Source organism: Elgaria multicarinata, chromosome 3 (genome assembly GCF_023053635.1).
Source record: "Elgaria multicarinata webbii isolate HBS135686 ecotype San Diego chromosome 3, rElgMul1.1.pri, whole genome shotgun sequence".
In the NCBI taxonomy this organism is placed as follows: domain Eukaryota; kingdom Metazoa; phylum Chordata; class Lepidosauria; order Squamata; family Anguidae; genus Elgaria; species Elgaria multicarinata.
The window spans coordinates 40,971,483-41,197,931 of NC_086173.1; the positions used below are offsets into that span (position 1 = coordinate 40,971,483).

The 226,449-nt window shown below is 41.7% G+C and overlaps 2 protein-coding genes across 3 annotated transcripts; one reads left to right on the forward strand and one right to left on the reverse strand.

Annotated features, from left to right (window-relative positions):
- The first annotated feature begins 8,088 nt into the window (after positions 1–8,088).
- On the forward strand, positions 8,089–118,621 carry LOC134394519 (ABC-type organic anion transporter ABCA8-like). 2 transcript variants are annotated; one of them, XM_063120050.1, is made up of 39 exons: positions 8,089–8,220; positions 12,029–12,141; positions 14,209–14,419; positions 17,053–17,211; positions 19,335–19,435; positions 21,399–21,625; positions 22,299–22,437; positions 24,942–25,127; positions 25,770–25,902; positions 27,022–27,193; positions 28,046–28,104; positions 30,149–30,259; positions 30,435–30,610; positions 34,745–34,864; positions 35,739–35,877; positions 36,639–36,729; positions 37,693–37,832; positions 38,386–38,505; positions 39,155–39,335; positions 40,338–40,501; positions 40,635–40,762; positions 43,159–43,296; positions 44,673–44,789; positions 46,345–46,521; positions 50,911–51,024; positions 51,671–51,796; positions 55,379–55,453; positions 57,027–57,118; positions 58,522–58,645; positions 59,810–59,942; positions 64,251–64,342; positions 66,157–66,329; positions 66,663–66,738; positions 67,625–67,719; positions 69,084–69,203; positions 71,496–71,636; positions 72,257–72,336; positions 72,748–72,803; positions 73,376–74,618. In XM_063120050.1, the coding sequence occupies exons 2-39, from the start codon at positions 12,037–12,039 to the stop codon at positions 73,445–73,447; spliced, it is 4,863 nt and encodes a 1,620-aa protein (XP_062976120.1). In that variant the 5' UTR covers positions 8,089–8,220; positions 12,029–12,036; the 3' UTR covers positions 73,448–74,618. The 2 variants fall into 2 exon arrangements, with proteins under 2 accessions (XP_062976120.1, XP_062976119.1); XM_063120049.1 differs by lacking the exons at positions 8,089–8,220; positions 73,376–74,618 and adding exons at positions 8,895–8,947; positions 118,510–118,621.
- Positions 118,622–120,994: 2,373 nt separating this feature from the next.
- LOC134394525 (cholesterol transporter ABCA5-like) lies at positions 120,995–179,902 on the reverse strand. The gene is made up of 39 exons (XM_063120057.1): positions 179,758–179,902; positions 175,476–175,593; positions 173,922–174,126; positions 172,397–172,561; positions 170,741–170,838; positions 169,196–169,425; positions 167,560–167,701; positions 163,035–163,223; positions 161,196–161,343; positions 158,147–158,315; positions 156,771–156,829; positions 156,003–156,113; positions 155,393–155,568; positions 154,683–154,802; positions 152,290–152,428; positions 152,103–152,193; positions 151,466–151,605; positions 150,826–150,942; positions 150,023–150,224; positions 148,098–148,270; positions 145,214–145,341; positions 144,302–144,439; positions 143,587–143,700; positions 138,862–139,032; positions 136,637–136,750; positions 136,024–136,158; positions 134,711–134,776; positions 133,996–134,087; positions 131,465–131,588; positions 130,596–130,713; positions 130,400–130,491; positions 129,590–129,765; positions 127,213–127,288; positions 127,027–127,121; positions 125,709–125,828; positions 125,440–125,589; positions 122,855–122,934; positions 121,808–121,863; positions 120,995–121,456 (listed from the first exon to the last, which is right to left on the reverse strand). Exons 2-39 carry the CDS (start codon positions 175,578–175,580, stop codon positions 121,349–121,351), a joined length of 4,932 nt encoding a protein of 1,643 aa, XP_062976127.1. The 5' UTR covers positions 175,581–175,593; positions 179,758–179,902; the 3' UTR covers positions 120,995–121,348.
- Positions 179,903–226,449: the final 46,547 nt, after the last annotated feature.

Sequence of the window (226,449 nt, forward strand, 5' to 3'; positions counted from 1 at the left end):
TCTCATAACCTCTCGTTTGGTTTAATGCAATGTGTTATACATGAGGCTGCCTTTGAAAATGGTCTTGTACTTCAACGGGTACAAAACATGGCAGCACGTTTACTAACCGGGACTGGCCAGCAAGACTACACCACGCCAGTCCTCTTTCAGCTTCGTTGGCTGCCAGTCCAGGCCCGGGCCAGATTCAAAGTGCTGGTATTAACATTTAAAGCCCTAAATGGCTTGGGGCCAGGCTATCTGAAGGAACGCCACCTCCCATATGTACCTGCCCGAATCCTAAGGTCTTCCTCAAGGGTCCTTCTCCATGGGCCCCTGCCAAAGGAAGTGAGGCAGGTGGCTACCAGGAGGCGGGCCTTCTCTGTTGTGGCACCCCGGCTGTGGAATGAGCTCCTTAGGAGTTTCTCCTGGCACCTACACTATATTCTTTCAGACGTCAGGTGAAGACCTTTTTATTCTCTCAGCATTTTAACAGTCTATAAATTAATTTTAATGTTGCTGTTTTAAATTTGTATTTGAAATTTGTATTTCTGCACTGCTGCTGATTTTATCCTGGTTGTGCTTTTATATTGTATTTTATATCATGTTTTTATACTGTTGTTTTATACTTTGAATGGTTTTAATTTTTGTGAACCACCCAGACAGCTTCGACTATTGGGCAATATAAAAATGCAATAAATAAATAAATTTTTATTGAAGAGTGAATCTATGCTTACATAATGACCTCTTTGAAGACTTAATTCTGAGTTAAGCAGGAACAGTGCTACCAGTTATAACATATGATGCAGTGTTTAAAAACGACAGGGGAAAAGGCCTTTCTGCTCATGTTGCTAAAATGGTGCTGACTAGTATGGGACTTTAAAAAAAAATAGGATTAATTGTCTTAAAGTGGGACACTGTTTTAAGTAGCATTTTGCTAAAAATAAATAAATTAAAAGCTAGAACTGCATTTCAGCACTAATTAACATATATTTATTAATAGGTTGATAAAATGGCTACCCAAATAAAATCATAGAAGCAGCCATGCGTAAGGCTAATAATTGTAACTGTGAAAGCCTTCTATGTTCCAAAAAAAGAATAACAATAACATTTCATTTATTTTGCATTTCAATCCAGTCACCAAAAAATTGCAAACATACATACATTCCAATTGGCATTGGGTTCAAGATTTACCAGGTCTGACAATGAGTCCCATGGTGACTTACAAAGGAACTAAAAATCTAAAATAATACAAGGCACAGGAAAACCACATCTCAGCCCACTGTGTTGAATTTATCTAGGCCCCAAGGACACCATCCATGTGGCCATTGTGCATATTAAGAATTTAGGGGAAAGATACATTCATTTGTCCACCCTAGCAATGGTAAATCCATATGGATTGCTGAATTTCTCACTTGAAACACTGCAGGGGTCATCTATGCCATTACCTGTCCCTGCAATAAGATCTTTGTAGGAAAAGCATCTAGACCATTATAAATAAGGATAGGTGAACATCTTTATAATCTGAGACATCAGAAAGTTGGGGCTCATTTGGTAAAACTTTTTTTTTTTTTTTGGGATAAGGAACATGGACTAGAGTGGATAGTGTTTTAGACTATTGAAAAGGTAGGTATGAGACAATGCTTAGCAAGAGAGAACTTTTCTAGATTTTGTCCTTAAAATGCGTGGCACCTGGAGGACTGAATGGTTCTTTGGATTTCTCCATCCACAAACAACAAAACATGGTCCATGAGATATAACATCACCATTCAATGCAGTGGGGTAGTAGTATGCTTTAAAACTATGAGCATCTAAGCAGGATCTTCTCAAGCTAGTAAACCCACAGCTGTAGATTGTCCTTAAATTAACTCTAGGTGCTCATTAACTTGAATGAAGCAAGAGTAGGAATGATTTTGAAAGTGCAATTCTTGACGGAATGCCCCAAAGAAAAAGTTAAGGACTTAGGTATTATAACACCTTTCAATAAACTTGTTTTCCCCCCCTTCAGGTTAGTTTATATAGTTGTCTGTTTGAGGGTTGGTGTTATTATTATTGAATAATAATATTCAAAGACATATTTCATTTTGCATGCTGCAATAGGGAAAGAGAACATTGTACTTTAGAGCCAGGATTGCATAAGAAGTTTTTTTCTTCTTCTAAAGATGTGCTATTACAGAGTTGCTGATATGGGAGTCTGTTTTTAGATATTGTACATTTGTTATGTAATTAAATACATAGAGATTCTTTCAGAAATATACATGTTACTTTCAGGTTGTAATGACATGGGTAAGTATGTTGTCTCTTAATCAGTATTCATGTTGTATGTTTAGCTCCTGAAGAAGGATTTTTATCTGAAATGCATTGAGCTTACCTAAGAAGAAATTATTAAAGTTTTTATTTTTATAGGCATCAGAGTTTGTCTCTCTTTTTGTGCCTTGATAAAAATGGCTACTCAAAGCATGACTAATTCTGGGTCCAATCCATTATTCCTTTTATCTGGTGGCTTAAAAGCAGGTAATCAATTAATGAATTAACAGTTCTAAAAAGGAATAGATAAAACGCACACACTCATACAAAGAAATGAACCAAACCACTTTTGTTATGTAGCAATAGCATCAACGGTCTGTCTCTAGTTGGATAGCAGTTGGTCCCTATCATAAATAGTTCCTTTCAGTCTTTTAGTTCTGTTGCCCATGTTCAATACTTCTCTATCTTCTTTATCATCTCTCTTTAGTTTTTCCTTACCCTTCAATTACATCCTTGTGAGTTTTCTTCATTCACTCCTTCCCAACATTCTATGCTCTTCCATTCGCTGCATTCTGTAATTTAGTTAGCTGATTAGAGTGTTTATATACTATTACCAAATGTCATTCTTTAGACACGTGTGTGAACTTATGTACGTTCTCAAGTCCTGCAATCATTTTTAAAGGAGCTGTTAATATTGGCAATACTGTGTCTGGCAAAAGGGGATCCAGTAACGCACACACCAGTTCCTTTAAACAATGGGAAATTTATAAATACAAGCAAGAATTTAAAATGTGCACTCCTTACTTTGGGGAGAAAAAGGGGAAAAGGTTGGATATAAATGTAATAATAAACATTAGAGTGATTGATATTCAAATAGAACCATACAAATCAAATAGATTCTCCGGAGAGAACAGGAATATGGGAAAATTAACTTATTTATTTATTTCTATGCTGCCCAATAGCCGAAACTCTCTGGGCAATTCACAAAAATTAGAAGCACAAGCTACAGCATAAAATACAAAATATGGAAGCTTAAAACCACAATATAAAAGTACAGCCAGAATAAAATTAGGCTTAATTCTTTCAGAAGCTGGATCTGAGGGTTCTGGAGCTTAAATCAGGCCATGGACATATGCTAATTGTTTAGGGTGCAATCCTATGCATATTTAAACAGGAAAAAGTCCTACAACTCCCAGTGCAAACATGCCCTTAGTCTGTTATATCTTGTCAGTATGAGCTGTTAAGGAGGTGGGGATTAAATAATTTGGAGTCCCTAATGCTCTTGGTAAAGGAAAAGAAAGTGGGAAAAGTAAATTCCCACTTCTAATTGTTCCCATGGTTTTACTCCTAGTTAATTTTAGACAGTAGTGAAAACAATACCTTTTTATATTCACATATCACTTCAGACTATTAAGTTGACGAATCTCTCCTGACAGACTATTCCATGGTCTGGGGGCGGCAGAAAAGAAGGTCCTCTGGGCTACTAGGTTGTCAGCCTAGTGTTGGCTGACTGGAGTAAATTCTTCCCAGAGAACCTGAGTGTGCGGGGCGGATTGTATGGGGGAAGGTGATCCTGCAGTTAACCTGGACCCAAACCATGTAGGGCTTTAAAGGTAATAACCAACACTTTATATTTCACCTGGAAACTGATTGGCAGCCAGTGAAGTGATTTTAAAATTGGTGTAAAATGGTCAGCCCTAGGTGTACTGGTGACCAACCTGGCTGCCATATATTGAACTGGTTGAAGTTTTCGGACTAGGTAGGTACAAAGGTAGTCCTATGTAGAGCGCATTGCAGAAGTCAAGCCTTGAAGTTACCAGCACGTGCACTACCATCTTTAGGTCTTCTAACTCTGGGAAGGGGTGCAGCTGACATATCAGCCGGAGCTGATAATAGGCATTCCTGGCCATTGCATCTATCTGGGCTGTCATTTGGAGTGATGGATCCAGAAGCACCCCAAGCTGTGAACGTAGTCTTTCAGGGGCAGTGTAACCCCATCCAGAGCTGGTTGACACACCTCCAAACCCAGGGTAGGGCCTTTGACAGTAAGCACCTCGGTCTTATCTGGAATCAGCTTCAGTTTGTTTTTCCTCATCCAGCCCATTACTGGCTTCAAGCATTCATTCAGAGGAGACCACTGTCTTTTGCTGACACTGTTTTCGAAGGCATAGAGAAATATATTTGGGTGTCATCAGCATACTGATAGCACCCCGGCCCATGCCTCCAGATGATTTCTCCCAGCAGTTTCATGTAGATGTTGAACAGCATTGGGGATAGGATGGCACCTTGTGGTACGCCATACAACAGCTCCTTCTTTGAGGAGCAGCTATCCCCAAGCATAACCATCTGGAAACTCCCCAAAAGGTCAGACCGGAACTTCTGGAGTACAGTGCCCCCGATTCCCAATGGTATCGATAGCCACTGAGAGATTCAAAAGTACCAGCAGGGACACACTCCTCCTGTCAATATTCAAGCATAGATCATCCACTAAGGTGACCATAGTGGTCTCAACACTGTATCCTGCCCTGAGGCTGGTTTGAAGGCAGTCTTTCAGGTAACTTGGTCATAAGCCATATATGGCTTTATAGGTAAGAAACAGCACTTTAAATTCTGCCCAGAAACAGATCAGTAGCAAGTGAAACATTACAGTAATCCAAACAGGATGTAACTAAGGCTTGGGTGACCATGGCTATGTCGGATTTCTTTTGCAATGGGTACAGTTGGTGCACTAGCCTCAGCTGTGCAAACATACTCCTGTCTGCCACTGAAAACTGGGCATCCATTTTCAAGGCCGAGTGCAGAAGTACATTCAAACTGTGAGCCTGAGTCTTCAGGGGGAGTGAAATCCCATCCAGTAAAGCTTGAGTCCTTATTCCCTGACCTGTCTTTTGAATAACAAGGAACACCTCTGTCTTGTCTGGAGTAAGCTTCAGTTTGTTTGCTCTCATCCAGTCCATTCCCAACATCAGACACTGATTTAGAAGAATATATATTTTGGATTTGCATGGAGAGGAGAGAGAGAGTTGGGAGCCATCAGAAAAATGGTGGCACCAAACCCCAAATCTTCGGACAATCTCTCCCAGCAGTTTCATGTATATGTTAGAGCATGGGGCATAAAATGGAACCTTGGGAGGTGCCACATGCCAAAAATCGCAGCATTGAACAGGAATCCCCCAGCACCTCATTTGAGATCACCCCTCCAAAGAAGGGCATATAAAAGTGTCCAACAAAATCAACAGGGACACGCTCCTGTGTGCAGCAGAAATATCCAGAGTACAGGGGAAGAGACTAAACACCACCACCGTTGTCTTTGTTGGAGCCTTGAGAACTGTACCAGCATGAGAGAGTGGACAATGGGAGAGGTCAGCTACTGCAGACTATATTTTTTTAAAAGAACTGGTTGCCAGTTTCTTAAGTTTGTTTTCCTGGCATAGCTCTGTGCAGTTTGTAGTATTTATTAAACCCTCAATGCATAGGAAAGATTTGGTTTATTTGGCTCTGGTTTATACATTACTGAAAATAATTCTTGATGTTGTTATGTTTGATATTTTACAATTTGAAATGTTAAAAATTAGTATTAGTGAAATGAGTTGTTTATAAGAACATAAGAAGTGCCATGCTGGATTGACCAGGAACCAACGAATCAGGACATGGTGAATCAGCACCCTTCCACCCATGTCCCCCAGCAACTGGTGCCCACAGGCTTACTGTCTCAGATACTGGAGGTAGCACCTAATCATCAGGGCTAGTAGCCATTGATAGCCTTCTCCTCTAGGAATTTATCCAACCCCCTTTTAAAGCCATTCAAATTGGTGGCCATCACTACGTCTTGTGGTAGTGAGTTCCACAGTTTAACTATGTGTTGCATCATTGTAATGATGTACTATTGTGATGATATATTGGTATGTCTTTTGGTTTTGTATTGCCATTTTGTTAGCTGCTTTGAGCATTTATTTGGTGGAAAAGTGGAAGATAAATTAGATGATGATGATGATGATGATGATGATGACACCTCCCTGCCCAAATCCCAGTGTAGATTGTCCACAAGGCAACCAAAGCAGTCTCTGTTCCATACCTAGGCCTGAAGTCAGATTGAAATGGATCTAAATAACTTGCATCATTGAGAAATCCCTGAAGCTGAGAAGCCACCACACACTCCCACACCTTATGCAAGAACTGAATATTAGAGACCAGCCAAAAAATATCCAATACAGTGGAGTTAAGAGGGGGGGGGGGTTAAAATAAAGAAAAGGTCTTACTACTGTGGAAGAACCCTGAAAAGGCAGGTTCCCTCTAATTGGGATACGTTGAGTGGTGGCCAAAACCTCTAAGACACGGTTTCTCTCATTTTAGAAAAAGTTTATTACGTGCAGTGCTGCAAGGTGGCAACCCCTAGAGGATCTGAAGGACTGCCCAATAGTTTCAGGCAAAGCTAACGTACTTATAGGGTAGCATCCTCAGAAACATCGACAGAACTTCCTCATATTACAATAAACCAATCATAATACAGTAATATATAAGCTTTTCAACCAATGATAGGCAAGGATTGATATGCACGTGCAGAGTTCCAAAGATAGGAAAAACAAGATGTTGACGGGTATTGCAATCTTGGAACATCTGTTCCTTGTGGTCACACCCTTCTTGTCCTCGCTGGGAGGTTCAAACTCTCACTCATGTGTCAACACTTCTTGTTGGTTGAGCAATATATTTTCAGTTACAGCTTGGGTCAAATTGCTACAGAAGATTTAATTTATAATAGAAGGGGCTAACAGAAAACAGGGTGGGCACAGATAAAATAGCCCACATACTTATTTCCTCAACACTACCACCTCCTTTTGGCAAGATAGAACCACACCTTGCAGTAAAGAAGCATTCACCACTACCCTTACCCATTCAGCCACTTCCTCACCACCACCACCACTACACACAGCTGCTTTTATATGCCAGGAAGAGCAAGGGTCCATCATGCAAGGAGTAGGCCTCCGCTCCATGCCCTTGGGCTGTACAAACAGAAGAAAGCTTTGCTGGTGACCCTGAGCAGGTGAATGATGACAGAGAAGTGAGCTTCCTTTGCCACCCTCATTGTCATGGAGTAGGCTTCCAAATGCTCTCTAGCCCATGTTCAGTCAGACTTATTCCACCAACTTTACTCCAGTAGATGTCCCACTAATTTCATTGCTTGCTGTGCCCTGGAAAGCCACGAGGGTATTGGGCTCCACTATGGGCCTGTTCAGACAACAGGCTTAGCCATAGTTAGGCTACTAACCCTTTTGCAGCAAATGGTTAGTGAGTATGCTTAAACCACGGTTGTATAGCCACCGTGGTTAGGAATGGTTCACACGCATGCTAAGTCATGGTTCGTGACACACTATGCCATAATGTTTAGCTCAAAGTGCTGAACTTAGCATGTTGTCGGAACATCATCCATGTGAGAGAAGATGTTCAGGAGGTGTCATGTCAACCACCCAGGCCATTTCTCAATTCCAGAAATCAACCAAGGCTTTGATAGACAAGGAAAGTGACAGGAGAATCCCCAAGAGCTGTCAGAAAATCATCCCAATCCACCAGTCCCCTGGGATGGACCATCTTAATTGGCCCCTCATGCAACCATAGTGTGTGTGTGGGGAAATCACCCTTTTAATTTGATGCAGAAAAGTGTTCACTGTACTTTAAAAGCTATTTGACTGCTAAACTGTGGAACACAGTTCTCCTTCAGTGATCCAGGAGGTGCATGTACAATGAATGAAGAAATCTGTTGAACTGTACACAGGATTTGGGAGCGGAACAAATACTGCAAAAACAAAAACAGCAAAGTAGTTACGAAATACTGTTGGGATTTTTTGGCTGCATGAATGGACTGAAAGGTTAAAGACACAAAACAGACAGAGCTGCTGCAGACGTTAAAAATCATAGTCCAGACAAAGAAAGGGATTGCCATTCTTACAAAGCTACCTTTTAATTGTTTGCTGAACTTTTATCTTAAACTAATTCCCTAAGGTAAGCATGTTCATGTTACTTTCTTCTTGCTTCTCAAGCTATTTTTTCATCCATAATAGCTTCCAGGCAAGGCTTTTATTGTGCAATTGCCCTGTGTCATTCTCAGAGTTTTATTGATGTTGTCTTCCATTTGCAAACCTCACTGCTTCTTCCACCTTTTATCTTACCACCTACAAAATAATACATAAATAAGTTAAGAAGAGAAAGACAGAATAGTTACATAACACCTTTTGACTGATAGTGCTAGGAGCTGACTGTCTGGAAGCACTCCCTGATGCTGCATCAGCTAGCATTAAAACAAAAATCAGCTACCGTTTCAATTGAAATACATTTACTCAGTTTACTTGGATTTCAAATTATATTTCATTTTACAATACATGTACACTGAGAGTTCAGTAACACTTACTCATGGGTTAAGTGTTCCCCATCTGGACATTGGATATACCATGTAACTTTCCTAAACCAGCCTTCCCTAAACAGCACACTCTGGATGTGTTGGACTACAGCTCTCAACATCACCAGCCATCATAGGTGTTGTGGTCCAACATGTCTGGAGGACACCGGGTTGAGGAAGACAATCGTAACTAGATTCAATCAGACTAACTTGGCTCATTTGTGGATTGACAATGCACTGAGAAAGCTTGACTATTCAAAAGTAAGTCTCTCTGGCCCAATTCAAACATTTCCAGCTGCCCATTCAAGAGGCATCTGGACAACCATCTGTCAGGTATGCTTTAGGGTGAATTCCAGGGGGTTGGACTCGATGGCCTTATAGGCCCCTTCCAATTCTACTATTCTATGATTCTATGATATATTCAGGAGGGGATGTAGCTAATTATGTGAAAGGGTGGTGAGGGTGGATTGTTGAGGTGGATGACAAGCCACCCACAGCCCTAATACAGCCCATGGGTTCTGGGTAGCTTATCAACCACTCCAACAACCCAAGGTGCAGCGGTGGCTGCACATTAGACCGCCAATCTGGCATCCATGGGCACTGCAACCCACCATGACTAAAAAGCCACAGTGGGCTGTAGTGATTGTGTGAACCAGGTCATTGAGTTGAATGAAACCTACTCCTATGCCAGTACATGTAGACTAAATCCTATGCACTCTGACTTGGGAGAAATCTCATTGAACACAGTTGGACTTACTCCTGAGTGAATCTGCATAGCACTGCATGGCTAACTTTTGGAATTATCATTAAAAAATGATTGGAACATTTGTGATTGTATTTAATTAGGGCAGTTTGAAACTTACTGATTTCTAGTTTTCCCATCATTAGAGAAATGTTCTAAACAAGGGTTTCCTTTTCAACATATATATGACTTTTAACACCTGATATTGTTGTTAAAGCGTTTGGACAATAAAAGTAAAACTGAACCATTTGGGAAACCCAGAGTGAATATTATTTTGAAACTGCAAATGTCAAGGATTTCCCCCTACATGTTGAGTTTGAATGTTGCAATCCTGAAGCAGCTTTGCAGAACATTGCATAGGCTTATTTGTTCTGACTTGATCTGGCTGAAGTTAATGTTTATGAATTTTATTAGGGAAAGGATATACAACAGTCATATTTCTTAAGTCACTTTTCCTACTTTTTTCTCTCTATCCTTAATAGGGTAGACATTTAAGCATTGCCAACGAAGAGGACAAATCAGGTTACAGATTTTCATAAAATAGGCTTATGCTAATTTATATCTATAAATGCTAATTACTTTAGTTTGAAAGGAAATACAATAGAGCACTCCATCGTGTGGAGGACTGTGACCCATGTGCATGCTCAGTGGTCTGTCCACGTGCTGACTGTTCACACGTGACTTCAAGGCCCCTCCCTACCCTCTGGGGAAGAACCCTGAAAAGGCAGGTTCCCTCTAATTGGGATTCGTTGTGTGGCGGCCAAAAACTCTAAGACATGGTTTCTCTCATTTTAGAAAAAGCTTATTACAAGCAGTGCTGCAAGGCCACAGCCCCTAGAGGATCTGAACGACTGCCCACTAGTTTCAGGCAAAGCTGACATACTTATAGGGTAGCATCCTCAGAAACAACAACAGAACCTCATATAATAAACCAATCATAATACAGTAATAGGTAAGCTTTTCAACCAACGATAGGCAAGGATTGATATGCATGTGCAGAGTTCTAAGGATTGGAAAAACAAGATGTTGATGGGTTTTGCAATCCTGGAACATCTGTTCCTTGTGGTCACACCCTTCCTGTCCTCGCAGGGAGGCTAATGTGTCAGCACTTCTTGTTGGTTGAGCAATATATTTTCAGTTACAGCTTGGATCAAATTGCTACAGAAGACTTAATTTATAATAGAAGGGGCTTACAGCAAAACATGGTGGGCATGGATAAAACAGCCCATCCACTCATTTCCTCAACACCTCTCTTCTTATGGCCCTTTATCTGTAAACTGGACTTGAACTGGAGGCCCTTAAAATAGAAAATACCTTCAAAGAGAGGTCTGTAAAGGAGAAAACATGGCCACTGTAGACCTTGATGCAATCAGCAGGTGAACTCCTATTTGAAGGAGACTTGTTAGAGCGCTCTCTCTCTCTCTCTCTCTCTCTCTGTTTGTAATCATTCATGTAACTGGCCAGCATATATTATGAATAGCATCACCTAGGGACGTAATTACCAGTTCACAGAGCAAAACCCACTCCTGTCCATTTAAATATTCCAGATATGGACAGAATCAAGCTCCACTTAGAGTTGTAGAAACACTACCAGGGAGGAATGCCAAATGGAAAGCAGATGCTTCTCATATTATTATGCTGTGTCAAGTGCTTAGGGACCTTCATCACTCAACTGCTTGCCACTTCCCTGTTGAAATAGTAATAATTAAAGTTTGTTCAGGGTTTTCTATGAATTCAGATTCATTTGCAATTTAATTGTGTGTTAAAAGTTTCCATTTTTCTGTATTCAGCTATCTCTGAAAATTATTATTATTATTATTATTATTATTATTATTATTATTATTATTATTATTATTATTATTTTAAAAATATAGATACTGTACCTTCACCCTAAATAGGATTTGAAATTAAACATTTAATAAAAAAATTATTCTAAAACCTAACATAAACAGTAAAATTGAGAGTTTTAAAACTATATAAACGAGCTTAAAAATACAAATTTTAAATACAAAAAGTTAAATTTTAAAAAAATGCCTGCACAGTTTTGCTGCCAGGCATACCTCTCATGGGAGGGCATTCCAAAGTCAGAGCACCACTGCACGGAAAGACTTCCCTTTTGTAGCTGATAAGGGGTCTTCTCCTATAAAAGGCACACAGAAAAGGGCCTCCTCTGACCATCTCAATGCATGAGCAGGTTGATACGAGAGGAAGCAATCCTTCAGATATTGGGGCCACAGGATGTTGAAGGTTCTTAGAAGCACCTTGAAGTGGACTCAGTGCTGACTATGCAAGCAATCTAGCTCTTTCAGAACGGATGTGCTAAGTCTTCCCCTAGGCAAACCAGCCAGATTTTTAGGAGCTGAACTCTATACTAGGTGGAAGTTGTGGAGCTTTTTCAATGCATCTACAATTATGCATTGTATTCTCCAACCTGGAGGTTATTACGAGTGCATGAATCACTGAAGGCAGGCTGTGAAAGGCCATAGCTCACAAACCCGATGAAGCTCCCATACCCAGAGATTGATCTGCTTAGGAACACACACGTGCAGAGGGCAATGTCCGTCCGATTAAGCAGGAGTGGGAGCTGTATTGTAATTTTTAACTGTTGCCCACTGCTTCACTTTGTTTGCTGTAAAAGGTTTCTGCCCAAGCTTATTTCTCTTTTCAAGCAGGCCCTAAAATGCAGAAACAACACCAGAGAAAGAGAAGTGTGTATCAACAGACTATTGCACTCCTGTGGAAAAATATAACCTTGAAATGGAGGATGAGAATCCAAAGTTTTCAGGTAAGTATAAAGAGGTAATTATGGTGGAAGGAAATAAGAGTAAAATACTGTTCCAGTTCACTGTTTTGTCCGATTCATATTTTTTAAAATTGAAGTTCTGGAAGTTTTTCAAAGTTGGAATAAGAAAAACTTTGTTATTTATCTTAACTGTTCTTTGAATGATGCAAGGAGGAGGAGAAGTCATTCATATGAATTAGAGTAGGGCCTAGTTTCCGTTGTTCAGTTCTCTCTGAACAAAAGACCTTGGTAATACCAGAAAAATTGTTTTCATTTATACCAACCATGTTTGGGGGAGTGAAAAATAGGTAGAATTTTGGAGGGGTTATACATGTCTAGTAAATTGATCTTGCAATAAACGTGTTGCCTCTGAGTGAACATAGCATCATTTGAATGCATGAATCTTTTTAAATGAATCATTTAAAATACGTATTTTCTGAATAGCCATTTTGTGGATGAATGGGAGTGATTCCCCTCTTCCCACTGCTGGACAGCTGATCAGTGGGACTTTAGGCTTTCCAATAGGATTCCATGCATGCGTGCAACCCTGGCTATTGATTCAGGGAAGGAAGCCATACCTGCAGGTCCCAGGTCCACATGATGTTTCCAACAACAACAACAACAACAACAACAACAACAACAACAACAAAACACACACAACAACAACAAATTATTTCTTACCTGCCTCTCCCTCTGGATCAAGGCAGGGCACAACACAAATACAAAACAGTGTAAAATACATAGAATTGATTTAAAATATATAAAACTAATACATTATTAAAATATGAAAAGCTCTTTCTGTTAGGGATCAGGAAGACTATGGCTTATATCCAATGGTGACTTTGCCTGAAAGGAAATTGCTTCTGCAACTCAAGGCACCCAGTGCCCTCCAGTTCCCCTCTCCCCGCTTAACTCAGTGTATTATATAGCACAGCATATTTGTCCCCATGCTGGCTCCTTGTTTGCCCATATATGTATTTTTTAAATTTAATTTTATTGTGTATCTCAACAAAACAGAACAGAAAATACAGTGTATAAAGAAAAACACACACATAATGTTGCCCATATATGTTGTTGATCTTTTGCAGAAAGTAATTAGTAGTAACATAGCCACCATGGTTAGGAAAAATGCAGTTCATATGACACACTAAGCCATCATGGTTAGCTCAAAATGTTTAACCATCATGGCTTACCATGTTGTCTGAATAGGGTGACTATATTGAAGAAAAACATGTAATGGTATAAATGTTCATTGCCCTTTAGGGATGCTGCGAGCATCCAACTGGGTCCACAATGGCAGCAGCGCCCCCCCTCCATCTCTAACGGAACCAGTTGGACATGCCCGGCGGCAGCACAGACCTGCTCGAGAGTGCTCATAAGGCCCCCACGAGCACTCAGCAAACACCCACTTTTTTCCTCCCTCTGCGCTAATGATGTCTGCCATTGGCATGAAAGGGGGAAATGCATGATTTCTGGAGGATCCAGAAATTGTGCATTCCCCCTTCCATGCTAATGTCACATGCCGTTAGTATGGAGGGGGAGAAATGCACAATTTCCAGACCATCTGGAAATTGCACGTTTCCCTCCCCACTGCACCAATGACACCTATAAGGTCCCTGTTGGTGTGGGGGAATGCATGATTTCTGGAGCCTCCAGAATTGCACATTTCTCCCCCTCCACGCTAATGGTGCCATTTTCAATTTTTAAACAGAGTATGTGCAGTTCAAAATGAATCTTCAAGTAACCTTCCATCTGCCCTGTGCATACAAACACACACACACACACACACAGAGAGAGAGAGAGAGAGAGAGAGAGAGAGAGAGAGAATGGATGTGTGAATGGGAAAGGGGAGCAGAAGGTAGTGTTTGCTTTCTTCTCTTTCATTCCTTTCACCTTAGTATGTTATATGAGAGTTGGGATGTTTAGCGAGACGCATCTCTCTGTGTCCTCTCCATTACTGTAATTAATTAGCACTGGTCCTGGATTGTTTGCCTATCATCTAAACAACAATATTACTGTAGTATAAAACTTCTGGGTGCTATTCATCCCTTTCTTTTTCATTATCTCCAGGAATGGTCTTCATCACTGATTCTTATCTTTTCAATGGTAATAATATTATATATAACATACCATAGTCCAGCTCATGAAATACCTCAGGCACACCTTGGACAGCTAGATGACCCTCCCTTCAATGTTACTGGGGTTAAAATTGTCTATACTCCAGATACAAAGATGGCAAGAGAAATCATGGAGAAAATAGAAACCATCTCCGTCCTGAAAGGTATATTATGCTTGCCAAAACATATTGGCATACCAGTTCTTCAGCAGGACTTAACATGTTATTGGACTTACCAGTTTGGTTGAGCTCTCGAGGCTGTTGTCTGCAGCAGGGGTCAGCTTTGGAGCAAGTGACAAAACAAGGAGTGACTCTGTACATGTGCACAATGCCTCTCTCTCTCACTATTGTATAACAATTGCCTCTAGGGCCGTTTCTACACCAGCCTTTTTCCCCAGGATCGTCCTGGGATAATCCCTGTTCATCCAAATGACACACAGGGGATCCCGGGAGCAGGCAGGAACAATCCCTCCATTTGCCTGGGATAATCCTTAGGTGTAGAAAGGGCCTAGGATACAGGAAAGGGGTTTTCCTATCAAAGGCTCATTTTCATGTGCGATGAAGAAGTTTACACTTCTATTTTAAAAATATATAAGTAGTGTGCAAATGAAACAGTGTGTTTCATAAGCATTTTTTTCCCTGCTAGGTTTTTCCTTTCTAACCATGACAGGGCCACAAAACTCTGATCTTACTATTTTGAACACGGTACAGAAGGTGGCTGCCTTCAAAATGTGCAGCTAGGAAAAGTAATGTTGCATTAACATTTCTCTTTAAACTTAGATTTGTATTCAGGTTCTGAGCCATTCTGAGCCATAATCTCTGGGATGAACAACGTTGCGATTCTGAGCCCTACCCACCGAGATGTGAAATAATAAAGAGGTCTGCTGTGCAATCCTCAAAACTTTTATTCAGTAAATAGACATCTCTTCACACCTGAAGGGAGTGTGAATGCCAGGAGCTACCCTCTAAGTTTAATTAGCCTAATAAAGCAAGGCAGTTGCTTATTAGCTGAATGGACAGTTTACCTCAGTGCCTGACAGGCTTTTACTGGACCCCTCCTTCAGGGAGGGTCTTCAAGCTGCAACCTCTGCTGTGTGGCTAGTCTGGCAGACTGCATCCGACCCCCTCTCAACTCCATTCACTTGACCCGGTGGTGGACTCTGGGATCTGTCAATTCAAAGACTGGGGTGGGGGAGAGCCTCCAAGTCCAATTCAGAATCCATGCCAGGGAGACCAAGCTACATCCTGACAAATAAGATAGCTGTTCTGTGAAAGGATCTCAGTTATTTCATCCATTCAAGAGATTCAAGATTAAAATGCTACCAGACAACGCAGGGTTTAACTTTAGTCAGAGCTCGCTTTTACTTGTGTCTTATCCCCTGATAACTCATTTTCAAATAATCATCATATTTTGGACAGCACTGGGTCCACCCATGGACTCAGTCCCACTTAAGCCAAATCACAACTAACAGTGCAATCCTATGGATGCCTATTGGATTTTATGGGATTTACTTCCAAGTATCTATTAGTCTGCAATGTAAGGCGCTGTTTAGCCTCCAGGGTAAAACTTCATTGTGCACCTGACCAATGTGCTACCGTGTGCCTGTATTTTCGCCAGTCCATAGGAGTGAGTGGCAATTTGAAATACATAAGTGGAGAACTCTTGAAAGTAGGGGTGTGCACCGCCTTGGGTCCAAACCCTGAATCCAAAGTGGATTGGGGTGATTTGGACCCTCCCGAACCGGATCCAAACCGGTTCGGGCAAAGTCCGAAGCGGCCCAAAGCCAATTGGCTCCGAAGCCTCAGGCTGCCTCAGCACTTCGGAGGTGGCCCCACCCCCATCCATCTCCTTACCTGCCTCCGCCGTCCACTGCCAACCTTGTGTCCGGAGGTCTCTACTGCCGCTGATGCGTAAGATGGGAAGAAGGCCATGTGGCTTACTTCTCATCTTATGCGTCAGTGGCAGTGGAAGCTGCCGGATGCAAAGACTGCAGCAGCGGCAGATGGTGGAGCAGGTAAGTAGGGAAGGGGGGAGGGGGCTTACCTGGTGCCTCCTCCATCTGCGGCAGCGGACAGTGGAGGCACCAGGTAAGTGGGAACAGTTTTCTTGTTGCCAGCTGTGCAGCCAGCACCCAGAAAACTCCAAGTCGCCTCGGAGGGCCCAAATTTCTCCTCAGCTTCAGCGCCAAGGCAGGTCGGGAACCCCGGAGGCAGCCCCCAGGCAGATCGGGGCTGCTTTGGGGGCTCTGGATTGGCCTCAAAGGTGGATCGGGGGGGTGGTCCCTGCACAGCCGTACTTGAAAGAGTCTCATTGCTGTTCACACCAGAGGCACGGAGATGGATGAGCTCCTTGCTTGTTTTTCAGCTTGGGAGAAGTTGAGCACGGTCACATGCATAGTAATATATATATCTATGTTTTGGGGAGAGGTTGTTCTTTTTTATCAGAAATATGTTGGTGCCTGGATGAGAAGCCTTTGGAGACCAGATTGCATCCCCACTCAAATCCTTCTGGTTGCCCATCTGTAGATGATTGTGACTTTTCCTTGCCACAGGTCAAGTCCCCTTTTCATTGACCTATCTAGTTACCCAGCCAGAGTTCAAGCTGACTGGTCAAATATCATCTGAGTGTTTGATCAGTTTATTCATTCTAGAAGTGATGCCTTGGCCGATTCCTCTGCCCTGTGAGACAGCCATGGAATGTTATGCTGGTCTAGCTAGCAAAGCATCTTCACAAGAAGCCCTTTCTTTCTCCCCTGTATGGGATCCCACCTAGTAACAAGACATTTTCCATACTATAGGTATAAGCACAGAAGCAATGAAAGATGAACAAGCCATGGAAGAAGCACACAATGAGGACTATAAAATTATTGGAGTTGTATTTCAGAATGACTTTTCCTATCGACTCAGATTTTGTTCTGATATGGTTGTTTCTCCAAGCAGTTTGATTGAAGAAATAGGTAATTCAAGATGAATTTGCATTTCTGCTCCAGTTCCTTGATACCCATGTGGATACAGTGAAGTTAGATGCAGGGTGGGACTCTCATCATTATATATTCTTAGAAGTCATTTTGAGTGTGCATTTAATATAGAAAAGAAATCCATGCATTTATTCTATTGAAATATGAAGAAAAGGCCAGCCAGTTTAAGACCAGATGGGTTAAACAGAGAGAGAGAGAGGAAGGGAGGACTTCCTGATTCAATAGGGATGAGTATAATTAGGGTGATCATATGAAAAGGAGGACAGGGCTCCTATATCTTTAACAGTTACATAGAAAAGGGAATTTCAGCAGGTGTCATTTGTATATATAGAGAACCTGGTGAAATTCCCTCTTCATCACAACAGTTAAAGGTGCAGGAGATATACTAGAGTGAAACAATAAATTTATAGCAAAAGCAATCTTTTATAAAAAACACACACAAAAAAGAATAAAATGTAGAACACTTTTTGTAAGCATACACACAAAAATAATAATCATACAAACAACAGTAATCTATATATTTAAAATGCTTAGGTATGTTACCATTTTGCCACACCCACTTTGCCTTCAGGAATTCTAGAATGGCTTCAGCTATGCCCCCACGGCCACGCTCCTCCCTGATTTGCTCGCTGCCTGGAGAGGGGCGTGGCGTGGCTCCCCTCCATTTATCAAATCCACCAACTTATGCCTGCAGTTCTAACTGCTCTCTCGGATCCGAAGCTAGACTACGACCCCCAGCATGCACTGCGGTGGTGACCGTTCTTCTCAGTGTGTGCGGTTCATAGATGTCGCACTCAAAGAAGAATGAAGCCTTCCGCTTTCGAAAATAATTCCACAGCGGCCTTTATTTATTACTAGCAAAAAAGCCTGTCATACGACACGTGTAGAGGAGCAGTCTGGTGAGGAGGTTAGTGGGTTTTGGCCTTTCCGCTAGGCTGGAAGCACTTGGCAGTTATCTTTCTTGGAACTTGGAGGGAATCTACACGTCGTACTGAAGGCGCTTGCATGCGCCTCCAGTACGCACCCAAAACGATGGTGTAGATTCCTGTCTACCTGCCCAGAACAGACGGAGGCGGCGGCTGGGGAATCCGGCTGCGTCCTTGCTGCCGCCGCCGCCTCCCCCCCGCCGGCCTCCTGCTGCTGGGGTAAGAGGGACCCAGGTCGGAGAGCTCGGCTTCCGCATCCAGGAGGGAATCTACATGTCGTACTGAAGGCGCTTGCATATGGTCACCCTATACTGCTGCTAATGAATTGGGGTGTGGTGTTCATAGCTGTGTTTTCTTACACCAATTGATGATGATGCCAGTAATGAACAATCTCAAAGCAAGCTTTGCAGACAATCTTTCTATTCCATAAATGTTTATGGTGCATTTTGGCAGTGGGGAGTGGGGAATGGATTGATTTTAAACACCAATGGGTTACTCAATCATTTTTGCTTCAGTGTATTTGTAGACCAGGGCTTCTTCCACTCAGAGAGCTCCAGCTATTTATTTAGTTATAAATAAAAAGGACTTATAGGTTCTTATACAGAATGGCACATTAAAAACTGACCTTGCAAACGTAAGCCCACACACCTTTGAAGCAAAGAAGTAGTGTGCTAACAGCAATATTACGCCTTCCGCTTATCCCTTCTTTTGAACTGCAACACCATACCGCCTCTTCCATTTCATGGAACTGAAAGCAACTGCAGGTACCTTGCAGCAAGACTGCTTTTGGGGAGAGTGTTATTAATGTCCACGCGTGCATTAGAAATGTAGCAGTAGGGAAAGACATGAAGGAACAAAAGGAAACCAGATGCAGAATGCTTTCCAAGGATTTTGGAAAGGTATTTTCTAATGTATCTGTTCCACTTCAGAAATGAGATCAAGTAATAAAATTCAAGGAGAATTTTGGACATGGAAAATCTCGTAAGCATCTTTAATTGTGTTCGTTATATATAAAAAAGGATGTACTGAGCTAAAGTGCAATTCTAGAACATTTGAAATTCCCTCGCAAGGAAATATGGTTTAATGAAATGTCTTACTTTTTCCTGTTTATTGCTGGTATCATTAATTTACAAAACTGTGCATATAATTAAGTGTTTGTTTTTCTCTTGCTTGCAGATTTCTGCTTTGACTATTCAGCAGATTATTGTAAAAGTCCAAAATACTGGTTTGAAGGTTTTTTATCACTGCAGTCTAGCATTGATAGTGTTCTTATTGAAGTAAGTAGAAATAGTTTAGTTTGAGAAAGTAGTCTTTTCTTCTATTTTTATTGTATTATTATGTGATTTGATACATTCATTTTTATCATTTCACATGAGTCTCCATTATAGGGATGGGTGAACTCATTGCAGCCTGCCTTGTGTGCTACTCACCAGACCCTTGCTGGCCTCCTGACCCTGCTTAACATGCGTGGTGAAGCCATCAGGTGGTACAGCTCTTCCTTTTGGCAGCTGTTCCTTTTCCTAAAGGGACATTTGCATAGGGTGACCATATGAAAAGGAAGGCAGGGCCCCTGCAGCTTTAACTGTTGTGATGAAGAGGAAATTTCACCAGGTTCCCCCTATACAAATGGCACCTGCTGAAATGTCCTTTTCAATACAACTGTTAAAGATACGGGAGCCCTGTCCTCCTTTTCATATGGTCACCCTACATTTGCATAAATGGTGGCTGTAAAGGGACCATTTTTTGCAAAATTATAGGTGTAAATGGTCCATTCACCCCTTTACCGATGCCATTCACACAACGTTACATTTCCAGAAAACCCAGAGCCTGCCATTTTTAAGCAAAATGGCAGCTTGGTAAATGGACTGGCAGCCTCGCAGTGCTCCCATGGCTCTGCGAGCAGGGGCAGATGGTGAGAGTGGCTCAGCAAACACCTGCAAGAGTGGACAGAGATGAGTCCATCTATCCTACGTGTAAGCCTCAGGACTCAGAGGCTTACGTGTAGCCATTACAGAGCTAGGGTGCATCATGCTCCCACTCTGCATTTGAGCTAGATGGGCGGTTTCACTTCTCTAGAGGAGGCTTTGGGGAGGGGGAGGAAAAGAGGCTGAGATGGCTGGGGATAGATTAAATCCCTGCATCCCCAGTCTCCTCTCCGTGTTATTCAGCTCTCCTAGCATGAGAAACCCCAGTGGCGAGACATCTCAGTCACGAAACGTCTCAGCCCCAGGGACAAAGCATCAACAAAGAAGCGAGTTGAGCACCCATAGGGTGACCATATGAAAAGGAAGACAGGGTTCCTGTATCTTTAACAGTTGTATTGAAAAGGGAATTTCAGCAGGTGTCATCTGTATATATGGGGAACCTGGTGAAATTCCCTCTTCATCGCACCAGTTAAAGCTGCAGGTGCCCTGCCCTCTTTTAAATCTGGTCACTCTAGTATAGCTCCTGCAGCTTTAACTGTTGTGATGAAGAGGAAATTTCACCTGCTGAAATTCCCTTTTCTTTGCAGCAAGAATGAGTCTTTGGTAATTCTGAGTTGTGTAAAATATAGTGAGGAAGAGTGCACGTTTGGCCAGGGTGGGGGGGAAGTCACATGATTACAGCGACTCTTTCTGAGTAGTGATTTAAATCGTGATTTAAATCAAATCCACCCTGAAAGTAAGTTTAAGGGTTCAGCTTAAATTCTATAGAACTCATTCCACAACTGAGGGGTCCTTTGGCAGGGGCTCACAGAGAAGGACCCCTGAAGATGATCTTAGGGTATGTTCACATAATGGCCAACCAGCTGCCTGTGGGAAGTCCACAAGTAGCACATGAGTGCAAAGCACCCACCTGTTCATGTTCCTCAGAAACTGGTTTATGGAGACATGCCACTTTCAAAGCTGGAGGGAAAGTTTAGCAATTGTGACTTGTTGTGCACGATCATATAATCTCCCTCTTTATGATATGCTGCAGACCTCTTAGGGCACACTCCTATGCATATTTAGATGGACAAGAAGTCCTACAACCCCCAGCATTCCCCAGCTAGCATAACAGGTTGGGGAATGGTGGGAGTTGTAGAACTTTTTTCCTATTTATACCTGCATAGGACGGTGCCCTTAGTCTGATCCATATTTATGAAATGGGGATAACAGTGAAAAGTTCTTGTAATGATGTAAGTGATGAGGATTTTTTTACAGTAAAAATTGCTATGGAAAATATCAATAAGGTGGTTTTAAAAAACTTTTTCTTTTTTAGCGGCTCACCAGTCATTCTGTGTGGGATGAAATGAAATCAATTAGTGGCATCCGTATGAGATCACATTCTGTTACACCTACAGATATTTTTGATAACTTTTTGCTCTTTTTTGCGATGTCAGTGTGCTTTTCTCCGTTTATGTACTTCTTGTCACAAAATGTTTCACGCGAGAAAAGGAAATTAAAGGAAGTGATGAAGACCATGGGGCTACGAGACTCGGCATTCTGGTGAGCCAGGAGAAATAGCCCTTTCTATGCTGGTGTCAAAAATGTCTTATGAGAAAAAGGAGTAAGGAATGATATGAATCCATTATATCTAAATGTATATGTCTATAGTATGCATATAATCCAATAATAATAATAATAATAATAATAATAATAATAATAATAATAATTAAAAAAAAATTACATCCTTGACCACAACTACCATGGGTACTCTTAGGGTATAGTTTGATGATACAATGGACATGGAACTGCTACAGAAAGTAGTAACCCTATGTTTTCCCTGCTCCCCATCTTGTGTAAATATACTTACCTGAGCTGTGATGTCATCATCTTGTATATTTCCCTGTTCCCTCTCCACATAATTGGCTACCTTACCCATTCTGGCACCTCCTCCATCCTGGGGCCCTCCACATGTGTTGGACTGCAACCCCAGTATGCCTGAATGATCGGGGTTGCACTCCAACACATATGGAAATCACCAGGTTGGATGGAGAAGGTTTCACTAACTGTCCTCTCACTTAGGATTTTAGGAAAGAAACAAAACTTTTCCGACATAGTGTTCACACACACAACTTACACCGTTATCTTCATCCTCTCTCATTCTGCAGGACCTTATGCCAATAGAATGCCAAATTCAAATCGTCATGAAAGCTAACAATGCATTTTTTATTTGCAGGCTATCCTGGGGTTTGCTGTATGCTGTGTATGTTTTGATTATGTCCTGCATGCTAGCACTTACTTTAAACAATATATATTTTACATCGACAAGCGTTCCTGCCCTGATTCTTCTGTTCTTCCTTTATGGGATATACTCCGTAAGTCTTTGGCCTTCATTTACCCCCTTTCAGGGTACTTCATTAAGGATTGAAAGTGGCTACAGCTAAAGCTGGTGAAATTTTTGATGTCATATTTAGGAATAATTTCAAATATCACCTTCTCCTCCACTGGAGGATGGAATCCGGAAATGGGTTAGTTTGCCCAGTGTGAATATCTTTCATCCCCTGTTAAGAAGAAACCTTCATGGTAAATCAATCATTCCTTTTCCAGGTTTTCCAATTGTTTCTCTCTCTTAAAATAAAACTCCCAAAATTCCCCCTTGAGAACTTTTTGAAGGACCATAGACACCATAGAGCAAGGAGAACATGTCAAAGATGTTTCATGATGGAGAGATTTAGATGTTCCCTTTAGGGAAATGCTCTTTGTTTGTAGCATGGAGGTAGTTGAGGATTTGTCCCATTATGTATCATTGCAATCACCTGATGTGCCAACTGTGCCCTTCCCAGAGGGATGATGAAGGCTTAGTTTTTGTCAGACATGTCTTGAAAAAGTCAAGACATGTCTAACAACTTTGCTTTATGTTCAGAAATTTCAGCTGATCCATAATGCCACAGTCTCATTAAAGGCTTATCCTTGCCACAAAGAGCCTGTTGACACCGTTTACTGTCTGGTTAGTTTCCAGGCAGAATTCAAGGGGATTCTTGAGTATCTTAAAAAGCACCAACACGTCTACGATCTCCTACCCAGGTGCTCAGATCATCACAGTTTCCGATTCCATCATTTAGAAATTGGGTGGTAACCAGAGATTCTAGAGGATTGTCATTAATGATCTCCTAATTATGGAAATTCTTTCAGGGGCGGGGCTTGACAGAGACACATTTAGAAGGTTGGGCTTTTTTTGGGAGGGGATGTTATTCTTTAAAGCTTCAGGGCTGAATAAGTACTTACTTTTCATTTGTGTTATTTTGCCGTATTTTTTTTTTTACTGCTTGTATTGTATTAGGTATATTTTTGTAATCTGCCTTGAAAATCAGATTGTTCAAAAGCAATTTAACAACTGCTTTAAATCTGACACTTAAGGTTGATTCACATATTATTTTTTATGTGTGTTGTTACATGGTCTACATGTGTGCCTGGGAGCTGTGATTCGACGCTGCTGCTTAATGCATGTATATGCATTACAATAAAATTATTATACACACATGTGCACCATCATAAATGTTACCATGTTTACACTCATCTGGGTACTGATCTGGTTTAAAGTCTGGCCTGCTGAGAATGGTGGAAGGAATGAGCCAGCGGCAGGCCCTGGTGAATTAGGAGGCTTTAGGTCAGGACTGTGAGGCAGAGACAGGACTGAGTGACCTTGAACACTGACCAGTGTCTAACCCAGGCCTCAGCTAGATCAGGGGGTTGTTCCACGATAATCTCACAATTTTTGTGTTGTTTTAAAGAAGAAGGAGCTCATGAGTACTCATGCGCAGAAGGTAAGTCTTTTTTTAAATCAAATTCCCCTGCTCCCCCCACCCCATCCCCAATGGGTGCAGAGCTCCTGAGGACCTCTGCGCCCCATGTGCAGCTCCCGGATCCTTGTGAGTAACCGCGAGGAGCTGGGACAAACTGCGACACTCACACACACGTTCTGCAGTCTAGGGATCAGCCCTAGACCATGTAAAATGCGGGCTCAAAGGCAAGGGCGAGATCCTGGGGCAAGGGAGAGATCATCCCTCCCTGATCCTGGGATCCCCCATGTGTCATGTGAACACACGGGGATGATCCCGTGGATCGCCCCAGGATATCGCCCCGTCTAGCTATTGTTCTTTATTCCCTCTTATGCTCTTGCTTAGAAACTTGCTTTCAATTGCACAGCTACCTGAATTGTTTCCTTGCTTTCTCTTCTTCTCCCCACCCTGTTAAATAAATCCTAGTATCTGTTTTTTTTCATATTCTTCAGCTCACCGGTTGTTTTCCCTGTCTCCTGTCAAGAAAGATGATGGTTGACATCCTGCATTATTTTGGAGTCCTGGCAATCTTCTTTCTTATTTATTCTACTACAGTTTGAACCCAGATCCCGGAGTTCCCTCTGTAACAAGGGGCTGCTAGTAGAGAAAGTGAGGTTACACTGGGAACGTGTGCAAATCCCCCAAGGCTTTGTGCACAGTCGCGTGGAGTGTGTGCTGAGCCCTGCTCCTTTTCAGGTTGAAAAAAGGCAATGCTCACACATCCTAAGCACTGGATGCCTATCAGAATGCAAATGTACTAATTAGACCAAAAATATTGGTCAGTTGACAATCTTGGATTGGAAACAGCTTTCTAGTGCATGTGACAAAATACACATCTGTACAGGCTTCACACATGATGGTGTACATGCATGTCAACAGATATTTTTCTTCCTGCACATACATATGCCAATGTAGGGGAATAAAATCACGTATTATGCAAGCCTGTGGAATATTTGTGTAATAAAAGTTGCCTCAGTCTATTCACTGTGGCTTTTAAAATAGTAATGAAAGTACTAAACTGATGGTTTCCTCTTTTCCAGATATGCTTCTGTTTCATGATCAGTTCTCTCTTAAAGAAGCCGAAAACTACTAGCTTTGTCGTCTTTGTCCTCACTTTTTCTTTTGGAGGCTTCAGTGTTCTTACATTGTTGAATATGCTTCCTGCAGCTTTGGAATGGATTTTGGGCATATTCTGTCCTTTTGTTTTTGGTGCGGCAATGTCAAAGGTAGAGTGCTCTGCTTTATTTGGGATGGGAAATTCCACACCCCTTAATCTTAGTGAAGCTGGTTATAAACATGCCGAACACATGACTATCAAGAGACATCCCAGCCACCATTTTGGAATAGGCATTTTTGTTACTCTCCCTTATTTATTTATTTATTTATTTATTCAGTCAATCAATCCTTTATTTGCAGTCAATAGACCAGAAAAAGAAAGGTATTATTTATTATTGCATTTATATCCTGCCTTTTTTCCTGCAAGAAACCCAAGGCAGCATATGTAATTCTCCTCTCCACTTTATCCTCACAACAAGCACCCTGTGAGGTGGGTTGGGCTGAGAGTCTGTGATTGGCTGAAAGTCACCCAATGGGTTTCCATGGCCAAGTGGGGACTAGAACCCGGATCTCCTGACTCCCAGTCTGACACTCTAGCCACTACACCACACTGACTCTCAATTATTCTGGTAGTATATGTATAGAAATCTGTGTATGGACACAAATGGTGTTTGTCTTCTTTCACTGTATTATGATCCATACATTTATGAACAGAGCGTTAGAGTCTGAACAATTATCAAAGGATTCATTACATTTTAAACATGTGTTCTTCCCCATCTGGCTTTGATCCATGCTTTGGTCTTTTCATACAGATTGTCCGCTTCCAAAAATATGGAAGAACCTTCTCTTTGTCTGATCTAATGAATGAATCATATGCTTATGTCCTGCTTTTCGACAGTATTTTATATTTGCTGCTGACTGCCTATTTTGACAAGGTTGTGCCTGGTAAGCATACTATAATTAATACTTGCTAGCTTAAAGATTGCATTTCTGCAGATTGCGTTTCCTTATCTCAGGTTTATCTTTCTGGAATTGTCTTGTGTAACTTAGCATGCCCCTCATTGCTGTGAAAATGCTACTTTTTGGGAAATAGAAAAGTTGGAGCAAAATGACTAGCTCTTTCTGTAGATTTACTAGGTAATACATTCCATTTAAGATCCTGAATACAAATGTATTGTTCCAGTATAGACACTATGAAGTAGGGCTGTGCTCCGCTTCAGTTTGGTTCATAGAAGCGATAGCAGAGCAGCCTGATTCGTCTCCGACAAAGGCGGAGATGGATTGGGTCGGGGGGGGGGCGCTGCAGATTGAGGTAAAGTGGTTCACCTAGATCCGGAGCTCCAGATGCAAGTAAGTGGGGGGGAGGGGACTCACCTGGCGGCAGCGGCGGTGCAGTCTGTGTGGCGACGGCGATGGAGCCAGGTAAGGGGGCAGGGGGGAGGGGGGCTTACTTGTGTCCATTGCGGGCTTCAATTGAGGCCCTGGCTTCAAGCCGGAAGAGGCCGCAGCCTTCTCTTCCAGCTTGAAGCCGGGGCCTCAATTGAAGCCCGCAACGGACACAGGTAAGCCTGCACATCCGAGCTTTTTACTATGATTACATGCTGCATAGTTTAGAAGAAGTCAACCAACTTCAAACAAAGCTGTAGGAGACTGGCTTGTTCCAAAGCTGGTAATCATTGTTCCTTGGTTCGGATGAAATAAGGAAGTATTAATTAGTGGCTTTCTGTTTTAATTACAGCTCATGTAACTGGGCTGTGTGCGCAGGCAAAGGGCTGGTTCAGATAAAATATGATTGTCCAAATGCAGCCAGTGTATCTACTCAGTAATGGCCAAGTTATGCAACTTATTTCTCTTCTCCACCAGTATATTCACACTTTGAACAATAGACTCTTTCAATAACCTATAATATCAATTTCCCCTATCTGCTCAGTGAGACTATACTACAGAAGAGCAATGAGGACTGATAACATTTGAAATGGGTCACATGTTCAATGCTAATAAGAAGAATTTACATTACCTTTTGATGTAAAAGAGCTTTCCTGTGTGTGCTTATATTTCTTTTAGACAAATATGGAGTGCCCTATCCTGCCTTGTTTTTCCTAAAGAAGTCCTACTGGTGTAAATCAAGAAGGAGTTGTACTGGTTTTGCCACTAATAATGAACAAAGCAATGGTAATATCTTCAGTGATAATGTTGAGCCCATGCCTCCTGAATTTGATGGGAAGGAAGCCATTAGGTAAAATAAATATGTTGCTTTATTTAAATCAGAAAGGAAATTCGTGTGTGTGGATCAGATTCCAAATTGGGAATGACAAGCAGTTGGACATATGCCTGAGGAAAATTATTAGGGATGTGCTCCGCTTCTAATTGGACCGGCAAATTAGAAGCGGAGCGGGGTGCTTCGCCTCCCCTTAAAGCGGAGGCGAAGAGGATTGGGGGGCCGGCGGAGCGTGGCGAAGAGGATCGAGGTGAAGGCGGATCCTTCAACTCGATCCGGAGTTCCGCAAGAAAGGTAAGTGGGGTTTACCGGGCCCCGCCGCTGTCGCTGTCGCCCAGTAAACACCCCCTTCCTCCTCTCCCTTACCTGCGTCCATCCGAGGTCCCTCGGCTTCTTCAATTGAGCACTTGCGGCCCAGACTTCCTGGTTGAGCCACGGGCTCAATTGAAGAAGCCGAGGGTCTGCGGATGGACGCAGGTAAGGCCCCCCTCCCCCTTGGTCCCTTACCGGGCTCTGCAGGTAAGGGAGAGGAGGGATAGGGCCTTACCTGGTGCCACTCCCCTCCACTGCGGAGCTCCGATTTGGAGCCGGAGCTCCGCGGCAAAGAGGAACGGACTATGGGCGGAGCGGCACGGAGCGGGCCGATCCGAAATTTTCAGATTGGCCCACGGGGTGGATCAGGGTGTCCGTGCACACCCCTAAAAATTATATCCCATGCGTAACATTAGCAGCAACGTACCAAAAGCTATGTCCTGTAAGTCAGGACAGGCTAGGCCTTTCTCACCTGGAAATTATATGTTGGGTTGAATGTGAGAATTCTGACTAGAATTTAGTAATGTACTAACAGTTAATTGCTTCCTGATCTTTTAGGCTAAACAATATTAAAAAAACATACAAAATGAAGAAAACGGAAACAGAAGCTTTGACAGGTAAGGAACTTTTAATTACTTCTAATTCTCACATCTCTTCTTTGGTTCCCCCCACCCAAAAAAAATAATTCAGTTTATTTTTCAGCTGAGCATCTTATGAAAATAAATAATGCCTTTTATCCCAAAGCCCAGGAGCTTGCCTTCCTATTTATGAGAGAAAGCTGCAAGATACATGTGCACTGTGGACACACAGCCTTACTGAGACCACTTAAATCCACGGTGCAGAACTTATTTTGACCTGAAGGCTTTGTGTGTGTGTGTGTGTGTGTGTGTGTGTGTGTGTGTGTGTGTGTCAGTCAGTCACATTCCAGTGGTGGGTGGGGCCAAAGGCAAAAGGGGCAGGGCCAAAAGCACCAGCATAGTTTAGCTTAAAGCGCTTACTGCTGGTAAATTAGGAGATTATTTATTTATTTATTTATTTACTTATTGTAATTCTATACTGCCCCATAGCTGAAGCTCTCTGGGCATTTAACGTAAGATTAAAACAATTAAAAATGATATACAAAGTTTAAAACCATAAAAAATACAGTATACACAAGAACGTTAATCTAAAAACAACTATAAACTGTCAGCCAAACCTAAAAACAGATCTAGGATCAGTTTATTTATTTATTGCATTTCTATACTGCCCAATAGCTGAAGCTTGGTTAAGCTCATCACATATTGCTAAAGGCCTGGGAAATGAGAAAAGTCTTCACCTGGCGCCAAAAAGATAGCAGTCTTGGCAACAGACAGGCCTCATCGGGGAGATCATTCCATAATTGGGGGGCCACCACAGAGAAGCCCGTCTCCCTTGTAGCCATCTTCCAAGCTTCCCTCAGAGTAGGCACACATAGGAGGCGCTTAGATGTTGAGCGCAGTGTATGGGTAGGTTCATGTTGGGAAAGGTGTTCCATCAGGAACTGTGGTCCCGAGCCATGTAAGGTTAGAACCAGCACTTTGAATTGGGCTTGGAAACATAAAAGTATTTCAACCTTTTACAAATGGGGTACGTGGGGAGGACTGCTTAAAAGCTGGGAAACCACCAAATGAACATGTTCTGAGGTAAGGCAGTGTTGCCTGGCGATGGAGGTGTGACCATCTTGCAAACTGGGGGGGGAGGCAAATTTGGACCCCAGGAGGGCCCACTTTGTTACCTGGGCTTGAGGTTCTGCACCCCTGATTTTTCTATAGCTTCATCTATGTATTTACAATAAACACTACAAATGCTGCCCCCTCACTTAATGTTATCTAGCCATCTTACAAGATGCAAACATAAAAACTATATATATGCAAAATAAAACAAAACCGGAAAATAACAAACTAAATTCAGAGCACCCCAGAATTAAACACCCAGATGTTAAAACTGAGGGTGCCACTATTGAAAAGGCCCTCTCTCTACAAGAGGCAATTGGAGTAGGGCCACTGATGAAGATCAAGGTTTTGGTTGGTACGTACATAGGAGGAAAATGGTCTGTCTTTCAGGTTACCTGAAACCTTCGAACATTTTTCGGCAGCCTTATTTTGGAATTGAGCAAATAGTAGAGAGTTCCACTATTTTGCCATGGTATTTTCCAATAAAAAATGCATTATTATGTATTATGACATTTTCTTGCAAAAATGTATATTAAGCAAAAATGTATAGTAAATGCATGCATTAGGAGAAATGTGCACACTAATTCTTATACATCTCCATACATTTCCCACCCCCCTTAAAATGTTCTCAACTTTCTGGACAAATCATATTTAAGACTGGAGAAATTTCTAAGTTCTAGATGGACTGAATTTAAGACTGAAAAAATAAGAAAAATGACATAATTGTCCTTCTGTTTCTTTATTGATCCATGGGCACTCCTCATGGTTTATATGGCATATTAGAGGAAATGAATGATGGGACTGAGAAGGCCATCCTGAACAGTCCCCCCCCCGCCCAGAAAGTTACGCTGCAATCCAATACACAGTTAACTCAATAGATATGTATAGGATTGCTTTATTAGAGCGCTTAGCATTGCAGCCTCAGGGTATCTTATCACTTTTAGAGCTAACGTAGTTTTTTGTATATTAGGCTTGTCATTGGATATTTATGAAGGCCAGATCACTGCAGTACTTGGTCATAGTGGAGCTGGAAAAACGACCCTGCTGAACATTCTCAGTGGACTTTCTAAGCTGTCTGATGGTAAGAATCAAGGCATCAAGATGAAGTAGGATGCTACTTGCAGATGTGTAGCATTAGATACTGTCCCTTAGAAGGAAAGTAGTTAATATAGTATTTGCCACAGTGATTCTCAGAATTTCTCAGTACTACAAGCCAATGTAATTTTAAAATGCCTTCTCTTTTCTTATATTTACAGGTTCTGCAACCATATCCACATACAATATATCTGAGAGGGAAGATATGGAACAAATTAGAGAAATAAGTGCTCTGTGCCCACAATTCAACATTCAATTTGAATTTTTAACAGTGAAAGAAAACTTGAAAATGTTTGCTAAAATTAAAGGGGTTCCATCCAATGATATAGAAAATGAGGTAGGCATATTTTTCATTTGGCAAGAATTTCCACTACATGGATATCTATGTTATGCATCTATTTTTTATTTTATTTTTGTAAGCTGGTCAGGACAGAGACTCAAATTTTTACTGACTTCTGTTCTGTTTTGTTGGTATTTATATTCAGTCAGACCAATCAAGAGAAAGTTAGTTGTACTTTGAAATCATTGGGACAATTTTGTTGAAAGTGAAATCCTATTTACTTCAATGGCATTTAGGTTCAACTAATTTTCTTTTAATTAGGACCAGATTATCCTAACTGTATCTGCCCAATATTTGTAAAAGCATTGTGTACATAATATTTACACCATCCTTTCCCAACCCTGATGTTAGACTACAACTCCCACCATCCCCTATCATTGACCATTCTTGTTGGGGACCAAAGGTTGGGAAAGGCTGATTTCTGGGAATGAGAATTATTCTAGGATCGTATTGTTTTTATCATAATATGGAGGAGGGATCTTTTATATTATTATTTATATTGCCTGTTTAGTATTCTGCCATAGGATATTTTTAAAAATGGTCTCCTCATTAAAATTCTCTTGAGATGAGTTGAGATTCCTATTGTGGCTAAGCATGTGAAATTGTGAGGTTGCAATCCTATGCATACTTATCAGGGAGTAAGACTCATCGATCACAACTGGGTTTACTATTCAGTAAACATACATAGGGTTGCTGTATTAAGCCCTGAATCCAAATATTTGTGTTTTAAAACATTATATTTAAGTCTCTGCACAATTTTTAATTGATATTTTCTTTACTGTTATTCTCTTCTTCAATTATTCTGGGCCTGTTCAGACAACACGCTAAGCCATGGTTAGGCTGCTAACCCTTTTGCAGCAAATGATTTGTGACTGTGTTTAAACCATGGTTATGTAACCACCATGGTTAGGAATGGTTCACCTGACATGCTAAGTCTTGGATCATACTACATGCTAAGCCATAATGTTTAGCTCAAAATGCTTAACAACCATGGCTTAGCATGCCATCTGAACAGGGTCTCTCCATTTAAGACTTACAGTTCCTACATGACCAGGGAGAGTTTCATATATTTAGAGTTATCACTGTCTTTGATGCTATGTTACATCCCAACCTGGGAGAGGTCTCTCTCCCACACAAGAAAGTTCATATAAGTCTGATTTACATAAGCCCTGCCTATTGGAGTGAGTGGGAGGAACAACCCATTCAAGGATACTTTCCATCAGTGTAGACAAGGAACGCCTATATTGTATTTCCATGTTTTGGTGTACGATAGAAGGTAAGATACATTGAGGATATTCTGAAAAATCTGGGATAGTAAAACCCTTTTATATGCTGTTGAAGATAATTTGATGCAGTAATTGATGCAGTTAAAATGTAAGAAAGTCTGTGCTTGGTCAGTCCAAAGGCCTTTCTGGTCCAGCATTTTGTTCCCACACTGGCCATCTAGATGCCTATGGGAAGCACACAAGCAGAACATGAAGGCAATTGAGAGAGGTATGCTAGTACTATTGATACCCTTAGTCTGCACTTGGCAAGTGCTAACTCTTGGGGGGGGGGAGTGGAAAAGAACCACAAAGTAGGATGTGAAATAGCAGAGGGGCAAGCAAGGAATAATTGTCTCAAGGAATCATCATATTTAGCAGACCACTTAATACGAGAGGCTCTAAGGTCAACATTGTTTAATGGCGTTGAGTCTTCTACACACATTTTTATACCTCCAAACTCCAATTTTAGGGCCAAAGGCAAGTGATCACTCTCTGGGCGACACTCAACCCTAAAGTCGGACACCATAGTTAACAGATTGTAAGAGATCATAATATAGTCAATTGTAGATGCTCCAAAATTAGATAAAAATGTAAATTCTCCAGGACTGTCGCCCTTCATACTCCCATTCACAAGTATCAAATCTAAGATATTAAGCATATTCAAGAGGCATAAACCTGCATGGTTATAGCCTTGATCCTTAGAATGCCTATTAGGTAAGAAATGACCTAAAACTGGTTCGGGGGGTATCAAATGAAAGCATGAAAAAAAGAAATTCATTATTTCCACCAGTTCTTGCATTAAAATCACCTGTGACAATAATAAAAGCTTCAGGGTAAAGTAATAGCAGACTATTGATATAATCCTCCAATTTAAGCCACATTGTAGTAATTTGTGATTGCAATCGGAGGGGAAGTAGATAAACATTTATAATCAGAAGGGTATTTGAATCAAATTTAAGAATCAAAGTGGTAGCATATTGAGACAGAGGCTTATAGTCCATAATAGATACGTATAACTTAGTTGAAATTAAAATATCCAGTCCGCCTTTAAAGCGACCACCTCTTTCACTAGGGGATGCCTTAAGAGTGAAGTCCCTGAACCCATCCAATAATAGTTCCTCCTGGGTCCAAGTCTCCTGGAATAGGAGTATATTAAATTTGTTAACATATTCTACAAATGACAGAGCTCGAACTTTAGGAAACCAACCATCTATGTTCCAAGATAAGAATTTAATAACTTTACTGTTCCCAGTTGGTGAATTAATTACTCTATCAGCATTCCTAGTTGGTACTTCCAGCTGCAGAGGGGCAAGCAGTCAATGCAGGTTAAAATGCTGCTGATCATCAGTTTGACAGGGAAGAGGGGTGCTGAATTTAGTCCCCATTCCATCTCCTCTACAATTGATTTGCACAGTTTATAACTATTTGGAAGGACTTCATGAGTGCAGGACAAATCTTAGTAGCTGTGCAACCAGGAAATGCATGGGGAGAAATGCATATAAGCAGGGCTTCACCAACACACTGCCTCATGGACCATTCCTCTATCAGATCAATCAATACTGCCTTGCCAGTCCAAATGGGAAGATTATCATTATTATTATTAATATTTATTTATACAATGCCATCAATGTCCATGGTGCTGTACAGAACAAAATAAAACAATACAAAACACCCTGCCCTATGGCTTACATTCTAAAATCACAATAACAAACAAACAGGGAGGGGAAAGGCCAACCAGTATGGGGGACAATAAAGCAAATAATAAAAACTAGTATCATCACACTACGGATTATAAGCTTTTGAGAAAAGAAACATTTTCAAGTAAGATTTAAAAACTGAGATCGACGTCACGGTTCGCAGATGCGCTGGAAGAGAATTCCAGGCATTTTTGTGAACTGCCCAGAAAATAAAATAAATAGGGGGCAGCGAGCGAAAACGGGCAAAGACGAGCGAGCGAAGTAGAAACTCTTGGGCGAGTAAGAGACATAGTGTTATGAGAGCGAAGGGTGTGAGCAGTAAGGTGAAATAAGAGACAAGAGATAGGGAGGAGCCAAACCATGACAAGCTTTAAAAGTCAAAAGGAGAAGCTTGTATTGAATTCTGTAGGAGATAGGGAGCCAGTGAAGGGATTTTAGAAGAGGGGTGACATGATCAAAACGAGACAAAAAAATAATCTTAGCCACAGAATGATGAATGGAAACCAATGGGGAAAGATGAGAAGAAGGAAGACCAGTCAACAGATTACAATAGTCCAAATGGGAAATAACCAAGGCATGAATGAGAGTCTTGGTGGAAGAGACCGATAAGAACTGGCGAATTCTAGAGATGTTATCATTGTATTGCATTGTATTGCATTGATAATCAGAAAAATAAGGCAGATCTTTAAAAGAATTGGAAAGTAACCACAAAAACAATAGAATGTGCTACTGCCAGGAGGCAGCCTATATACACCAGTTGATGGGGAACATGGGTAGGAGGATGCTGTTGCACCATGTCCTGTTTATGGATCTTGGGTTGACAGCTGGTTGGCCACTCTGTGAACAGAATGCTGGACTAGATGGACTCTTGGTCTGATCCAGCATGGCCCTTGTTATGTTCTTATGTGACAGTCTGGCAGTGAACTCATCTTGATTCTCTAGCAAACCTGTCTAAGGAAACAAAGTCAGTTCCAGGGACAGCAGCTAGTCTGGAAGCACCATACATGACAAACATGAAAGACTGTATGCTATCTTATAATAGCCTATTAAGATTTATAGACACCCGTAGCATGTACATTTTAACCAAGAAAGAGGCTGAAAAAGAAGATCAAAAGAAATCTGAAATCCAGTATCCCAGTGCTTGACATTTTTATTTATGCACTTTTCAGGTAAAGAAGCTATTGGTCCTCTTAGATATCGATGCTGTCCAAGACACCCAAGCTAATCATTTAAGTGGTGGACAGAAACGGAAATTAACCCTTGGGATTACTTTGTTAGGAGACCCACAGGTAAAACATGATCAGACAACAAGGCCTATTGCCTATATTGCTCAAGTTTGTTTGCTTTAACAAATACAGTACTTCTCTTCTGGGATGGCTGGACCTGTTAATCTTGCTGGGTTTTTGAGGTCAAACTCATTGTCTTGTTTCTGTCTGAGCTTGCTGTTTTTAAAGAAAGAAAATTCTTACAGAAATTTGTATGCATTTTTTATAATGTACACATTAATGTGTTCATTGTTAAATGTATGCATTCTGGATGCATGCACCCATTGACTAAAACGTATTTGTGTGTATTTTGGCAATGTATACATCACAAACTCAGAAATATTCTGACTGCAGGTTCTATTTAGTTCTTTGTTCAGACCCTGGAGTTGCAAATTGGGTAAATTATTTTTTTAAAAAAGTTGATGGAACAAATTTCTCACATGTCCCTATTCTTTTCTAATGGGTGATCTACATATATCTCAGTGCTCTTCGGTGGGTTATGGAACTCCCTAATTCTGGTCTGTGTGGCTACACAGTCCTAGGAATACATGGTGTGGGTTCCTCTCTTTCAGCAGAGAAAAGACCAATCTTGAAATGTGAAAGATTTGCAGACCATTCTATTGCTTCACCTCTGTTGGAAGATCCAGTTGCCTCCTCAAAGCTTCTTTGGGGTTTGTGTGTTTTACACAGAATTTGCTTCAATTGCCATATATTATAGAGAGAGAGAGAGAGAGACAGAGAGAGACAGAGAGAGACAGAGAGAGAGATAGCCAAATAATTATGCAATGTTCTCATATCATCATAAAGAAAAATAACAGATGTCACTCAACTCTAACTGCTAATTGTTTATTACTCAGTGTGATTGGATTTAAACATGTAAAAACACTCTTGCTTCCAGATCTTATTATTAGATGAACCAACTGCAGGTTTGGATCCTCATTCCAGACACCAAGTGTGGGCTCTCTTGAATGAGCGCAAAGCAGGTCGGATCACTTTGTTCACTACTCAGTTAATGGATGAAGCTGATATTCTTGCTGGTTAGTAGAATTTCTCCTAGTAAAGTAGTTTAAAAATATAGGCATAAAGAGAAATATGCCCAATCTACACAGAGGCATCTTCCAACACTGATGCAGTTCACATTTACTTCCGTGATACACGTAGCCAATTAATACCATGAGTCTTGTTATAAATACTGCTTTCCTAATGCAAACTTAATTATAAAGCACCTTAATTTTGGTATACATAGGCAGAGTCTTATGACATCAACAACTTTCTTTCTTTCTTTCTTTCTTTTTCTTTCTTTCTTTCTTTCTTTCTTTCTTTCTTTCTTTCTTTCTTTCTTTCTTTCTTTCTTTCTGTGTTATGGTTTCACCCTTTTAAATTGATATGCACAGCCTTGAAGGGTATTTAGCAAAAAAAGTGGCACATAAATGCTAATAATAAATAAATAGAATGGTTAGATACCCAAATCGGGACGCCTAAATTCACCACTCAACCACTTCATGATGCCAGTTCAGCCTTTTGCAAAGAAAAAGAATTGTTTGCAAGCTGTGCTGTGATGCTTATGCAGTTTGCTGATTTGAACGTGTATATAACAACCAGCCCTGTATCATATACACATAAGTACAATCATTTGATACCAAGCCAGACTCTTTGGAATTCATTTCCTTTTCTGCATTTCTTTTCCCTTCTGATACTTCTGCTTGATGATTGTCATTTGGCAGTGTTGTGTTGTTGTTTTTACCACTGAATGAGATATGTAGGATTTTGTTATCGTTGTTGTTCTCTTTCTCTCCAGACCGAAAGGCTTTTATCTCACGTGGCAGGCTGACATGTGTTGGTTCGTCTTTGTTCTTGAAGAAAAAATGGGGCATTGGCTATCATTTGAGGTACTGAAATAAAAGCAGTCTTGTGTAGGGCTGGGATGAAAATCCCCTGGGGCCTTGGCCCCCTTGAGCACTTGGCCCCCTTGAGCCCCAGCGAAAGCATGGGGCAAGATTTTGCCCCATGGTTCCTTTATGGACAATGGAGGTGCTGGTCCTGTCGGGTGCGGGGGGAAATGTTCTGATGTCAACATATAAAGCCCTAAACAACCTAGTTCAAAAAAAAAAAAAAAAAAACCACTGAAAGAGAACCTCCTTCCCTATGGCCCAGGTGCTAAGATCAGTAAGGGAGATCCTGTTAGCAATACCTCCAGCCTCTGAGGTTTGTGGGGCAGTGGTATATGGAAAGCACTTCTAGTGGTGGCCCCTGGGTTGTGAAATTCTCTCCTCTTTGAGGTACATGGTACCCTTATATCGATTTCATCATCAAATCAGGTTGCACATCTATACCCAAGTCTTTGGAAGTAGATGAAGGATTCGATTATGTTGTTTTCCCATAGTGAAACAGTGTTATGAATTAATATGAATTGAGAACTTTATACTGGTTTTAAGTTTTTTTATAACTATATACCCGGGACGGCAAGGTCTATACAATAAATAAATAAATATGCTAAGTTCTTCTGCCTCACATCATTAGTTCTTCAGGGATATAGAAAATACACCATGTGGTCACATTATACGTTTCACTACTACATGATCAGGGAAAAGAAGGGGGACTAAACACTGGGCTGGTGTTTTCAGCAGAACCCCCACAGTTTTAATTATGTTCCAGTTCTGTCCACAGTCTTATAAAAATTGGAAAATAGTATTTTAGACTGGAATCTTGGAATAATGGGCTCCTGCTGTGATAATGAAACATTTGTGGGTTGGGACCAGATCTTGGATATTTTATTCAGAGGGCATTCTAAATGAATTAGTACAAGACTTGGCCATTGTTGTCCATCTAAAAGCATTTTTTAATACAAACAGCATGCATGTAAATGAGTTTTGTGACTCTGAGAGAACAACATCCCTGGTCAAACGCTACATCCCTGCTGCCAAATTATCAGGACAACGTGAAAATGAACTGTGTTATACGCTGCCCTTAGAAAATGTGGATAAATTTCCAGGTAATTATCAATTTAAATAAGTAACAGCAAATATCTTTGCTACCATCTCTAAGTGTCCAATTTGTTGAGTAGTATCTTAAATTTCATTAATTGATTTACATACTCCATTTATTAGTTCCCCTATTCCTGAAGTTCTCTCAGCAATTACAAGTTAAAACACATTAAAATAAAGAGTTTAAACCTTTCAATAACAGCAGAAACATACTGCAATGCAGAAAAGCCATATCATGCCAGAGGTAAACACATTTTTAATGATGATCATATATTATAGCCATTAGAATCAGTCCTTGCAGATTGAAAAACCACAATATAACAGCAAAAGGTAAGAGTACAATACTGAAATAAGGCTTGGGAAAATAAAAAAGTTATTTGCTTGGCACTGAAAAGACATGAAAGTATGCACAGGGCGTGTCTCACCTAAAATGTTACTCTCTTTAAATTCCTTATATGAAATTACACAAGGCAATTATGGGATTATGAAATCCTTATTTCAAAGTAGAAGGATAAATCACAGCTAAGCATGTGGGCTTCTCTCCCCCCACCCATCATGTAGACCTGTTCTGTGACATGGACGGCCAGACAGACCTAGGAATAGTTAATTATGGGGTTACTAGGACAACTCTGGAAGACATCTTCTTGAAGCTGGAGGGAAATGAAACCATTGATGAAGAAGGTAAAGTCTTGTTCCAAAAAATGTACCTTCAATCAGTGTTTTTGGCTGTGGTTGAGAAAATGTGAGTTTGGGACCATCAATAGGGAGAAGAAGTACTGTGAAGCTAACACAACCCCCTTTGCCCATCTTTTCAATCCTGGAAGAGTGACCTGGGATGGTCTTTCAAAAACAGGAGAGAGATTCCTGTGGTAGTAGTGGCAGCTGTTGGAAAGTCTGCTGTAACTTATAACAGTGTTTCTTTAGAGAAAATGTGGCAACACATCATTTTTTTTAATTCTAGGCAATAAAGTCAGACTAGAGCCAATTTAAAGGAAGTTCAACTCAACTTACTTTATTAGTGCTTTTGCACACATTGTCAGAAAAAACACATGGCGCATGGGCTTGTTGCAAAGGCAGGAGGGAGAAGGAAGAGGGAGTTACAGTTTAGGAAGGGAATGAACTAGACATGCTGCTGTTGGCCATGCAGCACATTCTCTATTATCCTTTAATGTCTGGAAGTACGCAGAGTTATTCCTATCATCCAACCGAAGCAAGGAGAATTAGAGGGGTTTTGGAAGGGAAAGAGGTCAGAACACAGTTTGGGCAAGCAGGAAAATACTCCTTAGGTTAACCCCAACGTTCTGATTTTGTACTTTGAAAATTGTCTTAGATGATGGAGCTCCTCGGAGAGAGCAGGTGGGAAGGGATGAGAAGGAACAAGATCTGCTCTGGCTCTCGGACACAGGAAAGGCAACAATGATGGGCACCAAACTCTGGAAGCGGCAAGTCTGTGCCATGGCTAGAATGCACTTTTTAGACCTCAGGCGCGAGGGCAAAGTCTGGGGATCCCTGTGAGTGCCAAGTCATTAATTTATGCATTTTTAGTTTCTCCAAAATCTCTTGTTTTAGAGCATGCTGAAAATACAGGCTATTTGTACAATCAGGGCCAAGCTAATTGCCATTCGTAATTGTCAGATTGACCTTCCTTTCCTGCATGCTGCGATCTCAGCAAAAAGATGAAAATTTACCCCTCCTCCCTCCCTATAATTAAAGAAAGAAAAAATATACAAGGTTCCTAAAGGATTACATGAAGTTTGGCCTTGAGAGACATTGGGAAAAACTAGCTTTTATCTCTTCCTTGGTATCTGAAAATGTTACATTGCCATACAAGTGACATAATAAGGGTATAACTATAACACCATATTAGTTTTGCATATGATAAGACTGGTTTCATAGGATTATAGAGCTGAAAGGAACCAAAGGCACATCCAGCAGAACCTGTCTCCCCAAAGGGCAGTGTGAATGGACAGGTTTCCCCTAGGACAACCTACCTTTTAGGATTAGACCCTCTGCTTTCTGAACAGTTGCCGTATTTCTTCGATTCTAAGACGAACTTTTTTCCCATATAAACATCTCTAAAAACGGGGTGCGTCTTAGAATCGTGGGTGCGATTATTATTCTTAGAATCAAAGCTTTTTTTTCTGTTGGTGGTACTGAAATTAGTGTGCGTCTTACAATCGATGGCGTCTTACAATCGAAGAAATACGGTATATATATATAGCTTAACAGGAGAAGACTTCAGCAAAGTGGGAAAGCTGTGCTGCATCTCCTCAAAGCTACTTAAAAACAGTGGTGTATGCCCTTTTCACATGCATTAGACTCTAGCTGCACTCTAATGATCAGAGTGTAACTTGTAGCTAGTCTTTCTCAAAGGTTCAAGTGTTATCATAACTGATAAAGGTTCCTCTTGCTGCAGATGTTGTTTCTGTCCTTGTGCTTCACTTTATAGATTCACTATAATGCATCTGTCCATCTCCCTCCTGTGCTTAATTAATATCTTTTCTTCATTACAGATTACTTTTTGCTTGCATTATATTAGCACCTTTTCTCAGTCAATTAATATCAGTTGGTATTGGGATGAATCTACTTTATGCAGAGCTTTACCCTGGCCTGTATTTTGAGCCAGGAAAGCAGTCTTTTGCAGGATCCAGTGGACTTCTGATCCTAAATGATACAGGTAAGGGGGTAGAACAGAATATTGAGACATTCCATCCTCAGAATTATTTACATTCTGTCTCCATGTTGTTACTTCCCTTTCTAGTTTATGAATCCTCTGGTCATTCTCTCAAGACATCTTGCTCTTTTACCAGGTGCAAGGATTGACAATTTCATCTATGCAGTGAAGAGGCAGAATATCATGCTGGAAGTAATCTCTGGCAACAATATCAGTGACCAATTGGTACACAATGGGGCTATAAAAGTAGCCCTTGAAGACAAAGTAAGTCTTAGCTATTTATTTCTTTTTGGAAAAAGAACCAAGATATCGAATAATATCTTGGACTAAAACTCCCAGGATTCCCGACCGTTAATCATGTTAGCTGGGGGAAATTGGACTTGAAATCTGAAACATCTAGAAGGCACGAGATTAGGGAAGTGCCCCCCTCCCCAAGAAAAGAGGGCTGATGATTATGATGATTATAGTGTCTTCCAAATACATAGCATTTCACAGAGATTAATAAAAAGAAGAAATAAGACTGACTACAATTTAAAATCGACTCTAAGACAGACAAATCAATGGGAAAATGGTAACAGATACCTTTCAAAATATAATAGCTGAAATGGCCAAATCTCTTCCCACTCATTCAGACTGAATACTTGGTGAAGGTGACATCCTTAAACTAAGGGAAGAGGCAGCCAGTTTTGAGCCTGATTTGCAATCTGACTTTTAGAGAAAAATAAGACAGTTGGTAGCTGAACATCTGTGAAACTGGGTGTGCAGCGAGGCTTACACATGCTCTCTGGGGATTAGATGGAGGGTTACCAGCTTGGCAATTTTCTTGAAGGAGTGTCGATGCCTCCACTCTGCTCTCCCTGTATATTTGGAAACAATATAACTATTACAAAATTTTTGTTGTTGTTGTTCATTCGTTCAGTCGCTTCCGACTCTTCGTGACTTCATGGACCAGCCCACGCCAGAGCTTTCTGTCGGCTGTCGCCACCCCTAGCTCCCCTAAGGTCAAGTCTGTACCCGCCAGAATATCATCCATCCATCTTGCCCTTGGTCGGCCCCTCTTCCTTTTGCCTTCCACTTTCCCTAGCATCAGACTCTTCTCCAGGGTATCCTATCTTCTCATTATGTGGCCAAAGTACTTCAGTTTTGCCTTTAATACCGTTCCCTCAAGTGAGCAGTCTGGCTTTATTTCCTGGAGTATGGACTGGTTTGATCTTCTTGCAGTCCAAGGCACTCTCAGAATTTTCCTCCAACACCACAGTTCAAAAGCATCTATCTTCCTTCGCTCAGCTTTCCTTATGGTCCAGCTCTCGCAGCCATAGGTTACTACAGGGAATACCATTGCTTTAATTATGCGGACCTTTGTTGTCAGTGTGGTGTCTCTGCTCTTAACTATTTTATCAAGATTTGTCATTGCTCTCCTCCCAAGAAGTAAGCGTCTTCTGATTTTCTGGCTGCAGTCAGCGTCTGCAGTAATCTTTGCGCCCAGAAATACAAAGTCTGTCACTGCCTCCACGTTTTCTCCCTCTATTTGCCAGTTATCAATCAAGCTGGTTGCCATAATCTTGGGCCATAGCTAGACCTAAGGTTTATCCCTGGATCGTCCAGGGGTCAAACCTGTTTATCTAGGTGACACACAAGGGATCCAGTGCTCAGGCAGGGGCGAATCCTGGATGATCCCAGGATAAACCTTAGATCTAGCTGTGGCCTTGGTTTTACTACACTAAAAATCTGGTACTCTCTTTTCAAAAAGAAACCAAACGAGGAAACATTGCTCCTGGAACTTCTCCTCTCTTACAGAAAGGGAGTGAAGCTGGCAGAAGGTGAAGGAATTGCAGTGATTTTGATCTGATGAAATTTTATTCTATTTTCTTAGGGTTAGTTGTGTTTTAAAGTGTTCTATTGCACGCTTATTACTGGGTACTCACGGAATTTGCTCAGGTCCCTCACATGACGTCGTCTGCCTCCCGCCCCTTCTGGCCTTCCGATGTTTTTTTAAACTTGGAATTGCTGCTCTCTCCTGCTGTGCGCAGGAGAAGCAGCACCATTAAAACAGCGGACTCAATGAGCCTCGTGCTCGTTCTGTACGTCCTCTTTTGAAAAGAGGAAGTAAGTGAGGAATGAAAACACAGGCAAAGAAGCAACGATAGGAAGTGTGTTAACCCCCAGTGTGATGGAGCTTTTAGTTACTGACCAAAGCTTTTAGAATAGAGCAGATTCCACAATTAAATAAAGGATTAAATGCCTTAACTGTCTATTGAATGCAAACACCTAGAGAAAGGTATTTTTATAGAGCTCCTGGAAAATGATCACATTCAACTTTAAGGGAGTGGTGTAGTTATGGGACAGGCACTTGAAATGCCTTCCCATTCAGCCTTTGCTATTCAGATGATACAGTAAACAGGGATTCTTGGTTGATCATTAAAATTACAGGAGAACAAACAAACAATATCAGTTGTCTCCCCTCAAGATTTTTGTTAAAGGCATTTGATTGCATATGCTTTGAACTTTAAAGGAAAATGCATCTTATGTTTGCTTATAGACTTGTCATCAATAAAAGCAATTATTATGTAAATTATGTTTTCCTGATTTGTCTGTTCATGTCGCTTCCTCACTGACTCACTTAAATTTTGACTTCTATCCCATGTCTTGCTTTGCTTCAGAAATACAGGTTCACTCTTATGTGCCGCATGGAAGTCACTAATTGCTTTCCAGTGCTTGTCAACATCATCAGCAACACACTTCTGCAAACTTTTAATTCTCCTGCCCATCTTCGAATCTGGAGTCATCCATTTCAAGATGTAAGTATTTCAGCTGGATCATAACAAGCATTTCTAGTGGTGGGTGATGGGAAGGAAGGCAATATATAGGGATATTCTTTTAAAATAATATTTAAATAATATTCCTTTAAATGAATTCCAAGAATATTTTAAAACATGGAAAAATTCATTTTTAAAGTGAAAATTGTTATATGTTTTCTTTGAAAGGGCTCTTGATCCATTTTTCTAATAAGACATAAAATGTTTTCTATCATTGTTCTCTCTGAGACCAAACATTTCTAATTAGTGCAGATGCCAGAAAGACCCATATTAAGAAATTCAGATAGGTTCCATTCTTTTGCCTCAGAATCTTATTCCCTTCTATGTATCTTCCCACAAGGCACAAGAATGCCTTCTTCACTAGATGGGAGGAGATGCTGAGGAAAGCTTCCTTCCTTGTTGATTTTTCCTGTTCAGTCAATCATCCACAAAAGCCCTTCAGGCTTGCAGACATGATGATTTGGATCTTCTGGGATTCAAAAAGTAGGTTGCCCTCTCCCCTGATGCTAGGGATATCCATGATGTGATGGAATTCTTGATGTAGTGCTGTTCTCCTATCTTCCTCTGATAGAGAAGAGAAGCCACTGTAAGGGTCTGGGGGTGGCCCCAACCCATAGAACACAGTCTATGCAGCATACCATGGTTCCCTGCAGGTGAGCCAGTTCTGATTTCTGACAGGACCATCTGGATGATCTTGTGGGGGATTTCCACTATTTCTTGAGGTACCTGTTGAAGTGCCTGACATTGGCCTCAGGTGATTCAGGTGTTGACTTGATCTAAGATGACTTTTCTAGAAATTTACAAGGGACCCCTGATAATAACATCCTCGCATCCTTGTTGGAGAAGGTAAATGAATAAGTGAGTCATCAAGGTACATGGACAGTCAGTCTTCTTAGATGGGCTACTGAGGCTACCATCATCATTGTGAAGCCCCTGAAGAATGAAGCAGGACTCTCTTTATTGCTAGTGTGCCCTGGATAGTAAAATCTAATATATTTTTGAGTCAAGCACATTGGAATATGCCAATAAGCTTCTGAGAGACTGAGGGAATGTCCCCAGCTTAGACACTCTTCATAGTGAGTTTTTAGAGTCTCTGTATGTAACTTGCATTTCTGTATGAAGTGATCCACCTGCTTCATATTCAGAATTGTCCTCCAGCCCCATTTCTACTTGGGGACTATGAAGTATAATGAGTAAGATCCACAAAAGAGCTATGCCATAAGACCGACTTAATGGCTTTGGTTTCTAACAGGGCATTGATAGCTTGGAGGATCCGTTGTAATAAAATCTCATTATAAAATCTCATTATAATGTTGCCAAAGTGATTATAAACTTTATTTTTCTGATTCACTCCCCAGGGACATAACTTTCAATCTGTGTGGTTTTATTTTTCTGAAGTATTCATATTTTGGGCTGTTACTTTATTCCCTGCTTTTGTGCCACACTTTGCAATGAGACACATTCATGACTACAAGGTAAAAAAATATTCCTTTACAATAGCTAGATATCTGGTTTCAATTGGAATGGGGGCATCAAACTTGTATGAAAATATGTTGCATTTAAGATTTAAACATGATCAGATAATCAAACATAAGAGAATAAAACTTACTTAAAAGTTATAACAAAATTTAAAAGGCCTAGGGAAATAAATAGCTATTCTTTCACATGATGCCAAAAGGATATTTGGGGTGGCCTACCTGGGTAAGGGGTGTCACACAGGGCGGGGGAAGCTTCTCGCAGACCCTGTGCTTGCTCCTTGCCATGGGGACAACCCCACAGGAGTGCAAATGTGGGGATTTGGGTATCACATCACTAATGCGGCATCGTATAAACACCCCCTTGGAAGGAAACATCTGGACCCTGCCAATCTCAAGGAAGGAAACCAAATACAGGTTTTAGCCAATTCCATAGACACTGCTTGCCAGGGCTGCACAGGGGCAGGAGTAAACCTAGAATTGGGATGGCAGGTAGTGTCAGGTGACACACATGTTGGCATCCCACTGAGCGGCCCAGGCGGTAGTTTCCTTGGCAGGCCAAGGACAAAGAGCAGCCTCTTCTGCTGCAGTAAAAGAAAAGCGCACAAAGGAAACTGAGGCCTGAGCCCCCTTACTCAGCCTGCTGTTCAGTCCATAGCAGGTGGGGAGGCTCACTTCAGCCCACACCCCTTAGACTGCTGTCCCTTCCAGGGGGAAATGCTTCTGCTGCTGCTGCCATGCCAGGATCCCACCTTACTGTTAGCTGTTTTTGCCACAACTGTTGCACTTCAGGCTCCTCAGGATGCCTGCCTCCTGTTGGCTGCTCTGTCTTCCACATCCCTGCTCTGAAAGAAGATTTTAGTTTCAGCTGGAGAGGCGCGTTCCCCACATTCTGTTGTATGGTGGGTCAGCCACCACAGCCATGGCAAGCTGGAGTCTTCTGCAATGATAAGGAAGTTGCCTCTTCTGTGGCTGGATCTTTGGCCTAGCAAGAGGTGTCCCAGTCTGCAAGAGACCCTGCAGTTAGCAGGCTAAAATCCCATTTCCTCTAACGACTCAAAAGGCATTGAACACATAGCAGGGGTAGAAGGGAAGGCAGAACTCTAATGAGCCCTATGAGGATTCTCCATGATATGTCCATAGTGGAAGTGGAATTAGTCCCAAATGGGCATCAGGTCTCCTACAGCCAGAACTCATGACTGATAAACTTTAAGCAACTTTTAAGAAAATAATTTGAAATGGATTTTACGGTTAACATATGTATAGTATTGCAAAGTAAAGAATTTGAAAATTGCACAGGGGCCAGACCTACACCAAGCAGGATACGACACATTGAAAACGGTTTGAAAACTGTATACGGAGTGTGTCCTGGGCCCCAACAGTTGTCACTACTGTTATAAACAGTTTTAAAGCAGTAGTGTAGATCCTGCCAGGGAGTATGAAGAGATAACAACAAGAACAAAAACAGTGCTGTGTTCAGCTCTGATACCTTGGCCCATACCTGTCAGAAGAGACACTGAAGGATATAACAATCTTTTGTCATTTTCTTTGCTAGAAAAAAACTCACTCGCAGCTACGGGTCTCAGGACTCTTTCCTTCTGCATATTGGTGTGGACTAGCTCTGGTGGATATGCCCCTGAACTTCATTCTGCTTGTTTTACTATTTTGTCCATGGTACCTAAAAAAAACTATTAGGAAACCTAATACTGATGCCAGTCTGATTTTCTGTTTGGTAAGTATGATTATTTATATAACTTTGAAAATGTGTCTTGGAACAGCTTTTACAATTTACAGTCTTCAATTACAAACATAAACTATTGTTGTTGTTGTTTATTCATTCAGTCGCTTCCGACTCTTCGTGACTTCATGGACCAGCCCACGCCAGAGCTTTCTGTCGGCTGTCGCCACCCCTAGCTCCCCCAAGGTCAAGTCCGTCACCTCCAGAATATCATCCATCCATCTTGCCCTTGGTCGGCCCCTCTTCCTTTTGCCTTCCACTTTCCCTAGCATCAGCCTCTTCTCCAGGGTATCCTGTCTTCTCATTATGTGGCCAAAGTACTTCAGTTTTGCCTTTAATACCATTCCCTCAAGTGAGCAGTCTGGCTTTATTTCCTGGAGTATGGACTGGTTTGATCTTCTTGCAGTCCAAGAAGAATTGGACTCAGAATTTCCCTCCAACACCACAGTTCAAAAGCATCTATCTTAATCTCCCTTTCACCGTCCTTGAGTGGTAGAATTCCTGTCCTTGCTTGTAGAAACCTCCCTAATCTAAAACAGCTACTCAGCAGCAACAACAAGCTACACAACAGATACACTATTCAAGGACCAGACCCTGCAGTAAACTGGCTCACTGTGTCCCCATATCTAATCAGGCATTATAGGGGTGGGTGAACTTACCTCACCCCACCTCGTGCGCTGCATGGCAAAGCCTCACCAACTACCTGACCCTGCTCACTGCCCTGAGTTACTGCTCCCTCTCCGAGCCACCATTTTGTAGGAAATGGTGACTCTTCCTTTTATGTAAGAGTAGGGTTGCCATATTCTGAATCCTCAAAACCGGGAAATTTTTAAAAATGTATTTATTTATTTATTTTTGCATTTAACATTTTTTGCAGCAGAGAACCCACACTGTAAAAGGTAGAAGACAATCCAGTAGCTATTGAAACAGGTTTGTTGTGGTTCAAAGATCAGGTGTATTTTCACTCATCTGGTGCAGATTTCAACACCAAGCAAGTCCATATTTGCCATATGGAAAGCACCTTGATAGTAGATCTATACAGCTTGCATTTTTAAATACTTGAAAGATTCAAAATATAAACAACACATTGAAACCAACACTTTTCTTAGGGCAGGCAAGAATAGTCACAGGGTCTGTGATAGGGCAGGCCAGAAAAGTTAGGGAATCTGCAAGAGTAGTTGAAATAGTTTGAGGAGTCTGCAGTAGCACAGGCTAGAATAGCTGAGGGCTCTGTGTCAGGGCACACCAGAACAGCAGAGGAGAGCATGGCTTTTGCCAGATACTGCACGTCTACGTTTAACGGAGAGATCACATCCTTTGAAAAAATGATAATTGATCAAAGAAAATAGGCAGAAAAGAATGACAGATGCCCTGCTATTCTGAAATTAAGAGAAAGTAAGTAAGACTTAAGTGGTTCAAACAGTACTAAAATTAGAACCATAGAATAGTAAGAATTGGAAGGGACCTCTAAGGTCATCAAGTCCAACCCCCTGTTCAGTGCAGGAATCCACCTTATAGCATACCTGACAGATGGCTGTTCAGCTGCCTCTTGAAGGTCTCTAGTATGGGAGGGCCCACGACCTCCCTAAGTAACAGGTTCCATTGTCGTACTGCTCTAATAGTCAGGAAGTTTTTCCTGATGTCCAGCCAGAAATCTGGCTTCCTGTAACTTGAGCCCATTATTCTGTGTCCTGCATTCTGGGATGATTGAGAAGAGATCCTGGCCCTCCTCTGTGTGACAACCTTTCAAGTCCTTGAAGAGTGTTATCATATCTCCCTTCAGCCTTCTCTTCTCAAGGCTAAACAGTTCTTTCAGTCTCTCCTCATAGGGCTTTTTTTCCAGACCCCTGATCATCCTCGTTGCTGTACAGTTAAATCAGCAGGATTCTTGAAGTAAGGAAATGATTTCTCTAACTAAAATATGTTCTAAAATATGTTCATTTTTGAACATCTCTGCCAAACACCCTAGCTACAGGATAACATTACAAGCAAAGATCTTCCAAGATCTACCACACTCAAGAAGTTACTAAGATCTCTTGCAGAATAAGTCACCATTTTAGAAATGCAAATTTAACTTTCAGAACAGAACAACCCCAAAATGTATTTTGAAATTGTTTAAAAGCAACTACAGTGATTTCTTACAAGTTAAGTTCCTACAGAATTATTTATAGTCTATTGGTCTGGTGGTTTTATGTTCAATATTTATCTCTAAACCATGTACAAAAAAGCTGTATTTTGAAAGAGTCACCACATACTGTACAAGTTTTACAAGGAAGAGATCCCATGTTATTCTTTTAACAATTTTTGCCTTGCTGGCTTGTGTCACATTATACTCTTGGGGGGAAAAACAAAACAAAAACTAAACCACCCTGGCCAAACCCTTAATAAAATTTGATTCCTAAGCAAAGCCAGAAATATTATATAGCCATTTGTTTTCTAATTAGCTTGGTGCTTTTGGAAAATCAGAAGCAGTGTATCACAAGCTTGAATAATGCCCTCTTCCATTTTCTGCATAGCAGTTACGCGTATTATAACATTGCTTTTGTTTCTTTTTTTAAAAATGCAATTATATACACTTTTAAGAAAAACTTTGCCCCATTGTGCTGTTTGAGCTTCCCTACTCCTTTAAGTGCCTTTCACAGGCATTCCCCAGCCTACACAATTAACACAACCACAGCAGCTGCAGCAGTTACTCCCGTTTTAGTGGTGGTGGCTATTAAAAACAGTATCATGTTTAGGGTGACCATATGAAAAGGAGGACAGGGCTCCTGTATCTTTAACAGTTGCCTAGAGAAGGGAATTTCAGCAGGTGTAATTTGTATATATGGAGAACCAGGGTGAAATTTCCTCTTCATCACAACAGTTAAAGCTGCAGGAGCTATACTAGAGTGACCAGATTTAAAAGAGGGCAGGGCACCTGCAGCTTTAACTGCTGGGATGAAGAGGAAATTTCACTAGATTCCCCATATATACAAATGACATCTACTGAAATTTCCTTTTCAATACAACTGTTAAAGATACAGGAGCCCTGTCCTCCTTTTCATATGGTCACCCTAAATGTTGAAAAGTTACAAAAATACTTGTCAAATTAAAAACAAAAATAAAACGCAGCTTTTTATCTCTCCCAAATGTGTCAGAATTTGGAACCTAATTACCACACATTAAGACTATCAGAGCGTATTAAAGAAAGCCACCAGCAACCTTTTGAAAAAAATATAACAGGCATACTACCAAAGCATGATCCTTTAACAGAAGAACAGGCAAAGATTTTATTGTCTGGAAAATATTTAAGCTGAGCTCACAGAAAACAAGACATTTTACATTAAAAAAGAAAAAAGAGATACGGATGGTGGGAACCTCCTGACGTGTGCTTATCCCCAGGATAGCAATACGACACAAGCACAGTCCAAAGCCGACTAGGGGGCTTGTGCAGGAGAAGCAATCTGGGTTTTGCATTATCAGAGGTTGCTGAGGGGGAGGATGCCGGGCTGCTGGCCCAGCCACTGGGGCAGCAAAAACCAAGCAACTGAGGGTGGGGAATGGACGCAGCCACGTACCTTCCCTGGTAGGGCTGCTGGCCTCGTCCTGCTGCCACTGCCGCTGCTACTCCCTCCGCCTCGTAAGGTGCTGCTGCTTCTTATTTATTTTTTTAAAAAAAATCTTATTTATAATATTTCTTGGGCACGTTTAAGAGCAGAAGCCATACCAAGGCAGTGTGCAATAATAGAACACATAATAAAGAACATTACAGTCTTAAGCAATTGCTGTTAATGCAACGAGGGCAAACCCACACCCAAGTCCTCTTGGGGGCTTTCAAATACTCAGGTGTAGGGGCATTCCAGCACCATGCCTGCCTGCCTGGGCCTGTGAGGGCCAGATGCAGGGGTGCCCTCTGCCCTTGCAGACGCGGGAAGATTTTCTCAACATTCCTATCCGGCTGAACTTTCTCTGCTGCTGCTTCAGAGCTAGGACACACTACAGTAGTGACCTGGCTGAGCTGTTCTTTCTTAGAAGAAATAAAGTAGCTTGGTACTATGGTTGTTGCGGATGGTTTATCTCTGGTCTGGAAGAATCAGAGCAGGGGACAGGGCTCTGCCACATATGCACCTGCTTGTAGTATATGTGTTGAAGTGATCCCACGACTGTTTAGCTCAGCTCAGATTCGCTCAATAAGTATACTTGCTCTGTCAGTTCCCAGATTGCCCTTGCTCTCAGGCATGGCTATTAAAATACAGGTATTTCTGATATTATATTACTTGCATAATATTGATATGAGTACAGTTGTTAGTGCAAAACATTATACATATGTGCCACTTAAAGTGAATAGTATACCTTTTCTCTAAACATCAGCTTACTGTTAATATGGTGCCTTCTTTCTAACAGGTGTCATTTCTGTTTGGCTACAGCATATCACTTGTCTTATTCCTATACATAATTGCCTTCATATTTCGCAAAAAATCATATACAAGCAGTTTTTGGTCATTTTGGTTCATCTTGGTAAGTATATTACCAGGCCACTGATTTGTTTTTTTATATTCATGATCTGTTATGTCTGAATACCTGTAGTTAAAAATTTACATCAAAGAAACATTGCTTTATACATGAAGGAAGGGATGTTTCCTTGTGAAATATTACAAAATTCAATTAAATGCGGCCAATGTTGTGTAGAGGTTTGAGTGTTGGATCCGAGTTCTAGACCCTACTTGGCCATAAAGCTCACTGGGTGACTTTGGACCAATCACTACCTCTTAGCCTAACCTGCCTCACAGGGTTGTTGTGAGGATAAAATGGAGAGGGAGAGGACCATATAAACTGCCTTGGTTTCCTTGCAAGAGGGGAAAAAAGGCTGGATATAAATGTAATAATAATAAGAAAAACAACATATTCATCACAAAGAAGCATGAACGGTGAGCTTCTCTCTCTCTCTCTGTACATAATAAATAAATAAATATAATAATAATAAATAATAAAATATTCAGCAAAAAGAAGCAGGAACAGTGTGTGTGTGTGTATGTGTGTGTGTGTAAAAAATTGTATACTAAAATTATTCTGAATACTTGCTTCAGACTCTCCTTGGAAAAGGGGGGAAATGAGTGGAATTTAAATATGATAAACATTAAGATATTCTCTTGTTTCATTATAGGTGTTCTTGATTATCTTCATTATCAGATCGTTCACACGTTCACCTGATGAAAATTATATCGATTACGTGCTGGATGTTTTTATTCCTACATATCCAATTATAAACTTTTTAATTTCTTTCTCAGTGGTAAGTAAAAGTGCAAGTTACAGCCAGTTTCTATGGAACTACATTTTTGTGGTGGAGCAAGCTGTAGCTTGGGCCCTCACAACTATTTTGGTACACTTTCTCAATGTTCCAACTTAATTGCCATGTGAAGTCTGTTTTATCTTTATTAATTCCTGGAGCTAGCACAGGGTTGAAGAATTTGGGCCATACTCTTTCTGTCCTTCACTCTGTAGATTTCGATGAATGACACTGATGTGCTGAAGGTTGCTAGATTTTTCATAAGAAAAAGTGGGTTCCTTGTTTGGGAAATCCCAGGATAAAATGTTTTTTCTACATGTAGAAAATTACATAGATACTACTAAAAATAGTGCAATATTGACTTAATTAAAATCTAAGTAAATTGTACAAATCTTCATGAAATATTATAATATAATAATAAATAATTAAATCTATCAAACCATATTGATTAAAATTTTCTTCCAGAGTTGCAAAATGATAGCCCTAAGCAGCACCCCAACCAACAAGCAGTCTTTTACATTGAAGTCCTATCTGTACAATGTGATTGTACACTTGTATCAAGTTTCCCTTTTGGTAATGTTTCATCAATATGCAGAAGTGCATGGGTGGATTATTTTAAGAGTTTGTAAACACTAAAGAATGTTCAAACTATCGGACAGTGGCACTTATTTCACATGCCAGCAAGGTAATGCTCAAGATCCTGCAAGGTAGACTCCAGCAATTCATGGAGCAAGAATTGCCAGATGTACAAGCTGGGTTTAGAAAAGGCAGAGGAACTAGAGACCAAATTGCCAATATCCGCTGGATAATGGAGAAAGCCAGGGAGTTCCAGAAAAACATCTATTTCTGTTTTATTGACCACTCTAAAGCCTTTGACTGTGTGGATCATAACAAACTGTGGCAAGTTCTTGGTGGTATGGGGATACCAAGTCATCTTGTCTGCCTCCTGAGGAATCTGTATAACGAACAAGTAGCAACGGTAAGAACAGACCACGGAACAACGGACTGGTTTAAGATTGGGAAAGGAGTACAGCAGGGTTGTATACTCTCACCTTACCTATTCAACTTGTATGCAGAACACATCATGCGACGTGCTGGGCTTGACGAATCCAAAGCTGGAGTTAAAATGGCAGGAAGAAACATTAACAATCTCAGATATGCAGATGACACCACTTTGATGGCTGAAAGCGAGGAGGAGCTGAGGAGCCTTATGACAAAGGTGAAAGAAGAAAGTGCAAAAGCCGGGTTGCAGTTAAACCTCAAAAAAACCAAGATTATGGCAACTAGCTTGATTGATAACTGGCAAATAGAGGGAGAAAACGTGGAGGCAGTGACAGACTTTGTATTTCTGGGCGCAAAGATTACTGCAGACGCTGACTGCAGCCAGGAAATCAGAAGACGTTTACTTCTTGGGAGGAGAGCAATGACAAATCTTGATAAAATAGTTAAGAGCAGAGACACCACACTGACAACAAAAGTCCGCATAGTTAAAGCAATGGTATTCCCCGTAGTAACCTATGGCTGCGAGAGCTGGACCATAAGGAAAGCTGAGCGAAGGAAGATAGACGCTTTTGAACTGTGGTGCTGGAGGAAAATTCTGAGAGTGCCTTGGACTGCAAGAAGATCAAACCAGTCCATACTCCAGGAAATAAAGCCAGACTGCTCACTTGAGGGAATGGTATTAAAGGCAAAACTGAAGTACTTTGGCCACATAATGAGAAGACAGGATACCCTGGAGAAGAGGCTGATGCTAGGGAAAGTGGAAGGCAAAAGGAAGAGGGGCCGACCAAGGGCAAGATGGATGGATGATATTCTGGAGGGTACAGACTTGACCTTGGGGGAGCTAGGGGTGGCCACAGCCGACAGAAAGCTCTGGCGTGGGCTGGTCCATGAAGTCACGAAGAGTCGGAAACGACTGAACGAATAAACAACAACAATTTATACTGAGTAGGGGAAAGCTTTTGGCCTCACTAAACCGCCCAAAGAGCTTCAGCTATGGGGTGGTATATAAATTTAATAAATAAATAAAGTAGGGTGACCACATGAAAAGGAGGACAGGGCTCCTGTATCTTTAACAGTTGCATAGAAAAGGGAATTTCAGCAGGTGTCATTTGTATGCATACAGCACCTGGAGAAATTCCCTCTTCATCACAACAGTAAAAGGTGCAGGAGCTATACTATAACTGTTGTGATGAAGAGGAAATTTCCCCAGGTTCCCCATATATACAAATGTCATCTGGTGAAATTTCCTTTTCAATACAACTGTAAAAGATACAGGAGCCCTGTCCTCCTTTTCATATGGTCACCCTAAATAAAGCAGTCTGTAAGGTGTTTGTTTAACTCTTTGTATTAAAATCAACTTTTACATATTTGCAGGCACCATCTAATGCAAATCTTTTTAGTATCTTTTTGTATTTTACTTCTTTGCATTGTAGAGTTTTTGTGTGCTTACCTGTATTGTATCTGTAAAGTTGATATGACCTTGATGGTTGAAACAACAAATAAGCAAACACTAAAGCAGTCAAGGAAAGACCGGCTAGAAGGAAGAGCTAGCTGATAATGTAATAACCTTTGTGTAAAACTAGAGGCTTCGGGTTGGGAAGTTTCCCACACTTTGGTTCAGCAAACCTGAGGGCTATATACAATTCACTTATCCAAAGTGTTGTGAGTGTCCTTGGCCTTGTTCCCTGGAGGATTAGGAATTTCCTTTTGGGGAGGAGGGTGTTTCCTTTACTCTGCAACAATAATGTTAATATTGGCTCTGAAGTGAATATAAGGATATGGGAAGCAGCGCAGATACTGAAGTTTTTGAGGTTCTAAACATGGTGCCAAAAGGACACCAGATTCCCAATGCAAGAATACCTTCATATTCATTTTTAGATAAGACAAACAGGGGTGGGGTGGGGGGACAAAAAGTCTCCAAGCCCTTACATGAGGTTTTTGTTTTGTTTTGTTTTTTACCATCCTCCTGAAATCACCCCCACTGTGGCATAAACACTAAAACAGGCCCTAGTTTGGAATTGGCTGCCAGGCATAAACCTAAGTCCTTTATTATTATACATGGGCAGGATCTACACTGCTGCTTTAAAACAGTTTATAACAGTAGTGACAACTGTTGGGGCCCAATACACACGCCAGATACAGTTTTCAAACTGCTTTCAAAGTGTCATATCCTGCTTAGTGTAAATCTGCATGTGTGAGGGGGAGGGGATGGTTTAGCAAGTGTTCTTTCCCTACCTTTCCTTCTGAAATCTCCCCATCTAGTGAAAGACTAGAAGTTTTTAGCCTCTTGAAGCTCATTTGGTAATTCATCCAGGATCCACTGTTACATTTCCTCCCAAAACATGTTACACACAAACTTATGTAGATCTTGGAAGCACAACGATCCTTACTGGGGCATTTTTTAAGAAGGGGTTTTCTTTTAATTTGCAGACTAATACTGCATATCTGAAGAGTCTCCAGAATGTGCAAAACCCACTGACGTAATTTTGGGTGGCCCCATTTTATATTTGTACTGATCAGCACAGACAGTAACTATGTTCAGTATTAGAGGAATAACCTTACATTACATTATTTCTCTTATAGCTAGTAAGATATTGGGATTACTACGAGGAACTTGGAGCTACATGGCAGATTCAGCTCTGGACTTCTTCCTTTTTGGTGAGAAATGAATACATCATTCTTATGAGAGAGCTTCGGCTATTGGGCGGTATAAAAATGTAATAAATAAATAAATAAATATTTATAAGAGAGCGAGAGAGTGGGAGATCTTTTAACAAAACAGGGATAATGTTGCTATCAACAGTTACTTCTGAAGTAGCTCAAATAATATGACTGGTGATACATGTACTATCAACTTTTTGCAGTCAGCGGGTTTCACATTGTGTTTTATTGGGAATACATGTCCCATGCTCCTTTAAAAACTCATCTCTCACCACTCAGCCATTGCAAAATTGAGTTTTGTATCCAGGCAATAAGCCTATAGTCATCATAGAACAAATTCCATGCTGATCAATATAATTTCTTGCCTATACCCTTTTGTGATGGAAGTTCCCTTCTGTTGTGAAAAATGGGAATCAGCGGTGTAAAACCAGTTCATTTCTGGAATTTCTTTGTCCATGCCATTATTGTTCATCCTCTCTCAACTAAGCTACTGAAATACTAGCTAGCTTCATAAGCTTGTTGTGAGAAAAGAAAAGGAGAAGCCAATGAAATATATTAATACCCTGATTAACATCCTACCTTTATGTGGATGTGCCAGTTTCCAATTTATTTCAATAATGCAGAGAACCATGGCTTGGCTTAGATCCAAGAGAGACCAAGCATGGTTTTTGCTGTTCCCACTCCACTTTTACCTGCAGTCTGCTGCACTGCCGTTCACTGCAGTAGGAAGGAGGATGGAGGAAAGACCCATTCCACTAGTGGAACTCTAGTCACAGTTCTTGGGACCCAAGCTCCATGGGTTCAGCAGGAATTTAGGGGCTGGGGAGCAGAAGTCTCTAGGCTTCAGTCAACATAATCATGCCAATTAGGAGCTGTGGGAGAAGCACCTTAGGCCCTACACTACTCCTTTAAAGTGCTTTATAACAGTTTTGAAAATGGTATATGGAGTGTGTCTTGGGCCCCAACAGTTGTCAAAACTGTTATAAAGTGCTTCAAAGCAGTAGTGTAGATCCTGCCCTAGACTCAATGGCCCCGTTCAGACAACACGCTAAACCATGCATTCCATTAACCATTTTGTGGTTAAGCAGCATGGTTTAGTGTGTTGTCTGAATGGGGCCAATCTTAATGCTGCTCCCAGCCTTCTGCCTTCCAACAGGTGACTGGTGCTGTGAGGGGTTTCTCATGGTGTGAGTTTCCTATTGCCAAAAAAAAAAAAAAGGGGGAAACTTTGTCCTATCGATCTGAAACTAGGCTAGTTTGATCCTTTGGAGGGATAGTATAATGCCATAAAATGGTTGTGCCAATAGAATGGAAAACAGGGAGGTTACAAGGATGAGGAGAGCAGCTGGGTGCCCTGTTGAAATCAATGGAAAACCTATAGGATGCGTACCTGAGGTTATGAATGGAATGAAGCCATCTATATATGCATATGACTAACACTGCCACAAAATTACATCCGTTCCTTGACTATAGAGAAATTTAACCAAGCACAGATGTGAATATATTAAATTAAATTGATTATAAATATGTATACTTGCTGAATATACATTCTGTTTCTGTTTTTATGTAGCCTTATGTCCACAGTGTAATTTTAATTTTCTTACTTCGCTATCTGGTAATGAAATATGGCAGGCCGGTTTTGAGAAGAGATCCTGTCTTTAGGTTCGTATATATACTCAGGCGGACAATCAGAGTAATGCAAAAATGTTCTTGTTGTTCTTATGAAATAACATCTTACAAACACATATAGCACTTTGATATTCATGTGTTCTATTTTTGTTTAATTGCTAGTTTTCCTATTTATACTCCCATATCTTAGGAATCACATTTGGTATTGCTCTTCATTTTACTAGGGCTTGCAGTGGTTGATACATTTGAGTGGTTTGTCCATAAGGTAAATGAGAAGTGTTTCACAGTTTTTAAGAAAGAAGAAAGCCAAGAATTTACAAATGACCTCATAGTTCTTAAATTGCTAATTTTAGATAGTGGATTATTTCTTTGATATAATGCAACCTCATTCTTTGGGCACAGCTCTGAAAGAAAATGTCAGCCTATTTTTTGTTTTTAAATTACTATGTTGGGGGAAGGAAATTGAATGCCAGTCTTTTTCACATATCCGTCCTACATGTTTTAACAAACTTTGCATAAAGTATGAGTCATATTAACATCACACTTGCAGAATATTCCATCACACATACACCCCAACTTTAGTGGCTGTCAGGATAAAGCCTGTTCTCCATAGTGTAGGGCAAGGGGTTTTGGGGGTCAATCAGACAAAGAAGCAGAAGAAGCAACAGGAATTTATCAGCCAACCTAGAAAGCAGGGGAGAAGATCTCCAACACTCTTCTGGAGTCAAGGATGGATCTTCCCATGCACTTAGTGTAGAGAATCCAGGTGGCTCAGAGACCATTTCCCTCCCACACGCCAGAGAACTCAGCCTCTATGTGAGGGGGAGGGGACTTTGCAGTTGACTGATTCCAGAGTCCACTGCAGGATCTTGTGGGCAGAATTGAGAGGAGGCGGAAGGTGGTCCTTAGGGTTCATTAGAGGCTTCTCCCAAAAATCCCTCCCTGAGCTAAGATGCCTGTTGGACTGTAGTGCCTGTTGCAACTGCCTAGCTTTGTTAGCCAAATTAGGCTTAGAGGGTAGCTCCTGGCATTCACATTCCCTTCAGATGTGAATATTTGTTGAATAAAGCTTTATGGATTACACAGCAGACATCTTCATTGCCTCGCATCAGCAGGAGGGCTTGGAATCCCTACAGCGGCTGACTTTATGTACAGATAATGGTACTGGTTAATAATAGTGCAATTAGAAATATGCAAATCTTTCCCTATTATTTATACAGAAAATTCTGCCTAATCACAAAAGTAAGTTTGTGTGATTTGGAGGGCATGTTTTCATAAAAGCAGATACTGGAATTCTGCAAGCGCAGGATTTTTCTGAATTAGGTCAGATCCTATATTATTATGAACCTGTCCATTGACTGCCTAATTAAAAAAAAAACATTTATTCCTTGGTTCTGCAGTACTTTCAAACTCTTTGTGATGTCTTTGATATTTAGAATCTCCCCACAGACAAAGCGCAGCCGCCAGAATCCTGAAGCACCCAAGGAAGATGATGATAGAGATGTTCTAGATGAAAGGACAAGAGCTCAAAGTGCTCTGGCCTGTGCAAATCAGGAAGAGGTGAAGCACAATCATTGTGTTTTTCTTATTTTACAAGTTATTAGAACTTGCTCTGGTGTTTATTTCAGTGATTTGCTTATGAGATATAATGAAATCCTGCATACCACTGTAGAGGTATAAAAACTCATAAGGTCCTAGTGCTGATACCTCTGACTCTGCCCAGGTACTTGCTTATAAAGGGCAGAAGAAACCTGAGGAGGAAGAGATTCACAGACCTCCAAGGCAGCATTTTCAGAAAGTAACTTGCTCTACATGTAGGGTCACCAAGATAAGCAGAGCTGTAGGTGTGCAAGAGACAGTGGCATCCAGAGCAAAGAGTAAGCATACCTACAGTACCTCTAGATTCCCATGTATTTACCAGCATATGATAGGGCATTTATGTTAGTTGTTTCTATCAGGTCCAGTATCTTATTGTAAATGTTTTAGCTGCTAAAATTGTTTTAAATATTATATTTTGGAGATTTTATATTATTATTATTATTATTATTATTATTATTATTATTATTATTATTATTTTAATGTATTATATGTATTTTTTGTGAACTGCCCCCAAAGCTTCAGCATTTAGGCAGTAAAGAAAAGATTATGATTTTGAAAGGAAAATGTTAATCCTTCCCCCCTTCTTGTGGTTCTCCCCCATTTTTGTTTTGTTTTTTGTATTTCCCTTTGCCTATATTAAGGGAGGTGGTAATGGTTACTTTCTATTCATTTGTTTAATTAGGGTGACCATATGAAAAGGAGGACAGGGCTACTGTATCTTTAATAGTTGTATAGAAAAGGGAATTTCAGCAGGTGTCATTTGTATATACGGGGAACCTGGTGAAATTCCCTCTTCATCACAACAGGTAAAGCTGCAGGAGCCCTGCCCTCTTTTAAATCTGGTCACTCTAGTATAGCTCGTGCAGCTTTAACTGTTGTGATGAAGAGGGAATTTCACCAGGTTCTCCATATATACAAATGACACCTTCTGAAAGTTCCTTTTCTATGCAACTGTGAAAGATACAGGAGCCCTGTCCTTCTTTTCATATGGTTACCCTAGTTTAATTATATGATTCCTGATCTTTTTTTTTTTACTCTGTTTGTCACTTGTTGCTACTGTTGTGCTGCAAATAAGACTTTTTTTTAAAAAATGAATAAATAAATATTTTTTCACTCCCAACTTAGAAACCAGTTATCATTGCCTACAACCTGCGCAAAGAATACAGAAGTGGCAAGTCTTGTTCCAGTTTTTGTTGCAAGAAGAACAAGGAAAGGAAAAAAGTGGCTACCAGAACAGTCTCTTTTTGTGTTAAAAAAGGTTAGATGGCCAATATGCTTACTGTTATTGTGTAAAAATTTGACCAGAAAAAATACTTTTGCTCTGCACTTATTTTCGGGAATGTTTGACCTATTGTTGAATACACTGGTTTTCTTTGAACTTCAAGGGGCTGAAATAAGAAGGGAAGCCATTTTAACAATGCACTACATGTCTACTCAGAAGTAAGTCCCATTGTGTTCAGTGGAGTTTGTTCTCAAGTAAGTGGATATAGGACTGCAGCATAAGCTATATTGTGGGTCATGTAGGGGGGAAAAACCCAAGGGAACAATTCCTTTCTTCTGCATTTAAAGATAGTGTGACATTTGAAAAGAAAAATACTGTACTGGAGCACTGGTGCAAAAAGGCAAACAAAACAATCATAAATAGGAAGAAAACATGTTTGTTCCAGGAAAGGGACATCTTTAAATTGAGCTATATTTTTTGTAAGTGAATAGTTTACCTGTGCTCTGTTTGCCCTCAATTTATTCAACTTTGCTGGACTTAAAGCTTCCTTACATTTATTCCATAATAAATTAGTAACTGGGGTAAGAGTTGCTTGTTATAATTTCTTATTTCTCTTCCTAGACTGCAAGATATAATATATTTTTAATGTTTCAAAATTATTGTTTTTTTCCTTTCTTTTTTTGCTGGAGTGCTCATTGAGAAAAGCAATAAAATAAAATAAAATTTCAAATGGAGAAAATGTTGTATGAGCTCAGCAAGAGGGTGTGTGCAAACTTTGTGACTAGTATTACAAAATTATCTTTTCTTGACTGAAGATAATTGGAGCACTGTCAGTAGAATCCAAGGCATAACAGAAGCAGAAAATAATAAGACAGCAGAACTGGAGGAATCTAAGTAGAATGTAGTTGTTGATTAAAATACAGCATGATCAAAAGAGGGTGCAATGATGTGAGAGGTGCTTTTAAGTAGGGGTGTGCACGGACCCCCCGCTCCGCTTCATTTACAGATCCGCCATTTTCGGAGTGGCCCGCTACGCCCCGCCCACGCTACGCCCACTTCCGCTCTGCTCGGAGCTCCGGATCCGGATCAGAGCTCCGTTTTTCCCCCCCATAGGGTTGCATTGAAAGCTAAAAAAGTATACAACTTTTTTTCTGTTCAAGTTAGAAACCTCACATTTGGCACCATGACACCTCATGGACGTATACACACGCACGCCAAGTTTCAAGGCAATCCCATCATCCCCTGATTTTTGGCGAATTTTTGAAAATCGGGCACCCCATTCACACCCCTTGGGATAGCGTCAATTTGCATGTTAGAAACCTCAAACTCGGCACCAGGACAGCTTATCCATGTGTCCACATGGACGCCCAGACTCAAAGCAGTCCCATCATCCCCTGATTTTTGGCGCGGCTCTAACCTCTAACGCACCACCCATAACCCTAAGTCACACCCCTTTCAATAGCTCCATCAATTTGCAAGTTAGAAACCTCAAACTCGGCACCATGATAGCTTATCCATGTGTCCATGTATAAGAATATAATAATATGTATAAGAATATACTATATGTAGGGAAATGGGACAAGAAGTGTGTGTATGCTTTCAAAAGAAAGATTTCACAAAAGCAGTCAGGCTTTAATAGAGAGAAGGGGGAACCAAACACACACTCCAAAATTTAAAAATAAAGTTTATATTAAATCAAAGTAAGTGAAAAACACAGGGCAAACTAAGCTAAAAGTCAGAAAGAAGCAGACAAACACACGCGCCAAGCTAAAATCCTAATCTATCTCCAAGTACACAGCAGCCAGCAGCTAGCTAAGTAGACCTCTCCCAACGAAAGCTAAACCCACAAGACGCTGAGAGCTCAAAGATCTCAGGATGACTCTGCCTTAGTCCCCCCCCTCCAACGCTGGGATTGGAGGATGCGATCAATTCTCATCAGGATTGGGAGTTGAATGTGCCTGTCATCGCTTCAAATAAACCCCGCCGCGCCGCAGCCGGTTTACTCTATCGTTTGTATTGTAAATGTACCCGATTTTTTTAAAAAATATTGCACGTGAACCACAGGATGCAGAGAGCTGAGAGTAGTCTCAAAATGACCCCCATCCACGACTCTCTGTGCACAAGAATTTTCAGAACGATAGCTTAACCCCCCCCCAGTTATCCCCGATTCTTTTCCGCAATGCAATCCTATGGGTGAAAAGCCGAAAATCACCGTTTGAGCCGCGCTGTTGACCCGATTTTTAAAAAATTCTAGCACGCGACCCGCACGATGCAGAGAGCTGAGAGTAGTCTCAAAATGACCCCCATCCACGACTCTCTGTGCACAAGAATTTCCAGAATGATAGCTTCAAAAAGAACCTAGTTATCCGCGATTATTTCCCGCAATGCAATCCTATGGGCGAAATGTTTCAAGATGGCGACCGGAGCGCTCCGCCTGAAAGAGGAGCTCCGAAAAATGGGCGCTTCTCTTCGCCTTGCTTCTAGGGGTACGCGGTCCACTTCTACTCCGCCTCTGGGTAAGGCGAAGCAGGCCAATCCGCTACTGCTTTTACGCTCCTAATCGGAGCGGAGCACATGCCTACTTTTAAGGTAGCAATTAAAATTTAATCTTCCCCCTGTATCACATGTTATGTGAAAGAGATCTCCCCTTCTCTACACCCACAATGTTTAGTCAAGCTGAGATATAGCTTCATCTCACCAGCGTTTATACTGTGCAATCACTGCGAATTGTGTGCAAAGGACTCTGAAGTTTTCCAGTTTATAATCTGCTTTTCTGTGAAGTACTTCCATGCATCCTGCTTTAATGGTGCTTCTTAGCCAAAAGAAGCGTCTTATTTTACTACCCCTTTAAGAGTGAATCTTTTGTTCTTCTCCGAGCGGCCACTGGGGGTGCAGGAGGATTATTTGATATGTTTAAACTATAAATTAAATAAATGCTTACATCTGCTTAAGTTTTAAAGATAAAGACATCAAAATTGGCAGAGTAATAGATATTAAGGAGGGCTTTCAGCATACCACATTTGAATCAGATTGGGTCATCCATTGATTTTTTATGATTTTTTACATTTCTCTCCCTTAAACCCTTTTCCTGGTATGCAAAGGATCTTAGGAGCGCTGCTGCCCGGGGTGTGATTTAGCTAACAACAACAACAACAGCTTTACACTATGGGGTAATTAGAGGGAAACGGGTACATGGGATGAAGCTCTAAGAGCCAGGTCATACAATGTTGAATGGGGAAAGCAGATTTTTGCTGAAAGGTGCTAAGTTGGATTTGCACACCTCTTGATAGGAACTGTGAGCCCCAGTGATAATACAGATGCATGCATCCTTCCTTATTTTGCATGTGGAGCAGCATCATACAGTGGATGAGATTCAGAGAGACTTTAGACATGCTACAGGGCTTGGGTTTGTTCTGGGGTTTTTGATTCCCCCCCCTCTTTGAATATGCTTTTATATTGTATTTTATATTTATTTATTTAAAACATTTATATCCCGCCCTATATCATTGTAAGCCTATGCGGCAGAGTCTTGCTATTTACAGTTTTACTCTGTACAGCACCATGTACATTGATGGTGCTATATAAATAAATAATAATAATAATAATAATCATTAAGATCTCAGAGCGGCAGACAGATGAAAGCATACGGTATAAAACAATAAATATGCACAGTTAAAAACAAATTAAACCATGATCCAAGTTAAAACAATATATAATTAAAAAGCAGTAATCATGATTGGATACTGTTTGTTTTATACCTTGAATAGTTTTACTTTTTGTGAACCGCCCAGGGAGCTTCGGCTATTGGGTGGTATAAAAATGCAATAAATAAATAAATAAAATAGCCACTACCATTTCAAATGAGAGTGACTCTTCTGAAGGACAGGTGGGTTACCAGTGCATGAAGAGGCTTCAGGTGAGTTGGGAGGGCAGCAGCTCTCCAGGTTCTGGTGGTGAATGGGAGGAGAGGGGGGAAGCAGGAGGGGAGGGGAGTTCTATGGGGTCCTAGTCAGCCTCGCACTTCAACAGCAAGCCCACTTCAGATTTGGAACTGAATCAGAAGTGAACTGGGGTGGTACTGAGGAGCCCTGATTGGCCTTTTAGGAAGTTCCGAATCAGCCTCCAAGTTGAATCTACTTATTTTCATTTGTTGAGACTTTGACTTTGAAGTCTAATCCTAGTAAGATTAAAAAAGAACCCAGGTGATTACTGAAGAATCTGATAAAAAAATATACAAAACTAGCCAGGTCGATCATAATACCAACATTTCTTTTCTTTGTTTGGTATGTTATTGTGTACTACTATCCTCACTAAAATGGAATTGTATGCGTTTGTTTGTTTTAGGAGAAGTTTTAGGTCTGCTTGGACCCAATGGAGCTGGTAAAAGTACAACAATGAATATGATAATAGGAGAAACAGATCCAAGTGCTGGACAGGTAGGTGTACCTATTTTTGAATAGAAAACTAAATTCAAATAGAAAAACAATTAATATTACATTAAATATTCTTCAGGACCTATAAAATATATTATTATATTGTATATGAGAGCCAGTGTGGTGTAGTGGCTAAAGTGTTGGACTGGGAGTCAGGAGATCTGGGTTGTAGTCCCCACTCAACCATGGAAGCTTACTGGGTGACTTTGGGCCAGTCACAGACTCTCAGCCCAACCTACCTCACAGGGTGGTTGTTGTGAGGATAAAATGGAGCGGAGGAGGTTTATGTACGCCGCCTTGGGTTCCTTGGAGGAAAAAAGTCGGGATATAAATGCGATAAATAAATAAATAAATAAATAATATTATAGATGTCCCATTGAAGTTAGTGGGTCTTACCTCTGAGTAGACATGTATAGGATTATGCTGTAAAACTATTACATTGATTCCCAGCTATCCATAGGTGCTGAAACATTATGTCAAGCAATTAGCTGTCAGATATAAAATATAATACACAAAACCAACAGCTCGTAGTGTTCTGCCTAAACGAACCTGGTCACACCATTAAGTGTTTGAAAATGCCTGTTTATGTATATTGTTTATCATTTCATCATCGAAATTTTTATCCAGATTAGCAAAATAATAGTTTGAAATTCCTCAGAACTACATTGATGTAACATAATATAAAGAGTTATAGGAGGGGCAATAAACAAACATCTGTGTGTCATTTCTCCACTGTGTGCCGCTCCCCCCTCCCCAGTTTATCTCATTCAGGAAGGTCTCTTGACTCTCTATAGCATTTTCAGGGGGCTGGAAAGTGAATAGACATTGCCACCACCTCCTCCTCCTCCCCACCACCACCACTGTTATCTGGGCCAGAGCGAGGAGCAGGTGAAGAAACAGGTTGCAAAGGTGAAGAGTGTGGGAATATTGTAACCTCATCTGGAAGTTACAGGAAAGGGGCAGTGTTGCAGTTAGTTCATGGGATTTGGGGCATAGATAGCCTTAGGATCTCTATAATGTACAGTTTCCTGTTCCTCTCATTCATTTCCTGATTGCTCGCTCTCCCCCACTTCTCTCTCTGACCTCCTTCATTGCGGGTTTCTTTTTTTATTAGCCTTGTGTGCATGTCAGCTTGTAAACGTTCAAGCTGTTCTGTTTTTTTTTGTTTTGTTTTTCTGCTAACTGCCTTTTTAATACTGTATAATCCCATATAATCCCATCAAAGAGGAGGAGGAACTCCAGAGTGCTCTTGTCAGTGGGCACCTACTGCGGTGTGAACCCACAGCAGGTGCCTTCTCTTGCCACCAGCTCTGATTAGCCCCAATAGAAACTGTTCTTCTGGAGCTAGTAGTAGTAGTAGTTTTGTGTATATGTGTGTGTGTGTGTGTGTGTGTGTGTGTGTGTGTGTGTTGCGGGTGGATGGATTTTCATCACAGTTGCAGCCATCCTGATCCCAACTGCCTCATCCCCTCCATGGCTGCTATTTAAAGAACAAAAGTCAGACATATTACATGCATTTCACACCATGTCTAGTTTGGTTCTTTTGCTTTCCCAGAAGGTCCAACACTTCTGAATGAGCCCCAAATTTCTGTCCTGTCTGTCATCTGGTTCTGCATTGTCAAGGTGTTATGCTTGTGTCCCACCTCTCTTACTAGGGCTGAATGGAGGTCTTCCAGATTCTCTAATATTATTAATGTGTTTTGAAATCAACCTTTCGTTGATCACATATCATCCTTGAGAAGACTTTGATATTTAAAGAGTTGCACTGACATTGAACAAAATTTTAACTAAGTCATGATGCTGAATATTTTAAACAGAAGCTGGTAAAAGGGGTTGATGCAGCAGCAACCGAAGAAAACACTGTTGGATTTCTTGGCTACTGTCCTCAGGAGAACGCCCTCTGGTCCAACCTGACCGTGAAAGAACATCTGGAGATTTATGCAGATGTGAAAGGGATACAGAAATATGCTGCTCCTATTGCTATCAATCGGTATGGGCTGCAAAAGATCCTGCTTTCATTATACAATTCATATCTTAGAGTGTGGAGGTAGTCAAAGCTAGTAATTTACAGTTGTGATTTGGAGTTTTTTGGGGTGGTGGACAATAAATAGAAGATCTTACACAATCAAACACAAGATGTGGTGCATATTCATCCAGTATAATAGAAGCATCCCTGTAATACTGTGTGTGTGTGTAATGTTCTGTGTGTGTGTGTTTGTGTTTGTGTTTGTGTTTGTGTGTGTGTGTGTGTGTGTTCAATTGGCACATATATGAGATTAGTTGCAGAAAATATCCAATATGACACTTTCTACTTTACTTTCAGAATAGTTCAAGCTCTAGAACTTGGAGAGCATTTAAAAAAGCCCACTAAGACATTAGCTGCTGGATTATCTCGAAAAGTAAGCTCTATGTTTTGTTAAGTCTTGATGTGTGCATAAATAGAGAAGGCAGTAGTTGATATAAACAAGATACAACCAAAAGGTGCACAAGGCACACAACTACTATAGTATAAGAAAAAGCAATCAAAGAAGGGGTGAACAGTTATAACAAACAGAAGTTTTATAACAGGAACAAAAATTCAAGGATATAATAACACAAGCAATCATAGCAGATAACAAGAGAGTTATACACAAATGCAAAGTTATACAATTGTAATAATAATCTACAGTGTGGAGACATGAAAAAGTCTCATCAGTATTTAAATGTCATTAGGGAGCCAGTATGATGTTGTGATGTTACCAAGGTTTGTACATTCCTGATTTGGGTTACAAATTTCCAGCTATGCTCGTAAGTGTTATTAACTACAATAATTTCCCTTAGAAGGGGTTGGAATGCTGGGACCCAAAACGTAAATCCATGCTTAGCCATAACATTTCTTGGATGGCTTTGGACAAGTTGTTTTTTCTCAACCATAACTGCTTCACAGGATTATTGTACAGTAGCCTTATTTACCATCCTAAACTCCTTGGAGGGAAGACGGAATAAAAAATGTAAAAACCTTGGAAAAATTGATTGTTGGCTTATGCACTTTGCTGAACATTGATATATTTTAGTTTCTTCTTACTCACATATTGGTAGAGACTTCTCTGGGTTTCTTCACCTGGGCAGGTCTTCCCAGAGATGCAGGTTTTGTCCAAGAGTACCCTGCAAATAGTATTTATTTTTGACTTTCACTTATTTATTTTTCATTTTTATGTCGTTTATCTCTATAAAATATCCAAGGTGACGTTTAAACAAGTTATATAATTTCCTCTCAAAGATAGAATTCATTTTCCTTCAATTTAGTTATGCTTTGGCCTGAGCATGCTGGGTAATCCTACTGTGATGCTATTAGATGAACCAACCACAGGAATGGATCCCAAAGGAAGGCACCAGGTCTGGTGAGTGACCCATATATTAACCATATAATAGAACTGGATTGTTTTAAAATTAACACTTGTAACAGAAACCCAAACTCCAACCCCTGCTGTTTCAGTCCTAAATTCCTCATTTCTCTCCAAGCACTTTCCGTAAATATTTATCCCTGCAATTTCGTCTCACTGATTATTTTTTTAAAAAAAAAACAGCAAGGTTCCTGAATTTTGGGAACTAACCCACTGTTCAGCTCACAACTGTGTGCTGCGTTGGGGATGCCAAACCAAAAGCAAACAAGATATCCCTGCGATGGCCATCCCTGCTCACTTTTTTTCCTCATTCCCAATTCCAGTTCACAAATCAAGCAGTGATCGAATGGGAGGCTTGCCCAAATTTCCCCAAATTTCTTAATTTTGTCTGCTCCATAAACTAAAGCTGGGCTTTTCTGAGCTATCTGAGATCACACCTACAAAGGTGGAAAACATAATAAAACAGTCTGTTGAATCTATGTCAGAAACCCTTAGTAACATGGAAAACTGAAGCACATTAACTATAATAACATTCCTGCAAACCAGTGGGTAGGTGATGGGATGATGATGATAATAATAATAATAATAATGGTAATAATTGGCCTAGAGTAACACAGTTAAGTCCATATCAGATGGACTCCCATGACACTGTGCGGGTGGTGAAGAAGAAGAAGAAGAAGAAGAAGAAGAAGAAGAAGAAGAAGAAGAAGACAACACAAAGCAGACCCTTCTTAATCTGTAAGCAACCTAGACACAGAAACAGAAAAATGAGGGTTTGGAGGAGAAAAGAAAAAAGGGTGCTTTTAACCAAGTGTTGTTGTTTTTAACTCTACAATAAACTATTGCATAAAAGAGGCATTTTAAATTTTCAACAAATTGTAAACAAAGCAAAAAAGCAAAAGCAAAGTCGTCTACTGATGGTGCTCGCTGCTGTGGATCCTTCTGGAGTAATCCGTCGATCAAGACCCAGCTGAACAAATACAAATTCTGGGGCTTGAGGAGATGAACCTCTTCTTGCTCTTTTCCATGAGCTACAAGTGCAGGTTAAGAAGTCCTACCCAATTTCCCCATCCTTGTTCGTTCCATGGACTTTTTCATGCTGTTCCCTGCCTTGTTGCTTCAGTTCTTTGGCATCTCTCTCTCTCTCTCTCTCTCTCTCCCTCCCTCCCTCCCTCCCAGCCTTTATAAGCTCTTTTCTATTGGTAACTCTTCATTCCCTTTGCCTCTTCTTTACTGAGTTGATTTGGAGTTTGAAATGGAGGATCCCATTCTTCCGCCACTGGGCAAAGAAAATTCTCAGAAAGGGTCAGATTGTTTGGTTCCACACTTTCGTATTGTAATAAATCTTGTGTTGACTGCAGGAATGCAATTCACGCAGTTCTGAAGGACAAGGAGCAAGGAGCCATTTTGACAACTCACCACATGGAAGAAGCTGAGGCAATGTGTGACCGAGTAGCCATCATGGTGTCTGGGCAGCTCAGGTGGGCTTCAGCATGTATTTCATTTTTCACCATACTAGCATACCATGAATAGACAATGCACCAATGAGGCAAAGGATTCTTCACATTCTTCTTTCAATAGCTTAAAAAAGAATGTTGGTCAATGGGTTTGTTGTTTTTAATCTACATCTGTATATTTATATCTGTTTATATCTATATATTATATTTATATAAAACTCTGGCCCCCAAGGAGAAAAGATGGACCACACAATAGCTCAGTGTGACCAATTTGCATGACACTTTGCAGTTAAAATTGATCATATCCAAGTTGGCTTGGATGCCAAAGTTGATGCAGGTCCAGTGGATGCAACTTTGGCCTCTGCTTTCCCAGTTACAATTAATACTTTTCAAGTTGTACAGCCCAGGTAGGGATGGACAGACTCACCCATATCGGATTCATCGGATGCTTGCCCCTCCACTGCTGCTGTCTATTATTTATTTATTTATTTATTTATTACATTTTTATACCGTCCAATAGCCGAAGCTTTCTGGGCGGTTCACAAAAATTAAAAACATTAAGAATATAATGAAACATCCAACAATCTAAAAAACCCAAATACAAAATACAATATAAAAAGCACAACCAGGATAAAACCACACAGCAGAAATTGATATAGAATTAAAATACAGAATTAAAACAGCAAAGTTTAAATTTAGGTGTTAAAATACTGAGAAAATAAAAAGGTCTTCAGCTGGCGATGAAAAGAATACAGTGTAGGCGCCAGGCGGACCTCTCTGGGGAGCTCGTTCCACAGCCGGGGTGCCACAGGAATCATACGATGCCTGCTCATGGCATCATATGAGCTTCTTTCAGGCTTGGTGAGCATCTGATGACATTGCAAGCCCATCTGCCTTTTTCTGATGCAACAATGGAGGCTCTGGAAATGATGTATTTCCCCACATTGCATAAATGGTGGCTGTAAAGGCCCCATTTACACAAGAGTAAAGGTATGAATGGAGTGTTTGCGCCTGTACTCTTGCTTAAATAGTGCTTATATGGCTGCTATTTATGCAATGGGGGAAATGCAAAATTTCTAAAGGCCCCACAATGGAGACCTTTGTAAAGGCCCCATTTAGGCAACGGGGAAAGTTCCTTGGAGTTTTGCGCTTTGGTGTTACCAGTATGCTGATGACATTCAACTCTATCTCTCCTTCCCATCGACATCTAAGGAAGCTGTTCTGGTTCTTAATCGGTGTCTGATGCCAGTAATGGACTGACTGAGGACAAAGAAATTGAAGCTTAATCCAGACAAGACAGAGGTGTTCCTGTTTTGTCAAAAGGCAGATCAGGGAATAGGAATTCAACCTGTGCTGGGTGGGGATACAATCCCCCTGAAGATTATACTCCTAGACATGGTGCTGAACCTGGATACCGAGGTTTCAGCAATGGCCAGGTGTGTGTTTGCGCATCTGAGGATAGTGCGCCAAGTTGCTTGTTCCTAAAGATGTCTGATCTGGCCACTGTCACGCATGCCTTAGTTACATCTCACTTGGATGCATTCCACATGGGCTTCCCTTCGAAAACTGTAAAGAAACTTCAGGTGGTCTAGAGTGCTGCAGCCTGATTGTTGAGCAGGGCCACTTACAGGGAGCACGTGGCTACCTTGTTACAAGAGCTTTACAGGCTACCAGACTGTTTTAAGGCAGAATTCAAAGTGCTGGTTATGATTTATAAAGCCTTATATGGCTTGGGATCAGGCTGCCTGAAAGACAACCGTCTACCTTACGAGATTGCCTTAAGGTATTTGGGAGAAGCCTTTCTTTTGATACCACATTTGGTGCTGCCGTGTGAGAGTGCCTTCTCAGTGACACCTCTGTGGAACTCCTTGTTGAGGGAGGCTAGGTTTGCTCCCTCTTTGCTGACGTTCAGGTGGAAGGCAAAGACCTTTTTATGTAAGCCTTTGGGTAAGCAGGTCTTTTGGGTTGGACAATGTTTTTATTCTGTTATTGTTGTGTTTTAATGCCTTTGTTTTATTATTGTTTTCATCCAGATTTATTTATGATTGTACGTCACCTTGAGTGCCATTTTACTTGGTTAAAAGGCAGGGTACAAATCCAATGAAAATAAATAAATAATAATCAGGTAAAGATTGATCAGCCAACTTAATGGTCTCTAATGGACTGTGAAAACTTATAAAGTACCGTACATCAGGAATACAGTGTGTCAGATCAGCTAGTGAAAGCCCACAGTAGTGGGCAAGATAAGATAATGAAACATCTGCATTAATTTCATTTTGTGACCTTATGTTGTATGTTGATCCTTCCCACCTGCAGGTGCCTTGGATCCATTCAGTATCTGAAAAGCAAATTTGGCAAAAACTATTTGCTGCAAATAAAAGTAAAGGGAGTTGAGCAAGGGGAGCTTCTGAATACTCAGATTCTCCAGATGTTCCCACAGGCGGCACGTCAAGAAAGGTAACTGAAAACATTTTTCACAATTCATTTACAGAATTCTTTGGATTATATTTTAGTTATCTTAGATGATATTCATGTTTGGTTTGTATTGTGTTTTATTTGAGCATTAGGGGTTGAATTGGATTAACAAGATGAAGAGCAAATGCCTATGTGCTCCTTCCTTCACTGAACTGTCTCAGCAATGCTGGCTGGGAGATACAAGAAATTGTACCCCAAGTTGTCCAAACCATCTGGAGGATACCAGATTGGGGAAGGCTGGTGGTCTAGGTCCCAATTATTAATACTCAGTACTACTGCATAGTAAGCGGGAGTTGTTAGTTTTGGTGACAAACTCTTATGCCCCAATGCACCTGGCATCTGGGTATGTACCCCAGGCTGGATGATGAACCATGAATAGGGTTCTCTCCCTAACCCAACAGGCAATGCTGTATGCATGGAACCTTGTTAAAAAGCTCAAGTATTGCTGTTCAGGAGAAAAAGAGGTGTGTGCATGTGTACATGCATGTGCATGCTGAATTCAACCTGCCTGCTTCCCTTCCCTGCCAACCTGGTTTCTCTGCCCATACTCCTTTGGATCAAAGCTATATATGCAGATGGGTTGTTGTTTTTCCTCCTCTTAGGATATCCACTTTGTTGGTCTACAAGATCCCAATGGAAGATGCACTGCCTTTGTCAAGAGCCTTCTCCATGCTAGAGGAAGGTATGTTCGAAGTGAATATACTATGCAACATACATTTAAATGAAGATACTTAAGGCCCAGTTTGGATGACACTGTCCCCTTCCCTCTGTGCACGGCAAGGGGAAATGGTCACATGTTCCCACTCACTAGAAGGGCCTTCTCTGCCTCCCGCATCTCTGGACATCCAGATAAAGGTGTAGCATGTGAAGAGGGTTTATATATGCAACATCCAGTACATAAAGGAATGGGTAGATGCATGCTGGATTTTACATGTGCCTTCTTCCAACATTACACTCACATGTAGACATCTGGGGGCAGTGGAGACAAAGTACATCCTATGGGCGAAGCGTGAAGGCCTGATGTTGCACCCCTGATGTTGAGCATTATCCCAAAGTCCACAGAACAGAATTGTCATTTTTTTTGTCCTTACAGCTAAACGAAGCTTCAACTTTGAGGAGTATAGCTTTTCTTTGAACACTTTGGAACAGGTAATGCACTTTTAAAATATAAAGAAATGGTGGCATTTGCATTGGGAAAAACTACTATAGCCCCAAATGGAAGTTTTAATATGCATGGATGAAAACCATATACAACACAATGTAGTTTTCACATGTTCATCTTCTGCTAGATTGGGAACTAAGTGCATGTTCCTATACCCCGCGCACAACACACACCTCCATTCTGGATGTCTGCATTCAGAATTGTGGGGTCCTGCCACCAAACTGGGAACTGGGTATATGAACACTTTTCAAGGTGCTGGTGACATTCTCCTCTGCCAGGCTCAGGAAATAACTTTGTGGTGGTGGGTCATTAAAGCCCAGGGATGGGGAACCCCTTTCAGCCCAAGGGCTGCATTCAATTTCAGATAAGCTCTCAGGGGCCTCATTCCAGAGGTTTTGGGGAGACTGAAGGTAAAGGGAGTGAAACCAAAGGCAAAATGGTGGGGGACAAAATTACAACAAAACAAAACAGAAACCCAGCATACTGTAGTTTAGAAGGTCTTAAATGGCTGAAGAAACTCACATGGCTGAAGAAACTATGTTTTTATTGTATCCATTAGGTGTTCTTAGAACTTTGCAGACAGCAAGAACGAGAGTATTTTGAGACGGCTCTAGGCACAACTTTTGAATGAAAACATCTGCATGAGGCTGATCTCTAATTTGTTAATAGCTTAGTTGAAATGTCATTGTTTACAGAAGTGCTGATCTCTTCAACTTAAGAAGGACTTAAAGCACACAACCCACTGTCTCTGCATTACGTCTTGTCTAGTTTGGTCCTTAGGCTGGAAGCCTCTTGGGGAAAGGATATTGCAGTTTATATAGTCCTCTGTATACTAACAGGTCTCTGTGGGTAACACCAATATTAGTCATATGCGGAGGTGTAAAATTTCTGGAAATGATGAGCCCGTGGGGAGTGGGATTGCTTTTTCTGCTTTATCATGTTTTTCAAAAAAAGACTGACATTCAGGTGGGCAGAATACATACTTTAACATGTATTCTGTAAAGCTCAGCACTTAAAAATAGTACTGTTGGTATACATTTGAAAAGTGTTAAGTGCCTTAGTTTACTCAAATAATTTTTGTTATTATGCAAATAATTACAAATATCCCCAGTCTTAAGAGATGGGTCGGTAGCTCATCCCCAGTGTATGAAGCATCTGTTCCTTCTCCCACTCCCCATTTTTCAAACTGGCAAATACTAATACTTAACATATATCTGCAAAACTATATTTTTAAAAGAGAAAGAGGAATTTGCTCTCAATAGTCTCCTCTCCATTCAGTTGTCATTAGTCAGAACAGAAGCTGCCATAAAAAATGTCTGCAAAACTTGTTCACCAAAAGTGACATTGGGATTTGTGTAGACAACAAGGTTCAGCTCAGGATAATCTTCCCTGAGGCAGAGCAGCAAATGGTGTCTCTTCTCCAAGTCAAGGTGCATCGCACCTGAAGCCCATCAAGTTATTTACCTTAAATGGGCAATCCCTTCTTTGGCAGTAAAACTGCAATGCTAATCCATTAAAGAACTAACAATTTGCTGACCTTTCATGACCCCCAAAATCAGCTGCCTGAAGCAGCTGCCTCTCAACCCAGAGACCCCTCTTTCAAATTGCTTCAAACCCTCTGTAAAGCGCCTGCTTCCAGCCTCACAGTATTAAAAATGATCAGTAAATATGGATATTTTGTTAAATAGTGTTGAATTGTTTTGTGCTTTATTATCATCACCCACAATATGGGCAGAACTAAATGTGGACAAAATTAATCATATTGAACCTCATGTCATGTCATTTCAAGAATAAATCATATATCCTTGAATATTACTGTCTGGTGCTTCTTTCTTTAAACACAATTAGTTTCTAAAAGTTCATTCACTTCTGATTCTCAACTTTCATTTTATCACCATTGGTGTCAGAGAACTGAAGGCTCCTTTACTATTTCACATGTTAGTTCGTTTCTGGTTTTGGCATGCGTATTTCCAAACATTGACTAGTTATTTTCATATATTGCAGAAGATAAAAGAATATATAGCAGGCAAGAAGATTTTGCAGCTGCTTGTTAAAAAGTGAGTGAATCAAACAAGGTACTACCAGCACAGGGAGGTGGGTAGATTCCTTGTGTTTAGGAGCAGGTATACCCAGCCTCAATGCGGTGGTCCTGGGGGAAGTAGGGACCACCAGGTTGAGTTCCCCAAGGAAACATGAACCTGCCCAGACTTGTTACAGTACCAGCCAAAGCTTATTTTTTTAAAATCAGTGCTGGAATTTAGAGTTTTATAAAAAAAAATGTAGATTGATACTTTTCTCCTGTCATAATGTTAGAACCCAACATAGGTCGGTCCCCAGTGAAATGGATGGGCAGTAGGTCAAAGACAGCCAGCAAGGGGTACATCTGCAGGCACTACACAATGAACCGCCCAGATAAATACATCTAGAATTTACTGCCAGAAGATGATATGATGGCCACTAATTCAGATGGCTTCAAATGGGAAAGAGGTCTTTCAGGGGGTATTGGCTATGTGAGTAAATTAAGCTTCCATGCTCAGAGGCAGCTTTGTTCTTCCAGTTGGGAAGCAGGAGAAGAGAAAATCTTTCTGCAAGTAACTTGGACCAATTCACAGGGCAGGCACAACATTTTTGAACCCTGGCTTGAAGAATCTGAAGGTACTGGCCTGGCCTGTCACTGCACAGAACGAGCAGTAGAGGGCTATTTCCCTCAAGTCCTGGTGTGATGTTCCACTGCATTAGACTGTGTGGGTAAGTTTGATATAAATCTTTATTAATAATAATGATTGAAAAGTTATCTTCACAGTTCAGAAGCACCAAAAGTAACTGCTCCAAACAGGATCACAAAAGTGGCGGGACGCGAAGACAATTAGGGGGATTCCACACGTCGTACTCAGGCCGCTTCCATCTGCCCCCAGTGCACCCCGAAAACGATCGTGTAACTTGCCTGTAAAAGAGACGAGGAAGAGGTGTCCTTGCCGGCGCCGGCGCCCCCGCCCCCCACCTTGCCGGCCGGGACAGAGAGCTCGGTGGAAGAAGGCGGGGTGGAGAGCGGAAGAAGCTCTCCACCCCACCTTCTTCTGCCGAGCTCTCCGTCCCGGCTGGCAAGGAGGGAGGTGGGGGGCGGTGGCGGCGGCGGCACGGATGCCTCTTCCTCGTCTCTTTTACAGGCAAGTTACACGATCGTTTTCAGGGTGCACTGGGGGCGGATGGAAGCGGCCTGAGTACGACATGTGGATGGGCCCTTACTCTCACTTGCCAGTTTCAGCCTCTCACTGTTAAGCCTTGAATTGACAATTGTTGGTGCCCTTTCCAATTTCATTCCTGAGTTCCAAGGAAGTCAACAAATAGGAGGGATTGACTGCCCCACCCTCATCAAAGCTTCTTTTTGTAACCAATTACTGTTGCGGTTTGTGCTTCAGCGAACTTGTGCAAATGTCCCTGACAGTGGGTTGTTGTTTTAAAACCACTTAGAAGGTGTGGCTGCATAGAACAGAGTGAATGGGTATCCATTGGGCTGGGCAGGTATAAGCACACCTGGTGCAGGCACCCCATTCATTCTGTCCATTCATTCAAAACAAAACCCATCAGAGAGTTTTGTGCAAATTTAAAGGCTGGGCAGTAAATGCAAGAGTGATTTGCACAAATCTCATGGCATGGCAGTAAAAAAAGTGCCTTCTCTTGTCTTCCCCCCCTCACCACTTTAAATTCACCCACCCATACCAGGGATGGGCAGTGGGGCAGTAATTCCTTCTTTTTTAAAAAACTTCAGTGGGGCTTGGGAATGTGTTGAATGTGTTGAAAGTCACTGAAAAATGTCCAATCAAGGCATAATAATTGGGAGTTCTTGTCACCTCTACCTCTTTGTTGCTTCTTTTTTCATTCAAAGCTTTGATTGATTTGGTAATGCCAGATCTAGCCCAGCCTACATGACCTCAAGCGGCTGAGTAATTATTAAAGGCACCATGCTTATGGCTGCCAACATCATGAAGGGTGCAGGGCCTGTGCTGCCTTTGACAGAATCACAGTGCTTGCCATATTGTATCTGTATTAATGTACATATGTGTTTGCTCTGTTAGACAAAACCCAGCTAAGTTAAGGTTAAGTGTATGGTAGAGAGTGAGTGAATGGTGGGAGGAGCTTGTGTCTGTGTGTGAGGAGACTGAGGCCCTTTCTACACCTAAGGGTTATCCCAGGATAATGGAGAGATCATCCCTGCCTGCTCCTGGGATCCCCTGTGTGGCATTTGGATACACAGGAACGATCCAGGGACGATCCTGGGGGAAAAAGGCAGGTGTAGAAACAGCCTGAGTTTATATAAGGGGAGATCAGACAGTCATAGGGATAGGCCCTATTGATTGATAAGCTACATCTAGTTAGTGGAAGTTAGAAGGGGTAGAGCAGGCAGGGTAAGACAAAGAACTGAGTGATTAATTATAAGTTAAAACACCTCCTGTATTAAATCTTAATTTGTTTTTTAAAATATAAAATTCCAAATGTTCATGTTTCTGCACTACCATAGGGAATGTATTTCACTGGTACTTCTATTTGGATGAAAGGAACCAATTAATCATATTGGGTGTCTCTTTTACCTAGAGAATATAGGGGCTGACAGCTGACCCAAATCGAAGGCCAATGGACCTGAGGGCAAGTTGCATCACACTGCTGACTTGTAGCTGCTAACATCCGAAGTGGATGCCCTAAAATAGGGCCGCGAACAATAAAAAAAAAAAGTTCTGAAACATCTTAATTTGAAGGTTGCCTCAGTCTAGTATTTCACCTGCATTTTCCTTTAGTCTTGTAGATCTCATCAGACAAGTAGTGCTGTCTGGGTCTATGGATATTGCTTTCATACTGTCTTTCAGAATGAATATTTTTAAACTTCAGGGGTAAATACAGTGAACTCTGCCCTCCCGTGGTGTTAAAAGGGTTCATTTTAAATTTCGCTGCTTGCTCTATTGACATATATATCATATACCATCCTATTCTGCCAAACTCTGGAGCATACTTCTCCCTCAGTAGTCCAGCTGAACGAACACTTGTTAAACATTCAAAACAAAGAAATCTGTTGAACTGTCCCCAGGGTAAGATTTGGGACGGAAGCAAAGACTGGGAAAACAAAACCACCAAAAGTGGTTATGAAATACTGTGGCTTGTTTGGCTCATGAATGGATTGAAAGAATAAAGACAGGCAGAAAGAGCTGCTGCAGACATTAAAAATCATAGTCCAGAAGAAGAAAGGACATTGGCATTCTCACGTAGTTATTTTTAAATTCTTTGCTGAACTTCTAGCTAAAACTGATTGCTTAACGAAAGCATTTTCATGTTACTTTCTTCTTGCCTCTCCTCAGGTATAGCTGGGGGCTTCTAGCCACCTGTCTATACATTTTAAAAGCTCTGTGGTGATTGGTGGTGCTACGTCAATTATTCGGGGCAGCCGCCAGCGAAGGGCTTTCCCGCGATGGTGCATGTAAAAAAAGTCAGGGATTTACCCCAATTTTTTATGCTGGAGCTGGCACTATGGCCCTTCCACCATCTGACCTCACTCCAGCGTTGAGACGGAGCTGTTTCTGGGTAGATGTCAGCCCCTGATTGGTTGCCAGAAGCCCGTTCAGAGGGCATGGGCAGGCCCAGGGTTTTTCTCAAAGTGGCAGCAACCCAGTGCCGTGAAAACAGCCGCAAGACAAGGCTTTTCTTGTGCAATTGCCCTGCCTCATCCACAGAGCTGATTTATCATTATCATGGACAGGATCTACACCCCTGCTTTAAAATGGTTTATAACAGTTTTGACAACTGTTGGGGCCCAGGACACACTCCATATATTGTTTTCAAAATGTTTTCAAAGTGTTTTATCCTGCTTGGTGTAAATCTGGCCAAATTGTCATTAGTATTATTATTGTCTCTTTCTCGCTCATGCCGTTTTTTCTAGACGGACATGCTGTCTTTTACAAATTCAGGAATTTCCTATTATTGGTTGTTGTTGTTGTTTCCATTTATATCTGCCTTGCCTCCCAAGGATCCCAAGGCAGCATACGTAATCCTCCTCCTCTCCATTTTATCCTCACAACAACCCTGTGAGGTTGTTTGAGATAACAGACTGTGACTGGCTCAAAGTCACCCAGTGGGCTTCTATGGCCGAGTGGGGACTAGAACCCAGATCTCCCATCTCCTAGCCCAACACTTCAGCCACTACACCACTCTGGCTCTCACATTGCCTTTCTTTTGCAAACCTCCTGTGTTTCATAGAATCGTATCTGGGGGACACCAGGTTGAGGAATACTGATGTAACTAGTCCCAATCAGACTAACTTGACTCATTGGAGGATTGACAATGAATTGAGCCCTGACCTTTTTTGCATCTGTTCTCTCTAGCTATACTCCTGCAGCTTTAACTGTTGTGATGAAGAGGGAATTTCACCAGGTGCTGCATGCATACAAAGGACACTTGCTGAAATTCCCTTTTCTACACAACTGTTAAAGATATAGGAGCCCTGGCCTCTTTTTAGTATGGTCAACCTATTTAAATGTATACAAGTTTGAACACTTGATATTGTTCTTAAAACATTTCAGCAATAAGGGTAAAACTGAACCATGGGAAACCCAGAGTTAATATTATTTTAAAACTGCCAAGAATTTCCCCTACGTGTCCAGCTCAAATGTCGTAATCCCAAAACAACCTTACAGAACATTGCGTATACTTGGCAGTTATTGCTTATTTCTGACTTGATTGCCTGAAGCTGATCTCTGGTTTAGCATTTATGAATTTGATTACAAAACGGATTTGCAATAGTATTCTCTTAAGTCCTATTAATAGGGGAGCCAAATAGGCATTGCCAAAAATGAAGAAGAAGAAGAATCATAGTACAGATTTACTTAACTTTTGCATATGCTGATTTAGATCTATAAATGCTAATTAGAAATAATTAATTTACCCCCCAAAAAGGTAATACAGCTCTCTACAGTGGAGAAGACTAGCAGCCAGTGTGTCTGTGTAACTCCTATGGAGTAGATGGTTTGGTCCCTTGGGTGGGGCTCTCACTCAGAGGGAGGGCTGGAGAAGAAGCAGCAGAGAGAAGGAGAGCCAGTTCTGCTGAAAGCTGAATATTATGTGAATTCTGTTTCATTATAAGCCCTTAGCACCTTGTATAAGGTACATTCAAATGTTAATTGTGTACAGTAGCATTTCAAGGGGTGGGGAATCATTTTTTGTATTGATATTTGTACTAATTATATTATCGCAGGGCTAATACTCTGAACTGCTTTGTTACTCCTTGGGGATTGCCCTGAGAAATAAAAGTTGAAAAAGTCTACAAAAAGGGACTCTCAGAGTACTCGACATACAAGCAAGAGATCCATGTGTTGTTGTTGTTGTTGTTGCACAAAGGACAGATTGTGGCATATTTCTGTGTTTGAATGTTTACTAAAGACATATTTTGTTAAAGTTATATATAAATTCTCTTTGCAAATTTGTTCGAATTAAGCCCCATAGAACTCACACTAAGAGAAGTTATACCTTCTCACTCTGCTGCCCAGGGGCTAACTGCTGGTGGGCAACTCTCCCTTTTTATGGTCAATTATCTTTAAACTGGACAACATCTTCAAACTTCAAAGAGAACGCTGTCCTCTGTGAAGCAGGACACATGGCCCCCGTAGTCCTTGATGGAATCAGCAAGTGAACTACTATTTGAAAGAGACTTCTTAGAGCTCTGTGTGTGTAAGTAAGTGTAATAATTCCTATAGCTGTCCCACATAAAGGATGAACAGTTCATGACCTAGGGAGCCTGTTGCCAGTTCACAAAGCAAAGACCCCCACTCCTGTTTCTGTAAATATTCCAAGACAGCTGGAGAATATGCAATCATTGGGCCACCCACCATGCTCCTCCACTTTCCTGTTGGCTAAAACTAGCCAACAGTTTTAGCAGGTGTGGAGGAGAGAAGAATGAGGGCGGGGGAGTGAATAATAGAGCAGAACAGGCACTGTATATTGTTTCAGTGTACTGAAACACTTAAAAGTGAGCTCCACTTAGAGATGTGGAAACCCTATGGAGTAAGAATGGCAAAGAGCGGAGGCTTGGCTTTGGCTCTCAAACTATTATGCTGCATCGAGTGCTCAACAATTCTGTTGTGCTCGAGGTCTGGTGAGAAATAACCTAGGGTTGCTATTGCCTTCATCACCCAACTGCTAGCTTGGGAGGCGACCATGTTGTCCTCCTTTTTGGTTTCCAAAATATGGTCGCCCTATTTTTGGCAATACACGAATGGCCAACCTATACCTAATTCACCCCTTAGGTCATAAGGCTGAATGAAAGTCATTTATCCCAACTCGTTTGAAAGTATTTTTCTGCATGGTAAGAAAAAGGAGACATTCCCAAATGGTCTTGATTAAACCACAACATCTGTTATCTCATATCCAGATATTGATCTCTTGGGAAAACACATGGGCAGAGGGCAATGTCCAATAAGCAAAAGGGGGAGTTCTGTTCAAATTTTTAACTTTTGCCAACTGCTTCATCTTGCCTACTTTAAAATAGGGGTGTGCACGGACCCCCTGCTCCGCTTCACTTCCAGATCTGCCATTTTCAGATCGGGCCGCTTCGCCCCGCCCCCGCTTCGCCCATTTCCGCTCCGCTCCGCTCGGAGCTCCGGATCCGGATCGGAGCTCCGTTTCCCCCCCCCATAGGGTTGCATTGAAAGCTAAAAAAGTAAACAACTTTTTTTCTGTGAAAGTTAGAAACCTCATGTTTGGCACCATGACACCTCATGGACGTATACACACGCACGCCAAGTTTCAAGGCAATCCCATCATCCCCTGATTTTTGGGGAATTTATGAAAACCGAGCACCCCATTCAGACCCCTTGGGATAGCTCCATCAATTTGCACGTTAGAAACCTCAAACTGAAAGTCTTCAAACAAAAAAAAGGCAGCGGTGGCACCGTGCGAAGTGTTCAAGACATGGGACTCAACAAAAGTCCTTGGCTATTGAAGGTTTTTATTATCACTATCTTGGCTATCTTTTTTAGGGTTTTTTTTTTTTACCTTTTTAACTTTTAACCCTAACTTTTACTCTTCAATTTTTACAATTTTTACCTTTTTATCCTTATATCTTGTATCCTGCACTTTACATCGAGGGGCAGGATTGAAGCTATATCATCAATCAATTGCTTTATTGGATTGCTGGCTTATTGACTTATTAGGTTGGAACATGGTCCTTACAAGAGGTAAATGCAAAAAACAGGGGATAAGTACACCTCCTGTGTTCAATTTACCCCAGAGAAAAAAACAAACAAAAATCTCAGCTTTCTTCCCTCATAGAAATCAGCCTCACAACAGTCCAACAGCTGAGGATCAGGATCAGGATCACTCAATAGATTCCCCTTGGCGGAAATTTGAAACTTTTATTAACAATGGGAGTTGGGAACCTGCAATAGATCTAGCTACTGAGTTAGCTGAAGCTGAAGCTGCAGCTGCAGCTGGTAATGATGGAGATACAGCAGACATCAATCAACAGTTAGCAAGGGATCCCTGTTCAATGACATCTGAAACTTCTACCACTGAGCTCTCAACGAGCAAAATTAATCAGCCTGACTTAACAGTCGTGAATCCAATCTACCCTGCACTAGAATGTAATACTGATATTGGAACACTCAATGACACACTCTCCAAGATCTCTAAAGGGGATTATTTAAGGATATTCCTAGATCTAACCAACAAACACTCTCTAGAGATAATTGAAGACTTGCAATCTATTAAGAACTTTTTGTCAGAGTCTTATACCCTATTGGCTACACTAGTAAAAATTCATACAAGAGCCAAGTCAACCAGCCTCACCTCTTCTGGGAAGGACCACTGTGATAAGGGTATTAACACAGAACATCCCATAGGACACCTTATACCTAGGATCAATACTACTTCAAAACAAAAGAAAAAAGGTAGCTCTAACAATAAGCTACAAAAAAAGAGTAAAAACATTAAAACCACTAGAACCTCTCTCCAAAATAGAAGCAAAAACAGAAACAATAAAATGAACTATCAGAAACTCTTTAAGTTGATAGATTCTCAAACACCCGACCTGATGACAGACCACAAAAAAAGGCATAAATCTAAAAAGCAAAATGAAACAACCCAGCAAAACAACATTGACATTACAGTCTCAGGAGATACAGACTCTGGAGACCCAGAAGCACCTCCCCTCAATAACATGCCCTATGACTTAACAACTTCCTTGAATACAATTCAGGACCCTTGGCAGTTCGTTCTAGCCCCTAGCTGTCCAACACCTCTCAAGCAAAATCGAAGACAACAAAATCAAAGTAAACAAATTCCATCCACCTGGAATTTAGTCCTTGACTGTACCAAGTTAGTTTTTTCAAATTTCCCTAAACCTAGAGGATTGCTATCGCAGCTCCAACGGAAAACTCACTTTAATAGGTTATTAACAGAAACAATATCTCAGACCATTAAAATAGAGAATATCCTTCAAATAGAATATCTTTATTACAATCAGGATCGTGCTCGTGCAGTTGTCACCTTTGCGAACAAATATACCACCAGCAGAATCTATGGAGAAAAACAAAAATTTGCGGAATTTAATATCTTTGTCAGCAGATATTTTAATAACAGGACTATCGTGCCTCTATTTTATAAGGATCCACAAAATACCTTGCACTGTAAAACTGATACTTTAATAATTTTAGAGACTTCACCAACAAAGGACTCTTGGAATAGAGACCAACAGACTACATGCACCATTGAAAAAGACTGTGATGAATTTCCTACTATAGAAGAAAAAAGCTTGATGAGCTCTTTTGCAGCACTCCCATGCCACTCCCAGGATGATATTATAAAAAAATTAACCCAGCTACGAAACACACTCATCAATATGCAGCATCCCAAGAAACATGGTTTCGTTCTCACCAGGCAGAGGCATGCGGGAAATGAGATACAAGAGATTGAAAATAACCTCTCAAATACAACAGACCAAAAAAAGGAGGAACAAACTCCAACTAAAGAATACAATTTCGCTGGTTCAACAGCGCCTGCTATAACCGCTGATGAATGGTTACAAAGAAGAACCCTCACTCCGGATGAAATTGGCCAGCCAGACATCACCCCTGCAACCAAGCTCACCTCCACCAATAGACAGAATCCAAACTTCAAGATAGGGGGTGGGTCTGTATATCTGGACAAAGAGGGCAAGATCAACGAAATTGTCGAGCTGGAGTGACTCGAAGAGAAGCAATCCAACTCTCTCTGCCCTAACCTCAGTACTAATCTTTCAACAAACCCGCCTTTGATTGAATTAACACTCTCCTTGCCGGACCCTGTCAAAAAAGAAAAAGTAATAAGAGATAATTGTATACAATCACGGCCATCTAATGGTACTCCACCCAGCTATCCAATTGTTCCACATTTAAAAGTGGTTAGTTTAAATGTTAATGGTCTGGGCACAATGGTTAAACGCTCTCGCATAGAATCCCTACTCCGAAAAGAACACCCAGATTTGATTATGCTGCAAGAAACACATCAAAAGAAAAGCATAAACCCGGGCCCTATACTACAAGGTTCCTGGCTAGGCACCCAACATACAGCCCCAGGAACCTCTAAGGCCTGTGGAGTTGCCCTTCTTACTTCTAAAAATAGTCCTATTGCATTTCTAGATACACTCGTGGATGCAGAAGGCAGATTCATCTTTGCCAATGGTTCCTGGGGGCCTACCATCATTACGATGGCCTCGATCTATGCCCCTAACAGAGGTCAAGCTGATTTCATAATAAAAACTCTTAAAAAACTCCTGATATTTAAGAAAGGACACCTGATAATAGGTGGGGACTTCAACTTATGTCTTGACAACTTTATAGACAGATGCCCCCCTTCAGCATTTAGATCAAAGGAGGGTCAAAGAATACAGGATTTTCTTGATGATATGGGTTTGGTTGATGTCTGGCGCCTGCAACATCCTACTGACAAAGAGTTTACATTCCTTTCATGCAGACATCATTCATTCTCACGAATAGACTACTTTCTAACATCTCAAGATCTATTCCATCTAATCTACAAGACCTCTATTGGCCCTAGATTGGTATCTGATCATGCAATGGTGTCCATGGCCCTGGCAAGGCAGCTTAAACAGAAGCCTAGATTTTGGCGCTTTCGTCCAATTTTAGCAACCGACGCGAAGGCCAAATCCAACTTGCAAACAGCGATTAACAATTATTTCATGGATAACGACATAATCGATGCTGGACCTCACTTAATATGGGACGCAATGAAGGCGACCCTCCGGGGACATTGCCTGAGTGAGCAGGGCCGTCTTTGTAAAGCCAGGGACACTACGAGGAAGAGTCTTAGAGAAGAAATAAAGAGACTGGAGTCAGATTTAAAGATCTCCCCTAAACAAGAGATATATGATAAACTTCAATTAAAACACCATGAGTTTAACCAACTAGAGACTGAAGCTATCCACATCAAACTCACTAGGGTCAGGGCCACCTACTATGAATTTGGCAACCGGTCTTCCAAGCTCTTGGCCCATGCGCTATCTAAAAAGAAAAACAAGGCCCAGATCAAGGAAATCCGCTCAGTCTCAGGCAAGCTATACTCGGATAGAAAGGATATAACAGAAGAATTTGCAAAATTCTATGCCTCCTTATACAACTCAGATGCACCTACTACATCAGATATTGCATCTTATATAGACCAGATACCTCTTAATAAACTTTCAACAGAACATAGGGCTTACCTGGATAGCCCTTTCTCAGTAGAAGAAATCAATGAAGCAATTAAAAACTTAAAAAAGGGGAAAAGCCCCGGTCCTGACGGCTTTAGTGCAGAATTCTACATGGCTTTTAGAGAGCAACTCATCCCCTGGTTGCACCGTTTATTCGTAGCAATCCAGGAGGGTAGTCAGATTCCAGAGTCTTGGAAGATCTCTAAAATAGTGGTGGTCCCCAAGCAAGGCAGAGATCCAATAAAAATGGAGTCTTATAGACCCATTGCCTTGATAAATGTAGATGCCAAACTTTTTACAGCAGTCTTGGTTGCAAGACTCAACACATTTATAGCTTCCTATATCAATCCAGATCAAACTGGTTTTATACCAAGACGCAGTGCAGCTGACTCAATACGAAGAGTCATTAATATAGTTCAATATTGCCACACGACCAAACAACCAGCAACACTTATCTCTCTTGACGCTTTCAAAGCCTTTGATCGCGTTGAGTGGTGCTTCCTAAAAGAACTCTTAGAAGCCATGGCCTTCGGCTCTAAGTTCAAGAATATCATAAACCAGCTCTATTCTACTTCCATCGCTTCAGTAGGGGTCAACGGGCTTGACTCTCGTCCCATACGACTCTCTCGAGGTACCAAACAGGGATGCCCATTATCCCCCCTCCTTTTTGCTATAATAATAGAAAGTCTTGCCTCCAAAATAAGAACCAACAAAGATATAAAGGGCATATACATCCAGGGAGCAGAACATAAAATAAATCTTTATGCTGATGACATGCTTCTTATGCTCAGCAACGCTTCTAGAGGCCTATCTCAGCTACTATGCGAGCTAGAAGACTTTAAAAAAGTCTCAGGTCTCAAAATTAATAAAGAAAAATCAATTCTTATGACACTGAACACTCCCCTAGAGACTACAAATTCTCTGTGTGTCCAAACAGGCTTCAAACCATGTTATGGGGGGTTTCGCTACCTAGGAGTGACTATTACAAAAGACCCACTGCAGCTGCTTAAAAGAAATTTTGGGAAACTGTCTAATCAGATCCTCCATGACCTTACTAAATGGAGCCAACTAAAACTCACATATCTTGGCAGAATAGCCACAATAAAAATGTCTTTATTGCCCAAAATATTATTCCTTTATCAGGCCTTACCTATAAATATCCCTCCTAAGTCCTTCTCCAAATGGCAAGCTACACTAGACCGCTTTGTCAGTCACGGCAAACGTTCCCATATAAATAAGGGGACGTTATATAGGAAACGCACAAAAGGAGGCCTAGGAATGCCCAAATTACTGATGTACTTTGAGGCCTTCCAGCTTAGGCAGCTAGTCAAAATAATCAACTGTGAAACTAGTATTCCCTGGGTACAAATAGAAACGATATCCCAACAACCCACAATCCCAGCTCTCCCCTTCCTAAAAACTTCCTGGACCATCGTCAAACAAATCTCCAATCCATTCACACGCCTTACTCTAGCAATATGGAAAAAATGGTCAACCTATCTCTCTCCCCCAGAGTCTCCAATGCTACCTTTTTTAGATCATCCATCTTTTAGACATGAAGATAAATATGCCCAGTTTGCTGGGTGGGATAGTAAGGGGATCTATCGTTTGAGGGACTTTTTAGTCAAAGACCTAATAATTAACGATAGTCAACTAAAAGACAAGCTAAAAGGGATCAATCCCTCTTGGCTCCAACTGACACAAGTCAGAACATTCTTAAACAAAAAATTCAGTAGCGAGATGGATTTTTGCCCTCTCTCCCCCTTTGAGCATCTATGTGTGAGATCCAAAGGGAAAGATAAAGGCGTGACCTCAGCAATTTATGACCTATTGCTTGAGAAGGGCGGTGGCTTCTCCCTGGCTCTGAGGAGCATATGGGAAACTGATCTACATATACAGATTGAAGATATAAAATGGAAACAAATTTGGATAAATCCCCCCCTCCGAACAATATCGTCCCGCATACAGGAGTCAGCCCTCAAGGTTATATTAAGATGGTATATAACTCCAATTCAACTCTCGCATGCAACGACTTCAATCTCCCCACTGTGTTGGAGAGGATGCGATGAAAAGGGCTTTTACTTACATATGTGGTGGGAGTGTAAGGCCCTGAAGCAGTTCTGGGAAACTATCTTCAATATAATTTCTAAGGCCACTGATCAGATAATCTTCCCAGAACCAAGCCTGGCGCTGCTGTCCCTGCCCAACGCTCTAAACCCCTCCCTTACCCATAAAGAATTGGTATTTATCCTCCTTACGGCAGCTCGTTTAGAAATAGCCGAACACTGGAAGGATCCAAAGGGCCCTACACTCACTGGATGGAAAGGGAAAGTGTGGGATATAGCCTGCTCTGAAAAATTAACCTACCACCGCAGAGTCTCGTCGGGCCAACTTAGCTATGACCCATTCAATGAAATACGGTCTCCTTTTCTCAATTACATCAATGGTATAGATGTGGCATCCAACTCTGGTTTAACAGATCTTCCTCTGACCACAGTAAATTGAAGGAAACAAGCTCGGTTCGGCAACTACAGAAATCGTGTTTGTGTATTTATTAGAAACGCTGTCTGACTTGTAAGTTTTTATATATATTTTTAACTTTTTTAAAAACTGCTTTGTTAAATGGAGTTTAATAAATAAAATTATTAAAAAAGAAAAAAGAAAAAAAAAGAAACCTCAAACTCGGCACCATGAAAGCTTATCCACGTGTCCACACACACGCCAAGTTTCAAGGCAATCCCATCATCCCCTGATTTTTGGGGAATTTATGAAAACCAAGCACCCCATTCAGACCCCTTGGGATAGCTCCATCAATTTGCACGTTAGAAACCTCAAACTCGGCACCATGAAAGCTTATCCATGTGTCCACACGCACGCCAAGTTTCAAGGCAATCCCATCATCCCCTGATTTTTGGCGAATTTTTGAAAATCGGGCACCCCATTCACACCCCTTGGGATAGCTCCGTCAATTTGCATGTTAGAAACCTCAAACTCGGCACCAGGGCAGCTTATCCATGTGTCCACATGGACGCCCAGACTCAAAGCAGTCCCATCATCCCCTGATTTTGGGGGAATTTATGAAAATCCAACACCCATTCACACCCCTTTCCATAGCTCCGTCAATTTGCGCATTAAAAAAAAACCTTAAACTCACCACCATGAAAGCTTATCCAGGGATATATATGCACGCCGAGACTCAAGGCAGTCCCATCATCCCCTGTTTTTTGGCGGGGCTTAAACCTGCAAAATTTGGAACTTCTAAAACTCCAAGTGAGCGCAGGAAGGACTTCTCCCCTGAGTCAAAGCCACACACACAACATCCCTGCGAGGTGGGCAGGGGAGGAGGGAGGGAAGGCAGGCAGGCATGCAGCAGACATTTCTGGGGGCACAAGGAAGTGAGCCAAGGATAAGCCAGTAATGCATATAAAATGGAATAAATAAATAAATAAATAAATAAATAAATAAATAAATAAAGGAGGGGTGGAATTAAAAGCAGCAGTGTTGCTGAATAAACAACAAGAAGAACTTTTTTAAAAAAGGCTATATCTGTCTTTTACCAGTAATAGGGGGACGTGCCCGGGGGAGGGGGAAGCAGCTGCCAGTTCAGCTCATGAAAGCCATTGCTTCACCAACAGCTCTGAGGAGTAAATGCTCACTTCAACTCATGATAGGCATTGCTCCACCACTAAGAGAAGTAGAACGCTCACTTCGACTCATGATAGGCATTGCTCCACCGGGTTACTCTCTTTGGAAGGCTCTGATGGCCTTCCAAGTACAGGAGAGAGTGAGGGCACGTCCACAATGAGATGCCCTAGGGGAGCTCATCCCCTTGCACCACATCTTTTCAGTTGTTCTCCAAAGTTAGGGTGGGTAGCAGTGCTCTCTTATTATTGGCTTAGTATATGATTTCAGGTTGTGTTTGTGCATTTGATGGGGCTACTGTTTTAAAAAACAATGGGAACAGTCTGTTCAGATTAAGAAAGAGAAGTTTCCCAGAATCCCAAGTTACCCGTTTTGCCTATCCCCTCCTCCAACTTTGGGATCATGTGATCATGACCGGGAGCTGACTCTGCCCCTCAGCCCTTTAAAAAAGGTATTTTTCCCGTTGATTTTTAAAAAATTTTTAGCGCGCAACCTGCACCACGCAGAGAGGTGAGACTAGTCTCAAAATGACCCCCATCCATGACTCTCTGAGCACAACAATTTTCAGAACGATAGCTTAAAAAACAACCCAGTTATCCCCAATTCTTTTCCGCAATGCAATCCTATGGGCGAAAACCGCCGTTTGACCTGCGCTGTCCGTTTGTTTACCCGATTTTTAACAAATTCTAGCACGCGACCCGCACGACGCAGAGAGGTGAGAGTAGTCTCAAAATGACCCCCATCCACGACTGTCTGAGCACAAGAATTTTCAGAACGATAGCTTCAAAAACAACCCAGTAGTTATCCGCGATTGTTTTCCACAATGCAATCCTATGGGCGAAATGTTTCAAGATGGCGACCGGAGCGGTCCGTCTGAAAGAGGAGCTCCGAAAAATGGGTGCTTCTCTTCGCCTTGCTTCTAGGGTTCCGCGGTCCGCTTCTACTCCGCCTCTGGGCAAGGCGGAGCAGGCCAATTCGCTACTGCTTCTACGCTTCTAATCGGAGCGGAGCACATGCCTACCTTAAACCATGGCTTTAACCATGGTGGTTAAGCCAGAAAGCCAGACTGTGTTCAGAAGACTCCTTAAATTATGGCTTTAACCATAGTGAAAAAAGTAAAAAGCCTTCTTAACCATCGTTAAAGCCATGGTTTAAGGAGTCTTCTGAATGTCTCAGGGTTTGGGCGGGACTGAAATCTAGTCATTTTCAGTTTTGATTTTTCATTTTGGGTGAAAATATACGTAGTTACAAACTAAAACACCGGGTCTGTGTTATAGTAGCATCCCTGAAATGATGCTATCCTTGAAATAGTATCGTAGTATTCTTTTTGTTATTGTTGCAATAGACATGCAAATGAGATCAGTTGCAAATATAGTACCTTCTACTTTTATTTCAGAATAGTTCAAGCTCTAGAACTTGGAGAACATTTAAACAAGACGACTAAGACATTAGCTGCTGGATTATCTAGAAAAGTGAGTTCCGTGTTTTGTTAAGCCTTGAGCCGTTGGCCAAACATTTAATGTTGGCTACAGGCCTATTGGTATCCAGAAGCATCATGTGGCAGCTGATGGCCTGTGGCTGCCAGCATCCTTTTCTCCTCCCTGCCTGTGTTACTCATGCCATTACTTAGGAACCTAGGTTTGTCTAATCCACTCTGTTGACACTGACTGGCAGCAGCTTTCAAGTTTTTCAGGCAGGGTTCTTTCCTAGCATTACCTGGAGATTCTGGAGATCAAACCTGAGATGTGCTGCATGCATTGTGTGTGCTCTACCCCTCACCCACTGCCCTTTCACTGATCTATGGTTGGGATCTGCTGCTTCCTCTTCCTCCCTGCGGTCCTTTCCATAGAGGTTCAGCCCATCTGGCTGACTTCTGAAAGCAAACTTTAATAGGAAAGGAGAATGGAAGGGTGCGAGAGAGGAGCCAGGCTATCTACTGCTCACCATGGTGAGGGAGGCCTACCGGCATGGGGGTGGTGGGTAGGAGAGACACTTCAGGGCCCCTGTGAACTAGGGATGTGCAAAACAGCAGAACTCATTGTCACTGAAGTTCGCCAAATTCCATCTCGAACCTTGTTCCGATTCAAATCTGTATCAGAATGTGAGCTTTGTTTTTCTCTTTTTCCATGAAATCCATGCAGATGTTTTCAAATATACCCATCAGTAGCGCACATCTTTAAAGTGTGCATGTTCTTCTCCCATTGATTAAAACATATTTGTGCATATCTTTTCAAGCACATTTTTCAAATGTACATAGGCTGTTGAACATACTATTTTTTTCATCCATGTATCCCATTGCAAGTGTGGAAATTTACACACTTCGACAGCAGATTACTTACTAGGGATGTGCTCCGCTCCGATTAGGAGCGTAGAAGCAGTAGCGGATTGGCCTGCTCCGCCTTACCCAGAGGCGGAGTAGGAGCGGACCGCGGACCCCCTAGAAGCAAGGCGAAGAGAAGCGCCCATTTTTCGGAGCTCCGAATTCAGGCGGAGCGCTCCGGTCGCCATCTTGAAAACATTTCGCCATAGGATTGCATTGCGGCAAATAATCGCGCATAACTACGTTGTTTTTGAAGCTATCATTCTGAAAATTCTTGTGCACAGAGAGTCATGGATGGGGGTCATTTTGAGACCACTCTCACCTCTCTGCGTTGTCTGGGTCGCGTGCTATATTTTTGTGAAAATCGGGTCAACCGCGCGGCTCAAACGGCGTTTGGCTTTTCGCCCATAGGATTGCATTGAGGGAAAGAATCGGGGATAACTGGGGGGGGTTTAAGCTATCATTCTGAAAATTCTTGTGCACAGAGAGTCATGGATGGGGGTCATTTTGAGACCACTCTCAACTTTCTGCATCGTACGGGTCGCGGGCTAGAAGTTTTTAAAAAATCGGCGGGAAAAATACCTTTTTCAAAGGGCTGAGGGGCAGAGTCAGCTCCCGGTCATGATGATCCCAAAGTTGGAGGAGGGCATAGGCAAAACAGGTAACTTGGGATTCTGGGAAACTTCTCTTTCTTCATCTGAACGGGCTTTTCCCCGTGTTTTTTAACACAGTAGCCCCACCAAATGCACAAACACAACCTGAAATCATATACTAAGCCAAGAATAAGAGATAGAAACACAGCACTGCTCCCCACCCTAACCTTGGTGAACAACTGAATCGATGTGGTGCAAGGGGATGAGCTCCCCTAGGGCATCTCATCGTGGACGTGCCCCCACTCTCTCCTGCACTGGAAGGCCATTAGAGCCTTCCAAAGAGAGTAAAACGGTGGAGCAATGCCTATCATGAGTTGAAGTGAATGGTCACTTTTCAGTGGTGGAGCAATGCCTGTTATGAGTCGAAGTGAGCGTTTTACTTCTTCTCAGAGCTGTTGGTGGCTGTCAGTGTCTTGAACTGGCAGCTACTTCCCCCTCCCCCGGGCACGTCCCCCTATTGCTGGTAAAAGACAGATATAGCCTTTTTAAAAAAATTCTTCTTGCTGTTTATTGAGCAACACTGCTGCTTTTAATTCCACCCCTCCTTTGTTTATTGATTGATTTATTCCATTTTATATGCATTACTGGCTTATCCTTGGCTCACTTCCTTATGCCCCCAGAAATGCCAGCTGCATGCCTGCCTGCCTTCCCTCCCTCCTCCCCTGCCCACCTCGCAGGGATGTTGTGTGTGGGGTGCCCGATTTTCAAAAATTCCCCAAAAATCAGGGGATGATGGGATTGCTTTGAAACTTGGCGTGCGTGTGTATATCCCCATGAGGTGTCATGGTGCCAAACATGAGGTTTCTAACTTGAACAGAAAAAAAGTTGTATAATTTTTTAGCTTTCAATGCAAGCCTATGGGGGGGGGAAACGGAGGTCCGGATCCGGATCCGGAGCTCCGGGCGGAGCGGAGCGGAAGTGGGCGGAGCGGGGGCGGGGCGGAGCGGCCCGATCCGGAAAATGGCAGATCTGCAAGTGAAGCGGAGCGGGGGGTCCGTGCACACCCCTATTACTTACAAGTCTGTGTTCAATTTGGAAAGTGCAAACCAGCTAAATCTGGAACAAAACCGAACTGAAATGTATTTCAGATACATCCCTGCTGTGCACCTGGAGCTGACCATGGTTAGCTACCCCCATGTTATTCCTACATTGTATGGTGCAAGATTTTACATTTGTAGTAAGCACTGCTGGCTCGGAGTTGAGCCTCCCTTTCGAATCCATTGGATTTTTATGGTGTGAATAAGGAGAGGATATGCTTGAGAATCATAGGATACTGCAGCCCGTGATGCAGAGAGAGTTTTGTCTAGATGAATTCAAACCATATAATTCTCATCTCTAAAATGGGTGTGGTTCTAGACAGATCTTCTGCTCTTAATGAGGTGCAATAGCCAACCACTGAAAAATTGTTGATTGAAAATTATCCTTAGGAATCCTTTGGAAATTATTTTTAGGAATCCTTAACTTGCCTGGCACTGACCCTGTCATCTTTCGGTGCCAGGCAAAGTCGTACTTATTTTCCCAGCTTTGGGGCATTATCTATGGCCAGCTTGTTCTGGGCTGCTTTTCTGGTGTTCATTCTTAGCTGCTGGAGGGCAGGGAGAGAATTGCTTATTCTGTGAATATACACTTTTCAACTGTACAGTTTTTAGATTGGGTTTATGGTGTGCGTGTTTTTTTAAAAAAATTATATTTCCTAGTTATGATTTATATTGATTTTAGGCTATTTTTAGGTCTGTGCACTGCCTTGGGCTGAATCCCTGAATCTGAGTTGAATCTGAATTCTAGGCCCAAATCTAAGATGGTACGAGTCAGCCCGAGGTGCCTGAGGCCAAAGCAGATTGATACCAAAGCCTCGCTCCCCCTGCCTGCCCTCCCCAGAAAGCCGGCACAAGGCCGGCCATGAATTCAGATGAGTCTATTGGACTCATCAGACTAACCTCCCTCTCTCCCCACCCTCCCCAGTCACCTCCCAGTGCTGCCGCCAGCACTGGGACTTAACTTCTTGTGTGTCCTCTTTCCTGAGAGCTCAGCACAGGAAGGATGCACAGAAAGATTGTGGCGGTGTCTCCAGATTTGGAATGGAGGCAGGCTGAGTGGGAAGGCAGGCAGGCAGGCAGGTTGTCCGCCGCATAGCTCACACAGGAACCCCGGCAAAGGCCAAGCCACTTCGGGGGGCCCAAATCTCACTATAGCATCAGCACTGAAGCAAGGTGGGCAAGCCCTGAAGCAGCCCGAGTCAAATTGGAGCCATTTTGGAGGCTCCAAAATGGCCTCCAAGGTGAGTTGGGGGGCCTGTGCACAGCCCTAGTTATTTTTGTTTTATTAATCAAGGATGTCTGTATTTGTGTTTCTGTATGTCAGTTCATTTTATTGTTTTACTCTGTACAGCACCATGTACACTGATGGTGCTATATAAATAAATAAATAAATAAATAAATAAATAAATAATAATAATAATTCAAGACTTCCTTGGGAAACGATGTATGAATAAATAATCATCTTAATTGCCTTGCTTCCATTATACATACACTTCCTTCTAGGATTAGTTGCCATATTTTCAATGAAAGTTCAAGCATTCCTTGTTTCTCTTCTGCATGTAAACGGTATATCCGGTGGATTTTAGGTGCCATCTAGAGGTTGAAGGCAAAATGGCTGCTCCAATTAAAGCTTTTAACTGGCCTTCCCGCCTTTCTGCTCAGTTTTGCGATTTTGCCTCATTGAATTGGTCGTGTATCTGACTCTCTGCACTCATCTGACTTGGGCTTGTCCTCCCCCGCCCCCCACTATTGTCTACCTTTTCCCCATTCATTTATTATTGTCTGCTTCTCCCACCCCCTTTCTCAGATTCTCTGCTTGTGATGTTCCATTCTGCATCTTTGGGACAGAAGGTTTCTAACACCACTCTGAGTAGATGGCTAAAGCGGGCGGGGGAGGTATTTGCCTAGCCTATTCCTGACTTAAGTTGTCTCCACCTACCAACATTTTTGCCCATTCTACAAGAGCAGCCGTGACCTCAGCAACTTTCCCCCTTAATGCTCCGCTGCATTAGATTTGTAGGGCAGCTACCTGGGCAAATCCTAGCACCTTTGTTAAACATTATAAGCTCAGCTTCTGTGCCTCTGCTGGAAGGCATGTGTTGCAACATGTCCCTCCTAGACCTCCTAGCTACTACTCCTTTGAATTCCGCCCTGCATGGATGAAGCTTTGGAATGCCCCACCTGATGTACTGTTTACATGCACAAGAGAAAAGACCATTGGTCACCTACCCATAAAGCAGATTTCTTTGTGCATCTACAACAGTACATTAGGGCCACATTTGAATTCCTTTAACGCTGCTTTATGCTGGGAGGGGTTAGTTTTCCTATTTTTGACACACTTCGTTCCTTTCCAAGCCTTGTATGTAGAGAGTGCGAGGAGTCCTGTTTTGCTTGCTTGTGTTTTCGCTGATCCTAGTATTTCCTGAATTTGTCATTGGAAACTGATTTACAAAGATGGAAAAAGGCACTCCGAGCCGTGGCGGCTACTTGAGCCTCCAACGACAGAAATGGGTCTAAGAGTACCCCCAAACTATGAACCTGTTCTTTCAGAGGCAGAGCAACCCCATCCAGAACAGGCAATGAGCCTGTCACCCGGACTCGGGAACCACTCACCCACAGGGCTTCCATCTTGCCAGGATTCAGTCTCAGTTTATTGGCCCTCATCCAGCCCATTACTGAGTCTAGGCATTGGTCCAGGACTTGCACAGCCTCACCTGATTCAGTTGTCACAGGGAGATAGAGCTGCGTGTCATCAGCGTATGGATGGCATTTAGCTCCAAATCCCCTAATGACCGCTCCCAACGGCTTCATATAGATGTTAAATAACATTGGGGACAAGATGGTGCCCTGCAGCACTCCATAGCTCAATTGCCAGGAGGCGGAGGACTGGTCACCCAATGCTACTCTCTGAAAATGACCCTGTAGGTAGGACCGGAACCACTGTAAAACAGTGCCTCCGATGCCCATCCCACAGAGTCGATCCAGGAGGATACCATGGTCAATGGTATCAAAAGCTGCTGAGAGATCGAGCAGGATTAACTATGGCCTTCTCATAAATCAATACTGTTTTGCTGCTACTACCCTTGTTGCTTTTAGCATTAGTTTTTACTGTGAGCTTTTATTGTTTTTAACTGATATTTTACTGTCTGTGCTTTTACTGCTTTTTATGTTTATACCATTTTATGTATGGTTGTAAGCCGACTTGGGAGGGCTTCTGCCCTGAAAGGTGGCAAAGAAATGTTTTAAATAATAAATAAATAAAGGACTTATTTGGTGATGAGTATCATGGAAATGGAAAAATGTGTTAAATAATTTTATATGTATACTAGGGATTAGGGGTGTGCACGGACCCCTCGCTCCGCTTCACTTGCAGATCTGCCATTTTTCGGATCGGGCCGCTCCGCCCCACCCCCGCTCCGCCCACTTCCGCTCCGCTCCGCTCGGAGCTCCGGATCCGGATCCGGAGCTCCGTTTTTGCCCCCCATAGGGTTGCATTGAAAGCTAAAAAAGTATACAACTTTTTTTCTGTTCAAGTTAGAAACCTCACGTTTGGCACCATGACACCTCATGGGGGTATACACACGCACGCCAAGTTTCAAAGCAATCCCATCATCTCCTGATTTTTGGGGAATTTTTGAAAATCGGGCACCCCATTCAGACCCCTTGGGATAGCTCCGTCAATTTGCATGTTAGAAACCTCAAACTCGGCACCATGAAAGCTTATCCATGTGTCCACATGGACGCCCAGACTCAAAGCAATCCCATCATCCCCTGATTTTTGGCGCGGCTCTAACCTCTAACGCACCACCCATAACCCTAATTCACACCCCTTTCGATAGCTCCGTCAATTTGCACGTTAGAAACCTCAAACTCGGCACCATGAAAGCTTCTCCATGTGTCCACATGGACGCCCAGACTCAAGGCAATCCCATCATCCCCTGATTTTTGGCACGGCTTAACTCACCCCAAATTGTCCCATTCTACAACTACGTCAATTTGCATGTTAGAAACCTCAAAGTCGGCACCATGATAGCTTATCCATGTGTCCACATGGACGCCAAGTTTCAAGGCAATCCCATCATCCCCTGATTTTTGGGGAATTTATGAAAATCGGGCACCCCATTCACACCCCTTGGGATAGCTCCGTCAATTTGCATGTTAGAAACCTCAAACTCGGCACCATGATAGCTTATCCATGTGTCCACATGGACGCCCAGACTCAAGGCAATCCCATCATCCCCTGATTTTTGGCGCGGCTTAAACTTTTTAACTCACCCCAAATCAAGTCCCATTCTACAACTACGTCAATTTGCACGTCAGAAACCTATCCTTTGGTCCCATGACAGCTTACCCATGTGTCCCCATGGACACCAAGTTTCAAGGCAATCCCATCATCCCCTGATGTTAGGGGAACTTTTGAAAATTGGGCACTCCAGTATGTCAGGGATTTAAAGTTGCAATGCAGACAGCTCAATCGGGCCAGTTCCAAGGAAATCCCAACATGCCACGAGATAACCCTAAATCTTCTGGCACATTTGAAAAAGGGATTATTGAACTTGATAAAGTCTAAGTGAGCGCAGGAAGGACTTCTCCCCTGAGTCAAAGCAAGACACATACACCATCCCTGCAAGGCGGGAAGGGGAGAAGGGAGGGAAGGCAGGCAGGCAGGCAGGCAGGCAGGCAGCATGCATTGTAGTGCCGCAAGGATGGCTTGAGCACTAACGCATAGCAAACCAACTCGTAAGCGGGCGCAAGGAGCAAGTGAGGCAAAGATGGCTGGTTGTTTCTTTCTAAGCCAGCAGTTACACCTTGAGGGGCACAGAGGAGGACGATTGGGAGCAAACCAGGCACCAGGCGGGCAGAGAGGCAGGCAGAGTAGGCGAGGAGTCAGTCCTGGCAGATGCCCCACCACAGCAGCACCCCGGGGGAGGCGGGCAGACAGGCAGGCAGGCATGGGTTGGCAGGCCCAGAAAAGCTGGTACCTTGCACAAGTAAGCCATAGATCTGCGGGGGAGTCAGTCCCAGCAGATCCAGCTACCTCACAAGGACGGCTCCCAGGCAGGCGGGCAGGCGCCTCCACTGTAGTGGCTGTGCTCAACTCGGCGGGCGCACTACAAGACGAGTTGAAGTGAGAGCTCACTTCTCAGGAAACGTAGTGGCTGTGCTACGGGAGATCGGTCGACTGCTGGAGCTTAGCTTTTTCTCTGAGGGGAAGTCCATGAGTTGAAGTGACAGCTTGCTTCTCAAAGACAGGGTTACAGCGGAAGAGGGGTGGGACGAGACCGGGGAGAGAAGCTGGACCAGCTTCTGCTACTAATCCTCACCCACATCCTGGAGGACCACAGCATCCCACACAAAGTGGCTGTGGTGAAGTCAATGGCTGTCATGAGTCGAAGTGAAAGCTCACTTCTCAGGAGGAAACTTAAACTGTCCCTATGCAGTCAGTGGTTGGGGAGAGAGGCACGGCCAGCTGTGCCTCCACCGTAGGGGCTGTGCTCAAGTGAGGACTGAGGAGAGAGAGAGAAGAGAGCATCCACTGTAGTGGCTTTGCTAGTGGCTGTGCTACGGGCGATCGGTGGACTGCTGGAGTACCTCCCGCACATAGGGGAAGTCCATGAGTTGAAGTGAAAAGTTGCCTCTCAAAATCAGCAGACTGGTCGAGTAGTCCACTTGATCCCTGAGCTTTCCAAAGGGCGACCCGTGGACTGCTGGAGTTTAACCTCCCTCACCCTCAATTGGGGAAGTGAATGAGTTTCAGTGAAAGGTTGCTTCTCAAAATCAGCACACTGATCGAGTCACCCAGAGGACCACAGCCTCTACGTAGTGGCTGTGCTGAAGTCAATGACTTCCATGAGTTCAAGTGAATATACTAATATATATACTACTAAGAATATCTAATAATATGTTTAAGAATATTACTAATAAATGTAGGGAAATGGGACAAGAAGTGTGTATGCTGTATAAAAAGAATAAAATATTATACTACTAAGAATATACTAATATATATACTACTAAGAATATCTAATAATATGTTTAAGAATATTACTAATAAATGTAGGGAAATGGGACAAGAAGTGTGTATGCTGTATAAAAAGAATAAAATATTATACTACTAAGAATATACTAATATATATACTACTAGCAGCCCACTCAGGCCAAGTTACACAGAGAAGAAAAAGAGAATAAATTTTTTTTGGTATTTTTTGGTATTTTTTGGTATATAGAAGATAGAAGGAAACACAATCAGGATTTAAGAGAGGGGAGGGGGGAAAGAACCAACCAAACACTACTACTAATATGTATAAGAAGAATAAAATATGAATACTACTAATAATATGTATGAGATACTAATATACTACTAAGACTATGTAAAAGAATATAATAAAATATGTTTAAGAATATTACTAATAAATGTAGGGAAATGGGACAAGAAGTGTGTGTATGCTTTCAAAAGAAAGCTTTCACAAAAGTAGAACAGTCGGGGGGGGGGCAACCAACCCAACCCACCAAACACACACTCCAAAATTTAAAAATAAAGTTTATATTAAATCAAAGTAAGGGAAAAACACAGGGCAAACTAAGCTATAAGTCAGAAAGAAGCAAACAAACACACACACACGCGCCAAACTAAATCTATCCTAATCTATCTCCAAAGTCCAAAGCAGGAGCACTAACTAACTAAGTGTTCCCTCCACAAACGCCAACCCACAAAGAGACACAAAACAGAAAGTTCTCAGGGTGGGTCTGCCTTAGTCCCCCCTCCAATGCTGGGATTGGAGGATGATGCTTTCTGAGGAGATCAATTCTCATCAGGATTGGGAGTTGAATGTGCCTGTCATCGCTTCCAAAAAAAAACAAAAAACCCCAAACCCCGATTTTTAAAAAAATATTGCACAAGAACCACAGGACGCAGAAAGTTGAGAGTAGTCTCAAAATGACCCCCATCCACGACTCTCTGTGCACAAGAATTTTCAGAACGATAGCTTAAACCCCCCCCCAGTTATCCCCGATTCTTTCCCTCAATGCAATCCTATGGGCGAAAAGCCGAAAACGCCGTTTGAGCCGCGCGGTTGACCCGATTTTCAAAAAAATATAGCACGCGACCCGCACAACGCAGAGAGGTGAGAGTGGTCTCAAAATGACCCCCATCCACGACTCTCTGAGCACAAGAATTTCCAGAACGATAGCTTCAAAAACAACCTACTTATGCGTGATTATTTGCCGCAATGCAATCCTATGGCGAAATGTTTTCAAGATGGCGACCGGAGCGCTCCGCCTGAACTAGGAGCTCCGAAAAATGGCCGCTTCTCTTCGCCTTGCTTCTAGGGGTCCGCGGTCCGCTCCTACTCCGCCTCTGGGTAAGGCGGAGCAGGCCAATCCGCTACTGCTTCTACGCTCCTAATCGGAGCGGATCACACCCCTACTAGGGATAGATGAATCTGTTAATCTCAGTTTCTCATTTTTCCAGTCTTAAATCGGATTCATCGTGATTGAGATTTTTTTTTAAAAAAAAAAATAGATGAAAACTCTAGGTGTTTTGGGGCACATTTCTCCTAATACATGCATTTTTGTGTTCTATTTTGCCTAATATATGCATTTTATAAGCCTTTTCCTAATGTAATGCATTTTCCACATTATTTTCATTGATATATGCATTTTTTCTGTGCACCTTTCCCTAATATATACATTTTAATATGCATTTTAAATTGGAAAATTCCACTGTAAACTTTGGAGAAGTCAAGTGTGAATTCCAAAGGATAACTGAGTTGTGGTTCATATATTGGCTTGAAAATGTGTAGTTAGGAAAGTTTGCATTGGAACTCAAACCAAACGAATTTCTCCCCTTTCCTAGCATGTACATGCCGACACTGTCTGACATGAATCAATGTATATAAGAAAAGTACAAATGAGTAAGAATTACTAGTGTGGTGTTGTGATATTATCAGGGCTTGCATGTTCCTGGCTTGGGTTACAAATTTCCAGCATGTATTGCTCATATGTATTACTAGTCAAACATAATTTCAAACCACCTTAGAAGTGGTTTGAATGTTGGGACTCCAAGTTTGAGTCCATACTTTGCCATGAAGTTTCTGAGGTGGCCTTATTATTATTATTATTATTATTATTTATTTATTTATTTATTTATTTATATAGCACCATCAATGTACATGGTGCTGTACAGAGTAAAACAGTAAATAGCAAGACCCTGCCGCATAGGCTTACAATCTAATAAAATCATAGTAGAACAATAAGGAGGGGAAGAGAATGCAAACAGGCACAGGGTAGGGTAAAACTAACAGTATAAAGTCCGAACAACATCAAGTTTTAAAAGCTTTAGGAAAAAGAAAAGTTTTTAGCTGAGCTTTAAAAGTTGCGATTGAACTTGTAGTTCTCAAATGTTCTGGAAGAACGTTGCAGGCGTAAGCCTTAGACAAACTGTTTCACCTCAACCACATCACAGGATTGTTGTGGAATACAATGAGATAACAGCTGTGCCTACCACCCTGAACTCCTTGGATGGAAGATGGAATAAAAATCTAAAACATTATGAAGATTGCTTGTTGGCCTGTTTTGGCTGTTTGAATATTGACATGTTTTGATTTGTTCTCACATGTTGGAAGATAAATTTCTCAGCTTTTGCATCTAGGTAACTATCATGACAGACTAACCTTGCAAACATTTATTTCTATTTTTACTTAGGGCACAATCCTATGCATGTTTAGACTTTTTTTCCCCAACTTTGGATAGGATTGTGCCCTTATTTATTTTTCAAATTTATATCCTGAGTTTGTATAAAATATTAAAGAGTACTTTCAAACAATTTATATATATATATAATTAAAAAATCTCAGAGATAGAACTATTTCCCCCTTCATTTTAGTTATGCTTTGCTCTGAGCATGCTGGGCAGTCCTACTGTAATGCTGTTAGATGAACCAACTGCAGGAATGGATCCCAGAGGAAAGCGCCAGGTGTGGTAAGTCGCCCATCCATAGATGCACTATTTAGTAGGGCTGTGCACGGACCCCCCCCCCCCCGATCTACTCTGGATCCCAATCCACAATTTTCAGATCCGTTCCACTCCATTTTGGGACGATCCGCCTCCGCTCTGCTCCACTCCATGGCAGATCCAGATCCGGAGCTCCGATTCCCCCCCCCCCCAATAGACTTGCATTGAAAATGTAAAATGCCTATAACTTTTTTAGTTTTCAAGTTAGAAACATCAAAATGGGCACCATGATAGCTTCTAAATAGATCCTTATTCATGCCCATTTTGAAGGAAATCCAATCATGCCCTGAATTTGGGGGAATATTTAAAAGATTCCCCCATTTACAGAAATGCAGTTATCTCTGTCATTTTCCAGATACGCACATGCAACTGAGCACCATGAGAGCCCAGTTCACATAGATCCTTATTCATGCCCATTTTGAAGGAAATCCGATCATGCCCTGATTTTTAGAGAATTTTTTAAAATATTCCCCTCCCCCCATCTACTCTGACTGAAGTCCTAACCCTCAAAGAGAGAAAGAAAACTGTCTCTTGGTGCCTCTGGTTTAGTCCCCCCCTCCAACATTGGGATTGGAGGCTGCTTCACATCAGGTGATCACTTATCAACATGATTGGGAGATGAACCTGTCTATCAATGCTGGGGGGAAAAAGGTTTCCCCTTCCCGCTTTTACCCATTCAATAAAAAATAATTGTACGCAAACTGCACAATGAAAAATTCTGAAAATCTACACAAATTACTCCCAATGATCAATCTAAGCACAGTAAGTTTCAGGGATCTAACTTTAAAAACAAAGAAGTTATAGGCATTTATTTTCGCCCAATGCAATCCTATGGAAAAAGATGCCCAAAATGGCGGACAGAGCTCCGAAAAGAACGGAACGCTCTGCAAATGAGAGAACTGCTGTGTGTTGCTCCGCTGCTCCCTGACCTGATTCGCCTCTGCCAAAGGAAGAGGCAAAGTGGGTCACTCCGCTCCTGCTTCTACAACCCAAAACGGAGCAGAGCACAGCCCTACTATTTAGGCTGCCTTTTCTAAGCTTTCAGTTGAAACATTAAGCCAAATGCCAAATTCCCTGTTTCTTTCCTAACTCCCACCTCTGATGCTCTCCCAGATAACAGCCGCAGCTTTAGCAGGCTTCTGGGTTGGTCGTTGAGCTCTTTATGTTCATCGCTTGTTTTCTCCATAAGGCAGTTAGGGTCATCCGTTAGTCCTGGCCTGGCTCAATACTGGGCAGGAGAAATGAGGGGGGCATCCCAAGTTCTTCCAGTAATATCAGCTTATCCCAGACCAGAGTGAATGCCTGGTGACATATATATTTTCCCAGACTTGGTTATTTCAATGACTGTCTCTCATACTAGGTTCACATACACTATGAAGGGATATAGAAATTCATAGGAAAATAGTGAGCTTTACCCTGAGTAAAATACATGGGTCCTTCATCAAGTAAGACTTAAAAGGTGATAGCAGTCACTTATTGGAGGAAAAGAACCCCACGTAGACACCAGAGAAAAACCAACACAGAGGAATCATGAAGCACAGTGGTTGTCCAATAACTAGTGATGGCGATGGGTGAAGTATAAGAGATTTAGCTGTACTGAGGGAGTAGAAAAGAGAGAGAGGAAGTTTTCCTTGTTGGTATCTAGTAAACTGTCTAGAGTTCTCCTCACTAGATAGAACTCAGTGCACACAGACCATCACAACCAAGTCATTTGGGATGATTTGAAGTTTGAAATGGAGTACTCCGTTCTTCTGTCACTGCTGTTCTATCCATCAACTAAAACAAGACTAAGACGAAATGCTAGGAACAGGCCATTTTGGCTGGTTCAGCATTCTTCCACCATAATACATCTTGTGATGTCTGCAGGAACGCAATTCACACGGTTTTGAAGAACAAGGACCAAGGAGCCATTTTGACAACTCACCACATGGAAGAAGCTGAGGCAGTGTGTGACCGAGTAGCCATCATGGTGACTGGGCAGCTCAGGTGGGCTTCATCACACATTTTACTTTCCAGAATACTAGTCACTCCAAATGACAGCTCAGATACTTATGTAACAACTGAAACAAATTTGAGAGAGGCAGCCATTTCTGTTGCGGCAAGAAAAACAGATTTTTGTGACACCCTAAAGCAGCAGCTCCCCATTACCATCTTCTGGAAATGGCGATCCAGATGGGGACTGGACCACTGAAGCATCATGCGCCCAATTTGGAACAGCTGATCCAGAAGGATGCCATGGTCATTAGCACCAAAGGGCACTGACAGTTCCCAGGAGAAATGGCAGGGTTTTATTCTCCTGTCTTTTCCAGTAAAAACCATATAAAATTATCATTTGAAGACAGCAAGTTTCTTTTTCTTATGTAATAGAAATGGAATATGAAAAGTCCTTTGTCTCATCAGTGCACTCTCTTCATGGAATAATAATAATAATAATAATAATAATTTATTTTTTACCCGCCTCTCCCCCTGGATCGAGGCGGGGAACAACATAGATTACAAAATATTATAAAATACATAAACCTGATTAAAACAATAAAAAAACTAATACATTATTCAAATAACAGCCAGACAGTAGGCCTGCTGGAAGAGATTATTATTATTATTATTTATTTATTTATATAGCACCATCAATGTACATGGTGCTGTACAGAGTAAAACAATAAAATAGCAAAACCCTGCCGCATAGGCTTACATTCTAATAGAATCATAATAAAACAATAAGAAGGGGAAGAGAATTCACCAAACAGGCACAGGGTAGAGTAAAACTAACAGTATAAAAGTCAGATCAAAATCAAGTTTTAAAAGCTTTAGAAAAAAGAAAAGTTTTTAGCTGAGCATCAGTCTTTATTGCTTTTTTATATTCAGAAAGACAATGGAGTTGGCGGGTCTCTTCCTAGAGTTGGAAGACCTAAAGACGGTAGCACATGCGCTGGTAACTTCAAGGCTCGGCTTCTGCAATGCGCTCTACATAGGGCTACCTTTGTGCCTAGTCTGGAAACTTCAACTAGTGCAAAATATGGCAGCCAGGTTGGTCACTGGTACATCTAGGGGTGACCATATTACACCAACTTTAAAATCATTACACTGGCTGCCAATTAGCTTCTGGGCCAAGTATAAAGTGTTGCTTATTACCTTTAAAGCCCTACATGGTTTGGGTCCAGGTTACCTGCAGGATCGCCTTCTCCCGTACAATCCTCCACGCACACTCAGGTCCTCTGGGAAGGATCTACTTCAGTCAGCAAAACTAGATTAACAACTGTTATGCAGAGGACCTTCTCTGCTGCCACTCCCAGACTGTGGAATGGCCTGCCGGGAGAGATCCGCCAAGCCTCGTGGTGGCTGAGAGTCGGGGGCTGCATCATATAATTGACCCAGCGCCACTGTGCAGCTACTGCGCAGCTTAGAAGACGTACAGGCACCCCCAGGTCTACTTATTCTTTCTTTAAAAAAAAATTCTTTTAACCAGCATATTGTCAGTTTCAGGTGATTAGCAGGCAAGGTAAAATTGGCTGAGGCCAAATTTTAATTGGCTTGATTACACACTTGTTTATTTATTTATTTATTTATTTAGAATTTAAAGCAATTTTAAAAGAAACCATTAAAGATTCTGCTTCTTCTAACAATCAATAGCAGTTAATGAATGTTACTTTTCATTATCTCATACTTTTTTCAATAGCTTCAAAATGAATCGTGTTCGCTTTTTAATACACAGATTTATTCAAATATTCTAATGAGTTGATAGCCCTGCTTTGTGAATACTTATATAGTAGGACACATTAAGAAGATGATCGATGTTCTATCAGATTGACTACTGTAGCTGCCAAGACAAACTATGAAACATCTGTGTTAATTCTTTTGTTCTATGGTGATCCTTCCCTCCTGCAGGTGCCTAGGTTTTATTCAGTATCTGAAAAGCAAATTTGGCAAAAACTATTTGCTGCAAATAAAAGTAAAGGGAGTTGAGCAAGGGGAGCAGCTGAATACTCAGATTCTCCAGATGTTTCCACATGCAGCTCGTCAAGAAAGGTAAAATGAAAAACTTGTTCACAATTTGTTTACAAAATTTATTGGGTTAGCTTAGTTAGTATATTTTATGTTCTAGTTTTATTTCTATTGTACTTTATTTAAGCTTTCTGAGCTTTAGAGGACTGGTTGGATTAACAAGATGGGGGTGATTATTAGGGGTGTGCACGGACCCCCCGCTCCGCTTCACTTGCAGATCCGCCATTTTTCGGAGCGGGTCGCTCCGCCCCGCCCCCGCTCCGCCCACTTCCGCTCCGCTCCGCTCGGAGCTCCGGATCCGGATCCGGAGCTCCGTTTTTGCCCCCCCATAGGCTTGCATTGAAAGCTAAAAAAGTAAACAACTTTTTTTCCGTTGAAGTTAGAAACCTCACGTTTGGCACCATGACACCTCATGGGCGTATACACACACACGCCAAGTTTCAAGGCAATCCCATCATCCCCTGATTTTTGGCGAATTTTTGAAAATCGGGCACCCCATTCACACCCCTTGGGATAGCTCCGTCAATTTGCATGTTACAAACCTCAAACTCGGCACCAGGGCAGCTTATCCATGTGTCCACATGCACGCCAAGTTGCAAGCAAATCCCATCATCCCCTGATTTTTGGCGCGGCTCTACCCTCTAACGCACCTCCCATAACCCTAATTCACACCCCTTTAGATAGCTCCGTCAATTTGCACGTTAGAAACCTCAAACTCAGCACCATGATAGCTTATCCACGTGTCCACATGCACGCCAAGTTTCAAGGCAATCCCATCATCCCCTGATTTTTGGGGAATTTATGAAAATCGGGCACCCCATTCACACCCCTTGGGATAGCTCCGTCAATTTGCATGTTAGAAACCTCAAACTCGGCACCAGGAGAGCTTATCCATGTGTCCACATGCACGCCAAGTTGCAAGCAAATCCCATCATCCCCTGATTTTTGGCATGGCTTAACTCACCCCAAATTGTCCCATTCTACAACTACGTCAATTTGCACGTTAGAAACCTCAAACTCAGCACCATGATAGCTTATCCACGTGTCCACATGCACGCCAAGTTTCAAGGCAATCCCATCATCCCCTGATTTTTGGGGAATTTATGAAAATCGGGCACCCCATTCACACCCCTTGGGATAGCTCCGTCAATTTGCATGTTAGAAACCTCAAACTCGGCACCAGGAGAGCTTATCCATGTGTCCACATGCACGCCAAGTTGCAAGCAAATCCCATCATCCCCTGATTTTTGGCGCGGCTTAAACTTTTTAACTCACCCCAAATCAAGTCCCATTCTACAACTACGTCAATTTGCACGTTAGAAACCTATCCTTTGGTCCCATGACAGCTTACCCATGTGTCCCCATGGACACCAAGTTTCAAGGCAATCCCATCATCCCCTGATGTTAGGGGAACTTTTGAAATTTGAACACTCCAGTATGTCAGGGATTTAAAGTTGCAATTGCAGACAGCTCAATGGGGCCAGTTCCAAGGCAATCCCAACATGCCACGAGATAACCCTAAATCTTCTGGCACATTTGAAAAAGGGATTATTGAATTTGATAAAGTCTAAGTGAGCGCAGGAAGGACTTCTCCCCTGAGTCAAAGCAAGACACATACACCATCGCTGCAAGGCGGGAAGGGGAGAATTATTATTATTATTATTATTTATTTATATAGCACCATCAATGGAAAGCAGGCAGGCAGCATGCATTGTAGTGCCGCAAGGATGGCTTGAGCACTAACGCATAGCAAACCAACCCATAAGTGGGCGCAAAGTGAGGCAAAGATGGCTGGTTGTTTCTTTCTAAGCCAGCAGTTACGCCTTGAGGGGCACAGAGGAGGACGATTGGGAGCAAACCAGGCACCAGGCGGGCAGAGAGGCAGGCAGAGTAGGCGAGGAGTCAGTCCTGGCAGATGCCCCACCACAGCAGCACCCCGGGGGAGGCGGGCAGGCAGGCAGGCAGGCTGCGGGCATTTCTGGGGGCACAAGGAAGTGATGGCTGGTTTCTAAGCCAGCATTGCAGTTAGTCACGCATTGCAAACGCAAACCATCCCAGCGAGTCGGTCACCGAGGAGGACAGGCTAGCAGAGGGGCAGGCAGAGTGACATGTCATAGATCTAGTATTGGGGAGGAGTCAGTCCCGGCAGATGCCCCAACACAGTAGCACCCTGGGTGGGCATTGGAAAACGCCATCTTGTGGGTCAATACTTCCCCCACCCCATGTCCTGCAGGGTTGCCTGCCTAACCCTTGTGGGGATGGGAGATGGAGAGCTTAGAGTGGCAGTGCCAGCAGCAGCCTTCGGCTTTCCCCTGGAACCAGTCGCCTTGCCCGCCTCTTTCCCCAGCAAGATCGCCTGGTGCTGCCTATGAAGATGCATCTTCATGCTGCTGGTTCCATAATGCCCTGTCGATGAACCCCTGCTTAGGCTGAGTTTGCAGTGGCGACAGACAGCAAAGCGGGGATCCGCTCCCAACTCAAAGTGGTCCCACACGATGCTTGTCTTTCGTTTCTGTGGTGACACCACCAATTGCCCGCCTGAGCTCTCTGGTGTTGCCACAGAAACAGGGGTGTGGGATGAGACTGGGGAGAGAGCCTCGGCCTGCTGCTGCTCCTCCTCAGCCCCCACATCCTGGAGGCCCACCGCCTCCTCCTCCTCCCCCCCCTCCACTGTGCTGAGGACCTCGTCTAGGTCCATCAGCGGGCTCGTGGGCTGAAAGGAGAATGAAGGAGTTGGGGATACTCCTCCTCCTCTAATGGCACTGCTGCCACGTGCCTCTTGCAAACGGGCACTTTTCCCATTCCCACCCTCAAAAAGAGAACGCCGGGCACAAGTTGCAGAAGAGAGTGGCTCTGCCTGCTGCTTGTCCTGCTTCTGTTTTGGAGCAGTCAGCCAAGGAGTTGCCCGTTTGAGTTTCACAGGAGGAGAGGAAGCCCTGCTGGCAGACTGAGCCTTGCTGCTTTCAGCACGCCTGCTTTCTCTTTTCATGATGACTAACAAAATATTAATACTACTAATACTATGTATAAGGTACTACTAAGAATATGTATAAGAAGAATATAATATGTTTAAATGTAGGGAAATGGGACAAGAACAATAAAATATACTACTACTAATATGTATGAGAATATACTACTAAGAATATCTACAAGAATATAATAATATGTTTTAGAATATTACTAATAAATGTAGGGAAATGGGACAAGAAATGGGACAACCACTACTATAAGAAGAACAAAATATGAATACTACTACTAATATGTATGAGAATGTATACTAATAGACTACTAAGACTATGTCAAAGAATATAATAATAATATGTTTAAGAATAGGGAAATGGTGTGCGTATGCTTTCCCCAAAATGCTCAATCTGTGGCTGCCTGTTGAACTTGACAAAAGCAGCCCACTCCGTCGAAGTTACACAGAGAAGAAAAAGAGAATCCAATTTTTTTGGTATATTTGGTATATAGAAGATAGAAGGAAACACAATCAGGATTTAAGAGAGGGGAGGGGGAAAAAGAACCAACCACTACTATAAGAAGAACAAAATATGAATACTAATATAATATGTATGAGAATATATACTAATGGACTATGTGAAAGAATATAATAAAATATGTTTAAGAATATAAATGTAGGGAAATGGGACAAAAAGTGTGTGTATGCTTTCAAAAGAAAGCTTTCACAAAAGCAGAACAGTCAGGCTTTAATACAGGGAAGGGGGGGGCAACCAACCCAACCACACACTCCAAAATTCAAAAATAAAGTTTATATTAAATCAAAGTAAGGGGAAAACACAGGGCAAACTAAGCTACAAGTCAGAAAGAAGCAAACAAACACACACACGCGCCAAACTAAACCTATATTAAATTAATCTATCTCCAAAGCAGGAGCACTAGCTAAGTAAGTGTTCCCTCCACGAACGCCAACCCACAAAGAGACACAAAACAGAAAGTTCTCAGGGTGGGTCTGCCTTAGTCCCCCCTCCAACGCTGGGATTGGAGGAGGATGCTTTCTGAGGAGATGAATTCTCATCAGGATTGGGAGTTGAATGTGCCTGTCATCGCTTCCAAAATAATAATAATAATAAAAAAAAAAAACCCAAACCCCGATTTTTAAAAAAATATTGCACGTGAACCACAGCACGCAGAAAGTTGAGAGTGGTCTCAAAATGACCCCCATCCACGACTCTCTGTGCACAAGAATTTTCAGAACGATAGCTTAAACCCCCCCCCAGTTATCCCCGATTCTTTCCCTCAATGCAATCCTATGGGCGAAAAGCCGAAACGCCGTTTGAGCCCTGCGGTTGACCCGATTTTTTAAAAAATATTGCACGTGAACCACAGCACGCAGAAAGTTGAGAGTGGTCTCAAAATGACCCCCATCCACGACTCTCTGTGCACAAGAATTTTCAGAACGATAGCTTAAACCCCCCCCCCAGTTATCCCCGATTCTTTCCCTCAATGCAATCCTATGGGCGAAAAGCCGAAACGCAGTTTGAGCCCCGCGGTTGACCCGATTTTTAAAAAAATATTGCACGTGAACCACAGCACGCAGAGAGGTGAGAGTGGTCTCAAAATGACCCCCATCCACGACTCTCTGTGCACAAGAATTTCCAGAACGATAGCTTCAAAAACAACGTAGTTATGCGCGATTATTTGCCGCAATGCAATCCTATGGCGAAATGTTTTCAAGATGGCGACCGGAGCGCTCCGACTGAACTCGGAGCTCCGAAAAATGGTCGCTTCTCTTCGCCTTGCTTCTAGGGGGTCCGCGGTCCGCTCCTACTCCGCCTCTGGGTAAGGCGGAGCAGGCCAATCCGCTACTGCTTCTACGCTCCTAATCGGAGCGGAGCACATCCCTAGTGATTATCCATTCCATCTACTCCTTCCTTTCATTCAGCTTTCTGGGTTCCACTTATTAACGCATGGACCTACCACATAGTAAGCAGGAGTTGTTAGTTCTGGGGACACATTCATATGCTCCGATCCATCTGGCTTCTCTGTGTGTGTATCTCAGGCTGGATGAGGAATCATGCATGCAAATCCCTTCCCAGCCCAACAGCCAATGCTGTGCAGATGGAACCCTTTTATAAAACTGGAGTTTTGCTGATCAGGAGAAAAATCTGTGTATGTGTGTGTGTGTGTGTGTGTGAGAGAGAGAGAGAGAGAGAGAGAGAGAGAGGCAGGCAGGCAGGCAGGCTGAGTTCAGACTACACGCTAATCAACCGGGGGCGGGGGGATAGGAACAGAATGGGAAGCAACTGTTGATTAGCGTGTCGTCCGAACTCAGCCAGAGAAAGATCGGGGGGGGGGATTAAACTTCTCTGCTCCTCTTCCCTGCCAAACTGGGACTTAGCTTTTTGAACAGGATTCTGCAAATGCAGAATGGTTGCTCGGCCCATCCTCTTTTGCATCAAAGCTATATTGGCAGCTGGGTTGTTGTTTTTCTTCTCCTTAGGATATCCACTTTGTTGGTCTACAAGGTCCCAATCGAAGATGCTCTGCCTCTGTCAAGAGCCTTCTCCATGCTACAGGAAGGTATGTCTGAGCTGAATATACTGCCCAACTATTTGTAGGTGAAGATACGGAAGGCCCAATTTGGATACCACTATCCCATCCCTTCTTCCAGCATCTTGGGACATCCACATTTAGGTGTAGGCAGTGAATACCATACAAATGTAACATCCAGCACATATGTTGGATTTTGCATGTGTGTGCCCTCTTCAAATATTACATGCTCACGTGGGCATCTGGGGGTACTGGAGGCAGAGAAAGTGCATCCTCTGGTTGAAAATTGAAGGCGCAATTTTGCTCCCCATTGTAAGGAACGGTGAGTTTTCTGAGGATGAGGACTCTGGGGATGAGCAGCCACAGGCGGGACCCAGTACCAGCTTGGCTGATCAACAGCCAGCAGAGGCCTCATCCAGTGCAGACTTAGAAGAGGAGCAAACAGACTTGCTACACGTGCCCTCGTTCAAACAGCAAAGGGCAGAGAAGGAGGCTTTACGCCGATCTAAGCGGATTGCTAATAAACGCCAGCTGAACAAGGAACAGCTGTGAGGCCAAGCTGGTGTATTTAGGTAGCAGTTCGCAGACCAACAAATTTGTCAGAGCTTATCTGGTTTGCCTGGGAGAAGCTCTGGACCGTGTACCCTTGACTGTGCCGTGTTCCTGGTGGATTGTTTTGGACTCTGGACTTCTTGGACCCCGTGACTCTCTCCTGCCCTTTGGAACCTGGATTGGCTTTATGGACTTTCGTGACTCTCTCGTACCCTCACTGACATCTGGAATGCTTTATGGACTGCCTATGTGTTTTGCGTAAGCAACAAACGATTGCTCTATGTATTTTTGTTTCAGTTGTGTGACCAATACACGTTATCAGTTACTTCCTTAATTGCTGTGTTTGCTGTTTCTTGGCGTGCTTCCCAGTCTGGGCACTCTGCCCAAAGAGATAAGCAAAAGTGGCTGGTTTCAGACAGGCTTCTTCAGGACAGAATAAGCTCTGACCAACGTTTTACCAGCACTTTTTCTGTTAAGAAAAATAAGAATGGAAAACCTTTTGGAGCAGCAGAAGCAGTTAGCTGCGCAGGTGATCCAGCTCACGCAATTAATCACCATGCTCCAAGCGCAAGTGAATCAGGCAATGGCTGCGGCTTCTCAGCCTCCGCCGCTGCTCCCACGTAGGAGTAAATGTTTTGCAGCGATGCCAGAGAGGTTTGCAGGAGAAAAGGAAAGGCTGGACAGTTTCATTGCAACTTGCAGACTGCATTTCAAGGTCCGACCGGAGGATTTTGCTACAGACGGGCACAAAGTAGCTTTTATTGTGTCCTTGTTGTCTGGGTCTGCAAGCAAATGGATTACGCCTTATCTCAATCAGGATAGCCCTTTGCTTGACAATCTGCCTGAGTTTCTGAAAGAGATGACAGCCATCTGGGGAGATCCAGTGAAAGCAGAGACAGCGGAGCATTGCATAAGGGAGCTGCGTCAGGGCAAGGGGTCGGTGGCAGAATATGCTACACAGTTCCGTCTCCTGGCACAAGATCTGACCTGGAATGACAGTGCACTCCAGTCCCAGTTTCGTTATGGCCTCGCAGAGGAGCTGTTGGATGAGTTGGCACGCTCAGCACCATCTACATCGTTGGCTCTGCTTATCGAACAAGCCACCCGGATGGATGCTCGGTTATCAGCATGTCGTTTGGCACGGAAAGGAGCAACAGGGTGGAAAGTGGAGCCAGTGGTGGAGCCAGCAGCAGCACCTGCAGTCTTGGTCTCGCCCTGTACTGGAGAAGAGCCAATGCAGCTGGGAGCTGTGCGAGCACGTCTCTCTGTGGCAGAGAAGCAGCGAAGGAGAACGGCTGGCGTGTGCTTGTATTGTGGGCTTGGGGGGCATTTTGCTCGAGTATGCCCTTCCAAGGGACAGAAGGGGTCTATGTCGGGAAACGGGACTTCCCAGGCTTAGGAGGGGTCGCTAGCCTGGGAATTTTTGGGGCAGAGGCAGGTGTGCCTCAGACAGCACCCAGAAAAGACCCTCTATTGGTCGCAGCAACTCTGTCAGGGGAGCAGGCTCAGGGGTGTGCAGTGGGAGTTATGATTGACTCTGGGGCATCCAGCAATTTTATGGACTGGGCGTTTGCTTCCCAACACAACTTCGCACTAGAGCCGCTGGCAGAGCCGAGGCAGGTGGAGACAATTGATGGGCGTCTTTTAAAATCAGGGCCGGTGACGCATCAGACTACGATGTTGAAGCTGGAGATCCAGGGACATGTGGAGCACCTACGTTTCTATGTGGCCGCGGTGCCACATTTTGCAGTGGTTTTGGGGATGCCATGGCTCACGCAGCATGATCCCCATATCTCATGGGGTCGGCGGGAAGTACTTTTTGCTTCACCCTATTGTCAAGAACATTGTTGGCCAGAGCGGGTGCAGGCAGCCGTGGCAGCGGTTCCAAGATCTGCGGCTGCAGATCTTCCAACAAAGTACGCTGAATTTGCGGATGTTTTTGACAAAAAGGAGGCGGATAGGCTTCCACCGCATAGGCCATATGACTGCACTATTGATTTGTTACCAGGGGCCTCTATACCAGCAGGGCGCATTTATTCCCTTTCGGAACCAGAGTTGGCGGTTTTACGGGAATTTTTGGAGACCAACATACAGAAGGGGTTTATTCGCCCTTCTAAGTCGCCTGCAGGCGCACCCGTATTCTTTGTACGCAAAAAGACAGGGGATTTGCGTCTCTGTAATGATTATAGAGGCCTGAACCGCATCACAGTGCGTAACCGCTACCCCTTACCACTAATTCCAGAACTTTTGGAGCGCCTGCGACATGCGAAGGTTTTTACCAAACTAGATCTTCGCGGGGCTTATAATTTAGTGAGAATCAAGGAAGGGGACGAGTGGAAGACTGCTTTTCAGACCAGATATGGGCACTATGAATATACGGTGATGTCGTTCGGGTTATGCAACGCCCCAGCCGTATTTCAGCATTTTGTTAATGACATTTTCAGGGACTACTTGGATCGCTTTGTTATTATTTATCTGGATGATTTTTTGATTTATTCCCCCAATCAGGAGGCGCATGATGCTCATGTTAAGGCAGTCTTGCAGAGACTTCGTGAGCACAGGTTGTACGCCAAATTAGACAAATGTGCGTTCGATCTCACGGAAGTGGACTTTTTAGGTTATAAGATCTCTGCAAAAGGAGTGGCGATGGATCACGCCAAGGTCGAAGCGGTCCTGTCCTGGCAGTCTCCTAGGACTCGAAAGGAGGTGCAGCGCTTTTTGGGTTTCGCGAATTTTTACCGGCGCTTTATTCCGGAGTTCGCGACTCTGGCGGAACCCATCACCCAGTTGCTGAGGGGCAAGACGGGGTTTCGGTGGACGCCGGCAGCACAGGTAGCTTTCGAGCAGCTGAAGCAGCGGTTTACGGCAGCCCCAATTTTGCAGCATCCAGATCCACGTAAACCGTTTGTAGTGGAGACGGATGCGTCAGATGTCGCCGTAGGTGCAGTTCTGCTACAGGCAAGTACAGCAGACTCTGGGTGGTTGCCTTGTGCGTTTTTTTCTAGGCAGCTTACTCCACCAGAAAGAAACTACACGATCTGGGAGAAGGAGCTCTTGGCAGTAAAGGCGGCCTTCGAGGTGTGGCGTCATCTGTTGGAGGGGGCGGAGTATCCAGTGGAGGTTCGGACCGATCACCGGAACCTGGAGTATCTGCAAACGGCCCGGAAGCTGACACAAAGGCAGAAGCGCTGGGCTTTGTTTTTTGGGCGTTTCAACTTTCGGTTGAAATATATTCCTCGGGCCCAAAATCGCCAGGCTGATGCCTTGTCCCGCAAGCCGGAGTATGCAGCGCAGACGGAGAGGGAGGTGCGGTCAACGATCCTGCGACCCGAACATTTTGCAGCGACGCAGGTGCCCCCGACTTTGCGGGAACAGATTCGCCAGGTGCAGGGGCAGGACGCGTTGGTGCAGGAACATGCAGCAGAAGGGGCCAAGGCACCGTTTCACATGAGAGACGGGCTCCTATATCACCGGGGTCGTTTGTATGTGCCAGCAGGGGTGTGTAGGGACTCAGTGTTACAGCTGTGCCATGACAGCCGGCCGGCCGGACATTTTGGCATATACAAGACTTTGCACCTGCTATCTAGAGACTTTTGGTGGCCGAGGGTGCAAGCGGATGTGGCTCGGTACGTCCAGAGCTGTCCGGTGTGTCGTCGGGCAAAGGACATAAGGGGGCGACCGGCAGGCTTGCTACATCCGTTGCCTACACCTGTGGGTCCATGGCGGGTGATTTCAATGGACTTTATTACAGACTTGCCATTGTCTGCGGGACACACCACTATATTTGTAGTGGTCGATCTTTTTTCAAAGATGGCGCATTTTGTCCCGTGTCCGGGGTTACCAACCGCCCAGGAGACTGCTCGGTTGTTCGTGGACAATGTGTTCAGGTTACATGGACTACCGGAGGGGATTGTCTCGGATCGGGGAGCGCAATTTACGGCACGTTTTTGGAAGGCGGTGATGCAGGTTTTGGACATCAAGGCGCATATGTCATCAGCCTTTCATCCGCAGACAGATGGCCAGACAGAACGGACAAATGGCACGTTAGAGCAATATCTGCGATGTTACTCTAACTATCAACAAGACAATTGGATGGGGTTGCTTCCCTTGGCGGAATTCGCCTATAATAATTCTGTGCACGCCTCAACGCAGCAGACACCGTTCTTTGCAACCAGCGGTGTTCATCCACGGTGGTTTCCGGCGGTGGTGCCCGCTACCAGGGTTCCTGCAGCAGACCAATGGTTGCAGGAATTACAGGCAGTGCAATCCATGGTGCAGGAGCAGCTGCAGGTGGCCAAAGAGGCCTACAAGGTGGGCGCTGATCGGAGGAGGCAGGAGGGGCCGGCAATCACGGTTGGTGACCGGGTGTGGTTGTCAACACGGAATCTTCCACGGCATCGACCCTGCAGGAAGTTGGATGCGCGTTTTATGGGCCCATTTTTAGTAACAGCACAGATTAATCCGGTGGCGTTCCGCTTACAGCTGCCTCGGACTTTCCGGATTCACCCTGTGTTTCACCGCTCTCTATTGGTTCCAGCAGCAGGGGTGAGGCCGGATGCTGGGTCAAAGGCTCCTCCAGTCCCAGTGTTAGTGGATGGGGAGGAGGAGTATGAAGTGGCACAAGTCTTGGACTCACGGAAACATCAAGGGCGTTTGCAGTACTTAATTGACTGGCTGGGTTATGGGCCAGAAGAGCGCTCCTGGGAGAATGCTGGGGATGTGCATGCTCCTCTCTTGGTGCAGGACTTTCACCTTAATTACCCTTCCAAGCCAGGCCCAGCTAGGGCAGCAGGAGGGGATTATGGAGAGGGGAGTAGTGTAAGGAACGGTGAGTTTTCTGAGGATGAGGACTCTGGGGATGAGCAGCCACAGGCGGGACCCAGTACCAGCTTGGCTGATCAACAGCCAGCAGAGGCCTCATCCAGTGCAGACTTAGAAGAGGAGCAAACAGACTTGCTACACGTGCCCTCGTTCAAACAGCAAAGGGCAGAGAAGGAGGCTTTACGCCGATCTAAGCGGATTGCTAATAAACGCCAGCTGAACAAGGAACAGCTGTGAGGCCAAGCTGGTGTATTTAGGTAGCAGTTCGCAGACCAACAAATTTGTCAGAGCTTATCTGGTTTGCCTGGGAGAAGCTCTGGACCGTGTACCCTTGACTGTGCCGTGTTCCTGGTGGATTGTTTTGGACTCTGGACTTCTTGGACCCCGTGACTCTCTCCTGCCCTTTGGAACCTGGATTGGCTTTATGGACTTTCGTGACTCTCTCGTACCCTCACTGACATCTGGAATGCTTTATGGACTGCCTATGTGTTTTGCGTAAGCAACAAACGATTGCTCTATGTATTTTTGTTTCAGTTGTGTGACCAATACACGTTATCAGTTACTTCCTTAATTGCTGTGTTTGCTGTTTCTTGGCGTGCTTCCCAGTCTGGGCACTCTGCCCAAAGAGATAAGCAAAAGTGGCTGGTTTCAGACAGGCTTCTTCAGGACACCCATTGTGAAAAAAGGAAGGTGAGGGAAAGCATCATTTCAAAGGTGAACGTCAACAGAATGTAATTTGTTTAATTTTATGTCTTCACAGCTAAACAAAGTTTCAACTTTCAGGAATATAGCTTTTCTTTGAATACTTTGGAACAGGTAAAGTGTTTTAAAATATAAGTAATAGGTGGTATGTGTGGTCATCTTACCTCCAAATGGAATGTTTGAATCTGAGTGGATGAAAGCTACAGTAAGCACAACCCAGCTTCCACATGTGCATCTTCTACTAGATTGGGAGCTGTGCACATGCTCCCACCCCTCTCCTGCACCACCCAGTGCTGGATCTCTCCATCCAGAATTATGTGCTCCTTTCATTATGTTGTGAACTGCATACATGAATATTTTTTAGAGATGTTGGTGAAGTTCTAGCCAGGTTCAGAAAATAACTCTGGGAGATCATCATAGCCTGTCTCAAAGGAGAATTGAGCTTTAAAATCCCCCAAATCAGGGTGCAGAACCCTGGGCCCAAATCTGGCCTTTCAGGGGTCCCAGTTTGGCCCTCTGGGTTTCCCCAGAATTCCATGCCCCCAGCCCCACCCCCTTTCCTCAAGCACTGGTCGTTTGGTGTTTTCCCCTTCTAAAAGCTAGAAATGCCTTTCCCAAGGCCTAGTTACTGACAGTAAGAGCTTTAAGCTAAAGTATGTGCAATGCCTTTTAAACACTCATCTGCTTCACTGAATTTTTTTTTTTTAATGTATCGTTTAGGTTTTCCTAGAACTTTGCAGAGAGCAAGAGCAAGATAATTTCGATATGGCCCTGGATGCAACCTTTGCGTGGAAACAAGTGCAGAAGGCTGATTGCTAAGTTGTAAATAGCCTATTCCAAAGACCGATGATTACTGAAGTAAGTGCTTGAACTAAGAAAAATATAAGGCAGATGGGACAGAGCAGACGGTCTCTGCATTATGTCTTGTATAATTTGGCCCTTAGACTGGAAGCCTCTTGGGGCAAGGGCACTGCAGTTTATATAGCCCTCTGTATGCTAACAGGTCTGTGTGGGTAACACCCATATTACTCATATGTGGAGATGTAACTTTTCTGGAAATGTTGACCTCGTGAAGGAAAACTCCCCCTCCTTTTTGTTTTTTTAGAAAAATATGTATGCAATACCTATTAGTTTATGAACGTAACCTATATTATGTATAGCTTTTATTGGTATAAATTTGAAAAGTGTAACTCTCCTAGTTTATTCCAATAAACTCTGCTCAAGATCTGCTGCACCCTGTGAGCACCTACCCATCTCTGCCTGCCTGCTGGTCAGCATGTTTGGCGCCAATATTGTTATCTTTTCAGCACCAGGTCAAGACCTTTCTCTTCTCCCAGGCATTTAACAGCATTTAACAACATATGCTAAGTTTTTTTTTAATGGACCCCAGAACTGTTGTTGTTTTAAATGGATACTGTATACTGTTTTTTTTTTATCTTTTTGATGGTTTTAAATTTTGTATACTTTTTTAATGTCCACTGTTTTTAACTTTTGTAAACTGCCCAGAGAGCTTCGGCTATGGGGCGGTATATAAATTTAATAAATAAAATAAATAATTACAAATACACCCAGTGTTAAAAGATGGATTAAGTAGGGAAAAAAGTCCTAAATTAGGATGCATTTAAACACTCATGTTCAGCTCGAGGCAAAGCTGCAAATAGTACCTCCTCGCCATCCTCAAGTCAAGGTGCAATGGTAGCCAAAGCCAATCAAGTTATTTTTGTACTTGAAATGAAAAATCTCACAAGCACCACTTCCCCTTTCTGGCAGAAACACTACAATACAAATAAATCAAAGAACTAACAATTTGCTGACCTTTCATGACACCCAAAATTTGATGCCAGATCCCTCCTTCAAATTGCTTCACACACTCTGAAAAGTGTCTGCTTCTAGCCTCATAGTGTTATGAGAACAGTAAATATGGAGATTGAGTTAAATAACATTGAACTGTTTCTTCTTCTTCTGTATTATTATCACTCTGTATGTGCAAGAGTAACTGTGGCCAAAATTAGCCACTGAACCCAGATCATGTTATTTAAATAATAAATACCTTTGAAAATACCATTATCTGTTGCACAATAGTTTTGAAAAGATCAGTCTTATTAATTTGAAATTTGTCTGACAAGGGAATAGGAATACCAGCTATATTAGAGAGGGCTGCACTGCTCTTTTAAGATTTAGACCCACACCTTGACAACCTCTTGGAGCTACTTCTTAATAATCAGAGTTTTACTAGCTTTAGTTTGCTTTTTTCCAGTACAAGACACAGGTGTCAAACCAATCAGGCTAGAGTAATCCGTGCTAATAACATTCAATTAACCTTGTGTAAAATGCTCAGTACAAATAACCAGTACAATGTTTTAATATGGTAATAAAGAAGACAAAGATTTAGCCATTTGGTTTCACAATTAGAATTTATAAAAGTGCAAACTCTATTTAATTGTACCCATGCAAGCAGTATAGGGTTCTCTGCAACAACTTGCAACTGTGACTACTTAGACCATTCAAGACAAGGAATATATTTGGTAGCCTTATACTTCACTATACATACATGTATTTGGACATTATTGAATGACAAGTAGTAATTCAGAATGGCTTGAAGTGGAACTACAATACATTTTTGTGACTTGACCCAGGCAAGAGTAACTCTTCCAAGTTAGTGAAACTCTGATTATGTCCACCATATCTGTAATGTTACAAATCATTTGACTGATGTTCAGATTATGTTCGCTGAAAGGGTGAGGCATGACAGTAACATAAATGCACTTATCACTAGTTTTGTGGTACAACTGCTTAAAAAAAGTATTGCAATGAATATGTTGACAAGTACCTTAACTTAACACACTGACCCCAAGTATAATAATGCATGGTTTCATTTTTTTAAAAAAAATCATCTCAACTTGAGAATTTGATTTATAGAGTAATTTTCATCAAAATAATTATCTTAAAATAAAGTTTAAAAAAGAAACACAGAGATTAAATACTATGTATTTAATTATGGGATTATTGTAAGTTAAGATGTATCTTAGATTTGACTCACCTAAATAACAACTGCTAAAAGATAGGTAGTTTAGAGAATTGCTTTCTCTTATTAGTTAACTTACATAAAAATGTGTGCAGAGGAAAATTGGAACTGGCAAAGTTTCACCAAAAAAAAGGCCTTTAGCAAAACATTTTTCTAGAAAGCTGCATAATAAACCAATGATCATTATACTGAAGATTGCAACTCATGTCACAAAGTGATCTTCCTATACCTACAGAACGTGATTCTTAAAATTAAGTTTCATAAAATGCAGCACATATAAAAAGGATATTTTTAAAAGAGTGGTTTGGATCCAGAGAAGAGCCCCTTTCATTCAAGTCATAGATCAGTAATAAGAGTATTTAAAAATAAAGGCAATTAAGAATATTTATACTATTAATAAGGCAAAGAAGGTGAACACTCAGTTGCTTAGGAACATGTTCCAAATTCATTGTGTTTATTGCACACTCCAAAATAACAAAAACAGCCCCTTATTAAACCCTGATGAATCATTTGGATTCCATAATTTGGAAGAGATCAGAAAACAACTCGCTCCCCCTGGGATCTTTCCCAACTAATTGTTCCATTCAGTGTTCCAAAATTGCTGTCTTCCTCCTCTTGCTCTTTGACAAGTTCCACAAATACCTAAAATGAAAGCATTAATTACAACCACAATCCACTTGAATTCTACTCAGCCATGGGGAAAATAATGGCCTGAAGTAGTACAGGGTTGAAAAACTGCACAATGTAACTGTCTGAAAGTGCTACATTGCAGATCTTCTATGCACTTAGAACATTGGGTGGGTGGGGATCAGTTCTAGATGACACCCCATATTATAGTTATAAAGCATAAAGGGGAATGTAGCCAATTTCTGAAAGCACGTGACAGTTTATTTCATAAATGAAAATGTAAAGATAGGTTTAAAACCTGTGGGAAAAACACTTTTGGGGGAAAGGGGTGGAAGGTATGTCATGTTTTTGAAGAAGTCTAATTACCTGTTCAAGTGTTGCTTGAGAGAAGCTGTACTCTTCAATATTAAAGGCATGTTTTGCTGTTAAAAATGTTAGAAAGAGTAACCATTTATTCCTCAAAGGTAGTTAAGAATCAAAATAATTTAATCTAAATGTACATTTTAAAACAACACATTATCCCTCCTGTTGCCAGTAAAATTGAATCAATTTGAAGCTCCACAGGCATTGTGATGTGCACACAGAGTTTGTGGCATATTCTGACTTCCACATGAGAAGTCCTGACAGGGGTGCATGAACCCAGGTATTCCATAACGTTACAGGGACTGGGCATGTTGCAGAACAGTGTGCACCTCCTTAGTAAATCAGAAGCTTCTGGAACACTGAAATAGTTAAACTAGTTAAACATAGTTTATGGCAAGTTAATTTCTTAGGATACAACTTTGAAATGCCCTCCCACAAGATGTATGCTTAGCGCCGACTTTATTGACATTTTGGCACAAGTCTAATAACCATCTGCCTACCCAGGCATTTAGTACCAGTTCTTACATACACACTTGATCTTCACCAAAAGGTTGAGAAGCGATACCAGTTCTCACAATTGATCTCACTGCTGATTGTTTTATTGGCTTTATTAGCTGTTTATTTACTGTATTTTGTTGCTGTTGATTAAAAACTGTAAGTGGTCATGGGTTTTTTTAATGGGATATAAAAAGAATTAAATAGACCCTGTTTTTCTTTAAATGATCTAAAGTTTGACTGGCTGCAAGTCCATAGGCAAAATAATATCAAGTGAAACTTGATTTAACAGGATGGCGTAGGAGATGATAAAAGCTGTGAGAAACCAGAAATTTGGATAAAAGGTTAGCTTTATAAAGAGGATTATAATGCTATGGAACAACATGATGGATGTGTGTGTGTGTGTGTGTGTGTGTGTGTGAGAGAGAGAGAGAGAGAGAGAGAGAGAGAGTCAACAGGGTGAATTCAGATTATCAGGAGATTTGGATGGATAGCTGAGAATCAGATGATAGAGGTTTCATCATAATCAGTTCACTTAGTAAATTGTTGCCTCACCTTCCTCCAGTTTAGAAAAAGACAGTGCAAGTGACTGGACATCTTCGTTTGGAATTTTATACGCCAAAATTGAGGCAAAACTGCAACACACACAAAATAGGCATAAGCACATGCCACAACAATTATAATCACAAGTGGCTGTAGTAATATTACATGAGTTAAACAGATTTGTACAATATTGTCATAAAGCCAAACAGGTACAATTATTTTGTACTAGAGAGGTCTTTCTCTACCTATTTCTAACAAAGTAGATTCAAATATTAAAAATCACCAGGGGATATAAGAGAATCTGTGACATTGAAAGTTCTAGCCTAGTTGACCATATACTCACTGATATTTGAACAAAGAAACATCTTCCAAATATTAAATTGTCCCGAGTCTCTATTAATGATGGAAGCAAAACAGGCCAAAACCCTTTTGTCTCAAAGGGTTAGAGACAGTGACCTACAAGTTTTTAGATCTGCAGCAGATAGAACTTGCTCTCCTCTGTTCTTAGGCATTAACCTGAGTTATGGAAAAGCAGAAGCAAAATATTTTTCGGTGCTTAACGTCCCTAAATATTGGTGTGCACTAACTCTGGCAAGATTTAACGTCCTGCCATCTGCTCTGTTACAGGAGAGGTTTTAGAAAATAAATTTTCCTGATCGGTTATGCCCATGTGGAAGCAATGAAACTGAATCGGTTATCCACGTTCTACTCTGTTGCACTTTTTATATAGAGATTAGAGAGAAATTGTTGCTTGACACCAGATTAGAAATTAATGCACTTCTTTGTTGAAGCCTCGTGTGGCGCAGAGCAGTAAAGTAGCAGTTTCTGCAGCCGAAACTCTCCCCACGGCCTGAGTTCGATCCCAGCGGAAGCTGGTTTCAGGCAGCCGGCTCGGGTCGACTCAGCCTTCCATCCTCTCGAGGTTGGTAAAATGAGTACCCAGCTAGCTGGGGGAAAGGTAATAATGGCCGGGGAAGGCAACGGCAAACCACCCCGCTATAAGGCCTGCCAAGAAAACATCAGCGAAAGCTGGCATCCCTCCAAGAGTCAGCAATGACTCAGTGCTTGCACGAGAGGTTCCTTTCCTTTTCCCTTTGTTGCTTCAGGGCCACAGAGGGCAGAGACATAATCGAGGCTTTTGGTAAATTCTTTTTGAATGCTATGAGAATAAAGTCTCTCCAGAATTGATTATGCTGCATATCTTTCAAATTTGTACGTAATTTCGTCCTGCTCTTTTTGTAAGTGTAAAGTCTGGTCAGTAACTGTAATAAAGTTGATGATGAATTCAATCTACTTTCAGAAAAAGTGTTGACTGTCCATATCACAAAGGGCATGTCCAATTGAACATTCTGGAGAAGTCTTAAATCAGCACAAATATTAGGTGTACACATCTCCTTTCCCCTCATATCAAGAAGGAAGTAATGAATAGGGATGTGCTCCGCTTCTAATCGGACCGGAGAAGCAGTAGCGAAGCGGGGGGCTTCGCCTGCCCTTAAGGCGGAGGCGAAGAGGATTGGGGGGCCGGCGGAGCGTGGCGAAGAGGATTGAGGTGAAGGCGGATCCTTCGCCTCGATCCGGAGCTCCGCCGGAAAGGTAAGTGGGGTTTACCGGGCCCTGCCACTGTCGCTGTCGCCCATGCGGCGACAGCAGCAGGGCCCGGTAACGCCCCCCGCCCTCCTCTCCCTTACCTGCCTCCGTCCGCGGTCCGTCAGCGTCTCCAATTGAGCCCTTGGTTCCAGCAGGAAGTCTGGGCCGCACTTGCGGCCCAGACTTCCTGGTGGAACCACGGGCTCAATTGAAGACGCCGAAGGACCGCGGACGGAGGCAGGTAAGGCCCCCCTCCTCCTTACCGGGCTCTGCCGCCGTCGCCGCATGGGCGGCGATGGCGGCAGGGCCCGGTAACCCCCCCTATGGGGGGGACCGGAGCTCCGATCCGGATCCGGAGCTCCGAGCGGAGCGGGCACAGGCGGAGTGGGGGTGGGGCGGAGCAGGCCGATCCGAAAATGGCAGATCTTAAAGTGAAGCGGAGTGGGGGGTCCGTGCACACCCCTAGTAATGAATGGGAAAGCCAGAATGAATGGGAAAGGTGGATGGACTTTGACTGGATGGTCAGCTAGGAACCACACTCAAATAAATGCAGTTCACTCGTTGTTTCCTCAATGCAGTGAAATGAGGGTGTGCACAACTTTTATTGACTCACTTGAATAGGCTTAGCGGCGGCATAGAGCATGGATCCTGTCATTGGCCCGCCTGCCTGCTGACCAATTCCTTTGGCCCACATGCCAGGAGCACAGATGGTGGTTAAAAGGGCCAGGTGCAGACCGCTAACATGAACCCCTCAGTGGCTTTCTGACTCAGTATCACCCCAACTCACTAAGCGAGATCATTGTCAATGACTACATTTTTACTATGAGCAATGTTTACCTAGTAAAGGATAAAATTCAAAGCCTAAAGCATACAAGAGGTCTTGCAGAAAAAAATATTGTTTTGAAATCCCTGGTGATCATTTATTTCAATGTTGTCTTTGTTAATAGTTTGCATACAAAAACATATGAGCTCACTTTTGTTTTAATGCCCATTCTAACTACTATTCTTACCTTTTCTGACAAATTGCATTTGGAAAGATGCGCAAAATTTTCCTTTGAACACGCTCCTTCTGCAGTATATCTGGCACTTCTTTTAATTTCATTTCCAAGAAATATCCTCTGCCAAATTTACTCTTGAGATGTTGAACTGTGCCGATACACCTATCCGTTGTTTGGGGGAGAGGCAGAAGTAAATTCATTCCCACTTTTTAAATGCTAATATTTTAAAAAATAAATCTGAACTTCTTTACCCAAAATGCCCCAGTTCGCAGAGGAGGTACCTTAATTTCCCAGACACCAAGATCGCCACCCGGTCACACACCGCTTCAGCTTCTGCCATATAATGAGTTGTCAGAATAGCTGCTCTGTTTTTATTTTTAAAGGCAGCTCGAATTGCTTTCCTATAAAAAATAACAAATATTCCATGAACCTGCAAATGATTGCTTTTTGATTGGTCCTCTGTGCAGCCACATGTGCGAGATATTACATCATCTGTTGGACCGCCCAACCCTTTTACCTCATCTCAAAACATCTTTCACCCTTTCCTTGAGATATAAAAGGTAGGTCCAATGCCTGGCCATGGTTTAGTAGCCCAGACAAACAGAACTGAATGGTTCTGTGGCTCACCTGTGGAATGGGCATGGACACACTAAGATTTGTAGAAGGTTGAATTGGAAGTCTGAACATGTTTGACAAGGGGCTGAACAGGAACCATGAAGAACACTTTTTCTGTGAAAGCACTATTCAAAACATGGATGAACACTAATACCAATAGCATTGCTAGTTGAAAAAAATGATTCTTTTTAACAGATGGAAACTAACTGTCTGCTCATTAACCTGGACATTTGCAAAGTCACAAGCTGGCTTCTGTTCAGGGTTCTAGCCATTCCATGTCCTCTTCTCTCCTCCCTCCACCCCACCCCATGTTCCTTTGTCCTCCCCTCCAACAGTCAGTGAGCATTCTGTGTCCACTGAGCATACTGAATCCTCACTGGATTGTTTGGGTCCACCCCCTCCATTTTGGTTTAGTGTGGGGTGGAGGAGAGATTGTGAATCTAAGCTAAATTACAATTTTGTATTTCTCCATGGGAAACTCTCACTCTTTTCTCTGGGGACATTTACAAATTGGACCTATCCAGGTTTTGAGAGGGTTCTTTCTGCCTCTTTTATACCTTATATTCAATTACTCCTTCAGCCATTCATTCCATTCCCTTTCCCATGTGGATTTCTTTTCTTTTTTCAATCACCCCATTCCATTCCTCCTCCTACTCAGTTATCATTTTTATTTTCAGCCTTTGAACATTCAATGCCACTTAAACTTATTTTGTCCTCCTCCACTTCATTTTTTCCCCCTAAAGATATTTTGAACATATGTAGACCTCAGGATTACCCTAAGTCCGCTGATACCTCTCGTGCGCCTGGGCGGTGCTGTTTTGGCAACATAAGCAGGAGCCTGGGAAGACTTGCATCAGATATAGACGGAATGATAGTGAGCTTAGAAAGATTCCCATGCTCATAGTTACAAAACAAGCGAACATTCACATATCAATGCAATATTCCATTTTAGCTACAGGCTCCATGCCATTTGATGATGCTCACCACATCTGCTGTATTTCTATAGGATCCATACCAGTTGATGGCTCATCTAGTAGAGTAGTATAAGGGTTACCAAGCATACTTAATGCAAAACATAACTGAAAGAGAGAAAATAGGAAAGGAGAATTTAATGGCTGTTTACTTTGTATAATATGCAAGGTCAATACTCCTTTTAAAATAATAAAATACCTTTCTTTTGATTCCTGCTCCAAGTTTCTTTGCTCTTTTCTTTAGATGTTCCTTAAGATCAAGTGCACTGGAAATGCTGCAGAATAATAAGAACATTTTTGTAGTTTTGAAATGGATGTCATTACAATCTCAATGTGTAAGCATTCTAAGAGAACAGTATGAGAGAACTTAAAAACTTTAATATACAGTACACTCAGTTTATCTCTGTTTCAATATGCTGGTAAAGGTTCATGTCATGTAACTATAGAGAAATATACAAAAATACAAGATGAAGACTATCAACTAAGGAGGAATAGTGGAAGGATGAATTTAGCAGCTATTATTTAATTTTTACTTTTAATATTTTTAGGCTGTCTTTTAAGGTGCAAAACCCTCTCAAAGCAACTTACAAGATACAAACAATACAGCAATACATATTAGAATGAATAAAATTCAGTGACAATAATAAAACAGACATCCCATCCCCACCCCCAAATACTAAAACCAAAGACAACTGTGCTCAAAACCATCAGCAGCCCTATTAAAAAAAAAAAAAACTTTTATCATGTCCATTGTGTGAACCCCTCTTTCTCTTTAGACTTCCTGGTTGGTATTGCATTCATTATGCATCTTATCATTTCCATTTGCATGACTTCCCAGACAGTACTCTTTTGAAATGCATTAAAAATAGAATGGAAGGAAGGTTGAGCCTGGCTCGGTTCACACAACACTTTTCTCAACGTTGGTGTAACAACTCCACTGTGAGTTAAGTGTTGTCTGGAGGGAAAACTCCACCCCATGGTGGAGTGTTGTTGTTGTTTTTTAAAAAAAACACTCAACCCTGACTCTCCACACTGTACAGAGGAGAATCCATGCAGAACTGTTGTGTTGCATGTTGTATGGAGGGCTCCATGGAGTTTCCTGTTAAGTTGAGTTGACTTTTCCCACTGGCCATAGAGTTCCCTGGCAAGAGTGGCGAAAGGAGGGAGTGCCACTCTAGGAGAGCTGCTGGGATTGGCTTTTTTGCAGCAATGGCTGATGGCATACCATTGGGAGGAGTCAATCAAATGCTGTGTTGACTTTTACTCCACTCCACAAGAAGCCACACCCACACAACGGTAGAGTTGGAACATATTATATAGTGAGTACCCCCTACAAACTCCACTGTTGAGTGGAGTTTTTCCACTGAGTAGAGAAAAGTGTTGTGTGAACTGAGCCCCCCGTCTAATGGTTCAGGGCAACAACCTAATTAGTCTGCCTCATCTCTAGCATGGAAAACAAAGTGAGCTTTTGAGTTTCTCATGAAAAGTAAAAGGCACATAGCTAAAATCCTGAATATGTCTTTTTAAAATTGTGAAGAGTTTTAAGTGCCTTTTTATAGTTTTATACTTGCATAACAATTGTTTTACAGTATACCCATGATACTTGTATTTTTATTCAGTTATGTATACTCAAGCACAAAAAGTAAAGTAAGAATTCACTTTATAGATATCAGTTGTAATTACATCTGTCATGTATGGGCATAACGATAAACATAAAAGGAAGTGGACCAAATTGTGTATCCACCATGGGAATGAGCCAGTAAACTAGACTGAGGACTCATTCCTCTTCCACTCTAACTGTACCAAATAGCAAAGAAGTAGAGTCACAACTCTCTCATCATCTGGTTAAGGTAAGCACAAAAGTGAAAGTGTGAGTTGGCCATTACTTCCATATACCGTATTTCTTCGATTGTAAGACACCATCGATTGTAAGACGCACACTAAATCAGTACCACCAACAGGAAAAAAAACCCTAAGACACACCCGCAATTCTAAGACACACCCTGTTTTTAGAGATGTTTATATGGGGGGGGGGGAAGTGTGTCTTAGAATTGAAGAAATACGGTATTACTTTTGGATCACAGTGTTAGAAATTACTTTAGAATACACAGTGAGATAAAAGATTTCCTTTGCTTGTGCTGGGAAGGTGTTAATGTATAATTCAGTTTCATTCAAAGATAATTATGAAGTATATGCAAGAGAATGAAGAAACTAAAACAACTTTGGTTAAGACAGAGCTAGAAAATTTGTTCCAGATACAGTTCTTCTGTGGCTAGAAATTATGTAACAAACTAGAACACAGAATATAGATATAGAAATATGTGCCACTGAACAGCGGGTGGAATTCCAAGGACAGTGTGCCTTAGTCTGAAAAGTGAAAATAGTGTACCTTTTCAAGTTATGCTATATTTAACTTTATGTTACGTAAGTTCTACCTTCCCCCATATACATTCTATGGTATTTTAAAGTTCAAGCCAACAACTATTTTCAAGGAGACCATATCATAGTAAAGTAAGAAACAGAACAAACTTCTATTAATATTCATGAAAATAAAATGTTTAGAATGAGGTATTTACCATTTTATGACTTCCGTCATGTCACTAGCACTCATTCCTTTGATAGCACCATATATTTCAAAATGCTCCTGTAATGTAATATTGGGCCAAAGTGGATTTGTCTGTGGACAGTATCCCATAAATCTCATGGAATTATCCTTGTTATTCTCACCTAAAGAATAATCTCCCATCAGCACCTGTGGATACAGTAGTCCTTTCTCAATATTTTGTATGTAATGTTTGAATTTGCAGCTTACTTTTACCACATGATGACTTTTCACTTTTATATACTAGGGGCATACTGGGATGTCCCTCCTGATTAAGTATAGGCAGTCACAACATTCAAATGCATATATTCTATTTCAAAGCTACAATCCTCTATGCAGTTACCTTGGAGTAAATCCTATTAAATGCAATGGGATTTACTTTTGAGAAGACATGCAAGGATTGCATTTTTATCTATAGTCATGTTATTCCACAAACGTTTTTAAATTCACAGTTCAAAAACGGTGTATGAAAGCACAAGGAAGAGACAGACTGAAAGCTTATATGCACAGATCTTTCCAACGGTAGGTATACCACTTTTTTATGTGCACTATTTGCTCATCTATATGAAGTTTGGGCACTTTCAGCTAGCAAGAAATATATCTCCAGCGATATTCTATTACCACAAAATGCATCTAGTACATTATATGCAGCCCCTGTATGAAATACCCATTTTGTTAGCCTAGAAAGAGCTACTGAACCTGTTTTGGATGCAAATCCTTGCAACAGTTAACAGAAAAACATAGGCGAAAGAGAGGGCACAGAAGCTTGTCTGCAGTTGGATACCTGGCCTGAAGTTGGTTCAACTTCTCCCACCAGAATATTAATCAGTGTGCTCTTCCCAGCTCCATTTGGCCCTAACACTCCCAGAATTTCCCCTAAAGAAGAAAAAGAAGAAAAATAGCTGCATATTTTCTTCACAACATTTATTTTATTTTCAAAAAATGTATTGGTTTTCAGTAATAACTAATTTAATACCAACCTTTTTTTACACAAAGAGAGACATGATCAGTTGCCACTTTCTTAATTTTTCTTCCAAGAAGAAAATCTGTCTTTTCATCATAATCTTTATGCAAGCTGCTGACCAAAATTACTGGTTTCTAATAAAACAAAAGATAACTAAGAGGTTAATACTGAATAAGTTTGAATATACAATGCAAAAATATTCCTTTGAATTGGAAAAAAAATCATCTCAGTCAATGTTGGGGGTATACAGACTTGGATACATTCTATTTCAAAGTGTACGTAGAGAAATCTCGTTGTGAACCCGCTTGTATACAGAGACAGCCTTCAGCCACCTCTGTAGTTGTGGGGCTAGGGGCACTATAACTATGGAAATGCCCACAGGCAGTTTCTTTCCACAGCCCACTTCACTTTCCATATTTTCTCTACATCAGTCCTCTCCAACCTAGTGTCCTCCAGATGTCTTGGTCTACATCTCCCATCATTCCCATACAGCATGGCCAATCTGAAGAAAACATCTGGAGGGCACTAGTTTGAGGAAGGCTTCTTTACATTATCTTGTACATAGGAGAGACTGTGTGTAGAGAAAAAATAATGTGGTTGGCTCACAGGTATGCAAAAGCCTACAGAAGTCAAGCATACTACTGGAATGATTACCTTCTCATATTTAGTGCAAGTTGCTTTCTGTTGCCAGAGAGAGATCTATCACCAGCTGCTTCCAGATCTCTTTGTAATGATACCAGTGTATAAGTGTAAGTGTATTATTATGGTATATAAATGTAATAAATAAATAAATGGCCAGGCAAATCTCCCCTTGTGCGTGCTACTTTATAATGGGATCTGGTCCCAGTTAAATTCAGCGGATTAAGACAACGGGTCAAGATTTACCTCCTCACAGCTCTGTAAGGTTGTCATGTCTTTCACCCTCAACCTCTCAGCCATAACATCTTCATCCTCATCCTCATCCTGGGGCACATCTGGAAATTTCCAGGGCTTGAGTTTTACAGGAGTTCTGGAGACAGAGAAACATATTCAATTTCTGCTCATGGATTCTCTGAACAAATACAACCCGGGGGGTGGGGGGATCTGTCTGTTCGATAAGCCAGACCTCAAAAATTGGAATGCTCTATGCATCCTTGTGACAGAACTGGTTCGACAAGTCATCTGAAGGGGCATTCGTAAGCACTTTCACTTTGAACTGGTTCCCAAGTGCTGAGATTCCACAAGTTATCCACTACTTCTGAAAGAAGAGGAACAACTTTCTCTCTCCATGCCAAAACCTGAACTGACCCTCAGTACAGCTGAGGAAAGAACTTCTCAGTGCTTGACTGTTATGTTGATGCCTACAGCAGCCAACTGGATTATTTTGCCAGATGAGAGAGGGTGACTGTGTGGACAAGGGCAGGTTAGCACTCTTGCTTTTTTTCCTTCTTCTTCTTTCGATTGTAAATATCAACAAACAGAAAAGAAAATACATCATGAAAACAAATCCCCACCCCATACATTGTATAGGTGAGCACTCTTGTTAAAGTAGCTGATGATACCCATTCATCTCCGATTCAATTTGTCACATGTAGCAGTAGGAAAAAAGATGCTTGTGTGCAAGAATCACCACATACTTGCCAACCAAAGAGATGCCTGGTAAAAGGTAGAATATGGGGGCTGTTTTCTACAAGACAGAATAAGTTTGGAAGTGCAGGGGGTGGCATATTCTGAAAATCCCTCCTAGCGCAGGGGTTCCTAATGTGCTACCCAGAGGTGAAATCACACCCACAGCACCCTCCAACGGCATCTGTGAAGCTTTCCACTCCCTGCTCCCTTCCAAAATTTATTAATATATGTCAGGTTCTCCTTCCTGTTCTTGACCCTCTTAACCTCTAGCCTCATTTTTTCTCTCCCCTCTACTCTGCCTTGCTAGTTCCCCCTCCCTCCCAGCCTCCAGCCTCACTATTTCTCTCCACCACCACCACTACACCTGCTTTGACTAGCAAGGTCCCCACCACAGCCATTAGTCACATCATCCATGGGAGCAATTTCTGGTGGTGCCCACAGCAGTTTCTCAAATTCCCAAATGTGCTAGCGGGTCCAAAAAGGTTGGAGACCGTGACCAAGCACATTCTTAATCCTGCAGGTATACCTAACAATGTACATTTTCTTTGAAGTTTTGGATTTCATAAACTAATCTCAAAGGACTTTCAGTATAAAAAGATAAATGAAATAAGCCTCAGATCCTTTCCAGCCTGACAATTGTATAGTTTGAAAAACATTTTCCCTGTGGCACTTGTGCAGTGCTATGATTTTCTATCCCCCTTTCATTTTATTTAATTTTTTAAAAGAAAAGTCCTCTTATTACACATCAAATCTAGGCATACGTAGATGGGACAAAATTCTGTTCAACATACCTCTGAACCAAATACTAATATAAATCAAACATTCTGCATGTGAGTTTCCATTTAAGGCATCACTATTATTTCCAGATTCATACTGCAAAATTCACGGGCAGGTTGTAAACCTGCTACAGCTGTGAGTCACTGTTAGACAAGTTCTTTGTCCTTAGGGACGAGATCCAATTCAGCCCCCAAGCACGACTCCACACTTCCAGTGACAGAAGGTTCAAAAGCGCTTTACTGATTAGTAATCAAAATCTGAGGTTCTTGAAAGCGAGCAGTCAGACAGAGAATAGAAAATTCAGCACAGCATTTGAAGCTTGAATGGGGCAGTGCCCAGTAGCAACATTAACCAATCAGAACGTTATAGCTAATCTTTGCCAAACAATTCCTTTGCTCACAGTAAGTTACAGTAAGCTAACTTTTGCCTGGAGCCGAGACTATTGTTTTCGTTAGAAAAGACAGATACAAGAAGACACCCTTGAAAACGCCCTCGGGTACGTGACATTTCACCTGCTGTATAATGGCTAAATCACAGCTTCCTTTAGAAAATGGAGGCACCTATGCTAACATCACCATAAAATAATCACTATAATAGAATAAATAATTACATTGTATCATTTAAGGATTTGTGTGAGGAGAGCTGCCAGCAAGCAAAGCTCAGATGTTTTGCCATTCCAAGCAGCTGCACCAAGAGGTGCACCTCAAGATGTCACAGAGATGCAACGCGCAAGGCCTCAGCATTTGGAAAACGAACAGAAAGGTTGTGGCATTACAAGGAATTCCTGGCTATGCCTCTTGGACTGCACATTGCTCCACTGGCATTCCTAAGTGACCGCCTGAGCTCTCCAAGGCAAAACCATTAAGAGGCAAAGGGACTTCACGTTCCCATGGACAAAGAGACTTCTGTTGCAAACACTCTTAAAGACCCTGTTATAGTACACACCTCATTGAAATTTACTCCTGGCAAACTCCAACTTGTTGTAATACTTTCAATACTGATCTTTAAAAGCAAAAGACAAACAGACAAACCTGAAAAATGGGTCCTCTCTCATTGATTTGCCTCCACACTTCACCTCAAGATAGCGTAGAAGGAAGAGCCAAATTACACATTGCAAATAAGGCTAAAATGAAGAAAAAAATGGGGGGGGGAGAGGAAAAGTATATTAAAACAATTTAGCTAATTGCATTTGTAAGGGAACTTGAAAACAGACACTAGAAAAAGGTATGCCAACAGCTACAGTGGTGCAACATTTACAATCCATAGCATCATGTGAGTGGTGTGGTTATAATACTAAGGCACTGCCAGGCATAGATGTTAGTGGAAACCTATATAATAAGAATATGGAAGATCAGTAATGATTAAAAGAAAAGAAAGTTCAATGGTAACTTAGTTGTTGAATGCCAGGAAGTGATTAGCAGGGATACTGACATCATTTGCCAACCCCTCAAACTTCCCCCCTGGTTCTCTGAGCTTAGCTGCAATCCTCACAATAGCTCAGGGAGGGGGGGGGGGAAGGAATTCTCCCAACAACAATGACAGGATTTATACAATCACTGTTACCTTTTGCTATAGCATTGCATATCATCCAACTTTTAAAATCTGATGCAAGAATATGATTGTCTTGAACGAATCATAAATGGTAAGAGCCACAATGTAAACTATAACACCTAGTCATTACTTGCAAAAGTGGATCCAGATGACTAGTTGCCTGAATTTGTAAAGTGAAATATAGAGCTTGCTTACCACTACTACAGAAACCAACAGTCTTTCTGTATTTCCTTCCATCTTTTGACCAAGTTTCTTGGCTACCTAACAAGACAGTAAATACTTATTTCAATAACTCTTCTCATGATTATTACAGGTAAGTGTAAATTAAATTATACAATTATAATTCAAGAAGTGTTTTTATGTGCTTCTCCAATGCCGTTGGAAAGTTTATTTCTTCATAGTGTTGGAAGCTTTCTACCTGGTTTGCTTCAGAATTGCACTTCACAAATTGAGCCATTCCCACCACCAACACAAGTAACTTGGCTAATTCCAACCACAATTAAGACACTATCTTACTTCCATTGACATCATGAGCCCAACTGGGTCTTAATCCATCTCCCAACTTCCCCTTACCTAGATACTGCAGCAATGGTGGTCTATGTCTCATTGTCCCTCAATATCTCCCAAACTGGCACCTGAAATGCTGCTATAGAGCAGTATTGCTAGCACCAGCTCTGCTGGGAAATAGCATTTCCCCAGTTGCCAGTGCCAGGGAAACTACTTTTCCCAGTAATCCTGGCTCTCACAACACTACTATAGCAGTGCTTCAAGTGTAAAAGGAAGAGAGAGAAGATGAATTCCGTTCTTGCCATTGCCACAGCCAGATAAGTGGGGAGGGATGCAGAGAGAGGAAGAATTCAGTTCTGGTTTGGATAATAGTCTGAAATGGATAAACAGGATGGCAGGGGGGAGGAGACAGTTCAGAATACTGGAGTGATTTACGCTAAGCATTTACAGATGTTTTCTCTAGATCTACTTTGTAACTGAAGAATATCCATGGTGTCACTCTATCATTCATACGTTGCTCCTAGACGTGACGAAATCACCAAGATGGCCACCATAATAAAAGAACAAGATTAAGCAGACTCAGCTGATGCAAGCTGTATCCACCCAGTTTTCTTCAATTCTCCCTACCCCTGTCCTACCCAAAACAAGGCTTGCCCAAGGGACCCTTTTTACATAATTTACATTTGATATAATTGATTGAGATTGGATACAAAAGCTTCCTTTCCTCCAACAGAAGAGAAAATTGGAGTTAGGTTCATAACAGATTTCAGAAGGGTTCAAAGCCTATGGTGCTCCTCATTTGGGTTTCTAATTGTGATCAGAATAAACCAAGCTGCTTCCCAGTTCTAGGCAAAGTCCAATTATGGTTGCCCATCACTTGTCTTAACTCATGTAGTGCGTGTTGTGGGGAAATTGTCTTCTTCTGCATTGTCTTCTTCTGCACACAGACTTCTGAAACTACAGACAATGTTAGTTGACATTTCAGTTCACCTCAAACTTACCTCTATAAGAGAAATCAAACACCCAATAAGAGGATAGATTGGAATGAAGACACAAAAGCAAGTGTGAATTATAATGGCTAATTCAGACCACTGAGTAAAAGCTACATCAGCAACGATAATACAAATCAAAGCTACCTGAAAGAGAAAGGAATAAAAATAATTACAATAAAATTAAAGTGGTAACATCAAACCAGAAACCTGACTTACTTATCTAGGAATTTTATTTTCCTGTACTAGTATATGAGGCTCCTTAATTAAAGGCCAAGCAGTCAGCTCTTACAATGTTGGGTTGAGTTTTAGTGAACTTATGGAGATAAACAATTATTCTGTTACTCTACAGAAGAGAAACACAGTCTCAGAAATAAAGGAATAGTTGTGCCTGACTTAATTTTAAGAGACAGGGATTAATCCTGAAAACTTTGGCCTCATGCTCCACATAATGTCATGGATGCAACTTATAATGACACATACATACTCCAGGATGTTTATAGAAAACTAAGTAATATTTTCAGGACTGAACCAAATGCAGAAAAATATAAATGAGATATTTCATTTTTAAAAAATATATATCCATAAATAGGAAAGACAAATTAAGCACTGAACTTTTACTTACTGTTGAAAAAATGAATGACCAAAATTCTTTGGTGTTCTGTATGGTTTTAAAGGTGAAAGAGACAACATAATGGAACAGAATTACTGAAGGTACATAGCCAATAAGGCAAAAAACCTGCAGGGGGAAAATAACATTGTTTAGTTATTCAAAACACACTGACACACACACACACACAAACACACCACAGTGATGAAGAACATATCCATTCCCTTTCCCAGGGGAGGGGATCCCAACAGGACTCAATGGAGTCATATTTCCTCTTCTTTTGTTTACGGTCATGACTAACTCACATACGTGGAGCCAGTGGTACCATTCGCTATAGACGTGGTGTTCAAGCCTCACCTGGTTGTAGCCCACATGGGCACATCTGCAAGCGGGGAGGGGGAGTTAAAGACTGGATCAGCATTGCTGCCCAGCTCTGTTGGACAAATGCAGCTACTGCAAGAGGGAGGGCCTGCAGGGCTGATACCAGAATATTGTATTCTATTGTATTTATTTTATAAGAATGGTGTTGAAAAGAGAAGTGCTAGCCCATACAGCTACAATGGCAACCATCTTCCTTCACCCCTGCCTCTAGGCCCAAGGCCAACATAGTGAAACTTCATCAGAGATAAGAACATAATAAGTGCCCTGCTGGAGCAGACCAAGGGTCCATCTAGTCCAGCACTCTGTTCACACAGTGGCCAACCAGCCATCGGCCAGGGATGAACAAGCAGGACATGGTGCAACAGCACCCTCCCACCCATGTTCCCCAGCAACTGGTGCACACAGGCTTATTGCATCGAATACTGGAGATAGCACATAACCATCAGGGCTAGTAGCCATTAATAGACTTATCTGCAAGAAAGAAATTGGAGGCTGCTGCAGAGCCACCCAGACTAGTGTTTCTGCCAGTTTTGTCATTCCTTAAAAGTTTTTTTTTTTAAATGTTGTTTAGGCCTGGAATCTTGCCTGGGCTGCTACAACCCTCCCCACGTGGCACTGAAAAGTAAAGTGCTAATTTCTGTGATTCTAAGCAACGTCTCCCTGTAGCTCATTCCTATCACTGCATTTCTCACCATCAAGGTAAGGAATCTCATATAGAGAAGATGAGTGCCTCAAGGGAATCCACAGTGGCTTGCAGAGGGACCATCATGGAGGCTCATAGAGGGGTACTGCCAAGGAACTGCTGTGGGGGATTCTGGAAGGCATCTCATCTTCAGAAGACATCAGGCTGCTGAGACCCCTTTTATCAGGCAAAAACTTGTGCTTAACTTCTGGAGGTAGGCCCATTTTGCAGCCTACCTCCTGATACTGATAGGAGTGGCCATTGGAAGCAAATGCCATCTGTGTTTATGCATCTCTACTGCCTTGTGTGAGGCTTCCAGACACAATTTGAGATGTTCGCCTTGGTGCAGGAATGCCTAAACGGCTTCAGCCCTCAAAGGGCGTCTCCACTATCAGTTCCTATTATAAAATGTTAAGATACTACAGTACTACGTCATTGCACTGCAACTGTACAAGAAAGAGAAGAAAAGAAAAGCATTCTTCACGGTTGGCCCTTAATTACAGAAGCCTCTTTCCTTGCAGATTCACAAATATCTGAGCATTTAAAAATAATAATATAAATGCCCTCCAACATTTCATGGGTGAAATTAGGGGCAGCCTTATTAACAGCCTATTTTTATACCAAGGATCACTTCACATGCCCCGCCATATTACAGAAGGCTATTCTTCACCACATGCTGCGTGCTGCACCTATTTACTCTGCAATAACCCAGTCTTTGACTGGTTTGAAAGCCAAGGAGGAGATGGTTGTTTTGGATAAAGGCAGTATAGAAAAATATAATTGTTCTAAAATATTTTATCAAAACATACCTCAGCAAACATGTGAAAAGGCAGGTTGCGCCATAGCCTGTTTATTTTATGTTGATATTTAGCAATTATGCATGTTAGTAATTGTGTGATGTGTATTTTGGTTTTTTTTAAATGGGGTAAGATGATCTAGGAGCCTTCAGGCAAAAGAGTCTGTTATTCCATTTTTGCAATGAACAAATAAATACTTAGATGAGCCATGGAAACAAGTTGCTCAGAGATCTAACAGAGAAAAGAGCTGAATCACAAAGATGGATACCAAAATTAGGACTGTTGGTGTATATGATAATGAAACATCTGGATTTTTTTTTACTGAGGTGATAGCAATATGGGGAGCAAGGGACAGAAAATTCATTTAAAACAAAACTTACCACAGCTAGAAACTCTGTAGAAGAATAATTAATTTCATGGTGAACTACAAACAAGATTCCCGTCATCAGAAAGAGAATAATGTAATATAAAGGAATGTCAACTAGTGCTTGTCCACACCAGTAAGCAGATGGATAAAGACCTGATATTTTAAGTTGAGTGTAGGCTTTCATCTGCAAAAGTACAAAGATAAGTTAGTTAACGTGCATGTCAATTACAGCATATGGCAACACATCTAACTATTGTATTTACAACATAGGGTTATATCCATTTTTTTTTTTTTTTGCCAGCAGTAGCATCACCTGAGCCAACTTCTACTCATGGGTGGAAAGAAGGGTGCAGACAAAGAGGCAATTTTTGCTGATTTCCCTTTTCCCTACAGCTCCAAGGATTACCGCACCTCCACCCCGGCTCCACTGTTCTGGAGACCCCCTGAGCAGATTTCAAAGGAGCAAAGTGGGCTGAATGGGAGGGGGAAATCGATAAAAATGGCCTCCTTCCTCATTCCACCTTTGCTGGATTAGAAGCATTCCATGGACGCAGTCCATAATCTTGGTTTTGCTATCTCTGCCCTTTACCTGGCTTGCAAATGAACTGACATTAAAGCACATTTCTACATTATACGACCTGGGATGAACATTAAACTGTTGTTTATACTGTTGTTTTATACTTTTAATGGTTTTAATTTTTATGAACTGCCCAGAGAGCTTCAGCTATTGGGCAGTATAGAAATTCAATAAATAGATAAATAAATAAACTTTTAAAAATGTAACACTGAGGCAATCATACAATCACAGAACTGTAGGACTGGAAAGTATATCAAGAATCATTACTCTAACTCACTAACTTGAGACAGGAAAAGGAAAGGAGCCTCTCGTGCAAGCACTGAGTCATTACTGACTCTTGGAGGGACGCCAGCTTTCGCTGACGTTTTCTTGGCAGGCCTTATAGCGGGGTGGTTTGCCGTTGCCTTCCCCAGTCGTGATTACTTGAGACAAGAAACCTCAAAAAACACTAACAGTTGAATGAACCCAGATGGAAGAAGACTATATCCTAATGAAGAATCAAAATTAGAGTGAACTACAAGTAGAGAGCAGCTTAGAGAAAGGTACAGCAACGTCAGAGAGGACAGTATGCCAAGGAATACATACATACCATTCAGCATTTCACAGGTGAAAATGGGGACACTATCCCAGCTGTGTGATTTAACAAACAATGGCAGGGCCAACATAATCCAGACTCAAGGGTGCCACAAGCAGAAAGCAGGGACTAAAAGTGCATGCATGCAGATGGCTCCAGATGACAGAAGCAGGGAGGCAAGCCACAGGCTATAAGGTAAATCAAATACATAATAATACATATATAATTGTATTGGTCTCATTTTACAGCAAATTTAGTGGCACAACAATAAATAACTAGCCCAAAGTCAGAGATTTCTTAAACAAAAGCAATAGTTAAGTAAAGAGAATGCCTCTGAGCATATGCAAAGTTCTTCCCTCTCAACCACTAAGCAACTGCGGCTTCCCTCCCACTTAAAAGCAGGGCTTCTTAATTCTGATGTATTATTACTATATCACAAAACTTTACTACATTGCACGGTTGTGCTCCAAATGTATTGGACAAGACTACAACCACTAGCAGGGGGAAGGCGGCTTTAAAGTTTTTAAGAATGCACCATCCCGGATGGCAATACAACTTTGGGTTGATAAGCTATTATTTTATTTTATTTTTATATTTTGTATTAATTAATTACATTTCTATACCACCCAATAGCCAAAGATCTTGCTTAGGACCATGCATTATCTGCATGGTCCTAACTAGAAAACGGAGCTCAGGATATAATGAGATCAAATGAATTTAGAAGCATGGTTTTTAAAATGCAGGATAAATTTAAGCAATACCTAGGCCTATTATATCTACCCATTAGACTCAGTTACATATAGCATTGGCTTTCAGAGAGCGAGAATATCAGCTGTTCCATAAACTCACAGTACAGTGCCAAATATATCAGGAGTTATGTTACAGTATATGGTGAAAAAAGAAGATGGTTCAGAAACTTCAGCTGGTGCAGAATGTTGCCACCCGAGTATTGGTGGGGGCACGGACAATTGCTGACATAATGCCTATACTGTGACGAGCCCAATTCAAAGTGCTGGTTTTGATCTTTAAAACTAAATAGTTTGGGACATAAAATAAAATGTTTTCAAGGCCTTCTTAAAAGTCTGGAAGTGGACCTCCGATGGGAGTTTGTTCCGAAGGTGCAGAGAAGGCCATCTCCCATGTGATCACTCACCTAATTCCCCTCACAGGTGGGCAAATGAGAAGGGCCTCTCTTTCTGATCTTAAAGTGCAGGCAGGCTGATATGGGTGAAGGGGGTCCTTCAAGTAATGTGGTCCCAAACCATCTTCAAAGGCAGCTCCATGTACAGTGCACTACTGTAGTCCAGCCTGGTGTGACTAGTGTGTGGATAACTGAGCCAAGGTCCATCCCTCTCCAGATAGAGCTGCAGCTGGTGTGCCAATCTAAACTGGCAGAATGCATTCCTGGACACTGCAGCCACCTGGGCTTTCCCAGTTACCTTAGAGTCCAGGAGGACTCCCAGACTGCATACTTGGTCTTTCAGAGGGAGTGCAAGTCCAGCTAAGACCAGTAGTTGGTTTCCCAACCCACTAGACCGCCATCTTGTCTGGATTAAGTTTCAGATTGTTCACCCACATCCATCTGTAATTCCACCTGGATTTTCTTACATTGGACAGTCAACCAATCAGACACTCTTTTTCATTCTCTGCCCCTACCTCTTCTTTGTCTGTTTTCCCAGTCACAGTGGGTTTGGCTGGAGTTGCCCAACCCACTGAAGGAAAAGGAGTGCAGCTTGTGGGATGTTCTTGATTCCATATTGTCACTAGAGACCAAAATAGCCTTGGTGGCTTGGAGCTCTTTTTACCAGCTTTGACTGGTTCACCAGCTATGGCTTTTTTTTTGGCTAGGAATAGCCTTGCCATGATAATTCATGCCCTGGTAACATCTAGGATGGATTACTGTAACATGTTATATGTGGAGTTGCTCTTGAAATGGTTTGGAAGCTTCAACATGTGCAAAATTCAGCAGACAGAATTCTGCTTGGCTCATCTCAATGGAGCCATATTACACCAATTCTTAGGGAATTAAATATAATAAATAGGCTAATTTAAGGTGTTGGTTATAATCTTTTAATTTGCAATTTTTGTTTTTTAAAAATATTAGATTGGATTTTTTTTTTTTTTACAAAATGTTATGTACACTGACCAGGGATCTCTGGTGGATGAAGGGCAGTTCATAATTTTCAAAAATAAATTTAAAATAGAAAATAAAATAAACTAGCAAAAACAGCTGATTTGCATTTGGGAGGAAAGTTCAAAGAAAAACGAATTTCTGTTTGTGTTTAAAATAATAATGTTATGCCAGTTTCTTTGCAGTAAGCAAAGACTTATAATTATAATTTTGGATATCCACATAACATAAAGAATATTAAGATTACATAACATATCTAGAGAATACAGAAATTTGGTAAGAGGTTTCTTTGTGATGCCCTTTCTCTGAACTTTAGGCTAACATATGTAGTGAAATATATACTGCAAAGAAAAGAAACATAGTTGCATCTTTAAAATTAAGACTATTGGCAGGCAGGGTATTCATGAGCCTGAAAAACTGTGGCTATTTTGGCTGAAATCAGGCCATTTGAGAGTAAGGAGTAAGAAAGATGAAAGTGACTCGTGATGTATATATATAAAATCACCAAAATATCCAGAAAATGTTACATGGGAAGAGGGTGAAACTCAATTCCAGGTCCTGAGTTGGATTTATTTATTTATTTATTTGACTGATGATTTATATAGCCAAACCTTTCTCACAAGGATCCCAGGGCAACCAAAATATCTGACTAACTAGGGTGACCATATGAAAAGGAGAATAGGGCTCCTGTATCTTTAACAGTTGCATAGAAAAGGGAATTTCAGCAGGTGTCATTTGTATATATGGAGAACCTGGTGAAATTCCCTCTTCATCACAACAATTAAAGGTGCTATACTACAGCTACACTGTGGCCAGATTTAAAAGAGGGCAGGGCACCTGCAGCTTTAACTGTTGTGATGAAGAGGAAATTTCACCAGGTTCCCCATATATACAAATGACACCTGCTCAAATTTCCTTTTCTATACAACTGTTAAAGATACAGGAGCCCTGTCCTCCTTTTCATATGGTCACCCCATTCCTAACCATAGCCAACTAAGGCTCACCCACTGCATTCACCAGTTAAAAACATTATCTTGACCATATAATAGCTAAAGATGATATGTTTAATGCTTTATGACATACAATTCAAAATTATACAAATTAACCAACAGCGCCTAGACCTGAATCAAGTTACCATTGAATAGGAGAACAATCCAACAAGTAAGCTCTTTAAAATATAGTATGACCAGCACCTTAATTAGCTAAACTATCTAGGAGAGGGACAGTATCACAAGTATTACTGTTATGTGTTTACTATTATAGAACACTTTCATATACATTGCACATCAGTACTAGATTGTTTCACTATAATATATAAGATTATGATGGCAAGTGATTATTCCTGATTATCCATCTGTTCTTATGATATAAATTTGGCTATAGGAACCATTGTGTTGGTCCAATATATGGGACATGCTGTGTTTCTTTTTCAAAATGTAGTTTAATACAAAATTACCCTGTGATTTTCTGCATTTTCCATGGCAAAATAGGATGGCATCCCCGTTATTGTGATCCCTAATGTCAAACTCTGAACAACCAGCACCATTATGAATCCTCTGTCAGTAATTTTCTGCAAAATAAGAGATTCCAATGTCAGAAAATGAAAGAAAGAAAACAGTAAAATGAAACATGAACATTCATAAACCTGTTGTTGCTGTCTGCTTGGGAATGTAAACCAGGGAACACTTGGGAGACAATGGTACATGGTTGATGTATTTGGCTGATAAAGTAATGTTTGTTTTGTGAGTCACAAGTTGTGCAGTACTGAATTAGGAATGGGACAGAAGTTCCTACACATGAAAATGTGTATGAAATTTTGTTAAGAATTTTTGCCTAACAATTCAAAAAATGATGTGGAAACAGGACAGAACAAACAAGTTGTAGAAAACAAAACTGAGGCCATAGCTAGACCTAAGGTTTATCTCAGGATTGTCCTGGGGTCAAACCTGTTCATCTAAGTGCCACACAGGGCATCCAGTGCTCAGGCAAAGATGAACCCGGGATGATCCTGGGATAAACCTTAGGTCTGAGAGATTTGTCCATTTCTACCTGCAAAGCATGCAAATTCCAACTTAACTTGAATTTGTATGTATTCACAATTGTCTACACAACTGCCTTTTCCCTATCACTTCATTTTATATTATCAGCCTTTGGGCTTTGTATTTACTTACTTGAAAGTAAGAGCTACTCCAGACAAGGATATTTCCAGTTACATTTAAATTGTGCAGATACAGGTTACTAATAACATTCATCATAACAGGTAAAGAATGTACCATGGTACTATTAAAAGCAACTGTAAAGATGTAGCTCTGCAACAAAAATAGACATTTTAACGTATTAGCTATAAATCAGAGCAAGCCCTCCCCACCATCTGAGGCTGGAGAGCATACACATACTGCCCACTCTGGTCGCTGCTGCATCTGCATCCCTCCATCCCTGCCTGCTAGCTGCATTCCCCTCAATTCCCCTGCCAAGCCCGTTTCACTCTACCTTGCCCACCCACTGTGTCTGTCTCCCTGCATCTGTCACCCTGCCCTCCTCCACTTGTGCACCCACCGGGTTTCTTACTTCATTGCCCTACCCAGCCCATTCACTTCTCTGGTGCCACGTCTCATAGCCCACTCACCCCATTGCTGCTCTCTCAAAAGCCGTGGCAGCAGCAACAATAGGGCAGGAAGGGAGCTGGGAAGCATGGCTGTGATGGGATTGGGGGGGGGGGGGTGGAGCAGGCAGCACAACATGGTGGCAGGTCCTCCTAATGCACTTTTCCTCCTGGCAATGTCACCTGGACTGAACATTGCTAAATCCTCACCAGAGGCAATCTGGCGGAAAGTACATGGCAGCTGTCCCATCAAAGAAAGAGCTCTATGAACAGTGCAATTATTGCTGGGGGGGGGGGCAGAAAAGAAGAAAAAAAAGACCTGCCACCCTGTTTCTAAGTTGAGCTCCCTCCCAGAATTTCACCACCCTTCCTGTTCTCCCTCCCTCTGACCCACAAGGAACAAACCCCACCCCCCACCTCCCACAAATCAGTTCACCTCAACCCAGTCCTTACATACTCATAACCTGTACCACTTTCTCACCTTGTCCGCATGAGAGACATTTAATGCTGCACTGTGAGGGGCAACTGATACATAATCACTGCCATTGAATGTTTCTGTCAGTATATTGTAGCCCCTAAGGGAGCGGATAATGTCATCAATGCCTGATCCTAGGTTAAGACCATGAAGAAAGTTGAAAGGTCAGTATTACAGATGCAGAGGTTCCTTGCCTACAGATGAATTTGACTGTGTTCACAAGGCTTCCCCAATCTCTGCTATGCCAGAGACAACTCTGTATATATATTCTCACTGCACACGTGGAGCTAGTGCTGCAGCAAGATGGGGTGGCCCATATTCTCCAGGAGCCACAGGTACACATTAAAATACCCACAGAGATTTGGAGTGTTGTCAGTACACAGAGACATACATCTACTGTGCTGTCAGGCATTCATTATAATTACAAGGCATAACTGTTTATTCACTTTATTTATTTAAAGTATTTATGTATTGCCTACTAAAGAAAGTACTCATGACGGCTAACAATATATTTAATACACAATTCAACAGGCAATAAGCATGATAGCATCTGTCACTGGGTAGGGCTTCCTTACCCAATTGCTTGGCACTCCCATAAATTTGTAATTTTGCATTGCTGCTGTTTTTATCTGGTTGAGCTTTTATATTGTATTTTATAGTATGGTTTTATACTGTTGTTTTATACTTTGAATGTTTTTAATTTTTGTGAACTGCCCAGAGAGCTCCGGCTATTGGGCAGTATGGAAATGTAATAAATAAATAAATATCTGCTCCATCTCTGTGGTTGGCAGTGACATCTAAAGATGAGATCACATGGATCTCTGCAGCCATTATATAGTAACACAACTGATATTGCACAGCAGTGCATGACAATATGTCACCTCAGTGTTTCAAACCAGATGGATCAACACAGCTAACAGTTCTAGATGGCATCAGAATGACAGTAGATCACCCCAGCTTGTACGGGCTAGTGTAGGGTGACCATATGAAAAGGACAGGGCTCCTGTATCTTTAAAGTTGTATAGAAAAGGGAATTTCAGCAGGTGTCATTTGAATGCATGTAGCACCTGGTGAAATTTTGTCTTCATCGTAACAGTTAAAGCTGCAGGAGTCCTGCCCTCTTGACTAGATACAAAAGAGAAGAGGGCACTTGCAGCTTTAACTATTGCGATGAAGAGGGAATTTCACCAGGTGCTGTATTGTATACAAATTACACCTGCTGAAAACCCCTTTTCTCTACAACTGTTAAAGATACAGGAGCCCTGTCCTCTTTTTCATATGGTCACCCTAGGCTAGTGGGCATAGCTGAAATTTTGAAAAATGCTCTCACAAAATGACTGCCATGGTTGTTATGGCCAGTCACAAAACACCCATTCACCAGGAGGCAAAGTGAAACACACACACACACACACACAAGAAACACACACCACACCAAAACCAACCAACCAGCAAATGCACCACACCAAACCAAACAAACAATAGCAGGGAAAACATTTCAGTTAACACCTGGCAATCCCCTTTAGAACTCCAGGACATTCCCTGCCACCCTCTCTAGCCCCCATCCCCACCATACCTTTTTTATTTGTTTTCTTCTGAGTAGCTAGGCATGCTTCAGAACAAAGCGTTGGACTGCAGCTGCCGGCCATTTTTATTTCCTAAGAATGTCTGCAGACCACATGAGGCCCAGAGGCATTCTTGGATACAAAGTTGGTGCTGGTAGCTTGTGTGTCACTTTCTCAGCATGCCAAGTTCCCAGTTTATTATTATTTTTAATTAAAACAAACAAATAAATAAAAACCAAGAGGGGCAGGGAGCCTAACAGGCATCAAGGGAGGTGTCAGTGGGCACAGTGGTACCATGGGCACCATGTTGGGGACTAGGATGACCATATGGAAAAGAGGACAGGGCTCCTGTTGCTTTAACACTTGTGTAGAAAAGGAAATTTCAGCAGGTGTCATTTGTAGGCAGGCAGCACCTGGTGAAATTCCCTCTTTGTCACAAGAGTTAACGCTGCAGGAGCCCTGTCCTCTTTTGCATCTGGTCACTGTAGAATAGCTCCTGCAGCTTTAACTGTTGTGATGAAGAGGGAATTTCACCAGGTGCTGCCTGCCTACAAATGACACCTGCTGGTATTCCCTTTTCTATACAACTGTTAAAGGTACAGGAGCCCTGTCCTCCTTTCCATATGGTCACCCTATTGGGGACCCCAGCACTAAATCATGACTTATGAGGTTACTAAATGCCAAGTCTTTATCGAAGAATCATGCACTTTAAAAAAACTGAGAAAATTTGATTATGTAATTAAAAAGGGATAGCAAATATATGATGAAAATCTGAGAAGGTTTCTGGGATAGGAGAAATGGAAGAGAAAATGTGACAGCAGTTTGGGATTAGCTCTCCTTTAATAGAGACAGTCAGTTCTTGCTACTGATTAGTGCATTTTACTGTAAAAAAAATCCTCTAAAAGCATTCATTATTTATTCATAACATTTATCTCACAATCCACAACATATGATTTGGCTTAATGGAACATTGGATTAAGTCTTCAGAAATTAAACTATGTCTGATTAACACAAATTTTAAAATCTGAGTTCCAGTAAATTGGCTGGATTCCTACTAGAAGCATGTGCTCTAATTCAGTTTGTGAATGAATGAAAAATAAAGTACCTTTTTTTTTTAAAGAAGACTGCGCTCCATCTGTCATCCACTAGCCATTCATTACACTGATCATTCGTAAAAGCGAATGCATGCAGAGTACACTTTCAGTTTATTTCAATTGTATTTCATATGCTAAAAAGTTGAAAATGCCAGAACTTGAAATGAATAAAAGCAAATAAACTGAAATTAAATTGTAACTGCTTTGCGCGCCCTCCCCCCCCCCACTTCTTACCAGTGGAGTTTTGAATGAGGAGACTGGTTTTGTACTTATGATGAGTTTCATTTGGTTTAAGAAAATATAAGTCTGGAGAGAGTTTGATAGGAGCCACAGCATATTTTAAGTATACTTGATACATATGAAACATAAGAATCTCAACACCGAGAAACATTGTAAATAGCAAGAACCTGAAAGGAAAAGAAGTACAAGTAAAGCTCATCCAAATTGCAGTAAATAAGAACGGCTGCCCTTTAGATCAGGAGTGGGCTGACGGGAGACTTTTATAGTCTCCCCACACACGAAACTCCACAGATCACCCATCTGTATTCAATTTACTAAAAACAAACGCCTACTAAAGGAGACTTAAATCATAATTAATTAAGTAACCTGTATTAAGTGATCCTGTGTATTTGCTCTTCCATAAGAACAAAGGAAGGACTTTGGTGGATCATTCTCTGCAAAGATCCCCTCAAACGCTATACTGATCCACTGGAAACTGGCAGCAGTCTAGTCATCATAACATTGTTTTGCTCATCCATATTCTCACAGTATGAGCCTATAAAAACTGCTGTGAGATAGCACCCTCCTGCAATGCAAAGAATATAGCAAAGGGAGTGACAACGTAGTGTCTATGGGCACGAGAGCACCTATCAAGAGCCCTTCCTTACATCCCTGCTCCCTTCCTTACCCCAAACTGCGACAGAAGCGGGGATGCAGAAGCCCTCCTTGCTGTTGAGTTTGTTTCAGTACAGAAGTGGGTAAGTGGGCAGAAAAGAAGAGCCAGCAGGGCAAATGGGTAGGAGAAGCAGAAGCAGTCAGTGGAACAGGCAGGCAGGAGCAGCTGGCAAGGTGGAGCAATAATGCCCAGTGTGGCGGATGGGAGGAGCAGACGTGATTGATAGAGTGGGGAGGAAATCTGGATGGCAGCGACACAGAAGGAGGGGGAAGGAGGAAGCAGAATGACTGTGGTGGTGGGGAGAACGGGGGAGAAATCTGATCATGACTATTCCTCTGCTTATTGTGTAATCAATTATTATGTTGTTTTTTTAATGATTATGATTTGTTTGTTTGTTTAAATGGGTCTGTGAGCGCATAATAAAATGAAATGAAGACATCTGGAAGAGGTGAAGGAAGGGTGGCAATCCCAATGGGAATTCCTAAAAATAAATACGTATGGGCCCAAATCACCATGTGCCAGGCAAACAAACAAAAAGTGACAAATGTGTCAGTGAGCCCGAAAAGGATCCCAACCCCTAATATAGCAGAACTGATGAGAGGAGATGATTGTGCTGTTGCTCTAGCCCAGCCTTTCTCAACCTGGGGCGCTCCAGATGTGTTGGACTGCATCTCCCAGAATGCCCCAGCCAGCAGAGCTGGCTGGGGCATTCTGGGAGTTGTAGTCCAACACATCTGGAGCGCCTCAGGTTGAGAAAGGCTGCTCTAGCCCCATTGCCATCATGGAAACCATCACTCCTGCCCAGACAAGCTGTGCTCCCTCAGCACATGCGCAAGTAGGTGAGGGAATAGAGAGTAGGACCCTATAGAAATCCCTTCAGAAACAAACGCTGTGCCTGCAGGAACCGGATCATGCCCCTGAATAAATAAATAAATAATATGAAATATATGTAAATCAATCAACAATGAAAAAGAAAAGAAAAGAAATCACCCACAGCTAGTGATGGTCCCCCAACTAACTGGATTTTTCAGGAAGGGAATTTGCATTTTGAGCCCCCACGCACATGTGAAGTGTCATTATTTATTTATTTATTTATTTTATTTATTTATTTATTACCCTCAACTACTAAAGGCTTAGCCTAAACAGGAAAGTCTTATACTTTTGGAAAATTCTGTATGACCAGATTGTAAAAACTGTGCATATTTCTGTTTCTCACATCAATAAACTACCTTCCAAAATTCTGGGAAAACACAGACATACTTACACTTCTGACATCGATTTAATGTCACGTTTGAAGCTCAGAAAATGAACCTTTGCCATAGTAATGACCTGTCTTTTCCAAAGAGACTTGTTGCTCACTGCACAAGATGCTGTCTCAGATAGCATTAGGAGGCTTTGATCTAACTCATCAAGAGATTTTGCATCCATTTCCTCTTCACTTTTGTCTGGGTTAAAAATGCCACAATCTGGAAAAGAGAGAAAAACCGGTCAGCGAATATAGAAGTTGTATAAAGTTTTGTGTCACATTTGCTGCAACGATCAGTTACACACTACAACATGGTCCTGTACATGTCTACTCAGAAGTAAGTTCCATTGCATTCAATGGAGCTTATTTCCTGGTAAATGGGCAAAGAATGGCAGCCTAAATTAAGTGTGCCAGAGTATATTCGGGGATATACATTCTTTTTGCACAGCTGGTATCAGTTTTACCCAGGAGTGAGTAAAGTGACATTGTTAAAGTGGAAAATTAAAAAATGCAAAGTTTTGGCATTTTGGGAAAAGCTAGCTGAAGGATCTAACAACAGCAATAACAACAGGAAGATATATAAAGCCTTACAGCACAATCCTCAGAAATATTTTTTTCAAATGAGTCTTACTCCCTAGTAAGTGCTTAGGAGTGCAGTTTTAATAATCTCCCATTCTAAATATTTCAGAAGAATATGATCTTGTAGAACATAACCAAATTGCAACTGATATTTTATATATTGTAACAGAGTTTAATAATTTGATTGTAAACATCATATCATATGAAAAAATGCTACAAGAAGTTATGTAGCTACTTTTCACCTGCTTGATCAACTTCTTCAACTTCCAGCTTGAGGAACACATCTTCCAAAGTTGTCATAGAAACACCATAAGAAATAACACCCAAATGGGAATGAGTGTCTAGATCAGCAAATAGTGCTAGAAAAGGAATTAGTAATAATGGTAAAGCTACTGCTTGAAATACAGTTCTTTAGAATAATGTTTTATTTCTTTCAGCTGTTTAGTGCAATGAGAACAAAGCTTTCAATATTACAATGGTTTAATGAATGTATACAACATTACAACGTCCAATACAATACGATACCAAATGTTTTTCTTTCCTCATGAAAGTAACAAAAATGTGCCTGAGGTTTGAATATTTCTTGTGTTTTCTGTACCAAAACAAAAAAAACGCCCCCCCCCACCTCATATTTCTAATGGAGGGAAGCAAAATTACTGCATAAATGCATATGACTATCTCTGGAAAAAACGGTTTGGAGTCAATTGTCCCCTTTCAGAATATTCATCAACTTTTTCTTCTTTATAATAGGACTGAAGTCAAATACTAAAGCCTAGTATATGTCATTCCTTTTGAAGGCCTTTTCAATTTTGCCTGGGTTTCATAGATTCCCCAATCTGCTCCCCACTTTTCACTGATGTTGAATAGAGAGATGAATTATACCTGAAAACTTGTCCATGTCTTTAAATGGTAAGGCATACAAAAGCTGCTCTTCATTCTGTTTTAACATAACAGATCCGGGGATATGCTGTCTGATCAAAGATGCTGTACCTTCTGTGTTACAGTACCTGTCTATTTGCATACTAACGAAACACACACACACACACAAGTTATAAGCATTATTGTTTACGAGGTGGGCCTCATTATTCTTAGAAACAACAAGCAAGTAAAACATACTGTAAACCAATTTAAAGCTAATTTGTATTTTCTCAGTCCCACTGAAGAACAACATTTATAAAGTAGCATTCAATGAATATGTATTCAATAAATATTTTAAAGCTTCTTACAAATATTGTATGGTTCTTAGACTTACACAAGTGAACTCATAGAAAATTACAAAACCACATACCAAAAAGATTATTTTCCATAACAAAAACAATTTTCCAGAATAAAACATAGAAGTTTACAGAAGTTAAGGAAGACAAAAAGAAAGAGAGAAAGTCAATGGTTATACAGCATTAAGCCTAATGCATCAAGTAAGGGATTTGTGATGGTTCAGAAAATCCTTATAAAACTCAGGCATAGCAATTTTGGGCATTGAAACATATAATGTAAAAATCTGCAGACTACTAAAAGATACCTCAAGCGATAGCCAATTCCCCATTTTGTCTTAAGGAAGAGTGAAGAGCCAAGACATTTCAGCATTCCTTGAGAAATCACAGCTTTCCGATCTAGACACAAGAGCAGAAGGGACCTTTAGTCATAAGTTTGTTCAGTCGCAAAGGAATTAGCAGGCTGGTAACACAAAGGATTCTAATTGAACTTGCCAGCAATTATGTCTGCTTCATCCATGAAATGGGTACTGAACAGGGTCACTCGATTGGCTTTTCTGTTTTTCAGGAGGTTCCAGACTGTATGTCGAGAGCATGGATCCATACCAGCAGTTGGTTCATCTAAGAGTAATACCTAAATATTGGCCAGAGGAAAAAAAGTACATAAAGCACACCTGCTTTGGCAATGAGATTGTTTATAATAATATTTATTTATTTATATTGTTTATAATAATATATATTTATTTATATTGGATGAGGAAAAACAAAGTGAAGCTGAATCCAGACAAGATGGAGGTGCTTGCTGTCAAAGGTCATAACCTAGGTTTGGAGGTGTGTCAACCAGTTACACTCCCTCTGAAAGACTGTGTTTGCAGCTTGGGGGTGCTTCTGGATCCGTCGCTCCAAATGACAGCCCAGATAGATGCAATCCAGGAGTGCCTATTATCAGCTTCGGCTGATACGCCAGCTGCGCCCCTTCCTAGAGTCGGAAGACCTAAAGACAGTTGTGCACGCGCTGGTAACTTCGAGGCTCGACTTCTGCAATAAGCTCTACATAGGGCTACCTTTGTGCCTAGTCCGGAAACTTCAACTAGTTCAAAATATGGCAGCCAGGTTGGTCACTGGTACACCTAGGGGTGACCACATCACACCAGTCTTAAAATCTCTTCACTGGCTGCCAATTAGTTTCCGGGCGAAGTATAAAGTGTTGGTTATCACCTTTAAAGCCCTACATGGTTTGGGTCCAAGCTACCTGTGAGATCACTTTCTCCCATACAATCCGCCCCACACGCTCAGGTCCTCTGGGAAGAATTTACTTTAGCCAACAAAAACAAGACTGACAACTATTACTCAGAGGACCTTTTCTTCTGCCGCTCCCAGTTTGTGGAATGGCTTCCCGGGAGAGATTCGTCAACTTGCCAGTCTTCCAGAATTTAAGACAGGCATAAAGACTGATCTGTTCCGGCAGGCCTACCCAGCTGAATTTTAAGATGCCTTTTTTAATGGTGTGTTGCTTTTAATGATGCACTGGTTTAAAATGTTTGAATTAGTTTTATGTACTTTATGGTGTTTTTATTTGTGTTGTACCCTGCCTCGATCCAGAGGGAGAGGCGGGTAACAAATAAATATATTATTATTATTATTATTATTATTATTATTATTATTATTATTATTATTAATAAACACTATCAAGATGATATGTGATCAATTCAACAAGTAAAGGATACTTTCCTATATCAGAAAATAATTTAGCAACCCTGGTGGAAACACTTGCTATCTATGGACATAGAAGATGCCAAATTGACTGTTAAACAGAGATTACTAGACACAGACTACCAGGAGCTCCAGGAAGCTGCTTGGGGACCATGTTCCCTTCAGCCATTGGGTCTACTAGGCTATCCCTGCAAGACGAAATGCCATACCTGGGATGGCTAACTATCCCTAAATATAGGAAGGCATTCTCCTTAGCAAGGTTCAATGTATTAGAGGGAAGATTCAGGAAAATTCCAAAGACTATTAGATGCTTTTCGGTAATGACGTTGAGGTGGAATCCATCTTGCATGTACTATTTTACTGCAGTTACTATCAAGAGGCCAGGAAAGACCTAATATGCCCTATTATACAGCGTTTTCCCAGTCACTCTCCTGAGTCTCTTATGATTATTTTACTTCAGGGTACCAATAAGCCTATTACTGAGAAATTGGCCAAGTTTTTGAATCTGGCCATTCTCATTAGACCACTCATGGATGTCTGATCATTATTTTAAAACCACTGATTAGCATTTTTACAGATTTTGCATCCCTTCTTCTTTACCAAAATTTTATTATGTCTGTGTACTTATATGTTGTAATGGTGGTCTGTTGACTGTAAATAAAGACTGATTGATACTTGAAGAATACATTTTGTTCCAAAATGTATTTATCTATTTGGGATAGATAAATCACTCTGGCACTTTGAGAACAGCTCTCTCCTTCTTATTCCAGCTAGTCTGCCCCAGTGGATTTGCTCAGTTTTCTGGCATGTTTGGTACTGAGAGATGGGCAGCCATCAAGAAGCATGTTGTCAGAATTGAACAGAAGAGACCTCTGCAGTTTCAGCAATCATCAAAACACATGAGTACTTTCACTTTAAAAACTAGAACTGTTATGATCAATAATAAATATACAAGGGAACTTATTCAACAAATCCTCAACTTTAACCTATAAACAGTACAGTTCAGAGAAACATGTGTCACACATTTTGGCCACAGGAAGAGAAGCGGATACTTCGAGGATACCTGCAGACGCTCACCGGTTCCAGATCCTTCGCTATTGGGCGGAATAGAAATGCAATCAATCAATTTCCATATTATCACTGTACCTATCAACCAATGTCTTTCTGGTGTTTACCTTTGGATCTCCAAGAACTGCAAATCCTACTGACAGCTTCCTTTTCTGTCCTCCACTTAGTTTTTTAGCCTGGTTATCTTTAATGGGTTGCATATCCAAATCTAGTAAAACTTTCTGAACCTTATGAAATCAAGTAGAAAGAGTAATTGATGGTAATAAAAGCAAGAAGTACACAAAGGCTGTTACAGTGTTCCAAACAAAGACTCAAGGTGGCTTACAAAATTATACTTCGCCCTCTGCACACAAAACTGATCTTTAACTCCAAAATATAAAACTTATTTTGAGGTAGTGGGGTATGTCTGGAAGGAACCCTGAATACATGGGTTTGCATACAACTCTCATCTGATCATAAAATGGAGATGCTGGCAGGATTTCTTTTTTTTAATTTTACCAGTTCCTTTACTTTAGAATGACTTCTAACATAAATCAGAATACATTAGGATCATGGGTTTAAAATCTTAGATAAATAAAAATCTTAATAAAACTTTGTACACATTATAATTGTATGAATTTTAATAGTATATTTATATTACATTTTTGTACTATAGACATTAGTTAACTGTTTCTGTCATAATGCACAAGCTTTAATGGACTTAAGCATGCCCAACTGTGCTAGATTGTGGCTCTTGTACAGAAACCATTTATAATAAGATTATTTTCTGAAACAAAATCATTGCATGCATGATATAATTTTCATCTGATTTACTCACCTCTTGTATCATATCATTGGGAGGTATCCCTTTAATTGAGGCAACTACTGATAAATTCTCTTGCACAGTTAATACATCAAAATATATATCTAATTGCTGGCAAACTCCTATTATCTTTCTTATATCTAGCATTTCATCTATTTCAGAAACTCTATATCCATAGATGGATGCAAACCCTAATGCATAAAAAAGAGGAGAGAGAGAGATTACCACTAAGGGATCTACCAACAGAGGACATTTATCCAGATTTAATAAACAATAGCCATATGCAGAAACATCTTGCTTTACACAAATGTCTTCTAGTGCTATGGACAAGTTTGGGGAACCCCATACAGCCATACCCTGGAGGGGGGGAGGTTGCAAGTAGGAATTGGCCAAATGTAGACAACAGAGTGCAGCAGGAGGCTAGGTGCCTGCTGCTGCCCTCATCCTCCTGTAGAGCAGGGCAAGTAGTTCTATCTGGTTAATTCTTCCAGAAATTCCATTAACACTCTTAATGGAGACTGAGAAATAAGACAAAAACAAAAAGAAAAGAGAGAGAAAACTGGGGAAAATAAAATAAAGAGAAGTCAAAAGAGGCAAAGCAAAGACATTTCAATGATATATTTACCATCAGATGGTGGGCACAACCCAGAAAGAATGTTCATTAGCGTTGTCTTTCCTGTTCCACTATGTCCAAGTAACGCTGTGATCTGACCTTCATATATGTCAAAGTATAAACCTAATAAAGTAATGGAGCAAAGGAGGTGGTGGTGCTACAAGCATCACTATTAAATATTCAGGTACTACAGTAAACAATACATTTCCATTCACCATTTAATATAAGATTGAATAGCTAATATAATTAAACACCCAGAGGACTTTATACAAGGGTTGACAGACTTCAGGTTTGCATGATCTATTTCTTTTTTATTAGACTTCTAAGATCCACCAGTCAGAGCAGGTACAAAATGGTTGCTTGTTGGGCAAAGCCAATTATTTAGTGAACGCTATGACTCCATTCCATACACAGGGATAATCTGCATAGAGAAGTACAAGTTTACTTCTGAGTCACAAGAGATCAATAATTCAAAGATGACATTCTAAAAATAGCCAGATTGCTACACATTGTCCAGGACAAAGCAACCAAATAACAGGCCAGGATCATTGAGGCTGAGAAATAAGCAAATAGCACAAGGTCCTTTTACCCCTGGCAATTTTACTTATGACTGTTAAAAAGGTGGGAGCTGGTAACCCCTGTTGATGTACTGCAAATCACCCAGAGATCTCCAGAATATCTGTCTACCTTCTGTCCACCCTAAATTAAACATTAGTGAGAACTTAAGTTCAAGGACTCTTCCTACTTGTAGCATATAGTTGAAAAACTAAAAATTCTTACTTTTCAGAGCCTCCACAGTTTCACCCTTTTTAACAAAAGTTTTCTGGACATGGTTGATTCTGAAAGAAGACACACTAAATTGATATTTTAAAAAAGTAACACACAGCTCTGATATAAGATAAGATAAATGCAAATAATATGCAGCCATCACATATTTATATTAACATAAATAATACTTCTTCATTTTGCACTGAAAGCTGGTCTACATAATTAAATTAGTACAGTTCTTCTGGGACAAAATATAGAGGAGATCACATGTTTTAATCCTTCCCCATAACTCCCTGCCTAGAAAGAAAATCCCACTTTTTTTCCCCTGAACATACAGTTTGACTGTCATTTCTCACATATATTCCTCTTGCATGAAATGTTTAGAAACTTATGTGGTAAGAAAGACTGAGCTACAGAATATATTGCAATTGCTGATATATATTTCTGAAGCACAAAGATCACCATATTATGCATGCCATGTTCCAAATGAACTTTGATGATGTGCATGTGCAGAAATGCAAAGACACTGAAATTTCATAGGTAACAGGAGAACTTTTCACCAATTTTATACTGCTGACTGTGTAACTTGGTGAGCAAATTACAGTTATGATGGGGCACTTCGTCCATCAGTAATCTCAACTGCAAACTCGGCACTATTCAAGAGAGTTTCATGCATGCATAGGTATTATTATTATTGGTTGTATTTTTTATTATTGGTGGAATTATTATTATTATTATTATTATTATTATTATTGTAATTCATATACCACTCCATATCCAATAAAGTATCTAAGTGGTGAAACTAAAATACTAACAACAACAGCAACGAATTAAAACCTTTACAAAAATATTGTGCCAATAAAACCATGGCTGGTTAGTCAGGGAAGGATTGTTTAAACAAAAATGTCTTCAGCAGATGCCAGAAACAAAACAATATTGGTGCCTGCTTGCCTGACATCAACAGCCAGGGAATTCCATAGGTTGTAAGCCAATACACCAAAGGCTGTACTCTGACTGCACTCCAAACGGACTGCAAGTCTATGCGGAACCACCATGAGTCCCTCATTTGATAACCTCTGATGAGGCATTTATCAGCAAAGGAGTGCTCAGTACATGCAACAGGCGCATCTTAAACAAACCTGCATGCATGTGTTGTTTAAAGATTGCCTTTTTCCAGTGTTGCCTTTTTTTCTTCGCCTATCATCAATAGAACAAAAAGCATCCCGTCACTAGACAGTGTCAAATAATGCATATGCAAACTATCACACAATTCTCTTACACTACTTGATCATGCATAGATATTTCTTACTCAGTTACTGCATAAAGTTGTATAGTTATTACTCGCATAACACTGGTAAAAATTAAACTGATAATTTAATCAATTATACCTGATTGCTTCTTTTCCTAGAAATTCAGGAGATACAGGCTCGATTATCTCAGTGAAATCAAAGCTCCCACTAACGCTGCTATCATTTAATTCTTTATAATTTCTTGTTCGCTTTACCCAAAATGAGGGTTTCAGAAAGAAGAAAAAACCTCGCCGTAATCCATATTCCCCTGAGTGATACAAAACAGAACAAAACAAAAATACTTTAACATTAGATATAGATTGGACGCAGTATACAGCAGCCTAAGAGAATTTGCTCACTTGTATTCAATTCCTTATATGTTTTCTTATTCTTTTGAAACTTGCAACACAATGGCAAGGTTGAGATATAGTGCTAAACCATAATTTGGCATATGGGAATGTGTCTGGCAAGCCTTGGGCTCACATACTACCCTCTCCTCTTCCAGTGTAGCTACAAGGAGATTGGAAGTATCTGTTTTTAAACTAATAGCGGTTTGATTTTATATACAACAAAAGCAAACTGTGGTTAGTTTAAACTATGGTTTATTGATAGAAGCCAGGATCAAACCGTGGTTTCTGAATGAACCAGTTCCCAGTACAGATGTAATGAGATACTCTGGTTCACTTAAACCCTGAAGCAGATGCTTCTAATCTCTGTATGGCAATGTAGGAGTAGGAAAGACAAACACACAAGCCTGAGACTTCCCCAGGCTCATTCTGGTACCTCTAAACTATGCTAAACCAGGCCATGACAATTTATCTGAGCAGTGGTGCAGCTAAGGCTGGATCCAGGATCTCACAAATGACCATCTGGAAAGTGGTAGGTTTGAGGACAATGGCAAACAAGCCTGGTGTCGGCCCTTAGGCCAGCATGGGCTTACCAGGACCAACCAAGGCTAATGCCAGATGCCACAGAATCCTTTCTTTCTTCTGAGCTTTTACAACATTTTATAGTCAGGAGGTGGCCAACCATGCATGTATATGGCTACAGATGTTCATTTTATTATTTTTATTTAATATATATATATTATAACAAAATGGAGCTTATTGTCAAGTAAATTAGCATGAGGTCAACATATACAAACTTCATTTTATTCCTATAGTGAAGATAGTGCTATGCTTTAAGGTGGGTTCCTGCACTGAGCAGGGGTTGGACTCGATGGCCTTATAAGCTCCTTTCAAGTCTACTATTCTATGATTCTATGATTTCCATGAGTTTAAAACGAAAAACTGCATATGCTCATATATCAAGGATAGCAAACAATTTCCCCCTCTAACATGTCAGCAATATAGAAGCAGTTATAAACATAGAAACACAAATTATGATTGTGTGTTTCACAACTGAACGAAAAATGTTGTGTGCAATACACATGGATGTCTAAGGGTTGTAAGATCATCAAACGCATGCTGGCAGCCATTTTGTGAGACACAATCACAAAATGTCAAATGTGCCCTCTGAACCAAAATTATTAAAGACACCATAAGGCCAAGGTTTCAGAAAAGGCAGGGGGGACAGAAAGTTATTTTAAAAACCGTCTTCATGCTGAATGAGTCACATCATCAATTCACCCTCAGTGAGTTATACGCATGTTCCACCTGCGGCAAAATAACATGATGGTAGGAAAAGGCATATCCAGCAATCTGCCCATTTGGAAGTACAAAGCAGCTACTGTATATATGCAAAAGGAGTGATGTGTGGCTGGCGACATACATCAGTGGAACTGCATACATGGCTATGGAACACAGCTGTTACATGATCCCATGCAGGCTTGGACAGGACAGATGAGAGTCAGCCGTCTCAACATTTCCCAATGTAGAATACCAAACCAACTTATTTATGTATTTAGTTTATTTTACTTTCTCCAAGGAGCTCAGAGTGGTTTTTAGATGGTTCCCAGGCAGTGTCTCATCTACCAGGCTTGAACTACTTTGCTTCATAGTAGAATTACATCAATGCCTTCAGGCTACAGTAGCCACTTATAAAAAGATGGATTGTATCACCAAAAAGAAAAAAAAGAGGACAAAAGAAGACACAAATTTCCATATACAGATTTAAATTAATACGTACAAATTTGTAAAAAGCTATAATTTAAATAAAAATATCCATTTCACCATAGCTGAGAAGACTGACCAGGTAAACAGCTCATTCTGCTGTCTAGGTACAAACTGTTGATGGGCAGATTTAAGATCCCTGGATTCTCCCTTATTATGTTTCTTTGACTTTAAAACAGACTTGGACTGGACAATAGAGGATTGTCCTCTGCCAGCTATCCAAAACAGAAGAGTGTCCTCTGTAAAGTAGGACATATGGCCATTCTACTTCAGACAATTATCTGGGAATACACATCCGATGTCTGTGTAGCCGCATGACATTTTCCCTTGTACAATATTCATTTTCTCCATAAGTATCTATGGCTCAAGGACTAGGAGCAGAATTCTAAGCCCCATGTATGTTCTCTCATTCTCTCTCATTAAGGCAACTGGTCTTTCTGCGTATGGGGATTCCTGTGAATGCTGATCATTTCCCCTCTTAATTATCAGGATGGGGAAGATCCTGTGCAGGTGCACATTGAACCCACAGAAAGGTGTTCCACCACCTGTCGTAGTAAATTTTGAAGAGGTGACACTCCTCATGACAGTCCCCATAGCCATATCCCCAAAATAGTCCAAACATGAAAACAGTTGTGTTGATACATATCAACAAACCAGTTCTAGCAGTTTTCATCTCCATCAGTAGATTTTTTTGCCCATTCAAGACCAACGCAACCCAAAATACTCCGCATTACAACAGAGAACAACGTATCATAATTGCGTTTCCCCCAAGCTTCTGTGAAGATTGCAACTGAGCTCAGAGGAAACAGGAAATTCAGAGTTGCGGGCAGAAGACATCAGCATCTCTGCTAATAAAAAAGTGCTAGCAGTGTGTCCTTGTGAGCCCAGGCTCCACTACATCACTGCCTATAAGATGCTACTGACTTATGCGTCATTTGGACCTTAATACCAAGCACTTGATATTATATTTTTCTTTTATATTTTTTCTCTGATTTTATATGTTCTTTTATATTTTTCTCTGATTCTATGAAACATACCTGGAAGCACCTGATCCAGATAAATCCCTAGGAGTAGATAAAGCATGCTATCAAGGGTCAATAGCGTAAATGTAATAATTAGTGGATAAGGACCATGAGTTAAACTTGACAAAACAGCTCCTTCTTCATAATCTTCCAGATGCATAACCTGCAAAGAAATATGGAAGTTCCAAAGACATAAGGAAGAGGTATGTAATTTTATTAAAATATTAATTAACAACAATGTAACACTATATAAATCTACATGACTGGTTTTCATGGAAGAACAATAGTATTAGGGATGGGCAAACTCCCTAGCCTCAATTCAGATTGGGACCAGTAGCTAATAGCTAAGGTGGAAAGGGTTCAGAAGAACTTCTCTTTTTTTAGAGTCCTAAATTCATTCTTAATTACTGCTCACTTGTGCAGTAATTAAGAATGTCCTTTACTTGGTGACTGGTGCTGTGGCCATGGTGGGAGGAAGGTTGTGGACTAAAGTAATGGGTAAGTCTTCCATTATATTGGGCTGGTTTTAAATGCTCCAATTTCAGACTGTTATTCTGTTTTACTTTCATGTTCCTATTTAGTTAGGGTGACCATATGAAAAGGAGGACAGGGCTCCTATATCTTTAACAGTTGTAATGAAAAGGGAATTTCAGCAGATGTCATTTGTATATATGAAGAACCTGGTGAAATTTCCTCATCACAACAGTTAAAGGTGCAGGTGCCCTGCCCTCTTTTAAATCTGGTCACTCTAGTATAGCTCCTGCAGCTTTAACTGTGGTGATGAAAAGGGAATTTCACCAGATTCTCCAGATATACAAATGACACCTGCTGAAATTCCTTTTTCTATGCAACTGTTAAAGATACAGGAGCCCTGTCCTCCTTTTCATACGGTCACTCTAATTTAGTTATATTTGCTTGTTCTTCAATAACCTGCTTATTATTTGGGCCTACAAAAGACAAGTAGATTCTGCTTCTTTAAAAGTGAGGGAGGTCTCTCCACACACACCCCTCTCCCAAATTCTCTTCCTCTCTCTCCACTCCTCCTTTCTTTTGCACCTAGCAGGCTGCTATACTTGTGTGCTAGGAGTACTGGGAAATGTAATTTTCCCAGAGAACCAAATGTCCAAACTATCATCCAGGCATTCCAGACTCCAGGGAAAAAGGAGGGGGGAAGGATGGAGGAGTGAAAGAAACCTTCCTGCCATCACCACAGCAACCAGGTAGGAGTGTGAGGGAGGGAGTTCTTCTGCAGCTTGAATTAACAGTTAAGCCAGAGGCTGTAAAGTTCATCTTTCATTGAAGCCAAATACTATGCATCACCAAGGTTTGTATTTCAAGCTAAGGATTTACAAACTTGGGCAACATCACTAATTAAAAGTCAGTGTTACTTATAGTGTAAAAGTTTTCTGCAAGAAGTGCATGATATCAAATGCAGCCATTTGCTATAGACAACAAAGGATTCTGCAATTCACAACCTTTGCCTACTAACACAGGATTCTGCTATCCATTATTACCATTATTACTATTTATTTATATAGCGCCATCAAGTTTCATGGCGCTGTACAGAACAAAATAAAACAAAATACAAAACAACCTGCCATATGGCTTACATTCTAAAAATGTCTTATACCAGATAAAATTAGTTTGCACAGAAGTCCAGTGTCTCTGTTTAAAAATAATAATCAACAACCGAAGTAGCACATTTCCCAAAAATTTAAGGCACATGTTTGTCATATGTTTTTATTTTGAGATGAAACATTTGAATACTATCATATCTGGCATTTCAACCACAGTGAAGTTAGTTCATAAAAGAATGTATAACATTGTAGCAAACAAATTAGGTATTTTACTAACCTGTGCAACACCAACTAAAAATGTGCATTCACACAGCGGGCTTAATGACCACACAAAAGACTTTGGAAAGTCATCCACCAGGACAATGGTCAGACCCACAGCACCAAAAACCACGGTCGTGAAATATTGAGCTGAGCCAGCATGTGTTGATTTTTTAAAAATGGAAGTTAACATAAACGCAAAGGAAACCTAAACAGAAATGGAAAGTGTGTTTCAGTGTACAAGAAATCCTGATTAGCAATACTGGAATCACATTTTTTTTAAATCTGCGACTAAAGTAATTATTGTTGTTAGCATTCAGCACTATAGCCTTCCTGGCTTCAACCACTCTCTAGCAAACTCTTTCTGTGCCCTCCAGCTAACAACTACCCAGAAGGGATGCTATCAACCATCATTTTGTTAGTGAGGTGTGAACCTGAACTCTCGCCTCCCTGTGAATCCCTGTCACCTTCAAGACTCCCAGTAAGATTGCCCTTCTCCTGACAAGGGGGCTAGATTTTCAGTGTACAAGGGAGAGAGACGTTCTCTGGTGCTATGAAAAGCGTGTTTAATGACGAATCTAAAAAGCTCAGCGTTTCAGATATACAATCCTTCAGGAGCTATAAAAGATAAAATATTGTTTTATTGTTCTATCATTGTACATATTTTATCTTTTATAGCTCCTGAAGAAGGATTGTATATCCAAAATGTTGAGCTTTTTAGTTTAGTCATTAAAGATACACACTTTTCATAGCACCAGAGAACGTCTCTCTCTCCATTTCTTTGCCTGAATTGGTGCTTTCTCCCTCTCATCGCAGATAGACTTTCAGTGTACAAGAAATCCTGATTAGCAATACTGGAATCACATTTCTTTTTTATCTGTGACTAAAGTAATTATTGCAAAAGGAAAAAAAAAGCAAGTGTGGTGTAGTGGCTCAAGTGTTGGACTGGGAATTGGGAGATCCGGATTCTAGTCTCCACTCGGCTATGGAGCCCATTGGGTGACTTTGGGCCACTCACAGACTGGCTCAACCTACCTCACAGGGTTGTTGTTGTGAGGATACAATTGAGAAGAGGGGGATTACAATTGAGAAGAGGATTATTTTATTTATTTTATTTTATCTTGTACATTACTCCAAAATTTTCAATGGGGAGCGGTATATAAATATTGTAAATAAATAAATAAATATGTACGCCACCTTGGATTTGTGATCTTTGTGAATTCTGATACCGAATTGACCTGATCTGAGCCACCTGGACTAATGTCTAGTTCAGAAAGTATCTATCTATATACCTACTGTCGTATCAGTTAGAATCCATTTCAATTCACTAAACATAAAATGAGACTTTACATCTGCCAAAACATATAAGCAATAAGTAATTGCTTGGGCTCTTATCTGATGAGGTAATGCGCCTGCCATCATTCAGAGCAGAGATAAAAAAATAACATTAGAAATGACACAATTCTATCTTTCACTTAATCCTGTTGAGCAAAGATAGGATTGTTATTAAGTGCACTTGCACTGTTGGATTCTGGAGATACACTCGTGGGGATCTACAGAACCATGGTTGTGCTGGCATAACATTATGCACAACCGTGGCACACTGCTGGGATAAAGGCCAAAATGCAGCAGAGTTGGGGTGTGGTAGAGGAGTTGTGGAACTCAGTCAGAAACTAATTAAGAGGTCAGTTCTACCCCCAGTGATGGTGGAACATTACTACAAATGAGATGGTATAAGTTAAAGCACCCCTACTAAAGTCAATGGAGAGCCAAAGATGTTTGCCTCTCTCAATCACCCACTCTACAAGGAGAGGAGTCCAATAAATTCTGCATCCAATCAACAACAATTTACAACAATACATTCAGTTAGCTAGGTAAGTGGCTTGGGGGGGGAAGCTATATTGTGCTCTCTACATGTCTAAAGAACCTAGATCAGATAAGTGGGAACTTTAATGGAAACTATGGAGAAAGAGCACTTTGCACAAAATGGAACAACTTTGTTATTAGCCTTGGCTCTTGGTTTGAAGGGCATATTGTGTTATGTCTTCTCAGAATCCTTTCAGCACCCTTCCCCAACCTGGTGTCCTCCATTAATCTGGCCGTCAGCATGGCCGACAGTCAGGAATGGTGGGAATTCTAGCCCCAAACATCTGGAGGGCACCAGGTTGGGGAAGGCTGACTTATAGGTATTCTGGCTCTTAAGATGCCAGATAACAAACAGGGAATAGAGACTTTGACTACTACAACTGGGTCTGAAAAGACATGGCACCCCATAGAGCTTAGCAAGGGTGGGAAAACCGCATCTCAGAATATTACTTCTGCATATATCTCCCATTCCTGTTTACTCCTTTCCTGCCCTGGCTGCAATAAGGGCAAACTGTGTTAAGATTCAATTAACTTTCCTCCTGCAACAGGTATTAACAGTGTCTCTGACACAGGGGGCACAGGTTAAGTATGCACTGTATAGAAATTAAGACTATTAGCCATGAACCCCCAAATTTGGGTGAGTCCTCATTACTAAGTATGGATTAATCTGACCTTTTTGATATCTCCTATCATCATCATCTTGAGTTCTTTTCATCCTATTTATGAGATCTGAGAATTTTCATAAGTTCTTATGAAAAAATGAACTTGAACAAAATTCTCACCCATCTCCACTGGCTACATCCAAGGTACAGTTATTCCTAGCATGGAAAGGCCCATTCTGTACCTGTCTGCCATGCAGCTGTTAAAGGTGAGGAGCCTCTCAGGAAAAAGAGATGGCAACCCGAATTCAGCACCACAAATATGGCTAAAAATGCAAGGGATTCAAACCTAGATTTCTAAAAGTTAAGCACTCAAAGCCTTCTACCTGGGTGGACAAATCTGTCAGTTGCACTTTCTCCCACATTTATTTTAAAATCTCAAGTTCTTCCCATTCTGTTTATGGAGAAATTTGTGAATTTTGGAAACCATAAAAAACAAAATGAAACAAATGAAAAACTTACCCATAGCTACTCACCATACACCAATGAAGGCAATGGGAATCACGACAATCTTTGTGAATGAAAATCAAGTACTTGATTCTAAGTATAGCTACTGCAAGCTAAACACCTTGCAGGAACAGAAGTAGGGCAAAAAACAAAACAAAAAAACCCATGCTGTAACTGAAAACAAATCCAGTGTAACTCCCTACACGGGATGAAAGAGTATTGTCTCAATGAGTACATTATTTACCACCACCAAATGTGGATAGCAGGAAGTGTGAATGGATAGGATGAAGGAGGCTGAGCAAAAATGCCAATTAGCTATATGAGGCTACATAGCTGGTCCTTGCATAATCCCATCTGGTTGGCTAAAGCACTATATTGTCCCAGGTAAGCTTCTGTGTGTTGGTCCTTGCAGGCTTTTCCAGTGATAGATTGTATCCACAACTTCAGCATGAGATCTCATGCACTGTATAGTTGTGCTGATGGCTCTATAAAAACCTTCCTCAATTTTGAATTATATGGCTTGGACTAGGGGTTGGTCACTGAGGAAGTACAAAGGATCCATTATGTATCTGTTGTTTGCACCTGTGTCTGTATGGTTAAAGAGCTACTCTATGCAGTGGGAGGTATGGGCTCTAGTCCTGTCTTCACCATCTTTTGGCATCAGACTTCACTATTGGTATCCAGGCAGCCCAAAACTGAATTTTGTCTTGTTTGGAGAATCAGTTCAATGTTTCCCTGTAGTGGGGCTTCAATGGGTCTTTTACTCCTCAGATTAAGATTCATTCCTGCCAAACTACTAGATAAGTCCTAGTGCTGGGTCCTCAGAGTAGTCTGTTGAGGTTCCTACACTTACGTATGAAGATGGTCCTGTCCCTTGCAAACAGCTTGCTTCTCTCACAACTGCATTATTGCTTGTGGGGGAACATTATTCTTCAGTTGGGCTTAAACCCTTCTCCTAAGGAGCCTGTAGGTTCTCCATACAAGCTTAACATAGCTGTAGGTTCTCTCTACAGGCGTAACATGTTATGACAAGACCAGTTCCATTCGCTGCATGACGCTGTGTGTTTGTCTCTCAAAGAGGTTTTTTGTGTGTGTTTTGTTTTGCAGCTTCACTCTCTAGCACTACAAGGCGATTCAAGGAGTCCTGGAGTATCTAGCTATAGATATCAGTTGCTGGATGCCTGTTTACTAAGTCAGGTGATCTAAACTGGGCAGGGTGCTGTGGTGTCCTCATGGAAGCTTGTTGGTGTTTTGTATGTATTCTGGCTAGGGCAACATTCATTGGATCCTTCAGCAATCATTGTTTGTTGATTGGTTCTTGCAATTTTATGATTGGTGGGGTGGCAGAATTGACATGGATGTGGGGAAGTATCTGGCAGACTTTCTATCTTGTTTCTGTATCATTTTTCAGGAAGTTTACAGGATCTTGACTACATTTCCCCAATGTTATACCAACCTCAGCAGCTGCTTCTTAACACAATCATAAGATTTGCTCTGTATGTCAATAGCAAGAAGGACTTTAAACACAGTACAGTGACAAGCGCATGCGCGCAAACACACACACACACTTACGGAGGATATTCCATATAGGGAGAAAAGAAGAAATATCACAAAGCTGCTACTTTTGGGAAAGAGCGAAGAAAATGTTGCAATTACTGACATGAGAAGAGACATGACAATTATCAGACTGGTGTATAGTAAGACCCAAGAAAGCCTAGAAAAAGGAAAAACACAATGAAGGTTCGTGAATTCAAAGTCATCTGAACAAACTACTAAGTAGAAGCTAAATGTTATTCAATGCTGTACAGTGATAGCCCTCATATCAGCCACGGCATGAAATAAAGGAAGTGCGGAGATACATATAGGACAGGCAGACCTGCATGCACTGTTGTGCAAGATCTCCAATTAAAAATATTTTTACAAATTATGACACCATTTGTACAAATTTCAAGATCCCCTCCCCGCAATCTCTGCAAATTACAGGATCACTGTGCACTCCTAGCTAGTGGCAGATTCTGCTTATAAACAAACTGCAGGCTTGATCAATGGGCTAGGTCTCTTGGGAATTACAAAAGCCCTGTCATGTGTCTCCTGTGTGTTCCTATGGCTGTGTGGTTAAAGAGCTACTCTATGTAGTGAGAAGTCCTGCCTTCTCCACCTTAGAGCTGGCCCCTGTGAGCAGCCTATTGACTTTCCCACACTTCCTCATAGATAACTTGTCCCTTGAAAATAGCTTGCATTTTGCCACATACACTTTTTCTGGGCTGTGTACATGGCAAAATGCAAGGCACAGAGAGGCGTGGAAGCAAAAAAAATTCCTGATGGATGCTTTGTTTTGTATTGAATTTAAGACTTTAGGGTTCCTGTGGGCCTTAGGCAGTTGCAGACGTGACAGGAGATGTGCACTTGCATAGATCAGAGAAATATTGTCATTTCTTAGGCTTTTGAGTTGTGTTTCCCATCTCTAAAACAGGTAATTTCTTGAAAGTCTCCTACATGGTTATTTCTTTGATCATACAATGCATATCATATGCATCTTAGCTCAGTTTCCTGAACTCTCCTCCCTCCCTCCCCCTCTCTCTTTCTCTCTCTCTCTGTAAATTTATAAACTTGTTGCAGTTAAATCACAGGTTAAGTTATGTACACAATGTGACCATTTAACTTCAAAATTAAATGAACCCAAGCTATTTCAAAGAGACATTGCCATAATAATAGTCTTGCACTACCTTGAGGATAAGAGTTACGACCAAAACATTGGCTTTGATCCTAAGATAAGTTAAATTATGGATTTATTGCTTACATTCCTATATTGCCCAATAGCCGAAGCTATTCACACACCCACCCCGTTCCTTCTACCACTTGAGCCCACAAAAAGCCTTTGCAGAGTGTTTGGGGGCTCTCATGAACAATGTGGGATAGAACAGAGGGCTGATGGGGATAGTTAATTTTCCTAAATCTCAGCTATGTTCTGGTAATTCTCCCCTCCCATGGAAGCCCCCCCTCACACATTCCACACAAAGGCTTCTTGGGGTCTCAAGTAGTTGAAGGGAAAGGAAGGCCGAAGAAGATTTTATTCCATGAATTTCTTTAGATAGCTTATCTTAGGATCAAAGCCATTATATACTTCTTCTGCTCAGAATAGCAGTCATATGAGACAAAATGAAAATTATTCTACTTTTTTTTAAAGAACTAAAAAAAAAATACATACCAAAAAGCTGTGTCATGAAGTCCCATTACAATTAAGAATTCCTTCAATTTCTTCTCCTTTTCTGTCATAATATGGATTGTCAAGTAATAGCCAAAGGGTGAAAAGGCAATCACTAGGTAAATTAAAACAACTGCACGAAAAAAGTCATCTATTTCCACAACAGCAGACTTTCCCATCATGATGGCTTTTGTTGATTCCAGTTCTTCTAAAACTGAGTGGTTAGTCTTTAACTAAGAAAAAGAAGGAAATGTTAAAAACAGTTTTCATATTACTGCAGTAGCTATTTGAATATATATATATATATATATATATATATATATTTCAAAGTATACTGTAAACTTGATCATTAAAATTTGTTTCCCTTACCTAGCTTATACTCATAATCTAACTTACTGCTATGAAACTTGAAACAGATATTTCACCAAACTGTTTTGGCTTCAAGAAATATCCAGATGGAAACTTGTGTCATTTCCCCCAAATTGCTATCACAATCTGAATATATGTCAGAGAACATACACTTTTGACATTTTCCCCAAATTGCTATATGTCAGCGCCTTGACAAGACAAGTTCAGAATGCCAGCCTTCCCATTAAATACATATACATACATACATACATACTGTTTTTAAAGATTGTCCATATCATAAAGATTGCCCATATCACTCATTCAAAATTAAACATTGCCCAGATACCCATGAACTGGAATCTCCATTCTCAAAACCCTAAAATATTGTGAGTGTGTTGCAGTAGCATTCCATTACTGGCACTATTATTAACCATCTGCTGTGAGGCAATCAAAACACAAAGGGGATTTCAGCAGGAATATGTATGAGCTAGTTTTCTCTCTCTAGCCAATTTAATGTTTAGGTTGCTAGGAGTAAACACTGGTAAGTTCTATATAAAACACCCATATGCCATGAAAAGTATACACATGGGCAGCAGTCCTAAGTTCTGGTGAGCAGAACTCTGCTCACAGGAAACTCCTGCTGGAGGAATGGGAAGCAATATTTTTTGATAATTCCCCCTTCCCCATGCAGCTTCCATTCCCCCCAGAAAATCTGCTTCTGCGATTTGGAGGACCTTCCAGAACAGTGTGGGTGGTGGCACCGAGAGTTACAGAAGGCAAAAATCATGTCCCCACTGCAGCCAGAAAGAGCCCTTTGCTGACCCAGTATCCCTTTCATGAACAGAAGGTGCAATTCAGGATCCATCCCATAGTTCTAAGATGTGGATTTACTTTGTGTACAACAGGCAACTGCTCCTTGGGTACATATCTACAGCACCAATTTTAATGTATGCAGCATCACTTAGACAAATGATTTATATCTAGCTAACGGTTGGCATTGAGATCTGTACAGAAATTATTCTATATATTTAACATTCAGTCACAAAGACAGTTATTATTGAACAAATTTGAGAAAAGCACGAAATGATGTGAAACATCTCCTGAAATTATTAAAAAATCATACGTCAGGTATAATTCATACTTTAAGCATAATTCAAATGATAATGCAGAACTTTCCACACTCTGATTATTTACTTTTACCTGTATAATTGCTGCATCAAGGCAGATCTGTAGCGCTGAAAAACCATAGTGCCAATATGTTGTAGCTTCACACATCTGGGAAGGGCTTGAGCAACTGGCTACAGAAATCAAATTATAAGAGTGAACAACTGAACTTACTTTGTTTGATAATTATTCAATAACGCTAAGGTTGGGCTAACCTTAAATGTCTGCACTATAAATTCTGATGCCAAAAAGTAGGGATATGTTTTGGATTTGGCCCAATTCTATAACCAACTGGGGCCAATTTGGAAAGATTCAGGAGATATCCGAATTGAAGCGGGGATCCTCCAAAGCAGAGGGGATTCCAAAGCTGAACATTCCTGAAGCTTCATAAGCAATCCATATTGACCCAGAGGCACAGTGTGTCTGCAAAAGTGGTTGGTGGAGTCTGTGGAACCTGGGAGGGTGTGGCATTAGATGCTTGCTTGGAAAATGTTGGATGTTCAAAGTCTTTCTGCTTCTGCCATTGTATGTTCCACATCCATCATCCACCCGTTATATTGTACTTTCTGTGCCAGTAGTGCCAACTGAGCAGAAAACCTCCCCAAAAAAGCCTTTCCTTCTGAAATGTGCAGGTTTTGTTTCTATAATGTATGTCATTTTGATAACAATTTGTTGCAAAGGACAGAGGAGGGTAAGTGGATCTTTTCTTGGAAAATCCCAAAACGTAAAGTCTTCTCTTCGACAAAACCTGCTGTACCTCTTCATCTAAAGCTTAGTAGGCATGATTCCCCTCAGAAGGGCAACTATGCCTGTAAATGTAATCTAGTTTTGCCAAGAAAAAAGGAAGTTATTGAGAATTGCCCTTCTAAAAAGAAAAAAAGAAAGACAAAATGTAACAGCACCTAGTACAGCCACTTATTTTTCTGATCTTTGGCAAGTTTCACCATCTCCAATTAATTTTGTTTTGTTTCATTAAAATTAGAATAAAAAGATTAATAACCAAAGTTTCATCCTCTTAGTAGAGGTTACTATGCCTGCAAATTGTATAACAAGCACACATATACACATTTGTACATCCACCCACATAATAGATGCAATCTACTGATGTATTATTGTATTACTGCATTTATATCCCACCTTTTTTCCTCCAAGGAACCCAAGGTGACGTACACAACCCTCCTCCTCTCAATTTTATCCTCACAACAACAACCCCGTGAGGTGCGTTGGGCTGAGAGTCTGTGACTGGCCCAAAGTCACCCAGTGGGGTTCCATGGCCAAGTGGGGACAAGAACCCGGATTTCCCGACTCCCAGTCTAACACTTTAGCCACTACACCACTGCTAACTGAACTTCCTTAAAGGACCTGCTATTGCAGGTCACTTCCATTTTTGAAACTCAAGCAAAATAAGGATCTCTCTATATATCTTGTGTTAAAAAATGTTTTGATTTTGCATGTCATACTGAGAGCCTTGGTATAGGGAAATTCATAAATTGAAGTAATAAGTATGTTAAATCTGAGAGCTTGCGAACATTCACATCATGTGGAAAGGGCTCCTATTGCCTAAGGTTTTGTCATACCATTATTTTTGACTAGTAAATCCTTCAGGTCTTCAATGATGATACAAGATTAATCAAAGTCCAAACTTTATATTTAGCTCTTTTAAAAAATAAATATGTATTTATTTATATTTACTTTTTGATTCCACATGGATTGAAGATGCTGGAACAAGTGTAGGAGGAAATCTGAGATGGTAGGACATGGAATCTTTGAAAATTACACCTACAAATTTTTCTGAGCTATAAAGACTACGAGCCTCTTCCATTTCTTTCTCAGTCGAAAATTCTCTTGCGTCTTTTCCTGAAAAACATCAGTTACTCCTAATTACTTTGATCTCATATTGACAGAAGTCACCCCTGTCGTTTGATGGCAAATGATACTTTTCTATTCATACATATATCTTCACCAGGATTCTTATTTTGCTGAAGCCCTGAATTTATTCAGAGTGATACATGACCAAGGTAAAAGTTACCATTTTAACTTGATTATGCATTACTGTGAATAACTTCAGGGGCTCCCACCCACCTCTTATTATGCTCTGTAAAAGGAAAGGGCTTTCTCCATTTATTTAATTATTTATTTTGCAGCCCAATCCTTCAGAACAGAGCTTTGCAGCCAAAGCTATTGGCTGCAGGAATCCACCATAACGCATACCTGACAACCATCTGTCAGGTATGCCTTAGGGGGGATTTCTGCACTGAATTGGGGGTTGGACTCAATGGCCTTATAGGCCCCCCTAATCTACTATTCTATTATTCTAATTCTAGGAGTTGCAGACCAAAAGATCTGGAGGGAAGGCTGACATAGTGGAACTGGACTGTCAGTGAAAGCAACAAAAGGGATAATGTTCAGTGGGAAGCTCAATTCTTCCAGGCCTCCAAACCCCTTGCAAATATCAGTGAATCATGTTGGGAGGTTACATTCCAGTAGCGAAGAATAGAAAGCTTCTTCCTTAGATAGGTTTCAGTCCACTGAGCTGGATGCAAAGTGTCAGTGGTCTTGTAAAGAGATGGAAAAGCCCAGAAAAAAACTGGAGGGAAAACTTTCCCCCACCCATTTTTTTCCAAGGACCGTTTTTATTTGTTCCGAAAAATTGAATAGCTTTTAAGTCAAAATGTTCGTATATTCTTACCCAGCCTTTCCTGGGTATAATACTATAAAAACAATTATACAATATGAGGATAAAACTAACATCTGTTTAAAAAAGAAAAAGAAAAAAGAAAAAAGCACAACACAACAAATACCTTAGAAATGTTTATAACACTTACAGGGATATTAGAAACACGCAAACTCTCCTGGATAGAAATGAAAACTAAACAAAGCAAAGTAAAAACAAACAAAAAACCTAATGCCAACAGAGTAAGATACTGACCTATAGAAGCACACCACTGTGTTCTCTTCTATAGTAGTTGGGCTGCAATATGTCTTACCTTTAGGCAGTAAAAACATCTATATCCCTACTTTGGTTGTTCTGCAAGTTTAGTATGGCCAAGCGTAAAGGAATGACAAAGGCTTTAAAATTTTAATCTATACAAAGGAGAAATACTTTCCCCTGCAGAGACCTGCAGTCACGTCAATTACTGTAACTTCCAAGTATATCCTAGGAAAAAAGACAATACAAATGTATGCAACGTCAGAGTAGCATGAAAGCTCACAGTACCTTCCATACAGGATTCGGAAAACATTTTGTCCATAATTTTTCTTGTCTCATAATTTACTGGTGTGTAGCCAACAATAAACTCTGAGATGTTGGAACGATTCTCAGAATAAAGAGTAGAATCTGGCACCTCATCCTGTCTTTTGTTTGGCTGTATCATACTTATTATTATCAGCAAACTTAACAATGAAAGTGGAATCAGGACTTCCTGCAGAAATGAAATAAGCAAGTTAAATGGAAATTATTATTTTTATTATTATTTTAAAAAGGCCATCTAGGGCAGCACTCCAGCACATAGGCCATAGAAGCAGGGCTGCAGCCTTAGAGCTTATAAAGCATTAATATAAATGAGATTCTGCACCTTGTGCTATAGTTATTAACAGATATCAAAACAAAAGAAGTTTTCTCCTACTATTCAATTGCACAGTAAAAAGAACTAAACTCAAACCTTCAATACATCCATGATAGATTAAAAGTTTATGGAAAGCACTGTTTATGGAGGGGTTGTCAGGTACCAGAAGTGCTTTTTACCAGCTTAAGAGCTGCAGCCCTATCTAGAGAAAGCTAACGAAGCCACAACGACACGTGCCTTGGTTACATCTAGTTTAGATTACAGTAATGCTACAGTAATGCTATGTGAGGCTGCTCTTGAAGATGATTCAGAAATTGCAATTGGTACAGAATGTGGCAACTAGACCACTTCTAAGAGCTAAATGCTTGAGTAATATTATTCCTCCTATTACTCCTATTTTTCTTTTTATTACATATCTCACCATTGCTCTATAGTCTCCCAAGTTGCCTGCACTTCCTGATCTGAAAAGGCCCTATGGGAGAAATAAAATCATGTCTTCCTCTGGGTGGGAATTGCAGGAAGCCAAGGAGCCTACAGCCTGCCAGAGAGATGATTGTACAATGAAGGACAGGACACTCACACGCACTCCTTAGTCATCTCATAAGCAAGGTAAATAAAGAACCCTGAACCAAGCCCACAAATTTTCGCCAAAATTTATTCTCCTTTGAATTTCTTTTCGAAAGCAATTTCTTTTTTATCAAATTGAATGAGAACGTTGGTGGGAAAAACGGTAGAGGTTTTTTTTTGGCCCAGTGCTATTCTAAATGGTTTGGGGCCACGTTATCTGAAAGACCACTTATACCTGTATGAACCTCCCCAAGTATTAAGATTGGTGTCAAAAACCCTACTCTCTGCCCTACCAGCAAGACCATTAGGCTGAAGGGTACTAAGGAGAGGGCATTGTCAGTGGTGGCTGCACGTCTTTGGAACTCACTGCCCAGGGAGATGCATATGGCCTATCACTGTTGACTTTTAAAAACTAAAAGGCTTATTTATTCCAGTCTGCATTTGGTGCTCAAAAAACATTAGCTGCTGTTGCTTTCTCTCTCTCTCTCTCTCTCTCTCTCTCTCTCTCTCTGTTTAATTGTAATTGTATGTTTATATTTTGTAATACTGTAAGCCAACTTGTGAGAGCAATGCACCACAAAAGGTGGGTTAAAAATCAATAATAATAATAATGAAAAGAATACTTCTTAGCAACTCACCTGAACACTAGTCTTTTTGGTCCTCCATTTTACTAGGCAGTTCTTGTACAAAAGAGCTCTGGTTTGCCGCCACACACCTATTTCTCTAGGAACATCTGTAGACATTTTTATGTGTAGCCTGAAAAGCAAGCACAATACATTTTTAATGGCCAAACCTTTTAAATGCTCAACATCCGTGTTGTTTTAGCAGTAGAATAATGAACAGCTGAATAATGAATTTCTTAACTACCTGATTAATGAGTGAAATGGGTAAACCCTCTGAGAAACAAAACACCTTGAGGTAGCTGCACCTCCTAAACTAGCCTGCTGCCTTCATTGGGGAACACGATCCTGTAGTCAGTCCAGCTTTTGTACAGAGAATGTGAGGGGGTGCCATCTTGTTCTTTGCTTCAGGCAGCAGTTGCACAACAATCCCCACCACTATCTTCGTCCAGTGTTGGGAGGAAGGCTGGAGATTGTTAAACAGCTACATGACCAAAGTGCCTGACATGGGGCCAAACTGTCAACCTCCCTCTCCTACTGGCCTTTCCTGCTCCAGCTCCATTTGTTACCAAAAAAAGTTTAAAAAGTAAAAAGTAAATTCAATTTGTAATAATTGTTTGAATACGCTGTCCTTTTAACATACCAAATGTAACAATTTGATGCCAAACCAACTTGTACATAATTACATTTTATGTTCCTAAAGTAACAAAGCACTTTTCAATCTGTAAAAAGTGCTAATATCGCTCTCTTTTTTCCCCAATTTTTCCAAAAAATTCCATTTCTCCCCAGAAAAAATGGTCTTTTTCCATGGCTTCAAAATTTCCGGAAATTTTACATCTCAAGATGCAACTGACACTATGAGCTTTTGGTCTCAAAAGCCTTTTCATTTTTCTAAATGCTCATTGGCAAGTTCTCTCTATCCCCGTTTAGATGAGCAGAACCATAGGGATTAGTCATCCTGAAAGAGATATTCTCCAGCTCTTGTAAGCTTTCCTTCATAAATCACTTTAAACGCTGCTCTGTAACCTTTTTGAAGTAAATCACAGTCTAGTTCCATTTCAAATCATGTGGAGTCAATCTCTTTTATACAGGTACAGCATATCTCAAAATATCCCCCAAGGGCCTAAAAATAACCTGAACCGTTAATATAAATTATATTCCCTAATACAGACTCCCACAAAAGTAGTTGGATGAAAACTGTTAATAGGAAACGAAATTTAGCTGTCTTTTCACCTTAATACTTTAGCAACTGCGATTAAAATAACGGCTGCAATTGTATCCTAAGTTTGAAATCACATAATTTTAGTCCTAACTGTATGCAATGTTTTTATTCCTTTAGTAGATCTTCTATGTTAAGGCTTTCTTAGGATACTGGACAGTTTACTATCTGTTTTATGGTTGATGATGTATACTTGCATGAACACTGTTATAAATTGCAATGGCCATTGGCATGGTGCAAATAAGATTTGATTTGTTTTAAATTGAATGCCAGTTACATACTTTAAATATAGGTAATCGAATGGATGGAGAAACTGGCAAGGAAACAATTAATATAAGACATAGCAATTCTGCCAGCTCCAAGTCATCCAAGTCATCCCTTTTTGTCTAATGGCATTTATTTATTTATATTTACAGTATTTTTATCCCATTCCTCAGCCAAAAAGGTTCTCAGACAGCTTATTAAACAACCACCACCCAGTTGCAAATACCCCTTTCCTAAGGCAGGTTGAGAGGGTTGTGGCAGAGCTACTGCAGGCACTCTTGAAGATTATGGATCATCTAAATCCATTCCAGTCTGGGTTTCAATCTTGTCATGGAACTGAATCAGACTTGGATTGATGGATGACCTTTATTGAGAAAGGGCCGGGGGGGGGGGGGGAGAGTACAACCCTGTTAATTCTGCTCAACCTCTCATTGGCTTTTGATACCATTGACCATGGTATCCTCCTGGACTGATTCTGTGGAATGGGCATTGTAGGCATTGTGTTACAGTGGTTGCAGTCTTACCTGCGGGGCCGATTTCAGAGAGTAATATTGGGTGATCATACCTCAGCCCCTTGGCAATTAAGCTATGGGGTTTTGCAGGGTACCATCTTGTTCCCAATGTTTTTTAACATCTATGTGATGCCACTGGGAGCAGTCATTAGGGGATTTGAATCAAAGTGCCATCAGTATGCTAATAATACACAGTTCGATCTACCTGTAACATCTGAATCAGGTGAGACTGTGCAAATCCTGGATCGGTGCCTAGATTCAGTAATGGACTGGATGAGAGCCAATAAAATGAATCTGAATCCTGGCAAAACGGAAGCCCTTTGGGTGAGTCTGAGAAGTAGATTCATTGCCAGTTCCGGATGGGGTTGTACTCCCCTTGAAAGATCAGGTTCGTAGTCTGTGGGTATTCCTAGATCCACCACTATTGTTGGAGGCCCAAGTGGCTGCAGCAGCTCGGAGTCTCTTTTACCAGCTTCGGCTGGTTCACCAGCTAGAGTCTCCTGGACAGGCCTAGCTTGGTCACAGTGGTACAGGCACTATTAACCTCAAGACTGGATTACTGCAATCTGCTCTACATGGAGCTGCCCTTAAGTCTGCTACGGAAGCTGGACCTAGTGCAGAATACCACAGCTTGGCTGTTGTTGGGAGTTGCCCCTTTGCTTACGGAACTGCACTGGCTGCCTATTCACTACTGGGCCAGGTTCCACAGGGACCTCTGGTCCAACTGAAGTCCACCCAGAGAACAGCCTTCAGTGTAGTGCCTCCTTTCCTATGAAACTCCCTGCCTTTGGAGGTCAAGTAGGCAGCAACATTGTACTGTTTCTGGCACCTCCTGAAAAAAATCTTTATTTCAGAAAGCCTTCCTTCAATGACCACCCATGGTTTTATCAGAATTCTGTTTCCTTTTAAATATAGCAATTATTTTAACATGCCAATTTATTCTTTTATCCTATTTTGTTTCTTTTATACAAAGATTTTATTTATTTATTTATTTATTACACTTATATACCACCCCCATAGCCAGGGCTCTCTGGGCTTTTGCATTTCTTATCTTTTTTGTTTAGTTTCAGAATCTGTCTAGATATGGAACGGTATACAAATGTTGTAAATAAATAAATTAAAAAACCACACACCACATCCAAGCAAACAATAAAACAAACACCACAAAACAAACAAAAGTCAAAAGAAAAAGAATTCACTCCTCATTCTTCACCCCACCTCTCTGTAGTTACTCAGAACACACCCTACGACATCCAACTTAGGGCTCATCCTATGCTGATGTTTCTAACTTGAAGGCTTATGGGCATTAAATGCAGAGTGGGAGGAGGGACACAGGTGATCTTTTCTTCTGCACTCCTCCAGCTCTGCATTTTGTTAAGGTGGGCTTTTTTTCTCCCGTGCAGCTGGGCCGTGTCAGACTGGGAGGGAAGAAGGCTTGGGAGACCTCAGGGTACATTGTATCCCAGCTGCCCAGTCCCTTCCTCTCCCCACACACCGACACACTCTCTTTACACTACCTCCAGGGTTGCAAGGCGACCTCAGAGAGGCAGCTGACATGGTTCCTTTTGCATCAGCTATTAGGAAAAGGGGGTGGAGAGTGAGGATTCCTGGCTCCAAGGTTGGAGTGCTATCTCCGACCTTGGATCCAGGAATCCAAAAAATCCTATGCCCCCACCCCCAACATTTTCTAGGAGCCACAGGGTTGCTCCCTCTTATTCTTTCTGGGCAGCGGGGCATGTTTCAAAATGAAGCACTGAGCTGGAGCATGAACAGAATAAAATCAGGAGATATGTCCATGGGAACATTGATGCCCATAGGCCCCATGTTGGAGACCCAGGAATAAGACACCTTGGAGATGGACCTGCTACTGATCCAAAGTACCTAGAGTTGGTGATTGGTTAGCACTAACTCCTGGCTTTTGTTGGCAGACACAAGGCCCAGAATCAGAGACAGCCACTAATTGCCCAACCCTTCTTCCTTCTCCTTATCTGGCTTGGCTCTATCCCCTTCTCCCCACCATAGGCTAATACAGATACCCTCCCTCCCCCCGCCAGGACTAGGTTGACTTACACAACCCTCATGCAATAGATCTTCTCTCCAAAATCCCTCCCAAGAGCTTATCACAGCAGTCTCCTTATGAGACAAATCTTCTCCCTAACCAAAAAAACATGTACCCACCTTTTAACTGAACATTACTCCCACCTCTTGACACATCAGTGCCTGGTAAAATGCCTTCCTCGGAAAACCGCTTCTCACAAGAAGCGGATGTTAATACAGAAGAAAAACTGAAAAAGTGAAAAACAACCTGTGGAGGTTAAAAACAATTTGCTAGGAAGAAAAATGTGCAGGATTCCACATTCTTGCTCTTCTGGAACTCCACCCAGCATCAGATTTGTTGCGTTAAATGCTATACAGCACCAGGCATGCCCCATTCACTGCAGTCCCTGAGGATGAAGTTGTCAATCTGCAACAGCAGCAAGCAAGCGTAGGAGCCAGATGGATATTGAGGAGGATGGGCAGGCAGAGGGGCTGTTGGAACTTCTTTATGTCCCCACTGACTCTCACCCCCTCAATTCTTCCCTTGCTCTCTCTCTCTCTCTGGGCATTTGAAGCCTAGTACCCATCACATCCAACTCACTGCAGTCTGTGGGGTTGAAGCTGTCAAATAGCAGCAAAAGCAGCAGCAAGCCTGCCTGGGAACCAGATGGAAGTTAAAGAGACGAGGCAGCTACTGGACTACTGAAGGGGCATGGAGAGCATCTTGAGGTTCCCACTTGGCCTCCCGTCTTGCTTCCTTGTCCTCCCCCCCCCCCCCACACACACACCATCTCTCTCTGTGTGTGTGTGTGTGTGCCTTTGGCATCGCTGGCCCTGAATGCTGCCCAGCAGTAGTCACGCCCTACTCATTGAAGCCCAGGGGAGCAGAGATCTCAAGCAGCAGCAGCAGCAGCAAGCCCTGCTAAGAGCCAGGTGGATTTTAAAGAAGGCCAGGCAGGTCCCAGAGTGGTGAACGGGGGAGAGGGAAGCATTTCAATTTTCCCGCTGTACCGGCTTCAGTTTTCCTTTTTTCGCCTAGTCATTTTGAAGGACGCGTTACATCGCTGGCTCCATGCCAAAGGCAAAGCCACACCATCACCTCCGAGTCAGCGATGCCCTTCAGGTCCATCCATTCTCACACGGTTTCCCAAAGCAGCCTAGCACCGGATACGCAGAGGAGTTGCCTGGGGGTGGGGAGAGCTCGTCTCACGCACGAACCCCTAAATCCATCTGCATCTCTCCCGCCTTTGCGCTGTCGCTCCCTCCCTCCCTCCCTCTGCCCAGCTCCTCCGCTGCATTCTCCCGGCCCCATCTGCTCCTTGCTCCTTCTCTATTCAATCCCCTCCATGTGTTTCCTCGCCACACAATTCTTCCCTGCCTCGGTCCTTCTCACGGCGCCTTTCTGCCAGCAGTACCTCTATCAGCTCCTACGAGCACCACCTCACAGTCCCGTTCAAGCACCGCCTTGCCGGAAAGAAGCCTCCACCGTCCCCAGCAGGTCCCAGGCGAGCAGCGACTTCTCTCCAGGCCCGGTTGACCCAGCGGGGCAGCAGACACGAAAGACGCGGCGGCTTCTTCTGCTCTGGCGGCGGCGGCTTCCCAACTCTGTTTTTCCGCGACCAAAAGAAATCTGCTTGGCTGAACCGCCCACCTGCCCTTTGGGCGGGGCGCCTTAATGCCTCTCCAAGTAAGGCCTTGTCAACAGCGGCGTTGCGGCAGAGATAAGCTGCCTTCCCGGCAAGGAGCCGCCGCCGCCATTCTCTTTGCCGCTCGCGTTTTCTCGTGACCTCCTTGGAGGCCGAAGGGTCGGGAGCGCCGCTAGGAGCGAGTTTCCTCTTGCACTTCTCAGGCAGAACAGGTCACCCAGCTGTTCCAGCGAAGGAGGAAATTAATCTTTAAAACTGAATTTTTTAAAAAGTGACGTTCTGGAGTGTTGGGCTTGCCTTAAACAGTGAACACCTAAGGCCTTTTCACACGAGGGTTCAGACGTGCACCCCACGTGTTCCAGAATCGTGTTTGTGGTGGTGGCGTATTGGCCGCAAACACCCGGAGCCTCTCGCAGTATACACGTTAAGCGTGTGTGTGTGTGTGTGTGTGTGTGTGTGTGTGTGTGTGTGTGTGTGTGTGTGTGAGAGAGAGAGAGAGAGAGAGAGAGAGAGAGAGAGAGAGAGAGAGAGAGAGAGAGAGAGAGACTGTGACTGTATCCGATGTAACGCAGTGGGAAGGATTTATTTTTTTGTGTTTCTATACAGCCCAATAGCTGAAGCTCAAGACGTAGGAAGGGATAGAAGTAACTTTTTGTGTGTCATCTAGGTAAGGAGCCTGAGAATCAAGTCATAGCGGTTAGATAGAGGCAACACTGTTGTAAGCAGAGCTGTTCTAAGTGCACCAAAGGGCTTGGGCATGCCAAGGAGATTTTAGACTCCCCCCGTCTGCAAAGCACAATAACCAGTAATTGCACATTCAGTTTATATATTTATTTAAAAAAAATAAAAGAAAATTTTACAGAGTTTCAAATGTGAAATGTTTCAGCATAAAACACCAGCTTCAGTCACAGTTACTACCCCTAACCCCTTTGAACAGTAAGTCGCATATCACATCTCATGTTTCTGAATGAGCCTTCAGTTTCAAAAGTGTGGGACGGTGTAAAAGCCGGAACGGAACGGAACAGGCCGGAACAGCCCCATTATATTAAAAAACCATACCAAAAACAGTGGCATGTGTTAGCAACACTTGAGAACAATATTTTAGGACTAAAACCATACCAATATTATATCACTATTAACCCCAAAACTCCCAAAACGACATCAGGAACAGAATGGGATGGCCGGAACGGCCACTAGGGAACGAGCGATATCAACCAAACTCACCAGTCATGCATAACTAAATGGCAGGGATGCAATAAGCCCCAAAAGCTGCCCCGAAACCACGTTCAGATACCCGTTCCGGGCAAAAACGCATATTGCGCAAAACGGGCCGTAATGGCAGCTTCCCAATGAGGTAAGTGAACCAAACTCACCAGATGCACATGACAAGGTAGGATAAATATAGAAAGCTCCAAAAGTTGCCCCCAAACCACGTTCAGACACCCGTTCCAGGCTAAAACGCATATTGCGCAAAACGGGCCGTAACAGCAGCTTCCCAATGAGGAAAGTAAACCAAACTCACCAGATGCACATAACTAGGTGGGACAAATATAGAAAGCTCCAAACGTTGCCCCGAAACCACGTTCAGATACCCATTCCGGGCAAAAACGCGTACTGCGCAAAACCGGCCGTAACGGCAGCTTCCCAATGATATAAGTGAACCAAACTCACCAGATGCACATGACAAGGTGGGACAAATATAGAAAGCTCCAAAAGTTGCCCCGAAACCACGTTCAGATACCCGTTCCGGGCAAAAACGCGTATTGCGCAAAATGGGCCGTAACGGCAGCTTCCCAATGAGATAAGTGAACCAAACTCACCAGATGCACATGACAAGGTGGGACAAATATAGAAAGCTCCAAAAGTTGCCCCAAAACCACGTTCAGATACCAGTTCCGGGCAAAAACGCGTATTGTGCAAAATGGGCCGTAACGGCAGCTTCCCAATGAGGTAAGTGAACCAAACTCACCAGATGCACATGACAAGGTGGGGCAAATATAGAAAGCTCCAAAAGTTGCCCCAAAACCACGTTCAGACACCCGTTCCAGGCAAAAACGCGTATTGCGCAAAACGGGCCGTAACAGCAGCTTCCCAATGAGGAAAGTAAACCAAACTCACCAGATGCACATAACTAGGTGGGACAAATATAGAAAGCTCCAAACGTCGCCCCGAAACCACGTTCAGATACCCATTCCGGGCAAAAACGTGTACTGCGCAAAACCGGCCGTAACGGCAGCTTCCCAATGATATAAGTGAACCAAACTCACCAGATGCACATGACAAGGTGGGACAAATATAGAAAGCTCCAAAAGTTGCCCCCAAACCACGTTCAGATACCCGTTCCGGGCAAAAACGCGTATTGTGCAAAACGGGCTGTAACGGCAGCTTCCCAATGAGGTAAGTCAACCAAACTCACCAGATGCGCATTACTAGGTGGGACAGATGTAAAAAGCTCCAAAAGTTGCCCCAAAACCACGTTCAGATACCCGTTCCAGGCAAAAACGCGTATTGTGCAAAACGGGCCGTAACGGCAGCTTCCCAATGAGGTAAGTCAACCAAACTTTTTGTATGTCTCTTTGCACATGTGCTATGCAGTGGCTCACCTGTCCCTTTCCCAGCAGACATGGTGCCTGTAAGGCAGTGGATTGCAAATGAACTTCTCAAGCACAAATCACTTCTTCCTCGGCCAAGTTTAATGCAGAGACAGCAGCAGAGAATAAAGAAGCAAATAAATCAGAGAGAAATTAAGCAATTCAATAGTCCTGTTTCTAGAAAACCACCGAAAGGAACATTTTCTACAATCCAGTTCTTGTCTTCAGCAATACAACAGTATTACACTTCATCTTGGTCTTTGTGCTTAATGGGTGATCAGTGCAAGAAACCAAAGGAGGACACCATGGTTCTGTGCGAGGGAGCATGTCAGGACTGGCACCATCATTCTTGCCTTGAGATAAATCAAGCTTCTCGTGGTATATTCAAATGTCCAAAGTGTTGTGAGAAATGAATAATCTACACTGTAGGCAAAAATTTATGTTAACAGGTGCTATATGTTAGCATTTACATTTACACACACACACACACACACACACAGAGAGAGAGAGAGAGAGAGAGAGAGAGAGAGAGAGAGAGAGAGTATATAGATATTATGTACATTGTTTTTGTTCTTACTGTTTGTGGTTATTTTTCTTGTATTCATGTTTTCATAAAGAATATGACTAAAGAAGCATATATGTTAATAAAGCTTCAGAACATCACAGCCAATGACAATGGGTTATACTGAATCAAACAAATGGTCAACCTAGCTCCCTCTTATTCACATGGGGCTAACCTATTCAAGACACCTAACATACAATTAAAAATTGTGTGATTGGCTTTTAAAAATAAATTCCATGTTTGGGGAGGGGAGGGGTACCTGTCAAGATTGTGGCATGTGGGCATTAACGCTTTGTCTCCTGGTGTGATAAGGGTGACCAGATGACCCGGAAAACCCGGGAGACCTCTGGAAAAACGGAGATCTCCAGGGCAACCGGGACTGGCACCCAATTTCTTGGGGGAAAGGGCTGAAGGGGAAGGCCTCCATCAGCCCTGGAAGGGGTTGGGGGCCGTGTTTTTGGACTTCCTGGAATGCAGCCTCCAGTACTCCCATGGCAATCCTCAAAAGACCTGGGCTTTTTTGACAGAACATTTATATCCCACCCGCCACCCAGAAACGCATGGTGAACTACAATGGCCTTTCCCAATTTTGTAATAACCCTGTGGAATAAGTTAGGTTGAAAGATGTGAATAGCCACAGGTCATTGTAAGTTTCATGATGGAATGAGACAGCCCAACTCCAACAATGCCATCATAGACTGATATTTTAAGCACACTACCAAACCACATGACAACTATGGGCTTCTGTAGGAAACCATCTTTGCAGAACTTCACTCTGGATTCTGAGAAAGTTTATTAAATGTTCCAGTTAGTACAATGAAAGTAGTTTATTTGATTGCATTCACACACATAGAAGTTGCCTTTCGAGGCAATTTCCCGACAATAGATAGTGCCTCATTTTCCTCACCCATAATTTTCTTTTCCAGCTAATTTTGGGAATATGAACTATGGCCCGGAATGGGTAACAGAACCTGACTTTCATGGAAATTTCAGAGGTTATTATATCTGTCCCATCTAGTAATGTGCTTCTGGTGAGTTTGGTTGACTTACCTCATTGGGAAGCTGCTGTTACGGCCCGTTTTGCACAATACGCGTTTTTGCCCGGAACGGGTATCTGAACGTGGTTTTGGAGCAACTTATGGAGCTTTCTATATTTGCCCCACCTTGTCATGTGCATCTGGTGAGTTTGGTTCACTTATCTCATTGGGAAGCTGCCGTTACGGCCGGTTTTGCGCAGTACGCGTTTTTGCCCGGAACGGGTATCTGAACGTGGTTTCGGGGCAACTTTTGGAGCGTTCTATATTTGTCCCACCTTGTCATGTGCATCTGGTGAGTTTGGTTGACTTGCCTCATTGGGAAGCTGCTTTTACGGCCCGTTTTGCGCAATACGCGTTTTTGCCTGGAACGGGTATCTGAACGTGGTTTTGGGGCAACTTTTGGAGCTTTCTATATTTGTCCCACCTTGTCATGTGCATCTGGTGAGTTTGGTTCACTTATCTCATTGGGAAGCTGCCGTTACGGCCCATTTTGCGCAATACGCGTTTTTGCCCGGAACGGGTATCTGAACGTGGTTTCGGGGCAACTTTTGGAGCTTTCTATATTTGTCCCACCTTGTCATGTCCATCTGGTGAGTTTGGTTGACTTTCCTCATTGGGAAGCTGCTGTTACGGCCCGTTTTGCGCAATACACGTTTTTCCCCGGAACGGGTATCTGAACGTGGTTTTGGGGCAACTTTTGGAGCTTTCTGTATTTGCCCCACCTTGTCATGTGCATCTGGTGAGTTTGGTTCACTTATCTCATTGGGAAGCTGCCGTTATGGCCGGTTTTGCGCAGTACGCGTTTTTCCCCGGAACGGGTATCTGAACGTGGTTTCGGGGCAACTTTTGGAGCGTTCTATATTTGTCCCACCTTGTCATGTGCATCTGGTGAGTTTGGTTTACTTTCCTCATTGGGAAGCTGCTTTTACGGCCCATTTAGCGCAATACGCGTTTTTGCCCGGAACGGGTATCTGAACGTGGTTTGGGGGCAACTTTTGGAGCTTTCTATATTTGTCCCACCTTGTCATGTCCATCTGGTGAGTTTGGTTGACTTTCCTCATTGGGAAGCTGCTGTTACGGCCCGTTTTGCGCAATACACGTTTTTCCCCGGAACGGGTATCTGAACGTGGTTTTGGGGCAACTTTTGGAGCTTTCTGTATTTGTCCCACCTAGTTATGTGCATCTGGTGAGTTTGGTTCACTTATCTCATTGGGAAGCTGCCGTTATGGCCCGTTTTGTGCAATACACATTTTTGCCCGGAACGGGTAACTGAACGTGGTTTTGGGGCAACTTTTGGAGCTTTCTGTATTTGTCCCACCTAGTTATGTGCATCTGGTGAGTTTGGTTCACTTATCTCATTGGGAAGCTGCCGTTACAGCCGATTTTGCGCAATATGCGTTTTTGCCCGGAACGGGTATCTGAACGTGGTTTCGGGGCAACTTTTGTGGCCTATTGCATCCCTGCCATTTAGTTATGCATGCCTGGTGAGTTTGGTTGATATCGCTCATTCCCTAGTGGCCGTTCCGGCCATCCCATTCTGTTCCGGACGTCGTTTTGGGAGTTCTGGTGTTAATAGTGATATAATATTGGTATGGTTTTAGTCTTAAAATATTGTTCTCAAGTGTTGCTAACACATGCCACTGTTTTTGGTATGGTTTTTTAATATAATGGGGCTGTTCCGGCCTGTTCAGTTCCGTTCCGGCTTTTACACCGTCCCGTTACAAAGCGCTGACTGATGGATGCCAGATTCAAACCTTGGTGAAGAAGGTGGTGGTTTTTCCTCTGGATCAGAATTGATGGAAAGTGTGGATGACTAGAAACTTACCTTGCAGAAGAAATATGCCACTGCTGAAGTCTCCCTCTGGTTACAAATTTTTGCATCAAATGTGCTTGAAATAGAATTAGTACAAAAATGGTCAAATTGTGCTTTGGAAAAGGGAAAGACAAGACCAGGCACGCAGGCAGAAAGACAACAGGTGAAAGCAGAAGAATGCAGATTAAAAGAAAGGGCATTGGCAATAGCAGTTAGGGGCACAAGATGAGAGTTAAAATATCTTTAGTTCAAATACCAACTGAGACATAATCTAATGAGTCACTCAGCTGCTTCACTGTAATGTGCAGTTTGGTGATGACAATAGTGGCCTACAAAACAAGGTTGTGGTGAGGATTGTTCTGATAATGAACACAAAGCATTTGCATTACTTAGGAGAAGGGCCACATAAATGTTAGTGTTTATTGTTTCATTGTTGCTTGCTTTTCTGATGATTATCCTGTATTGGTGTATGTCAGGTATCTATTCTGAGTGAGTTTTCTGCGGCTATGCATGGATCAGGAGTTACACCAATGTAAACAAGAGTAAAGTTTGGCCCTTAATTACCTTTCTCAAAGATTAAAAAAAAGAAGGTCTGTCGACTGGAAAACCGTTGATAAAAGCATAAAACAATTTGTGGAAAGAACATGGAGGTAATTTATTTCTTGATTACATTTTTATACCGCCCAATAGCCGAAGCTCCCTGGGTGGTTCACAAAAATTAAAACCATAATAAAACAACCAACAGGTTAAAAGCACAAATACAAAATAGAGTATAAAAAGCCCAACCAGGATAAAACCACGTAGCAAAATTGATATTAGATTAAAATACAGAGTTAGAACAGTAAAATTAATTAAGTTAAAATTAAATGTTAAAATACTGAGAGAATAAAAAGGTCTTCAGCTGGCGATGAAAGGAGGAGGAGGCGTTCCTTCAAATAACCTGGCCTCAAACTGTTTAGGTCTTCAAATGTGAATACCAACACTTTGAATTGGGCCCGGATCTGGACTGGCAGCCAATGAAGTTGTAAAAGGACTGGCGTAATGTGATCTGGCCAGCCTAGCAATGTTTCTAGGGGGGAAATGTTTGGCTTCAATGCACAAATTGTTTATGTACATTGCCCTGAAGTTTCTTCTTCTGTTGCAGGAGAAGGCTGATAATAAAAAAGTTGTAATAAAATTAAGGGAAAAACAACAACTCATCTCAAAATTCATCTTAAGGTTTGCACTGACAAACAGCAAGCCAACAAAATTACATAAAATCTTAACCTTAGTTATCAGTAGACATTGAACTTCCAGTGTGTAAGCTTCTGTAGACATGACAATTACACATTAATGATCACACAATTTAATGTGAGGGGGAAAGTAAGGGGTTCTTCAGACATTACCTCAGTGAAATGATGATGATGATGATGATGATGATGATGAAGAATCTGAGTTCACAATTACACTAATTAGTTAGAGAGGAGTAACTTTGTTTTGCTGTTGATTATAATAACACAAGGCTATAAGGAAATACACAGGTCGCTGTTTGACTGTTGCAGGTAAATGCTATATTTACAAAATGTGAATGTAGTAATGTCACATTAGAGCTTTATTCTGCTGTCTGAGTTGGCGTGATTTGGAGACCTTCACAAATATTCCTCCATAGGTAAAAACTCCAGACATCCCAGGTGCAAAAGTTTCAACAAAACTAGCAAAATCCTCCAACTGGGCTGTGGAAATTGACATTCTCAAGGTGCCAACTTGCCACTGAATTCAACCTAAGAGAAAAGGAGAAATTTGGAGGCACTGGAATAGATGCTTTCTGAGGAATGTGATAGAAGTGTTAGGAGTTTAGATCTGAGGAGTGAAATTTCTTAGATGGATTTCATTTGACACCTTAGTTATGAATACGTTCGAATAAGAAATGAAGATCATATCATGATTAGGCATAGATCATAGAATTAATTGGAGATTTATAAGGAGTTGGGCAATAGGATTTAACAGGATTTTCTATTCTTGCATACATTATTGAAATAGTAAATTCGTCAGAAAACCTGTTTCAGTCAAGCAATGGAATGGTATCATAGAAGTATCTTCGGAATAAGAATGAACCATATTTTCTGTCCAGCACTAGTTCATGTTCATGGTTGCATAAACTGAGCCTGATGGAAAACAAGATATTACATTAGTTGTCCATTATAGATTATGAATGAATGAGAAGGTCTAAGCGACAGATGAACTCTTAGCAGAACCATTTTAATGGATAATTAAAATGGTGCTGTTGATATGCACCTGATACAATTTGAGTAACTATAGAATCAAGTAGGGCTGTGCACAGACCCCCCACTCCGCTCCGCTGCCGATCTGCAAATTGCGGATTCTGCCCGCTCCGCCTCGATCTGCCTAGGGTCCGCTCCGCTCTGCTGCAGAGCTTCGGCTCCAAATCGGAGCTCCGCAGCACTGTGGGGTGGCGCCAGGTAAGGCCCCCTTCTTCCTCCCCCTTATCTGCATCTGTTGTGGCCCATCGCCAGCTTCACTAGAGCCCGCAGCTCAACCTGGAACTGTAGGCCCATCTTGCGGCCTACACTTCCAGGTTGAGCTGCGGGCTCTAGTGAAGCTGGTGATGGGCCACGACAGACGCAGGTAAGACCCCCCCTCCCCCTTGCCCACTTACCTGGCTCTGCCGCTGTCGCCGCATGGGCGGTGGCAGCAGGGCAAGGTAAACTCCCCCTCCCTCCTCCCCCTTACCTGTATCTGTCCGCTGTCCCGCAGCTGCTTCAACTGAGCCCAAGGACTCAAACAGAAAGACCAGGCCACACTTGGGTGGGAAGCCGGCTGTTGCGAGGGGGAGGAGCAGAATAGAGGCACCCCTCATGGCAAAATGTAGACCATGTGAGGTAGGGAGGGACTGTGCCTATAAAAGGCAGCCCACCCAAGGCATCGGCCTCTTTCATTTCATAAATGGAACTGCCCTTTCCTGACTTTTTTTCCCCTCCCCTGGCCCATACTGCCTCGGAACCTAGAGGTTCTATTACATCATCGTGGCTAGCAGGCTTGGATAGAATGGCCAGGTTTGCACATAAGGGAGGACTGAGGTGCAGGCCAAATAAGCCACAATGGTAGGGTGACCATATGAAAAGGAGGACAGGGCGCCTGTATCTTTAACAGTAATGTAGGAAAGGGAATTTCAGCAGGTGTCAATTGAAGAGGGTGAAATTCCCTCTTCATCACAACAGTTAAAGCTGCAGAAGCCCTGCCCTCTTTTGTATCTGGCCACTCTACTATAGCTAGCATAGCTTTAACTGTTGTGATGAAGAGGGAAGTTCACCCACTTCAATTGACACCTGCTGAAATTCCCTTTCCTACATTACTGTTAAAGATACAGGAGCCCTGTCCTCCTTTTCATATGGTCACCCTACACAATGGCTTATTTCCTCTCCCTGTGTGTGTCGGTCTCATGGTGGGAGGATTAGCCTAATTACCCCTGGGCAGCGTGGCTCTGGCGTGGGCTGGTCCATGAAGTCACGAAGAGTCGGAAGCGACTGAACGAATAAACAACAAAAGCATGGCTTGTCATGTTGTGTGAACCTGATGGCTTGTTGCCATTGGTAACAAGCCACCCAAAACCCTACAGCAGGCCAAACACACATTCTAAGCTTGGTCAGGGTGGGGTGTGTGGAGGAGCAAGTACTGGACAAGAGGGAGAGAGAGGCCAGGGTAATATAGGGCAAATGTGGGCAAATGTACTCACATGCACATTGGCTTTGTTTCTGTTGTTTCAGATTTGAACTAAGGCCTTAAGCCAAAAGCTCCATGGAAGAGATTGGATTAAAGTCTAGGAAACATTATTATTGCATTTGGACTTTCATATTATTGGGACCAATAAAGGATTTTGGGGGGGGGGGGGAACCTGCAGATATCAAGTCAAGGATATTGTTTATTATTTATTTATTTTATTACATTTATATACCACCCCACAGCTGAAGCTCTCTGGGCAGTTCACAAAAGCTAAAAACAGTAAACATTATATATATATATATATATATATATATATATATATATATACACACACATACACACACACACGCTTTAAAAACCATCAGAGATGTAACAACAACAGCATAAAAACAGCAGCATCCATTTAAAACAACAATTCTTGGGTCCATTAAAAAACAAACTTCGCGTTCAATGCCATTAAATGCCTGGGAGAAGAGGAAAGTCTTGACCTAGCGCCTGAAAGATATCAAGTCAAGGATTTATCTGAACAAAAATATTACACTAGCTGATTCTCTCCTTAAAGTAGACTAATATGTGAGCATTAATACACACAGCAAGTAAGATTGCACCTTTTATTGGATGTTTCTTCACTTAATACTGGAAGCACACTTTCAGGTTATGCTAAATGCTTCTTCAGATGTAGGTTATGAGTTTGAAACTAAACATCACACTTGGATAGTCAGGCTGATGGTTACTTAGTTGCAGAGCATTATGTGCCACTTAGTTGCAGAGCATTATGTGGCACAGGGATAACCTGGTGAGTTCAAATGTTATGCTTGAATATCATGGATGATGTCACAATCAGGATACACTTTAAGTTCTGGCAAAGTGTTAGACAGTTTACAGTCAGACTGAGTCTGAATGCAGTAAAAATGGGTCTTCGTAACAGGTATTGAAAAAGGTTTATTTTGGAGCTATATTAACTTTTACTTAGGGCTGGTTTGCAGATTGGATTTCCAATTCATAACCCACCAAAACTAAGGGCAATTAATACACATTTTAAACACTTTTCCCATCAAAGAGCCAACCTTATATGAGAGTGGTTTTGTGAGATCCACAAAACCATATTGAATATTTAAATATGGTTAAATATGCATTGCGATCTTGGAAAGCCAGACCCACAGGATAATATCATTTTCTATTTTATATTATCATATAAGGAAGACTTTTCCGAGACTTCAGCTGAAATGGTTATGAAATTCACCTTTACAGCCATACTCCAAGCAATACAAGGGAAGTTACTTAGTCATGGTCTGCCTATAATTGTAGGTCTTCAAAACTACATCCATACCGTCACACTAATTTATTTTATCCTCACTGTGATCGTCATGGTGATAGTTTAATACTTCAATTCTTTGTATTGAAATGGAAGGGGTTCTCCTACTGGTTGTATAGGACCACGTATTTGACAGAGAAGAAGCCCATCAATGGAAGCTTCCTAAGGTTTTAGCTAACATTGCTGCCAAGGGGGTTCTGAGCATCTCTTGCTAATACAGAGACTTCACTCTGGGGCCTCATCTACACCAAGCAGGATATAGCACTATGAAATCAGTGTGAAAGTGGTATCTAAAAGGCAGGAGCCACACCAAGCAGGATATAGTGGTATGAAAGCAGTATAGGGTATGTATCAATGGGCCCCAACAGTTGTCAGTGCACTTCAATACCGCTATAAAGCAGTAGTGTGGCGCCTGCCTTTTAGATACCACTTTTCATAGTGGAATATCCTGCTTGGTGTAGACGAGGCCTGGATGATAAGGGAAGGCTGGAATAAAATATGGTGCAGCAATCAAGAGGGGTCTCCACTAGGGTTGTTGACAGCACCCAACTGGGTCCTGGAGGCTAATGGACCTCCCCCACGTCTGGCCTTACATTTGGTTCTGGAAATCCTTTGTGGAAGGGAGGGCCAACTGGTTAGCATCAATTTGGTGTTGGCTAAGTAGCAGCGTTCTGTCTTTCTTTGTTTGTTTCCACAAGCTGATATGAAATTTTGAAAGAAGTTCTTGATCTACTTTCATTGCACAAAAATGTCTTATAACATTTCTTTGGATTACAGCAACTCTCATCACAACTCTGGCATTTTACACATGTTTCATTTTGCAACACTTCTGCAGGTTTTTCTCTTCGTTAAGAAGGCTAATGAACTGGAGGAGTCCCCATGTGTATCCAAAGGATGATTTGGGTGTATCTGGTGAGGATCTAAGTCTTGTACTTCTGGTGTCTAAGGATTGGCTTAGGCAGAATTGGGGTTTCATACCTTTGAATTGCTATTCCATCAGTAGGAAGTCTCTTTGGGATAAGATTTGATACGCATCCAGTGCTTTATTAAACTAGAAATCATACCTTTTGACTATATTCCACATCATCTGAACACATCATTGCCCTGCACTGCTGTGGGTGGCTTCTGCAAACATTAAGGCAGGAGCCACACCAAGCAGGATATAGTGGTATGAAAGCAGTATAGGGTATGTGTCAATGGGCCCCAACAGTTGTCAGTGCACTTCAATACCGCTATAAAGCAGTATTGTGGCTCCTGCCTTTTAGATACCCTTCCAAAATTCAGCTACAAGTGCAGATTAGCCACTGAATTCTGCCTCTTGGAACAGAGGGAGTCTGTACATGCCAAGAGACACTGTTGTTGTAAGGGAGCCTTTGTGTTTCGTCAGGCTTTTTGAGGAAGAGAATCACTAAGCCCAGAGAGGACACAAATGGGCCCCACCTGTCCATTCATTCACCAATTTAGGATTGCCATGTTTCAGACTTTGCCTGAGATTGAATCCAGGGGCAGGGCTGTATCATTCTGATGGTGACAAAATTAAATTGCAGGGATAGTCCAACAAACTTGTCCATTTTATGGAATAGCTAGGCAAACTTTTGGGGTTTGAGTGCTGTACTGGCCTTTGATGAAATGTTCAAGGGCTGCACGAGTGAGCAGGGTTGATGGTGAGAATGGCAGTGGTGGGTGGGGTAAGACCTACAATTCCCATTCATTTCTCACACACTCATGAATTCTCTCCCTCTCTTACGCACACGCACACACACACACACACACACACACACACACACACAAGATCACTGTTTCCCCACTGCTAATACAAAATTAAATTGAAGGGTGGCCCAGACTAGGAGTGGGCACTGCTGGAGCCCCAATGCCCCATCATCTGTCCAAAGATGACATGTATTGGTGCCAGGCCTGGCTGTGTCACTACATTCGGTATTAGCTGAGGCTTTGGAACAGACTTCAAGAGCAGCCTTCCATGAAAGGGGGATAGCAGCCATTAAGTTCTGAAGGTAGAAAACAGAGTTATGGGTCACAGGCATCTTTTTAAGGTAGGAGAGATCTAAAAAAAGCAAGAACTTGTTACTTGTTACTTGTTACTTATCCTTCTAGAAAAGGAGGTAGAAGTGCACATACGAGACATGATAAGGACACGCTGTCCTGTTGAACAAGAAGTCCTTGAAGTGTTTTCTGTAACTGATCTGTTAGTGTCACTTGCTGTAGGTCTTTTGTTTTCTCTTTCTTCCTAGATGCACAGCTGTGCTTTACACACCTCCAGAATTTGGGGTCAAGTAACACCTACACCTTGGCCCATTCTAACCTCAGCCTATGGGCCATGAGGATCACTCAGCCTGTGGTGGTCTTAACGAGTGCTTGCAACTACCTGCATCAGTTTTATGGGGTACAACTCTTCTTAATCTTTTTAATATGGTATTTCTACTTGCATACTGGGCAACACTTTGGCCATAGCTAGACCTAAGGTTTATCCCTGGATCGTCCAAGGGTCAAACCTGTTCATCTAGGTGACACACAGGGGATCCAGTGCTCAGGCAGGGGCGAACCCTGGATGATCCCAAGATAAACCTTAGGTCTAGCTGTGGCCTGAGTTTCTGAACAACTCCTTGCTTTTTGTAAACCTTGGATGAGTGAACCGCCCAGAGAGCTTCGGCTATTGGGCGGTATAAAAATGTAATAAATAAATAAAATAAATAAATAAATGAGTGTTCCTTTCACAGAAAAGTATTGGTTGATTCTTTGGCCTACAAAGAAAAGACAAATTACACGCTGGCAGAAGAGACTACCAGCCACATTGGCAGCACAATCCACTTGCTCTTTAGAAGCTTTGTTTTAAATTCATTTTTGTGACTTTACATTTGCATACAACCCATTTTTGGGATGATCCCCTTCAGTTCAAGGGGACATAGGCCTTAGCTAGACCTAAGGTTTATCCCAAGATTGTCCCAGGGTCATCTCTGTTCATGTAAATGACACACAGGGGATCCGGGGAGCAGGCAGGGACGATCCCAGGATAAATCTTAAGTCTAGCTAAGGCCATATTGAGCTGGGGCACTATTATTTTATTTTAACACCCACTTCCATTGTTTTAAAAAATGTTTAAATGTCTTGTTTTTATTCTTAGGCTCTAATCCTAAACATGGCTACTGTGGGGTAAAATGCATTGATCGTGATGGGCTTACTTGGGCATGGGATTGCATGGTTAGACCTTTCTTATTGTGGGGTTTTTGTTTTTGTTTTTTAGCAAATAGAAATCTTGGATTTGGTGCTTCCCCCTCTTTCTCTCTTGGAGACACGGGGACACACACAAGCAAACTGAGAAATTATTTATTTCATTTGAATTCTTACTCATTTTTAATCCTATGCAGATCGCACCAGTACACCGGATGCGCATCAATGAACTTTTGCCATCTTTTATCAAGTCGGCCAGCAAAATAAGTGGCAATTTGGCCATGAACCTGCTCCATCTTGCCATGGAGGACATTGATAAGAAAACAGTGAGTATCGCAATGGCAAGGTTGGACATTTATATGTAGTCTGGCCTGTTTGGAGATTCTGTGAAAAACGCATGCCTCCTCATTCCAAAAATGCAGTCTCACCAGTCCAAATTGTTTGGAGGAACATGCATACGATTTGGTGAGCCATGCACTGAGAGAAACCAGGGTTCTGCTTCCACATGTTCATATGGCTATGGTGGCCCCTGGATGAATTTAAAGAACTTTGCAAGGAGGTTCGCACAGAGTCCATGTTAATATTGAGAGTTAATGTCACACTGCTTAATTTGTGACATTAACTAGCTGAGCCCCCACACCCATTAATTTGATGGGTGTGGGGGCTCAGCTACTCTGGTTCACTTGTCAATCTTCTTCATAATCCCAGATCTGTGTATAAGGTGTTGTGGGAGGGGGTCCTTGGCGGGAGATAAAAGCCACGCCAGTTACAGGCCAAAAAGCACTCTGTGCTTGCTTTCCCACCTCCTACCCCTTGTTTTCATAAGGCCCACTGATATTGGAATGCAGGTTCCCGGATTGAGCCCTGCTTTGATTTAAGCCCTATTCCAAACATTGCCACTTGATTAACCTGTTCTGAAACTCCTCCCCTTCTTCCTTAGATGAAGCCTATGCAACTTGTGACCCACTAAGCTTAATGTACCCCATTTGCCCTGTATAGTGGCCCATGATGAGCTTGAGAAATCTCCTGAACTTGCTGCCTGCCTAGGACTGCAAGCAGGGAGGCTGCCAAGGTCCTGATGCGGTACAATACATGGATGGTGGGGTTCCATTAGCTTGATAGATCCAAAGTTGTGAGGCCTGCCTTAGATGGTTCCCAAAAGGGTATGCCGATCTCTCTTTGTGCTGTAGGATCTTCAGAATCTGTACAACGATGCAGCTGGAGCCATCGTCGAAGCTCTCTGGAGCTACATCCCAGCAGAAGTCCTCACCAAGCTGCTGGAGACTTTCCAGGGCCAGCTGTTATCAGATCGCAGCTCCTGGAAAGTGCTCAGGACACTTGCCTCCAAAGGTAGAAGAGGGTCTCCCACCATGTCACTTTGATGTTTGCAGGAGCACAGATTTCATATTACCATAACAGCAGCAGTGAATCTCTTCATATGTGTGCAGCTCACTGAGGCCTAGGCCTAATTTACCCCAAGCAGGATATTGCACTATGGAAGTGGTATGAAAGCGGTATATAAAAGGCAGGAGCCACACCGAACAGGATATAGCACTGTGAAAGCAGTATGTGGTTTGTGTCAATGGGCCCCAACAGTTGTCAGTGCAGTTCAATACCACTATAAAGCAGGAGTGTGGCTCCTGGCTTTTATATACCGTGTTTATTTATTTATTTATTACATTTTTATACCGCCCAATAGCCAAAGCTCTCTGGGCTGTTCACAAAAATTAAAACCATAATAAAACAACCAACAGGTTAAAAGCACAAATACAAAATACAGTATAAAAAGCACAACCAGGATAAAAACCTCGCAGCAAAATTGATATAAAATTAAAATACAGAGTTAAAACAGTAAAATTTAAATTTAAGTTAAAATTAAGTGTTAAAATACTGAGAGAATTAAAAAGGTCTTCAGCTGGCGACGAAAGGAGTACAGTGAAGGCGCCAGGCGGACCTCTCTGGGGAGCTCATTCCACAACTGGGGTGCCACAGCAGAGAAAGCCCTCCTCCTAGTAGCCACCTGCCTCACTTCCTTTGGCAGGGGCTCACGGACAAGGGCCCCTGTAGAAGATCTTAAGGTCCGGGCTACATATGGGAGGAGGCGTTCCTTCAAATAACCTGCCCACAAACCGTTTAGGGCTTTAAATGTCAATACCAGCACTTGGGCCCGGACCTGGACTGGCAACCAATGAAGTTGTAAAAGGAATGGCATAATGTGATCTCGCTGGCCAGTCCCTGTTATTTATTTATTTATTTATTTATTACGTTTTTATACCGCCCAATAGCCAAAGCTCTCTGGGTGGTTCACAAAAATTAAAACCACAATAAAACAACCAACAGGTTAAAAGCACAATTACAAAATACAGTAAAAAAAAAAGCTACAGCTTAGCTATAGCTTCTGTTAGTAAACGGACTGCCCTGTTCTGTACCAGCTGAAGCTTCCGGACCGTTTTCAAAGGCAGCCCCACTTATAACACATTGCAGTAATCCAAACGAGAGGTTATCAGAGAATGGATAACTGTAGCTAGGCTATCTCTGTCTAGATAAGGGCGTAGTTGGTATATCAGCCTAAGCTGATAAAAGGTGCTCTTTGCCACTGAGTTCACCTGTGACAGTTCTGGATCCAAGAGCACCCCCAAACTACAGACCCGATCCTTTAGGGAGAGTGCAACCCCGTCCAGGACAGGGCAAACATCACCTCGCTAATACCACTTTCATAGTGCAATATCCTGCTTGTTTTCTAACGTCTTAGCTATAGCTTCAGTGGACACAAACAAACCTTTCACAATGTTTTTATTTTTTAAAACACACACAATAAAACAACCCTTCTACCATAGGAATTATGGGAGGAAGAAAGGCTAGATGGGTTGGGAAGGAATATAGAATACAGAATATGTGGGCAAATAGGATGCGGTAAGCAATTATTACTATTATTATTATTAGTAGTAGTAGTATTTGCGTTTTTATACCGCCCAATAGCTGAAGCTCCCTGGGGGGTTCCCCAAAACTAAAAGAATTCAAAATATAAAACAAACAGTATAAAAACATGATATAAAATACACATTAAAACGGATTAAAACATACCATACATGATTAAAACATCTTTAAAACATCCTGAAAACATTCTAAAATTTCACTGAATAGGCCTGCCACAATAGATCAGTCTTTATTGCTTTTTTAAATTCTAAAAGACTGTCAAGTTGACGAATCTCCTCCGGCAGGCCATTCCACAGTCTGGGAGCAGCAGAAGAAAAGGTCCTCTGGGTAACAGTTGTTAATCTAGTTTTTGCTAGCTGAAGGGGATTCTTCCCAGAGGACCTGAGTGTGTGGGGTGGATTGAACGGGAGAAGGCGATCCCACAGGTAGTCTGGACCCAACCATGTAGGGCTTTAAAGGGAATAACCAACACTTTGTACTTTGCCCGGAAACTAATCGTCAGCCAGTGAAGAGATTTTAAAACTGGTGTAATGTGGTCACCCCTAGGTGTACCAGTGACCAGCCTGGCTGCCATATTTTGGACTAATTGAAGTTTCCGGACTAGGCACAGAGGTAGCCCCATGTAGAGCGCATTGCAGAAGTTGAGCAAATAGAAGGAAGAATCAGTGGGTAATGCGAAGAAGCCTTTGCCATCTTCAATTGGATCTTCCATGACCCAACTTTTAAAAGGAACTAAGCTTCTAGTTCTTATTGTTAAGTATCTTAGTTGGATAAAATGAAATCAGTGTGGGAGAAAATGACAGAAAGCTGGCAAAGAGAAGCTAATTCATGCAAATTCCTGCCAAGGGTATCTAGATTAGATAGATATAATACGCTCAATGTGGGCCTGCCTTTAGAATGTATTTGGAACGAGCAGCTGGTTCAAAAGTAGCTGCTAGATTGTACTGGGGCTGGCCATGTGGAGCATACAAATGCTGATTTTACATGTTCTTTGGCTTCTACTTGATTTGCAAGCCCATTCAGTTGCTCTAAACATGCTGGGTCCAAGATACTTCAAGGACTATCTTCTCCCATAGGAACCTGCCTGCCCATTAATATCTCCCACAGCAGCCTGCTCTGTGTTAACCTCACTGTCTGAGGGTCAAGGAGGATTTTTTTTTTTTACTGCTGCTAACTGCCACATGGGGGGTGTTTTCATTGGAGGTCCCAGTTGGGGAGAGAAGAATTAAACCTCCCCACACACTGCAGTTCCAATCCAGTTTGCAGGGAGTGTGTTTACTCTGAAATAAATAAATAATAGAAGGGGGGAGCAGCACACTAGTTAGTTAATGTAACGTGTAGTTTAACCCTGAAGTATAGTGAGTACTAACATGGGACCCCATTTTTTCATAGCCTATCACATTGTTTTGGGTCAGTTAAAGCTCCCAGACATATTGTAAATGGGAGGTTTCATGCAGAGCTCATTTTAGTTATTTTACAAGTCAGGCATGTTAGTTATTTGATTTGCCAGGTCTGATTTAGAAAGAAAACCTCACAGCCATCTTGTCCAATAGAACAATATTCCTAACCAATGCATTTCTTCTTCTTCTTCTTCTTCTTCTTCTTCTTCTTCTTCTTCTTCTTCTTCTTCTTCCACAGAACTTTTAGAGGAGGATTCCTCAAAAGCAGAGGAATGGAGGAGCAAACTGAAGAGGGTAAGGAAGGATCTCCACCTCTTGCATCTGGGTTGCTTTCGGCTGGGTTTAACGTTGACATCAGAGAACAAAGCATAGAATTGGGAACTTCGTGGTTCTCTCTACATGATGGTCGATTTAATAAATTATTCTGGAAGTTATGCCCAGGATGGGGCCCATTAATGGCAGGGAAGCCATATTGATGTTACACCCAGGGCAGATAAAATGTTTGCTTGTCTTATGAGGCAAAACACATGGCAGGTGAAACTTCTGCCTTGCAAAACTATCCATCTTCATCAGTGGCAGCTCTGCTTTGATGGACTCCTGCATCTCCACAGCACTGTTATCTGAGGAGTTCCCCCCTTTGTGCCAGCATGGCATGGCCAAGGACTGCTGATCAGAATGTGGAGCTCTGAACTAGGCTTGCTGGGTAACAAGACCTGAGATGATAGAGAAGTGTCCCTGTGTAACTCATGCCCTCCTGGAGGCCTACTCTGACTAGAACCTGTGAAGTAGACTGTGGCATAGCCAGAACCTGTCAGCCTAAGCATGGTGGTAGTCAGGAATAACTATTTCAGTGTCAGGGATACAATGGCCATCCTCAGAGCACCTTGACCTGAGATTGGAATCCAAAATAAAAGAGAGGAACAGAAGATGACAGGGCGCAATGGAAAGGAATGCTGGATCAAGCCTGTTCGGACAGTGGGAGGGTTAGACATCCATGAATGGTGAAAGGCTTGATTTCTTTTCCAACAGCTTGGCGCCAGATCCCTTCACTACCACCAGGAGAAGGAATTATCTGGAATCCTCCACCAAGTATTCAGGGAGGAGGGAAAGACCTCAAGGGATTCTGCCCTGCCAAAGGTCAGTGGAAGCTGTCTAAAGTTTATGGTGACCAAGCTCACCGTAAAGCAAGGTGGAATAGATGTATTTCTAGATGCAGAGCCAGTATCTGCTTCTGTATTTTCTTTTTGATAATGAGGTTTGGTCCAGAGTGGCAGGGAGGTGTCTCTCTTTTTGTCTTTTTCTCTTCACAAATGAACAGGGGTACAGACTAGTGCTAATACAGCATATTTAGTTCCCACATCAAACTATGACTAAGTTTAAGTGTGTGACATTGACATGACACGGAAGTCTTGCTCATTCATTCCTGCCTCCCCGTCCCTCCCCGTCCCTCCCCTCCCCTCCCCTCCCCTCCCCTCCTTCTGTTATCTCCCCTATGTCAAAATAAAGATTGTATATTGACCAAAACCTGCACTTTGTAAACTACCATGAAGATGTAATGGTGGTACAATAATAGTAATATCCAACTTTCTTTAGGGCAAGATGAAATCATGAGATAATGGAGTCTATCTACATTTGCTGTCCCAATAAATGCAATCTTTGCCACTCCTTCTTGCAGCTCTTCCTGTACCAATATTACGGGGCCATTCTCCATGCCTCAGGAGATCATGCCCTCGTGGAGGAATCTCTGAACAACCTCCTGCAGTCATTGCTGACGAAACCATCAGATAAGGAGGTGAGAGGAATACAGCTGTCAGGCTTGGAACCGTGATATTTATTTTTAGCTCTATTTAGCATAATCATGATTATTAAAGTGTTACATTGATACATGCATTGATACATAACGTTGAGACATGCATTGTATTAATATTTTACAACGTGAAACCATCCTGCACTTTTAGCTTCTTGCCTTCCATCCTGGTATGATTTGAAAAGGCCCTCAAAGTGTTGCTACAGTGACCCTCTCGGATTGTGACTGTGTTTGCAGCAAGCGGGAATTTACATCCTTTGAGATCCCTCCCCCTTCAGCATCCAGGCACCTGATAAGAGGGAACTTACTTCACTGCCAATTAAATACTCCTCCTGCTTCCCCATGTGTGCACATTAGCAGTCCGCCCCTTAATCAGACCTGGGTATTTAATGCACTTCCCTACCTGCGCTACAAAGGAATATGTCTCTGAGCAGATCATAGGCTGAACAGAGCTTGGAAAGGAAACCAACTTCCCTCATACTTTGGAGAAGAGAATTTCTTGTTAGAATATGGGGAAGCATAGCAGGGGAGATCCACAGGCTTCTAGAGTGTTCTGTTTTCTCAGCCTTTGTGGGATGCACGATGAAATTATGAATGTGCAATGTCTCGAAGATATCGCGCATTGAACAGGGATCTATGACCCCCATTCACAATGGAGCTATAAATGGAGCCCCGTGTCCCTTTTCATTCTGTATTTCTTGCCCTGGAGTTGGAGAGCAGAAAGGAAGCACACCCTGGCTTCCAAAATCCGCCAGGTGACTGAGGGACACTGGGAGGCTGCCTCTCCTGCTTCCCAGGAATAACACCATGCCAAGGGGGAGACCAACCTGACCCATCCTTCAGCCAGAGAAGGAGCGGTTGCAGGGAATTCTCTCCTCCCTCCTTGCCAGAAAGACCACTCAGCTCCTACTGCCTGTAGCTCTGCAACTACAGTATCAACAGAGAGAATGCTCTAGTCCCATCCATTGGCCAAATAGCCACCAAATAGTATTTGAGCAAGAACCCCAGGGAGAGAACACCCGCTTGGCCCAATGTCCATTTAAATGCCACTGCTATAGCTCAGTGCTTTGTTCGGGCCTTGAAAAACAATCTCCCTCCTCTTTATGTTTTCCCTCTACTCCTTGTCTCTATTGTCTCTTTACTTTGCAACCTAATGGCAAGAACTGTCTCTCTTTTGAATTGTTGTGAGCCACTTTGGGAGACAATAATTTGAAAATACATCAGATAAATAATTTTCAGACTCTCAAGGAAATAGGAATCAACTGAATAACCCCTGATTCTTCCTAGGGCATTCTTTCTGCCATTGGGCTTATTGCGGCTCGCCATATGGAGTCCGTATTGAAAGTCCTGAAGAATTACGCTTCAGAGGAGGTCCTTTCAGCAGAACCTCATCAGGTATCATGTCAGAAAGATAATGCATTTGGGAAGAACTGTGAGCCAGCACACTAAGCATGTGTGAGAAGTTATGGTCTCTCCTCACTCACTGAACTGGGGCTCTGTACATCAGGGGTGGCCAGAAGATAGATCTCCAGATGTTTTTGACTTCAGTGTTTCATGGAGATCCATGTTCTGCTCACCCACCCCCAGCATAAATCGGGAGCTTCCAGGACAAACCTGATGACCAATCATGTATTATGACGGCCTGCCTGATGCTTGTTTATGTGGTCATAGCCAGGCAGGCAAACCAGCCAGCCTTTGGAGGGCTGTTTAGCAGGATGACTTGAAGGAGCTTCAAAGCGTGCAGGCACTGGGAAGTTCATTTGTGAATTGATGGAACATAGGGATATCCTGTTCGTGGTATTTGATCCCTGATGGCTTCTTCATACTTGCACATAATTGTTGATTAACATCACTATACAATTTGATTAGCTAGGGAAGTTCTAAGTAAAAAGTCACTTTTACCAGTTAAGGCTGAAATCCTATACTAGGGATGTATGAGAACTTCCTTCACCTGTGAAAATGTGAGGAAAGCACCCTGAATGCAAACTTGTGCATTCTTGAGCTTGCCATCACATTTGGAAGGGTGTATCCGTTTTGAAAAATACACACTCTAACATGAGCATTTTTCAAAAAAGGACACATTTTTACACCATGGTTTACACCTGTTCGGAAATGTGCACACACTTACGTGAAAATAACTTCCCTGAGGCTTACTTCCGAGTAGTCATGCATATCTGCACCGTAAGCTTTTCACATCTTCACATTACAAAATTTTGACAAGTTTCTTAATAGCACTAGAGGGACTTAAAAGATATTCTCTGTCTATTCCACTTAGGATAACATCCAGAACATGCTGGTGGAGTCTATTGAAAAGATTGTTTCAACAGTAAGTGTCAATTTGAAGGGATGGTTGCCTGTTTGACTCAGCTTTTACAGTACCAAACGTATTTCGATAATCCTTATATTTTAAAGTTTGGGATACCATGAATTGCCATTAAATGTAACTAGAGGTGATGGCTTCTTAAGAGGAAGCCAAGGACTGGGGAGTGATATGAACTGTACAATAAGCGGGCAGTGCTGTGAAGTCGTTTTTCAAAACAGGCTCTTGGATTTGCACACCAAAAATCATTCCGACTCATTTCTTTACTAATCTGCAGGATACAAATCCATGGCTTGTTTTGTGTGTGGATTATCCAAAGGTGCACATGTATGCATTTGCTCTCCCCATCAGATAAAGCGACAGTGCACGTATTTGCCCACATGACGTGCCTTTTGAAACATGCACAATTTGGGGACAGATTTTTTTTAATTGATGGAACTTTAGCCCAGCTGCCCAAGAAAGTGCAGATTTCCAGTTACAACTGCATTCTGGAATGCGTTTTGGTCTGAGGGGTGTGCCAACTGGATAGGTCTGCAGTAAAATGGAGACCCAATTAAATTCTCATCTAGCCCTAATGGCCAGTGCAGTTGAACCCACATGAGAACTAATGCTTTTTCCTTCATAACTCTTTCTCCAGGAAAGATACGGAAGCCTTTTCCAAGTTCGGCCCTTTAAGAACATGAATGAAGAACACCAGTCTTGAAGAGGGATTGATGACCTGCAATTATTTAGGCTGTCAATTCAACTGGGGCTTCTCTCTCTCTCTCTCTCTCTCTCTCTCTCTCTCTCCCTCTCCCTCTCTCTCTCTCTCTCCTTTGCTAGACTTACCGTTAAATCTGCAACTGAGGAGGGGAAAGCCCACGATGCAACTATCCAGACATCACGTGTGGTGAGCTCAAGAAGAGAGCAGTCACGTCTGCCATTTTTTTTGTTTTCATGCGCACAGGTATTGGTTTTTTAAAAAAATTAAATTGATTTTCCTGCTCCCCCCACCCTGCCCCCGATGGGCGCAGCACTCCTGGGGAACGCTGCACCCCGTGTGTGGCTCCCAGCTACCTGCGAGTAACTGCGCGGGGCCGGGGTCAATCCACAGAAACGGGCCACACCTTCCGCGGTCCTGGGCTCAGCTTGGGACTGTGGAGAAATCGGGCCCACAGGTCTTTGCTAGACCAGGCTATATCCCTGGCATATAACCGGGATCACCCCTGTGTGTCCAGATGATGCACAGGGGATCTCAGGCTCCGGCAAGGATCAACCCTGCCTGGCCTCGGGATATAGCGCTACACTTTGGGACTGCTTTTTCCACGGTGCCGGGCTGAGCCCGGGACTGCAGAAGGTGTGGCCCGTTTCCGTGGCTTGACCCCGGCTCCACGTGGTTACTCGTGCGAGGCTGGGAGCCGCGCACAGGGCGCAACACTCTCCAGGAGTGCTGCGCCTATCGGGGGCAGGGTGGGGGAGTGGGAAAATCAATTTAATTTCTAAAAATAAATTACCTGTGTGCACGAGCGTTCGTGCGCATCATCCCTTTAAGAAAACAAAAAAATGGCGGATGTGACGGCTCTCTTCTTGAGCTCATCACGCGTGACGTCTGGACTAGCGCAACAGCCCCCGATAGTTGCATCTTGGTCAATCCCCTCCTCCGTCGCAGATTTAATGGTAGGTCTAGCAAAGGCCTCTCTCTCTCTCTCTCTCTCTGACACACGCCTGACTCCAAGCAGTAGCACAGCCTGTTTTTTGAAGTGATGACACAATGTACTGCATGTATGAAAAAAAATATTAACATATTGTACATTAAAAAATATAAAGGTTTTATTGACTTCAGCTTCATTCTGTTTCATTATTACTGTTGGATCCTGGATTGGATCTGGTTTTTCTTTTTCCACTATTTTTCCAATTACCTGGAGACCTGAAGAAAATGAGGAGTCAGCAGAACATGCAATTCCCTCAAATGTCAAGGTGTCAGCTGGACAGTTATTGAATTGAACACCACAGGAGTTAACAGAGGCCAGATCAGAGTTAGAAACGCAGCCAGAACAGAAAGAGGAGGCGGCATTTATCCCCCCTCGCTCTCAGAGAGCAAATAAAGGAGTCCCGCCAAAGCGGTTTGCCTCTGAAGCCTTTAATATAAGCTTTGAGCCGAATTCTTATGCAGATGTACAAAGATTCGGTTCTTTAGAAAGGCAGAAATGGCTAGAAGCCATGGAAAGTGAGTTGAAAAGCCTAAAAGACAATGAAGTTTTTCAAGAAACAGTTTTGCCTCCAGGGCAGAAGTCTGTAATGTGTCAATGGGTTTTTAAGCGCAAACAGTTAGAGACAGGGGAAGAAAAATTCAAAGCCCGACTTGTCGCAAGGGGTTTTAATCAAGTTAAGGAGGTAGACTATACCTCAACTGTAAAAGCAGAAACTTTAAGATTATTTTTAACTATTGCAGCAAAAGAAAAGTTAAAAATTAGGCAATATGATTTCCAAACTGCATACCTGAACGCCCCAATTCAGGAAAAAATATACATGAGAAAACCTGAAGGTTTTGAGTCAGATGACAACAAAGTTTGGTTCCTGAAGAAAGCAATTTATGGCCTTAGACAGAGTGCCAGGTGTTGGAATTCTGTCCAAAACACCACTTTGGTAAGTGAGATGGGATTTGAAAGGAGCTGTGTCTGTACACAAAGGGGAGTGGTCAGAATTATAAAGCTCTCATCGTTTTTGTTGATGATGTTTTGATTGCTTGTCCTAGTGATGCAGAGGTCCAGAAAGTTGCAAATCAGCTTGGAAGCAGGTATAATTTGAAATCCTTAGGTCCAGTGAAGAATTACCTAGGAGTAGAAGTTAAACTAGCAGAAGACGGAGGTTTTTTGCTCAGTCAGAAGCAAAAAATTCTAAAGCTGCTAGAGGATTTTGGAATGCAGGATTGCAAAGGGGTCAAAAGCCCCATGGAATTGGATATCCAGAAAAACCTGCAAGGAGAAAGTTTCAGTGATCCAAGCCTGTATCACTCTGTGGTGGGTATGTTATTGTATTTGGTAAGCTGGTCAAGGCCAGATCTGTCTGCTGCGGTTGCTATCTTAAGCAGGGGGGGATCCGCACGTCACTCCCAGAGCGCTTCTATGGGACCCCAGTGCACCCCGAAAACGATAGTCTGACTTCCCCGTAAAAGAAACGAGGAAGAGCCGTCCATGCCGCCGCTGCAGAGAGCTCTCCGCCGGCGAGGAGAGCTCGGCAAAAGAGCTCTCCTCTCGGCAAAAGCTCGGTGAGGAGAGCCCGCCTTCTTTTGCCGAGCTCTCCTCATCAGCGGAGAGCTCTCCTCCTCCTCCTCGTCTTCGGCGGCATGGACGGCTCTTCCTCGTTTCTTTTACAGGGAAGTCAGACTATCGTTTTCGGGGTGCACTGGGGTCCCATAGAAGCGCTCTGGGAGCGACGTGCGGATCCCCCCCTGGTTCATTGCCAAGCCAACAATGCCTGCTTGGCATGCAACCAAGAGAGTGTTAAGTACCTCAAAGGCACCTTAAATTACAGTTTGAAGTTATCTGCTGAGCCAGATAAAAAGCTCTTGAGTTATGTGGATTCGGATTGGGCAGGCTGTATAGAAGACCAGAAGTCAACGTCTGGAATTGTGCTAATGTTGGGAAAAGGACTAATCTCTTAGAAGTCCAGAAAGCAGGCTTTTGTCTCCAGATCTTCCTGCGAAGCAGAGTATGGGGCACTGTCAGAGTTGTGTGGAGAAATCACTTGGCTAATGCAATTAATAAAGGATTTCAAAATCCAAATTGAAACGCCAATCACAGTGTTCTGTGACTCCCAGGCATGTATTGCGTTGGCAAACGCAGACATGTTCAAGTCAAAATCCAAACACATTGCTATTAAGTACCAAAATGTGAAAGAACACATAAGTAGTGGAACTCTGAAGTTGTGTTATTGTGAGTCACAAGAAAACTTTGCTGACATATTCACAAAACCTTTAGGAGCTACAAAACACAGGGAGATTTGTGAAACACTAGGTTTCAGGCAGGATGAAATGTAAACGTCTGTACAAGTGTTGTGTTGTAAAAACTGTTGCGTAAAAATCAAAAGAACGGGTGTTGGATCTTGAAGAAAATGAGGAGTCAGCAGAACGCGCAATTCCCTTAAATGTCAAGGTCTCAGCTGGACAGTTATTGAATTATTGTATGGAAGCATTTTCATCAATTAATCAATTAGTGATCGCATGTTTTCATGTTTCTTATTCTTCATCTTACCCCATCTTGATGTATGCTGATGTGTATTGATCGTCTGTGAGTATTTGTATATATGCTGCCATAACTAAATTATTTCAACTGTCAGTAAAGGGTTTGCTTTTAACTTACAAAGAATACTTTGCCTCATCGAGTCTTTGCTGCGTCCTAAACTGAGAGCCGCTGCTACTTCTGCTCAACTCTGGTTCAGAGTGTGATTTCCCAACAATTACGTATATTGGTTTTGGTATTTTCTTGTTTTGGTTTGCTATGCCTATTGGTTTTATATTTTTTAGGAATTATTATTATTTTTGCTCTGAACCACCTTGACAACTAAAGAATGAATGAAGGGATGCATACATTATATTTGCCCAGGAATGAATTGAAACAGCAACTACAGTTGCTTTAATTTGCTTAACAGCCCACTTCACATGCATATGGAAGAGGGATCCTTCCCATTTAACATAAAAAATAATTTAATTATTGTGGCTGATTTTCCATTTTAATTCTGTGTTCTCCTAAACTCTTAAGTTACTTTGAAGCTGTTGCTTTTATTTCAGCTGGGCTGAATATCACACCCTTCCCTTCCACAGGACCATTTGTCCCCTGCAGAAGGGGGGAAATGCCCTTAACTTGGGAGGGCAGGAGGGAATTAAATCAAATAACTTTCTGCAGTGCTTCCCATATAACTTTAGACACCATACTATTTCATTATCAAAACACGTGTTGGTTTAAGACCAGGGTTAAGGCTACCTCATGTTGCTCGAGTTTTGCTAGAGAAATCCTGGAAGGTGACCTCTTCCTGTTTGTTACTTCCCTCAGTAGCTGCAGGATGGGTTACTACCTCTGTTCTAGTCTGGACTAGAGTGTTACCTGTACCTTTAAGATACAGGTAGATAAAGACTAAACTAACACACCTGTCTTTTTTTTTTTTTTTTTTTTTTAATAATTTTTATTCATTTTCAACACTATATAAACATAGATAAACATTTCCAAAATATAACTAAAACAAACACAATAAGAAAAAAAATACATCAAATATCTGCTGTATACATATTGAATAATTGTTGAGTACAAATATCAAAAACTATTACATATGCCTTATCACACTACAACATCTTCGTTCTTAACATAAAAGTGCACCCCCCACCTCGGGATCATTCTTGAGTCCAAAATCTAATCGTTTCTTCTGCTGGTGGTTTCCCACTTCCCTTAGTAAACACAAACACTAGGAACTGTTTCCAGATTCCTTCGAACTCATTTATTTTAGTTACGCCTTTTCTCCACTTAATATTACATGTCAGTTTATCATTAATGGCTATGTCCCATACTTCTTTATACCATTCCTCAATAGAATATTCCCCTTGAATCTTCCAGTTCCTAGCTACCATCAATCGTGCTGCAACCAGCATACTCGATATCAGCTCTATAGTTTCTTTTCCACACTTTATATCTTCAAATAGTGACAGCAATGCAATCTTTGGCGTTTGTTCTATTTTCATTCCCACTATTTCTTCAATTTCTGAGAACACCATCTTCCATAATCTTTGTACATATTTGCATTGCCACCACATATGTAAATACGTTCCTTTTTCCCCACAACCTCTCCAACAATTTGCTGAATGTTGATCACTTATCTTATTCAATCTAACCGGGGTTAGGTACCACCTCCATAAAATTTTAAAATAATTCTCCTTTATTCTTACTGATAAACTTCTCAACACTCTTTGTTTCCATAGTCCCTCCCAGCTCTGTCGCCCTATTTGTATCTTCAAATCTGATTCCCAAACCATTTTCTCTGTATTCTCTCTAAACTCCTTCTCTAACAATATTTTATATATTTCACTCATTAATCCTTTTGAAACTATACTACCTCCTTTTCCTTTCTCCTTACTTACTACTAATTCTTCAAACCTCGTCATCTTTCTGCACATTCTATTATCTTTAATCCACTTTTTATTCCATTGTTCTAATTGACCATATTCTAGCCAAGATAGCTTCTTCTCCTTTAACAAATTTTCCATATCCTCTCTTGTTTTAATATCTCTTACCCAATCCTTTAATTTTATTTTATTTTTCTCTTTTAATATTTTACATAATCTGCCCTTTAGATCCTCTGGGAAATTCTTTAACATTATTATCGGTGCTAAGGGAGAGTTGCTCGGAAGCAGCTTCCCTTTAAATTTACTCCAAATTTCCCATTGAGTCCTCAGGAGTGGATTATCTATACTTCCAACCCACTTTCTTCCTCCATCTTTAAAAAAAACATTCTCCAAATTCATCTCTACCTTACTTATGATTTTTTCCTCCATCCAATATAAATCTCCTACTCCCATAATTGCTTCTACAACATGTCTTAATCTATTTGCTACGTAGTATAATTTTATGTTTGGGAGACCCATTCCCCCCTTTTTTTGGCTTAGGTACCAATTATTTTTATTCACTCTTGCTCTCTTTTCTCCATTACAATATTTATTAATAATATTTTGCCAACTTTTTATCTCGGTTTCTGATATTTTTATAGGTAGCATCCTAAATACAAAATTAATTTTAGCTAATATCTTCATTTTTATCAAAGCTATTCTCCCAAACCAAGATAAATTTAATCTTTTATATTTCTCCAATTTCTCTAGTACCTCCTTCTTTAACCTCATTAAATTTTCCCTTTCTAAGTTCTCTAGATTTTTTGTAATTTTAATTCCCAAATATTTAATCTCGTTCTTAACTTTCAATTCCATTCCCTTAAATTCCCAATCCTTTTCTTCCTTCTTAGTATAGTTAAACAACATCATCTCTGATTTAGACCAATTTATTTTTAACCCTGTAATTTCCTCAAATTCCCTCAACTGATATTTAATTCTTTCTAATTTTCTTAATGGATTCTTAATGGTCAATAAAGTATCATCCGCAAACATGTTTAACTTTATTTCCCTTACCTCTCCAATTCCTTCTAACTCTTTATCCTCCCTTAGTGCTTTCGCCAAAACTTCCATAACCATTACAAACAGGACCGGCGAGAGCGGACATCCTTGTCTTGTTCCTCTGGCTAGTCGTATCTTTTCAGTAAGTCCGTCATTTACCACCACTACCGCCGTATTTTGGGAATATAGCTGTTCTATTACATTTTTAAATTTATTTCCAAATCCCAATTTATCTATAATACTCTTTAGTGCCTGCCAGCTCACACAATCAAAAGCTTTAAAAATATCTAATGCCATAATACCTGCCTTAATATTTGCTTTTTTTATTACATTTATTACATTTAAAACTCTACCCACTAAATTATGCATATGCCTTCCTACCACAAACCCACATTGATCTGCTCCTATATATTCTGCCAAAAATTTATTTAGTCGTTTGGCCATAATAGATGTAAAAATTTTAGCATCCTGATTTATTAAAGAAATAGGTCTATAAGAATCGGGATTAGTCAAGTCTTTATCTGGTTTTGGGATCAGAATTATCACTGAATGTTCCCATGATTCAGGTATCTTCTCTCCTGATAATATCCTATTATAAAGTTCCATTAATTTTGGAACTAAACAATCTTTGAAGACCTTATAATATTCTGGACCCAAACCATCTGCTCCTGGTGATTTACCCACTTTTAACTTATCAATAACCTCTTCAACTTCTCTTTGAGTTATTACTGACTCCATTAACTCCTTATATTCTGATTTTATTTCCTTCTTTATAAACCTTCCAATATACTCCTCCACCTTTTCTTGTTGAATTTCTTTACCCTTGTACAATTCCTGATAAAATTCCTGAAAAATTTTTATTTTAACTTTCATTGCATGACAATAATTCCCTCGGCTATCTTTCAACGTTTCTATCCCATTCCTCCCTTTTTCTTTTTGTGTGAGCTTGGCAAGCAACCTCGAGTTCTTATCACTGTTTTCAAAAAATTCCCTTTTCATATACATTAAATTCTTTTGAATCTCTTCTATATTTAAGTTTTCTAATTGTTTCTTCTTAGCTTGTATTTCCACTAATTTATATTTATCTTTACCTCGCCAATATCTTTCCTCCAAGTTTTTAATTTCTATCTCTAACTTTTCCTGTTCTGCACGTTGTTGTCTTTTTAAGCTACATGTTTCTCTAATACAGATTCCTCTTGCTACAGCCTTCATGGTGTCCCAAATGACTGACCCAGCTGTTCCTCCTTTTTCATTAATTTCCCATGACTCCGACAATTCCTTCCGAATTTTATCTACTATTTTATTGTATTTCAATATCTTTGTGTTCAGCTTCCATCTATATGCCTCTTTATAATCTTTCTTAACTGTAAATTCTAAACTTAACAAGGCATGATCAGTTACTTTTATTACCCCCATTTCCATTTTACAAATCCTCGTTGCAAAGTCTTTTGAAACATATATATGATCTATCCTGGAGTATGTATGATGAACTGGGGAAAAGTATGAAAATCCAGGCCTATTCCCGTTAAGTAATCGCCACGAATCTAAATAATCATTTTCTTTTACTAATTTATTCAATATAGTCATATTGTTCCTCTTTTCAGCATTAGTGGGATTTGACCTGTCCCATTTATTATCCATAACCATATTAAAATCCCCAGCTAATATAGCATACCCCTCCTTAAATTCTTCTATTTCTTTAAACAACTTTATAAAAAACTCTCTATGCCTCTCATTTGGGGCATAAACATTAATCAAAGTATAGACCTTTCCCTCAATTTTACCTTTTAACATAAGATATCTACCCTTATCATCCTTTTTTACTTCTTCTAATGTAAACCCACTTTTTTTTGAAATCAAAGTGGCCACTCCATTTTTTTTCGATGTCCCTAATGACTTTTCATAATAGGCTAACCACTTTAATTTTATCATATTCGAATTCTCGGAGCCTTGGTGTGTCTCTTGGATCATTATAATATCTGATCCCTCTTTATTAAGCATTTGTTCTATTCTCTTCCTTTTCACGACTGCCCCTAAACCTTTAACATTGAGTGTTGATACCTTTATCTTTTTATCCATAATCACCCTTTTGAAATCTCTTCCGATCCCTTGTGCTCAGCAATTCAAACTTACTTACATAAAAACACAAACTCCATACATAGAACCCCCACCCTCCTACCCCAACACACCTGTCTGCAGAACTGGCCACCATTGAATCTGTTCAATAGAGTTGCTTGGGATTGAGGGTTGAGCTCCTTAATTAACATTTGGCTGTTAATTTTATCATGTTTCTGAAACTTTGTATTTGTTTTGCAGCCAAACTTCCTGGGGTGGGGAATTAATAAGATTTTGGGACAGAAAGATTACTTAAGGTGTTTCAACTTTCCCTTACTCCCACCACATTGCTTGTGAATTGCAGCGAGTCCTAACAGAAAAGTCTCTGAGCCTTATCTGTTGCTATTTGCCAATAACTTTGTCTTATGTATGTTTTTTGGTTTTCACAGATTACGTTGCTTTTCTGAAGAAGCCGAAACATGGCAAAACAGGACTGAAATGGGTGCATGTTATACTTTGCCTATCTTGTAGAAAACCTGTGTTCAATGCACGCTCTCATGTTCTCTCCGTCGCCCAGCTGTTAAACCTCATTGCTTTTTGCACTTTATTTACGTCTTCATTTCATACTGAGTGTCTAGCATGTTTTGTGTAGACTCGTTCAATTTACTATTTTCTGTTTAATTGCATCATTCCTATGTTATGGTTTGTCACGCATTATAATATTGTTTGTAGAGTTGTGTGCTCTTTAGCATTTATTTTTAATTGCAAATTCAACTGGTGCCCCCCTTTTATTGGACTGATGATTGGTTCTCAAGCCAGAAACGGGTGGGGGAGGAGGACACTGGAAACTCTGTGCTCCCTCCTTGGCGTGAGGATTACCAAGCGCAACCCTGCAGGAGGAAAACTGCGGGCTTTAGGGGCAACATGGTGTCAATGTGGTGCCGTCAAAGCAGCCCTCTTTTCTAGGAAGGAACTTTATTAGTAGTCTCTCCCAGGCAAGCTTTTTCATGTTACTGGGGCGGGGTTGGAAATGACCATGTGGGAGAAGCTCCTCTGCTCTTCTGACTTAAGGCCAGAAGAACAGTTCTTAAAATCTCAATCCTATGAGCTCTTACCTGGGAGTAAGACCTAGTAGGACTTACCTGGGAGGAATAGGCGAAGGACTGCACTGTTAAGTCCACTTCCTGGACATGGATTCTGCTGGTCAAATCATAGCAACGACCACCAAACGTTCATGGAGAAAGCTATCTACGCCCAATGCTGCCCTGTGCTATCCTCAGAAAAGTGGTAAGATGCTATTTTTTTATTTTTTTATTTTGGATCCGTCAGTGTTTCTTCCTGTGTGACCTCAGGCTTAGGGATGGGAGAATGAGCTTTGCCCAAAGAATGTGCTCATGTTCCCATTTGGGGGTGTGAATGGGGCACATTCTGATGTTTAGCAAACTGAAATGAAATTCTCATACGTCCCTTCTGTTGCTTTAAGGGCAGAGTTCAGCAAAGCCAAACGCCTCCAAGATTTTCACTTCTTGTCGGATAACTCTCTGTCATCCTGCTTAGATGCCCTGTTCTTTTCTAAGAAGAAATTCAGTAGGGTGATGTGTTTTAGAAGGCCATCATCGGTGACTGAAATGTAAGATTTAAAAATGAGTGAGCAGCAGCCCTTGGGTCAGTGGTAGGGCTAGAAGGGGATTTATTCTTGTTCCTTCAGTTTTTACATGAGGAGTTCATTGGGCACCCATGATTGATCACTTACATTAGTTTGTGTATCCTTTGCATGATGCTGTTGTCATCCTCCAGGACCTTTCCTGTGCTTTGCAACCATTATCAAGGAGGGTGGGGTGGGGTCCTAACAAGAAAGCCTGGTATTATTTAGAAATATTGGAATGAGAGACTTGTGTAATTGTGCAATTCCGCTTTACCATAGTGGAATCTAGTAGTTGTATAATGAAATGTAGTAGAAAGGCAGAGGAAGAAACTACCTGGAAAAAATCATGTGTAAAGAAGCTGATCTTAGTATCACAAAGAAACAAGAATGCCCATTGTCTCTTGCAGTGACTTCTTTAATCACATACAAGACTTTAAACATGTAGCGGCTGGTTCATAGGCTGCTGCTCAAATCGGACTGCGATACTAGAGAAACATTAGGGTTACAAAGGGGACGGTGTAAAAGCCGGAACGGAACAGGCCGGAACAGCCCCATTATATTAAAAAATCATACCAAAAACAGTGGCATGTGTTAGCAACACTTGAGAACAATATTTTAGGACTAAAACCATACCAATATTATATCACTATTAACCCCAGAACTCCCAAAACGACGTCCGGAACAGAATGGGATGGCCGGAACGGCCACTAGGGAACGAGCGATATCAACCAAACTCACCAGGCATGCATAACTAAATGGCAGGGATGCAATAAGCCCCAAAAGTTGCCCCGAAACCACGTTCAGATACCCGTTCCGGACAAAAACGCATATTGCGCAAAACAGGCCGTAATGGCAGCTTCCCAATGAGGTAAGTGAACCAAACTCACCAGATGCACATGACAAGGTGGGATAAATATAGAAAGCTCCAAAAGTTGCCCCCAAACCACGTTCAGACACCCGTTCCAGGCAAAAACGTGTATTGTGCAAAACGGGCCGTAACAGCAGCTTCCCAATGAGGAAAGTAAACCAAACTCACCAGATGCACATAACTAGGTGGGACAAATATAGAAAGCTCCAAACGTTGCCCCGAAACCACGTTCAGATACCCATTCCGGGCAAAAACGTGTACTGCGCAAAACCGGCCGTAACGGCAGCTTCCCAATGATATAAGTGAACCAAACTCACCAGATGCACATGACAAGGTGGGACAAATATAGAAAGCTCCAAAAGTTGCCCCAAAACCACGTTCAGATACCCGTTCCGGGCAAAAATGCGTATTGTGCAAAATGGGCCGTAACGGCAGCTTCCCAATGAGGTAAGTCAACCAAACTCACCAGATGCACATGACAAGGTGGGGCAAATATAGAAAGCTCCAAAAGTTGCCCCAAAACCACGTTCAGATACCCGTTCCGGACAAAAACGCATATTGCGCAAAACGGGCCATAACGGCAGCTTCCCAATGAGATAAGTGAACCAAACTCACCAGATGCATATGACAAGGTGGGACAAATATAGAAAGCTCCAAAAGATGCCCCAAAACCACGTTCAGATACCCGTTCCAGGCAAAAACGCGTATTGTGCAAAATGGGCCGTAACGGCAGCTTCCCAATGAGGTAAGTCAACCAAACTTTTTGTATGTCTCTTTGCACATGTGCTATGCAGTGGCTCACCTGTCCCTTTCCCAGCAGACATGGTGCCTGTACGGCAGTGGATTGCAAATGAACTTCTCAAGCACAAATCACTTCTTCCACGGCCAAGTTTAATGCAGAGACAGCAGCAGAGAATAAAGAAGCAAATAAATCAGAGAGAAATTAAGCAATTCAATAGTCCTGTTTCTAGAAAACCACCGAAAGGAACATTTTCTACAATCCAGTTCTTGTCTTCAGCAATACAACAGTATTACACTTCATCTTGGTCTTTGTGCTTAATGGGTGATCAGTGCAAGAAACCAAAGGAGGACACCATGGTTCTGTGCGAGGGAGCATGTCAGGACTGGCACCATCATTCTTGCCTTGAGATAAATCAAGCTTCTCGTGGTATATTCAAATGTCCAAAGTGTTGTGAGAAATGAATAATCTACACTGTAGGCAAAAATTTATGTTAACAGGTGCTATATGTTAGCATTTACATTTACACACACACACACACACACACACACACACACAGAGAGAGAGAGAGAGAGAGAGAGAGAGAGAGAGAGAGAGAGAGAGAGAGTATATAGATATTATGTACATTGTTTTTGTTCTTACTGTTTGTGGTTATTTTTCTTGTATTCATGTTTTCATAAAGAATATGACTAAAGAAGCATATATGTTAATAAAGCTTCAGAACATCACAGCCAATGACAATGGGTTATACTGAATCAAACAAATGGTCAACCTAGCTCCCTCTTATTCACATGGGGCTAACCTATTCAAGACACCTAACATACAATTAAAAATTGTGTGATTGGCTTTTAAAAATAAATTCCATGTTTGGGGAGGGGAGGGGTACCTGTCAAGATTGTGGCATGTGGGCATTAACGCTTTGTCTCCTGGTGTGATAAGGGTGACCAGATGACCCGGAAAACCCGGGAGACCTCTGGAAAAACGGAGATCTCCAGGGCAACCGGGACTGGCACCCAATTTCTTGGGGGAAAGGGCTGAAGGGGAAGGCCTCCATCAGCCCTGGAAGGGGTTGGGGGCCGTGTTTTTGGACTTCCTGGAATGCAGCCTCCAGTACTCCCATGGCAATCCTCAAAAGACCTGGGCTTTTTTGACAGAACATTTATATCCCACCCGCCACCCAGAAACGCATGGTGAACTACAATGGCCTTTCCCAATTTTGTAATAACCCTGTGGAATAAGTTAGGTTGAAAGATGTGAATAGCCACAGGTCATTGTAAGCTTCATGATGGAATGAGACAGCCCAACCCCAACAATGCCATCATAGACTGATATTTTAAGCACACTACCAAACCACATGACAACTATGGGCTTCTGTAGGAAACCATCTTTGCAGAACTTCACTCTGGATTCTGAGAAAGTTTATTAAATGTTCCAGTTAGTACAATGAAAGTAGTTTATTTGATTGCATTCACACACATAGAAGTTGCCTTTCAAGGCAATTTACCGACAATAGATAGTGCCTCATTTTCCTCACCCATAATTTTCTTTTCCAGCTAATTTTGGGAATATGAACTATGGCCCGGAATGGGTAACAGAACCTGACTTTCATGGAAATTTCAGAGGTTATTATATCTGTCCCATCTAGTAATGTGCTTCTGGTGAGTTTGGTTGACTTACCTCATTGGGAAGCTGCCGTTACGGCTCGTTTTGGGCAATACAGACTTTTGCCCGGAACGGGTATCTGAACGTGGTTTCGGGGCAACTTTTGGAGCTTTTTACATCTGTCCCACCTAGTAATGCGCATCTGGTGAGTTTGGTTGACTTGCCTCATTGGAAAGCTGCCGTTATTTTGCCCGGAACGGGTATCTGAACGTGGTTTCGGGGCAAGTTTTGGAGCTTTCTATATTTGTCCCACCTAGTTATGTGCATCCGGTGAGTTTGGTTGACTTTCCTCATTGGGAAGCTGCTGTTACGGCCCGTTTTGCGCAATACGTGTTTTTGCCCGGAACGGGTATCTGAACGTGGTTTGGGGGCAACTTTTGGAGCTTTCTATATTTGCCCCACCTTGTCATGTGCATCTGGTGAGTTTGGTTCACTTATCTCATTGGGAAGCTGCTGTTACGGCCGGTTTTGCGCAGTACCCATTTTTGCCCGGAACGGGTATCTGAACGTGGTTTCGGGGCAACTTTTGGAGCGTTCTATATTTATCCCACCTTGTCATGTGCATCTGGTGAGTTTGGTTCACTTACCTCATTGGGAAGCTGCCGTTACGGCCCGTTTTGCGCAATACGCGTTTTTGCCCGGAACGGGTATCTGAACGTGGTTTGGGGGCAACTTTTGGAGCTTTCTATATTTGCCCCACCTAGTAATGTGTGTCTGGTGAGTTTGGTTCAAATATCTCATTGGGAAGCTGCCGTTACGGCCCATTTTGCACAATACGCGTTTTTGCCCGGAACGGGTATCTGAACGTGGTTTCGGGGCAACTTTTGGAGCTTTCTATATTTGTCCCACCTTGTCATGTGCATCTGGTGAGTTTGGTTCACTTATCTCATTGGGAAGCTGCCGTTACGGCCCATTTTGCGCAATACGCGTTTTTGCCCGGAACGGGTATCTGAACGTGGTTTCGGGGCAACTTTTGGAGCTTTCTATATTTGTCCCACCTTGTCATGTGCATCTGGTGAGTTTGGTTCACTTATATCATTGGGAAGCTGCCGTTACGGCCGGTTTTGCGCAGTACACTTTTTTGCCCGGAACGGGTATCTGAACGTGGTTTCGGGGCAACTTTTGTGGCCTATTGCATCCCTGCCATTTAGTTATGCATGCCTGGTGAGTTTGGTTGATATCACTCGTTCCCTAGTGGCTGTTCCGGCCATCCCATTCTGTTCCGGATGTCGTTTTGGGAGTTCTGGGGTTAATAGTGATATAATATTGGTATGGTTTTAGTCTTAAAATATTGTTCTCAAGTGTTGCTAACACATGCCACTGTTTTTGGTATGATTTTTTAATATAATGGGGCTGTTCCGGCCTGTTCCGTACCGTTCAGGCTTTTACACCGTCCCCAAAAGTGTTTTGCTATGCAGCATTTATGGGGAGGTAAGCAGCTGTTCAAGGAACACAAACCTGATATCTGGAGTTTGTTGTGTATATCTCTGCATTTCTGACTGTGACATATTCTTGTCTATACAACATTTTGTATACAACAACTCAGCCAACATTTTAGATATCTGGTTTATTCTTTTGTAAAGTCCTCTTATTATGCTTGCAATATGTTTTTCACATATTCGCTTAGCCTCTATTAAACCTCTATTAAACCTTTCCTCTGCAGAATGTTGTATTCAGACTAGTCTTCAACATTATTATTATATTAGGGTCCCCCACCCCAAGCCATCTTACTAGGACTGATGAGTGGATCTCTTATAGTTTCTCCCATGTATTAATGTGCTCTGACATGGGAGGATCCCCTTCGTTGATCACATATTCTCCTTGAGAGGGCTTTGGTATTTCAAGAGATGCACTTTAAAGCTGAACAAAATGAGTTCACAATGCTGGATATTTTGAACAGATGCTGATAAAAGGTACTGGTGCATCTGCAACCAAAGAAAACACTTCTGGCTTTCTTGGCTAGTTTCATTAGGAGAATGCTATCTTGAGATTTATGCAGCTGTGAAATGGATAAGGAAAGCTGCAGGTAGCAAAAGATCCTGCTTTCATTATACCATTCATACCTCAAGAGTTTTGATATACTACTGAGAATTCTATACTCTCCAAAACCTCAATTCTATACTCTCCAAATGTACTAGATTGTATTCTCAGTTTTTATTTTGGGATGGTGGGCAATAAACAGAGGTTCTTGCATAGGAATTCCTGCAAAATATTAAAGATAATAATCCTGGCTTCTACAAGGTAAGTCATGTCTCAGTAATCGATTCAGAGGGAGAGGCGGGTAATAATAATAATAATAATAATAATAATAATAATAATAATAATAATGATGATGATGACGTGTCAGTAAATTTGTGGATAGGGTGATCCAGTAGATATTGTTTACTTGGAGTTTCAAAGTTTCAAAGGTCTTTTGACAAAGTCCCTCACCAAATGCTTCTGAGCACATGTAACAGTCACAGAATAATAGGAGAGGCCATCCATTAGTTTGGTAACTAGTTAAGGAACAGAAAGCAGAGAGTAGGAATAAATGGACAGTTCTTGCAATGGAGGGATATAAGATGTGGGGTCTCCCAAGCAATTGTATTGGGACTGATGCTTTTAAACATAATTTACAGTTAGAAGTTTGTGATGAAGTGGCCATGTTTGTTGATGACAACAAATTATTTAGGGTGGGTTTTTTTTTTTTAAAAAAAAAAAGGCAGCAAAGAACTCTAAAAGTATCTCTCCAAACTGGGAGAATAGGCATTAAAAGGGCAAATACAGTTCCATGTAAGCAAGTATGAAGTCATATACACTGAGGCAAAAATACTAACTTTATATATACACTGGTAGGGACTGATCTTGGTGGTGATTTACCAGGAAAGAAATCTTGGGGTTGTGGTTGATAGCTTGGGTTAGGTATATAGTCTACCACTGCTGTTAGGGCAAATTCCATGTTGGGGATCATATGGAAAGGAACTGAACATGAAGCTTCCAAAATCATCATGCCGTTATATAAATACATGGTATGACCACAGCTGTGTATAGTTCTGGTCACCACATCTCAAAAACAATATCATACAGCTAAAATGTAGTGTAAGCTGGTGAAGACTGAATAATATGTGGAACTGTGATATTTGGAGAGAATGCCCAAAATTCTATGTATTTTCTATTCAAGCCCTCCATCAAACTTTGCTTCTGAACTACTGCTTCTACTACTTTTCTAATTGATGACAGTGTACCAGGACAGCAGATTTAAAAGGGAACAGCAGCTTTCCACATCCAAGGTATTTTAAAATGCTGTAATACTTTAAAATTTAATTATATTTGATTAATAATTGGATCATAACTGAAAATGTCCAGTTGATCCAACCTATGAGAAAAAATACCCAAATATTTTACTAGTTTTGTGTTCCATTGATTAATAAGCCACTCCTGTGTTTCCTCTTTTTGCTGCCAGTCTAGATGAAATTAATTTCGTTTTAGCCTTGTTTATTTTGTATCCATTTTATTCCACTTCCTCAGTAAATTTACTAAATAAATTAAGTTTAGCATGGTATCATCTGCATCAATGCAATTTTTACTTCAGCAGTCCCATCTTGATTATTTCTGATTGCATTGGCTAGACGCCCAATAAACATCACAAACAAGGTAGAATACCCAGAACTTCCTTGCTCTTGTTTCAGGCTCATGGAAAGAACTCCATTTAAATATGAACAAGCAAAATAAAATAATTCAGATAATATTGTGCACAAGAATCATGGAAACTAGAACAACAAACTAAGCAAGGAATAGCAGGATGGGATGATCACTAAGAGATATTAAAGAAATGTTGGTTAACTGTTTTTAGTGGAAATAATGTATTTGGATAATAGAACTCCTTAAAGAAAAGTTAATTTAAAAATGTGGAAGGGATAGAATGACTTATTAGGTGCCAAGAAAAATATCCGGGAGTGCATTGGTGTCCATAAGGACCATGTTTCCTACACCTGGGCCTTTGCTAGACCAGGGGTTATCCCAGGCTGATACCCGGCATCACCCCTGGGCATCCAGATGACGCACAGGGGATCCTGGGCTCAAGCAGGGATCAACCCTCCCTGGCCCCGGGATAAAGCCTACCCCTTTGGGGCCACTTTTTCCCTGCAGACTCGGGCTGACCGCGAGAGTGTGGCCCGCTTTTGCGGCATTTCCCAGCTCCATGCAATTACTTGTGAGGAGCCGGGAGACGTGCACGGGGTGCAGTGCTCCCCAGGAGCGCTGCGCCCCTCGGGGACAGGGGGGGAGTGGAGAAACCATTAAAAAAAACTTACCTTGGGGCACGAGTGTTCGTGTGCTTTGTTCCTTTAAAAAAAATGGTGGACGTAACAGCTCTCTACTTGAGTTGCCTCTCATTACGTGTAGACGAGGGCAGGACCTCATGTTATTGACAACACGAGGTCACCCCTCCTCCATCCTGGGATATCCGGTAGGTCTAGCAAAGGCCTTGGTCTCATGAGCTATTCCACATTTGTACATAATTGTTTGAACTATTTTCTTCAAAGTGCTCCAAACTTGGCCATTAAAACATTTTCCCCCATAATATTCTGTAATCTTAGAAAGAAAAACAAGATGTGCCCCAATGCTATAGACATTTACTTTCCAAAAATATATACAGCAATAACACTGTAAATAGGTTGTCACTTTCAACAGCTTCCTAATAAACAATACCTCAGTATTTATAACATTTTAATAAGTAAATCTGGGTGGTCTGTGCCTGTTTGGAAGTGAAACATGGCTATCCAGAAATAAGGTAGTGGTTTCTGCATTCATCAGGGACCTTTTAGCACTGCATAGGAATATTAGTCTATAAATTAAAAGAATATATTTTTTTAAAAAATACCCAACAATTATCTACACTAGTGTCTTCCAGGATCTCTGGAATGTTTAGGTTGTCCATTGGGGGAAATTGAGTGGGTTGGGATTGAACCTATAGTATATTAGAATGGTTGTGTTTGGTGAATGCTCAGTGTGGGGTTAAAAATCCGCCTTCCTACAAAGGGAGGAGGAAAGAGAAAAGGATACATTTTCTTTTCCCACTCGCCAGAGACCACCCCCTTCCCACTATTCAGCAAAACAAATTTTCTAGTTTAGACCTAGCAGCTAGCTCCAACTTGAACTCTTTAGTGCTTTAGAGCACAACAGGGGAAGGTTTCAGGAGCATAAGACAGAAAGAAAAAGTGTAATTTTCGCTTTCCTTCTCCTGATCCCACACACCATGGCAAACCCCAAAGAATGCTACATGGCTCTTGTTAGGATCATTCTTGTTAGGAGCTGGGAATTCACTGTTGGCATCGTTTATTGTGCGGCCTCACATATGTTAATATTCACTAATTTTGCCATAGAGTACTCAATGATATAGTTTACCAACAATTTTAATATGATTGATCACATAATTCAAACACTTAAAGCACTTTTAAAAAAGTCTTGCCTTGTTACCGTTATTTAAGTCTAGCAACAAGGTTCCAATTCCGATAGCTAAAATTCTAATAATTTACTCCAATACTTAGATCAAAACAACAAACTGATTTTTAAAATTGCTTCAATGCTAGTAGCAGCTAGATTCCTCCAGCAGAGCCATCCTGGTGAGCAGAGTGCAGACAGGAAAGAGGAAGGATATAAGATGGGCATCAGGTGGTGGGTACTTGGTTCTGGATGTGGGGGCATTTGAAGGCTCTGCCTTCAGGTCATTCAGCTGAGTGTGACTGGGCAATGGGTGGCGCAACCAAGACAAACTAAGGCCAGCCAAAGACATTTTGCTGTCTGTAGTAAAGCAGGAAATGCCCACCCATTGATCAAGCTGGAAGCAATGAAGGCTGTAGGCTATTTCAACTCAGTCAACTTGGTTCTTATCCAAGCTCTCCTCCCGCTTTGCTCCTTGCCACAGGCAGAAAAGTTCCAATGTGCTTCAGTGTTGATAGCATTATACTTCAGCTAAATTATTCAGATCCTTAAATTGCAACAGGAAACTGATTTTTAAAATGCTTTAATACTAGCACTAAAGTTCCAGCACTTCACTTCAGTGCTAATAGCAACAGCAAGGCTCCAATAAGGCTGAGAGTTTTATAATTCTAATGTATTATTTAAATACTTACATCATAGCAGCAAACTGATTTTTTAAAGTGCTCTAAAATACAGGTCAAGCAGTACTAATAACTACACACATAAAAATAATTCATGAAATGGGTCACAAGTACCAGGTATAAGATACAAGAGATGAAGACATTATGCATTAGGTTTCATTTAGATGGTCACAATAAGAGGATATATAAGTGTTATTGGCTGGGTATATGTTCCTGGTGAGCAGTGATATTCCCGCTCAGAAGAGAGAATGTGGGCACCTTCTCTAGCATTGAGCTGCATGGAGCCCCGCTGATGCTTGTGGAGAAGACCTCTGCCCCTCCAGATCTAGCAGTGTTGATGTTAAATAAACACAAAAAGAGGAAGGAGTGGCAGATGGACGAACAAACATTCTGGATCTAGTGTTTCTGTCACATGGTGATAAGCAGGAGTCCAATTGAATGTGGTTGATCATGGTGGTTTAGATGGGGGTTACTGGTTCTACAGATGAAAAGCCTGGGACCAAAGCCAGTCCTGAAGGTGGGGAAGGGAACCATAACAGCAGTTTCACAGCAGTAGGGAAGTGTCTTAGTTAAACCCAGTCACTTGTCTTTCTCTGCCTCCAACCCGTTACTCCTCTTTTGTCTACTGTCCCTGGCTTTTTATTGGAGTGTTCTGGAGGACCTGCCCCCACTAGAAGAAGTCTAAAAGATGCATGAAGTCCTTATTCCTCTCTACTTGGCACTAGTGAGACCACATCTGGAGTATTGTGTATGATTCTGGGCCCCTCATTTCGAGGACATTGACAGGGTAGAACAGGTTCAGAGGAGGGCAACAAAGATGATACAGGGTCTTAAGGACATGCGCTATGAAAACAGGCTAAAGGAATTTGGGATGTTAGGTCTGGAGAAAAGAAGACTGAGGACTTGTTAGCAATGAAGAAGACTTGTTAGCAATGTTCAGGTACATAAAAGGGTGCCAACAGGGAAGATGATCAAGAACTATTTTCCATAGCCACAGAAATTAGGACCCAAAATAATGGGTATAAGTTATAGCTACCTAGATTTCAATTAAATATAAGAAAAAACTTCCTAATGATAAGATCTATACAACGGTGGAATAGTCTACCTATGGAGGTTGTGGGTTCTCCATCTCTGGAGGTTTTTAAGAAGAGTCTGGACAGCCATCTCTCATGGATGGTTTAATTGGGTTTCCTGCACATTGCAGAGGGTTGACTGGACGATCGTGGTGGTCTCTTCCAACTCCATGATTCTATGATACCCCATGCCTTTTTTTCTGAGCATAATTGCAGACCTCACAGCCACAAGACCTGGCCTATTTTTTCTTTTTTTAATATCTTTTTATTTGCAACAAAACAATAAAAACAAAAAACAAGCAAAATGGGGAAACTAATATCAGATACAGTAATCATTAACATCTCCTTTAATTAGGGGGAAAAAGAGAGAGGAAAGGAATAAAAGGGATGGGGAGGATTTAAGATCTGATCTAATTTGTTAAATTTCTCTTTCCCTCCCACCCACTCCGACCTCTTGTAACACCAAGCCTGATTAAGACTTCTGGAGACTCAAAAGCTAATACAAGCTTTTGTGGCATTTTGATCAGTTCCTAATAAAGGCATTGCCTAACCGTGGATTCCACTCCTATCCCCACCTCCTGGATTCTGGATGTTTTACTTCTGGATCAGCATGTTCCATAAGCAAAACATTCAAATATGTCCTTTTTAAAATGTGCCTTCCTTTTTCCTGACTCTGGCAAGACCCCAGTATAGGTTCATCACCAAACAAGGGATTATTTGGTAATGAATAGGACACAAAACCAGTCATTATTTTACTGTGTCTTATTGTTATATTTTGCTTTCATCATTTATGTAACTCACTTGGCCATACCACTAGAAAGCATCATCTAAATCTTTGTAAAAATGCCTGCTCCTGGTGGTTCCACCTAGATCCATCCTCCGATTGGAATCCACCAGGGGAAGAGCCTTCAGCGTGGTGGCGCCCCTCCTGTGGAATTCCCTGCCTCTGGAGGTCAGACAGGCTCCAACCTTGTACTCTTTTCGGCGCCTCCTGAAAACATCTTTATTCCAAGAAGCCTTTCTTTAACATGCAGCCTTGGATTTCTGTGTTGTTGTTTTTTGCTTCTTTTTAAATTTTGTTTTAACTGTTTTATTCTGTTTTTATTTTCATTTTACCTTGTACACCGCTCCGAAATTTTTCCAATGAGGAGCGGTATATAAATATTCTAAATAAATAAATAAAAATGAACAAACACAGAGGCTGGCACAGGGTTGGTGCCAGACTCCACTGGGCTGTAAGCATAGTGCTGCTGATGCGCCACTGCCCCCACCATCGAGCTCCCACCTGCCCATTCCCCGTTCATCAAAGCCCCCCACCCACCAGCTAGCTGAAGCTGCCTACTTACTCACCAAA

Excerpts from the sequence above, each read along its gene's own strand:
- LOC134394519 (XM_063120049.1), top strand. The coding sequence starts at position 12,037 with ATGCAGAAACAACACCAGAGAAAGAGAAGTGTGTATCAACAGACTATT. Across the intron at positions 64,343-66,156 it reads CAGATCCAAGTGCTGGACAG|AAGCTGGTAAAAGGGGTTGA; the intron begins GTAGGTGTACCT and ends TATTTTAAACAG. Across the intron at positions 72,337-72,747 it reads CTTCTCCATGCTAGAGGAAG|CTAAACGAAGCTTCAACTTT; the intron begins GTATGTTCGAAG and ends TTGTCCTTACAG.
- LOC134394525 (XM_063120057.1), bottom strand. The coding sequence starts at position 175,580 with ATGTCTACAGATGTTCCTAGAGAAATAGGTGTGTGGCGGCAAACCAGA. Across the intron at positions 134,088-134,710 it reads TGTTGGTTTCTGTAGTAGTG|CCTTATTTGCAATGTGTAAT; the intron begins GTAAGCAAGCTC and ends TCTTCATTTTAG. Across the intron at positions 125,590-125,708 it reads TTGGTGTCTGGGAAATTAAG|GTGTATCGGCACAGTTCAAC; the intron begins GTACCTCCTCTG and ends AACAACGGATAG.